This window comes from Ammospiza caudacuta, chromosome Z (assembly GCF_027887145.1).
Source record: "Ammospiza caudacuta isolate bAmmCau1 chromosome Z, bAmmCau1.pri, whole genome shotgun sequence".
Taxonomy (NCBI): Eukaryota; Metazoa; Chordata; class Aves; order Passeriformes; family Passerellidae; genus Ammospiza; species Ammospiza caudacuta.
In genome coordinates, this window is record NC_080632.1 from 41,893,737 (window position 1) to 42,182,094 (window position 288,358).

The 288,358-nt window shown below is 39.6% G+C and overlaps 1 protein-coding gene and 1 long non-coding RNA gene across 5 annotated transcripts; one reads left to right on the forward strand and one right to left on the reverse strand.

Moving 5' to 3' along the window:
- Window positions 1-9,830: 9,830 nt before the first annotated feature.
- Window positions 9,831-125,444, reverse strand: SMARCA2 (SWI/SNF related, matrix associated, actin dependent regulator of chromatin, subfamily a, member 2). 3 transcript variants are annotated; one of them, XM_058824535.1, is made up of 34 exons: window positions 125,299-125,444; window positions 112,393-112,653; window positions 106,168-106,291; window positions 96,346-96,675; window positions 95,402-95,503; window positions 93,702-93,951; window positions 88,654-88,780; window positions 87,217-87,390; window positions 86,825-86,998; window positions 81,890-82,060; window positions 78,272-78,325; window positions 76,670-76,800; window positions 76,419-76,479; window positions 74,944-75,044; window positions 74,509-74,656; window positions 72,744-72,907; window positions 71,047-71,113; window positions 70,366-70,476; window positions 68,638-68,880; window positions 68,228-68,341; window positions 66,521-66,628; window positions 64,348-64,434; window positions 63,364-63,410; window positions 61,815-61,981; window positions 58,163-58,326; window positions 57,172-57,399; window positions 54,497-54,574; window positions 48,758-48,976; window positions 28,980-29,197; window positions 17,850-17,955; window positions 16,523-16,624; window positions 12,613-12,745; window positions 11,367-11,509; window positions 9,831-10,728 (listed from the first exon to the last, which is right to left on the reverse strand). In XM_058824535.1, exons 2-34 carry the CDS (start codon window positions 112,615-112,617, stop codon window positions 10,693-10,695), a joined length of 4,707 nt encoding a protein of 1,568 aa, XP_058680518.1. In that variant the 5' UTR covers window positions 112,618-112,653; window positions 125,299-125,444; the 3' UTR covers window positions 9,831-10,692. The 3 variants fall into 3 exon arrangements, with proteins under 3 accessions (XP_058680518.1, XP_058680520.1, XP_058680519.1); XM_058824537.1 differs by lacking the exon at window positions 125,299-125,444 and adding an exon at window positions 124,974-125,118; XM_058824536.1 differs by lacking the exon at window positions 125,299-125,444 and adding an exon at window positions 123,817-123,980.
- A 320-nt stretch (window positions 125,445-125,764) lies between these two features.
- Window positions 125,765-193,064, forward strand: LOC131571527 (uncharacterized). Of its 2 annotated transcripts, XR_009275950.1 has the most exons (7): window positions 125,765-125,939; window positions 136,935-137,121; window positions 137,534-137,816; window positions 138,705-138,781; window positions 140,243-140,334; window positions 173,167-173,304; window positions 192,791-193,064. It is a non-coding gene; the product is annotated as an uncharacterized LOC131571527 (long non-coding RNA). The 2 variants fall into 2 exon arrangements; XR_009275951.1 differs by lacking the exon at window positions 137,534-137,816.
- Window positions 193,065-288,358: the final 95,294 nt, after the last annotated feature.

Here is a 288,358-nt window from a genome sequence, read left to right on the forward strand (position 1 = left end):
TAGAGATGAGAGACACCATTACCACCAGTGCAGATGGTGCCTCTGTTATTTTGTAGGATAGTGTCCGTGATTTCACCTGATGTAACTCTGATTGATCACATAGTTACATTAAAGGATCTACAACAGCAAGCGATAGAAAGGGAAAGCATGACATGGGCTTCTCCTGAAACTATTGGAAAGCACTGAGGAAGCCAGTTGTGACTGTCTGTTACTCACTGAGGTTATGACTGCTTCCAAGGGCCAGGAATCTTTTTTATACAGACATTAGCTATTAAAAAACTAGTCTGGAAGAAAGAGGCAGCACTCTCATCTGAGGAATATTGACACAGGCAGAACAGCCAGTGAGGCTAATGCTGAATTCAGCAGGGATGTGATAGGTGGGCATGAGATGGCACTCACCGGAGCTCTGACAGGGGATGAGCTGCCCACTCACACAGCTGGGCTTACCCAAAGGTAAGTTTACCCTTTATTAATCTTCATGTCTCAGACAGGGAAGCATGTTCACCTAGAGGAGCTGCTTTGAATTAGTTCTCACTCCAAAGATTATATCCCAGAATACACTGGGTTGGAAGAGACCCACAAAGATCATCAAGTCCAGTTCAACCCAAGAATCACATCATGTGCCTGACAGCATTGTGCAATTGCTGCTTGAATTTTGTCAGGCTTCGTGACCCTTTCTCGAGGAGCCTGTTCCTCCCTTGACACAGCTTCAGGCCATTCCCTCAGGTCCTGCCACTGGTCACCACAGAGAAGAGATCAGTGCCTGCCTGTCCTCCTCACAAAAATGTTTTAAGCGCAGTAAGGTCTCACCTCAGTCTCCTCCAGGCTGAACAAGCCAAATTACCTCAGCTGCTCCATAGGGCTTCCCCTCAAGGCCCTTCACCATCTTTGTGGCCCTCCTTTGGACACTCCCCAATAGTTCTGTATCTCTCTTACACTGTGGCACCCAGATCTGCCCCCAGCACTCAAGGTGAGGCTGCCCCAGCTCAGAGCACAGCAGGACAATCCCCTCCCTTGCCTGGCTGGCCATGCTGTCCCTGATGCCCCAAGGACACGGGTGGCCCTCCTGGCTGCCAGGGCACTGCTGACCATGGTCAACTTGCCATCAACCAGGACCCACTGGTCCCTCTCTGTGTTGCTGCTTTCCAGCATCTCATTCCCCAGTCTGTCTGCACATCTAGGCTGTCCCAGATGCAGAATCCAGCAGTTTCCCTTGCTGAACTTTGTATGGTTGGTAATCTCTCAGCCCTCTAATTCATTGAGGTCTACCTGCAGGGCCACCCTGCCTTCAAGGGATTCAACAGCTCCTCCCAATTTTGTATCATTTGGAAACTTAGATAATGTCCCTTCGAGTCCTGCATTCAAGTAATTATGAACTTGTTGAAGAGTGTAGAGCCTAAGAAAGAGCCCTGTGGAAGCCACTTGTGACAGGTCACCAGCCTGATGCCACCCCATTCACTGTAACCCTTTGTGCCTGACCCATCAGCCACTTGCTCACCCAGTACTTGATGTGTTTATCCATCTGTGTGCTGGACATTTTGTCCAGAAGGATCCTGTGAGAGGCAGTATTGAAGCGTTCACTGAAATCCAAAAGGATTGCATCAACTGGCTTCCCTTGATCAAGTAAGTGGGTTACTCTGTCATAAAGTTAGGTTAATTCTGACAAGCAGGACTTTCCCATCATGAACCTGTGTTGGCTGTGACCGATGGCTGCATTGTCCTTCAGGTGCTTTTCAATACCTCCCAGAATAGTATTCTCCATAATTTTGCCAGTCACTGAAGTGAGACTGCCAGGCCTGGAGTTTCCAGGCTCATCCTTGCTCTTCTGGAAAACTGGGACATCAGCCAGCTTCCAGTCAACTGGGACCTATCTGGATTCCCAAGTCCATCAGAAAATCATAGAGAGAGGTCTCGTGATGACATCAGCCAGCTCTTTTGAGTCTTCTCAGATGAATTCCATTGGGCCCTATAGATTTACAGGGAATTGGGAGTTGATCATTCTCACAGCCACTGTCCTCCAGCTCAGGGCCCTGGGGCCCATTAATCCATCATTGGCATTGAGGACAGAGGCAAAGGAAGCATTAAACATCTCTGCCATGTCCATGTCCTTGTTTGTGAGGTGGCTGTTCTCATCCTCTAAGAGGACAATGTTATTTCTCCACTGTCTTGTGCTATTAATGCGTTTAAAACCCCTCTTTTTATTGTTCCTCTCAGTTGTGGCCAGCTTCATCCTCAATTGAGCTTCAGCATGACAAATTTCCTCCCTGCAGTGGTGAGCAGCATCTCTGTGATTCTCCCACATCACCCGACATTACTTCTGCTGAGCCTACACCTTCTTTTTTTGCCCCTACCTCCCAAAGAAGATTCCTGTTCAGCCAAGCCATCTTCTGCCTCCCCTGCTTGACTTCTGGCATTTGGGAATTGCCTCTTCCTATGCCCTTAGAAGATGGTGCTTAAAATGTGACCAGCACTGACAGACCCCAGCAGCTGCAGAGCATTTTCCCAGGGTACCCTACTGACTGATTCCCTGAGCAGCCTGAAGTCTGCTCTCCTCATGTCCAGAGTGGAGGTTTTGCTCGCACTTTTCCTTCTGTCAACAGATTCTGAGCCAGATTGCTTCATGGTTGCTGTGATAAGGACAGCCACCAATCTCAACTAACACAACCCCCTCTGTTTGGCAAACAACTAATCAAGGAGAGCACCTTTCCTAGCTCTTTCCTCTTAGTACTTGTATAATGAAGTGGTCATCCAGGAGTTCTACCCATCTTCTGGACCTGTTTGTGCCCACTATGTGGTATTCCCAGCTAATGTCTGCCAAGTTGAAATCCCCCAAAGAACAAAGACAATTGATTAAGAGGTGTCTCTTAGCTCTTCAAAGAGTAATTCATCAGCATCATCATCCTGGCTGGATGGTCTATAGCAGCCTCCCATAATGACATCTGCATTGTTTGCAGATCCTTACCCAGAAGCCCACAATTGTGGCATTGACAAATGTGAGCTCCATACACTCCAGCCCTTCTGTGAGCAGAAAGCTAATACATGTGTGACCTTCCTGAAAATGTTTATTTCTGTGGTGGATGCAGCCTTTGCAGAAGGGTTACAGAGTTTCTGTAGCTCTTCATATTACTAAGGTTAAAAAAAGTGCACTGAAGGTTCATGTTCATCATTCCAGCAATGTGTCTCAGGTGAGAACTTTCAAGATGGCACAGTTGGAAAAGGCAAGGGTATGAGCCCCAGAAGTAGTCAGAATGACAGAATCACTGCATGGCAGAGAAAAAAAATCCATCACTTGAATGGTTGTGAGTAATATATTCACACTTCTCCCCTACAGCTTGGTGTCTGAGTCTCAAGTCAGCTGAACTAGGCATTTATGTTCTGGAAACAGGGAGGATGCTTTGAATTGAGTCTGGACAAAGGGACAGTAATAGCCTTTTTTTTTTTTTCCCATAAGTAGAAATAATCAGCTCACCAGATTTAGGACAAGCTGCCTCTTAATTTTTCTTTCTCTGTTTTTGTTTTGTTTTGTTTTTGTTTGGGTTTTTGTTGTTGTTTTGTATTGCTTTGTTTTGTTTAACCTATGCATCTCAGAGAAATCACTAGTGCAAAGTACTTTGATTCTGTCATGGAGGTATGGACCCTGCTAACAGCATCCATGCATCCTCCAGATTCTCTAGAAATAGTGAAAAAATTAACAGAATCTTTAAGGTTGGAAAAGAGACTTCTAAAATCACAGAGTACAATCTTGACCAAACACCTCCTTATCAACCAGACCATGGCACCAAGTGCCACATCCAGTTCCTTCTTGGCCACCTGGGCACTGCTGGCTCACGCTCAGCTGCTGTCACCAGCACCCCCAGGGCCTTTTCCTGTGGCAGCTTTGCAGCCACTCTGCCCCAGCCTGTGGCACTGCCTGGGGTTGCTGTGACCCAAGGGCAGGGCCCAGCACTGGGCCTTGTTGAGCCTCACACCACTGGGCTCGGCCCATGCTCCAGCCTGCCCAGATCCCTCTGCAGAGCCTTCCTGCCCTCCAGCAGGTCAGCACTCCCACCCAGCTTGGTGTCATCTGCAAACTGACTGAGGGTGCACTCAATCCCCTCATCCAGATCATCCATAAAGAACATGAAACAGAACTGGCCCCAGTACAGAGCCCTGGGGAACGCCACTAGTCACTGGCCACCAGCTGGTTGTATCTCCACCAGCAATCTCTGGTCCCATACAGCCAGGTTTTTACCCAGAACAGAATACACCTGTCCAAGCCATGGCCTGACAGCTTCTCCCAGAGAATGTTGTGGGAGTCACTGTCAAAGTCTTTGAAGTCCAGGCAGATGATGCCCCCAGCCTTTCCCTTATCCACTCCCTGGGTAACCCTGTCAAAGGAGGAGATCAAGTTGTACAGCCGGACATGCCTATCACAAACCTCTGTTGATGGAGCACGATCCCCTGGTTGTCCTGTACATGCTGTGTGATGGCACTCAAAACAATCTGCTCCATAACCCTCCACAGCACTGAGGTCAGGCTGGAAGGCCTGTAGCTCCCCCAAACTTTCTTTGACCCTTCTTGAAGATGGGCATCACATTGGCCACCCTCCAGGATGAATAATTTTCCTGTAATTACTCAAAATATCTATGATTTAAATCTTTACTATTAAACAGAAACAGTAGAAGATGGCATGAAGACACCGAACAAAAAGTTACATTCAGTGAAGTGATACAGTGGAAATTGGTCTAGTAAGGTTTTCTACAGCAGAAGTAAAATGTTGTTTTGGTTAGACTGCCCCTTATGTAGTTGAAATTAACTGCACAGTTTTAAGTACCTATTTACTACTTCTGAGTGCTTAAGTGCACTGACATGGAACCCTTACTGTCTTTTGTGCATCTGCAGAATGTCTGATATGCTCAGCTTCACTGCTTTCTTCTTTGACCATATGAATAACTCAAAGAAACTTCTAAAAGTGCAGGAGCACTGACATGTCCCTAGGGTTACGTCACCAGACAACTGCATTAATAGAAACAAGGCGTTCTGGTCACAGAAAAAGCAAAATTCTAAGTGAATCGTCAGGCAATGCCTTTTTCCTCCTTCTTCTCAAGTTAAAATGACAAAGGAGATGGGAAGTAATGCTGCACAATTAAGCACTGACTTCTTTAAGTCTGTAAGGCACTCAAGTTCATACAAAATTTATCCCAATGGAATGTGGAGAGAAGAGAAGCTATGCTGGAAGCCCAAGGGGAGAATGCATATAACAGATACTAGTACTGCAAAATGGAGTATAAACCATAATACAAATAATACAAATGGACACTAATTCACCTTTACCAGAAGCCATGTCTGTTTCAGAGAAGAAAAAAAGAATTACATCTGGCATATAAGTAGTTATCTTTCACTTGCAATGAATTAATGTCTTAGTATTAGGGTCCTCTCTTGATTTTATCTCCATCTCCTGGCATGAGAATAGCTGATGTAAAGTTTGTATTTGCAGGTGGCAGATAATGCAATACGTAACTTAAACCCTTTATGTCAACAAAAGCAACAAATGCAATGAAACACCAGTATATGTCACTGCAACAATGGATTGTGCATGAAAACATGACACTGAATACCAAGAACAAACCCAGCAAAACAGCTACCTAAATTGGAAGTTATAAAAATGGTCCTTGTTGTGTGTATGAATCTACAAGTTTTCTTGTCCCTCTGAAAATATAGTAACTTCATGTTGCAGCAATTTGTTGTGATTCAGCTTTTTTGACAGCAACTTGGCATACAGGGGAAGAAAACAGAAGCTGTCATCATCTAATTGGATAAAATTTTTGTTCTTAGTGTGTCTGCTCTGGTCACAAATATAACAAGGAAGGAAAAACACCACACAGATTGAAATAAAAGCTCTTTAGAATAGACAGGAGAATACATAACAGCATCCAATCAAGGCACAAACCTCAGTATGTTCTTCAACATACCCATCTCTGTGTGAACATAAAGTAAAAAATATGGTAAGCATTGCCAGACTGTAGCTTTCTCTTCAAGCTAATGGAGAGACAAGGAGTAGCATCTGGAGAGCAGATATGACTTCTACATAAGAAAGTACTGTTGTGTCTGCACCAACCTACTCTCACTTGAGCTTTTGGTTGTTAAGGGGAAATAAGAGAGAATGAGGCACCAACTTCCAGTGAACTTTTGTTTTGTATCATGTTTAAATAACTGTTGAATAAAATATACTTTCTGACTTTCCTCACAGAGAATAGGGAGGCTACCTCTGGATAATCCTTCCTGGCATTTTCATTTCAACGTAATTAACAAAATTACCCCCTGTGCAAACATGGTCCTTGCTGTTTAAACACTCATATGGCTGCACAGTCCTAAAGTTCTGTCCCTGCTGAATGAAATGTCCAGTTCCATCAAAACCGAATTAAGTAAATGCTAATTGTTTCACACTTTTTGCTTATTGCTTTTGTCTCACCTACCTCTACACCTTTTTTCAGCACAGAAAGATTAGGAATGAGTGACTCCTCAAATAATATACAAGCCAAATGCAAAGGAGTCAAAATTATATCACTCGCCTCTTTGCCTACCCTGAACCTGCTTCCTCTTCCTCTTTAGATCAAAACAACCACATAAAATACTTTTGCTAGCTCCTTTTCTGAACCTATGGTTCAGCATACAGTTGAAGTCCCTACTCAAAATCTGCAGGAACTTTAAAATATTTCAGAGGTTTTTCCAGGAAATGAACAGAGGGGAAAGCAAGACACCCGCCTAAAAATCCCTTTATAAAAGATTAATTTTTTTTTTTTTAATATTCCGTGTCCTGTTTTTAGTATTCTGTTTTTCAGGCTAGACTATGTTTCGTAAACCTGATCATCCAAGCACTCATGAAGAAGTGACATTAGCTTGGGCATTATTAACAGAGCTATTAATGCTCAGATAGTTGGCAGGACTGAGCATGTATCAACAGCTCAGTAACTGCACACAACTCTGAGACTTACCACTGCATCAGCTCTGCCTTTGTCTCAGTGTGCACAGAGGCTGTGGCAGCATTTGCTGTGTCTTCATGCCTTCACAATCATTGAGTCCAGTCGTCAGCTTCATTCATGAGCTGAGGGAGTGAGAAATACTTTGCACTGAGGACCAGACATATTTAAGGAGGAAGTAATTTATATCAATGATGAGAAGAATCTGTATTTTCTTTGTTTCTTTCAGAAGATGTGAGGGGAAAATAAATTTTATTAAAAGCATCTGAAATGTATAAAAGATGTTAAATTTCTTTCATCTGGCCCACTTAAACTGCTGCCTATTTCCCAGGAGAAACCGATGTGTCAAGAAAACATCTTTTATTTACTTCACTTTTCTTGTCTTCATCAGAGCCCAAGCTACACCATTTCCAATTTTATTACACTATTTTTGAAACTGCAGCAGGAAATGAGCTAGATTTCCTCAGTATGGACTGTAGCACTGCACTTTAATGGGTACAGTCCAAAAGGCATTTCAAGTGTTTTACCTGTCACTTTGTACTAGAGAGGGAATTCTGTAAAGGAGAAAATATTTCCACCTTAAACACAGATTTGTAATTTAAGTAAAGATTTTCTCCTTTTTTTGGTAAACAATTAGGAAAGTTACACATGACAACAATTTTCCCAGTACCTTTTTTTTCTTTTTTTTTGTAAATAATGTACTAAGATTGCCAGGAAAACAATTCAACTTGAAAAATACAATAAATTCATACAGAGAAACAGCCAGATAGCAATTAAAATTCTACTCTGGTAGAATGAATTAAAATCCTAAGCAAAATAACAGGACCAACAGCAGTGGAGGCATAAGCATGTGTTACATCCTAAATCTACTTTATTTTAATGTCAAAAAATATTTGCAGGTCTTCTGAGGGTTTTCTGAAACTAAGAGAGGAAATTAAAAATATTTTGAAATTACTTAAAGCTGGTAAAAGAAGCTGCAGTAAGAATTCAACTGTATTTCTTCATGCAAACTGGTATCATAATATGATTTACAGTTATTGACCAAACCCAAAGCTACTTTCAATTTCAACAGAAGTGTTGCATCTTAGTTAATTTTCTTTATCCAGCTAAACACTCATCTGCAAATAATGAGTTCTTGAAAAATAAATGAAACTGGGTCACTGCAAAGTCATCAGTGACTCTGGGGATGGGTAATGTGATACTGTGCCTTTTATATCCAAGCTGTCAGTTTTAAAATCCAGTCTAGGCCAGCAGTGACTGCCACTATATGATTTTTGTCATGCGTAACAGGTTACTAGATTTGGTTCATTTTGCAGGGAAAAAATAACATCTCTCTATGGAATGTATGATCTTATGAAACTGTCACTGAAAACTAAATTATCCTGCATCACAGAATCACAGGACTATAGGCAGGCACCTCTGGAAGTCATCTGGTCCAATCCCTCTGCTCAAGTAGGGCCACTTAGAGGTGGCTTTTAACTATCTCCAAGGAAGACTAAAGCTCTATGGGGAATTTGTTCCAGGGCTCAGTCACCTTCAAAGTAGAAGTTTCACAATATTCATAGGCACTGCCCGTGATTTCAGTGTGTGCCCACTGCCTCTTGGTCCTGCCCTGAAAAGATCCTGGTTTTGCCTTCCATGCACCTTCCCTTTCCCAAAACTAATTCACATCAACAAGATGCCTTTGAGCCCACTCTTCATGCTGAATAGTGCCAGCTTTCTCAGACTCCCTGTGTATGTCATGTGCTCCAGTCCTTGAACTATGTCAGTACCCCTTTCCTGGACTTGAGTCTCCAGTATGTCCATGTCTTCTCTTCAGATGCAGTCCACTACTGGACAAAGCACTCCAGATACATCTCAACAGTGCTGAGGTGAAGTTAAGGATCTCCTCTCGGGACCTGCTGGCAACACTCCCCCTAATACAGTCCAGGATACCTTTTTCGCAAAAATAATGCACTCGTGTTCATTGTTGGCTCACACACTGTTGGCTCACTTGGTGTCCACCAGGACTTGGTTCTTTGTAATGCTGTCTTCAGACACTTGGTAGCATCAATGTGAGCCTCTGTGATCAATGAAACCTCTCTGTGAAATACTGGGTCTTCAATTCGCGCTAGGAATAAAATGTTTGAAATTGTTGAAGCTAAGCAAAGCTGACTTCTCTCAGTGCAGGGCTAATATAATCAAATGGGCACCAGTCCAACTTACTGATCACTCTTCAAGTGAGCTACAGAAATCTGAAACAGTTAACATACTGCAAGGCAGCATGAAGAGCTTTATTGGAGACACACTCTCAGAAGTTCATATAACAAAGAAATCTTCTGCTTACAAAGAGGCTTCTATGCTTGTACATTTTTTACACAAGATATGCTCAAATCTAAGTTTTGATTTTGCAGAGTAGCAATGTTAACTGCAAATATATAGTTCAAACGTTTAGATTACTGCATCATGTTGCATCACCACTGTGATACCTCAAGTTAAGACTTTAAATAAACTGACTTCTGGGTGGTCTGACTGCCTGCATAAATAATTGTATTCATGCCCACTAAGGCATATGGATATATATTTCCAGAAAGAAAAATAAAAAAATATTTTATTGCTTTATCACTTTAATTGTAAATAAATAATGAATTATGCTTTTATATCAAGGTACCAGTCTTCTACTTCAATTTTATTATTCTTTAACATGTATCGCATATCTTCCCTCCATCTCAGAAGACACTTTTATGATATTTGAATTTTACACTGAAGAAGGACCAAAGTGGACTTCTCTGCAGGAGATACTCCTGCTCTCTCATTGCTATTACAAAAATATTTTTGTGGAACTTGTAACACAAGGCTGCATCTCTTTATTAGGAAAACACCAACACCACATTCTTCAAAATTACTGGAATTTTATTTGCCTCAGGCTTATGACTTGCAACCAAAGACATTGTGCAAAGAAAGCAAAGATTAAGTACACTTTAGGGAAAAGGTGATAATCCACATTGGTAACATAGAAGATCAGTCTGATGAAAGAAGCCATACGTTACACTATATAGATTGCAATATTCAATAGCATTTTTAAACCAACTTCTTTAATAGAGAAAAAAAAGTTAAGCAAAGTTTACAGTAGACATAAATTCGATACAATTCAAAAAGGCTTTTTCTGAAGATCATCAAGCATAAAGTGGAAAAATGTATATGGGGTAAGGTGTATGAAAGCTAACTACTGAACATTTATAAGCTATTAAACAAAGTCGCATATATGTACCACAGTGTAAAAAACCAATACAGGACAAATAAAAAATTTGAAAACGGCCTGATGAAAAATAAAATAACCAGTGGTTTTGAATGACTTCTCCTGGTTATCAATGCTACAAAAGACTTTTTTTTTGTTGTCTTTCTGATGCCACTGAAAAAAACCTTATCAAATGATAAAACCAGGCACAATCAAACCATTACCAAGTCAAAACCAGCCCATAGAAATATACTATCAACCCACATTTTCCCTCAAAAGGTTTCTTTGTTGTTGTTTTGAGGCCCATTTGGTCACAATATGTTACATTTTTTTGCCTTTTTTACACCATGATATCATACGTTTGTCTGGCACTATCCTAAAGCTAATTTATAGAGAATGAGAATACAGAAACAACCCGATGTCTATTTGACAAAAAGAATTCACTGGGTGTAAAATAGGAGAAAAGAGAAGAGAAGGGGAAGGGGTCAGTTCTGCCAAGAAAATAAACCCTATGGATCACTCATCATCACTTCCGCTTGCTTCCGACTGGTCCTAGAGGTAAGAGACACAAGACAAGTCAGAAATTCTTTCCAGCTATTCTGTGGAATTTGTTAAAGAAGGAAAAATAAAAGGAAGTATGAGGAAGAAATATGACAATTAAAGTGACAAATCAAGATAGCCTGAAGAAAGGTACTGTGTTATCTAGTATTTCTCTTTCATGAAATTTCATCTAATTGCTGTAGACTTCTTTAGAGAGGAAAGACAGAGAGTCAAGAAACACCAGCTCTTTCTTTCTATCCAGACATTTAAAAACAATTGGCAAGACATCTATTTTCATTTGTTGCAATAATAGAAGCACCCACTAAAACAAAGTAAAAAGTAATCAAGCTGTAAGTTTTTCATCTGTGGACAAAAGCAAACAGACCATGAGACTTAAAGGTTCAATGAATGTAGGAACAGCTCGAAGAAATAAGATCCAAACTTCTTAGACTTCTTTTCTTCCAGCACTGGGATCAGATCTCATAAACACCTCAGGTACAGTTAACACCCCCACCCAATTTTCTCAGGATGATCACTACAAGTTAAATACGTGCTTAAGCATGAATAGTTGAGAATTCTGACAGCAAGCAGGACAGGGCAGAGACGCAATCACTGTAACCACTTCCACAGTCTCACTGAACAAAACTTACATTTTCATCTTGATCCTCATCACTATCATCATCACTCACGACAGGCTTGGCTTTTGCTCTGCTTTGCCTCTTCTTGCCTTTTCCTTTCTCCCGACTTTTTTCATCCTTCTTATTCAACTTGATTTTGACTTTCACTGATTTTGCTGCAAAAAGTTCAACAGCGTACATTATTGTAACATTCACATATCAACTTTAAATGCTGTCTCTTGTTACAGAAATTCACCTCTAGTAGCAGCCTGAAAAGGCATTCCCCTCTGACTTTACACGGACTGTGGAACAAAAAGCAAGAGGTATTTGCTTTTATTTCTCTTGTTTTTAATAGTTATAACACTAATATATTAAACTATAAAGACTAACTTTTAGATGACCATATCCATTTTCGTTTGATTCTCAGAATGTATGGTATACATAGGTAGTATACGGTCCTTTGAAAAGATATACATTTAAAAGTATTTTCTTCCTTACCACAGAAGTATTTAGCCTTTGTATAAACAGACTTTTTTTTTTGTATTTTAAAGTACAGAAATTCTGTGTGGAGGTTACTGGTGAATTTTGAGTTAACATGTTTCTAAAGCACATGTTATTCTGATTCCAGAATATCCACTCACTTCCAAATGATCTACTGAAGCTGCATGCTTGCACCACACACTTGTAAGGGTAACTCAGGGCCAAGCAATACAGCTTCTGTAACCAGAAAAATGGGGTAGTTGGAATTTGGATAGATGTACTGGATGGCACAAAGTGCAATGAAGGAATCATCCTTCTCCACTTCATCATGTTTCCAAACCTACAGTGACTTAATGAGTGTTCTGAAACAATCAGAGTTTCACTTAGTCCTTGTCACACTGAAGAGTGTTTTCAACATCATGTGGTTCTTAACCATATGATGAACTTTGTATGTCACATCGTGCCTGAAGGTTGACCGCTTGCCGATAAAGATCGTCTCCAGCCTTTCCAGGCACTTCCATTTACAAACAGCATGAACAGGCCCTGAAGGGCTTATAAGCAATTATGGTTGCCCACAAAGCACCTCTACAAATTGTTTCTTGCTTAGGAGTAATTTAAATAGAAGTAAGCCAGAACACCAAGTTGAGAGACCAAAACAATGTTACACCTAAGCAACCTTAGTAAGAAACTTCTACCAATAGAAAATAGAACCTTATAATCAGTCTCCATGCAAAAGCAGCAAAACCTGCTCTTCCATCCCCTGAGATATTTCCTTGTCAGTATCTAGCTGGGGACTCACATTCTGATTCTGATTCTTCTTCCTCATCTTCTTCTTCATCATCATTGCTTTCATCCTCACTTTCTTCTTCTTTGGCTATCTTCTGTCTTGCGCTTTTGAACACAGACTGAAGAACAATGGAATCCTCATAGATCTACAGTACAGGTACAAACCTCTGTCAGAACTATGAAGTCAAGCAGAATCAGAAATTCACAGCATAGACCTAAATTTCCAGTGCAAGTCTACAGAGTACATGGCCTTTTCAAATACCAAGCAATAATGTCTGTTGCATGAATTGTATAAGAAATGCCAGCATTTACTCCTCATGCTCTAAATTAAGAATTTTGTCAGTAGTGAGCTGCAAAGAAACAACTCTTACAAGGTATTACATCTAAAACGTCTAGTTAATGTTTTTCTTATTATTTCTACTACCATAGGAACTATGGTGCATTTTCATCAGATCATAACACCCTTGAAAACCTGCCAAAGGAACAGACTTCAGTAGTAAGCAGCATAATTAAAACACGAGTTATCATCTGACAATATAGTTAATAATGACAAATGGCTAACCCTCATTTAATTATCTTTAGTTTTTTTCTGAAATTCAAAGAGGCTACAAGGAAAATAATTTATCCCAAGCAGCTCATCCCTTCCTTCCTCTCAGATTTAAAAAGACTGAAAAAAAAAAAAATGAGGCTTCCTCTGAACTGAACATGTGCTCTCAAACATTCTCTAGTATCCAGAGTATCTTGGGTACATTAGATTTTCTCTTTAACCTCCAGCAGGAGGGGATTCTCAAGAGTGACTACTTTTGGCTTGTAACATATTTCTTAGATTTAACAAAGTAAAAATATTGCTGTGTTGCTGAGTATCAGATTCTTTGTCATCTCCTGAACAAATGACCTTGTGTGGTTTTTTTGGTAAAATGTCAGAAGACAAGCGCTGCACAATTCAGCTTAAAAAAATTAAGAATCATTCCTAGAAGAGTACAGAGTCACAAACTGTATTTGATTTTATCATCATCATCATCTACCTCGGCTGTCTGTCATTCTACTCCTATGGCTCAATGACACACTTCCTTGTATAAAGCAACACAAGGTATTTGTGACAAAAATAATGGAAGGATTTTGGCTGCCATTATGCAGTCTGTATCCTAAATGTGATACAAGTGCTCTAATACTTTGTGGGTTCAACAGGCTGAATTAGAAAAAAGTTTGTTCAGAATACTTAACATGAAATATCCAATTCCTACTTTTCTCACTTGACCACTAAGTGTTTTTTTTGAAAAACTGCCTTTCATCGTGGATTGCTCCCCATTCTCTGGGTTCCTCTGTGCTTTTTGTTTTGATATGTTTGACTGCTGTTAATCATGGTAAAATTTTTATGTATCTATTATCAATAAAAAATAATGCTCTCCTACCTTACAACATTAGTGAGCTATGAGACTCCAGAACTTCCTTCCTTAAAGTCAAATAATAATTGACTTTTTCTTATACCTACTTCTTTTCAAATGAGCTATTGATAGAACCTACCAAGTTCCTCTTGAGAACTATTTACTTTTCATATACATAAACCTAGCATATTAATTGTTCTCAGGAATGGCTCTTTCAACTAACCTTCTCTTTCTCACAAAAACACTTTTCTAAGAGGAAAAGAATTAAAGACCTGTACAACATTCTATTTTTTAATGTTGGCCACTACATATTTAGGGCATCAATGTGACCTAGACTTTCAAACAGTTTTCTAATGAAATACAGAGGTTTCAAAAATTATTTTAACCTTCTTTATCTGGAATTACTTGCAATATTCCTATATATTTTGATACACAAAAATCCCACTGTGGCTGCTTCACGAATAGCTGTGCAAATAGAAATTTTATTATTTTGACAGAAACCCAATTCCAACAGGTTTCAAAAAATCAAGCAACCATGACAGTAGTTCCTTCACAAAGGGAGAAGCAACAACAAAAGAACTTCACAACAAATTACAACATTCATGAGAAATCTTTTGTTTGAAGAGACATACAAACATCTTTAACCCTGTATGCATCTGTGTGTGATTTGACTACTATAACTTGAAAAGCTTTTTAAAACACTGAAGTTTTATTGAGGACAAAAGCCTAAACACATAAAGTCATTCTATCCATGAAAACCCTGAATATGGTTCCATCTCAGATGAAACTGCTTTACGCCAAGGAAAAGCAGCAGGCACCACAATAAGAGAACACTTGAAGTTCACTGAGTGCTTAAACAACTACCTGAATTAGCTCTTTTGTTTTGAGTGCACACGCAAATAATCTAATTTACTGAAGTGAATTGTAATGTCAGGGCAAATGTAGACCAGGATTATTACAAAGAACACAAGGCATCATGGAAGCCTGGAAAACTGGAGGACTACTGCAGAAGTGTCCTGTAACTCAGGATAAATAAAAATGAATGCTCTGAGAACTTTACATAAAAAAAAAAAAAGAAAAAAACCCCAACAGAGTAGCAATATCTACTAACACTTCTATCCACTCAGTATTATTCCTCTCAATTCTACCATTTCTGCCTAACAAGACACCAGTCTTCTGTAAGCAGGTTGAGTCATTCTGATGTGAATAATTTCATTATTTTCCCCATTTCACTACTGTGGTTTTTTTACCTCTTTTTATCTCCTCTACCGAACTTTACCATTTTTTGAAATCTCATTTATACTTTTTGTTAATAACTTTCCTTCACTTTTTTCCCCTCTCTTGTTATAATTAGATACTTAGAGCCATTTTACTGCTATATGAGTAAGCAGTAAACTGAAAAACTACATCTGAATATGTAGCAAAATTTTGTCCTAAGAATTCTACCACAATTAATTTACTTTAAAAAATATTTTCAGCTGATTTGTAGTTGCTTCCATGTAACTGAAGACAGTAAAAAATCCCATGTACATATTAGAGAAATAATTTTTTCTGTCTCTTGATATCAAAATAAATCACTAAATGATGAACTGACTCCAACAATTCTTCATAATAAATTCCATACTAATTTTTAATTCTCAAAATCTAATGTAAACTCCCCAATTTAGCTAAATGCTATCATTAATGTTTAGAAATTTTAAGAAAACATTCATTATTGGCAGCATCATCATTCAGCTTACTTTTATTTAGCCTTCAAATAAGATCTTTTTTATCTCTTTCATGTTAGGGAAGCTGTCTTCAGGGTCTCTGGTCAATTGAATATTGTGTTTGCATCACACATTTGTATCTCATGTTTAAAAAAAATCATCCAAGACTGTGTTTCACTGTATTGTGAGACAACTTTCTTATCTATCTTATATTTCATATCTGCCATCCAAATTTCATAGTCCTTCCTTTTGCATCAGCACACTGCTCCAAATTTTGAGCCCATTCGTCTGTGCTAAACATCTGTTAGAGAAGAGTTTGCCTTCTAAACCCGAGACTCATCTTTCAATAATAAAAGAAATTTAAAAAAAACAGATGCTTCAGAGGCTACATAGATCTTTACTGATGGAAATTCCTGAATTTTTATCTTCCATTAGCAGGACTGAAAAGCCTTCTATGATGGATTTCCTCAACATCGTGTCCTAGAGCTGTACTGTTAAATCTGCTATTTCTGTGATCCACTGTGGAAAACCTAAACAGATGTATCACTCCCCACACTGCTTTCACCACAGATTCAAAGAGTCTTACTGCAGCTTTAAATTACACACAGATCAGAAAAAACTGATCTCAGAATTAACGCTAAAACCAAATTTTCTGAAAATACACACTGCAGCAGTGTCCAGTGAATTCTGGATTCTAAAAATGTGGACATTTTTCTCTACTCAAAGTAAGAACTGAAACAGAGAGTTTATATACAAAAATAGTAATCAACAAGCACTAAAAATGTTAGATAGGGAAAACCCGTATGTTTAACAGAAATTAACTTATTCAGACCTGAGATCCCTCCAAGTTGAATGTCTGTGCATTGTGACACAGCAACATGACATCTTTTTCCAAATCCCCAAGACTCCGATATTTATGGTTGCGAATTCTTTCCTGTTGCATTTGTTGAGGAAATGAAGACAAGTATTTATAGGCAGTGAGGAAAGAAGAACAGCAGAGAGGAAAATGAATTAATATTTGATTCAACACACTAAAAGCTTTCTCTTAAAAAATTTTACCTAAGCATCAAGATAAGTATCTGCTTAAAACATAGAATGTCTTCAATATGTTGTTAGCATATTATTCAAGAAATGCATCAACGTAAAAGAGCAAAAAATGAGCAATTTCTTTGTGAACTGTAAGGGTTAAAAGCAAGAGAAATTGAGCTCTTTCGGTAAAAGAATTCCAGTTTTGTCTTTCTAGGAAAGAAACCCAGTAACTGTAGCACAAGTGAAAGATATAGAATTATGACATCACCTAAGCTGTAACATGCCGCCTAGACCCCATCTACCAAACTCTGTTTGGATCTGACCTGGCTCTTCCAAGGTAAGAGGTTAGGGTCTAGAAGGGAAGCCCTGTGAGATGCCAGCTGAGATCACTTGGTCTGTTCGGCCTGGAGAGGAGGACACTTATGGGAGACCTGATTGTGGTCTACAACTTCCTTATGAGGGGAAGCGCAGGGGCAGGCACTGAACTCTTTTCTGTGTTGACCAATGTTAAGACCTGAGGAAATGGCCTGAAGTTGTGTCAGGGGAGGTTTAGGCTGGATATCAGGAAAAAGTTCTTCACCCAGAGGGTGGCTGGGCCCTGTAACAGCTTCCCAGGGAAGCGGCCACAGCACCAAGCCTGATAGAGTTCAAGAACTGTTTGGACAATGGTCTCAGGCACATGGTGTGATTCCTGGGGTGTCCTGTGCAGGGCCATGAGTTGGACGTGATGATATGTGTCCACCACTTCTAATTCAGGATTTTTATGGTTCTATGATTTTAAACGTAAGTAGAGGTATATTCCCGTAGAACTATGAAATCTTTGTCAACAGCGTGTTTTTTACCAAATCTGTTGACAGATTCACAATTAGGTCTTTGCAAAAAAGGCACTGAGATACCATCCCTGTCACATTACTATAGTTTGATTAGGCCTTGAAATTACAGTGATACACTGCAATATACACCAAACAAAATTACTAACAAATTGTGTGACAATGTTTAAAGTCTAACCCACCAACACAGGTGGCATGAAATATTAATACTGTTATTTTAAAAACAATGTTATAGTCACACTTCTGTAAAACAAAAAGAAATGGAGGAACCTGCACTTCCAAAATTCCACCATTTCTTACCTTTATCTTTTTGAAGTCCACTGGTTTCCTAATCAATTCATAATACTCTGGTAGCTCTTTCCTAGACGGGAGCTGAATGAAGACTTCACTTAGCTGCCGTCCTGAACTGTTGAGAAAAATAAAGCCATACAGAAAGAAATTATTATTAAAACACACACATACTATCTGATAGTGAGAAAAAAAATTAAAATAATGGAATAAAATGATGGTTTTTCTTTCAAAGAATTAGAAACTGAACCCTGATTTTTAAATTTGGTACAGATCATTAACTTACAATTTGGAATTTGAAACTGTTGTCCTAACATACCATTAATATGTCATTGACATCTATCATCACTAGAGATGAATATGTAGAAGAAGCTTTATGAAAGAAGAATTAGGATTTGCATCTAAATTCCACAGTCTTTTGCTGAGTACACTCTTATTGTTTCCTTGTTCAGTAATTTTTAGAAATTCTCTCATCTATCACTCTTTAAGTTTGTCTTCTTCTTTATCACTATATAGTTAATCTTGTAATGCTTCATTATAGCAAACCATACTGATTTCCATTATACTAAATGCTGATTGCTATTACACTAACTCGATGTTACAACCAAAAAAACTAGTAACTTCTATTAATGACTGTTGGGTTTCTGGGAAGATCACTCCAAGTATATTGAAAATCGCTACTGCCATTTGTACTTCTTCATTCATTTGAAATAAAGCAACAGATTTTCTACAAAACTTTTATACTATGGGAACATTGCCTATAACTCAGATGTGTCTGTTCATCCTCTTTTAATAGCTATTATAACAATTTTGTATTGAGGATCTTTTTTTTTTTAAATTTTCTTATTTGTCATTTTCCAAATAATACATGGCTACAAGTCACCCTGAAAGAAAATGTGCTGATGACACTTATGGGTTTAGTTTGTTTTGTGTTGTTTTTTGTTGGGTTTTTTCCCCCATGTGCATATAACTTTCACAGAGCAGCAGAAAAAAGCAGTCCTGTGAAGAGCTACACACAGCATTCACAAGCATTTCCCAGTTCACATTCACATGCCTCCTTCTCTCCCAGCTACTCCAGAAAGGCCCTGTTTTCTCAGCTGAATTTTCAGACAGTATCTCAGGAACATCAAACTCCACAGGAGTTGGGCAAGAAGGCTACCAATTACTGGTTTTCCCCTGGGCTTTCTCTTGCAACACCCTTCAGAGTGGTGTAGGATCTTACCAGACATTAAACTAAAAAACTGAACTGAATGTTAACTGAAGCAATTCTGCAATGGAAAATAAAGGTGATAAAAAGTATAAAGCAGGCAACAGCTCTCCCCTTTATGGAAGTAATGAATGCTTACTATACAGACCGCATTTCTTAATGCCTGAGGTAACATCAGAATTTGAGAAGGTACTATTTTTCTTATAGACCTGATAGATTAATTAATAAGAAGGAATAAACAGATTTTCCTCATTTCTTTTCTGGTGCTCACCTAATCCACTATTCTTTATTCTTCTCAGTTTGGTCCTGAGACAATGCTGCTCCTTCCATCACAGAGGACAGTAATGTAAATACTCTAATTGCAGACTGCTAATCAGCACTATTCTACAGAAATTTTGACACCAACAGGCAGCTAGACTATTTTTTTGTTCAACAGAGACCTAGAAACCAAAAGCCTCTGTCTCATCGTGTACAGCTGTGTCAGACTCCCAGCAGCAGCGGCGGCAGCAGCAGCCCTTGCCTGCTCAGCAGTAGCTGCTAAGCTGCCTCCTGGGTCTCAGCAAGGTTCTGGCACACACCTCAGCAAGGTTCTGGCACACACCTGGCTGCTGCAGGTGAGACAAGGCAGTGGGCATATGGTGCATCCATGTTCCAGGAGAGGACAGTGAAGTCTAGGTATTCCTCCTACAACTTACAGCCATTGGGACAGATACCCACAGAGAGCACTGGTACTCAGCAGCAGCTACTAGCAACTTCACCCAACAGATCTAATTTATTTGGGAAAAACCCTGTTAATGAAATAGACAAAAGCATACAATGGCCAGGTAACTGTCACAGCCGAGTCTTAATTATTTTTCTCCTGCCAGCAAATAACTGTGAAATTTTGGCCACTGCACCTGCCATCTCCTTTGGTATGGACTCACACATTCATTACTTTTTACTTCCCCTGTCCAAATGTTTATACAATGGATTTAAAGGCACCAGCCTTTTCTTCACCTGTGTCTGTGTCATGCTACATGACAGAACTTGTCTTCATCACAGACTGCCTTCACAGTGAAACTGGAAGCAATACAAGGAAAAGCAATGCATTACATATACATTCTACACAACTGACTGAATTAATGTGTGTTTCTATTCATTTGAAATTTGAGGACTGCATTTTTATTTGGTTTTGGGTTTTTTTTTGGTTCACAGAGGGAAGTGTTGAGCAGTAACAGCTGCAAGTGAGATCAGTGGAATTTCTTCTGAACATACACAACACTATGAAAACCAGCAACTGGATCTCAGGTGCCCAAACAGTATCTTAAAATTTAAGTTTCTATTCCCTGTTTATAAAATGAACATAAAGTACTCTAAAAGAAGTACTATATCTGCAAAACATTCAGATTCCTTAGGAGCATTATACAGAAGCCTAGGGAGAATTCAGCTCTTCCTAAGTGATCAGTGCCCACCTTATACATGCAAGGCACTGATTGTGAGGAAAGCAAAACAAAACAAAGCACTATCCTCTTGCACCATTACACAGCACACTGTAATTTACCTGTCTGCACTCGGGTGCACTATGAGTGTGGATTAACTATATAGAAGGACTATCACTGCTGTGTTTTATTTCAGCAGCCTTAACAGAAATTCCAATTTGAGTAAAATTACTGAACCACTGATGCTGGGTTTCTTCAATTGTGCTTCAGAGTCTAATACTGAACAGAATTACTTCAGTAAAAATGAAACAGCCACTAATAAACGAATTCTGATCAAATTTTGAAACATGTTTAGCCTATTAGTCCTACTGATGTAGTTTCTGGTAATTATAGCTTTTAATCTCATGGCTGTATTCTTTTCTCTTTTTACATCCACATTCTCTTACACACCCACCCTCATATGGTATTTTATATTAAAAATACAACTCATAAATTATTAAACAGCAATATTCCATTTTCCAAGTGCAAACCCAGCCAACTATGATTTGTTCACACATTCTATTAAACTAAGAATGCCATAGGAAACTCTCAAGATTTTTCTTGATATAATTAATTACTGAAAATCACTTATGGTCATGAAAGAAAAAGCATTAAGGGCATGACAGAAGACTACTGCCTGATTTTTGTCTACTCAGATCAATAACAGCTTATTTTGTTCTATCATTTTTATAGAACCTACTCTCACAAAGAAGTATTTTTGTGCACTCCCATTGTATACGTGCATCCATACTATAAACTAATGGGATCTTTTCTAACAATCTCAAATTGCTGTGTTGTGGATACAGTAGGTGAAAATCAGTAATTATTAATGCAACTCTGACTTTAATCCTTTTGCTCACTTATGTAATTAGAAAATAATAACCACAACAACTACCACATAAAAATCATGTGCAGTAAAAAAAAAATCACTTATGGTTGCCTAGCAACTAGCAGGCTACGTGCAGAAAAGAAGGACCAGAATAAATTAAAAGATCTGACTGTGAAAGAACTGTGACAGTTCATTGCTACTGCATCAGCTCAACATGCTAGTCCCATGTGTGCTCACATTAAAAACACCTGCATACTGCACAAGTTAAAACAGCATAAAGAAATACTGCTTATTTAGGAAATGTTTTTTGCCTAGAAAAATATTTGTGTGCAATGTTTTTAATTTTCTCTCATTTCTGTCAAATGGCTTACAAGATGCATACAAGCATATAATTCCACCCTTTTAGTCAGTATCGTCTTTGGTGAAATGAAATGCAGGAACCCATTTGTATGAGGCTCTTTTTTATATTTGTTTTCCCTGGCAGTATTTGGCCAGAAACAAGCTGCCACAGGCCTGTTAGAAGTGTACTACTACCAATACTCTTTCTCCTTTGGCATTAAAAGGAGAGATAACTATAAAGCTGAAACTGCAATATGTTCTCGTATTTCTGGTAAATTTCAAACTTTTAACAGATAATGAAATTCAATTTCAATTCAATTTCTTCAGTTTCAAGAATGAAAAGTCTTGCACGCTTGCCCAAGTCAGAGCACTCACAAACAGAACCAAAAACTCCACCCTTCAATTTTTTTCTATCCTTATTTGAATGTGGTCAACAGCTATGTGATAGCAGGAGAAGATTTTGTGAAGTTAATTGCTACACCACACAAGTCCTTACTTTTAATCTATGAATAGATCAGATGGCAGGTAGGGGACAAATGAAATCACTGTAAGGAACAGAGCAATCAGCATCCTGGGACCCTTGAATTCAGCCATTGATATTTATGCAAAGTTAATGCAAAGTAGTGGTAGTATCAAACTGGTAGCCAGGAAACATTAAATTCCGATGCAAGGCAGAAGAAAACAGTGAGTTTGTAAGGAAGTTGAAAGACTGCAAGATATTAATGACAGAATCATAGAATTACTTCTGTTGGAGAAGACGTGGAATATCATCCCGTCCAACCATTAAGGCCAGCACCCAGTCTACCACTAAGTGCCACATCCTCACACCTTCTCAACACCTTGAGGATAGTGATTCTACCACTTCCCTGGGCAGCTGGGTAAAATGACTGAGCACTGTTTCAATGAAGTTTCTCCCAATATCCAGTTGAAATCTCCCCTAGGGCAATTTGAGGCCATTTCCTCTTGTTCTGTTACTTGCCACCATGTAGAAGAGGCTGAACCTCTCTCAGGCAGCAGCCATAGAAAGAAAGCAGTGACATGTTCCCTAGGCCTCCTTTTCTCCAGGCTAAAACTTCCTCAGCTGCTCCTCACACGACTTGTGCTCCAGACTCTTCACCAGCTTTGTTGCCCTTCTCTGGACACACTCCGTCACTTCAGTCTTCTTCTAAAAGTGAGGGGCCCAAAACACAGGATTTTAGGAGTGGCCTCACTAGCGCCAATTACAGAGGGACAAGCGTTTCCCTAAAACCTGCCAGGATGAAGTGTAATTTATTTTCTCTACTTTACTTTTATTTATTTAACCACGAAAAGAAAGCTACACTTACAGCTTGTCTTCCTCTGAAATAAACCATAAAGAGGAAAACTACCACAAGAGAAAAAATATAGTTTAGGAGACTAAGTCTGCATGTTATGATGCAGATCAGCAGCTGGGGCTCAAATGAAGCATAAAATTTCCTTATTATGAAAGAAAAACTATCAGCAGTAAAACCCTCCCTTCTTTAAAAAGGTTACAGCATTTTAAGTAGACATACAAACTATTTTTTGTATGCCAAACTGATTTGGTGGTGCCAGGCAATAGGATGAGAGGGAACATGTAGATAACAATGCACAGAAAAGTTTCACCTTAATATGAGGAAGAACTGCTTTACTGTGTGGGTGACCATGCACTGAAACAGATGGCCCAGAAACTGTGGAGTTTCTCTCAGTGGAGACATTCAAGAAATGTCTGGAGCAACCCTGTGTCATGTGCCTTGGGATGACCCTGTCTGAGCAGGGAGGCTAGACCAGATGACCTGCTGTAGTCCCACCCAAACTGATCCATTTTGTGTTTCTATGATTTTGTGGTGTGAAAACATAACATACATAACATATGATTCCATTATATTAATTTCTATGGACATTCCCAATTTTGGAGGGTAAGAAAGACAAATTAAAAGCATGGGAACTGTAAAAACATGTGACAATAATGTTGGACTGATGCAGTGCAACTTGCTCTCTTCTAAACAGATGTTTTACACTGCAAGGCTAGAATAAGGTACAAGGGTGTAACGGCACTTAAATCTTAGTTTAAGAAGTAATTGGAACAAAATCTCAGATTAATATGTTTTGCAAATGGAGTCTGCAAGGTGAAGCTTTACTTGGGAAAATCAGGAACAATGTGTAACTGGAAACATGTTTCCAAGTCCCTGAATCTAGGGTCCTGTTACTGTACATAATCATATAGAACTTTTTTAAATCAAGGAACAAAGGCTAATGTAGTAGACAGGGTTAGGCGCTCGGAAAATCTCGCGATGTCACGGAAAGCAGTAGAATTCCTCTCCCCCTAACGCCTAGTGATAAAAGATCACCCAAGAATGTAGTCCCCCCTAACATTAGAAACTTTCGACTCCTTACTAACCAATTACAGTAAAGTAAGACCCCCTGACGTAAAGAAAAAACTTTCCCAGTATAAAACCCGACGAGACGAAACAATAAAAATCTTGAACCATTGTCCACCATACTAGTGTCTGCGTGTGTTCTTAGCCCGAGTGACCCTGAGCAGTAAGTCGCCGTGCCGTTTCCTCAGAACCAAGTCGCCTCGCCTTGCATCAGAAAGCAACAGGCCAAATCTATCTAATTATTTCTATCCCACCATTCCATATGGAAAGATTACAGAACTCTTAATTAACAACTTGTATGAACTAATAAATGCTTCCAGTCATATAACCTTGTGACCGCCATCTTGTACTTTTACATATTTCTATACTTTCTATATTTATGCTTTCCTTCTTTCCCAAGTGTGGGAAAGTGAGAGCAACCATCTTCCCCTCTCAAGACTGGATAAACAAACCAAGCTGCATCCCCTTTTTAAGTTCTCCCATGCTACTTATCACTGAAGTAATTAACTTTTCTTGGTGTAAACGAATCTTTCTTGAATGGAAAAGCATGCACGTACCATATACAAGCTTTAACAGTATCACATATAATGACATAAACCCATAATGAGTATTTCCATGTCCACATATGCAATAGTGCCACAAAAAGGCTCCTGTTTTCTTACGTCTGGATAATATTGATGGATCATAGTTGGCTTTGACCAATAATTTCTCAGGTAATTCTTCTCCTGTCAGTTCCACCTGAACTGGTGCTTGAATCAGAAGAAATGTTTCTGAATTTCTTATTTTTTGGTACTTATTTGAGTACCATATAATGCACTCTGAGATAGTCTACTTCATGCCATTTCTTTTACTCCAGACATAACTGTGTCCAGTCTGCTGTGATTAACACACCGCTATGATGTTTTACTTCTGGCCAGGACACTCCTCATTTTTAATACATATCATAAATATATTGTGATCTAGGCCAACACCAATTCTCCAAGACCTCCTTTTCAGTTTATCAGTGCCTTTTTAACAGTGCCTTCAGCTAGGTATTTTTACTTATTTTCACTCAGATTAATGAGCTTACTCATGTATCTTTCTTTCATACCAGCTTGTAATGTTCCTATGGTACCCTAAAAATGCTTTAGCAAAATTGTAGAATCATAATCTGGGTCAGAAAAGACCTTTGAAGATAAACTAGTTGAACTTCTCTGCTGTGGGTGAGCAGAGACATCTTTCACTAGATCAGATAACTAGAAGTCAGAGGATTCTGACCATCTTTTCTTTCCTACTTTTGCTTCATTACAGATCTATTCTCTATTTTAAATGAGTATAGATGAAACCTACATTAATTCAGCTTTGACTATTATGGCAAAGCAGTGTAGAAGAATAAAAAAGGATCTGAATCTGCAGTACCACTACATGCTTTATGGTTTGATACCAAAAGCTGAGTAATGAGATCACAGGTGCAGTTTAAAAAGGTGGCAGTGACTTCAATAGTAATTTCTATTTAATGATTTGGAGCATGTACCCCACAGTTCTTCAGACTGAGGTATTAGCTATCTGTTTCCAGTTTAACAAAGATAAATATGAAGATAAAATAAAGAAAAGCCTGTCAACATGAAGAAAATCTTGAAGCACATCACTCCATATTGAAATCCAATGCAAAAGAGACTGCATAAATCAAGTACTGCCAACTTGTCAAAGACTTCAACAACTCTCACACCAAAGGCACTGAAGCAGTGCAAGCTCAACATTCTCAGTGTCCTCCATCTTTGTCCTTTTTCTCCTTTTTAAACTATTTTCCTTATTATATGGGACACATCCTAGACACCATAATTTCAGGAAATGAATGCTGGCCGTCAGTCAAATCAAATCTCACCACAGTTTTTTCTCCTTCAGTGTGTATCTAGCTCTCTAGAAATACCCAAAAGAAAACCAGCTTTTACTTGTAAATTGCTCTCAAAGAACTATTAAACTTATTGCCAGTGGAATGTTTCATTAAAATCAACATCACATTATGATTCACAATGGGATATTGGAAGATTGCTAAACTGTACTGCATGAAAGAGAAAAATAGAAATTAAATGGTCAAAATTGTATTGAGGACATGGAGGAAGAGGAAATTGACCTCAATACTTACTTCCACTTTCTTGCATCGAGTTCTTTATCCGAGGTTTACAGGTTCTGGGATAATGACCTCTGCATTCCTTTTTTTGAGAATCATATGCTGCATTTATTCACACTAAAAATTTACCTAAAATAGTTTTGATCTTCATATTTAAGTTTGGCTGTGCATTTACTATTTACTAAAGCTCATTGTTTGTATTACTGAAATCTTTAGCTTTCCTTCACAGAGACAATTTTTTTGGATGCTTTTTAAGTAAGGGAGGAAGGGTGGTACTTTTCCCCAGTCATTTACGACTAAAGTCAAGTTCTAGACAGTTATGAAAGCACTTGAAGAATCCTCCCCCTGCATCAACATTAGACAGTGTCACCACAGAAAAGCAGCCAACTAGTATTTCAGATTTTTGTTAGCACCACGGATTTTACCTTTTTTTTTTTTTTTAAGGCTTTAATAAGAACAGAAATATGGTTCTGTATTTAAAAGCAACTCTTCTCAAAAGCAAGGGAAAACATGAGATAAAGCATGGAGAGACTTAATAGCTTAGTAATTTTTTTTTTGTGCTGGACTTTATTCTGCACAAATTTACTAAAGATTGTAGAATTGGCTTTTACAAAGTAACTCAGCCCTAAGTCAGTAAGATTTTGAATGTGTATCAGCTGATCACCTTTTGGCACACAATCAGTTCTCCATAGCTCAGATGAGCCCTCTGGACTTATCGTAAAGAAAAGATGAACATCTTTTAGCACTGATTTAAGCTAAAGACAACGATAATTTCAAACATTCAAATACTAAATACATGAAACCCACTTTTTTTCCCCAGATGAAACTCATGGCCTACTTTTCTTCCAATTAACCTGTCCCTCTATACTTGCCCCAATTGCCTTCACACTCACAAAAGCCCAGAGCTGAACAAACACTGAACCCCCAACAAAATTGAAGGGTTCCAATGCCTAAAACACACTTAATTCTACAGCTGCAAATCCTGAAAATATTAATTGAACTCTAGAGCAAGTTAACGCCAAATATTTTAAGATATTTAAAGTTCCCTGATGTCTAAATTTGTAATACTATTTTTTCATAGTATTAGGTGGTTTGATGTTCTCTCACAAGAAAATTAGAATGCAGAAACTTGGAACTCCTCCTTATAACTTACAGCACTGAAGAGCTCAGTTTAAGATGTATTTTTAATTCCTAACAGAATAGAGGTCCATACACTTTTTCAATTGGAAGTAATTTTGTCTTGGATAAATGTGGGCTCCAGGGAGACGAAACAGTATGCCTTGTCACTATACAATAGCTCAGCTGTTAACTTTTTTTGACTTAAATCAGATAGGAACTTCCTGGGGGCACAAACATCAGGTAAAAATCTTTAACCTCCCCAGAAGCCATCAGTTACTATCAGTAGCTATTCCCTACTGAAGGCTAGTGGAAGCAACTTTACTTGCTCTTTCAAAAGTGAGAAGTAGATATCCTGATCAGAAGTGCTTGGTGCTTCAAAAGAAGGTTCAAGGCCAAGGGTCCAAAGTTCAGAGATGCCTCCTTCCAGTCCTAACTGAAATACCTAAACTTAAACACTTCTCCCTTCTCAGCTATTCTGTTAACTGAGAGTCACAGCAAACCAAATACATTGAGGTTGTAGTCAGCTTCTTGCTCATCATGTTTGTTGATATGAACGCTGTTGCAATACAATAAGATACTTTTTGATGTACTCTCTAAAGAGCCCACAGATCACAGAATGGTTCATTTTTAACAGTTATGTCCAAAAAACCTCAGAGATCACAGCAGTGTGTGCTTCACCAAGTACCACCCAAACTACCCTTGAGCTAGAACAGATGCAAACCTTGAACAGTAGCTGCAAAAAAGGGCAGAGTGAAGTTGCCATTTGAAGTAAGCAACTGAAAGTTGTTTACAGGCAAAAATTACATTGCTACATCTAGATGCAGGTCACCTAATGCAAATACTTCTTGATTTTCTCTCAATGCATTTAGTACTAACTTAGTTTATAAGAGGTGCTATATGATCTACGTAATTCAATGCACAGCAAAGAAGGCATAAGCACACAAGAAGGCTTTACTGATTTTTGGCAGACACAAACAGTTTAAATACAAGTTTTGCAATCAAGTCTGATTCAAAGACATTATGAAATAATTCTTAATTTCTTGCTCATGAAGCACAGGTGATTTGCAGTTTGAAAATCTGCAAAAGAGAAGTCTTCAAATGACATTTCAGTTTAGAAAGAGTGTTGTTCCCTGAAGTGCAACTATTTTGCATATTTTTATGTTGAAAATGGGGATTTCCTGACAAAGAGGCTCCCATCTCTGATGTTTCAGTATTTCTGTATTTTTTCTTTTGGCAGCTCTAATGCTTGTGATATGAGCCCTACACATTTTGGGCAGTCTTTCAGTCTTTCATTGTAAGATCCATGTAAACTTGAATTAATAAATCTGTAGCCATGTCTTTGAAAAGATTTATTTCAACACATGCTCACTAAATTGAAGGAAAACCCTGCTCAAGCTGAATGTTCTTAAGTACACACCTTGAGCAGAATTATTTCATTCCTAAGCAGAAGCTCTACACTTACTTTTTTCTTACTTTTTAAAATTGTGTTTCGACAACCTTCTATCAGATGGGTCTTAAAAAAAAAACTCTACAAAGCTTGAGACTTTCAGGATCAGGCCCTAAGAGGAATTACTCGTCAGAAAACAGTGTCAACATATCTCTCTAAAGACTGAAAAATACGAAGTTGCTATAAAAGGCAGAGAATGGTGTCAGCAGGGAGGGAGAGAGCACATGTAATAGAGATAGACTATCTCCAAGCTCACCTGTCCTTGTAGTTTATCACAGTATCAATAATGGCATTCATTTGTTTTGTCAGTTTGGGCGGGTTGGGCGACAACTTCTCTGCAGGAGGTCTGCCTCTTCTTTTCTTTGCTTTCTCTCCATCCTCCTTCCCAGAGTCCTTATCCACGTTTCTTCGTCTCTTTCGCTTCTTAAGCCGGACTTCCTCTTCCATTTCCTCCAAATTGCCGTCTTCAATTGCCTGACAACCATGGATTCAAAAAGTATGATTTTTAAACAAAAGAGATATTGCAAAGGGAAATAACAAACTATATTTAAAAACAACAATAAAAACCCTCTGCAATTCCACAGAATGCAGATAATTTGACTCTAAATGTTCTGTTTATTTACAAACAAGAATACAAGAAACTGACCTATTAGCAATCAAAGAGACACCAAACATTAACTTTTCCTAAGGATCCCACTATAATCTAAACATGTTCTTTTATCTGAACCTTGAATTCTGCACCAAATCACATTTCACACATACTGACCGGGGGTACTGTCTCAGTAAATGTACAGAAAGCATTTTCTCACACCAGTGTCACTTCTGGGTTACACAGTTCCATGCAAAACAGACTTTGATACCACTTGTTTTCAAATAGGACAATCTAAATTGTGCTCAGCTCCCAAAGCCAGTTTACATGCAGTTCTTTGCGCATATGCACAAAAGAGAGATACTTTATGTAGTAACAACTCCTAAGCCTTCAAAGCAACTTTTAAATCACCTAAGTGTTAAAATCATCTCAAAATGTATCATTTTCTTCAGGAATAGGAACCATGAGGTAGGAAGAAGCACTGCCAGTATAGTGGTTTGCTGTAAACAGGACTCATAACATGGGATACATAAAACCCATCCCACAAACTAAACCATACACACAGTCACAGGCAATTAACACTAATTTCAACTGTTTCAATTACCTGGATGTATGCTTTTAACCAGACCCAGCAGCTCTACACAGAGGGAAAAAAACTGCTACAAAAAACCAAACTAGGAATAGAGGGAACCTGTTCACACACGTTATCAGATCCACGTCATAAAGCAAGAAGCTGAACTTTTTGTGATTTGAGAATGCAAACAAAAGAAATAAAAATACCAGGTCATAAGACAACTGAAATTAAAAATAACAAGTAAAATAAAAGAAAAAAATCTTAAAACTACAGCTCTCTAATTAAAGCTTTCTCAGAACATAACTAATGTTGATATTTGTCGCTTTTGCTTCTCAATATTGCCTTGAGTAGATGCAAATGCTAATCAATCCTTTCTCGTAGCTGAAAGAGCTCTAATCCTAAGGCAATTACCTTCATTTCTCCACAGCACCAAACATGGCTAATATTTATGATCATGTGAGCATAACAATCAATATAAAAAAGTGATTACAGCCTAGACATAATTTTTCTCAATTGTGCACAATGTCTCTTCAAAAACGTTTTGTGAACAAAACCTGATGCACAACACAAAATAACCTGGCATGTTTAAAAAAACAGTGGGATTTTGAAATCTGTTTCCTATGCATCCTCCGATGTGCAAATCCACAGGCAAACACAAAAGCAGAATCCTGTGAGACAGCCGGAAACTAGGCCTTAATAATCAAAAGACAATTTACATCATGCTTCTAGCATTCAGATATTCACTATGAAGGAGGCTCGAGATCTGATGAGTTAGGAAGAAAGAAGAAGGGGAAAAAAAAATCTGCACACAAATTCATTAATATTCATCTGGCTAAAGCAGGACACGCGCTATAAACCACTGAGGCTAATGAAGATTAAGAAAAGAAAATTTCTCTGCATATCTTGGAAGCTAGAAAAGCTAACAATAAATACAGCATGCAAGGCTGTCAACAGTTAATGTCATTGCTCTCCTCAAGCACTCAGTTGTACACTGAAATACGGAGAATACCGACTTTTGATGTGTTACACACCTACACATGCCTGTGATGTAGTTCTACTGAATCTTCAAGACAGCAATGAAAAAGGATATTTACCTTACCACTATCAGCAGGCCGGCTATCGGAAATCACAGTTAGTGGGGATAAAATTAACAAGCCAGCAAAGCAGCGAGCTGCTAGTCTCTTCATCAGCTGATCAGGAAAAAAAAGAGAGCTGGGGAAAGGCTATGTTTTCATATACAAGTAATTTTATTTTACTGAAAATTTAATACTGAAAGGATTGTGGATACTGAAATCTGCTGTTTCATTCTACCTACTACAAGGCCTGAAGCCTTCCTCCTTCAGCTGGTTTTAATATTGACAACTGCTTATCATATTTCTCCCCTTATTACTCTAAGCATTCAAATTAGATTTTTAGCTGATTCTTGTTATTACTTTAATAATAATAGAGCAATTAGACAATTTCATGTATGATTTTAAAACTGAAATTGCTTGCATACATTTTAAAGATTCTTCATTACAGAAAATGTATTCCTACTGCCCTACAGAGAACAGATCAAGTTTTGGTTACTGAAACTGATACAATAACTTATTCTGATTTAAAATAAATAAATAAAAAATAAAACCAACCAAGTAATCATTCTGTTAACTTTGTTAACTTTTTCTGTTAACATTTTTCTGTCCTTCAGAAAACTTCACTTAACTACAACATATTTATATTTTTGCTTGCTAAACAGATTTTCTACCACCAAAAAGACAATCACAGTATTTTGTCATCACAGAATTAATAACATCTCACTTAGAATTCTGCATAAAATTTTTGGTTAGAGTAGGCAGTATTTTGGGAAATAAATATTAGCAAAAAGAAAATATAAAAGCTGGGATTTTTAAAAATATCACATATAGCAATTTAGTAAAGACAAATGATAAAAATAAAACCCAAGTAAACTAACATATACTCTTGCACTCTTAAAATCAGTAGCTAGCAGGTAGCAAAGGAAGTCTTAGCAAATTACAAAGCTATCATCAAACATTAAACTTTCTATTTAGCCAGTAATAAATCAATCAATTACTATATTAAATTTTCAAAACTTCCATGTATCAATGTAAACTCAGACAGCTTTAAGGTCTTAGTGACCCCACTAGAAAATCATTTTGACAATACAAGCAGTACAGAAATGTTGCTATTACAACTCTTAACATTTGTTCTCAAGAGACAAATTTGTATTTTGTACATAAACAATGACATTTAAAACTAAACCTACATGCTTTATTTCGTCTTAAAACTGTATCATATGAATCAATTATCAGCAGATCGGTTAATGCTCTGTGCATATATCTACACATATGATCCAAGCATGTGAGTATCAGCAGCAACATATTTATTAAGCAAATTCATCTGACTGAGCTCTTTGTTAAAAAAGCTTACTATTCCAGGCCCTAAGTGCCACACTGAAGAGAATGCCCTTCCAAACCTTTACCAGTACGATTATGATACAAATCTCAGGCAGAAATCTCCAGTTTGTGACAGATGATGGGCTGTGTGAGAGTGCAAAATAAGACAGACATCTCCCATGTTCAAATGCCTCTGGATTAGTGAGGCATTGAACAGCAAGGAAGTCAAGGAAAATAGTACACAAATAAAAATTTAACACTTTCCTTCCATTAAGGAAACTGGACAGAACAGTACCAAAAGAAGTCTGTGCACCTCATTTTTTTCACAGACAGCTGTAAAAATTTAATGTCAAATTTTGTAAGTTGTCAGGCATCTCATGAAAGGCAAATACACCAGTGAAATATGAGGACCCTGCGTTAAGTTCTGTACTGACAAAATGTTCCTGCCTTTCTGACGCATATTGCTGTAACTTAGTCCATGTACACAAACCAATTTCATTTCTAAAGAGGCAAGAGCACACTTATGGATTAAAGAAATCAAACTGTCTTCTTCCAAAAAGAAGCTTCCACCTCCCAAGAGCAAATATATATTTTTCAGGAGGCAAGCAGAAGTTACTTCTGAGACACTGTGACTCCCTATTGCTGCTTGCAATTAGATTTTCATCTTTCCTAAAGAAGAGCTGTTTTGAGGTAGAAGCATTGTTAGGGAACATCGTTACAACATTGATACCTGAGCTCCAAACATAAAAAAGTAAGGATAAAATGCAAACTGTTTATTTTCTCCATTTGAAAGACAGGATACTACATATGTATTCTTCTGTTGGTGATAATACAGCACTGTGTCTCAACACCTTTTCAAATCAGAATTACAGATGCAAATAAGGATTTAGTACTAACAGCTCAGTTTTGTTTCACGACTGTTCTGCAAGTCAATAACTGCGTAGGCCTTATACAACTAATATGTTTTAAAATAATTTTACAGGAATCAGGTAACTCAAGTGTGGTCGCAGAGTGAATTAATGGAGGTGCTCACATAAAATCAGCTTTGGTGTCTAAGGCCTGTCTCATTTAGATGGTGAAATACTGCAGCACATAATTACTTTTCCTTTGACTGGAGATAACTAGGTAACTAGAAAATTGAGACATAGTGAAAGCTATCAGTACTACAGTCTAAAAACTGGACACAGAGCAGAAGTGGCACAGAGCTATATATTAAGTCTGCTTGAAGCTGTTCAGATGAAACAGAACATGAGTACAGGACATGCAAACTCTTTCTGTGTCCCTCTCCAATTTTACCTTAATGAGATGAACATTCAGAAAACTTGCTGCATCCCTCAACATCAATGCCCTGTGCCTCTCCAACTTGCAAAGTTGAAAGATAGTTATTCTAACTAACATGTAAAGAAATACCCTAGCATTGTAATTAAACTCAGTATTTCAAGAGAAAGCACTTAAACATAGGTGAACAGAAAAAGCCCACACCATCTTACCAAATCCCTGAACATAAATACTAACCCCATCACACAAAATCTCCAAAAGAATGAGCTTTTTTGGGAACAACAAGTAACTTAACAGGGCATTTTAGTGACTATTGGCCAAAAGGCACTAAGGTTTAGTGCTTTAGGGCTGTTAAGCACTTAAAACCAAAAAACATGTCACCAGTGCAGTAATGAACAGCAGATGATGCTTTGCAAAATGAAGTTCACATTTATGACATTAGAAGACAAGAAAGGAAGAAAAGAAACCTAGGGACAGCTGACAATAAACACCAAAAACTCTAAAATGACATCTACCTAGCCTTACCAATTTCTCTCTTCAACATGATCCTTCTTGGAATATTGTATTGGTGTTCCAAAAAAAGTTTTCCTCTTTTGCCTTTTTTTTTGTTGGTGGTGGTTTTTTTTTTTTTTGTTTTTTTGTTTTTTTCTGTCTTGCTCTGTCTGAAATACTTCCATTCTTTATTTTACATTTGTCCTCAGATTAAATCTGGCAACCAATGAAGATTTCAACTTTTCACTCTGCAGTTCACATTCTTAAATAGATCTCTTCAAAATCCAGTTCTCTTGCTTGTTTTTTTACAAATAACATTCCTGACATCTGGGACTGCTTCTAATTTTCACATCAGAATTGTTTCTAAGCTCTGTACATCAAGTTTCCTTACATCGTAATTGTATCTTGCTATGCAACAACATAGAGGTCGGTATACTAGATAAAGACTGCGAGGAAAAATGATTTTAACACTTGGCAATTAGATTAAAGGGCTTAAGATATTCTATCAACAGTGCAATCAATACACACATGAAAATAATTTTAAAGGTTGGTGAAGAGTTATTTTAATTCAATTTCACCTCCTTGTTGACTATTACTGCACAACAGACTCACCAGTCTAGTTTTTCTGAGACTAAACTAAAACAGAATACAGACCACAATCTGTCAAAGGCAAAGAATTTGTGATTACATCCAGTTTCAACTTGCTTTCATCAAAGTATTGTTTTTTCTAAAAGCTCAAAATGCAGTTATTGAAAAAACATATCAACTTGTAATACACAGTCTTCTCAGAGAGGCTGAAATTCCATCAAATACGGTAAATGAGTTCTTCAGCCATATGTTCACCAAGCAAGAGTCTGTGTCGTCACATCACTGAAACTAGCATCTTTTTAAGAAGTGTGAGAAAATAGACTGTTTTCTGTTTTGGATTTGAAAATTATTAAAAGTTGCCCAATTATTTCCACTGAAACTCCAGCTGCCTATATTTAATTAGACATTAAGGAGAACAATAATGTAAATTATAGGTTTTTCCTAAATTCTGATTCAAAGACTGATGACAAAATGCTCTGACACAACCATGCAAAAATATGAGTTATCTTTAAAGAGAAATGGCCTCAACCAAAGCAATAAAGCATAATATTAAAAAAAAAAGGTAATGACTTAAAATATTAATAGGATCAAATCTTTTATCATCAGTGTTTTCTTTTGGGTGTGAGAATATTTTTTCAGGTCAAATATCCTAGTATTTCATCTTGATATAAGATACCTTAGTGCAGAAGCTCCACCTTTACTATGATAATTATGAAGTAAAGCATCATGCAGAGCCAGCACTGATAAACTCTCAGTTATGACAAAACCCACTGACAAGTATGTAAAATTTTCTTCTGTTCAAAAGTGAAATCTTGTTAAAAAGAAATTTTAAGAAATCTGTAATTAGTCTCATTTGTCCCTCTCCCAAAAGGCAAACAGGGATGTTAAACGGAACTTCTCAAGCTGATTTTGCACCAATGAGATTTTCAAAAACTTTGGGGACAGAGAAATTGAAGAGCACAATTAACTACTCATGATACCAGGACCCCACTGCTTGTCTACTCAGTGAGCAATGGAAGTGCTCCGTTAGAGGGAAGGAATTGGGTTATAGAAAGAAACAACTGTTTCATGCTGACTATAAAGATACTTTATTCAAAAAATCAGAGCACTGAGAAAATACATACTCAATGTGTCAAGACCCTGAATGTGAAACTACTCAAAAATCATCACTATTCTGTGGTCTATATTTACTTAGCCATACTCTGAGAAGATCTAAAGGTCTGCCAATTGTCTTCCACAATGGTCTTCTTTTCAAAATGTCTTGCTAAAAAGACTTAAATTCAAAAACCTCTTGACCAAGCCAACCTCATCTAGGAGCAACAGAAAGATGAGAGAAGAATCTAAAATAACTCTATGCCAGAAATATTGATATCATCCTCTTACTCTTTATCACTGAACTGTTTTGTTGTGGTGGGGTTTTTTGTTCATGTTTCCCAAACCTTCTTCCTGTCATTTTAGAAAGCTAGATAACCTGCTGAAGAATTCTTGTCACTTACAGTAATAGTAATAAATACACTTATGAACACAGGGGTAAAAACTCTCTCCTTCATGACTGGAGGACAATTAATAATGGAGTTGTGAAATATTCGGCAGGAAAATTTCCAGACGATAAACAAACATATTCCAAAAGGGATCTTACAATCTCTCAAATACAAGGTATCCCGAGTATTTCAGATTGCCTTCATATAGTACAGAACTTTAGAGCAAATTGATAACTCAAAGACTAAATACTGTTAGCAGACTGGTTCTGGAAATACTTGCAGGTATCTTTGGAAGTATGATTGGAAGTAAAATTGAGAGACTGAGTGAGATATAACTAACTTAAAAAGACACTGGAAGACTGTAAAGAAAATACTGCAGGCATGTTTCCCAGCTTTGGATTTACAAGCAATCCATCTTGAAGTAAAATCTAAGCCATGACAGAGATGTCTCATTTTATCCCCCTTTATTTTGCTCACTATGTCAGAGATACAGGTGCTTGTTGCATAGAAAAGATTCTGGAGCATTTAGTGACTGGTGCTACTCAGTGAGAAAGTGTAAATAGGGAAGGTTTCCCCCTTTTTTAATTTTATCAGTCTTATTAAGAATTCTGATTCAGGAAAGCCTACTACAGGAATGTAGTGAACTCTATACTGACAAAGGCATTGTGAGATAACTGGTACTAGAGTTATGCTTTTTCTTAACCAAGTACATTATCTTCCCAACACAAGGGGCAAGGAAAGTTAATTGCATGAGAAAATCACCTTTTCTGATGGGCATCAGGAGAAGGTGGGTGGCAGGGGGTGGTGGTGGTGGTATCTTTTCTCATTTTTTCCTAAATTCTTTTAAAATAATAAGCTTGGAATTTAGTCAGCATTAAACACGTTTCTGTCTGAGAACAGATGTTATTTCCCTGGCCTCTCAAAAGTTTAGAAAGAAAATAGTAATAGCTTGTAATAGCTTAGTTTTTACTGAGGGTTTTGCTTCAAGAACTTACTTCCTTCTTTGGTCTAAAATAAATCTTTTACTGGAGGGATTTATTGCCCTGTTGTTCTTCTGAGGTAATTTTTAAATTTAATTTTTAACGATTTGCTAAAATAGTTTATGAATTAGTTCAGAACTCATGAACAAAGCTTAATTTAGTAGTATTGCTTTTAGCACCTACACTCCATTCAGGCTCACAGACAAATGTCATAGAAGAGGAGGAAATATGCTGCAATGAAGTTATGGAAATACTCATCAATAATAACCACATTCAAGAACAAAGAGGAATTCAGCATTCCAAGGATTTATCATCTCCTACTAAGGTTAAGACGTCGTTTGCTTTACAAGGGAGATCATGCATACAAAACCTATCAGAAACACACTTATATCTGACTACTTAGAAATAAATAGTTATTCAGGATGGCTTCTTTTCCAAGTTCTGAGGCAAGTATTTACACCTGTGTTGTATCCCACATTTCGCAAAATACTGTTAGTGTTGCAGGTTTTTGAGTAATTTTAAGCAATGTTAATTTGTCTTTTTCCCTTGACATTTACCTTTTTATAAACATGACATCCTTTTGTTGTGGAAAAAGAAGGAAATCTTTACTTCACAATGTCTACTGGCAGACTAGCAGTGTGGATGAGGTTTGCAGCTCATAATGCTAACAACTAAAGATTTCTTCTGTTTGATTTTACTCCTAATGAAAAAGATTTTTAAAATTCAATTTGAGAATGGGAATTAATGGATTTTTAAAAATTATTTTTGAAAAAATGTCCAGGTGTTTAGCCCTTCTTCATTCAAAAAAAATTGTCTCCTTTATCTTCTAAGACCCTACTAATTAATCAGAAAAATACCTGGTATAAAGACAGGGTTTATACCCTCATCAGACCAGCTCTTTGCAAAGAAACTGCAGTCTTGGCACTTTCCAGGACATTTGCTTCCACTGATCATTGCAAATATTTGCGGCAACAGGCATCTGCTCTATGGTAAAGATAAAACCGACAATTCTAAGCACTGGAAAAAGTAAGAAGCCATTACAAACTCTCTTGTTCTGTGACATACTCAACAGCAGGACACCGTATGTTAGAGTGTTTCCTATGAAGAACAGGATGCCTTTTCTTCCATTATGGAAACAACAGGTGAGGACTAAAACAAAAAGGGATACTGAGCAGATTTCCAGCATGAAATCACTAATTTTGAGATAAATCAGTAGTGTTACAATAAGTGAACTATTTACCTCTCACATAAACAGATATTCAGGGGTGCCTTCTAAACTGCTCAGAAAAACAGTAGAAGTTTTCTCTCTTTTTGATTAACAGAATAATAGACTAACACAAGGCTTCTAATTTAAAGATGAGCATAAATTTTCTCTGCCCTGAAACCCATGGCTCTTAATGATATAACAAGAGAAGTCTATGGTACAAAGCTTAAACTGGCATTTTTACATATGTCGAAATAAACTCAGCTACTGCCAACAGTCAAACAATCAAATATTTTCATTCACATGTTCTTCTTTCTTATATTTAAGTATATTCACATATTCTTAAACATAATCTTTTATTCCAAGTTTAAAATGTGAAACAGTAAATGGGAGCAAGTAAATGTAAGCAAATGGGAGCAAAATTGAGAAAATAAACTCAAAACAAAACAGATAAAGTATCTTGCACAAAATAAATACATGAGGAAAAAAAAGTAACACCTTTCAGAAACCATTATAGATTAATTATTTTTCAATGGATGTTCACAGATCTCTTGTATCTACTTATTCGCAGAAAACAGCTTAAGAATTTTTGCAATAACACGGGAAATTTGGTTTAAACATCTATCATTATTAATATAAGTACTGCAAGGCAATTAAGAATGGGAAGCACACAGTGTTAAAATAGCATGACATGACATAAACATACTTTAAGAGATTAGAATACTCACTTCCTGTGCCAAAAGAGGAAAATATTTATAGAAATAGATTGTAGTTAAATAATAAATACTATGAGGTGTCCCTTTATGACAATTCCAGTATCGTTTTTTAATAATTGAGAAGAATTTGGAGGAAGACTGCATGGAATGAAACTAAGTAAAACTTTGGAAAAGTTGCTGAAAAAAAGCTAAAATCTTTTATGTATTTTATATCAAAACAGTATGTTGTGATGCTACCTTTGAGCACTGATGCAGTGAGTTCCATGTCCTCAGGATGCTTCTGAAGGTGCAGTTATATGACCATGCCAGGACTCACAGTAGATCCTGACCCTTTAATATGCATATTACAACCTAGAAGTAAAAATCTAGCATGACCAGTATCTGTCTAGAAGGCTTTTTTGTTCTTTTGGGGTAAGTTGCATTGCAAATCACAGTCTGATGAGCATGAACTATTACCTACAAGCAATACAAAAAATTCTTGAAAAGCCAATGACTTAAGAGTACATGAAGTTTCTCAACAAAATGACGTATAGTATAGTATAGTATAGTGCATATACAAAAAACTAAAGAAAGGCTGTAAGCAACAACAAAGTCCTTGGTTCTGCATTTGAAACCCAGCTAAAAATGTCAGATGCCTCTGAAAAGAACACATGATGAATAGCCATGGAGCTATGATCTGTAACTTGCTAAACATGCAAATTTCAGAGTATGGGACAAAATTACATGGTTGTGGTTACTCACAAGTTTTTGTAGGATTTTTTTTAAGGTTAAAGTTTTACCACTAAAATAAGTAAGTACTGTACTCATCAAGCAGGGTGCTTCACGATGACTCAGGAAGCTGACAGTCACGACATGCTTAAGCATTGGCTGAATAGTTTTTGAGAAATTCAGACTGAAACCTCTGTGTTCTTCCGTATCTGTTAAGTTAGTACTTCCATACTTGTTTACTTACAAGAGAAGACAAATTGCTATCATTTAAGTTGCTACAGAAGTAGTTTCTATAGAAGAAGCAGAGCTCTGCATACATACACCAATCTATCAGAAGAATTATTTTGCCTATATGCATACTGCATAAAAAACATCAGCATACAGCCTTCCATCACCTGCTCAGGTCTACCTTCAGAAGACAGTCTTTTACAATAACGGTCTTACAATTTTCCTCTGATGACAAGACAAAATATTAAATGGCTCCCTTTTCACAGAGTGAATAAATACTTCGGCCAAAATATACACTTTGAAGGTATGGGTAATTACCTGTGTCACAAATGCAAATCAACATACGAAAATGTAATGTGTTTTTAAAAATTAAAATTAAAAACCTGATATGTGACAGAAGGTTAGCTACCATACCACCCCCACCATTGTTACTTTCAAGTCATGTCAGAGAACATAACAATACAGTGGACCCAAATATTAAAATGTTTGCCGCTTCTTGTTCCATTGTCATATATGCCCCCAGCAACAACAATCCTTTAGACTTCAAATGCAGACTTTGGTTCACGTGGGTTTTGTGAATTACTTAATAGCTGGTTTTATTTCAGTTTTAGAGTCATAGAATATCCTGAGTTGGAAGAGTTCAACTCCTGGCCCTGCACAGGAGAACCAGAAGAATCACACCACATGCCTGAGAGCGTGCAAATGCTGCTTGAGCTCTATCAGGCTTGGTAACCACTTCCCTGGGGAGTCTCTTCTAGTATGTAAACACCTTCTGCATGAAGAACCTTTTCATAATACATCTAAACCTCCCCTGACACAACTTCAGGTCATTCCCTCAGGTCTTGCCACTGGTCACCACAGAGAAGAGACCAGTGTCTCTCCTTCCTCTTCCCTTTACAACTAAGTTATAACTGCAATGAGGTCTCACCTCAATCTCCTTCAGGCAGTTGATCAGAATTTTGAACTTCCATGTAAGGAGTATTTCTGGCATCTTAACCACAGGGACTAATTCTTCTTCTGAAAAATTTTGCACTTGAAACAGTAATAATTTAACAAAACATGAAACCCAGATTTTTAACTCGCAACTTCCAGGCTATATCAACTTGGTATGTCAGAGGATACAGCTATTTCAAAGAAAATTAAGTTTATTTTATTCTAATGCCAAGAGTACTCCCCACATTTTTTTAAAGTAAGTATGTATTTGGCATTACTATTTAAGGTTATCTAGAGGAGAACACATGTACAGTTACACTTCAAGGCATGTTAATATGTGTTATGGTACTTTACATGTAACATTATATAGTCAAAATCAGACTGAAATAAAAAGAATCCTATGAAAATATGACACTGTTTTACTGGTAGGTACTCCTCATAAACAGCTGTTCAGATTTCCTGACTTGAAAGACTTTATCAAAAAACAAAATCAAACAATAAAATTTCTTTATGGAGAATATCTCTGAAGAAGAAGCATTTAAGAAGCATGTCAAAGTACTTTTTTAGTTTCCAAAATTAATACTCTTGACCCTGATTCCACATTCTGAGAAAAGACAAGAGAATTTCTGATAAAGTCACACAGCGTGATCAGGCTCTTTCCCTTAGAAACTAACAAAGCTATCCTGCCAAAATAGTGAACCAAAGCTATCAGGTAGATGCATTTAATTCCCTCTCATCCATAAAAAAACCAAGAAAATACCCTTTCTGCTTCACTAGTTTTAAATTCACTACAATGTGAAAGTACCCTTTTTTCCTTTTCTTAAATAGATTCTGAATTGAATTTAATGGAAAGGACATGAAAGATAGATAGTAAGTATACCAAATACAAAAATGTTTCAATGAGGCCTTGAAGTCATATGCAATTTTATAACCTTTCAAAAAGCAGCTTCCACATGCATAAAACTTATCTAATATTCACAGTGAATATTAGAAAACAGTACCTGGAGCATTCTGATGATCACTGGTCATAAAATAGACAACACCCTAGGATGATGAACTTTTTCATCTTCCAGTAACAGTCGTTTACATGTGACTTTTTTTTCTCGTACAGCTTAACAAATTCAATTGCATCTGCAATTCAATACTACAGAGCACGGTTTAGATTAAAATGCAATTTTCTTCAAATGTCCTGTGCAAATACTCACTTGATTGTGAAACAGGTTTAGCAGCAACTCAGGAAACTGCAACTGCAACCAGTAATATTACAGAGTAGAAACAAAGAGAGAAAATCAGGGGTGCAGGGGTATTATGCACATAAACTACTCAGATAAAATATCCACTGGGTAAAAACTTTTTTTTCCCTCTGTCTATGAATTTCAGCCTCCAATACTGACTAAAATCACTACAGACTGCAATACTAATTCTACACACAGGTATTTCAGTACTTAATGTAGGAAGGCCTAAACAACAGGCCCTGTGCCAAAGCTGACCTCTAGACAAACTCTTCAACCAAAAGTCATGTGTATCATTAATCGGTGAAGCATTATTAGCAATATCATATATGTACCTGCTCGCTGGTGAAACACATATTTACCTTTCTGTATTTAGAAACAGGACAAGACCACATCTGGCCTTGTTTGTGGGCGAAGGATCAAAGACAACTCCCCTGGCTCCTCCTTGAGCCTTGGCCAGGCTTTGGGAGAAACCCAACAGGAGGATAAAACCTGATGTGTCTGTATTAGAAGTAATGGTAGCTTGCTTATTATAAAAGCTGGGGAACTCTCACAGCAAAGTCAGAAGCCTCATTGCCTGCAAGGTGGATGCACCACAGGATTTCCCAGCTGCTGGACATGGTTTTCCAGTCCTTCACTCTGACACCTTCCCTGGGCTGATATGTAGATCTGGATGAAGGATAAAGCAGGGTAACTGTAACCTTTTTTAATCACTATAAGCAATTTTTGTAGTTATGATTAGATGCATTGCTTAGCTTATCCTTTTGTGATTCTTTGCAGTTTTGCATTATAGAACACTACACTATCCCTTAAGTTCGTATCTGTCTCTGACCCTAACCATCAGCACAACACTACTGTAAAATCAAATTCCACTACCCCAGTTTACAAAAATATGTCTTAAAATACCTTCCTAGTATTGATTCTGAAGTTATATATATAGAACTGAAGCTGTCTAAGAAAACACAAACCTACTTGAAAAGTTCTAGTAATTTATACCAAGTTATACCAACAAATCAACCCAAATTTACTATCTCTGCTATCAAACCTGTTAATGGACTATTATAAAGTGTGTAAAATCAAAAATGTAAAGTTCCAGTTGGTAAGGAAACAGTTAAAAACACACCAAAAATTTTTCCTGCTAGGCAGTTTATTATACCATGTAACTTTAGTAAACATAAACAAAATTTATGTCTATGTTAAACAGTATCATTAGATATTCCGTATGAGTGAAAGCCAGCACTGTTTTTCTTTAAGTAAGACTGACTAATTACAAACCAAATGCATGAATTTCACTTACAATTTTTAAATTAGCAAAACAAGCATAACTTTTACATGTCTGCCTGACATAAATGAGATGCTGTTAATTTTGTAATCAGGTATGCTTCCCTGATCAGCATATAAAGCTATTTCAAATTAACAAGGACAACTAGAGACTACAACTTTATTTATGTCACCTAGCCAGCAATTAAACTGCATGAGAAGCTGAAACCAGATGCAAGAGTCTTGAGGGTCTTTTACCGACTCAAATAAATCCTGTGTTTCTTGAAGCCTGTCTCAGGCAATCAAATTCTTAGTAGATGACCCCTCTCAAAAATAGTATGCCATGGGAACCAGCAAAGTATTTTGCAGTTCTGTAGAAGTGGTGCAGGGACAGAATCTGCTAAAGCATGAAATACGTCCAGAATATAAATGCTTTGTAGATCAGGAAGCAAACTCCTCCTTCCAGATTTTTTTTTTAAGGAAATATGGTTGTCATGCCAACAGTTATAGAACAGTGAGCTGCAGCGACAGCTAGTGATGAAGCCTGTTACTGTCTTAAGAGTTTTCCTGGGAGACTGTCAACAAATGACAGGCTGCTCTGGGCAGCATCACAATCTCACTAAATACTGCCTATGATCACAGGTTTCGCTTCTGTTATTATTTTGTCTCTTGCTTCTACAGTCTTGATCTCCTAGCAAGAAGGGAGCTTGGCACACTTGGTCAGTGTACAGACATGCATACAGACCTCATGGTACACTGTCCTTGAGGTCCTGTTGGGATGTGCCAGAACTACACTGTCCAGTGTTGGCATGTATCAGCAGAGAGTTCGGGATCTAACTTAAAAAGAGCCAGCACCTATTCCAAAATCAAGAGCTGTGGCTGCTGAATTAGGTAAAACACCTTGAAAAAGATCTAGTCAGCTCCCCAAGACATAAAAGAGACAGCTCAGGACTACACACCAATATTATGAAATCAACGTACTGATCTGAAACAGAAGGTTTTGCTCAGAAAACTCTATAGGAAGCTAGCTATAAAGCTATAAAGCAGCTACAGCAAGAGAAGAAAAGTGAGGGGCATCCCTCACTGATGGTAAATAAATCTTATTTTGTAATACCGCAATAAAAATAGGCCCATGGTTACCTTTGGAAAATGGCATCTACCACCCTTTTTTTTGTTGACATAGTTCAGCATTCCCTTGAATATGCTAGTAGTGCAACACTATTATTATGACATCTTCTTGAGATGGCATTACAGAAAAATCAAACATATTCTCAAAGACATGAAAGTGACTTCTGCTGAGAGCGCAATGGGTGCGACAAAGAACTCTGTTTCACACACATGAAAAATAAGATAATTTAAAAAAATCCAGAAAACTTACATTTCATTTCATTGTCTATCCAATGAGGTAGTTTTATTCTGAATGTGCACAAGCAATGATACATTATAAATGTAATGCCACTGAAGAGACCAAAAAGTATTATAGAATCACAAAATCATGAGGTTGGAAGAGACCTTCAAGATCATCAAGTCCAACCCATGTCCTAACACCTCAACTAAACCATGGCATCAAGTGACATATCCAGTTTTTTTTTGAACACATCCAGGAGTGGTGACTCCACCACCTCCCCAGGCAGGCCAATCCAATATTTTGTCACCCTCTCTGTGAAAAACTATTCCCTAATATCCAACCTGTATTTCCCTTGGTGCAGCTTGAGACTGTGTCCTCTGTTCTGTCAGCTGCTGCATGGAGAGAGACCAACCCCCCCTGACTGCAGCTACCTTTCAGGGAGTTGTAGAGAGTGATAAGGGCACCCCTGAGTCTCCTTTTCTCCAGAATAAACACCCCCAGCTCCCTCAGCCGTTCCTCACAGGGTTTGTGTTCCCAGCCCCTCTCCAGCCTCGTTGCCTCCTCTGGATGCGCTCAAGCGTCTCAAGGTCCTTCCCAAACTGAGGGCCCAGAGCTGGACACAGCACTCGAGGTGTGGCCTCACCAGTGCTGAGTACAGGGGAGAATGACCTCCCTGCTCCTGCTGGCCACACTGTTCCTGACACAGGCCAGGATGCCTTTGGCCTTCTTGGCCCCCAGGGCACACTGCTGGCTCATGTCCAGTCGGCTGTCACCAGTGCCCCCAGGTCCCTTTCCAGCCACACCGTCCCCAGCCTGTAACACTGCAGGGGGTTATTGTGGCCAAAATGCAGGACTCAGCACTTGGATTTATTAAACTGGATTTATTAAACTCCATCCCACTGCACTCTGCCCATCCATCCAATCATTGCACGTCTTTCTGCAGAGCCCTTCTACCCTTCAACAGATCAACACATGTCCCCAACTAGGTGTCATCTGCAAACTTATTAATCAAGGACTCAATCCCCTCACCCATGTCAATAAAGATACTGAACAGAACTGGCCCAGCACAGACCCCTGAGGACACCACTGCTGACTGGCCCCAGCTGGATGTGGCACCGTTCACCTCCACCCTCTGGGCCCGGCCACCCAACCAGTTCTGAACCCAGCACAGAGTGCTCCTGTCCAAGCCAGGGGCTGCCAGCTTTTCCAGGAGTGTGCTGTGGGAGACAGTGCCAAAGGCCCTGCTGAAGTCCAAACAGAGAACATCCACAGCCTGTCCTGCATCCACCAGGTGGGTCACTTGGTCACAAAAAGAGACCACATTGGTCAAACACGACCTTCCCCTCCTAAACCCATGCTGGCTGGGTCTGATACCCTGGCCACCCTGTAAGTGCTGCTTAATGGCACTTAATATAAATTGCTCCATTATCTTACCTGGTACTGAGGTCAGCCTGACTGGTCTGTAATTACTAGGATCCCCCTTTCTACCCTTTTTGTGAATGGGTGTCACATTGGCATCTGGAGCCTCACCAGTGAGCCAGGAGTTCTTATTAGTAGTTCTTATACTTCCATTTGCTTCATCACACCCTCAAATGCACCTGAAAGCATGTTAAACTAGGTATACAGTAGAATTATAGTAGTAATTACAATGCACTATGAAGTACCTTGTCCTAAAAGGCAATTCAGTGAATTTGAAAACTTGCTTAATTACTCAACAGAGAGAAGCGAGAATAATTTCTCTCAACAGAAGAACAAGCCATGGCGAAAAAAGGGTAGTATATGTAGTATATGCACCATCTTGCCTGGCAAGATTTTTAACTTGGCTTCACAATACAGTCTCACAAGCAAATATAAGAAACAATTACTACCAAGCGTATGGAGACCTGCTAAGAAATTATTTTCAGAGTAGTGCTTTATAGCTTTTTATCAAATGGTCCATCACTTCAGTGTTCTTACTGTCTTTAGAAAGACAGAATAGAAGGTATGCCTACTAAATCTCAAGAGAACACCAAGTTGACCAGAAATTCACCCAAGGACAGGCTTAAAATTAGGAGTAATTTTGCTGAAGAAAACTTGAGAATTATTCAACAGGGGCATATGCTAAATCCTCTTAGGAAGGAAAGACTGACTGTATGAAACATGGTTTTGAAAAGCTGGCAAGGAAGTAGAGCCACCGAAAAGGATTAAGGTCTTACACTGGATCAAAAATTTAACATGAGACAATACCTTCCATGTTAGGAAATGAACTACTGAACTATGAGGTTGTACCACAGAAGTTATGGAAAGAACTCCTCCTTACTCAAATGACGATGCAGCTGGAATTCTGATGTCTAGCTTTTGATCAAACTTGTAGAATGATGTCAGTCACATGGACAACAACTATGGGAAGTCACTGAAAACGATCAGGAGACTCAGAAAACAGGAACTATGGGAAAAGACTGCATAATCATGGTAAACTTTTTGAACTTACTCAACTGGGAGACAACTCTCCTATGACACAAAGAAATAAAAAAAAAAGTGCTATCAGGCTACTCTGCATGAGCAGAGTTACTAGGACCATGTAATTAGATGAAAATTCAACAGGAAAATAAAATAAAATATAAAAGCCAAACAGTCAGAAACAATCCACTGCAGACTTCTAAATTCACTGCTCAGAAATGCCTAGAAGAGGTAAGATCCTGAACTTCTATTATAAATGACATAGGACTGTATGATTCTGCCTGCAGTATGACAGGGATCACAGGATTTCTTTTAGGCCTGCTATTTTTGACAATAAAGCCCTCAAAACAAATATTACAGCCAACTGAAGCCACAAAACACAAAAGCCAAAGCTAACTTCTATGCTGCCATAGCCAGAGTGTTCCATCATTAAAAGAAGTAGTTTAAAATGACCCTGAGTAGATGTACACTATACTGCATGCACTTCCACTGCAGGATAAGGTAAATCTTCAAGAATTCAAACAGGAATTAAATTTTTTAGATCTTTCTTCCCCACTTGAAAATGTCAGGTATCAAACCTCTGCAGTTTCACAGACTTGCTTAAACTTACAGCTGGTGAATAATTCAGGCCTTTTCTCCCCTAAGCAACAGGTCTGGATTAGCTCTTAGTACAGTACTGCACCATGCAGTCTCCCAAACATCCCATATTAAACTAAGTAGGTAAGATTTTTATCTATCTGTAGGGAATTACACAAAACCTACACTGTATATTCTTGTTGCTATTGTCTGTAATCAAACAGACAAGTTTTTAAAACAAAACTTACTCTGTCAAACCATTTAAATTAGTTTTGCACTTATAATATTTCATTTATAAATTTTGGAAATCATACTATAACAAATTTTTTGAAAAGCCTTGCCAACAATCACCTTTTTACCATGCTCTCACTACCACACTGAAAAGACACATGCATTATTATCCATGTGTATGGAATGTAGATTTCAAAGAACAGCAAGAGACAAAATCCCAGATTTGGTGTTAGTTTAGTGTAGAACCTTTGCTTTCAGGTCTTAAAATTCTTAAATCATTTACCAAATGTTTTGATCTCAGTGGAGTTAACAAATGCTCAATACTTGGAAATTAAATAGCCTGAGAGAAAGAAAATTTAAGTGAAAATTTCTGGATTCTTAAAAGGATTAAATATAGGCATTAAAAAATATAATAAGCTTGTGTGGCACAGAAAGTTTAAATATATACTGACTAATGGTTTTCATGAATATTGAACAATTCTTCATGCATCTGAAAGACGACACACGCAAAAGTACCTGAAGATGTAAGATCCATGCAAATAAGAACACTTGCAATAGAATGCTATCATAGTCCTGACCCAGCACTTAGTAACACTCATTTAAGTTTGTGGAGAGCAGTTCAAAACTTACTTATATCTTCAACATAGCAGTAAAAGCTGGATAATGAGGATATTTTAGGCCTAAAATTGTGCTCTCCCAGTGCAGTCTCCAAAATGAGAAGAAAAACCTACCACAAATGTGTAAATTTCAAGTGTACAAAACTACCAACCAACCAACAACCTACCCGCAGCCACTGTTTCTCTGTGAGAGCATCACTGTAGTCCACATCCCTGCGCTGACGGGATCCTCTTCCAAATATTTTCTCTTCTTCTTCTTCACATGTGAGCCTTTCAACTTCAGCATCATCCTTAATAATCCAGGATGGTAATTCATCCTCCTCCATCAAGCGAGGTTTACGTTTAGGGTTTCTGGCATCTTCCCTGCGACGATCCATGTCCATGCGCTGCAATGACAATTGGCAAAGGATAAAAAAGTTTTAAAGGCAATTATTAAGTGAAATACGTCAATGCCCACCTCTCTAATAACTCTTGAAACTTTAAACAAAGTCCTTCCCAGACATCTCCCTTTCATAATATTCCTAAATACTTCTAAAATGCATCTGTAAAAAGAAGCTACACTCAATTGTTAATTTCCAGTCATATGCACTATTTCACAACTAGCTTTCACTGAAGGAACTAAGACAACACACTGCCAGGTGACACAAAACAGATCACAATAACACTGCTGTCCCCATAAGGTTTTACTACTATGTAACTAAAAAGAGTAACTAAAAATACACTAGTTTTGTTGCCCTGAATATTAGAAGAAAATTTAAAAGTTGGTACAAGCAACAAAGACTCAAAGGAGAACTAATAAATTCAGAGAAAGGCTTGTTTACACAGAGCCAGAAAGCCAACACGCTTGAACCCCTGAATTTTTTTCTGATTTTATTGTTGTATCAGACAAAAATCAAAATGCAAAAATATCAGATAAGCTTAGGTGAAGTGCTACAAATAAAAGAAGGTGATGTTAAGACTTTCAGCTGAAATTTAAATAATCATTCATTTCACATGTGGTAAACAATAGCTCAGACACGGAGACAGACGATACATTCCTACAATCTACTGTTGACTTATCAGTGAGGTGTTTTATAATCCTCCTGGGGAAGCATCCACCTCTGTCGACTACATACTGACCTGGCCCTCATGGTCCCATGAATTGCACCTGCATTGCCTTAAGTGCTCAAATCAGATAATATGAATAGGCATTTCAAATTGGCCTTTTGAAGACTCATACTGTACTTAACACTCAGTAATCAGCTGCTAAGCAGAGAAAACAACCAGATGGCCACCAACATTTCACTTTTCTATTTGAAACAAAATATGTAAATAGACTGGCATCAGAATTGGCTGTAGCATCATACAAGGTTACTGCTTTGGCCACTAAAACTTCATAAAGAAACCATTCTCAATTATGTACAAATGTCTCCCTTGTTAGCCAAAACAAACGTGCATTAATTCAGAGGTATTATCTCTCCAGAGGGACAGCTCAAACCCAGCCAAATTTAAAACCTGAGGCTTGGTAATGGCACCATTGAACATGCTGAATCTTCTCTCATCTTGGGACTTCTCAAACACAAGCATTTCTAAAACACGACCTCAGGAAGTTCATCTTACAACTTGTTTTCATCACCTTCCCTTGTGCACTATCCAATTTCTAAACTCAGTGAAAAGCAGAAAGCAAGAAGTAGTCTTCAGTCTGCAGGTCCAACTATGTTAAAGAAGCAACTATAAATACATGGGCGTTTTCCCTGCTCCCTATTACTTCAGACAACAGTGAATGGGATATGCAGCCTGTAGTTTTTTACAGCAGACTTCCATATTTCACCTATTAAAGAACATTCCATTCAATTTGAATTAATTTCAAGAAGTCTCATTCAAGCAAACATGTGGCTTGGATTATTCTAACCAGACAACCAGACAGCTGCACCAAGAGACAGCTCAAATGGGATAAATTAAATAGACTGCTCTATTTCTATTATTTAGCTGAGAACCTGAACGGAGTCAAAAGACATCATATTTTTATGCCATTAAAAACATGAACTCAATGCTGAAACTTTGTATTTTTTCCCCAATGACTATGTTTCTCTGTCTAACACAAAAACTGAACACTAAGATAGTGTATTATTGTAGCTGTTTTCTGATATAACAGTGCTTGGGAAGGAAAATTGAAGATAATCTCAGTTAATCTCAGTTAATCTGAGATATCAGAGATTTTTTTTTTCCTGAGGATACTACTCAAACCATATTTACACCTGGGAAACCTCCAGTTCTATCTTCCCATCTCTTTCCAAAACCTGTGCTTCCAAGAGACATCTAAATTATTTTTATATAACTAATAATGATATGTTTTCTGTCATCAATAAGGCCTAAATGCTAAAAATAATATGCTACCACTACTTAAACCTAAGCATAGAACTTGAACGTTGGCACACTCAAGCCCTAAAATTTCCAGTTTAGAAAAACCACAGAACACTATTGTCCTAACGGTGGATGGTTATCTTAAACTTTCCAAATTACAACTAGAAGAGTCCTTGGAAGAAACATCAAAACCATTCCATGTAAAAGTTTTGAAATTATAACTAAGATAGCCCTTGAAAAAAAAACATTCAAATCACTCTGTGTAAAATCTGTAATTTATACACCCAGTTCTAGTAGATTGCCATTTTCACTTCAAGGACATTAACTGTAATAGCACAACTGGAGTTTTGGTACCCATTTGGCCTTCCACTTGAAAGGCATTTTTACATATAAAATCATGTTCTTTTAATGTTTTCTTTACTTTATTTAAGCAGTTTTAACAGTAAAGGGAACTATTTCTTTTCCAGAGAAGTAGCTTATTGAAGCATTCTTAAAAAATGACCAGAGTTGTACAGGTCACATAAACCACCTGATTTTTCTCTGAGTATTTTCCAATTTTTTTTTATGATGTGAAGCCTCTAAAAGCCACAGGAACAAAGTCCACTTGTACACATCTTCTCCCTGAACAGTGTATTTAGCTCCACAGCCACATTTCAGGTCCTGCAACACTTCTAACCTGCAAAGTGACTATAGAAAAGATGCCCATGGAACTGATCTTTCTTGTTGCTCACTTCAAATAAGTAAAATACATGCTTTTACACACCTAAGACACTAAGACACCCAAACACATTTTTGTTGGGTATTGCAGACTCCTGAATTCTGATTACATATGCACAACTTTTAAAGGGAATGAAGTGGCACAGGTATAACTACAGCAAGGAAAATAAAGACTACCTTTTGTTTTTTATCTGACTATGTAAGACTTGAAATATTGATAAAAAGACAAATAGCTCTAACTGCCAAACTTGCTTTTCACATTTTTCTTTTATAGACAAACAGTTTACAAAAAATTAAAACCATTTTTTTTATTAACAATTTAAATTATTTCTTAGCCATTAATATTTAACTACAAGCTTACTATCTTACTATTTTCAAACCCTGGCTTTCAAAGCGTGTAGTTTTGCCTCTTAAAATTTTTACTACCAACTCCTTACTTTCCCTTAAAAACTTCCATGTAAATTAATACGAAAAACATACATTCAGCTCACATAGCTTCACAAATGACTTGGATGCAAGACTTGAAGGGATACTACGCAAGTTCACAGACAATAAAAAAACTGGGAGGATCTAGTCACTACCTCAAAAGCAGGGAGGGACTGCAAAGAGACCTTGATAAATGAGAGGACTGGGAAATTACCAACCATATGACATTCAAAAAGGCTGAGAGCTAGATTCTGCTTCTGGGATGGGGCAGCCCTGGGATGTACTGACAGACTGGGGAATGAGATGCTGGGAAGCAGCAACACAGAGAGGGACCAGTGGGTCCTGGTTGATGGCAAGTTGACCATGGTCAGCAGTGCCCTGGCAGCCAGGAGGGCCACCCGTCTCCTTGGGGCATCAGGGACAGCATGGCCAGCCAGGCAAGGGAGGGGATTGCCCTGCTGTGCTCTGCACTGGGGCAGCCTCACCTCAAGTGCTGAGGGCAGCTCTGGGTGTCACAGCATAAGAGAGATACAAAACTATTGGGGAGTGTCCAAAGGAGGGCCACAAACATGGTGAAGAGCCTTGAGAGGAACCCTTATGAAGAGCAGCTGAGGTCTCCTGTTTTCTTCAGTCTGGAGAAGAGTGGGGGGACACCTCATTGCAGTCAAGCTCCTTGTGAGGAAAAGACGAGGGGCAGGCACTGATCTCTTCTGTGGTGACCAGTGACAGGACTGAAGGGAATGGCCTAAAGTTGTGTCAGAGATGGTTTAGGCTGTATATCAGGATAAGGTTCTTTACCCAGAGAGTCGTGGAGCACTGGAACAGGCTCCCCAGAGAAGCTGTAACAGCACGAAGCCAGACAGAATTCAGTAAATGTTTGGACAATGCCCTCAGACACATGGTGTGATTCTTGGCTTGTCCTGTGCAGGCCCAAAAGCTGGAATCGACCTTTGTGGGTCCCTACCAGCTCAGTATGTTCTGTGATTCTGTCAAAACTGTCTTTACTCTTGACTCCTCAACTTTTTTTATATTAAATATCCTTCAAATTTAATACTACAAGTTGAAGAAAACAGATACAAATTCATCAGCTACTTTCAACCATGGATTCGTTCTTTTCTTCTGGGTCTGAAGGAGAAATCAGAAGCTCTTTTCTAGCTGCAAATCCACATTCACAAAAATCAGGGTATGTTCAGTCAATAATTCAGATGAAATTTATTTCTTTTGAGTTGTAGATCAAATAGCCATCTTTTGATTTGTGTCATGTAAATCTCCTTACACTCAAATCACTGATCGAAAAGTTTAAAAAGACAGCTGTCTGTAAGCACTCCTTTTCTCTGCAACCTGGCTTTACTGATTTCAGTTCTGAGTAACTCTTAATGAAGCCCAGCACAAAAACACGAAATTGGCAAATCAGCAAGAGAAAAAGAAGAGCCATACGGGGGAATATGGCCTTTTCCAACAGTGTACATGAACAATTGTAACTTACAGAAAAAGGGCCCCTGCATGCTTGTGTAACAGCAAATTTTTACAGACGAATTCGTAAGCAGAAGACAATGAGGGAATAAAACCTGTACTGGGCACACAGGTTTTTGCATTGGTCCTATCAGCAGTTGTTTCTGCAGATACCACCAGATACACATCCATTTATGCACAGGAGTGTCTTGTTTCACCTTGCAGAAGAAAGCTGCCTCTGTAGAATTAGAGGGCCTGGTGCTTTACCTTCGGTATTTTAAGTATTGCCCTGTACTGGTGTCAGTGGAGCCCAGAGGTCCTCTAGCAATCCTCAGACTGTACAAACACTAAAAGGCAAGAGCTATGCCTACAAAGGCGTTTCAGTAATTATTCCATCAGTGCTGAAGTATCATAAACAAAAAGGGAAGTAGTAATAAAAAGAAGTGGCTCACATTTGAACCACTAGCTCTATTTTGATAGCTGTTGCAACAGTTGTAGCAGCAGAGATGCAGCTGATTCCTGATAAAACCATCAACAATACCTCAGTTAACTCACCAAGAAAACAGCACTGTTAGTCTACTAATTTATGACACTGTTAAGTTCCTGTAGCTGTCCTTGCCAATATCAAAGTCCATAAGTAAGACAAAATGTTGAATAGTAATAGTATGCTGTAGAATTAGCAAGACAAACTGTGACTGACACTTTTGAACTATAAATTTCTCAGGTTGTGTCAAACTCTTCCTCTAGACTGTCACTATTTCACTGACAGCAAGCAATCTCTGAAGACTCTGTGTCACTTGAGGAACTCTGTATTTAAGCAGACTAGACTTTTTTCCTCAGATGAACAACACAAGTAAATAAAACCTACTTCTCTAGTAAAGTTTTGACAAACCTGAGTGATAAAAAGGTTAAGGCTTTTATTAAAAACACTAGAAGAAGAAGATTTTTCTATGATTACACATCCTCACCATAAAGAGATCAAATTCCTCCTCACGTCGAGCAATCATCTGATTCAGCGTCTCATCATCAGGAACTTCATCTTCTTCCTGGTTAGAAAGATGGATAAAATTATTACGAAGTACTCACATGCACCTTGAACTAACAGTCTCCCTCAGTTCAGAGCTCCACTGGCCCTCTTTCTCTGACAACATGTGGGAGCACTTAAACTGAAATGAAACCTTTTAAAGTGTTCAGCTATTCAGAAGTAACAAAATAAGATGGTAAGAATGACAAATGACAATTATTACTCCCTTCAAAATTTGAGAATGAGGAAATGACCAAATACAAAACCAGGAAATTTTGGCTTGTGGTTTTCTTGGCTCAGAAGCACAGTTAGTGCTTTGGTTAAAACAGATGTATTTCTGTGCTGCTATTCTACAATATTCCTTCAGAAATACCATTCTAGATTTTGAGGGTTTTTTCCCATCAAAGCAAGATGACTGAAAAATTCCTGATTAAATGAAAAGAACAAGACATGTTTTTATGCTGGAAAATAACCCTGCCTGAATCACTTTCTCTTGACCATTTTCTGCTTACAAATTGAGATGTGAAAATTTTATTGCAAAATGGATTATTTAATAAAAACAGAAAGAGTCACTAGAAAAACAATTTAGAACTGTAGTGTTCAACTGAAAATATTAAAGCTGAAACCATTATGATACCCACTTTAAAACAAAGCCTAAAATATTCAGACTTCCTCCCTGAATTATTCTGAAACCACAGACAACAGGTCACTCTACGCAGGGCTTTCTGAACAAATATTACACTATGCTACAGACCTAAGTTCTTCCTACGCTCAAATGTGAAAAGTTTAAAGCTTGCTTAGCATGGGAATATTTAACTAGATTATCAGTAAACAATATCTTTGTTAGATGTGCCAGTTGGCATCTGTAAGTCAAAGCTGTGTCAATATTGTTGATAATTTAAGTAAGAGGTTTACTTTTTTCCCATCAATCTCCCACTTGACACTCAGTGCTGCTGAAATGAAGGAGCAATGGCTGACCATTGCAGGATGGTGCACATTCAATTCCTCCTAGTCCTCAAGAGGCTGAGTGTTTGGGCAGAGTTTTGAATAGTCTCTGTTCATAAAGAAGTATTAATCGAAAGCTTCAGCTAGGAGTCAGACTACAACATCAATGCTTTAAAGACTGATGGTGGGCTATGGCAAATAAACAGTTTTTAAATCTGCTTGCTTCAGGATGGCAGATTAAGTATATAACACGCAAGAAACAAATTGTTCTGAAGTCATCTACAAAATAAGGCATGTCATGCAGGCCTAGCAGCAGCCCTGACTTCTGAAACACTGTCAGATAAATGCTTCAGAAACAAATGTACTCCAATTTTTAAAAAAATTCAGAGGATTACTGAAAATGTCTGCTGGTTTCCTACTCATATAGGGAGTGTGGTCTGCTTTAGAACTACAGGTTTACTTAATCAAAAATGGTACATACGAATATCACCAAATTTCTGCATTAACACCACAAATAAGACAATTACTGATAAAAAAGTTTTGTCACTCTTCTTTAATTTCTATGAAAAATGCTAAAACAACACAAAATTTCATCTTAATCATGCTTTTCTAAATGCTCAATGCAGAGTTTACACAAGAGGATTAATGACTAAAGAAGTAAACTCCTTGATCTTTGAAACTTTACTCCATATAACGAAGATGCTAGTGAAACACAGGCTGTAGAATCTCCTATGAGTGTACCCCTATTCACACACACAGGCTCCACTCAGAGGCAAGATTGGTCTCAAAAGCTCTGTCTTTAACCAGTTCAGGGTATTTTCAAGTTGGGAAAAAGTCAGTGCTGATCAAAAATTTCTCTTTGTGCGTCATCAGTATAACTGACACATTTATTTAATTTCTCCCAAATACAGCTTTTGTCCAAATATTGAATTTTGTTCAAATTAAGGGAAGAATCTGCAATGACAGGTGAAAGAATAGACTTATCATTCCATACTCAGAGTTCCATAAAAGAACACAATGAAAAGAGGACACTCAGTGTCCTTCACTTCCCACTATTAAAAGAACCTCACTTCCCACTTTTAAAAGCAAAGACTTGACAGCTCTTTTAAAACCGCTAATTATTTCTGAAAGAGAAAGTGGTGATGAGAAGTCTGGGCTGGACATGGCATCAGAAAGAAACAGTTACTTTTGGGCTTGTCCTAAGCCCAAGGCATATCAAAGCAGATCTTAACTCTTAAATAGATTCCAAATGAAGTACAATAAGCGGGGTCCTTCAAAACTGAACCTAGGTAGTACTAGCTGCTCAGCATGTCTGGAAATCAAAGTGCCTAGCAGAACACATATATTGGACTTAGGAAATGGTTTATAATGTGTTCTGGAAAAAAAAATCTCTGTTTGAATGCAATTATTTGCCAAAATTATAAAGGCTAGATTGGGTTTTAAGTTGGAAAGCATACTTCTACACTAAGATTTAACCATAACCATTACATCACAACCAGTAGTTTTCAATCTATTACTGTGACCATAAAAAAAGATAAAAATTAAGTTATTTCTCTAAATGGATGGTAAGAAATGATAATGAAATTTTTAATTTCAAGAGTTATGACAATCTTTGTAAATGATGAATAAAAGAAGAGTCAGTACTTCTTGAGTAGTTATTTCTAACCACCTTACCTCATTTTCTTCTTCATGCTCCAATATAGCTTGGAGGAAAGCTCTCCTTTCATGGCTTGAAGATTTCTGATCAAACATTCCTGCCTGAATAACTTTTTGATCTACATTCAGCTTATACTTTGCCGCAGCAAGTATCTTCTCTTCCACACTGTTCACAGTGCACAGTCGCAGGACTCTAACTTCATTCTGCTGACCAATTCGGTGAGCTCTATCCTGGGCTTGCAAGTCCTATTAGGCAAAGAACACAGAGAATAATTTAACAGAGAGAGTGAACACAGATAGTAAAACTCTTTTTAGTCTCGCCTCCCGTACATTTTACATGTGGTCATTGAGTATTATGTGAATTGAATACATTTGCACAATAACTGAAAACACACACACAACTATGCACTTCCAGGGATATTGAATTTACTTTCTTACAAATAGGGGAAAAAAAAGGTGGCAAAGGCATAATTCAATCTACCCCTTCTGGCTTTTTAAAACAAGCCAAAGTGGGTGTGATATCATCTTCTTCTGGTATCTAGTTACTACTAACCACCACAGAGTAAGTTGTCCTCAGACCAAGACTCACATGATCACTCACATGGTCACCTTATTTCATGAGACAGGCAGCATTCAGCATGGTGTGTAATACTTTACTGAAGCATTACAAACTACCTACCAAAGGCCAGTGACTTGGTTACTATATCCTAAGGGTTAAAGAATGAGTACAGTTATACTAATGAAGCAAGTTTATAACACTCCTAGCACTGAGGATACTCCAAGACTCAGATAAAATATATATATAGGCACAGAATTAGTTCACCTATTCAAATGAAAACATTTCCTGATTGTGGCAGTTTGCCTCACTAATTCCTCTCAAAGCAGCATTTTATGTCTTCCTTGGATTTTTTCCTTTCATCCCAGGCTACATCATCTATTTAAAGAAGCAGTTCAAAAAATCATCATGGATTCTTTGCACATTTTATGAAGATAAGAAAATAAATACAACCTGATGAGGATTCCAGTCACTGTCAAAGATTATAACAGTGTCAGCAGCCTGGAGATTTAAGCCTAGCCCTCCAGCCCTTGTACTCAGCAAAAAGATAAAGTATTGTGATCCAGGTTCATTGAACTTCTTCAACAGAGCAGCTCGATCCTCTGATTTTGTTGTTCCTGAAAAAAAAAATTAAAAATATCATATACTAAAGTTGTGAACGGAAATAGTATAAATGTAACATCTGTTGCTAAAACTACATGTGAAAGGGTATTTTAGTGCACTGCTTTTTGACATCTCTGCCACATTTTCCATAACACTGGCCATGAATGTTTAGGTCAACTGTCTATCACACCTATGAGATGGACTTCTAAAGGTCTCTTTAAATGCATTTGTTTTGACATTTTTAAAGTAGATGTTAAAATGTTGGCTAACATTGTTATACCTTTTTGTAACTCATATAAATTTCAATTGAAACTACTATATACAAACAGAAAAGAGCTCTAGTTTTGATTAATGCCTTCTGGCTAGAGCAGCATTAAATATTCTTAAAAGCTACTTATATAGAGATTTATCAAAATGTCACTGTTTGCCTTGGGAGTCATAGTTAATGCCAAAAGACTGCAAATTCTTAAACTTCAGGGTGATATAATCATAGAAGATGACACGACAATTTTTTTTTTATTACTATGGTGGGTTGTTCCCCAACTGGCTTCCACATATAGACCCCTGCCTCCCCACACTCAGCAGTACATGGGGAGGAAATAAAACAGAAAAGCTCCTGTACTGAGAAAAAGGCAGCTTAATAGAAGTGAAAGGTGTGTGTGCAAGGACAAGAAGAGGAATTTATTTACGTTTCTCAGCAGCAAACAGATGTCCAGCTGCTTCCTGGGAAGCAGGGTCTCAGCACCTGTAATGACTAATTGGAAAGACAAATGCCATGGCAAGCAATGTCCCTGCATCCTCCACTTTTCCCTCAGGTTTTGGTTCAGGTTTATAGCTGTTCGTAACCCTTTGGTCAGCCTGGGTCAGCTGTCTTACCTGGGTGCCAGTTCAATGCAGCCTTACAGGCCTTGGGGGAAAGGTGTGTTTGGAGAGAAAGCCTTGACACTGCAAGTGCTGCTCAGCAATAGCCTAACAATAGCCTAACTGGGGTGATGTCACTGGTGGTGTAACAAGTGCAAAGCACAGCATTACACTGGCTGCTAGGAGGAAAATTAACTCCACCCGTCTGTAGCCACCACAATCATACAGCCAAACTGCGAGCCCACTGCTGACACAGTGAACCCAATAAGCTTGTGAACTGGGTAGGAAACACTCCATGTAAGAAGTCATCTGGGCAGAACCTGGATAGATTATATCCCAGTATGAAAGTATCTGTCATTATGAAACTGGAAAGGAAGAAGAATGGTTTATGCAATTTAATAAACTACCTGAAAAAGCCAATGAGGTGTATTTACCATATTGCGTCTTGCCATAAATATTCTAGCATGAAAAGGAATCCATTTAAAAATATATGATGTAAAGTTATCTAAAACATTTAAAATGTAATGTAATTTATTTGTCTTGAATAGAAGTATTAAAGCACATGCAGGCCAGAGGTATGAAGAGGGCTTTGTTAGCATGCCCTCTGCTCTTCAGACAGTTTTGGCATTCTATGGCACAGTGAGATAGCTCATTTGTGTGTCCATTTCATAATCCCAATTTACATTCAAGGATAATACTGGTTCAACTTCATGTTCATTAATATTAATAAAAGATGAGAATATTTCTTGGTACTACTTTTTCTTCTGATTAAAGCATGAAGTTAAGAGTCAATTTAAAACACTGTTAAAAATGTTCAGAAGAAGCTTTAAGTCTCACTCACACTCTTCTCTGTATTTACCTGAAATCATTGCTTCTCTACCAAAAAGCATTCTGCTAAATGCTGCTGGTCCTATGTAATACTACTATGTATGAGATAAAACATTAAGCAAAAATGATCACTATTTAAGAAGCTCAGTATGAGGTAGAGATCATCATCATGGAAGAAGACCAAAATGGAAACTTCTTTCGCACTGGTTTAAAACTTACATGGGATTATTTTTAATTTTTCTTTCATAGAATTGCAGGACTCAATTAGCAAATCAAATAGATTTGCTCTGAGATCATCGAGTCCAACCTTTGATCAAACACTACCTTGTGTACTCAATTACAGCACTGCGTGCTACAGCCAATCTTTCCTCAAACACTTTAATGGATGGTGACGTTCCCATGTTCCTGGGCAGGCCATTCCAATGCCCAATCTCTTTCTGTGAAGAAATTCCTCCTAGTGCCCAACCTGAACTTCCCCTGGTGCAGCATCAGACAGTGTCCTCTCGTCCTGTCACTGGCCGCCTGTGAGCAGAGACTGACCTCCACCAGACTACAGCCTCCTTTCAGGGTGTTGTAGAGTGTGATGAGGTCTCCCCTGACCCTCCTCTTCTCCAGGCTAAACAGCCCCAGCTCCCTCAGCTGCCTCAGCTGCCTCTTCCAGGACGTATTCCCAGACCCCTGCCCAGAACCGCTGCCCTTTTCTGGACATGCTCCAGCAACCTCAATGTCCTTCTTGGAGCGAGGGACCCAGAACTGAACACAGAACTGAGAGTATGGCCTCTCCAGTGGGTACTCACTGAGTACAGGGGGTCAATCCCTGCCCTGCTCCTGCTGGCCACACCATTGCTGGCACAGGCCAGGATGCCATTGGCCTTCTTGGCCACCTGGGCACTGCTGGCTCACGCTCAGCTGCTGTCACCAGCACCCCCAGGGCCTTTTCCTGTGGCAGCTTTGCAGCCACTCTGCCCCAGCCTGTGGCACTGCCTGGGGTTGCTGTGACCCAAGGGCGGTCTGTGAATCTACTGGGGATACATTCAATCCCCTCATCCAGACCATCCACAAAGATATTGAACACTCAACAGAGACACTGAACAGAACAAAGATATTAGTATCTAAAATGTTTCTAAACCATCTTTTTGTTTGAAGTAATAAAACATATCTACACATGAAATAATTGAGGCTTTTGATCAACCTGTGAAATTCAGGCATCACACTGAAATTCAGCTACCTTGTGAATGATAGCAGCTGAATTTTAAACAGACAAAAATCAATTTATTCCACTGGAATACAGGCCTAACACTGGCATTATCATCTCTTATCATGAGAAGATTTTCAGGTAACTTAGATAGTGATGACTGATTGGGAACCTTGGATTTTAAACCGTATGTGAAAAAGAGATGAGCCTCGAAGCAGCAAATCTATACATAAGCTGCATTCCTGGTATAGATCTGAATGTTTATCAGAAGAATCCATTGACCAAATGGTCCGCAGATTAAACAGAAAAAATAAAACACTGAAAGAGACAGAGAGAAATACTACCAACAGAAGCAAAAGTACGTCTTTCTCAGTACCTTCTTTGTGTAGAAGAATATGAGAAATTCTACTAAACTGCCACTGAAGGGTCTACTGGCATAACTTCATGGTAAATACACTTGCAAGATTATAAACAGTATTTTGAACCTGTTTTCACTCTTGTATAGTCACAACACACTGTTATGAAAATATTGGCAGGAGAATCCAGGGCTCCCATGCCCAAACTAATGAAGGATACTACCTTTTATCTTAGTATTTATCCTTTTTTCATTTAGCTTACCATCGAGGCGCAAGTAAAGGAAATTTCGAAATGCAAAGTAATCTTCCATAATGGTCATGAGTGATGTCATTTGACAGAAAAGAAGCACACGATGGTTAGTAGCTCGTAACTTTGGTAGAATACGATCGAGTAGCTCAAACTTCCCTGAGGCCCGATAAAGTTCAGCTCTGTTGGAGAGAAGCAGCAAAGTAAATACCAGAATAAGCCCACATTTAAAAGTCTGTAGTCATTATCATGTCAGAGTATAACAAAAAGACTAATTTACTTAATCTAAACAAGACTAATAGCACTTTTCTTTCTTTAAAATTGCACATGTTGATGAAAATAAACACATGCAAAGTCCCATTTTCCTGAATTTTTTTCAATTACAGAAATTGTGCTGACTTTCAATCACTCAATTCTTTTTCATTATTTATTAAAACAAACGCTATTTCTTAGCTAAATAAGCATTCTATAAGCTAAGACATTCACCTCTTGCTTTGTTTTCAACTGGCATTAAAAACAACTTTCAGTTGCAACTGCAGTTTTAAATTGTATTCATCAAGCATTTGTTGGAAATTACCCCGTTTTCCACTCAACTACCACACATGTAGAAGTGAAGTATTGCAAATGGAACTAATATATGGAGATAGTGGCAGGAGTCTGACATACACTCTTTAGCCATACAACTTGGTCATCCCGAACAGTATTTAGCTGTTTTGATTAGCTACTCTTTTGTCTTCTATGCAAGAATTGCAAAACCAACTCCTAGCACAGAAATGCAACCCACAACCCAGAATATGAATATAAGTAAACAGAACATCTAAATCAACACCACAGTGATACACTTTACAGGAATAAACTTCATGCAATGTTTCTCTAACCTTGAGTCTGCACTCTCAAAATACAATTTATCATTAGCAATGGCACAAAATCCAGATGATACATAGCCTTCTGACATGCACTCATCTGTAATCAGCCTAAACTGTTTGGGAGACAAGTATTTTGGTATACTAGCTAAGGCCACAAAGAGTCTGGTATACTAGATAAGGAAAAAAATATATCATTAGTACCTAAACAGGAAGAAAGTCAGGTGGATCATACACACTTTTTGTTTAGAAAGCATCCATTAACTTGACAGCTGCACAGAGTGTCAAGAAAAATAAAACAAATCTTTTTCATTTCAGAAAATGGAAGAAATGCAACTTTAATTTGGAAAAGAGATAGTAAAAAAGGAAAAGTAGAAGGCAAAAGTAACAATAAAGAGAAGAAAATCCTAACAGATATCTCTGAAGAGTCATCCCAATGAATTTCAGATGGTATATTATTTCAAAATAAGGGAAAAGGAAGACAAGAGTCTTTTCTGTCTACCATCCTGAAGGAGACGGACAGTCATGAAAAGATCCTGTAACACTTCTATTACTACTAAGTTTTGCTTTACATATGTGCCCTGTACTTCCTCTGCCTGTGTATGAAATGCTTGAGTTCCCTAGCATGTGGCTTCCAGAAAAATAAAGTTATCATTAATTCCAATACAACACTATGGACAGCAGGAAAAACAGAGAGTTACCCGTTAATGACCCCATTTGAGTAGCCCAGATGTTCAGCGAAGGACTCCTGCAGAGTTATAAGCAATAAACTTATTACAAAATACACAGCAGTCAAAAACTACAAGTTCTTATAGAAATCAAATTAAATATATGAGTATTGTGGGTTGCATTCAATTATGTTCATACTCTTGGAAACCACCTTGTGGTAACAGTGCTCTGCTTAATGTTTTCCTGTACAATTATTTGAAATTCATGATTTGTAGAACTGACTTCTGCAGCACACGTTTTACCAGATTACAAACACGGTAGAATACTGATTATTAATTTATACTGATCAGTAGATGATCCACCTGCAAATTACTCAATTTAATTACTCAGCATACAAGATCACAAAGAGAGAAAACTACTACAACAAGAATAATAATAATAATAATAAAAAAATACTATATCACAGTAGGCGTTTAATTATATTTTCATAAATTTGGCTATATACCAGATATCTATGAGCCTTTCTATCTTTTGAGATATATTACATTGCTATACTTAGGTCCTATTGAGAGATGGTATATAGAGTACATTTTTGCTGAAAAACAACATGGATAGAATAGAACAATTGCAGTCGACACTGCAGAAGATTAGCAGTCTGCTAACTACAGAGATTCTACACATGATATTTTGAGCCAGTGTCTATACGTAATGAATTTGGAGTACACAAATGCAAAAAATAGCTCTGGGTTGTCTTAAATTAATAAAAAACTCTTCACTTTTTAATGACACTGCTCCATAAAATTAACTATTTTAAAAACAGACTTTGGATTATCAATAAAAAGATGGCACTTGTTGACTATAATACATATTTTTTTCTGAATCTGTCCCTTCCAGTATAAATTATGTGGACAGAGATGTCTCCTCCCACACACATAAGCTTTAGCAGCAGTTTTCTACTATCCTATCCTATTTTACTGAATAAAAATAACTCTCAAAATCAGACCTATCAGTCTTACCTCAATGTGTTGAAACATGTATGGGTGATTGCATATCTTTCTCAATTGCATGATAGTGTTCATAAGAGTTTTTGCTCCACCTTTTCCCTATGGGTACAAACAATTCAAACCAAATAATTAATTCCTCAGCTTAAGAATATATTCTTTCAACATACTTTTATCCCAAATCCAAACATTACATCACTAATTAAAAAAAAAAAACAAAAGGAAATCAAAACACAACAAAGCTCTACAATAAGAAAAAAACAAACCAGGACGAATCAAAACAACAAAAATCAAAAAACTATTGTCTTGCTCTATAAATTCATCTGTCATAAGGATGCTCTGTAATGAAAAAGCAAGAGCTGGAAGGAATTGATAAAGTTCACTAGATTTCTACCTGCAGTATTCTTGATACTGTCCTGCTTATTTATTCTGTTTAATATGAAACCATACAAACTTCATAGTGTCTGAACCATCTAACAGAAGTAATTCTAGCTGGACTATTTTCAATTCCATAGTAGCTTCTCCAATCCATTAACTCAATATATGGATTTCTTACTCCAAGCAAACATCAGGCCAAGCAAAACATCAGGCCAGAGATACTAAAATGCAAAAGCTCAACAACTTTGTGAGTAATATTATTTAAGGAAGCATATTCTCAAAACATACACTACAGGTAATAAAACATACACTATGGTAATCTTGTAGAACCAGGACACTCATCAGACACTTTCATCTAGAGATAGTCCATTTGAAGGGGGCACTCCATATATTTAAAACTTGGTTTTGTTCTAAGATCATGTCTAATTTGCTCCAAAAATGCAGTTCATATTTGTTATAAAAATAATTTCCTAGAGCTTTCCATCTGAGTGAATTGTCTCTAATCTCAGCTGGGTCCAGGCCAGAGCTGCAGAAGGACATGATTTTTTTCATAACACAATGGTTGCTTGATCATTGAAGCTAAGCAATCTTAACAACCACCTCCCTTTACTGACAACATGTAGCAGTGATAACAGTTTGATTTAACATTTTTTAAAAAAGTCATTTAGGAGAGAGTTGCAAGAAAGGAAAAATTTTAGCCCCCTGGGGAGAGTGGATGGCAAGGGAAGTGTTCAGATGACAGCAAAGGCAATTTTAACCGGTTAATCACACAGGTCGAGAAACAGGTAGGGAAAAATGCATGGAAATGTCTGAGCAGATGAAAAAAAGACCAGAAAAAGAAGTGGAAGACTGTGATACAAAATGAACTTTTTTAGGACAAACACAGACACCAAACTGAAAAAAATGCATTAAAAATACAACTGAGGAATATGAATTAATGTCTAAAAGGTGTTCAAACTATGAAGATGCGTTTCAATATCCAGTCAAAAAGAGCCCTTTTGCTAGAGTTTAATTAAGCACCAGTAAAGAAAACAATTTGACTGCAAAGAACTAGGAAGGTAAAATAAGATACTGAAGAGAAAAATCACCAAAGTATTTCTTCGTACCAATGCAACATGAAAACGGATAATGGAAAGACTACATGTGCACTATATATAAACACTAGAGGGTGCAAACTGAAACTCTTATATTCTAGATATTCTGTAGTGTCTGTTCAAAGTATTTCGCATTTACTATATTTCAAATTTGTTATCACATGAAAAGTTGAAGAATGGCAATTTCTTTACTCAGTAGTGACTGGATCAAACCCCATGACAGCATAACCAACATTTACAACTACAAAGTCTAAATCTGACTATATGACATTTAATCTTCCTGATCTCAAATAATTTTGTCACCAACAGATCTTGTAAGGATGAATGCAAGCATACAGTCCTAGCTAACTGAAACAAGACTTAACTAATCGCTCTGAAAAACAAGATAAATGATCATCTCTAGCCATCACTCCCACAAACACAATTATTCAGATATATTACTGAATTAAGCTCAGCCAAGGAAAATGCAGTTTTTTCTCAAACATTGTCTGTTTGCAGGAAGGCAGTGCAACTACACTGAATACAACTGAGTGCAACTACAAATCCTTGTGAATAGCTGCTGTCTTGTAACTAAAAGGCATGCCTGAAATTTCTCTTCCCCTGGGAGATACCCGCAGTAAGGATCTATACATTAATTTTATAAAACAGAAGTCATGTTATTAACATGTTCACTCATAATACATTATTTCCTTCATATTTTAGTCTTTCTTTTGTACCTTCTTGTCTTTTTCAGAACCATCTGTGAGAAGGATCCCCTTGGCTTGCATGTGACGGTACAGGATCTTTTGAAGAGCTGACATATCACATTTGATCACATATTCCACCTGGTATTTAAAAAAAAAAACCCAAACCATGAACATGCTGGCATAATAATGTTAGTCAGAACTAACTGCAAGTTCTTGTCATTCTACAACAAAACAAAAAAACCTTACTAATCTTCTATCTACCAGATCGCCACATAAAGTTTCAATGACCAGCAATGCAACTGCAAGCACAGAAACGAGTATTTATGAGTCACAGCTGCAGTGAGACAGCTGGATCCTAAAGATGCAACTGCAAGATTACCAAACATACTTTATTTCTCACTCTCTAATTTTTAAAATCTAAAAAAATAACTTTAAACTAATTTTGAAATTAACATGCAACTAAAAAACTATTTTATGTTTAATAACCAATTGAATTTATTTTGTGTGTTAAGTATTATAAAAGTATCAAGCAAAGCATCATAAAAGTATCATCACTATGTATCTAGTGATTATAGAGTCTAACTGGCATAATGTTTATCTAGACTGCCACCATTTTCTCAACATCCACTAAAACACTAGGAATTAATACAGTATTGATTGTATGATTGCTACATTCAGGCTGACTTCAGCTTTGCAAAACTATATTTAGTTCTTAACTGCATACTAGATTTAAAAACAGTAACAGAAAGACTTCACACACCAATTTTATGCGATTTTTTCTATTGCCCAATGTCCAGATTATAATCACTACAGTTTTATTAAGTTATGTCAAACAAAAACTGTAACATAACAAAACCACACTAGAGGCTAGAAATCTTTCAAGCTATGAAGGAAAGACAATGCATAAGATTCCTCATGTTTAATAAGTAAACAGGAAGAAAACTATCAGGTTATTTTCTTCTCAAAAAGACAAGAGTATAAACTCCTTAAAGAGAAGTTACTTTCTTTAATGTTTACCAACATTTGCAAGAGCAAATGAACTTGATTCGGCTTCTGCCCCCATGTTCAATCCTCATGGCTGGATAAACTTCTTTTCTCAGATAATAGCAACAAAAATAAACATGGTCTTCCGAGTATGAGTGTGTGTGTAACTTGAAAATTTTGCCTCTCCAATGCCTATTACTGGATTTGTCAGTGGTTTGATTTAAGTATTATTTTCAAATGCAAACATCTTTTATTCTCAAATAAATTCTTCTGAGGATATTGAGAATTTGACTTTTGAAGGAACAGAAATTTGCAACATAAGTAGTATTTACATGATTACAAAGATGAAAAATAATTTAAAATGCCTTTCTTTGTATTGTCTCTAAGCATCTGTACACAGTTCTCCATCCATTTAGCCAGTCAGCTCATAACACACCTTATAAGTATTTCAGTTTGGTTTGGTTTTAATCCAGTTTACCTTAAAACCAACTTTTCCTTATCACACCTTCAAATTTACTTTTTTTTTAAATTTTAGTTGCTGTTATTCTGTGAAAAGGGATGCAGAATTGCAGAGGAGGACACAATGGGACAAAATAATTATCCAGAAATAAAAATAATTTCCTTTGAAATCAGAAAATAATTTTATGTATAAATAAACACACACTATAGAAGTCCTGTTCTGCAAAATAAATCTCAAAAGTTAATGCTTAGAAAGATTATTAAACCCCTTCCAAAACTCCTCTCATTGCAAACCTTTTCTGGGAGTTGAGACTCAACCTCCTTCTTCAGTCTTCTCAGCAAGAAGGGCCGAAGCACTTTATGCAGACGACGGATGATCAGAATAGTTTCTTCCTCATTTAAGTCCACCTAGAAAAGTTTATAAAAGTCACTACAAGGCAACTCAAATATATTAGTTAACGTCTTCTCTCACATGGAATGCTAAGAATGTGCAATGATTATTTGCATCTTACAACCAAAGTGACACCGAGTCAAAAAATGCAGTTTAAACCTTAAAATTTTGGTATTATAAAAAAGGGGTCTTTTAGTTATGCTAAATTCTTAACATAACTAAAGTTCAAACACTAATCCTTCTGAGTAAGCTCTTTTCTGTTTTCATCAAAGTGGTTTATTTCTGATCTTTTAAAAAAACACTGCCACAGTACCCTTTCTCCAGTCATGGCAAATGGAGCGTTGAACCACTGCTCAAAGGTGCTGCAGCTCTTGAAAATGGTTGGAAGAAGGAAATTGAGGAGAGCCCAAAGTTCAGGCAACTTGTTCTGCAAAGGAGTCCCAGTCAGCAGGATTCGCCGAGGGGCCACATAGTGAGTATTCAAGACCTGAGTCAGCTTGCAGTGATGGTTCTTCATTCGATGGCCCTCATCTACTATCATGTACTTCCACCGAATCTGAAAGAAAAAGAAGAAAAGTTGGCAAAGTTAGAACAGGGCAGACTTTGTCAAGGTGCTCGCAATAAGTATAAAGCAAAAATACTTAAAGCCTGAGACATCAATCAGTCTCAACCTTGATGAAAGCCAAATCAAGCATTATGCAACTATCAGTGTCCTTGCTAGCAACACACAGAGAGACAAACACTAGGTACACTCAATCTGATGATGAATTCTGACTGGAACTGAAACAGTTAACAGCAAGCAGACTCCTTCCATTTCTGGGAAAGAGATTAGAATGACTGGCTCTTCAAGGCCAGATTATGGTTCACAGTGGAAAAAAGAAACCATATAAACTGCAAACAATCTGTCTGTACCAAGAACCTTGACAGGAGACAAAAGCCTTTTCAGATAAAGATGAGTATGCTCACAAACACCAGCAACCCTGAACTTTATTTTGTTTCAGCTAATACTATGTTTTTACTTGAAAAGAAAGCAGCATAATTAAAAACATCTCAGTTACTGCATTTTCAACTAAAGTATCTATTTATTAATATGAAATCTTAAATGCAATCACAGCAGATGTTGAAAGCTGTTGTTCAAGTGCTCTGGTATCACACGTACTACAACATACTGACTATGTGACCAGTTTGTACTTTTACACGTGCTACCTAATTCCATTTCCCAGGACAGGATATGTGGCATAGTGCTGTCCTTCTATCTTTCAGAAAGAGTCGGGGTAAAAAAAGGAAAAAGAACATTATGTAGTCTCAAGCTGTCCTCAAGCATTCAGAATGATACTAAGAAAATGCACTGCCTTTGTATTAGAAAGGACAAACAAGTGATAGGCAGTAAATATGCAGAATGTAATAGATGAAAATGAAGTGAAACTGAACAATAAAACTACAGGAAAACCAATATGGTTTTTTTGTATAGCAAAATACCTCTGCTTTGTGCACACATGAAATAGTCTTACAGTGTAGTAGGCTTTTTAAATTAATTATTTTTGATACCTACCTGTAGAGAGACAGTGAGCCCCTAAGAAGTGCAAGGTGTAGACTCTTTAGGCTGGATACCAAATTCATGATATAGGTAACTAGTCATGTGGGGGAAAGTGACCACAGAGCTGGAAGGGCCCTAACAGGAGTCAGTTTCAGGACAGAAGTAACCGAAAAAGTGAAAAGTCACTGATGCAGATTAGGCTGAATATTATGCAGAGGTGAGAAAAGTCATGTTCTTCCAAGGACAGCCAGGTATACAGTACTGACAGAATTGCACAAAGGAATTAGTCCCCTGGACACATTTGGGAAAATCCTAGTGTTTACAGAAGGGACAGCTGTGACTGAGAAGTTCAATTATAAACTGAGAAACAGTTAATGAAAGACATAACTTTTATTGAAGGACAGAACAACCAGGAACTTTCCCATAAAATAAAAATGTGTTTTGTGGTATGTACCACTTGAAGGTGTCTGGGTCTTGCTGTAGAGACATAATGGTCAAAATTACCTTAGCAAGGATATGTTTGTCCTTTATGATGTACTCATAAGTAGTTAAAAGAACATTAAATTTTCCACTTCGAAGCTGAGGAACAAGTGAGCGGCGCATTGCAGGTGTACCCTAAAAGAGAGAGACACGTGAGTTGTGATTCTTTACTTTGATGAAGAAAAAACATTGTTTTTATGAATTAGCAGATAATAAGCAATCAGATGAACCTGCAATCCTACCATTCTGTGAATAATACATTGATAAAATTCCAGACCTTGTCAGAGCGCCTTTCCTAAACCTCTGCTGGACTGTAAAGCTGCTGATGGGGCTCACGGAAATATAAAGCCAGTGGTCTGGTCTCCATATAAATTGTTTGGCTATATCACTACTACAGGAGCCAAACAAAAAAGCATTTAGCTAGGAATAAAATGTTAGGTAGTTACCATACTTAACTCTCAGCAGAAGCCTTGCAAATGTGATAATTAAATATTTGGTTCTGCATTTTGTACAATGATTTACAGCTGTTTTACTTCTACAGTCTTTTACAGTTTATGATAGTCCTCTTAGTATGGCTAACTCACACTGCTTAGTACATGACAAAACCTGATGAGCAGATAGTTTAAGAGCTTGCAGAGACAGAGGAAAAACTGTCTCTAGTTCTCATTCCTTCAATTCTACAGTCATATAAAAAGCAAATCAAACCTTGTAAGATATCTTCACCACTGAAGGAGCCCATTTGTCAAATTCATATGTCCAATTGGATAAAGTCCTATAGAGATTATAGAGAAAAAGTAACATGTTTCATCATCTGCAGATCAAACTTTTTAAGTGTTCCCAAGTGGTTGCCAGCTTTTTAACACATTTTATGTAATCAACCCACATAAATAACAACTTCTTTTAAAAATGCACTTTATATACAGTGCAATAAAATACAAGCATCTCAGAGGGAAACAACCAGAAAAAAAATGTGTGAAACACTCATTCAGCTTGTATTCAGGGCCTTTTCTGAAACCAGTAAAAGTAGTGTTTTACATGCACGTTTATATTTTGGAACATAGTAACAATAAGAACAGTGTCTCTGGACAAAAAATAGATTTTCAAGTTCCTCTATACTAGATATATCATACAAAACTGGACACTACAGCGTTTCAATTACAGCCCAATGAAACTGACAACAGACTTTATCTCTGCTCTACTCCAGCAGAACTACTCATAGTGCCACCAACCACTACTTTGAGGATCCATTCTTACACTGTTTCTGCTGTTTTATCCCAACAAAAAAGTTGCTATATAGTGAAGCTAATTGCTATTATGAGACAACAGCAAAAAAACCCCTTGAGGTTTTTCAGCTGGTTGCTATTTTTATGCTCTTCGTAGTGGACCAATGATGGCAGCAATACTAGCAAGGTAGAAAAGGCAGAGAAAGGCAGCTTTTAAAATGTATAAAAGAAAGAACTTTCAGCTCTTCTGACTTTTAAAAAAAACACTGGAGTACATAAAAGAAATCATATTTTTTACTGTGCTGACATGAAAATTGACATTAATAACACTCCCACTATTTTTGTTTTATAGATCTTCTCCCAGGTGTTTCTTCTCAAACTAAGCTTATCATTTGTGTTCATACAATTAAGCACACCTGTGGCATTTATCTTAGTTAATCATTTACTACTACAGCAAAGCCAGAAGAGAGGACACCTCAAAATAAGTCAAGAGATGACTACAAATCAAATTTATCCTAATTCTAGAACAAATTTGCATGCTCAGCATAACTGGTGGACAAATTAGCTAATGAAATTACCAGGGAACCTCTCAACATCAATCAAGTCAATTACACATAAAAATAAGATAACAAATCCTCAACACAAGATTTCCACAATGACTGACATTTTTTATTCAAATCCCTAAAACCCACACGTGACCTTTGGAGAAAATAAAATGCGCTGAAAGAAATTTATATAACAAGCAGCATTTTGAAAAGCTAAGGAAAAGCAAAAGGGGGGGCAGCACAATAAACAATCATAATCTGCACACCTGATGAAAGTGTGTATATCAATCAAGGCTACATATATCCAGGGATACCTATACAGTACTTGAAAGATCAACCTCATTAAAGCATGCTTGCATGGTATCAGATGAGGCACCAGCTGCTTAAAGAATTAAGCAAGAGATTTTTATTATCAGTTAAAAGCTGAAAGGTGAAGTGCTTGCATGCAATAGGAAAGAAAAAACATCCCCCTCACTTGGCTTAAGAGTGAATTACAGTAAATTCAATACAGTTTGCCAAAATTAATAGAATCAAGTGTTTTACCAGCTTTCTGGTTTTGCCAGTGTGTTGTGCTCCAAATAAACCAATCTACAATGGTTAGGACAATAATGCCAGAATGAGACACATTACTTACGACAAGGGAACAATGATGAGATAGGGGCCATTGAGTCTTTTGTGCTCCATCAGGTAAGTGATCAGAGCAATAGTTTGTATTGTCTTTCCTAGTCCCATTTCATCTGCTAAAATTCCATTCAGATTGTTATTATAGAGAGAAACCATCCACTCCAGTCCCTGGAGCTGAAATTAAGAGTAAGTTTCAGTTATTTAAAACCCACAAAAATAATTAACAATAAATCAGCAGCATGGAACTAATGTTCTGATGTCCCTGTCTACTTACAAGTTGGATTTCCTTTAGTAATACTTTATGCATGGAGACCCCTGCCTATCCTTACATGGAAAACATGTTCTGTTTAAAACACTCGGTAAGATGAAGTCAGATTTCATGTATAAAGGTTTTACTACTGCACACAAAGCAACAGAGGCACTTATAGTAAGGCTGATAAACACCACAGCAGGTATTTGTTCCTCAGTTTCAACACTCTCAAATGCTGAAGCTTTCTGTGTGTATTTCATGACATTTGTGTGTGTCAATTAAAATCTTTCAAAACCAAACTCATCATAACCGCTCAAAACACAAAGTCTCACACTTGCCAGCTGTATCACTGGTATGCTAAAGCTCTTGTAGCACATGTCCACTTAGTATTTGCCATTCAAAACTCCATGTCAGAATAGGCCACCTTTGTCCAAATATGCCTTGTGTATAAAATTCCAGAGATGGAAGGAAGGCAGAGTTCTGTAGCTTAGCAGTATCAACATCATAGAATTTCACACTCCAAGGAATACTGCTAGAAAGCACTTTTCCCTTCTCAGACAGATTTTCACATGTGTTTATCACATTACTGACCGATGTGTGAAGTTTCTGCTCCTCATATCCAGAGTTTTGGTGTGTCCCATGCATGGAGAGAACAGGAAATTAGGTGGCCTGAGAAAGTTCAGAGGGAAAATTCTACAATACACTCTTGAAGTAATTGTTCTTCCTGCACGACAGTATCCAAAATAACATTGCCAATTTACTGGCCTTACATACATGTGGACTGATTAATATTTACTATTAAGTCATCAAGAGCTGACTGGAATCTGTAGTGTCACTCTATGTCCCACCTACAAAGTCACTTCAGAATTGAGGAAAGCTCTTTTGTCTACATAATTATTCTTTTATATATACAAGCAATGTTCTCAATAGAGATAAGATGCAGGTTGTTGGAGTTCACTAGAAAGTTGTGTGATAGCAGAAGTGCAGAAAATATGCATCAAGGACATTTTCAATCACATGTGAATCTAGCTTATATCAAAATAGTAAAGGTCTTGGTTACTAAATGCAGCGAAAGTCTGTGAAGAACACGTGACACCAACCTCCATAGCAAAATATTTATCTTATTTTCAAGTTGCACCTATCACTGCCCCAAAATATTAGGACCTTAATTAAAAATAAAATTCTAAACTTGTAAATATTGGAAGGAGGAAAATACTGTTAATCCACCACAAATTAAAAGAGTAAGAAATTAAAGTACAAGTCAGAAGGATACCAAAATCAAAATATTGTTCACGTGTAATGAAGAAAAAGTAGAGATAGCTGTAAAAAGTTTGTATTATTCAAGGAGTATGTATGTAACATTATCTGTGACACGTATCATTGCTTTGTCCATACTTCCAAATTCTAACCTACTACAGCCTTTGTATTTCTTAACAAATTTTCAGTTTGCCATTTGAAAGGTCACACTGAAATGTTTAGCATAATCCCAAGTTTTAGGTATTTTATTGTTTTAATGATTTCTCACCTGATAATGTTTTAATGTGCCATTAATAAGAAGGGAAGACTGCTTTTCCACCCTTTCAGTGATAGCATGAGCAACAGTGTAGTAGGATTGAGACCCTCTAGCACTATATTGCATGCTATATTCATCATCCACATCTTGTTTCGCTGTCCTGGAAAGCAGAAAAAGAACTCAAGTGAATTCCTAAAAACAAGTATTTTTTGACCGTGGCTTACATGTCTAAAGAAACAGTTCAAGTCCACAGCTGTGAGTGAGGTGAGTACACCAAAGGGTGCAAGATTATAAAGAGTATACAATTAAATTACCATGTTCCTTCTCCGGCAGGTATTTATACCAGAGAAGTAAAGCAATTCACCGTAATCTAAGGAAAGCTACTCTTGTGAAACACCACTGTTAGATATCACAGTTCCTAATAAACAGTACTTAAGGAAAACTCACTCAATGATTTGCTTTGCATCTTTCTCAGAAACTTCCTCACTGTTAGGATCCAGGAGTATTTTCTCATCTGTTTCTAATTTGCTTGATTCTTCTTCCTCATCCTACAGAAATACAGAAAAAGAACAGAAGTGCTGGGAAGTATAATGTGTTCCTCAGTCATACTTTCAAATGGCATTCTCATACTGGTAGCTTTCATTGGTCAAGTGTTTTATGACAGACATCTGAATCATAAGGTTCAATTTACACCTATTCTGCAATAAAATTGCACTGCTGCATAACAAAATGATTAATTTTTGACATACACTAACAAACAGGAAGTCAATAATACTTTGAAATACAAATTATTTTCCCCTGTCAAAGGCTTTCTCTGACTACCGTATTCATGGAGAGTATTCCAACACCATGTGGATTTTTTTATGTTGTATTCTAGATGTCTGATCAACTAATAAGGCTTAAAATACTGTCCCGTACTACTGATTTAGGCCTCTAGTTTCTTAATTTTTTAAAACCAGTTATTTTTACTCTTTTTGAAATAACTCATCTTTTCACTAGTATTGCAGCAGATAGCATTAACTTGAAATCTCACTAAGTGAGATTCCAAAATCTGACAGATATCAGGCCCTTCTCTCCTACCTTAAAACTAACAGACATGTAGAATTACATAACCAGAAATTACTCCTACAAACACACACCGTAACATCATACAGTCCAGTCACTTTCAGTGGCTGTTTGGTCTAGTAGTGTAAAGACTGTTAAACATAGGAGATCTGAGTACTATACCTAGTTCTGCTACCAGACTGTTGATTGAACATGGTCCTTCTCTATTCCTCATTTCTATTCTCCTTTAGAAAGTACTGATCTGAAAATGCTATGCAATTATCACTATTCATTATCCATAGTATGTGATAACTCTGCAAGGCTGGCATCTTTGTAGGGGTTAATGGTATGATTATTTTCAAAATTTTTATAACAACAGTATTTAAATCACCATCCAAATACTGAATCAAATAAGCCTACCCTGAAAAGCCTGAATATAAATCCCTGTCATAATACCTAACATTTTAGTACACATAAGTAGTAACCATGATTTTTATTGCCTATAAAGCCTTCAATGCATAAACTTTGAAGATGTTAATTTCACTCAGCACACAGCCACAATGCAGCATTTTCTGAGATGTATTTTAAAACAGGAACCTGCTAAATCATCTGGTTTATTACCATTTATAATCAGAGTAAACTATTTACTCTTCCTAACAACAATTACCAGTTAGGCCTTTACAGAGTATATAAAGAACAAATGCTAAAAATCAAGAACTACAGAATCAATTCATTTTCCTGTTCATAACAGTCTTAAAGCACCTGCACATCTGCTATCACCTCCCATCTCTTCATTATGAAGAAGGGGAAAATGAAATATTAAATAAGTACTTGTTTTTTACTGTATTGTCACAGTATTTCTTTTTGAAGATACATACCTCCTCCTCATATTCAGAGCCACTTTCATCTTCACTGTCTGATCTGGGAGCAACTTCATAGCTGTACAAAAATGACAGAAAGATCATTAATTACAGTTAAAAGGGGGAAGCTAATAGGTGCAATATATCTCCCACTCAGCTTACATACAATAAACTGAAACAAGAATAGAATTGGTAAACAAGAAAGTATAACATGAAAAACATCAATGCAAACAGAAAAAAACAGTCTACTTTGTATACTAACTACTTACCCAGGGTTCATTTCCAGCCAAGCATCCAGCTGACTTGCTTTGGGTGCTTCTGGTCCCAGAAGAACTTTGCCTGTTTCAGTGTGAGTCACTTTGACTGGAAGGTCACTCATCTGACTGCTCTCATCTATGGGCTAAAAATTCAAGTGACAATTTACACTATAAGGCAACTGAACTTCATACTTTTCTTACATAATAAAAAGAACTAATAGCACTATCAAAATTCCAGTTCTGTACAACCAGTGAAGTTCTGTTACTAGATGCCACACTTTCCCACTAAGCAAACACCAAGTCACAGTATTTCTGTGTGTAACATACTCTATGTGACATCCACAAATGTACCCCAGTATCTCAAGTAAATTAACAAGAACAACATGGAAAAGAACATGCTATTGGTTTTCATGGACCAAGACACAAGTTAGGTATTTTATAGCCCTTTAATCCTGTTGTTTATACCAATAGACATCTGTAATGAAGAACATACAGGGACCTTATGGCTTTTTTTTTTTGAGAAATAAGAATCAAACAATTCAGTTAACTTTCTAAGTAAAGGCCTGTTTTAAAGATTCACTGTCCTAACTTCTTCAACTAAGCTGATGAAGCAGCTGTAAAAACAAAATCTCTTATCTGTGTTGTAAAAGATCTAGAATAGTATAATCACTCTTTATGTTATTTTTTTGCCCTGTTTAATCACAGATTTTTTTACTTCAAAAACTTTTTGCCTTCTAATACTTTTTTACCCAAGAATATTTTCCAAATAAATACATATGAGCAAGAAAAACTAATTCTGAACAGTTCTAAGTAGTGACTCACAGAGTGCAAAACACAGCCAGTTTCCATTAAACTGAAGTTACAGAAATATTATGTGCATTTTCCTTGTGCAAATACAAATATACTGAAGTATTTTTGCTATAACTCTAACTATACTAGCAGAACTATCACTTCCAAGTATAAAAAGAGAGCACAAGTAAAACAAATACAATTCTGAAGTCTTTATATAAAAATGAAGTGGAAGAGAAAAATTGTATTAACAGAAGAGCTCTGAATGAGGCAGCATATGCTGTGCTACTGAATGGACAATATTATCTGAAGAATGACAGAAAAATTACTAATTTCCATTTGCTTCTGAGGAGGAAAGAATTTTCAGATGTCTTAATCCATCACAACACTGTACTCAGTCCTGTGACTGCAAGATAATTACATGCAATGTCAACAATGTATTTTTTATGAAGATGAGAAGATTGACTATATCGTGTTCATGCACTCAAACTAGAAAATAAGTTGTCTATATTTAGACTGCAAGAAAAATATTTCTTGTAAGCACATAACAAAACTGAGAGGCAGACTTCATCACACTCAGTGATAGATTCAATATAGTTTTCATTTTAGTCTTTGATTTTAGGAATAGCAAAAGGCTAGCATACATGTTAACCTACATAATTATTATTTCTGTTTATAAAAAACAGCTCCTAGAACAGTTGTCATCATAACTCTTTTTGAAGTTATAGCCATGACACAAAATCCAGAATAATCACTGGAAAGTTGTTTTTTTTTAAAAACCAAAAAGTAACAAGAAGCAAAAAAACACCTTGTAAAAATTCATACCTCTCCATCAGGACCAAGACCAGATGCCACTCCTTCTGCATTTTCCTCAGCTTTCTACAACAAATAAAGAAGTCATAAATACTACGGTCAGATTAAAAGTACAGAAAGTATACTTTATATGATGTAAATATTTTGGATCATGAATATGTTTCACTTATTTCTGAACAGCCTGGGATTCATGTTTTTGAAGGTGTGGATGGATATAGGCAGAGATAAGCCCAGAGCAATAAACACACAAAAATAATTTACTAACATAAGGAGGGTACCTACTCACTTCAGTCAATGATATAAATCTGCATGTAAGAAGTGGTTGGCCCACTCAATTTCCAGCTCAGACCTAAAGCTCAGTTGCTTATAGGCTATTCTAATGCAAGTAAAATAATAAATTATTTTCATATTATTTACTATTAATTTCCTCTAAACTGCTTTAATCTCCTAAATGTGTCAGCAGGCATCACAGATTGTACATTCATGCAAGGCAGTTTAGTCTTGCATATGTATTTCCGGTTTTTTGGTCTGACAACTAACTAGAAGGAGTATTTTTGGAGCTTTTTGTACTACATTCCAATCATGTGTAGACCCTACTCAAATTAGAAACAAAAGGAACCCATGAATCCTTCACTGGAGAAAGCTATATTTTCTTCTCTCAAACCTGAGAAATGTGCAGTATCTTCTTAAAGGCTTATTCGTATTTACCTCACTTAAAATGTCAGCACAGTATGAGGAAAACAAAAAGACATATAGTTTGCTTCTGTATTCAAACTTTCCTACACAATTCTAAGCAAGAAAGGACATTTTACATCTTCTCCTTATATCACACTGCTGACTTTGTAGTACTATAGCAAAATATTCCGGATACTAAAGTTAAGAGAACAGACTAACAACAAAAAGCGATCTCTTAAATTGTGTTTAGAGATAAAAAACTTCCAAGTATTATTAAAGCAAGTGATCAATACAGACCATCAAGTTATTCCTTTTTTTTTGTTTAAGAAGTATACTTGAGGAATAGCTGCACTTCTCAACATTGATATAATCCTTAATATCTGCTTCAGCCCTTTTCTTTGCCACTAAATTCCATTATCTAAAGTATGTACTTGAAATGAATAAGCAGCAGCTGATGCTCAGTAGGAACAACAATACAAGCTTCAAAGCTGCCTGCGTCAGCACTTCGGTGCAGCAGGTGTGACTGCTGACAAAGAAAGGAACTGTTCCAGAAGTGAAGATTTTAAATAAACACAAGGGCAGGATAAGTTACGAAAACACTTATCTATTCTTGGCTGAACACACTACATTGACTGAGAATACTTTTTCCCCAGATGAACCAGGGCTGGGATCCATTCTTTTACACTAGAGAATGCTGCCTAATACATAAAGATTGTTATAGCTCGACTACAGGCAATGGAAAAGAACCTTAAAACTCAAATCACAGACAAGTAGCAAGCATCAGCACTGTTCACTGTGCAGAAGACATAACCTGCTGTGAGAACACTAATAACCTACAGTTAAAAATTTTGGAAATCAGAACATATTACAAAGAAAATAAATGTAAATAATGACAGACATTTTGCACTTTTATTTTGGACCATGCAAACTGATCTTTAATGTTGACAACTTAACCCCTGAATTGGGGAAATTTCAGTATTAAAAATCAGGAAGGCACGTTTTGTTAATTTTCTGCATAATGACAGGAATAACTACTAACACTAAAGAGAAAAGCTGCACTGCAAGTGGAACTAGCCTGGAAGATGAAAATCTCATATGGAATATTTTTTCTTTTGCATGACTACAGTAAGAAGCTATAGACAGAAAACACAAATAGAGGAATATGAAAGAATCAAACAAGGAAAATCTATAATGAAAATTACAGAAACTGTATCCCAGAGAAAGAATGGACTAATCTCAAATTTTATTCTACTAAGAATATAAGGTTCACTCGGATATCTATAATGAGCTGGCAAAGATTATTTCTTCATCATCTTCCTCACTGCCATTTCTAGGAGAAAATCCTAAGAACTCTCTTTTTTGTTTTTCTGTAGGTACAAAACATTAACTACAGTACTACGAAATTAAACTTTATTACAGATTACAAAACATAAAAGTTTAGGAATTGAAAGTGTATGACTTGCAAAAAAGACACAGTGCCCACTAAATGCAATGTGTTCCACAGTCATGGAATGACAAATTCATAGAATACTAGATTAAAATAAAGGGTAATATTTGTGTGAACTCCTACTTCCTTCAGATGAGCAAAAGATTGCTGGAAAGAAGTTAATTACAAACAAAAAGATGCAAATGACCAAGACAGAGCAAACATATTTTTCTTTTTTTTTGCTAATCTTCCCTTAGGTTTTAGGGCAGGATATATATAAACACTGAATATTATTTACAGGACATATTTCCTTTCAACTTCAGGAACAAAAAATTACGTCTTTACTGACATGGCCAGAAAATAATACTGTTTCTAATACATACTTAGACTAAACTGACATAGAAAGAAACATATCACCTATGTGGACATACTTATTTACATTATTACAGTGATGCAGTTCCTCCACTTGCTGTCTCAATAATGATTATCTCTACTGTGCATTTTGTACATTAATCAGGCATGTTCTCTCTGGTAATACAGGCCAAGAACCCCATCCACATTACATCTTTATTCTGTAGACAGGTTATTGTTCCTATGTTAAGAACATAACTCTGAGGAACAGACTTTTTTTTTGAGAGCAGGAAAAAACATGTACTGTTTTTTAGGTCATTAATGTCCAAGATCATATTTTTTTGTATGCTGTTTTTTTTTTAGCATATTTCCAGTACTGTTAGCAAACCCTGTAAACATGGTGCTAGAATTTGTCGCAATAATTAGTAGCAAATCATGCATGGAATTAGATTATAAAAATTCTCTTACATATTCTGCAAGAGACAAAAGGTACTCTGAGGTCATAAAAAATAAAAAATAACTTCTTAATCACTATTTCACATATAGAATTATTTTTTGGAAATTGCCCTGTTCAATTTCAACAACTTTCTCTTGCATTTCATATGAAGAAAAGTAAAGAAAAGTGGAAAGTTTTAATTAAAGGTTGAAAATGTACAATGAATAATATTACTGCAAAATATCCATTTACTATAATAAACCTAGCCAAGTTTATTAGCCATTTTCAATGGTCCTAACAAAATGGACTTCACCAAGTATATAATATGGAGGTCTAAAATATGTGTCCTGGATGAGACAGCTACACAACTAAGACTCTTGCCATCTTCTTCCCAGAATGTATTTTTGATACATTGTTTTCCTTTTGGGTACAATAATCCTAACTTATGCATCTGTCCCAATTTTTACATGTACAAAGTTCATGAGCAAATTAGTGCCATCAGGAGATCAGCAGCTAAGAATTTTATAATTCTGCCTCTTATCACCTTCTTTTCAGTTAATAAAACATAGATATATATTTCAATGGAGAGATAGATGAGTTCCCTCAGTATTAAGAATTTGGTGGTGTAGATTATTTTAGACACCCTGATACATGTATGACAATCGGGCATCACCACATTTATCAACACTTAAATTGGATTTGAAGAAGAAATGGCTTAAAAATATCAGCTGTAACTACTTGCCTTCTTTCTTCTCCTTCGCTTCTTCTTCTCTTTGGCTGCTTGTGCCTGTTTATGCTCCCATACCAGGTTAGTCAAGTTAGCCACATACTCATCTGTCTGCTGCAACAAGTAGGCCAGGCGTCTGTCTTTCTTTTGATCAATCAGCTTACGGTACCCTTCTTCATCTTCGGCCTAGTGACACAGAAGAGATGTCAGTCATGACAGAAATGATGGTGAATGCACACCGTCCAGCTCCCATGTCAATAATAAAGTGTTATCTTAGGTCATTATGATCTGTACTGAGGGGCAGCTACATGGGTAAAGAGCTCGCTGGATGATCAGGCCCAGAGAGTCATATATTTGTATCAATGTCACAGCATCATAGGGGTTGGCAGGGACCTTAAAGATCATCTAGTTCAAATTCCCCTGCCATGGGCAGGGATACCCTCCACTAGACTGCACTGTTCAAAACCACATCCAGCCTGGCCTTTAACACTTCTAGGCATGGGGCATCCACAACTTTTCAGAGCAATCTGTTCTTGTTCCTCACCACTCTCAGACTAAAGTATTTCTTCATAATACTTACTCTAACCATACTTTAATAGAACCATAGAATTGTTATTAACACTGGAAGACCCCGAAGATATCAAGTCCAACCATCAACTTGACACTGCCAGGTCCCCCGGTAAACCATGTCACCAAGCACCACATCCACATGCTTTCTGAACTTCCCTAGGGAACTGTTTCAACGCTTGACAATCCCTTCAGTGAAGTACTTTCTTCTATGTAAAATTCAGTCTAAACCTTCCCTGGCACAACTTGCAACTTGAGACTGTTTCTGCTTGTTACCTGGGAATATGAATCAATCCCCACTTTGCTACAATCCTCTTTCAGATGGCTGTACAGAGCAACGAGGGCCCCCTGAGCCTCCTTTTCTCCCGGATAAACTCCAGGTCCCCCAGCTGCTCCTCATAGGACTTGTGCTCTAGACCCTTCCTCAGCCCCACTGCCCTTCTCCAGACATGCTGCAGCACCTCAATATCCTTCTCCGAGTGGGATCGCAAAACTCAGTAGAGGATTTGAGGGGTGGCCTCGCCAGTGCTGAGTACAGGGGGTCAATCCCTGCCCTGGCCCTGCTGGCACAGGCCGGGATGCCAATGGCCTTCTTGGCCACCTGGGCACTGCTGGCTCATGTTCAGCTGCTGTCAACCAACACTCAACCAACACTCCCACACCCTTTTCTGCTCTGTAGCTTTCCAGACACTGCCCCAGTCTGGGGCTGTCGTGACTCAACAGGGCAGGGCACTTTGCCATATCACTGGCCTCGGCTTTTGATATAGTCCATGATACGACTGGCTTTCTGGTCTGCAAGTGCAAATGTCTGGGTCCTGCTCAACTTGTCATCCCCCAATAAAACCAAAATGCCTCACTGGAAGGTGTCGGAGGTCATACTTTATCTGAAGACACTATGAAGAGCCATACTACAGGAGTCCCTGCATCATGTTGTGTTTAACACAACTATCAGTGACACAGAGGAAGGGATGGAGGGCACTTCAGTCAACTTCGCAGAGGACATGAAATCACAGGGTATCTGTCAATGTGCTCAAGGGTTGGGCTGCGCTTCAGAAGGACCTGAATAGGCAAGGAAACTGTGCCATTTCTGATGTTATAGGTTTCCAAGACAGGACTGAAAAAAGCCTTGAGCAATCTGTTTTGAACTCAATGTTAACGCTTCTGGAAGGTGGTTCAACTGGAGAGGTCTGTGAGACTCTGAGACAGAGATTCCACAATTCTACACATTTCTTACTCTCATGGACTAAGGACTAGAAAAATCTGCAGTAGTTATGACTGGCAATGGAGGGGAAAAAAAAATCAATGCTACATTAGGCAGACTGAATGTCCTGAAACAGAGATGGTAAATCTCCTACAGAGATGACTGTGGAGAGTCTGGTTCAAGCATGGCTTAAAGAAAGAGGCCATGAAGGCATGCAGTTGAGAGAAAAGTAAAAGGTAGTTATAAAGCAGTTCCCAGGCTTGATTCTATAAACAATTAGGCTCTCTCAAGCACCACTTTATAACCAATAAGATTCTCAGACAGTCTTCCTATAACAGGCAAAACACTCTGTCCTTGGGCTCTCTGGGAAAAGATAGCTCCCTGGGAACAGATATGGAAGTTTTGGGAACTCTTCATATCACAGTGGGAACGCTGGTCCTGTTTTCAATAAACAATCACAGGTATGGTAAAACAAAAGGAGTGGTTAGAGTTTTCTCTGTTAACCTATCGTAAGCTTGGATTTTGCAATATGCATGAAGTTAATTAACACTGTTATATAAAATGGCTGATTGATCAATAAATTGGAGTTCGGTGATCATCCATCGGATGGCCGTCTCCCTTCACTTCAATAGATGACTTTTTGAAGACATGAAGTACAGGCAGTTCACCAAGGGGAGGAACACAGGAGCTGGACATAAAAGTGCATTTAGTCCTTTTTCCAGTATGAATACAGACCCTTTTCTTCCAGATGTCACGTGAACCCTTCTATTTTTGTTTATGTACTCCTGTTCTACTCTCGTTTTATTTAATCTCTGAGATAGAACTCACTATGAGAAACAGGATTCACCAGATAAACCCTATCTGAGTCATCCTGGCAACTTCTGCATCCTTGTCGTACTGTGTGTGGTGGACATACAACAAATATGATTTTCATGTGCTGTGACAATATAATGCAGAATGTCAGAAAAATACAAAAAAGCAGCAGAGGTGCCAGAGGTGCCTGTCTCAATTTTGGCTGAAACAACAAATTAAGGAAGTACACAGTGCTGTATAAAAATCAAACACAAGCAATAAATACTTTAAAGATGATTACTTTAAAATACAGCACTTTGGGAGATCTCCTGCTTTTCTAGAGACACCAGAATGGCATACAGTGAGTAAGAATAGCTATAATGTTCAAACTGAGCTTGCAAAACTGCTTGCAAAATTCCATTGCTACGTTCAAGCCATCAAAATTACAATATTCAAACCCCAAGTTTTCAGGAAAAATAAATTATCATTACTACTGTTGTTGTTTTTATTGTTTCTAATGTTGCTGAATACACAGTCTGTGTAATCTAGCCAAGGTACTTCTATATATTTAAGCTTGTCTTGACAACATCTTTTAAAATTACACCAACACCCATTTTTGCATGACACATATATAGTACTGCTAATGAGCTGTGACACAATCACAATTTCTAATCATTGTAAATGAAGAGAAATTTGTAGAATGAATTCAGCATTCCTGAAAAGATATGCAAAAGGTTTTAGACACAGCATATTTTCATAGACCATGGCAAGCATCTGAGAGGAGATGATGTTTTAAAAAAACCCACTAGTACACATCTGTGAATTCCAAATTCACTACAACTGGACTAGAACTAAATAGGCAAAGTAACCCTATTTACAAAACATACAGATTGGTTTTGAAGAAGGATTTAATTGAGCAGTGGGTGGAAAACCCTAAACTGAGAATGCCTATGAAATTTTGTACATATGGTAAGAGCTTAACCAGTCTTGGTGAGGTTTTAGGAGAAAGCACTGCCCATCTGGAAGCACTGGTATCCTGTTCCATTTCTGGACATTCAAATCTACTTTTTTCTTTTCAGCAGTGTACATCTTCATTACTTATCACACTGCATGTTCAATTTTACATAAGCTGAACCTCACAATACACAGAAGTATTTCCCAAATGTCAATATTGCTTTTATTTAAAAATCAGCTCCTTCTTTGCTAATAATTAACATTTTTACATACTAGGTTAGACAAACTGATGATGATGACCTCCAATTATAAAAAAAGCACTATAATACTGATTACCATGTAATTTTAAGAAATGCTCTAGGGCCTACACATCTGTTATTCTCTTACACAACTTCTTAATTTACAAAGCTTTCTTTTCCAAGTTTCTATCATTGTTATAATATTTAATTTTTTCTGCATTTCATTTTGTGATTTTTAAAATGAAACTGTTCAGCCCATTTTCATGGTGGGAATAGATTCTGGACAGGAACTAGCATTTATATCTGCACCTGTATTAGATACTTACTGGTTTTTGCCAGCAAGTTACAAAGTAAGCTTGTCATTTTCCTTTCATTCTGTGTTGGTGAAACATTAATAAAATGTTAAGACAGAGCTAACCAATGTCTCGAAGAATTTTTTTTACCCCAAGTCACTGACATACTTGTACATATGCACTTATCTTTCTACAGTTTGAATTCCAGAATTATTTTAACTCCTAAAATCTAGGCAGCCCTCCGACTGGTTCCACAGCATTCTGAAGAGACATGGTTATACATAAACCCATTTTACTCTGTTCTTAGAATAATACAGCTGGTACTGTGAGGGTAAAGGGAAGGATAAACCATGAAATGGTGAGGAGTATGATTTAAAGCATTAAATGAGTAGAACTGACTGGTATTCATTCTCAAAATACAGGTGTTACTACTATTGGTTATATGTGGAATCAACGGTATGTAAAAATTGTGGCGTAATGCATGAACAAGTTAATCATCTGGAATCTTCCAAACTATAAACCTATAAATAAACCGAAGCCCATTATTTGTAAAATGGACCAATAGCCCTGCAATCATACAGAAGGGTTAATATGTGAACTTAATAAGATTAAGTTGCTGTTATTCAGAAGTGGCAGTGATAAGTTTTCATGCTAGTAAAAAACACCAAGATATTTCTATACAAAAACCTTAAAAAAGAAGGCCCCTTAACTTAAATTAAATATATCACACTACTGGTAATAGAAACATATGTAACAAAATGTAGTTTGGATTTATACTTTTTTCATTACTGAGTACTTCAAAAAGAAAATGCACGGGAGTGGCTGAGAAAATATATAAGCATTTTAAAGGGATACAGTACATAACTTTAAATAAAATAACCATCTTCCTTCCTCTACTTCTTACCATTAGTCTCCTCATTCTTTCTTTCTCAATTCTCTCCGTTTCTTTTTTCTGCTCACGTTCAGTATTGGCATGCCAAGTTGCCACAGCTTTAGAAAGCTTCTGAATTTTCCCAGCAACTGACCGGTGGTACTCTTTAAAATCTTTAGCATGCTGCAATATGCTATTCAGGTATTCCTAGAAAGAGAATCAAGTTAGTGCAGGCAGTCTGACCTAGCAAGGATTTGAAATCAGGAATGTAGGAGTTATGATCTCACAGTCTTCCAATTACTTATCACAGCACTTGGAGTTTTTTAAAAAACTCCAAAGGTAAATAAAATATGTAAAAGAGAACATCTGCACAGCAAAGCAAAATGCATTTCTGTCATGGGGCAAACCCAAATAAGTTAAAATACCTGGTGCTTCTGCCTACGCTTCCTTTCCTGCTCTATCTTCTGCTGCTTTTCAAGCTTTTCTGTCATACGAGCCTCTCTTAAAGTCTGCCGCTTGCTTCGTTTGTAGGCTTTGGAGTTCAGCGCTGTCTCCAGTGTTGTGTCACGACGCATACAGGCTACTACCTCTTGTCTTAACTACCAGTGGAGGGAGGGGAGAAAAGACAAACACGCAAAAAAATATAATAGCTCTTAATAAAACAACTTTAAACACTGCTCTGGCAGAGTAAAAAAGTAAACAATTCAAAATATATCGCAGTCTCCTCTTCCGTTTTCATTATAGTTCTGAAAAGATACAGCATTGATACAGTTGCAACAGATACATCTGTTACCCTAAACAAAAAACTTTAACCTTCAGAACGGTCAAAAGCATTAATTACTTTTAATTATCATTTCTTCCCTCCTTATAAGATGCTGGTAAGAACTGTCCTGCCACAGTGAAAGGGGCCAGCCTAGATGTTACACCATCAAAATAAAATGCAAATGAACCACATACATAACACATTTTCTAGTGCTGGACCTGAACATAACTGACAATTTGTTTCACTGCCAGCTGTACAGAAGACAGGTGGGAGAGGTAAAGGTTAGGAGCTTGGAACAGTATTGCCATAGTCCCAGCAGCAGAACAGGGAGAGCCTGCTGCTTTTCATCTGACCTCTGACAAAACTTCATTATAAATGAATGCCAAGGGTAGAAAGGAAGGAAGACTTGGACACCATGGCATAACTCCTGCCAAGGCTTTTGTCAGGAAGTATTTTGGCTGACCTGCCAAATCACATCTTTGTTCTTCCAAACTAGCTGTAAAAGCCAATGGCAAGAGGCCTGTAGAAGTCTGGCAGTTTGATTCCTTTCCTGAAACTAATTTGCAGATACAGGCACTCAACATTCAACTTATTCAACTTATATTTTATGTATGATCCTGTTATGTTTCATTTTCAAAGTCTGTAGCATAGTGGAAATACGAAAAACAAATCACAGAGAAATACCACACAAAACACCAACACACAACTTTATTAAAACAAAGGGACTTGTGGAAATACTAAGTATGTCCAGAAAGAGTTATTTGTTGAGAAGGTCTGTGATGAAAATCAGCTTGCAGTCTATCCAGAACTTATTCTGTCTTTGTACCAATGTCATGTTCATTTTGAAAAACACAGTTCTATAGTCACATTCTACACTGGAAGATAAAGCAAGGAACAAAAGTAGCCCCTGCACATTTTTATTACCAAGACAAAATAAAATCTAACCTTTCCGTGACTTGCTTGTTGGTTACGTCAGCTCTCATGCACGATCTGCTTACACTTTGCAATAACCCAAAATCTCTTTCCAGTTTACTCTTCACTGCAATAACAGGTTTGCCTGTGACTGCTATGAAAATTTTCCTCAAGTAAATGGCATTACCTGGCGTTGGAAATTCAGTAACCGAAGTGCCTTCAACTCCACTGTAGCTTTGGTCCGCAGATCAGGGGGCAGAGAGCCAGGCAAGTTCTCCAGTTCCTGAATTCTGTGAGCAATTCGAGCCTGAAGTCTACAAAACCAGAAAACTGGGTAAGACATCACAAGAAATCTGTAAGGCATTACTAAAATTTGATAGTAAAAATAGTCAGTACAACTCAGGCATTCACTTGTATTTTTCTGGGGTTTTTTCTGAGCTAACAGGCTTTTGCAGAGATGACACTAGGTGTCTTTTTCCACTTTGAAAATAAATTGTCAAGTGATCAAAATGTCCCTTGGCTTTTCTTCTCAACTAGAACTAGATATGTGAAAATAAACTTGGGAATTCTATTTTACACATACTATTCAGGATTCTGCTTTCAAGCTTCTTTGATGGGTATTATTTTTATGCAGTGTAGTCAGTGATGACATAGACCATACTTGCCTTATTAACTGGAATTATATTTCATTATTTTATTGACAAAGTAAGTTTGTTTATAAAGTATTCACAGCTATATAGCTGCTACTGCAAATCGAATTCTACTTCACTCTTCCTTTAGAAGAATGTATTTTGTATTCATTTGCAAATTCAAGAGAGAGAGAGAGGGACTAATAGACAGAACTTGATTTTTTTCTGCCTTTAATATTACCAGAAGAATTCTGAACTTCCTGGAACAACAAACAGGATGTGATGCTTCATTACTGCAGAAGGTTATATTGGTATCTTTAAGAGAGTAAAAACTGAAGCAGAATTAGGTAAGTAATGTTTGTCGTACAGGCTGAAAAGCAAATCAAGAAGAGTTATTTCTAACCTAGAAAAACTTTCATTCCAGTTTATATACCACACTATAAAAAGCTCACATTTTGCACAACTGGGCACTCCAGTTAGTAAGAATATATTTTAGTTCACCTAAGGATGTAAAATTTTCAGAATTAAGTGGTTTCTTGGAGAGATGTACTAGGCAGTGTACATTCCTACAAAAAAGCAGCTAAGCTGTTCCAAATCATATGCTCTACCTGTCGCTTACCCACACATGGATGCAATCCTGCATCACAACAATTATTTTTAATTCTTTTTCCCTTCCCAAATAGCTGCAGTGTGTCCCCTGAAACTCCACCTAGAAAACAGTTATAGCCAAACCCCAGTTTCTCTGACTTTAATGAAACCTTAAGGGAGCAGTCACAACCTTTCCAAACCTTTCTTTTGAGCTGTGAACTTATTAAAGCAGCTGAATATTGAACATATTTTCAATTTCTTTTTACATTCTTGCTAGCAATGAATGTTCCTTCTTTACTATACACGCAGATGAGTTAATCTAGGTTCTCCCTGGCATGCCTTATGGTTTCAGATAACTAAGAGTCACTTCCAAAAAAACATGAAGTGAAACGCTGACCTCTTAGTTCTGTCAGAATTGGTTTTTTCCTTTCAATTCAGGTATAAAACATACAAAAATGCCTGCTGTTGTAAAAGTTTACACAATAGAAGTCCAAGCAATTGCCAAAGGGGGGTTGGCCTCTGAATTCCTATCATCAAAATTTGTAACTAAAATCCAAATATACATTTTATTGAGATATGTCTAAACATAATCAAAGCTCACAGAGTGTGCTTATTATGTACCAACATCATATTATGCAGTCCCCTCCCATATAATATCCATTTCACTGCTAACAATTTTTTTTTCAACTTGAGCTGATAAAAAAAGCAGATCAGAAATGAATGCACAGGAAATTTTATCCTTAAATTATACAGCAGATTAGTATATCCAGGATAACTTTTCCTTCAACTATTTTCCTTCGTATGTTGAAATGCACTGGGCTACAAACAATGACAGTTCAAGGCTTTGGTGGGTGATTGCCCTTCCTTTAACAACCCTGTCAAAGGTAAGGAATACAAACAAAAGCATCAATATTTCTAAGTCAGTAGAGATATTACCTCAGAAAACTCTTATTGTAACTCAGATCAGTTCTCTATTTTAAAAAAAGTCCAGAAAAATAGAAGTTGAAATAGTAAAAGAAAATCCATAGTACCTGTATGGAAGAATAAAGAAAATGACAACCAGATGGGTTATGTATGAACCAAAAAAAAAAACCAAAAAACACTTTGAAGTTTAATTTCACACTTTCCCAGAAGTACTATTTATACGTATTGTCTATAGTACTAACAGAGTAATTATAATAATGCTTTCGTCAGTAGTAAGCAGGAGTTTTTAAAGAAAACTCCAAGTCAAGTTAATAGAAGAACTATCGCTCATCACTGCTGCCTTTAAGTCTTTAAATGATGTGACCACAGTTTGTTGTACTGCTGTTATTTTCATGGAATAATGCTAACAGCTGTCAGGTAAAGAGAATCCAAAGAAAAAAGTTTCCTACATCTTTTTACAATCACTTGAAGTATCTAATCTCACTGTTTAAAGGAGATGTAATAAATTAATCTTTGCAGTTCAGCAATCTACCTCCATGCAGAAAGTGGCCACTGAATGTATGCAGAGATTTCTTAGCAAAGTAAGTGATGCACACCCATTCCTCATTAACTCAGGTTAGCAGCAGAGATTATGGTTGTACAGTCAAACCTATCTGGCATGGATGCCAGGCAGTAAAGAAGATGCCTAAGAAAATACTTTGCAGATAACAGAAAGAAACCGTGTACAATCTGCAGGACATTTCCAAGTGTCCAAGTGTATTATTTTTTTAATGTGCAATGAGAATGAGTGTGGAAAGAGCCTTTCAACATAATAAACCAACTTTAAATTACAGGCATTATTACCTTTCAGACAGCTATTCAGTGAGAATAAAAAGCAGCACTTTATTTTGAAGAAAGCATTAAGGAGAGTTTTATAAAAACGTATATTGGATTTGCATGGCTAGGTACTGCTAGCAGGAGGGCTACAGCACTGGCTTCTGTGAGAAGCTGTCAGAAGTTTTCCTATGTCCAGTAGAGCCAACACCAGCCAGATCCAGGACAGACCCCTCCACTGGTCAAGGCTGAGCCAATCAAAATGGTGGCAATGCTTCTGCCATAGCAGACTTAAAACGGGGGCGGGGCGGGGGAAGTTACTAGGCAGATTAATTGTGGCTAAAGAAGAGCTGTATGAGAACCTGTGAGAGGAACAGCTCTGCAGACACAAAGATCAGTGGAGAAGGAGGGGCCACAGGCAGCAGAGCTGAGATTCCCCCACAGCTCATGGTGCAGGTAATGGTGAGGCAGCTGTGCCCCTGCAGCCCATGGGCAACCACAGGGATGCAGAGATTCACCTGGAATTCAAATGATTTTCAAGATATAATGCTCCTTTATTAAAAGAGTTTAGTGTGAGATCTCAAGAGCCAACTGTTTCATAAAGCTTGCACTAACCTCAGTGTTTTCAGGATAAGGATGTTTATTTTGGCTTTTTTCTGCTCCCTTTTTATTAAGAAATTGTGACGACACATTTCTGCCTATATTAAAGTTAAATCCAGCACCATTCAAACCACAGAAGCTGTGAAACTGTCTTTTTCAAAACTTTTGCCTGATGTTACTTACACAGTTTTAAGTAATGAAAAGATTTCCACGAGGTCTACATATTCTGGAACTTGAAGCAAAATTAAACACCAGTAATGTTCAATATTAAAAAGGTTGGGATCTTATTTCTCTGTTCTAGGATAAAAATCCCATAAAATATAAAATCCTTCTGCTGGAGAATCCCTGTCAAACTTTCATCTCACTACGCCAAGAACACCAGTGTATTTAGAACCTAACATGCTGGATCTGTAACTGGTTCTTTACAACTAAAAGTATCAGCTTTATTTTTTGTTACTCATTACTTTCCTCTGTTTATGAACACTAAGATATAACAGCTTGGCACAAACAGTGAAGTAGAGCAAGGCTGAAAACAGGAAGAGCAACAATTTGAGGTTAATTTATGCAGAAAACATTGCATCATGCATCATACTGGCCGTATGATTCTTGGTTGAAGTTAGTGCTACAATTCTTCTGACAGAGTAACTGAAACCATAAAATGGTGTGTTCTACAAGCTTCTGAAAAAGATGCTGGAAAATACTAATTGCTCATGCTGAAAGAGATACAGCCATTCAGTCCCAGGGTGTATACATAAGACTGGCAGTATCACGACAAGAATGCACTGGCAGAATTAGTTAAGCAATACCTGACACAAAAAGTAACAGCTTTTCTGTAATCAAGGCCTGAATTCTGGGCATGGCATCACACCCAAAATCACTTCATGGTGCTTTACCTTTATAAAGCAAAAGTTGTTAAACCAGTCTTCTGTGAGATCACCATCCCTTTTGGCTACCTTCCTCTACAAACTCAAAGTAACAATGCAAATGCATCATGAAACTAAAACAGGTAATACTCTGAGTGCAATTATTTTCCTCTGACAGATAATCATCAGGAACATATTTTAGGTGCAAGTCAAAACCCTTCTGCCTGGCAGACTCTCAAGGTCAGTTATTAAATAGCCTTGATGTTGTGAAGAGGGAAGAAGTGTCTTTCTAACTGCAAAAGAGATGTCCTACCCTATACTTTTTAACAAATATAATTCATCATCTAAACAGAACACTCGGGAGGCAATTTTTGAAACAGGTATACATTTTCCTAATTGGCATACTTTTTTCCTAATCTTGCCTGTGACTTTCTTATTCTCTTCACTCTTTGGCTGTCCAGACAAATCCATCATATTCATAAAATGTGCTTTTGCTGTGGTTACTAACTCTTCAGCCTTTTGGCTGTCTCTGTTCTCTTCTAACTTTCCTTTTTTTATAATAATGAAAACCTTGAACACAAAATTGGTTTCACTTTAAACTTAAATGGTTTCCTGTGATACTGCCACTATGCTTCACTAGTTCATCATTGGGGTAGAATTAAGTAATTCTTGGGTTTGATATTTGTGTACTTCTTGGTAATACAGCCTTTCCCTGGAAACTTTGTTTACACTATTACCACTACAGTAGCTAATTGCAAGGAGTTCCAGTTAAGGATGTGAAAAACAAGAATAATTTTCATCTTGTTATTCACTCTTACCTATATTCACGTTCTTGGAGTATTTCAACAGGATCCAGTCCTTGTGGCTTCTGGATAGGGCTGATGCGGTTCTGCTTCTGCTGCAGCTGGACAATGGGTGAAGATTGTCCCGGCGGGGGCTGTGGTACAGAGGGCCCAGGCATGGTGGCAGCAGGCTGGGCGGCAGCAGGAGCAGGAGAAGGCCTCCCACTAGGGGCTGGTGCTGGAAGCTTTTGTTGTGCATTGGAGACGCTCATATCTGGGGCTTGGCCTGAAACATGAACAGTACTGATTCATAACATGAAATATGGAAAGCAGGAAGAAAATCAAGATGGCTTTCTGAATACAAGATATGAAGGTAAGGTAAACATTCAAAATCACCAGAAAAAGCACACTGAGATTACATTCTGTTTTTGAAACAGGCATACTAAAATGCAAGTATACCATACATTGCAAGAAATGGCCAAAAGAAAAACAAAACACATGAAATTTTATAATGAATGCCATTTCTTTTGCTATTTCTGTGGACTTTTAATTCTAGTGTCATCAGAAATGAAACAGCTGTAGAACTGACTTCCTCCAAATGTAAGACCTCATTCTGCCTCTTGTTCACTATCCTTACTGTTAAAAGAAAGCATCTAACCACAACCTAGCAACAAGCAGAACTAGGTCTGATTTCAGACCTCTACCAGAACTTGATAACCATGTGAAAATTTTTCAACTGTATTCAGAAATACCTGCCAGATATAAATAGCTTTTGTTTCACTATGATCTCCTATAAATTTTATTCATTTAAAATATCAGAAACTCAATTATTCTAATCACTTTGAAAAGCAACACCTCCGTTAACATGAAAATGGTACCTGTCATTTACAGTCCCTAAAGGTCATGGATTTTAGAATTTCATTATGACAAGTTACCCATGCCTTCAGATGTTCATGAATTCACTGTTAACAGACATTGCTAAAATAAATATTCTGCTTTAATTATCTCAAGAGTTATAGTCACTTAAGCTAGGGAAAACAACTGTAAAGTACACCTGCAATCTTGCAATCAACCTTGATTCAAACCAAACCTGAAATATAGAGAGATCACCATTTGTCATTCACACATCTGCATCAAACTCCAGAAAAGGAACTTGAGCACAAGCTGTAGATTCTTTATGCAGCTACACTGCATTTCAGCTTATAAGAAGGAAGAAAAAGCAAGCCCATCAAAAGCCTCTGGGCAACCTCAGTTCTCAGGGAATCGGGGAAGCTGAATGACTGCAATGAATGACAAATATATTTGAAGACATGGGGGAAAAAGTTGCAGCGTTCATTTGATCTCAAAGATTGCACTGATCCTTCAAAGCAATTTGATTCCAAAAGAACAAAATATACAGAAGGCAACAGCATAATTCTACCATGATTTAAGAACTTCTTTTACAGTAGCAAAGGTGAAAGACAAGCTTGCTACAATTAAGTATACTCAGAACATAAGTTATTAAGTTTTATGCATGTTCCTCAGAAAACATACAGATTTCATTCTGATTGTAAAAAGGTGCTTCATGTTCAGTCTGTCTAAAAATTGCAGTAATTTCATGTGGGTCTCTTCCATATGAATAAAAGGTTAGACTCTCCTTGATTAAAATCTTAGACACAGTAGAAGTTACAATATTTTTCTTGCACAACTTTTTACCTTTCCTTTTTACTTTTCCCCACATCCTTTTCCCACTATACCTTCAGTCCACGTTTTAGGGGTAATGGCAGTTGTATGTCCAGGCATCCCTGGTGCAGCCCCTGGTCCAGCAGCAGCGCCACTCATTGCATGTAATCCAATACCTGCAATTTGACAGAGGAATAAAATTTGCTGAAACACAAACTATTTCCAAGATTCAAAAATCATTGTTTTCTAGCATGCTAGTCTATTCAGGCAAGTAGTGCTTTTCTTCTTTAAGTAAGGATTTAAGTAGTTTTTATCGTTAATACATATGAAAGTAAAACACATACCTAAAATCATGTTTCATGAAAAAACCCAACTTAATTGGTAGCAAAGCCACATCTACCAAAATGAAGTGAACAGTGACATTATTAAAACTTAAGAAACAATATCATCTTAACCCTTGATTCTAACACAAACTCAGTAATGGAAGTGTTCAGAAACTAACAGGTTCAGGGTGTTTAATGTAAGAGTTTTCTTAGGACCAAAATGTGCTTGCTTACCTTACTGCAACATCTATCACCATTGTGAGAAAAAAGTAAGCACACTTCCTTTTTCTTATGTTTTGCACTTAACAGCACACTGTATGTGGTTTATTTTCAACAACCTAAATAATCAGTCAACTTGATCCAGATTATTTATCTACTTTCCTGCATAGCAACAGGAGACTGAAAATTCACCGTAAGAAAAACAAGGGGAATTGCTATCAGTAAAGTACAATTAACATTCAAAAACTGTCAAGCATACCAGGACAGACACAGTACAGCACAGTGAAATAACTTCTATTTCAGTTATTAGTATTCTATTTTGACAATATCCTATTAATAACAGATGTGTTTCATGCACTTGCTAAGGCTTAACACAGGTCCAAATTACAGCCCTGCACAGCACCCATTTCTTAATCTATCACAGGCAGAACTTCAAGAACTACCTGAGCAATGACTTTTACCAAAGACTCACTTACCAGCCTGCCTGTTGAAGGCACTGGGAGGCTGCTGCTGCTGAATGCCAGGCAGGGTTCTCTTGCCCTGGACAGCAAGCTGGAGGTTTTCTGGCAAGGGCTGACCCCTAGCCAGCATTTTGTATGCTAGAATCTGAGCCCGCAGCTGATGCAGCTGTGCAGGGCTGAAAGGGGAAGGCCCTCTGTTAGGCTGATTCATAACTTGTGGGTCTCCTGCTATAATGGGTCCTGGCTGACTGGGAGTCATCTGAGGTGGTGTTGGACCTCCTCCAGACATTGGACTGGACACATGTTCTGGTGCTCCGAGTGGAGATGGATGTGGAGACATATAACCTAGAACAGGTAGAAGAATCATAAAGTTACCACTCTGCTAGTTAAACCTGAATTTCATCCAGTATTTTAACAGTACATAAAGTATAAAAGTATCTCTCTCAGGTCTGGATAGCTGTAGCATTTTCTGTGAAGACAAAAATGCAATCCAAAGTTCCCTGCGATATCAAGACAGACTCAGGAGCTCTTCTTTAAGAAGAACTACAGTTATTTAGTCCAATAATTCCTAAATATAACAATTACCTGTATATTTGGAGTAAGACAAACTAAAACATGAAATATACAGAAGCCTGGGGTTATAGTGTTATTTACTAGAACTATGGAAAAATGTTGCTTTGTAGAACACATGGAGTGAAGTCTGCCTAGTTTATAGCTTAATAGCCTAAGTTTATTTTGAGGCACATACATCAAGGAATATCTATTCACTTCCACAGGCCCTCTTTGCCAACACTCAGCAACATGTAAAAGTAGAAATAATTGGTATTCACTTTCCGCACATCTACTCTTTAGTTTATACAGATTAAAGGTTTGAGCCAGACAAGGCACATTGAATACCTTTTGCCGTCTGGATACTCAACAACTTGGAACATCAACTGCAAGCACAAAAATCACTGTCTGAAGAAGCTGCTGAAGACTATGTCAAGAGCAATCACAGTTCTGAAATGAACAACACTTATATCTTACTATACCGCTTGAAAAGTGGTTTTAATTCTGAACATTAATTACACCTACTACATATTTTCTTGCGCTCCAAAAAGCACAACAGACACCTAATTTTTGGGGATTTCATCCACCAAGAGTGAAAAAGAGGTAACAATATTTACTCACTTCACTCTGGTATTGTGGAACACAAATAATCTTCTCACAAATTGGAAAAGTCTAAAAAAATTTCATAAAAATCTAAAACTCTTCTGGCTCATTTTCATATTCCATGTTTACAGCCAAAGATCATAACTCCAAAGAACATGATACAGTTCATGATTCTGTGACACCCAAACTACTCTTTTCCCAATTTTACTGACACATTAAAGTGAAACAACTTCTATTTCATCTATATGTAGTACAGACCACAAAAGAAATTTTGCTCGCTCTTTAGCTTCACTTTTCTTACTGACCCTTCAGTAAAGGCAACATAGGCAAAACCGCAAAGTAATCTCCACTGTTCATTCTCAACTCTGGGATGACAGGAGCTGTAAGTCACTAGAACTTTAACCAGCGAAGAGATCAGAGTGCCAAAGAACTGAAACTTGTGCTCAACTTAAATAAAGGTTGTAAATGTATGAGACAGAAGAAAAAGAAGAAAGGATTTCAGTTTTCCTAAAAAAACCCCAAACAAAATGAGATAGAAGAACAGTGGGGAAAAGGGGATTTGTGATAGGAAAAGATCAGATAAGATAGAAACATTCAAACTAAGGATGATGACCATGGGAAAAGATGATGATTTTGGAAAGAATAAGAGAAGTTATATAGTTCAAGAGAAAAATGAGGGCAGAAGTTCAAAGAAAAGGAAGAGACATTAAAAAGTTAGAACTACTGGAGCTATATACTAGTTCAATATAAAAATTGTCTATACATCCCTTGTTGGTGATAAAAAGCATGATAAATAACTCAAGTTTATTCCACTTATCCATAACTTACTTTTATCTCGTTATTATTTTAAGAGAAGAGGGTAAGCTACAAATCCCTCTTGCTGAGCACACTGCTTAAAAAAAAACAGCCATCACACCACAACAAAACAAAAAACTATGCAACTGCATTACTGGTTTATACTACAAAGTGAGGTTTATTGCAATGTTTATCCATTATTACATTTCTAAATCTCAGGTTTTACTTTAAATGGCACCTAACTGGAATGACATTGTTTTCAGAACTGCTTTTGAAAAAACAGTTTCTGTCCCTCCTCAAGTTATACTGCCCAAGTTTTAAATTCCTTAATGACTGATATGTTTCAGACTCAAAACCTTGAAATGCATCTGGACTACAAAGTTTAAAACAGTGGTTTAAGATGTTGAATATTTGTTTTCAGTCCTGACAGTTCAACCTGCAAAGTCTGTGACTAAGTTTTGCAAAGAGGAGTTTTCAAAAGCAGACATTTTTTGATCTTTCCAATTATGAATTTATTACTTGTACCTTCTCTCTTACTCCAAGTTCTCTGCATTAGCATTTTTAATAATGGAAAACTGTGCTTGGCAAGAAGAAGAATAAAAACATTCCATGAAGTCAGGAAAGAACAAAATCCTTCTAAACTTCTTGTAAAGATGCTAAAATGTGGCATTTACACAATGTAAATTTTGTGATGCTATATGAAAATTTTTCTTTAATGTCTGAAAATTTTCATATTATGATAGTGAAAAAAGATACAGTCACAAGCCTGTCCCAATAAAGTGTTTATACTACTTGCTTTTTTCCTATCCTATTACACATAGACTCTAACACAGATAAAGCATGCACATGAGAACATCCCCTAAAACTGTCCCACCATAAAAGGACAACAGTAACCTACACTTCTGAACAACACAGAGAATACCAGGAAAGGGAGGCCAAACAACCCTGTCTGTAATTTTAAACTGCGGTAATTTCTAAGCTTTATCAGGTTTCCCCAGATTTTGTCTAACTGAGCTCTGAAAACCTCAAATGACGGTAACTCCTATTAACTGTAATGCTGGATTTCCTTTTGCTTAAGTCCCATCAGAATTTCACTTACACAATTTGTAAACATTACTTCTCTGCTTTTACTGTGCATCTTTGAGGAGAGTCCTGTCTTTCCCATAACCCTTCAATGGGTTATAGAAGAGGCTTCATTAGAAGCCCTTCTCAAGTTTTCCTAACTGAACGCATAATCAGAAACATATTTAATCGCACTTTGGCATCAACTTGTTCAGCAAAAATACAACACAGCACATCATAAACAATGTATATTATTTACAGTATGAACATTGGAAGAAATCCTAGTTCTAATGCTTCTCCAAGTACTGTTGGAGGGCAGTGTGTACACAATGTTTCTGCTTTAATTGTTTTTTGTTTCACTTCAGATAACAGAAACAATAACATCTTTCTTTTCTGTTTTAAAGCTGAAAAATCAGAGTGCTAAAAATTTAGACCCTTTTTTCAACACTTTTAATGCTATAATGAAATGGAAAGAACACCTACAAATTAATTCAAAAACCTAGTAAAGATACAGAAAAAACTCAAAGTTTTAGCAGTCCAAACACTGGAATGTTCAACAGAGGTTTTGAACTGCCGCTACAATTTACTAAGTCTTAAACAATGAAAGTGTCTGAGGAACATATAGGTCACATCTTCATACTAAAACCAACAGAAAAGGTATATTTGTACTCAAGAATATGACTGTAAGAAGATTTTTGGATTTGGAAGGTATAGACAGGATTGAAGAAATATAGCTGTGTAACTCACTGAACTATCACTTCAATCATCAATTGAAGTTAGCTTAAAAAACAAAGAAAAAGAATCAAATACACACACACAGGACAAAAGCACAGTGTTTTGAAACACAGTGAAAAGTATGCCCATGTCAGATTGAGGCTACAAACTTTCCTAAGGCAAGCAAACATAAAATTTCCCTCTCAGTAGTGTGGCCAGGGTTAACACCAGTTACTGTGAAATTGAACAAAGAAGAAAGAGAGGTCATGTGTGCAAGTAATTTACAACTAGGACTGCAGAAATAAAACTGTTGAAAGGTCTTACACTGGCAGGCAGAAGAATAAGGTGGCAGGTCTTTCCTCATCTTTAAAATTCTGAATGAATTCAGAAAAGGAAATGCAACTAGTTTAAGAACAGTAGGGACAATGAACATTACCTCTGAAGCAGCAGTATATTTGTGAATTCTAGAAGTTAGAAAATGGCATGTCTTTTTAACTCCAACAAATACTGCATGACTAATAAAAAGTAATATAGATCAAGTCCCAGAATGCTAAATTCCTTCAGCCCTTATGTTTCCACTTACAAACAGCAAGAAAAGACAGCAGAACAATTCAAATTTGCCTGTATTTCACTGCTGTATCACAGTAACTTCATTTAATTTTTACAAATCACAGAAAACCACAGAAATTGTTTATTCCAGTTCATTTACATATTTTCATGAAGTTTTTATAATAGAAGTATTTTATTTTATATAAATAATTGGCTTGTCTTTCAAATTTCTATCCAATCCCCTTCAAAAGTCAATTCTAACCATGATTTTAATCTGCTGGATAATATTTTTTTACAGTAAATGTCATACTCCTCATATAAATACTGCAGAATTCACCACAGTTCACTCACAGTGCCGGAAGACAGTTTCTAACCAAATTCAAAATCGGAAACATGTAGTAAGCTTACTATTTAAACAGCTAAATATGAAATTGGAGCAATGCATTTTCCACTCATTTAACCTGTTAGCATCAAAACAAAGGCATTAGCACTAAACAGGAGCATCACTGTACATAAGTTCAAGAAAAGAGAATCTGTCACCAAAACTAGCCAGGAATGTTACCCTTTCTCCAATTTGGTAGTAAGACTGGAAAGAGCAATTGCTGAGGAGAAATATACCAACTCATAGTATTTTCTCCCATATATTCAGACTTCTGAAAATCATCCTATTGCAGTACACAATAAAAATGTGATGATCTGTCTGAGCTAGTAAAACATTCTTTCTGCATGACTCGCATCTCACTGAGCACCAATAAAAAAATAAACAGAGAAACTAAATAATAAAGTTGCATACCTTAACTTAGTAACTACTGTTGGTTAAAAAAAATGCAAAAATCTCAGAACAGTAATTACCATACAACCAGTGAACAGGCACTTAGGTAAAATGACACAGTTCTTGCAGATTTAGCTTTCAAATGTTTCTGATTTGCTCATAATTCATTTCCCCTCAGAAAAGGATAGTTAATTATTTCCTAACATAAGAATCATTACTTCCAAAATTCTGTATCAACTTTCTCTTCTTCATTCACAAATGTATGCTTGATTTACATAACCATATCTACAACTGCATGTGCAGTTGTCAATTTACTTCTAATTTATCACGCACTTTTGTAAGCATATATTTTATTAAAAAATCTTGCTTTTGCACTTATATACAAGTATTTTTCCCTCTTTTACGAAATTACTAAAAAGACTAAAAAGACTGCTATTGGAACATCTGGCATTTAAATGAAAACTCATTTTGTGACCACTTCCCATTGTAAACTGCATACAGAAGGACAACAGCCTATGGATTCATCACAAGTACTCCACCCAGATTTCTAAGTACTGAAGCATTTTATGAAGACTATCCATCTTGTCATTGTCAAAAAATTTAAGGACATTGTTTCCCAGTCTAGCTTACCAGTCCTTCTCAGAATCTTGGAGCCCATGAACAGGCAGCTTTCTGTCAATGAGGGACCACTACAGCTACAATAGCCTACCTAGCTTTTCCAAAACAGACCAGCGCTCTTGACCTCTAAACAAACTTCTCCCTTTGGTCTATGGGACAAAGATGACAAAGACATCCAGTGCTGATTTAGCTTTTGTATGATACAAAACCTTCCACAAATACTTGGGCAATCCTTGTTCCAAAGGTTAAATATCTTCATTAAGTAAAATACAGCTATTTGAACACATTTTGAATTCAAACAGTTTGTAGGCAATTTTGCAGATAGCAAAATACACTGGTTTTTCTTTTTTTTTTCCTTTAATGGCTTCATCACTTACAAACCCTTTTACTGTCTGGGAATGTGCAGACTGATCAAGTATTCTTTTAACTCTCTCATCAGACAAATTAAAAAATGGAGCTTAACATTCTCTAGGATAAAACAAACACACTCCTCTCAGCAGTATAGACTGCTTTTTATAACACAGTTTATACTACTACACAGCAAACTACTTCGCTCCTCGACATGCATGGCTCTTGGCTGTACTAAAACCTGTGCTAGAAAAATAAGTACATTCTTCTCAGATTCCGATCAGCCTTTGTAACCAACTTGTTTATTATTCACTGCTAAACCTCTGTGTTATATAAAATTTTTATTTGTACTGACTTCAAACTTTTTTCCAGATCATTAATACCTTGAACAGCACTCAACCAAAACAGACTTCCAAAAGACTAGAAAAATCTACAATTGGATGATCATCTTCTAGTTACAGTTAAGTTTATAATCTGTCATTTAATTATCATAATGTATTTAATGCAGATTATATTGATTTTACTTAGTGATATCTTTGTCTTAAATCACAGTATCATACAGTAACAAGCCAAGGAATTTTTACGACTCTACCAGGCAGACAAGGTTGTGTCAATCATCACGCTACTGGCTTTAACAATGCACAGAGAAGCCCCATACGTGGGCTAAGATCATTTTTCCTGACAACTGTACAAATACTGTATCAGACCAGTTGACATTTTAATGAAGGAATTTAGCTTATGGCTTCCAGAAAAATGACAGGCTAGTTTGACTAGTATATAAAAATAATACAGTAGTATCATATTTACGTAATATATAATAGTAAATTTGTCGGGCTAAAGGCTGACTTTATGCAATTCAGATGGACTTGGACAAGCTCAAGAAGTGTGACAACCTGAACTTCATGAGGTTTAACAAGTCCAAGTGCAAGGTTCTGCACAAAGGTCAAGACAAACCCTAGTATCAATACATACTGGGGAATGAAGGGGTTGAGAGCAGCCCTGCTGAGTAGGCTTAGGGATACAGGAGGACAAGTAGCTTGACATGAGCTGTCGTTGTGTGGTCACAGCCCAGAAAGCCAATGGCGTTCTGGGCTGCATCCAGAGCAGGGTGGGCAGCAGGGCAGGGAGGGGATTCTGCCCCTCTGCTCTGCTCTGCTGAGACCCCACCTGCAGGGCTGCATCAGCTCTGGAGTCCCCAGCATGGGAAGCACATGGAATTGTTGGACAGGATTCAGAGGAAGCCACAATGATCAGAGAGATGGACCAGCTCTCCTGTGAGGACAGGCAGAGAGAACAGAGGTTGTTCCTCATGAGAAAGGCAGGTTCCAGGGAGACATTGTTGTGGCCTTTCAATACTTGAATGAGGCTTAAAAGAAAGCTGCAAAGAGACTTTTTACAAGGACAGTACCACAGGACAAGACGGAATCATTTTAGTCAATAAATTCAGACTTAGATGTAAGGAAGACTTTTTTTTTTTAATGAGGGTAGTGAAACTCTGGCCAGATTGCTCAGAACATTTGGTAGATGCCCTACCCCATCCCTGGAAACATTCATAGTGACTTTCAATGGGGCACTGAACAACTCTGAACAATGGGGCTCTGATCTTGTTCAACATGACCCTGTTCACTGCAAAAGGGAACAGAGACAGAATGACTTTTAAAAGTCCTCATCCAACCCAAACCATACTATGTTTCTATGATTCTGTGATTTTTCCAGAAAACTGTTCTTGATGGTCTGAATTACAGCCAACATCCCAAAGCCATAAAGAGGGACAATATTTATTTTACCTACAACAATATTTAATGACACACGGCCATTCTTCCTAAGCTCTCAAATTAATGGGGAAATTTAAAGCAATCCCTGTCCTGGGGTTTTGGACTTATTCAGCTACTTTCTCTCAAATGTCCCCCAAAACCATCAATTAGTGCATATTTATCTACTTCAACTTGAGGACTACAAACAATACCCATGAAAAAACCAGACCTAGAACTAATGAGGTATCATTTCTACTTGACACTTACATTGTTAAGAATTGTACACAACCGTGTACTGTAAGCTCAACTATCAGACATCCATGAAGAAGTGAACGTTATAGTAAGCCTTGGTTTCTACCACACCCAACCGAAGATTCTGTCAGGACTTCAAGAGTTACCAGGCATCCTCCCATGGATTCTCAGAGAAGTCATTCTGTCCTTTTGCCATGAGTAAACCGTCATTAAACAGTTTACCTCTGGCAGTAAACCCTTTAGCATGGGTAAACTGTCATTAACCATACTGCATATTTCCAGAAAATTTGTAAAAATACAAGTGTGCTACTTTCTCTAATGTTGTGGGAAATCAGATAAAAAAATATCTAATAGGCTGACAGGCTATCAAGGAACCTGGTTTTCTACCCTGGACCTCAACACTAATGGCAAAAACTTACAAGTCTAGTAGATGGGACTTTGCCCAGCAAGTATCAGAACAGCATCAAGTGCCATCACCACTTTTTTGTGGAAAAGACAGTTGTGTAAGAACAAAAAAAATGGAGACACAAAGTCAATGAAAGCTAAAACAGTCCTCTATAATGTCAAAAAAAAGTATCTGGAATATTAGAACATTGGGAGACTTTTTTGACCACTTCTTTTAAAAGCCTGCTCCACATCATAACTCTAGTAATCTCTGTTTACATTGTAACAGTTGCTGGCATACAAAAAAAGAGAGTAGGAATCTGTAGTATCTATCCTGACAAAGTTACCATCAATACAATCAATCATCTTTTTACAGTGCAAAATAACCTGGAAATTTGACCTGAGGCAGCACAGAAAAGGAGAAAACAACTCAGAAGCTACTTGTATTTGAAGCATTTGCAACCTATGCTCCTGCATTTTCAGTACATAATGTATGAACTGTCCCATCTTCATCTTTAGACCAAATGCTCTTTCATTTCATCCTAAGCAGAAGTGTCCTCTAAGTGCAAAGACACGCAAAATTTGTCTCCCAGATGATCACGCTTACATTTTGGTGAAATGAACAAAAGAGGAAGTTTTACCTAATGAAGAACTTGTCTCTGCAAAGTCAGTTCTATTTTACTAAATTGATACTGAAAGGTTTAGTGGAAAAACATTACTTTCTAATTATCTGGGTCCCAGACTGGGATTCAGCTGGCAAGTTACACACTAGAGTTTCAGTCACATACCACTGAAAAGCACAAAGAAGTTCAGGACCACCTCCTAACAGATCTGTACAGAGTGTGTCACACCAAGAGTCTAATATCATCAGGGATTCTTCAAAAGTTGTTGTAAGATAATTAAGCATGCAACACAGAAAGTTTTGTCTGCTGTTGAACTTATTAATACTAGCAGGTGTTTCTAGTTAAATCTCCAGAATACGAAGCTGCTCATAGAATGCATGTCCTTTTATGTTCCAACCTACAGACACAAAGAAGGCACATAGCGATATGTTAAAAAGAGTTTCTATCTTCTGGCATAAAAACCATTGGAAAGTACATTGATCAGCACTTGATGATAGTAAATCATATTAAAATGTACTTACATTCACAGCAGCCACATAAGATAGTAAGTAAGTTGATGGGTTTTTTTCTTTAGAGATGCAAACTGAAATCTGTGATGGACTTGCCCCAGCTACAGACTTGAACCTTAGCTTTTCTCCAATACATGCCTAATGGATACTCCAGCAAGCAAAGCAATTCAGCTATTTGCCTTGCTCTGTTCAGCTTTTCCAAACAAAGCTGAAGGGAAATAACTGGCAATCTGTAATATGGAATGACAGGCTCTTTGTGGAACAAGAGGCACCAAAATCATAGAGCATGCATATTATGGATAAACCTTGGCTATGCTGGTCCATTGGACTCTGAGGTGGACCCATTCCAGGATGAGGAGGTCGCATACTCTTCATGGAGCCACAGTGAACATCTTCAACCATTCCTTTTTCATGCAAGCCATCCATAGACTGTGAAAACAAGATAAGTATTTAGAGAGAGATAGTATATAAATCCACTCTAAAAATATGAATGACTAACTCAAAATCTAAACTAATACATGAAGAGGAAGAACTTCTTTCAGCAGTCATTCAAAACAAATAAAACCCAGGAACCTCTGCCCTGAAATCACATATTTAGGGAACCACAGAACACTATTAGACTGCTTGTCCCTTGTTTCCTTTTTGCCTTTTTTCCCTGTATGAACTTCTTGGCAATGGCAGGGAGGCAAACTGTCCAAATACAAACAGATAACCTGTATTGGCCTCATATTACAAAGCAGTGTAACATACACTAACTTATGAAAGTAGAGCCTGTGGCTTAACTTGAGTTATTTTTAGCCCAAACTTTGCCCTTTCAGTCACTGCTTTACTGGAATGTCTCAACATTGTTTCTCTTCAAAAACAAGGGTGACACTGCAGGAAGTAACAAAAACAAGGATAGGCAGTCAAGGAAGGGAAAACAATACTTGTGCTCCCTACAGCGCCTGTCCCCTCATACACTCCTCTAAAACTAGAGTTCCCATGGTACTTCAGACACAGAACAGTTCCAAGTGTTCTCCTCAGAGAGTGTAGAAAATATAGCCTGGAGTCTGAAAAACATGCTGAAGACATTCTGGGCACTGAAAAAGGCTCCATAATAAAAGCTGAAGAGTTCTGAAAGTGAAAACAAGGGGAAAGTAACATTGGAAGAAAGATGTCCCCAAGAAACAATGAAGTTTTCCATGAAAGCAAAACTTCTATCATATTCCTAACTATGGAAAGGATTAAGCTAATTAACTTCTAACTTAGAGCTCTGTAAGGCTTTGTGTTAGGAAGGAAGGGACTGGAATCACTTAGCTCTTCTCTACAGAAATACACAGCTCTGCCGCACTCTAACACACGCATGCATGCACACTAAATGCTGCTCTTGCAAACACTACTGCGAATGGAGACCTCGTGGTCTGTTTTATCTAAATGTACATCTCTTTATTGAGACTTCTTTTTAAAAAGAGACTAAAGATAACTTATTCCAGTGGAAAATGCAGGAAGCTAATTAAACAAATGTGCAGGAAGCTACATCAGCTCATAGAAAAGAAGTGTCACATTTCTTATTTTTGAGTAATTTGTTGCACATGACTAAATTTCAACAAAACTAAACAAAGGTCACCCTTTCTACAAAAGAAAAAATAATTCTAAATTTCAATTTTCATAAACCCTTCACATAAAATTTTTACTTTCAATTGCAATCATCAGATTTGACTGAAAACACCTTTAAACACACAGAATTTTTTGTTGTTATTCAGCATTTCTTAAGGATTTCACTATCATTTTTTCTTATCAGAAGTTTGAGTTAAAAGGAGGAAAGTTATAGAAAAGGAAAAATAAAATAGATTTTTCATGTTTCACTAAATCATTTAATTATCATGAGAGTGTAAAAATGTTTGTGAAAAGAAACTGTATCAGAAAAATACATACTACTCAATAAGCTATTTTTAAATACAAGAACTTGGGCTATGGTGTAGAAATGTACGCACAGATGACTGACACATTAAAAATAGTTCCACTTTGTGAACCAAGTAAATCCAAGTGCCCTTTTCTGAGGCATGAAGATCCCTCCCTCTCTCTTTATCCCTTCTTACAAAGACAGCCAGTGCAGAAGAAAACTCTTGCTTCACATTCTGTCTGCATGAGATGACTATTACAGAAACCAAAACACCTATAAAGCTGGATGCATTCGTATTTTGTCATGGCATGTGCTGGCTGCCATGGTATCTTTATGGCTACCAAGAGGAGGATACTTGCTGGTAACTTGATCTGATCTCCAGAACAGAAGTCTCTAGCTGTACATTTGTGGCATATGTAACTGCAGGGATGGGTTTCACGGCACTAAAAGGTGGCAACCATGAAACCTCTGGGAACGCAAACAGTTTGGGTGGGAGTAAGAAGGCACAGAGCATGCATTCATCAGAAGTACTAGCATAAAGAGCATGGGGATGGAGTTGCCGGTTAAAAAAGAGCCACAGAGAAAAGCAAGTATGTGGCCTTTGACAGAGGAATTTTTTTTAAAAAAATCAATCAAGAACAGAGAGGTAGTAACATGACTATGGAAGAAAACTTTTATTCAAGGCATGCTTCTTTGGAGATCATTGATCAAAAGAACGGATTTTTGTAAAGAAGGTATTATTAAAAAAACACAGCCACAAAAACAAGTGTAGCAAATTGAAATGCTTCAAGTCTAATGGAGGAGAGACTACACATATAGCAAGAAAGGAGTTTGCATCTGTGTATTTACTTATGTGGTGAAAAAACTGAAAACTAAATTTATTAGAACGCATAAATCAGCTTTTTACTAGCAAAAATACAAAAGATGAAGGTGGCATGAACTTCTGTGAAGTCAAAATTAGTTTTAATGATTGCATAATTGCAAATGTATGCAGAGACTGGCACATACAAGAATGTATTTCATACAGAAGAACCTCTACTGGCTATGAAAAAACCATATACAATAGGGAACACAATTCAGCAGAGGACAGCAGTGGCCTATAAGAACTGAGGAACAGTTATTTTTGGTAACTTTTCTAAATCACTGTATAGTTACAGAGCTAGAGGATAACTCTAAATCTATGCCACAGGTTAAAAATTACAGAAGGTATCTAAACACAATGTCATTTCTGTAAATTCTTCAGTCCTCTCTAAGTTATGGGAGCCCAGAGCTGATGCAGCCCTGCTGCCCACACTGTTCTGGATGCAGCCCAGGACACATGAGGCTTTTTGGGCTGGACATGACCATGGCTTGGTCATGTCCACCCTCTCATCTACCAGCACCTTCAAGCCCTTCTCAGCAGGGCTATTCTCAATCTTTTCATCCTCATCCTGGGCTGGTACAAGGAGCTGCCCCAACCCCAGTGCAGCACCTTGTTAAAACACTTAAGATTCCCATGGACCCACTTCTCAAGCTTTTCCAGATCTCTCTACATGGCATCCCATCCTTCAGACATTGTCTGCACCACTCAGGTTGGTATCATCTGCAAACCTGCTCAGTCCCCTTGCCTATGTCATTAATGAAGACATTAAGTAACACTGGTCCCCATACAGACCCCCGAGGGACACCACTTGGCACTGGTGTCCATCAGGACTCTGAGCCATTGACCACTACCCTCCAGGTGTGACTGTCCAACCACTTTCTTATTCAACAGTCCACTCATCAAAACCATCTCTTTCCAATCTAGAGAGGAATGTTGTGGGGGACTGTGTCAAAAGCTTGATCAATTCAGACTAAAACCAGGTAACCTCACTCTTCCCCAGAGGAGCTTCTATGCGGATGCAGAAGAAAAGTAAGACTAGGGCAAGGAAGGTAGCAATGCTTTCTTTTAACATCCTTCAGCTTCCAAGTATTACTTCCACAGGATTCTCTGAGGCTGTTACAGTTTGTCCATTTAGCAGTATCCCTGAGAGACTTCTTGAGTATTCTTTCTTAAACACAGTTGTGATGCATCCATGATACAATTCAATAAAATCTGGACCTATATTTTGCTGGAAATTTGGTCGACAGTCCTTAAGAAACCAGCAAGAAATGCAGTTAATTTACTGCTTCTGTCAAAACTGCATTATGTAAACTAATAGTAAATTTTCCCGTGGAAAGGTCTTCTGGTTTCCAAGTGAATATACAACCTTTAATTTTCATAACAACTTTTCTTAAGTAAACATGCTTTAGGAATTATGATTTATTAATAAAATTTGTTTCAATCACTTTTAGGTATTGCTTGATCTTTTGGATTTTTTAAAGCTTTTTGCATGATATTATCATTTGTAAGCTAGTCAAACATCTAACACAGTTGTTTCACTTAAGCATGTGAATTTTAAAAGGAAGAGTTAAATGCCAGTGCATACATAAGTATCCCACAGAGCAACTGCAAAACTGGGACACTTCTGGTGCAATCCCCCATTTCTACTGCATTTCACTTAAAAAAAGTGTTATGATATATCATGGCTTGCAAGTCAGCATATTTTATTTAGCAAAAATAAAATGTTTATTTGGTCCAGCTACAGGTGGCTGACCAGTTTTTTAATTTCATGAACAGCACTCCAGAAAGACCTGCAAAATAATTTAAAGGCACCCTTCTACAGCATTTCTTATATCCTTCCAACAGTTATCCCAATACACTATTTCTGGAGTTGCACAGAAAAACAGACCTAAAACCTCATATAGACTGAAAATTAAGTAAGATTTTATTTCACTTTTTATTTTTTTCACCTGTATCAAATCAACAGACCGATTTTCTAGGTTAATCACACACATGTGAAGACATGCTGGAACCTCAGAAGTACAAATGTAAAAGACAACAGTAAGCCTGTTGCTGGTAAAAAATAAAGACTTGTGAAATTACAATCTTTATTCCATTTTCAGAACCAAGGTATAGAAAAGGTAATTTACTGTAACTATACTGAATGATCATCATTGAATAGGCTATCCAGACTCTTTGTGGTACATTTTTCAAAATATTTCAATGCCACCTCAATGGGAGACTTTCTGCTCTGACTCACAGAACCTTGTGAGATGTTCTCTGAAGTCCCTGAAAAAATGTTGTGGGATGACATTTGTTGGTTTGTTTCTAACTATACCATAGGACTGACTGCCTGATATATCAGTATAACAGGATATATCAATTAAAAACAATGTGTGAAGTATTCAGCTGTTCTATGCAAAATTCCTGGGGCCACCTTCGTCTACAGGTACTAGAAAAATTGAAAGGAATGAAGTGAGAACCCTGCCTATGAAGTCTGGTGACAGAGTTCTGAAAAGCTGGGCTGTAACTGACCCCACAAACAAAAAAATGCCAACTACAAATGTCTAATCTGGCTAGCAGCTAAATCAGACACCTCAAGATTCAAATGCAAATGTTATAGCTACTGCACATACTGACCTCTCAGAGATTACAGCAGGTCAGTGCAAATGGAAAGCTGGATCACAGCCTCCTCATGTCATCTAGTCTTTGTGTTATTACAATATTTTTAGTTCTTCATGTAAAATATGGTGATGTCACGTCCCTACTGATTGGATATTCTTTTAATGAATGAAACTGATCCATATGTGAGAGTGTCAAAATGAAGACGTAGTTTCAAGAGGAAGATTAAAACATGCTTCTATCACTTTAAAACAGATTTTATTGGAATTTTTTCTCTATGTGCATATAACAATTCCCAGTGTAATCAACAATAGCTGCCAAAATGTTTTCAATATCTTGGCTCGGTAAGCTATTACTACGTATTTCTGAGTAGAATATCACTGCAATCAAAATTATTCCGGGTTCTAAATCTCTGGTACACAACCAAACAAAAATGACAATACGTAAAGAAACTGTACTCACAAAGGAATTTCCACACAGGCAAGTATTTCCTCAAAGCAAAAAACATTAATGATAGTCTAAGCACACAGTCTAAGCACACACAGTCTAATTTTAAGTATATAACAATAACCACAGAAGTACAATTATTGACATGTTCTACATGATAGGCCATCATGATACGTCGTTTTATATTCCTTTGTAAGATGGAGTCCTCATAAAATAACTTGAAAGCCATGTTTTTTAACCACATTTTCAACATGGAAGAGTAAACAAATTTGTAAAAGAAATCCTTTAAGGTGGATTAAGATTGTTTTGGGGTTTTTGTTTTTGTTTTGTTTTTTTTAAGGAAAAGAACAATAATTTCATTCAAAATTAAACACCACCCCAGAAAAAACCACATGCTACACCCACACAGACAAAAACAAAAAAAAGTGCTTAGAACAGTATGCCCTAAAGTTTTAACACTATCATTCATTTTTTTTTCTCCCTAGTAACATCTGTCTTACTGAAAAGTACAATTCACAAATTAACATTTCCAAACTACTAACTATACCCCAAAGTAGTCTACTAAGAACAAGGAAGCTGTGTTTAATCTGATACAACAATAATCTTTAGTAAGAAAGAAAGAAGTAAGAGCATAGCTGAAGTTCTGCAGGTGATGTATAGAAGCAATTAAGCAGGTCTAAATGTGCAGTTTAAATGGAGGAAGTAGGGAAAAAAGGTTCACTTGTAATAAACTATTACCTTATGCATTTGATGCATGCCTTCCTGTGGATAATCTGTAGGCCCCATTGTTGGCATTGGATGTGGGACACTGGGCGGACCAGGACTTGGCCCCATCATGCTGTGAACGGAGCCAGGAGACGGCCCTGGTCCTGGGCTAGGTCCCAGAATCGGTCCAGGTGAAGGTCCTGGTCCAGGGGAAGGACCAGGATGAGGCATGGCGCCAGGGTCTGTAGGCGTGGACATCTATTTTCTGTCTCCTTTTCAATTAGCAGAATAGCTCTAATAACAAAAACAAAACAAAACAAAAACAAAACCACAATTTCTATGTGACATTAGGGGTAAGGCAAAAAATTTAATAAAATCAGTTGTTACACACACACATACACACACACATAAACATGTACACAAATACACATGCAAGCTGTCACCAGCAGTAAAAGGCTTACACAGTCCTTAATGTTGCTCATTAGCTTGACCATCCTTCTAAAAACCCACTAGAAAGATAAGGATCCTGATAATCTCTTCAGTTTCTGGACATTTGTATGGTACCCAACACAGCAGCTGGTGTGCTATGCGAAACATCTATCAGAAAAACAGCTGAACTGACTTGCTATCACCAGATGTGCCATGTGGGCCAAGCACAGCACAGTAGTTGCTAAAAGCAGGAAAGAGGACAGGACATCTCTGTAACCTATATGTTAAAAAATCTTTCCCTAAACAGCTGTGACTAGCCTGAAATTTGCACTTGTAAAATTCATGGTAGTAGAGTGAAAACATTAAAAGGATTATTAAGACTATTTTCAGAACTTTTTTTTCACTTGCCCAAGAGCGCTGAGACATGGCTCCTGCCTGCCCTGGAGTGGCTGAGCGGGCAGAGCCAGCAGTGACAGCGATGGGTTGGAACATGGCCTCACTGCCCCCAATCACTCCCTGCCAAGGCAAACAGCTCCAGTGTGGAGCCATGGACTGCAGTGAGCAGGGCTGGAGCCAGGGGAATCACAGGGGAGCACTGACACCCACCTGGGACTGGCAGCTTGCCCTAGAGCAGCCGACCGGGCATGACTGCAGCCAGCAAGGATGGCAGCTGCTCCAACTCTCTCAAATGGGGTCCTAGTGAATGTGACCAGAGCACACTGGCTGCGCTCCCATACGACCACTTGGGAGCAGCCAACAGAGGCAATGAACAGACCCAGTGGTTGGAGAAGAAGGGCACTCTCATATTAGTGAATGCTCCCTCAGGTATGGTTTTCTGACATGCCACAGAGTTCATGCCCCCTGAACTCGCTGCACCAGCCACGTCAGAAGCCTTCAGCCAGCTAGACTATCCATTGGTAGATGAAGCTCTTCAGGACTCAGGCTGCCAGGAGTGCCTGATGCCTCTCCGTAAGGCTGCGGCTGACCATCACTCCTGTCACAGAAGATGTGTTATTTTAAGTGAGCTGTTGCCAGGTTAAGGAGCCATGGGTGAAGTGAACAGCCTGTGCAGTACTTGTGAGAATGAGGGAGAGATTGACAGGCCATTCTCAATGTCTCACAAGTCTCAAACCTCTACTGAAGAGAAGATGCAGGCAGACTCAGAACCCTACCAGGCAGGAAGGCAGAGGTCTCTTGAACACAAACACTGGAAGCTGGCCATTGGCCACACTAGCCAGAACACCCTTCCTCCTGAAAACTTGAAGACAACAAATAGGACTGGTACCATTTACAAGAGGTATGATGCCCTGTAATGGGCCGGACAGTCAACTGATGAGGTAGACAAAGGTCTTTCTGGGATGGGGGAACCATCTGGAGTAAGACAGCCTGCCACTCTTACCACGACTGCCCCTGTTAATAAAAAGGAAAGGGTAGTTGATATAGGTGACTGCTTCTTAAGGGAAGTTCGCTGTGCAGAGCAGACCTGCTATGCAGACCAGACCCAAGTCACAGAGAAGTCTGCTGCTCCCCAAAGCACGTGGGTCCAAAATTGGATGTCATCAGCAGAATCTGCTTTTTTTTTTTTTACAATAGCATACTGATACCTGAAGGTATGTACCTTTTGCAGAGTGGAAAAAGAGCTCTACCACAAGAGCTAGCAGGGCTAATTGACAGAGCTTTGAACTAGATTGGGAGGCAGGAAGGGATAAAACCAGGCTTCTCAGTAATAAGCAATGGGATGGCATACCAGAACCTGAGGAAGTGAGATCACTCTATCTGCTCCATGAGGTGTAGGCTACAATGAACTACAAGCATGAGAAAGGAGCAAGGGGAAGCTTTGGCCCAGTGCCAGAAATATGAAATCACTGACAAAAAAACTCAGTGGGATGAGTCCTGTGACTGGCATGTCTTGCTGGATGCTTACAGGCTCTTCAGGAGGACAGGCAGGACAGGTAAAGTAGGGGTATAGCATCGTTTATAACAGAGGGACAAGAATGTATGGAGCTTACAACTGGCAACAGCAAGATTGAGACCCTCTGGGGTAAGATTAAGGTATAAACAAATAATGAAGATATATCATGGGAGGCTGCTATAGATAATACAAGCACAACAATGAGATCAATTCCTCAAGTAACCAAGGGAAACCCTAAAACTTTTCCTTATGGCGTAATTCAGCCTGCCAGATGTTAATTAGGAAGACCACACAGCTGGCACAATCAGGTCCAGGAGATTCTTAAAACATCTGGATGCTACTTCATGGTTCAAGTCCTAAGAGAGCCGGCTATGAAAGATGCTGTCCTTGATTTCATGCTTGTTAACAGGGAGGGTTAACAATCTAGATATGGTGACTGGTGCCCATTCTTGGCCTCAGTGCCCACAAAATAATCAAGCTCAAAATCTGTTGACAGAAGGAAAAGTGCGAGCAAAACCTCCACTCTGGACATGAGGAGAGCAGACTTCAGGCTGCTCAGGGAATCAGTCAGTAGGGTACCCTGGGAAAATGCTCTGCAGCTGCTGGGGTCTGTCAGTGCTGGTCACATTTTAAGCACCATCTTCTAAGGGCATAGGAAGAGGCAATTCCCAAGTGCCAGAAGTCAAGCAGGGGAGGCAGAAGATGGCTTGGCTGAACAGGAATCTTCTTTGGGAGGTAGGGGCAAAAAAAGAAGGTGTAGGCTCAGCAGAAGTAATGTCGGGTGATGTGGGAGAATCACAGAGATGCTGCTCACCACTGCAGGGAGGAAATTTGTCATGCTGAAGCTCAATTGAGGATGAAGCTGGCCACAACTGAGAGGAACAATAAAAAGAGGGGTTTTAAACGCATTAATAGCACAAGACAGTGGAGAAATAACATTGTCCTCTTAGAGGATGAGAACAGCCACCTCACAAACAAGGACATGGACATGGCAGAGATGTTTAATGCTTCCTTTGCCTCTGTCCTCAATGCCAATGATGGATTAATGGGCCCCAGGGCCCTGAGCTGGAGGACAGTGGCTGTGAGAATGATCAACTCCCAATTCCCTGTAAATCTATAGGGCCCAATGGAATTCATCTGAGAAGACTCAAAAGAGCTGGCTGATGTCATCACGAGACCTCTCTCTATGATTTTCTAATGGACTTGGGAATCCAGATAGGTCCCAGTTGACTGGAAGCTGGCTGATGTCCCAGTTTTCCAGAAGAGCAAGGATGAGCCTGGAAACTCCAGGCCTGGCAGTCTCACTTCAGTGACTGGCAAAATTATGGAGAATACTATTCTGGGAGGTATTGAAAAGCACCTGAAGGACAATGCAGCCATCGGTCACAGCCAACACAGGTTCATGATGGGAAAGTCCTGCTTGTCAGAATTAACCTAACTTTATGACAGAGTAACCCACTTACTTGATCAAGGGAAGCCAGTTGATGCAATCCTTTTGGATTTCAGTGAACGCTTCAATACTGCCTCTCACAGGATCCTTCTGGACAAAATGTCCAGCACACAGATGGATAAACACATCAAGTACTGGGTGAGCAAGTGGCTGATGGGTCAGGCACAAGGGGTTACAGTGAATGGGGTGGCATCAGGCTGGTGACCTGTCACTAGTGGCTTCCACAGGGCTCTTTCTTAGACCCCGTGCTCTTAAACACAGTATCACAGAATGGTTTGGGTTGGAAGGAACTTTTAAGATCATCTAGTTCTAACCTCTCTGCCATGTGCAGGTACCCCTTCCACTGGATCAGGTTGTTCAGAGCCCAGTTCAACCTGGCCTTGAACACTTGCAGAGATAGAGATCTTCAACTTCTCTGGTCAACCTGTGCCAGTGCTTCACCACCCCCACTATAAAGAATTTAGTCCTAACAGCTAATCTAAACATATCTTTTTTAAGTTTAAAAACACTGCTTCTTGTCCCACCACTGTGTGCCTATACAAAAAGTCCCTCTCTCTCATTTTTATAAGGCCCTTCAGACAGTCAAAGGCCACAATTTGGTCTCCCTGAAATATCCTCTTAAAACCCCTACTCTCTCTTCCTTCCTTCTCAGGAGAGGTGCTCTGTCTAAACTTCTTCAAGGCCATCTTCTGGACCCACTCCAACAGGTCCATGTCTTTCTTACACTGGGAACCTGACACCTGGACACAGCACTCCAGATAGGGTCCCTGAAGGAAAAGTAGAGAGGTTGAACCACCTCCCTCACTCTGTGAGCCACACGGAATGCAGTTGGCTTTCTGGTCCGGAATTGCACATTGCTGGCTTACATTCGCAAAAGACTGAAGAAGGACTTGAAGGGATACTACTTTTGCAGATGATACAAAAGTGGGAGGAGCTGTTGACTCCTTCAAAGGCAAAGAGACCCTACAGAGAAACTTAGAAAAATAGGAAGTCTTGGCCATCACCAAAGGTATGAAGTTTAACAAAGCCAAATGCCAAATCCCGTGCCTGAGATGCGGCAACCCTTGAAGTACAGACTGGGGAATCAGATGCTGGAAAGCAGTGCCAGGGAAAGGGACTTGGAGCTCCTAGTCAACAGAAGGCTGAATATGAATCAGCAGTGCCCTGGCAGCCATGAGAGCCAAGTGTGGCCTGAGAGCATCAGGGACGGCATGGCCAGCCAGGCAAGGGAGGGGATTGTCCTGCTCTGCTCTGGGGCAGCCTCACCTTGAGTGCTGGGGCAGTTCTGAGTGCCACAATAAGAGAGATATAAAGCTACTGGAGAGTGTCCAAAGGAAGGCCATGAGGATGGTAGAAGACCCAAACCACAAGTACCAAGGAGCAGCTGAGGTAATTTAGCTTGTTCAGCCAGGAGAAGACAAGACTGAGGGAAGACCTCACTGCAGTCTACAACTTCTTGATGAGGTAAGGAGGAGGGACAGACAATGTCACTGTGTCTCTTCTATGTGGTGACCAATGATTGGACCTAAAAGAATGACCTGAAGCTCTGTCACAAGAGTTTTAGGTTGGATATCAGGAAAAGACTCTTCACCCAGAGGTTTTTTGGGCACTGGAATGGGCTCCTCAGGGAAGTGGTCATGCCACCAAGCCTGACAGAGATCTCTGGCATCTGGTGTTGTTCTTGTGGTGTCCTGTGGAGTGGCAGAAGTTGGACTCAATGATCCTTTTGGGTGACTTCCAGCTCAGGATATTCTGTGATTCTATGACCTGATACCTTGGGATCCTGTTTCCTTGCAAGGTAAAACACAGAGATGCCTATGAAGCTTCTCAGTTCAAAACTCTACAGTCACTAATTAGTCCTCTATAACTCCACAACATGACCACAAAAGGAATCAACTTATCAAATGTTCTCAGCCGCAAACACCATACCATCCTCTAAGAGGCCTATGTTTTGTATGAAGGACAACACACATTTCCACACAACAAATAGTTTCTACATGTTTCAATTGTGATATTGCAAAATCTAAGACTGACGCTCTCACAGCTGAGTCATGCACTATGTGCATTATAAACAAAATTCAATCCATTTAACAAAGCAGATAACTAGCACCACCACTACAATCCAGAAGAATGTATACAGAACCATAACACAATCAATAATAAAAGTTCTATCAGTATACAGTATCCCAAAATATCTTATTTCACAAACGACATCTACCTATACCCATGCATTAAAATGGGTATTAAAATCTTTCTCTCTATTCACCTATTCAGCCTATTTCAAATTCAACTCGAAATTCTCATAAAAACTAGCTCCAGTCTCAAGTCCATTAGTTACACTGCCATCGACAAATACATTAAACATATCCTGCATGCAAATTTGAAAAATTCAGAATTCTTTATAATAGGATAGCAAATGTCCAAACTATGAAAAACAGTAACTACCAGAGGTGAATGCGTCACTTGCACCAGACCAAGTCCCCTCATCACCTTTCTCTGAGCGAAGATACATCTCACATAACTGGGAATTTTCTTAAACAGATTTGTATTCAGACATTTTATACATCAGAGAAAAAGAAAAAAAAAAGTAATTTGTAAAACCTATATTGGGGAATATTTAGGCCTTTATGAAAGTCTCATGAAAGTCAAAGCAAAAATCTACAACAAAACAACACATCCAAAAGTCACCGAGTTCCATGCAGACAGTATTGGTATTATTTTGGCTAAATTCTGGTGCCTGCAATGAAAAAAGCAGTATGAAGCCAACTCCCTGCCAAAAGCCAGTGTTGACCTATTTCTTTGGACTGCTTTTTAATGAGTAGTGCCCATTAGAATTAAAAAGCAAGGGGGAAGGAGAGGCAAAAAAAAAAGTAAATGTTTCCAACAAATTACAACACTATAGTGAAATGAAAAGAAAATTAAAAATACCATCTTATCATTCTAAATTATGAGGCTCTTGGCCCTGATTCTTGAACACATTGCATGTTGTTGAATTGTTTTTCAAGTGTCCAATCTTATAGTTTCCTCAAAATGCTCACTGGAGTAGTATTATTTACATGACTTCAAATAGGATGGGGTTTTTTTCCTGAACCGTAATCCTTTACCACCTCTTAGATCTATTTGCATCAACATGACCAATTTTCTTTTGTGAACCGCTCCAGATGAACTACTGGTAAATGAATCAGTTGTGAGGAATCACATGCTTCTTCCTGTCGTCTCAGAGAATTTCTCCACCTTTGCTGGACACAACCAGAGCTAAGACAGGGAAATAAAAAAGGCATCTATCGTATGTCAGAGCCAGATCCAAACACAAACAGCCACAAAACCAAGAGCCCAAGATTAAGGGAGACTTAAGATCTCTGCTCAACTATTTCTAGATCAAACAGTTTAGGACAGTGAATATCTGCACTGTGAACAATTTGAAATAACAGCCTCTAAGCATAAATGCTTCTTCACTGTCATTTTATATACACTTAGAAAGTTTTGTAGATGTAACTAATTCACTGTACAATATAGTCCTCATCAGTTGCTATTTTACACACATTTTGGTATAAACCTGCTAAAAACCCACAGGGTAACAAAGGCAGGGATTTTTTTTCACATGAGGAAGTATTAGCAGATCTCAAACAAAAACACAGCAGGTAAAAAACCATTTGCACTACTTTGGAATTCAAGACCAGCTGTACACCCAAAAAGATCCAGGGATTACAGACTGCTTTGACAGGGCACACACCAAGTCTAAGAACAGATGGAGCAGTAAGTATTTATAACTCTGCTAGCTAGTTCCCTTCACCATCCAATATAACTTCTGCCTTTCCTCTCAACCTAAATTGAACCTCAGCCAGGATGTTTTGGCCACATCTCCTGCCTCAGATATGCAGTGGAAAGCAATGAAACTATACTGCTTAGAGCTTATGAAATATGGACCCACACAACAGCCACACAGACATTGCAAAGTGCAACTTTGTCTTCACAAGGGAAATAGTTACATTTCCAACTGCAGTCACGAATCACAGCTGGTTTTGAAAAGATAAACTGTAAACTTGTGATACATTATAGGCTACAGGAGCTATCTTTATTATACTCTTTATTATACTACCATCGAAAACATGGAATTATACCGTCAGTGATTTGTATTACTTACATAATCTGCTAACTATAATCAAATTAATATGCTCAAAGTAGAAGAGCTGATTAGTAATCATAGCTCATCATCACTAAATAACTTATCACACTTAGAAGCAAATCAGTGTTTTGTATGCAGGACACTGCATTACCTTTTATCATGATTTAATTACTGGCATCTCATTAAATGACAATTCAATCAATAAACAGGTTTACATGAAACAACAAAAATCAGAGAGAAGACTCAAATCCTTCAGCCAGAGTTATTAGTTCACGTAAGAAAAGCCAAACACACTAACATGTGCCTTTGCATGTTCATTTATGTCATGTCAGCGTAACTTGAAAACCTTCTGCAAGGGCATCTGTAGTTTAAAATACTAACCACAGAACCAGAAATGCTGAACCTTAATTACTTATCCAGACACCTAGGCCAGAAGAAAAAAAACCTCTGCAACACTCCTTTAGCTGTGTGTCTAGCTCTCTGCCAGAAACTGCAGAGAGCATCCCCATACAGCTCATTAAACAGGTGGAATGCTTACACCAGAAACTTCATTGTGGAGTCAGGTAGTATGAGACAGTTTACTTTATAGTAAAAGTCAGTACTCCTCACCTTGAAATATTGTAGAAATGCTTACTCCTACTGTATACATATTTCAGCTTTACACAAAGTTCAACTTTTCTCTGTTGCTCTAGCTTATAGCCTACCCTCTCAGGGAAAACTAACATCAGCAGCAAAAAAAGACTTGTTAACAGCTGGGAGCTGAAAGTACTCTAGACTGTCACAAAGCATAATCACAAATCGGAGTGCACACAAGTTAGGCTAACCTACGCTGCCAGACTTTACTGTGAAGACACTACAGCACAGACATATGATCCTTCCTGATAGCTTTGCTGCAGAAGACAGTAGCCTTCAGGAAAAGAAGATAGCAGATAGCTACAGTCAAAAGTTTAATTGCCATCAGGCAATGTCCAAGATCAATCCCACATTTGCCACATATGTAGATTCCACTGTAAATTTAAAGCACAGGAAACTGATACAGGACACTACTGAATGGTCATGGATTAGGTTTTCGCACTTTGAGCTTTACTCAGGTAATAACCACAGTTATTGACCACAGTCTTCTCATTTGTTTCTAAATAAAAAACCATAAGAGATGCAGGCAAAAGGAAAGGAATGCACCACATTACCAACAGGCCTTGGCTTGACTTAAGCAGGGAAGAAGAGGAGGAAAAAGGGAGAAAATTGTTTTAAATACAAGTTACTTGTATTTAAAACATACATTTACTGTAAAAACAAACTTATCATTTTAACATTTTCTCCAATGTCCCACCTCTAAATGATCCACCTAGGTGTTCAAACTCTGAAGTGATAAATAGGAAATATTCTCTGCCAACTGGAGACAAACAGGAAAATGTTAATGCCTAGTAAGTAATAACTTTATACAGGTGTCACAAACAAAGAAAACAATTTTCAGTGTTAGTCTTCTCATTCTACTGTATTTACAAACTATCAAAACTGTGTTTAAGAAAGCTTTACTTCCTTCCCTTATTCATCCTTCTCTTATTTTATCTTGGAAATAAGACATGAGCTTTTCTCTAATGCCAATTTTATGACAAATGATCTTTATGCCATAATGTTGTGTTTACCATTCTAGTAGAGAATCAAAAATCTGATAACATCCAAAAGTGATGGAGGTCCAGGAAACACCTACTACACATAGAGAATTCTGACAGAAGCAGGAAACACACAGAAATGCAATAGACATTTTGAGGACTAATTTGCAAAATTATTCTAAATCACACAAAGAATGAGGAGTTTCCTTCTGAAAGGATCACTTGTAGTTCACAGCAATATTACTCATCAGGACAACAAAAAGACAGAGGTAAAGTGTAGACATTTTTTAAGTTGCTACTGTGCATATTTTGACCTTAACTTCAAAAGTCCAACAAAACCTGAGAAATATATATATATGGAGATAGTAATTTCACACCTTTGTCATGAATATATATAATATAGGTAAGTGAGCTGAAGGAATTTTTCTCCTGCCAATTTTCAAGCCTCAGGTGCTGGTGAAAGCACTTTTCAAACTTGACAAGAAACGTTCATAGACTACTTCAGAAATGAACAAAAGATTTAAGACTGCTTTGAACACAGTCCTTTGGCATATGTTCCATGCACCACAGAAATACCAGTCTTAAAGCTGAGAAATAACTCATGAGAGATATAATGTTTTTAATTAAGATTTACTCTCACCTCTGGTAGGTCCACATATGCTGTATGATCCACTCTAAATTTTAAAAGCTCACTATACAAAAAGTCTTTTTGCTTTCTATAACTGAAATGATATATATGTACACATAATAACCTGCCTTGAGGCAAGCCTATCCTTCTGAAACATTACTTTTTTTCCTTAGAATCACAAAAGGACAAAAGAAACAAAGTCAGAGACAGTAATAGGGCAATTAGGTTCGGAAAGAGAAAGTGTGCCCGTATTTGCACAACAATAGTAAATTGCACAGAGGAGACTGCCCCACCTCGAACAAGTAACTGGTACACTACCAAAGGAATTAAATTCTGGTACAGTGTTTATCGTTTGGGTCTTAGGGTCTGTGGTTAAAACCACTTAACACTTCAGAAAGTTAAAGCAAAGCAAGAATGCAAACGGAACAATGCCGTGTCACAGACCACAGATCAATTCTTCAACGAAAGCATGCTGAACACTTTCAGCGAAAAAAAACCCGACCAAACAAAAAACCGAAAAACCAACAACTTTTTTTCTTCAATTCTTCAGCTAGTTATTTACTTGCATATTCATATTCACATAAATATTCATAATAATACACCCTAAAAAGAACAGCGTTAGCCTAACGTTCGGTAAGTCCGACTATCAAACATATGAAGCAGATATCAAGAAAAACCAAATTCGGTACGATGTACGTAATCTGCAGACACTTTTACACTCCCTTTACTTGACCATAACGCACGCTCAGGGAAAAAAAAAAAAAAAACAAAACAAAAAAAACGACCCAAGTCGCTCGTTAAACTGTAACTTCAGATCGAGTTAGAAGAGCTGTAACTTTTCCAGCCGTGCGCAGTTTGTAGTTCCACCATTATAAATTTAAGAGGGGAGGAGACAACGTAAGAAACTCCATTTCTGCACCGTGAACACAAGGAAGAGCCGCGGCGCAGGACCCGCGACCCGGGAGCTCCGGGGGGCGGCGGGGCAAGGCGGCCGCTCCCTCCCTCCCCGGGCGGCAGCACCGCTGCTCTGCCCTCGGGTGCTCGGGCCCTGCAGGACGGGCGGGCGCAGGCCTCGGCGCCGGGCCGCCCGCCGCCTCCCCCGCCAAGGCGCCGGGGCGGGCACGCACAACCAGCAGGGCCCTGCTTTCCCCCCTCCAGCCTTTCTGGAAAGTTTTCTCCCCGGCCGACAGGCTGTAAAACGTCCCTGCCTGGAAATGCGGCCCCGCTGCTGCCTGCCCCCGCCCCTCCACGAAGCAGCGGGTGCGCTGCTGACGGCGCTGCCCGCGCACGGCCCCGTACCTCGGCCGCAGGCAGGCGGGCGGGCGGCCGGCCGGGCGGGCGACCAGCCGGGTCATGCCTCAGGGCTGGGCTGGGCCCGTCTCCCCGCCTCTCCTTCCCTCCGCCACCATGTCACGCCGACCAAACATGTCTGTGCGCCTGTGTGTGGCGGCGGTGACTTCCTGATCCGCCGCCGCTTGCACAGGCGGAGGGACGAGAAAGGCCACCCACCCTCCTATCCTCCCCCCGCCGCCGCCGCCGCTGCCTCCCGCCTCTACCCCGCAGCGGCCCGGGGACGGGCTCCGCTGCCCTCCGGCCCCGCCCGGCACCTGGCTGCAGCAGCGCTCTGCCGCCCACCCCCGCCTCCGGCTGGGCACAGAACTTTTCCAGGTGCCAAACACCGCCGTCCCCTCTCCCAACATAGGGGCAGGCGAGCTGCAGCTACCTGGGCATCCGCGCGCGTTTGCATCCTCGCTCCCGCCCGGCCGGGTTAAAAAAAAATAAATTTCCGCGCACACCGGAAATAAAACGCTTTTTTGCTTGGCAGGCGATTCCAAAATTGTAAGCGCATGTTTTGTGCTACTCTGCTTGGAGGTGGGGAGGAGGAAGGGGGCGAATTTCTGCAGGGAAAACGGGAGGGGTACGACGACATGCAAGCTATTTTGGGAAGTAAACCGCAACACCTTTACAGTAGGAGTGACTGCACAGTTAAAAACAAGAGACCGAAAAGCAACAGGAGCCGCAGCCCTGTTGGGTTAAAGTCCCAGCCCCCGCTTCTTCCCCCTCCCCAGTGTGTGCAATGTTTGCGACAGGCAGGCAGCGATGATCCGGATCATGGCCTCCCTGGCTCTCCCGGGGAATGCCGCTACTCTCCTCGCAGGCGAGACCGCTCCCCCATGCACCATGTTCCTCCCTCCCCATGCCTCCCCACTTCCCCTCGCTCGGCTGGGTCTGCGCCAGCGTGTGCCACGGCAGAGAAACAGCCGCGCCGCACCGCGCTCTGCTGCCTCCGGACACCCTGAACTTCACCCTGCGACCCCCAGCAGCTGCAGCGGTGCCTCCCCCGGCCCGTCCGTCTGGGCTGTCGCTCCCCAAGGATCTATTTCTCCCGTGGCCGTTTTGCCCGCAGCCCGTGACACGCTCGCAGGGCGGCAAGACCGAGAGTGCCGCTGACTCACGAGTCAGTCACCGGCGACTCCGTGGGGGTTCCGTCGCTCCAACTCCGGCGATCCGCATCGTGATTATTCCAGAATAATACCGGATCAAAACTTTCTTTTCTCCACCCACTAGGGCATATAAATATTCGGGAGGGCCGGGCGCCGGGGAAGGTGGGGAGAGCAAGCAGGTGGCACGGCGGCGGCTGGGACCGGCGGGGCCGTGCCCGGGGAAGGGGAGCGATGGGGAGACGGAAGGTGGGCACAGTGCGAGCCGGCACAGCCGGTGACAATAAAGGACAGTGCCAGGCACGGGGAGCTGACGGACCGAGTTGCAAGTTGTATTTACCTTCCGCCCGGGCGGAGTGCCGTGCTGACTGTCGCTCCTCTCCCCCCTCAGTGAGTCACTCGAGTCCAGAACCGGAGCGAGGGACTAGATTACGAACATGACTTCATTGATGACAGCCATTCCCTCCTCTTCTTCCTAAACTCGTGCCCCTCCTCCGGCCCCCCTTCACGGACGCCACTGCTCAGGCAGCGATGTTGCCATTGGTCCGCCGAGCAGGGAGTGTCCGCCCCCTTGCGTAGAAGAGGCGGTTCTATTGGCTTGAGGAGCTGTCGCTCATCCGGGAGGCCAGAGGGGCGGAGGTGTGCAAGCGCGCGCGGGGCGGGGTGCGCTGCGCTGCGCGGCGCTGTGCGGCGGGCGACCGCTGCGCTCCCGCGCTGGCCGCGCAGCGGTGGCGGCTTGCGCTCCCTTCAGGTGCCGCCGCCGCGCTCCTCCGCCCCTCCCAGTTAGCCTCTGCGGCGCGGAGAGAGGGGCAGGACCGCCTTCCCCACGAAGGCGGCAGCAGGGCGCGGGCGGCACTCGCGGGAGCAGTTTGGGGAAGAGGTGAAGAAGGTGCTGGAAATGCGCTGTGACTCTGCCCCGCTGAAGGGGCGGGGAGGAGCCAGCGTGACGGGCCTGGAATCAGCTGTGTCTGGCTGTTGGGAGTGAGTGTGTGTGTGCGTCTGTATGTGCGTGCCCAGGGCGGGTGTCTTCCCCCCCTTAAAAAAAAAACACGTGGTGGGGAAAACTTACACCCCGTCCCCTGTCTCCGGTAGCAGAGGGCGAGAGCCGGCTGCTGAGAGCATTCCAGCGGAACCGGCCTGTCAGGCCGGCTCTGGCCCCGGCTCCGGCTCCAGCAGCGGCGCCGAGGCTGCCCGCAGCCTCTCGCGCTGCAGGGCCAGGGCGGCTGCTGAGGCATCGGCGCATAGAGCGAGCCCGGGTGAAGAACCGCGGTGGACCTCTTTTTTTCGGAGGGATTGGGGGGGGGAAATAGTGCAGTTGTGTTTGGTCTGTCTTGCTTGCTTCTGTTTGAGTAGGTTTTTTAAAGTTGGTTTGGAAGGACGCTTTCCAGTTCCGTATCCTACTGCCGATTTCTTTGAGATTTTTTGTTTGTTTTGGTTTTAGTCGTTCTTGTTGTTGTTTGAATTTTGGATTGGTTTTTTTTAATGCTTTAGGTGGTTTACAGGGGCTGCAGAGCCCGCATGTTTTTTGTACAAGCTATACTTGCTCATGTAACAGGCGACTAAGTACTTCATTAAAGAAATGGGCCCACGTGTCTGAGGGTTTGTTGTTTTTTCTTGAACGCGGGGTGTAGAGATAAAAAAAATACAGCCAGACTACTGCACTACGTGTTGCAGGTAGTTACATTCTTTAAAGATCGTGTCACACGGGTGGTATTTGCCATTCTGAAAGTAAAATTCCACTTTGTACAGTGGAGTAAGTATGTTCGTAGGAACCTAAGTAAAATTAGTAGCTACTACAGAAGCTCAGGTGTGAGTTTCCTGTGTTGTGGTCTGGTGGAGTAGTTAAAGACCTGAAGCAGTGCAGGAAGCGCCAAATGCACCTTGTGGTCTTAAAGTAACAGGTATTGTTTACACGGTGTTTAGCTTGAAGCTCCTTTTATTGTTCAAATCACCAATTTACAATGCTGGCAATACAGTGTTAATTACTACTGTTTCTGTTGTTTCCAGCTTAATCGGCTTCATCTTGTTTTTTATGTAAATGACCAAAATGCTGAAAGGTAGGTGTGTAAGAATCAGTGCTAACTGGACAGCACAAAGTATCAATAAAGTAAAAAGTTTAAAAGGTTATATTTTCAGTTCACCGTTGTCAGTGAGAAATATTTACTTGGGAACAAAATCAAAGAAATCGAATCATTCAAATCTTAATATACAAAATAACTTAGGTCATTATGTAAATCTTTTGATCCACTTGTAATTTATAGCTCTGGTTTTAGCTTTGTCTTAAGCTGCAAACTGCTGTCTAAGAGATAAAATAATGTAGTTAACATTCTTGGAACATTATGCTAATGGAAATGAAAGGGGTAAAGAGATGCTTTTTCATTATATTTTTTTCTTAATACCCTTTTCTTAATACTGAAACTCTCATTAGGCAGTCATTTGCGTTTGTGGTTTGTTTTTCCTCCTCCATTCCCCAGTGTAAATCTGAGGACTGTTTGGCTTTTCTGTCTGCAGAAGAGAAAACAAACATTAAATAATGGAGGGGAAGCTTTCTTTCAAAACAGCTCAACTGTTTGCTGGATTCAGCAACACTCAAGCCATTCTAAACCAGGTCAACCCATTCTTTTTGTTAGAAAGCATACAGAGAAGAAAAAGAAATAAAAAGTTAATCTTTTAGGCAAAAGAAAAAAGGTTCGCTTGCCTCTGGAATAGATGCAGCTATATTTAGTTAATGATTATTTTGGGAAGGTTGCACAAGCCAATTTTATTTTGTGAGAGCATGAACATGCCTGTTGCTGTGTCAGTCTGAAGGCTTTCTCTTTTTCTCTTTTGATGAAGTACCATTGAATCTCATTGTAATCTATCCAGAGGGCATGGGAAACATGAGTGGTTTTTTGTCAAGGGAGGCATATTCACCTGATGTGAAAATCTTAATTGAGTCAATAAGGCTTCTCTATATGAGACTTAAGTAGCTGAAGCTTTATGCATAATGAATATGTAAACATGATGAATAGTCAGATGCTACAGGATAAATTTGTTTTCCCCCTATTAATTTATCTAACATAACAAAAGGAAGAAAAGATGAGGGTCCTTAAATTAATGGTTTGGGTGTGGCCATTAATGGTAAAATAGCATGTAAAATTTTCAAACTAGATGAGGTACTACTACAAAAAGAGGTATGTCTTTGATTAGCTAGATATGTTGTTGTAGAACTAAAGCTTGTTTATTTGAAGAATGGTACCAACATACTAAGTCTGTTTAGAAACTGATGTATTGGTGGTATTCTTGCAGAGACACTTCTACCAAAAGGAGATCATTGCCGCCAGGGAATTGCAGTTGTTTACAGCAACCTCACCATTACCACCTCGGAACCCCTGCTGTAACAGTTAGGGCTGCTATTTCTGGGTTTGCTACCCATTGTCTGCCAGAGACAATTTCACTCGCTGCAACAGAAATAGCAGAAAAGATTATATTTTAGTATTTCATCTGGTTCTTAGCAGAATCCAGCTGCTTTAGCCTGTGTGGCATGTGAAAAGGGGGTACAGCTAAATCATTCCAAGAAGATGGCTTTATGCTCAGGCTTCTGCATAAAAATGTTCTTTCATGTGTCCAGGTAAATCATGAAGAAGCGAACTTGCCATCTACAAGTCTATGGGCTATGATGGGTTCCTTCACACCTATGAATGCTGAAGGAACTAGTAGATGTGATTGCTCTCAGATCTTTAAAAGGTCTCGGCAATCAGGAGAGGTGCCACAATACTAGAGGAAGGGAAGTACCACCCTGGTCTTCAAAGGGGGCAAGAAGGAGATCCCAGGGAGCTACAGGCCACTTGGTCTCATTTAATCCCTGAAAAAGTAATGAAACATTTCATGCTGGAGGCCACCTCCACAAATGTGGTGGACACAAAGATGATGAAGAGTAGTCAGCATGCTTAACCAACCTGATTCCCCTCTATGCTGAGACAGCTACCTGGGTGGATGAGAGGGAAGAGCAGTGGATCTTTACCTGGACTTTGAGCAAGGATTTTGACATTGTCTCTGGGATTATTCTCATTGGTAAGCTCAGGAAATATGGGCTGGATGAGTGGACAGTGAGATGCAACCTCACTGATCGCTCATCCAGCCCAAATTTCCTGAGCTTGAACAGCAGATCCCCGAGGGTTGTAATCAGTGGCACAGGATCCCATTGGAGGCCTGTCTCTAGTGGTGTTCCCAAGGGGTCAGTACTGGTCCAGTATTGTTTAACTTGTTCATCAGTGACTTGGATCAAGAGGCAGGTGCCTCCTCAGTGAGTTCACTAACAGCACGAAGCTGGAAGGAGTTGAGAGAGAGAGCTCAACTCTTCAGAATGACCTCGACAGCTTGAAGAGGTGGGCATAGAGGAACTGTCTGCAATTCAACATATCCAGTTCTGGGCTCCTCAGGGCAAGAGAGGCATGTAGCTCCTGGAGCTTGTCCATCTGAGGGCAGCATAGATGGGGGTTGGAGCATCCCAGCTGGGACAGGGCCTATTCAGTCTGGAGAAGACTCACAGAAGATCACATCAATATATGTAAGTATCTGATGGATGGAGCCAAGTTCTTAGTAATGCTGCATAATGGGGAGAAACTGGAACATAGAAACATCCACCTGAACATGAGGAAGAAATTAGTGCTGCTAATTGAGCACTGGAGCAGGCTGCCCAGAGCAGTTGTGGAGTTTCCTTCCCTAGAGTACTCAAAAGTAGTCTAGACAAAATTCTGACTGCCATGCTCTAGGGGATGCTGCTTGAGCGAGGAGGCTGTGACCTCCAGTGGTCTTCTCCTGACCCGTCTGTTAAAGGGAAACAGTACTTTCCTTGAAGAAGGTTAATCCTGGAGGGAAGGTTACTCTTTAACCATCTGTTGTTTTGCTGCTTGTAATGATCTGAATATAAAATACTCAGGTGTATGTAGAGTGTATTTCAGCCTGGTATGATTGACAACAAAGTCAATTGGAGCTGGTTCAAGCTTTTCCTTCTCTTGTGGAAAAGTTAATTACTATTTAATTTTAAAGTAAAACTTATGTTCAAATACAACTGTTATGAATGTGCTTGTACTCATGCCCCTTCCCCTTAGTCTTTTTTTTTTTTTCTGGAGACACAGTCATCTATCTGCATTCATAGGTTTAAAAGATAGAGCCTGTTTCAAAGTAGCCTCATTTGCTCTAACCTCTCAAGGTATTTTTGTGAGTGTTATGTTGAAAAGACAATATTCAAGTGAGATCTTTTCAAAGCTTAATAGAGGTTATTATCAATCTTCTTGGTCGAAAGATCCTTTCTGAATACATTCCAGAATAAAGCTGGTGTGTGAGGAAGGTGAGCTGCCTTGCTGAGATAATCCACTACTGTTCCTATTTATTTTGTAGTCTCTAAAGTTCTTGAGTTTGGTTTGATGTCATATGTTACAGGAGAGGAGAAATACTCTGTACAGAAGAGTACAGAAGAGATGACTTTGTACAGAAGAGATAACTGTGTTATCTCTCTCTCCCTTTGTTCTTTTCAGGCTGCCATTGTACTTCCCAAGCAAATAGTCCCAGTTTTGCGTGTATGTTTTTACAAGAATAACACTTGATTTTTTAAAATTTTATCTTAATGGTCTCTGAGCCTCTGCTATTTCTCAACATCCATTTCAGTTCCAATCCTCTCTTCTGCAGTGCTCACCAAATCCCACTAGCTTTGTGTCAGCTGCACATTTTGTAAACATTCTCATTAGTGAAGAAATTTAAAAGACTTTTGAAGATAACCATGCCCAGCCTGGATTTCTCTGGTACTCTGAAGTGTCCTCAGTTGTTAAGCATTCATTCCAGGGTGTTGACCTGTTGCTGTTCTGGCATCCTGTTATCTTCTTGTGTGCCTGTAGTGAGATGATTTGTTTTCTGGTTCTGGCTCTTCCTGGCCTGTTACACAGCCTGCTGGATGTGGTCAGATGTCTTTTGTTCAGTGGAGGAAACCCAGAATTCTGAACTGAAGTCTGATTTCTTAGAGAATCTGTTTTGCTGTTCTTCCCGTGGTTAGTAGTGCTCCTATGGCAATTGTGAATTTACCCATCTTTAAACATTCTGTGAGTTTGCCTCTTAAATACAAGAGGCAGGTAGAATCTATCATTATTAACTTACTCTGGTGTTCCTTTTTACAATCATGCTAATTACATGGCAGTGTCAGAATACATGAAGAAAATTAACACTGTAAAATTTTGAATTTACCAGATTGTGAAAAATAATTTCTTTGCTGTATGATTACAAAGACTATGGTGATTCAGTTTAGTCCAAGTGGAAAACAAGTATGGGGGACAAATGAGGTTTTTCTTCAAATAAGGCTCAAGTCAAGCCACTATTCAAAGAATGGCATATACTACATACATGTAATATGGAATTTGGAATATGCTGTTAGGTTAGAAAGGAAAACTGTCTTGGCAGTGAATATTGTGGGCCTTTGAAAAGCATGACTTGCCCTGAAAATTCTATGTAAACCACATCTACACACCAGGAAAATCTTATGACTGTTCGATTTGTAGAATTTCCCAAAATTTGGGTTTTTCTCTTCCACTTTTCTTTCCTCCAATCAAATTTGTGTTCCTCTCTTTTCTCACAATTGTTTATCCTTTACTCCTTCCTTCTTTACAGTTACCTATTTTTTTTAATTTGCTTTTTCTTCCAGAATTTCTTTTCCTTCATCAGTGCTGTTTATGCCAGTGTTAAAGACAGTGACTACAAGGTGAAATTACACTATATAAAAAAATACTCATTTTTATAAGCTACTGGTCACTGTTTAAACAATGTTTGAGAATCTATTATGAGTACTTTCTCTTCTTGCACTACAGACTTTGGTTTTGCCCAGATGCAAGCATGTTTAAGACAGTGGAATCTAAGTAAAGCTAACAGCTGTTAACAGGACTTTCATCCTCCCTAAAATGTGTTTTTTGTCATACTTAACTTCATCATATGAAAGGGGATATTCTTGTCCTGGCAACTAGGAAAAAAAAATATTAAATGGCACAGACAGAAAAAGAAATTCTAATTCTCATTCTCTGAAGAGAAACTGTAGAGATTTTTTGTTTATTTTCACAGTATTTTTCTAGGTCCTATTTCATGTGTGCTTAGTTTACAGATTACAAGATTGTGAATCCACAAGCAAGTCAAAGGTTGTATCAATACATTTTTTTTCTAATTCTTGAGCAGTAGGATGTTTTTAACTTCTAAGTCATGGTACCCGTTTTCACATAATGCAATAACATCTGAATATAATTAGAACTTACCGGTAAATTTTATAAATCAGTGCATTGTATGAATTAGCTGAATATTGTAAGATTCTCTCCTACCTAAAGGTGTAACATCTGAGACAAGTCCTAGAATGTCTCATTAGCCTTCTTATCTCAGAAATGTATTTTATCAAAAATCAGCCTGGTGAGTATGATGATAAAGGAAAACAACAGTAAAATGGGGAGGAAAATGGTCTACTAAGAGAGAATTGTTTTGGTATTTCGTTAAATGTGTTCTCAGTGTTCAAGGGCAATTTTGTTGTGTACTATAACAGAGTTTTCCCAGATGAATGACTGCTAGCTGCTCAGTTACACAATTTGATCAGAAGTACCAAAGGCATATAGCAGATTTGGGATGAGTAAGTTTTTCTAGAGGCCATCAAACACCTGGATAAATTGGAGCCATCTCTGCTGCTCAGCTTACAGAGTAATGACAAGATAAAGCCTTGAGGGTGTTCTTAAGGGTGTTCTGTCTGTGGTCCCCTATGAGCTCATTGCTAACTGCTATAGGTACGTAGGACTCTAGAGATATTTTTATTTTCTATTTATACTTCTTCCTTACTAAATCATTTGCATGAACATGAAAAACAGCTACTCAAGAGGGAAGATATGCAATTTAAGATGTAGAGTTTTGTTTTCAGCTGGTCTTGTCAATATGCAGACTCTTTCTAAATTAGCGTTCACACTCTGGTTAGGATATAATAATAGTTTGCTTCTGTTTAGCTTTGAACAGCTGATCTTGAAGCCAAAATAAATTGTTCATTGGGAGATGGTATACAGGACAGGCCATTCAGTAATGCTAATGGAAGAAGTAAATGTCAGCTTTCTGCAACTGTTGTTTACATTACTCACTGCTTCTACCAGTCTGCTTACACAACTACTCATATTACCACTTTTAACACAGAAATTCAGATAAATCAGATTAATTTTGACTGGTAAAGTTAATTGGGTGTGCTGGACATGACCTTACATTGCAGAAGACCAACTGTGTACTGACCTGTATGCAAAGTAGTGTGGTCAGCAGGGAGAAGCTCTCCCCTCTGCTGTGCTCTGCTGAGACCCCACCTGCAGGGCTGCGTCAGCTCTGGGCTCCCAGCACAGGAATGATGTGGACCTGTTGGAGCGGGTCCAGAGGAGGCCACTAAGCTGACAGAGGGATTGAGCGCCTCTCCTGTGAGGAAAGGCTGAGAGGATTGAGTTTGTTCAGCCTAGAGAAGAGAAGGCTTTGAAGTGACCTCATTGCAGCCTTCCAGTACCTGAAGGCAGCCTGCAAGAAAGATGTAGAAACACTTTTTACAAGGACAGGTGAAAGGGAGAATGGTTTCCAACTGAAAGACAGAAAGTTTAGATTAGATACTAGTAAGAAATTGTTTCTTGTGAACGTAGTGAGGCATGATAACAGGTTGCCTACAGTAGCTGTTGATGTCCCTTCACTGGAAGTGTTCAAGGTGAGTTTGGATGGGACTCGGAACAACCTGCTCTAGTGAAAGGTGGTGCTGCCCATGGCAGGAGTTGGAATTGAATAATTTTTACGGATCATTTCAATGATTCTATGATATGAACCAACCCATTGCATTTTGGCAAAGTAATGCTGCTTCAGACTGTGTTTTTGACATGTTACAGAGAACTTCATTCTTCACAAGAAATGTGATAGGTGAAGGCAACTTTTAATCTAACAAAAAGGTGATTCCAGAAAAAAAATCATCCAGTCATAACCAGGATATCATACAAGGGATTAATAACTGTGAAGAAATTGTAAGTTCGCATGGTCTAGCTTAGCCAGAAACATCTGTGTTATGAAGATGTGTTCCTTTTAGAAATCCCAATGATTTCTAAATCATTGTTTTTCAGCCTCTTTACATGTTTCCTACTTTATTGCATATAAATTCTGCTACTTAGCTTGCAAGAGTGTTGTGTTCATTGTTGCAGCAGCTTTGCCTGCTGTTGGTCTGAGAGCTAGAGGCTGTTTGGCCTTTGCGATCTTGTTCCGTGACCTGTGCATGTTAAACTTAATGGCAGTTAAAAAGCATTGTTTTAATACATGATGTTTTAATCTAGCTGTGTAATGTACTTGAGTTAATTCACAATCATGTGCTTGACAGCTCTGGATAGGATAGTGATGATGATACTGTCCAGTTTGTCTTGTGCAATAAAATGTAAGTTAGCTGAGACAGCTAGGAGGTAGTTAGCCTCTGGCAAAGAAAGTTCTCAGAACAGCTGTAGCTGTATACTGTTTTCATACCTTGGAAAAATCTTTATACTTTCAGAGACTTATGTATAAATTCAGAAAAAAAAGTCTGTCAGCAGATGAAATTTTGAGGCTTAGCAAAGACTATTCTCACCAGCTTTGCTAGAGATCTATGACAAATTACTGAACTCTTCAAGGTTCTACTAGGCTCACATAGTGCTTCTTTCATTACAGCTCTGACAGAAATTTTAGTAGTTTTAAATAAAATATTTTAATAGGATGCTACCCCTTGGGTAGGCTTCGTCTCCCATAAATCATAAAACATGTTCTTGGAGTTGGTCTATTAGATTCTTAAATGTTTGTGGAGATTATACTACCGGGTCTATGTTTGATTGTGCTGTTCCAGTTTAACCTGTGATAGCTGGAGGTGTGGGTATGGCACTGCTTCTTAAGCCAAAACCATGCAGTGGCTTTTGCTATGGGGCTTTGTCTGGGGATATGGGGACTGTCAGTGCCAACTTCACTAAGTCACCCTGTGCTTTCCATGAAGAGAAAACTTAGCCAGTTGAAGAGACTTTACATCATGGAACACTCCATTCTCCTGGCTGGCAGGAGCAGAATGGTGCGTTAGTAATGTCTAACTGCTGCAACAGTGTGCTGCAATGCTTGAGTCAGAGCCCTATAACCTTTCCCATGCACTCTTTAATACTCAGGTGGAATATAATGTATGTGTGAGACTGTTACCACAATCAAAACATTCTGTTCTTGTCCACCTGATTTTTATTTTTTTTTTAGGATTTTTAAAAGCCTTCATTAGTCTCAAAGCCTTTGTCTCAAATATAGATCTAAGATCATGGTTTTCAATTATTTTCCTAAAATAGAGAATAATCAGAATTCTTTTTAAATGAAAAACTTGAAGTAATGAAAAAAGTTAGGGCTATAAACTTTATTTTTTAATGCTTTTTGTAACTAAAGGAGCAGAATTGGATACTACTTTTAAACAGTGTTAAAATCTGTTTCTGATAAGAAGATACTCAGAGGAGTTAGAAGCTTGTAGCACAGTGTTGTATTCATATTGCTGTTATCCTATTTCTAGAGTCCTGTACCTTCTAGATGGTTTTCTCATGAGCATCTCTTCTCAGCAGTGTTGTTCCTACTGCTTCGTCAGGGCTCCTCCATGGGTCCTCCAGACCGGGAAACCCACCCCCTTTTATCCCAGTTATCCTCATTTGCCACAGCTGCTGCCCAATTAAGGACATTGCAGCTGTAGCTCATTTAGAAGAACTAGGATCAGGGCAAGGCCACTTACACAATACATATATTTTACAAGGACTCCTACTACATTCATACATATGTTTACAATACGTATATTCAGGCCCCTGCAGCACAGAACTTATCAATGGTTTTCAAATATTTCTGTTATCAATTTTCATGAAACAATTTTTTTTTCCAAATTTCACTTCCTCTAGAGTGTGTAAAACGCATGCAGTTAACCAGCCATTCTGAATTTCTGAAAATTTACAACTTACTGAAATTATCTGGGACTTTTCTGCAAAATTAATGAGGACTTTTTCCACTATAAGATTTGTATAGAATGACATGCTCAGAGCAATAACAAAATGGAGCAAAACAACTGTCAGGTTAATCCCTGCAGCAGAGAGTGGGAATCTGGCAAAAAGTTGTCATCTCTTGTTACCTGTCTAGTTATAGAGGTGTTATAAAGTGTCTTAAATGACATAAGAGTTCTTGAAGTACATTAATATTAGACAATAAAGAGTAAGATTCAACTAAATCATAACATACTAGTATCTGGAAGAAAGTAGATAAATTTAATACCTCAGAGTTAATTTTTTCAGGATAAAAGATGAAAATATCAAGGAAAATAAGCCATCATGCAACTGTGGATTTGTACTGGAGAAGTGTTTGCCTAATAGGGGTTTAACTCTCTTGCACTTGCTAATTTCAGTAAATGTAAAGGGGTGCATTTAAATGGGTCATCTCTAATTAGAAGTTTGGAAAGCAGAATGATTCCATTCCAGGGAGGCCAGTAAGCTAAGTAAATATACACACCTTAGTTACAAAGGGCTTGATATTAATATTTTGGGTGATGAAACTAGGTTGATACATTGTTGTTAATATTATATTGTCCATAGTGCTTATAATTTTGTGAATTGTTTCTTGTATTATTTATTGGCCCATTGTATTTACTTCTTATTTAGCAGGGCATATTGATTTTTCTAAGTGTGTCAGAGGTAAAGTCCTCTGCCTCACTATTGCCTTCATGCATGCATTCTTATATGTGCCAACAGTATCACTAAGGACAATGGTTGAACATGTTTTGCCCCTGACTGCCATCTGCCTTTTCACCAGGCCCAGTATTGTGAATAAATTATCAAGCAAAGCAGGCTGTCAGTGTAGTATGCCTGGGTATAAGTGTGTGTTGACATTTAGGTTCAGGAATGTTAGTATGTGTGGTAAGCAGCACAGATTCATAATTGTTTTTAACTTTCTCAGGAGTCTTTCAAAAAACACAGAAAACCTGAATTCTGCTGGTGAACTACTGAACCTCTTCTAAGACTGGATGCATTAAGAATAATTAACAAGGAAGACAACAAATTTGTGAGTGGATAGATGCAAGCAGACTGAGAAGAGTAGTAAGACAGCCATCCCTCCACTGACCAAATAAAGTGACATTTAAAAGGTAACTGGAAACCATTACTGGAGTGCTGTATAAGAAAATCCCAGGGACAAGGAAACAAATATAATAAGTTACAAAAAATAAGCTATTATAGCCCTAGATGTAAGGGATATAATGGTAAAATAATCCCCAAGCCAGCAACAGTTTAGTTGGAGATGCAGTTGTGTAAGGACTGAAACAGGTATGAACCACATGGAAATCTCTTGCAAAGCATTCATTATCCTGCTCCACTGTAAACAAACCAAGCTATTTTTTTATCATCAGAAGATTATTAGGGGCACTATTATTATCATTATTAATTAATTGGGAATTATAATCATAAATAGTCTCTTTTGTGAAAGAGGTGATAATGGTTGTTGAAACAGGAAAATTGTTTTGAAGTAATGATAAGAGTTATGTCTCTTCCCTCTTTTAGCATCTCTTCCCACATCACTCCCACTGCATTCAGCCATTGCCCTGCCTGTTCAGGGGGACTTGCAAGAGACTAAGTTTGCTACTTCTGATTTGTCCTTCCATGGTGTAGGACAAGCAGAAGAAGAAAAAAAATGTGGTGCTTTTGTTAATCCTGTTTGCTTCTGCTGCTGCCTTGCATCCCTCCAACTCTTTCTTCAGAAGCTAAGGTTATGCAAGTAGCAAGTAAAACCAACTCTTCAGGTTGCTGAAACAACTGATTATTTCTCTTATCCCAAATAAAACAGGTAGGTTGCTCATCTGAATTGCTTCCTACTTTGCCCGGGCCAAAAGCTATTTTTTTTCACTTGAGACTCTGAACAGGCTGCATTTTAGAAAGAACTATGTTCAGAGCAATCTAAGTAAAGGTTGCACAGGCATGTCTGTTTCTGAAGCTGCTGCACAGAGGGAGGGCTTTCCAGAAGAACCCCTGAGAGCAAAGGTGTGGCACAAATCCTTGCACAGGGCACATCCAAACTGGAAGGTTAACCCTAAATACACTAGCATCATGCTAAATTCAGAAACCATCCCAAAAGTTAAGTAGAAGTTGTCCACTTAGAAACTGATTGGCTAGATGGGCAGATTTCTAGCTAGTCTTGTTGCCTGGGGAATTGGCCTGCAAAACCTGTGTTTGTCACAGCGTAGAATTTCTAAATAAAGGAGTTGGACCCTTATGCATGAGTAAGGGCAAGAGCAGCAAGTTGTCATTCCAGTCCAGCTGTCAAAAACTTGTGGACTGTTGGAGAATAACTCAAATACACTGTGTTTCACTGCTTTGTAGTCAGCATCCACAGAGAGCATTGACAGGATGTGAAACTGTGTTACTCAGGCAGTGATGAGGCTCCATTATCAGCATCATTGATGTATTCATTGCTATTCCTTTATTCCTATACATCACGCATTAAACATGCAAAATTTTGACTGCTTTGAAGAATGAAGGATCCCCCAAAATATTGGTCCTTCTACATACCCATTCTCTTTCCTATACTTATTTCCTGTGGGTTAGAGTGGATGGGGCTTTTTATTGGTTTTGTGGGGGGCTTGTCCATATTTTTGTTTGTTTGTTTATTTGGTTTTTTTTGTAAGTCTGCCTTTAAATATACCTGAAACTTGATTAATTGCATCTGTATTCCTAGCTGGAGTACACGGTCTGCCTAGAAGAAAAATAGCCTTTTTCTTGCATGAGAGAGGAGCTGAGGAAGCACAAGAGAAGGTAAGAGTAAGAGGAAGGTCATAATGGGAATAAGAAACAAACTGAGTTAAAACTAAATTATGGCAAAATATTCAGGCCAAGGAATGTAAAATGGAGGTTCCTGGCATTTAGTGGGAAGCACATTTGACTGGGCCAGTTCTTTTGCCTCCTCATGGCTGGTGCAGGTTTTTCAGGTAGCTAGCATATAACTTTAAAACTAACTTCTATGCTTTGTTTCATCTGATAGGCGTACTTGGAACACCCTGTATAAGCGACTTCACACAGAAGCAATTATTGATTGTAGTTGGTTAGAGGATGATCTTAGGGATAAAGAAAACTTTGTAGAGATTGTAAACAAGTAACATTTTTATCATGCTACTCTGGCTCACGTATGCTATTGTTTTGTTATGGTTAAAGGAGTGTTATAACAATTTAAGAAACAAGTGCGTTAATGCTGCTGCAATTGTGGAGCGGCTGAATTGAGGGTTAAGGCAATCCACCTTCAGAGATCTCAAATTTCAGTCATTATGAAAGTGCTTTTTACCAGGCATAGCTTATTCATTTCAAGGATTATGTTGTTGTGTAATTTTACTCAAGAAACAGCCTGGCTATTAGCAGACACTGATGAGTAGAAAATATGTTTCAAGGACTGTGATTGCAATAGCTACCACAAGCAATGCAACAGACCATACAACCTGCACATCAGTTTGGGAGTGGAGGTCTGCAGTTATATTGAAGATTTTATTTAATGGCCAGGCTTTGCCACAGGCTTTCTGGAAAATCAAAGCATTGGTTTCAAATTGGCAAGAAAATTGGCAAAGGTGTTACCGTAGATGACTTGAAAGGTCATAGATTGAACCTTTTCTACTTTGTTTCTGAAAGTACATGTGTTAATCTGGGTTTGTCCCTCTTTGGAAATTCTTTTAATTTTAACTCAGATAACAGCAAATTATTTGCTGCCAAAGCATTATGGAATTATGCTGCACACAGCTACCGTATTTTCTTGTCCTGACAAATACTACTTTCACTGGGGTTTTTTGTACCTTGGCTTAAAGAAAGTGGCATTAAATTGCATTGGAAGCTAAACTGAGTAGACTGTATTGATACTCCTGTTCAGATCCCTTGTACTGGCCTTCTTTTTATGTACTCCTGGCATATAGAGCCATGTTAACACGTGATGGTAGAATTTCTAGATAAGCATGCCATGATGATACATTTTCTCCCCTAGTAGTTCCTTAATCTACAATTATACAGTGGAGAATAATATTCTTGTGCTGAAAATGTAATTTGGCCAAACACCTAAGTTCTTGAAAGTTAGATAATCTCCACTTTGAAAGCACAAAGACAGCGTGCGATTTCCCTGAAAGAAAGAATAAATTAGTGGTAGATACAGGGACAGTACACTGAGGTCAACTCTTTTTCCAATGATCTAGGTGGCAGAAATGTTGAATTCATGTTGAAAGAGTGAATTTCCTCTTTCAGCTTGATAATTTGCATTAATTACTCGATGGGAAGAAGAGGGATATTCTGAAGGCATTCCGTAAAATAACCATGGTCAACAAGAATTTTGACGGGTAAGTTTAAATACTTGTAGTTTTAAATTTGGGTTCTCTTTAGTAAAAATTCTTTTGAAAACAAGCTGTCCAAGAAGAGATAGTGAAAATAAATAGCGACTTATCTTACCCTTGTAATGATTTCCTGAGTAACTTCACGAGGTGGAAGTGTTTGTAGGAGGATGTACTTTGATTTCAAATAAAGCAGGGTTTGTAAACATATTCAAATCACTGTGCACATGGCAGCTTTGTTTGCTCCTAGAACCTATGCTAGATTGGTTATATATTAGAAATCTCATGCAACATTTATATTATTGTGCAATTAATATCTTTAAAGGTTTGCTAAAATACTTTGCAGATTTTTTTCTAATACCATAGAAGTTCTGCTATCCTTCCAATCATACATTTTTACATTACAAAGTTATTTTAGTACCCCCTTCAAAAAGCACATTACAAGTGTGCTGCTCTATTGGGCCTTGCTGGCTTGCCTGCTAGCTGGATGCTGGCTGGGTATCTGTGACTGTTCAGTTCCAAAAGAGCCATTTTGTGGTTGTGGGGGTTGGACGTTTTTTTGCAGTATGATTTAAAATCCACTTTCTTCAAGATCCACCACCCACAACTACTTTTTGGCCAAATTTAAGACTGAAAAGAGGGAACCTAGTAGTGACTTAGTCACTTCTGTTGTGTGCCAACAAGTTGCTCGTTTGCTGATTAGCCACCTGCTTTTGATCTGGATTATATCCAGACCTGCTCCAGCTGGCCAGAGAATGGGAATGTCAGCTGTAGTCAAGGATACCTGCAAAGCATTGAGAGCTGCAGTAAAGCATCTTTGAAGAGAAGCACAGGGAAAGGCAAATTAAAGGGAAGGCAAGGGAAAAACAGAGGCAAGGAGCCAATTTCTGATCTCAGCATCACTGATGTCACCAATACAAATTTGGTCCACAGAGTGCTGAGGAAATGAGAATAGAAATAGGTCAGAGGGAAAGGTGACAGACTAGCACAGGTGACAGTAAAGGGAAAATTAATTGTCTCAACTGTAATCTTAATGACTACTCTGCTTTAACACTTGAAATGTCTCTTACTCATCCAAGAGCATAAAATTAATAAAATCTTTCCTACAGTCTGCTTGTATTTCATAGCTGCTCCAGACAGGAATTTTTACTAGTGGTGCACCCATCTGCAGATTCATTTGAAAAGCAACATGCTTTTCAGATCTAATGAAGACGAAAAGGTTTAAATCTCCTCATGTTTCAAGTGAAATCCTATAGTAACAAACATACTTATACTTAAGATCTTCTTTCTTGTAGTGTTCTACACATTTCTAAGGTTGCTTAATTTGCTGGTGAATATCAACAAGTTTCAACTATTCTTTAGAACATGTCTTTGTAGAAAATTGCAGCAAACACACAAAAATTTTCTTCCTGAAATATTTTCTTTTGAAATTGGTCATGAAACTCTATTGGTGAATCAAAAAAGATGAAAATAAATGTTAAGTTTGCTGCAAGGATTTTTTAGTTGTTTCATTAGACTATTCATTCTGAAATTATTTTTTCTTCTTCTAAAGTAAGGAACAGAAAATATGCATGAACAACCCCTCACCTGCTTTCAAGTATTCTTCAATCTTAAAAAGTTGTGCGTAATTATTTGTTTACAGTGAGTCCATTCTTTAAGTTTTTGAACATTTGCCCCTGGAAAGTTGTTGATTTGTTGGGGTTTTTCAATGTTTTGGTTTGGTTTTTGAATTTTTTTTTGGTAGATTGACCAACAATCATAAAAACTAAGGCAAATAGTCAATTTCATGTGTCTAGGTACCACAAGGGTTAATATCATTCAGTCTGATAATATACATTGTAGTTATTGACTTTCACTAAAGAGAAATAAGGCTTTGGAATTCTTTGTCCTCTTGAATAGCACTATGATTTTTGGAAGTGTTTGAGAAGTCCCACTGAACTGAGGGAAAGGCAGCAATGTCTCATATTCCTATTTTCAAATACTAGGAGGCCTGATCTAGCAGTAACGTGTGCTGGGTTCATTTTCTGACTGTTGCCTTAGAAAGAACAGGGGTTTTTTGCAGAAGTTTTTTTTTTGTAAATGTGCATTTATAGGAGATTGTCTTTGACTTGAAGCTGACAGACTTTGTTGTCTGAAAAATCACCTCTCACAAAAAAGAAAAAAAAAAAACAAAGAAAAATTTCCTTCCAGTTAGTTACAGTCTTAGACATAACTACGAGATACTGTATATTAAAATATAGACATACCACTGCCCCTAGATACAAAACTGTCATCTGAGGTCAACAGTTTACATTAATAAGATATTTGAAATTCTCATTTCCATATATTTCTGTTGCAGGTTGATTTCTTTTGTTGTATATTACCCCACCCACAAAACTTTGCAAGTGGAAGCCTCACACAGGACTGTCCTTGTACTTGAGCAGCATTGCTTGCAGAATTTAACACTTGTCATGTTTACAGATTTCCATCTTGAAACCTAAACCGAGCAGGTGTGTGATTAGCTAATTAACACAGCCAGCTGAGCTTTTTAAAATTAATTTAAGTATAAAATATATAGCATACAGATAGCAGTTTTAATACTTCTGGATGAGGTCATTCCTCCTAATTTGGAAGCAGATTCAGTAGGAATAGATATCTATTTAGCATCAACAGGATTGTATGATAGTCTAATGAAAGTCAAATCATGTTATTCAGCAAATATTTAAGATTAGGAAATACCTGTAGGTTTTTGCAACTCAGTTCCAAAGTTGAAGAAATTTCAGAATTTAAGATGTCTTGCTGTAGTAGGTTTATAAAATACCTTAATGCTATTATTTTGGAAAAAAATAAATATCATTGTTCTTTGTTTTCATTCTTGTTATTTCTGCATTTCTTGCAGAAATTTTTTTATTTCTCTTAGCAGCAGCTGGAGCTGAGTTGTGGTCCACATCTTCCTAGTAAAATTTGTACAACCATTCGGGATAGAAATTTGCATTAAGCTTGCTGGTATAAACTTCAGTATGCTATAAATGCAGCCAATGCACTTTTTACCAGGGCAGCTTCTTTATTGGTCCACTGAAAAATGTTCTCTCTACAGTGATCCTACTTGTAAGAGTGATCTGCTCTTTGTTGTATGCTTAGTAGGAAATGTGAGTGAAACCTGGGATGAATTGTAAAAGTTTCTTCCCTTCAAGCTTGTTTGGCTTTTTTTTATCATGCCTTAAGTAAAAAGTCTGCTCCTGCAAAGGTAACCTTCGCCATTTAGCTGGAGAAGGAGTCACAAGGTGATCATGTGCAGCGCACCTCCACGCTTCCCTCTCAGCAGTTCCTCCTTTCCTCTCTGGCAGCTGCTAGATTGGAGGTGAACCCTGTCCTGCACTGGGCTGGTCCAAACCAGATTCCACTTCACCTGTTTCCAAATAAAAATAATCATCTTTCCAGGTTGAGGCTGCAGTCAGTTGCCAACATTTGCTAACACAAAGCATGCCTGTGAAGATGTGTATTGATGACACAGGACCATAATTCTCATAAGGTCTGATTTCAGGCAAGTGCTTTTATTAACATCCCTGTTATATGCCACTCATGGACAATATCCCCCTGATGCATGAATTGCAGCCAGGAATAATGAGGACATATTAGGAGCTCTTAGGAAATGAGATGACACTTCAGCATGACCATGACTACGGTTTATGACTGATATCATAGTGGAGGGGTCGCTCTGATCTCTTGTGGAGTGATTTACCACACATTACAGAATACATGCAGAAAACTTCATTAAACCATATGTAGTAAAAAGATCCTGAACTCCCTAATAAAAATGTTTCTCCAAATTCTGCAGTGTAGAGTATCAGGAATGCATTAAAAATCTGGTTTTGTCTAAGAATAAAAGTGCATTTGACCTCTTAGGAAAAATTGAATTTAGCACAATCTGAACAAATACTTTTCTCTTGGCAATGCCTGCTGTTCCCTAAAAGGATAGTCTAGTTGTTCAGAGGATTTTTCTTTCCTTTGTTGCTTGCACAGTCTCACATATTCTCCAAGAATAAGAGTAAAGAAATTGGTACTTCAGCCTCATCTTTCTAGCTCATAGAAGTGATAGAGAAGACAAGATCCTATTTCTAAGCAAGAACATTCCATTTTCTAGCTTATAGACCACAGATAATGCATGTGAAATTGCTTGGGAAAGTTCTCATGATTTCTTGGGAAAATTACAGAAGAGCTGCTTCATTCTCATTCTTTCTTAAATCGGGTTAATGTAAAAAGCAGCCACTATATATCTTGAATCAAGGCACAGTATTCTTTAAGTTGCCTAGATGCTTTGTAATCTAGGCAACTTGATTTACAAAATTATATTTGTCTTGATATGGTGTCAATAACAATATTTGCACAAAAGAATAAATTTTAAATGTTTTTTATTCTATTCTGCATTTTCAAATTATTTGATTCTTTTATAGTTTTTCAATCTAGTCACTTAGTCATTCCTGTAACTTCCTGTAGTTCAGAGATTCCTAGATAATATGCTGCAAGTACTGAGAATAGTTGGAGGTTAAAAGAAGTGCCAAAATCTATCTGGTTTAATCTTTGCCGTGGTTTGAAGTAAGAAAACCAGCAAGGTATGCTTTAAATGCCAGCTGAAAGTCAAAGAGCCATCTAAAATGTAGGAAGTGCTTTTTGAACTCTCCAGGAACTGGATTTATATAATAAATATGTATAGCTTATCTATAAGTCCTTTTATATTCTGGCTTCTTCACCTTGCGACAGGTCTGGTTGCCGGCAGAAGGCATTCCTTCAGAGTTTTGGTGATCCAGTCTACTCTGAGTGTCATTGAAGTGGTGGAAGGTGGTGTATTGCTGCTTTCCTACAATGACATGCAAGTAGCTCTTTAACATAAATACCCATATTGCTTCAAAGCTGGTGCAGGTAGTTTGCCCATAGCGGGTTCATATTTTGTCCAGAAACTGTAATCCCATTGTTTTTTTCCGAAAGTTGGCATATCACTCCTGTAAGAATGTACCCTGTAAAAGGCTGGCTATGTCTTGTGCTATGTGTTTCTCAAAGCTTTTTAGAAAGCTTTTACAACAAAGATGTTTTTAGAGAAAAATATTTTTCAGCTTTCAGGTATAACTACACCTCCAGATATAATTAGAATGTGATTAGGCTGGTTTCCCCTAATTTCAGTAATTTCTCAGCATTTTTGCTGTAACATTTTCCTAGGCATTGTGACAGAAGGGGAGAACTTAACATTCTTAATATCTTTTGATCATCTATGTCATTTAGCTTGTTCTGATGCATCTGCCATTGCAAAGGAAACTAAGTTTTCATACCTGGGGCATATCTTTTCAATTACTTTTACAAGTAATTGTAAACCTTATATATGTAGTTTTTAGTATAAAGACATAACACCACCCTGGGGGCAGGCACTGTGCCTGGAACTGTCCTGCTGGACAGACCTCGACAGGGCAGGAGAAAATATTTTATAGATAAGGAACAATAAACAACCTTGAGATTGAGAGCTGGAGATTGAGAGCTGGAGATCTCCGACTCATTCTTCAAGTTAAAAGAGACTTTTAACATTCTTGGGGTCACAGTGACACAAAAGGCCCCGAGAGACTTTGATCCTTCAACAGTCACAGGTAGGACGAGGAACTTGAGAGAAGTGGGAAGCCTGACTGCCAGTGCAGACTGAGGCAAAGAACTCGGTGAGTACCTCAGCCTTCCAGTTTTCACAAGTCCACCCTTCTCCCTTACCGGGATTGATACACTCTACTTGCTTTCTTTTCTGACCTATGTTCTTATAAAATCCCTTGTTGTTCTTCACATGTCTTGCCAAGTCCTGTTCCATCTTTGCCTTGACTTTCCTGATGCCATCCCTACACATCCAAATTATATCCCAGTAGTCTCCACAGGTTACCTGTCCCTGCTTTCACAGGCTGTACATTTCTTTCTTACTCCTCAGTTTGATGAGCAGATACTCAGCCTTGCCAGTTTCCAGCCTGCCTTCCATGATTTCCTACACATTGGGATAAAGATCTCTTGTGATCTAAGAGAGTTCCCATCAGCCCCTCTCTTCTTAGGGACCTTATTCACCAATTTTTTTCCAACAGCTGGAAGTCCACTCTTGCAAAGTTCAGGATCTTGATTTTGCTCCTTGCCAGGCCCAAACTCCTTGAGATCATGAACTCAACCAGCGTGGTTGTTACAGCCAAAGCTGCCTCTGATCTTAACTCCTTTGATATGCTTATCCATCACATTGGTGAGTACCGGGTACAGTAATGTCTCACCTCTGGTTGGTTTGTCTAACACCTGTGCTGGAAGTTGTCCCCCACACTTTCCAGGAGTCTCCTGGATTGCTTGCTGTATTGATTTCCTGTCGCAGACATCTTTTCATGAAAATCCTTTCCTTAGGATTTTTTCCTCCTGAGAAGCTGAGAGGCCTCAGGAACAAATTGTAAACAATGATTATCTGCTGCTGTGGAATGCAACAGGTGCATCTTTGATTGGCCCATCTTGGATGTTTATAATTAATGGCCAATCACAGCCAAGCTGGCTCAGACTCTCAGCCCAAGCCACAGACCTTTGTTATTCATTCCATTCTATTCTTAACTTACCTAGCCTTCTGAGATGAGATCCTTTTCTTCTATTCTTTTAGTGTAGTTTTAATGTAATATATATCATAAAATAATAAAGCAAGCCTTCTGAACATGGAGTCAGATCTCCGTCTCTTCCCTCAATGTAAGATTCCTGTGAAGACCGTCACAATTTCCCAGTTGGAGTCCTCATCAGGATGAGAGCTTGTGAGCATGATGCTTCCTGTATCTGAAGCAAAATGCCTTGTTGAAAGGCTCCCTCTAATCAGGCAGCCTATAGCAGACTCCTGTCACCAGGTGTCCTTTGTTAATTCTGTCCTTGGTTTTCACCTACAGGGTCTCAGTCTGTTTATGGCTGTTTATCAGGGACACCTCTTCACAATCTAGCCCTGCCTTAACATTGAGCACAACACCTCCCACCCCTCCTTCCCAGCTTTTGTGTTCTGAAAAGCTTGTGGCCCTCAACTGCAGTGCTCCAGTCATGTAACTCATGTTCCATGTTTCTGTGATAGCAATTAGGTCATAGTTTTCTAACTGCACTGTGGTTTCCAACTCCTCTGGCTTGTTACCTGTGCTGCATGAATTGCTGTAGAGGCACTTTAGCTGGGCTATCCACCTCTTCATCTCCTGGGAAGAGCCCTCTCTAATTCTTTTGGGATGATTTACAGGTATTTCCCTGCTGTTCCCTAAGTGCTGTTGTTCCTGGTTCATTTCAGATAAGCCTATAGACCATCCTGTTTCTCTGCTAAAAGTAGTTTAAAGCTCTTCTAGTATGTCTTGCCAGATTGTTCCCCAGAATAAGTGTCTGAGTGCTTCAGTACTGAGGCTTGCTTAAGCACAGCACAGAGATGTAGCAGTGTTTGTAAAAGGTATTCCTAATTCTGCAGAACCCTGAAGGCCAGAGCATGAAAAACCATATGGAAATAAGAGAAAGGAAGGAATATTGTGCAGAGTCTAATAAAGTCTATTCTTTTTTTTGTGAGAAAGCTGTTGAATGTGTGACTATGCGCTCAACAACAAACAATGCCTAAATAAGCAAGTAAGGTCAACTTCTTAATAATGATAATCAAGGTCAACATTTTTAAAAGTGCAGACTACTAATTACAGAAATATAGGGCCTAATCTTACAGTCTTTCCCACAGAGAGAATTTTCTTGGCTACACTAACAGTGCTCACCAGAGTAGATATTGGAATCATAGAATGGTTTGTGTTAGATCTTTGTGTACCGGACTCATTGCCATGGGTGGAGACGCCTTCTGCTAGACTAGGTTGCTTGGAGCTCCGTCCAACCTGGCCTTGAATGCTTCCAGGGACAGGACAGCTACAGCTTCTCTGGGGGACCTGTTTCTGTGCCTCACGACCCTCCTAGGAAAGAATTTCTTTTTAATATCTTACCTAAATCTACTCTTTCAGTTTGAAGCCATTCCCTCTTGTCCTGCCACTAGAAGCCCTTGTAAGAGGTCTAGCTTTCTTCTAGACCTCCCTAACATACTGGAAGACTGCTTTAAAGTCTCCCTAGAGTCGAGTCTTCTCCAGGCTGAATAAGTCCAGCTCTCTTAGCATATCCATTATAGGAGTGGTGTTCCATCTCTCTGATCATATTTGTGGCCTTCCTCTGGACCTGCTTCAACAGGTCCTTGTCCTTCTTATGTTGGAGCTCCAGCTACATTACATATAATGTTTCCATAAGTGATCCATTCATAGATGCAGACAAAAATTATCTCATTTACCTTTTTCAGTCATGAAGGATATACTTGGGCTTAAAAGCATCATTTCTTTAGAAGCTCTTTGAGCAGATTCAAAGGTGACCAAAACTCAAGTGTTCCCAATTTTGTTGATCGTTTAAGGTTTCCCTTCTGCAGAGTGATTTAAATTGAGCTGGCAAACGGAGTAGATGAAAACAGGCAGACTTTCATCTTATTTCATTGTTTATGACAGATTGGGTGGTGCCTGGAGGAAGGTGCATGTATAAACAAGTTCTAAGGTAAAATATTGGCAAGTCTGCAAATGCTGAAAATTGAGCATGCATCATGCTGAAATGATGCTTTCTCAACAGAGAAAAACAATCTTTGTAGGTGTTTGTCTCAGAGATGTTTCGCAAGATGTCTAAGGTTTTTGGAAGAAGTAATACAGATGCCAGACTTGTTAAACTTTCTCTAAAGATTAACCTGTACCCACTGAAAATGAAATTAAATGTAGTAACTAGTAATTCCCTTCTCTCAGTAGGGAAAATAAATTCATTAGTTTTGCTAATTGAAATGTGTTAGGTAAATTTAGATGAAACTGAGCCACTTTTCCTTCCCTACAAGTTCTTCACTGCTGTAACAACGTTTTCCACAGTAGTCAGATTTGCAAGAGGTTCTTTTTCATTTGATGCTGAAAAGCAAGAATTTGCTGCAGCTAGTGCTCAACTTTTTCTGTTGCAAACCTTCCTTTCAGAAAATATATCAAACTTCCCACATCTCTCTGGCCATGGGACAAAGTAAAACTCTGTTCGACACTTAGTTTTGTCTGCTGAATGGGTGTTTTCTTAACTTTTGTAAATACTTAAATAATTTTAATTTTATTCCATTTTAAATTTTCACTCACAGATTTGGGTAAATATGATATTAACTAACATTTTCCCTTTCTCTATAATTTTTGGAAATGAGCAAATATTGCCCTTGTTTTGCAGGCTGGCACTCAGGACAGAATTGTTAAGTCATTTAAGTAAATTGTTAAGTCATGGAAGAGTTTAGGCACCTAGAAACTAAGTGGAAGCATGGAATCCATGAGGGCAACGGAACCTTAGCCACTGAGGTGGGTGGGTGTTTATAGCAGAGTCAAGTACAGCAGGTTGCTCAGTGCTGTGTCTCTTTGGTTTGAATATCTCTAGGGAAAGAGACTACCATCCTCTCTGGAAAACCTGTTCTTGTGTTTGGTCACCGTCACAGTATTTTTTTTCCTCATGGTTAAATGGAGCGTCTTACTTTGATTTGTGCTTACTGACTCCTCTTCATTCACTGGGTATTACTGGGAAGAGTCTCACTCCATTTTCTTTATTCTCTTCTGTTGGTTGTTTATATGCATTTATAAGACCCTCCTGAGACTTCTCTTCTTCAGGTGGAACAGTTCCAACTCTCTTAGCCTCACTTTCTGTGAAAGGTGCTCTGATCTACTGTGTTTGTGGTCTGTCATCAGACTCACTCCAGGAGGTTCAATGTGGCTCAGACCTGGATCCAGCATCTGTGTGTGCATCACCAGTGCAGAGTAGGGAAAGAGGATCTCATTGTTTGGCTTACTGGCAGTGCTCTTCCTAAAGCAACCCAGGATACCACTGGCCTTTTTTTCCTCAGGGGCACACATCTGGTGCATGGTCAGCTTGTTGTTGATTCAGACCTCCAGCACATTTTCTGACAAGCTGCTCTTCAGCTGTTCAGCCCCTGCGTGTAGCCCCACTGTGTGGCAGATTTGTGTATATACATTTTGTACATTGACCTATTCAAGTGCGTAGGAACCTGAGCTTTCATCATAAGGTACTCTAGGTATGTACCCATGCCTAGGCTGCAGCTGGCTTGACAGGTCTGAGGGCTGCATTTCAGGTCATGCCTGAGCCTGCTCAGAGGTTGTTGATAAGTTATCCTGTGCCTACAGCTCCAAAGGGTTCCAGTGCTGTGACTGTGTTTTTAGCATGCACCTGAATATGTACTGCTGAATCATCCCAAAAGAGAGCAGCTGTGATCATTTTCCTCCTTAAATACAGCTGGCAGTCAGCTAACTTTTTTTTTTTTCCTTTAATGCAACAGGATTTGCTCAGCAAACAAGGAACCAGGTTTCTTGATCTTCTGCAATTTCAGAAAGTTCAAAATCAGCTTGCAGAGAACCCAAGTTCAAATTAACTCATTTTCTTTCTGAGCCAATGTATACATGCTGTTTTTCAGCCCTGGCATGATAGTACTTCTCAGTTAGGTTGGATGCTTGTTTGTAGGCCTGCAGGAACAAGCTGTCTTTCCAGAGGTGCTCTGATACCATGGCAACTGTCACTTGACAAGCAGACAGATAGCAACCCCAGCCCCTGAGCCATCCCATTGCCCAGAGCTACTGAGGCTTCATAGTTCCAGTAAACGTTAGAGGTTGCACTAAGCCTGATGTGATCAACTGCAACTCCAGTGACTTCAAAGACGTTTGTCCCACTGTAACTCTCACTGGAATTACTATTTCAGTGACAGTGAAATAATTCCTATCAAGTACAAATTACTTAGAAGCTTTTGGATAGAACTTAACCATACAAGTATTTGCCATAGCTATGATCAGTAAACTGAAGACAGGAAGGCAATCTACTTTTACTGTTTATTCAGATGTAAAAGTTCAACATGGCTACACTACAGGTAAATTCCTAGAGAGAGTTTCCATTACAAACACAAAATACTGTCCAGGGAAGCAGGACCAGGGTGTATTAGAAAAATTAATTTCAAGCAATTTACATCTGTTCATTGCAAAAGAAATTTTTCTTGCAACTACTACATCAAGAGAAATAGAGAGGCATTTGTTTTTGTTCTGAAAATGTAGCATAACAGTGAAAAGCAAGGGGGATGCCAAAGGCCAGACTGAAAGGACTCATGGGTTTGCCAAATAGGTCAGAGTTAGGATTGTCTGCCAGTTACTGATCTGAAGCCTTTGTATGAGGTCTGACTGGGATGAAGGGTTTTTTCACCATAACAATTCCTGTGGTGCTGATAACAGACCAACATTTCAGATGCTGCTGAACAGCATTTGTGCAGCATGAAAGCATTCACTGCTCACTCTCACCCCAGTGAATGGATTGGAGTGTGTGAGAGGCAGGGAGAGGACACAACTAGGCATATAGCCCAAACTGACCAAAGAGATTTTCCATGCCCTGCAGTGTCATGTTCAGCAATAAAAGAGCGGGAAGAGTGGTGTTAGGTAGGTTAGCTGTCTATTGCTTGGTAACTGATGAGGCATCAGTCTAGCATGGGAGGTGATTAGTGATAGGCCTTGTATCATGAGCTCTGTTTTTTTTTCTCTCTATCTTCTTTCAATTTTCCATTGCCTGTTAAACCATTCTTACCTTGACCATGAATTTTCTGGGGTTTGCTCCTCCCTTTTATCTTTCCCCATGAAACTTTCTTTGGGGGTGGGGAAGGGAGCAAGTGTCTGTGCCCACAATAGTCTAGCGTAATTCATATAAATATCAGTTTTCAGGACAGCTCTTTAGGTGTGTGTTTAAAACCCATGAATTAATGAGATTGAAGTTTTTTATAGAACAGTTTTGTGCTCTGAAGTCCATGGAAGCAAGAAGCATTGAACAGGCAGAGAAATTCCTCGCAATTTCTGGAGAGCACCATGTGGAGAGAAGCAGGGCCTCTCAATCACTCCAGTCCTTGCCTTGTCTTTGTTTTTCATAGTCAGTGTTGGTGTCTGATGAGACAGCCTTTAAACAGTAGCCACCATGAGAAGGCTTCTATCAAGAAAGATGAAGACTGCTAATAGCACTTTGCTTGCTTGTTTCAAACAATTGTGTTCTTTCCAGCCTGAAAGATTTACTGCCCATTTGTGGATTTCATGTTTCATGTAAGGCTGGCATCCCTTTGTCCCAAGAGAAATCTAGAAATGTGAGGAAAGCTGCAAAACCATGATTTTGAATATCAAATAGTCAAAATATTTGCCTGTTTTAGCTGAGGAAGAAGTAATTCTCAGAGGGAGATTCCATGCCCATAAAAAGCTGGTCAAGGAAGTAGAAAATGAAATTATATGTTTACTTCCCTTTGACCCTCCAAAAAGAAGCTGCTCTAATGTGTTATCCTTGCAGCCAGTGCATCTCTGCTCTGCATTATCTGAATGCAGGGTGAAGTCCTTTACTTGCTAAGGATTGAATAGGGAGCACAGACACAAAGATAAATATCATACAGGGCCTGACTGGGATGGAGTTAATTTTCTTTCAGATGCTGCTCTGTTTTGGATTTGTGACTAAAGCAGTGGTGATGGCTCGGTGTTGTGGCACGGCTTGTGTGGCATTAGGGCTTTCTGTTTCCCCACTGTGGCTCAGTAACAAGAGGGAGCATGAGATATTGGGAGAGGATGTAACCAGGACAGTTGACCCGAAGTGACCAAAGGGCTATCCCATACCATAGAATGTCAGGGGTGGGAGAGGGTTTGGAGTATTTTGAATGTAAACATTGCTTGGAGACTAACCAGATGTCAGTATCAGTGTGCTTGTGGGAGGTCAATGGTTTCTTTGCATCCCTTGCTTTTGTTTTATTCTTGCTTATTGTTGTTTTCTTTCTTCTTCCTTGTTCTTTCCCATTTTAAACTGTTTTTATCTCAACCCCAGAATTTTCTTGCTTTTATTCTTCCTAATTTCTCCTCGTCTAACAGTGGGAGAGTGATAAAGTGTCTGTGTAGGCTTGACATGCTGACCAGCATTAACCGACAACATACCCTAAAATAATAGTCATCTGTGGCACCTGCCAGGCAGAAATCACAGAGGACCTGATTTTCACTCTTATGCATGAAGTTGCTTAAATATTTGTTGTATAAGGCCCCAAAATAGAAAAGAGACATTGAGACTTCTGAGAGGGAGAATGTCACAGATGAGTCCTATAATATTAAGATAAAAAAATTTTTCTGAACTGGAAAAATCTTACATTGTGTATCTATAGAACTGCTTTTATATAGGTGCTTCCTGATCCAGTTTGCATGTAGCCATCATTCTATTCACCCCAGAAAAGAGTCTCATTTGAAAGCTTGTCTTTTGAATTGTGCCTCCATAATATCTCCATAATGACAAAATTTTTTAACAAGTTGTGGCAGGATGCCCTGACCTATAAGGACCTATCTGTTACCCATCAGCTGATGCAGTAGCTCAGGGCATCTTCCCCTCACATGTATTTACTAATTGCTAAAATAACTCAGTCAAGGCAGCTTGTCTTGTAGCAATTTATTTTGGCACCATGGCGGTGACATTCCCAACTGACAATAAACATCTTGCCTTAAAAGCAAGATTGTAGGAAGATAAGCTTGAATTTCTGACTGACAGACACTTCACTTGACAAACTATGGAAGCTACACCATACTTTCATTTGCATATTCCCTGGAAATGTGTGGGGAGCCCTCCTCAAGGTTTGGGACGCCTGTCTTGAGTTACTCTCCCAAGGGTTGAGTGAAAGGTCTCTGTGTACCCCCTGATCAATTTGGTGGTAAGTTACATTCACTCCTATTCTATTTCTTTGCTAGCTTTTACATAGGTACCTTTATGTCAAGCACTGTTTTATGTAATCTGTTAGTAGTTCTTTTGTTTTATCCTGTGTAGTAAGTAACTCTCTTTAAGGCCTTTTGTCTGTCAATCTCCTGTCTATTTAATAAATAACCCATTTTATAAGAGACCTGATCTGCCATTCTTGAGAACTTGTGAGCCAGAATGATTTAGGTGCAGGACACCTAAGCAGAGCTGCTGTGAAAAATCTGAGGCTAAGGCAGCACTTGTTCAAAGCTCTCACTCAATCCATTGCACAAGTGTATGAAAAAAGACATCTGAAAGGACACTAAGACATTTAAATTGTTAAAAGCTTTCAATATTTTTTACCTCCTGGACAGAAGAATCATGTATCAACAACAATGGAAAAAACTAGCTTGGCTTTAAAGAAAAGATTTTCTTTCTAACTTAACAGAAAACTTGAATGCTGAACTTGAACAAATGCTGTAATTTATCTGTTTATTGCAATACTGCCTTAGTATAGCACTGTATAATAAGCATTTCTCATTAATTGCTAGCATTAGTGTCACACAGCCACTAATACATTACCTTGGGTGCACTATCCCAGAAAATATTAAAATGTGAATACTTCCCACTTGGGAAAGCTGAGACACCACCTTAGTCTTTTTCTACTTGATGTAAAGTGCTCTAGCCAACATTTTGTCAAGCTGACATTTGAATGCAGATAACACTGGCGCATATATATATATATATATATATATATATATATATATATATATGTATATGTATATATCTATGTAAAATAAACATTTTGATGCTATTGAGAAGAGATTATACAATATGAGTAGTTTACCAAAGACTACAGACAGTGAGCATGGAAATATCTTTGTGGACCAACAAACACAAATCTATTAATATGAGTGATTACCTTTGTATGGTGAATTAGGGTTACTTGGACACTAATCAGACACTGTTAAACATAATCTTGGGATAGTTACATGATATGTAAATGAATTATGGCATAAACAAGTGATGCTGCATGGGTTTTGATTGGATTCAAGATGAAAATATGCAAAACCAATCAGAAGCAAGCTAGATGTTGTTCAGCAGATCCTGTTCTGGTTTTTAATCACAGGTTCAGATTGAACATCATTCCAAACTTGTGTTAAAGTTAGAATTTTCTGTCTTGATTATGAAAATAGTATGATGAAAATAAAAATTGGTCCATGTCCTCTAGCCTGAAGGATGCATCTCCTTCTATCCCTTCCTGTATCAGCTCAATGGAAAAACTTAGGTTCAATCTACTCCAGTATCTACTAGATATGGAGATGTTAGCAAGGTCTTTTCAGCTTTTCAGCATTTCCCTATCACAGTGGCATGTGCATCTATAAAATCACATCTTTCTATTTACTTGCTTACACTTTTTGTCCACACCCACTCAGCTTTTACTAGTCAATCTTGATAAATCAGCTTGAGCTAGAAATCAATGCTGATATGACAACTCATAAGAGCAGCTTCAAATCCACTCTGTTGAGAGCAAATCCATTTTCTTTTAATGAAGGCATACCTGCTTACAGAAGTGATCAATGTGGCAAGACATAAGCATGTATTTGACTGCAAGTATGTGCTTAAATTTCCAAGCACTCTCAGGCTAAAAGCTTGTGTTCGTTTGAGCTAAAGATTATATTGCTGATTCTAATAAATGTGAAGAAAGCTGCTAAACTAATGATGCAATAGGAGCTGAGATGGCAGTAATTGTGTGTGTCATCTTTAAAAATAGATACTTTCCCTCTTGCCATGCTTGTAAATATCATGACAGAAGAGAACAGAAGAGACAGAAGAAAAGGCTTTCCAGGCGTGTTTGTTTATTGTTAGGATTCATGAAACAGACGTTGACAATCAGAATATTTTCCATTGTGTTTTGCATATTTCAGTAGGTGTTTATGGACCAGGTTTAGACACATGACTGATTTTGTAAGAGTGTGAGGGAGTCTAGTAAAGGAATTGGAATCACTAGGAAAGGGGATCAATGCCCTGTCAGATTTCTTCAGGGCTTCTAAGCAATGTTGTATACTTTTGACTGTAGCATCAGTATGAAGAAGATGCTTCCTTTTCTCTGCAGAGGTAGCAACACTGAAAGAACAAGATGAAATGCACTTGTCATCATTGCTTCAGGTGTAATTGCAGAATAACTGGTTTCAGGCAGTGAAGGCTGTGACTGAAAAGCATGTAGCATCATGCAGTTTGAGCTAAATTACATCCATGCTGTGAACTAGACTTCGTTGTGCTTTGTGCATGGACTTCATTGTGCTTTTTGCCCAGGCATCTTCAGCAAATACACTTCTTTAGTAAGGCAGTACAAAGATACTGTATTAGACTGACCTCTGCAATGCTGGAAGGAAAAAATGTGGGCCTGCATGATGAATTAACTTAGGTGAAGTTTCCTTTACATGTTCAGGAAGGGCTGGACATGTTTATACCAAGGAGAAGTCCCACAGAGCTGTACAAAGCTTTAGTCTTTCAGAAAATGGTGTGAGTGTTTTGCCTTCTTGAGGTTTTTTCAGTTTGCCCAACAGTTTTTTCCTGGAAAGAGAATGTTTGCAGTGAGCCAGCCCTGCTAATGTCTGCTGTCCATCTCCTTCCAGGGTCAGTGAAGCCTGTCTGATCATTCCTCTCCCCATCTTTTGCATTAGAATGTTGCCTGGCTGCTGTCTCGTGATTTTTTGTTTCAATCACTGCTTTTTTGTCTTTAGTCATTATTGCATTGTGAAATGTTGATTGGATTGGAAGTCACTGTATGCACAATAATATAAATATTTTCTTGTAATATCTTTTCTATTACATATTATACATTCTATCTATTACACATTACACATTCATTGTTACAGTGTACTCCTTGCATTTCAGAATGTCGTGTGTTGGATCAAACATTACTCTGATGATGTGACAAATGCCTTTGTCATGGTTTCTTATGCATTTATACCCCTCATCAGGTGATATATTCTGTTGAGCTAACTCTGAAACGGTACATTTTCTATCAGCACACTTACGCTTGAGAATGTGTTGTACTTCTGCTTTGAGTATTATAGCAGTTCATGAAGAAAGGACTGAATTAACTTTATCATATTCACAGTGAGGAAAGAAAATGCATGCTGAATACTTTAGTTATAGTGGTGAATAATAAATTGTTTGTGATTTCATGAGTTATCCCAAAGTACGAGTTACAGTACAGATAATAAATGAAAGCTTATATTGTCTGAAGATAATAGCTTAGGTAGCACTGCATCCATAAACAAAGAACACTTACACTAAAAATCAGGATGAATATTTTTTTTCCCATTTGGGGAATCTATTAATAGATTTTTTATTTCCATTCTGGCTTAATTCTCTGCAACCTGTATTGGCTCTGGTGTCATTATATTTCAGTTTTCTCCTACTATTGTGTCCATGGCCTTACTTATCCATCATTTTATCTGGCCCTCCATTTCAGATGTTAGGTGTAAGCTGGGATATTTATCTTGGCTAGAGGTAGACAGAGACCTTCAGTCTGATTCAACTGTTCCCTTCATTCTCCCCTCCACCAACAGTTGTTACAGAAATTTAGAAAAATATATGTATTACACACACACAGACACGCACTCTCCTCAACTGCTGGACAAAGAACACTTTACCACTTTGTACCCTTCAGATAAATTTTTATAAACCCATGGCAACTCCTGTTAGAGTTACTAGACTGAACTACACAATAGCATATATCCAAAAAGATTTTCTTAGTAACGGGGAGGTATCACAGAATGTTGAAATTTAACTGGATTCAGCCTATAAAGGACATGTAGATGGCAACTTTAAGTCTTTTAAGCGATCATTGAACTGAGTACTATAAAACAAGAGAAAAAGAAATTAGTGCTGAAATGCATAGTTATAAATGTCATTATTTTTTGCAGGCTGAAGCAAGCATTCAGACTGGTTTATGGGTTATAAACATGTTATATCAATACAGATTATATCAATACAACTTATGCTTCTATGGATTACAGACTAATTCAAAAGGAGAGTGCCTATATAGGACTGGCCTAACTTGCCTTTAAGGAGAGACTAAAATTCACTGGCTTTTAACTAAATGATACAAGTTTTATTATAAAAGAAAATAAAGACCCAGGTGATAACTGCTCCAATTTTTTGCAGGGCAAGCTGATCCATGCAATCTAGTCCCATTCACACATTACTAGATTGATATCAATTGTACAATGTGATCTTTGTTGCCAAAATCTTATATGAAGCCTATTGATGCTTACTCTGATCAGAGAAAAAGTGGCATAGGTCATTGAGGAAAATAAAGTCACACATCAAAATAGTGTGACTAATGTATAATAGCCAGACATTGGGAAAACGGGATTAACAGTACTCAATGCATGCTTTAAGATTACAACAGGCACTAAGGATTGGGCATAAGCTTGCCCTGTGAGGAGGGAAGCTGAAATAACCATTACAAACACAACCTAAGCCATGGAAGTAGAGCTGGACGTCCTGGCCCGAATACCTCTGAAGAATAAGGTATCACAAATGAGCAATGCAGCACTAAATCAGCTAACAACACTTGGAAGATTCAGGAAGAGTAGACAGGAAAATAAAATGTATAGTGATGACATTTTCATGGTCTTACATTTTATGGACCTCCAACATTACTTCCTTGATTTATAAGCTGGGTTTTTTTAATCCAAAAATATGGGATCTGGTAGAAAAAAATAAAGATGGTATTAGAATGCAGCTCCTTCTATGTCACAGAGAAGGAAGTATTAATCAGAACTACATAATAACTGCAAACAACTGAGAATATCCATAAATATGGTTGAGACATAGAGCTTTCTGTGCAACCTCAGAGACATATTGAAATGACAAAATGGAGAAATAATTGCCAAACTGGTGGTGACCATCACTGTTCATCATGCTTTGCATAGCAATGAACAGGCTGAGTGCCCTTCCCTTCAGTTGTAGGCTGAATCCAGTTAAGCTACCTGGGCAAGCTATTGAAATTTTGTTAATGTTGCAGGTAAATGAGAGTCAGATGGCAAAAATATTTGGGGTAAATGCTTCTTTATCTTCCATCGCTGTAAAAAGTATCGTTCACACTCATAATAATAGACAAGGGCTTAATAATGAACATTTTATCAATGAACACCTTGGTGATTATTTACTTATTGCAGTAATCACGTGTAGATGTAAGCCACCTTGCCTTGGTGTTAATCAGAGAATTGTAGGATATGGTGAGTTGGAAGGGACCCACTATGGTGGAAGTGTTTTGAAAACTTCTACAAAGTATTTTGGTGTAGTGTGTCCCTCAGAGTCCATCACATTTTGGGAGGAGTGTGGCAGAGGGAATAAATAACCTGTAGCCCAAGGTATGATTATTTCTGAATTTGAAATAAAAAGGCATGGAAGTTCCTATCACGAAAGGAACAAGAAAATTACATCTCTGGCTTTCTAAAACAAAAATGCTGTCACTTTTTCTTCAGGACCAATTTTAACATGGCTTCAATCAGACATTTTGAGATGCTGATACTAAATATCTCTGCACCGACAGAAGTCTGAAGTGAACTGTTAGTCTTTTGGTTTTCCAGAGTACAGCTCACTTTCAAATGAAGAAGCTGAGAGCATTCTCTCTTTTCCCATGGTGCACGTTGATAACTGTGGGCAGCTGCACAGTCCAAAGAGAGTTCCTGAAAGGACCATGCTTCAGGGCTGTTAATTTGTTGGCACGGATTCTTGGGTATAGAAGGTGTATTTTAAGAGATTTGTTAGTAGTGATTTCACCAAGAAGAGCTTGTGACAAGATAGAAAGTGACACTGCAAAATATCCTTAATGATCAATTCCCCCTCTTTTTTAAAATTAACTTCAATTTCTATATAAATAGATCAGGGCTCTGCTGTTGGTCTGCATTTACATAATTTCCATCCAGTATGTTTTTTAATGTATGTTTTTTAAATTTTGGCTTTGTGGGGCTCAGAATGACAGAACACAAAAATCACATAACTGTATGCAGAATATGTTAATATACTCATTTTATCAACCCGTTTTTTTCAGAATATACTTGTGCCATTCAAGTGATTTAGTTCAAAGCTAAGGCCTGGTCTGTCTAGAAACTTGCTAAAATGGGTGAGCTTGACTCTACTCAGCTTAGACCAGATCTTTGTGGTTTTCTTATCTTGATGTAAATCCTTGTGATTAAATTCTGAGTGTTAAACACAGGAGCACTACATGGGAAGGGGCAGCTAAAAACTTCACAATTGCATTACTATGTGTAAGATCTCCTTCCAGCATAAAATTAAATGATACATGGTGCCACTAGTACACATGGTAAATTAGTGTCAGTTTGCATTCTGTTAAGAATTGGAAAATTAAGAAATTTACCTAAATCAAGCAGTCCAAAGCACACAGGGGTGTGTGCTCATATGCATATGGGAGCATATAATGTGTTTGAGAGTAGGAGGGACACATTGTATGATTCATCTTGCTGACAAGCAGAAACATTATTTGATATCTTAGATGGAGCCCTAATACTTCATAACTTCGTGTAAAGACTCTGGATACAGTTTTGATAGACAGCAAAATATGTGTATGGTGAACCACCTGCCATCTTCTTCTCATTAAAAAGTTGCCTTGTTTATTCATTTATTCCTGACAAAGATAAAACTTCAAATAAGAGTTTCCATTCTACTTTCTATGCAGTACTCTTCTGATGAATGAAACACAAAATTATTAGTCATTCTTTCCTTTTTCTTAGTCTACCATTGACTTATATAATGAAAAAAAAAAAAAAAAAGATGGTGGTACTGTTCCGCTGTGGCAAAGAGAGAAAATGGAGAGGAAGAAGCTTTTTAGACAATTCCCATCATAACTCTAATAGTATGTCATAGTTAAGGGGATGCATCTGTTATTAGTGGACAATTAGACTAACTAGCATGAGATTTTTGCCTGCTAGGCAGGGTACTGTGGGATTTTAATATTGAAGTTTTTAGAACTAAGCTTTCCTAATAGACCAGATATGTAAGTCCTAACGCTACATCAATGAAGTTGATTTACATATGAGTAGAAGGTCAGGATACATATCTGAAATAAACTGAAAAATCCAGGCTACTGCACGAAGGTAGAGGAGACACACATTGACACAGTATGAAAAAGTCAGAGGGTTAACTTACACAGTTTCTCTTCTTCTGTCCATGTTTACTCATAAAAAGCTGCAAATAAAGTCTTTGGGAAAGAGCACAAATGCAATTCTAATAAGCAAAGAAAGGGCTTTAGAGATCACAGATGAAGTTGTTATTGAAAGCAAAGAAATAGGCAGCTGAGGACATTACAATATTCATGTTGACTGAATTATAAACTCTTGAAAGTCTTTCCACATCTTTAAAAAGATGCAGAAGTCAGTGTAATAGGAAATAGAGATACGTGTTCCTAAAACAACAACTAGACTGAGGTCTAGGTTCCCTTAAGTGTTAGGCTGACACCACTCCTCAGGACTGCCTGGTCCATGGCCATGTTTGTGCTTGGAGAGTTCTTCTATTCACAAGGCTTTGTTAGGCCACAAAAAGGTAGCACTTATACTTAAAACTTTATTAAGCTGCCTCAGCCCAATTGCTATCAGGCTATATGCTATGAAAAAGACATTTATATAGTATTTGTACTGTAGGAAAGTAATACTCCTGACTGGAAGGATGAAAAGGATGTGTAAAATCTAAATGTACATAGGCTAAGGATCACTTGTGTCATCATCAGAATTTATTGATGGGAGGGCTAATAAGATGACCTTCTGTAACAATATAGGCCATCCCATTCTTTACCCATGGACAGCTCAGTTGTGTTAAAGACCAAGGAGCTGTGTGTAAAACAGCTCCTGAATCACTAGCAGTTGCAGTCCAATTATTTTGAAGTAAAATGATAACCTTTTATTTCAAGACAAATTGAACTGAACTATGGTGTTTCAGAAGCAACCTAAGCCTCTGTGTGCAAAGGTCCAGTACACTCAATGCTTTCTCTAAAATACATTGAACAGCTCTTGGGTCACCCAGAAACAATCTCTTTTTCTCTGTGTTTCAGTTTCTCTGTGTTTCTACTGTCCAAGTAGAAACCCCAGTGCCAGTACTCTGGAATAATCAGCATAGGTGACATTGCCAGTTTTGCAAGGTGATACTGCAGTCCTCAGGGGGGTTGATAAAGGGCATGATTCAAATTCAAATAAACCCTTGGCTCTGACAGTCTGGACAGTGTTTTACCAACATTTCAGCAGGGCCACATGTGACTGTTAAATTTTCTTGCTCTGTGGCTACTAAAATAATACAAATACACCCATTTTGAAATGGGCTTATCTCTTCCTTCCCACCACTGTCAAGATGTGACTGAGTATGCTAGAGAAGCTGGTGAAGGTCAAAGACCTTTTTACCAGGTAGGGTTGTTGTCATCTCTGATGGAAGTAGGTTTTGCTGTGCGAAAGACTTGGCTGCATTTGGGGTTGATTCAAGATTTTTAGTGTGCCCTTGCCTTCTTACAATATTGCTATTTATTTGTAGGCATATCTGTAAGAAAGGTCCTTCAGCCTTTACTGTCATGATGTAAGTCTAAATTCTGGATGAACAAAGCTGTTGGGAAGGGATCAATCTGCCAACAGCCAAAGGTCAATGCCTGAGTATAAAGCAAAGAAATAAAATCAAGCCACCATAACCTAAATCCTTCAAAGATACAGGCAAAATGCCAAGATAGGTCACCCACACTGCCAAAGCAGGTTGCAGTGGCTGTCAGCCAAGCTAAACAGCACATTGAGGAGATCCAGTCTTGCAGACCAACAAGCCTATATCATGCAAGTGCCGCATATCTCCTACAAACATGCCCAGGTAGTGTCACTAAACTCCCAAAATATCATGAGTCACGTGAAATAGACAAGCTAATCGATAATTGTCCCCATGTTACCTAGATAATGCATACCCAGATGCCCATCAGACCTAGCTGAGTGCACACTTCAGAGCTCAGCATCAATGCCAGCTTCTGGTTCTAAGAATGAGCGTGTCATGAATCCTAGTGCATATGGCCTTGAAAGAGAATCTTACCAAGCTTACTTTTCCATGATACCTCCCTTCCTAGCCTTGCTCTACCCTGTCCTTAAGTCTGCCCTCTGTTCTCACGGGTTAATCTGCTCTGATCTTATGCACATTTGGAATATGGAGGAACTGTGCCCCACATGTCTGGTGCCTGCACTGTCAGTGGCCCAGTGAGGTTTTTGTTATCTTACTGGGCAAACCAGAGCAAGCAAAGAGTATGATGGAGGATGATGAGTGGCTCTGCGCAGGAAAGGAGTGTCCTGGTCCCAGCCACAGCCCACACCAGGAGAGTAATGTCCTGGACAGAGGCACTTCCCAGACACCACTGTGCTCTCCATCAGGCTCTGCCACAGCATCTCTGGGCTTAATTTCTCCCCACTCTGATGAGGCAGAGGAAGGCCATTCATACACTGAGGACAGACCTGCATGTCAAGACACCAAAGTAATTGAAAAGATGTTTTTAAAAGACAGACAAAGTTCTGGATGTTGTTGATAGATAAAGTTGAGCGGGATGTTTCACGGATTCGTGTGCAAACCTAGTGTGCAATCCTGGTGTGAAAGATTAATGTCTAAGAGAGAGGTGTTGAGCAGATGGCCTTCACCTTTTTAGGTGTAGATGCACTTTGGTATTTTTTTTATGTACAATACAAAGCTGGTTTTTTCCTACTTAGCAGCTGGAAGTAAGGTGAATTTATCAGCCTCAGTGGTGTCCCTTCTGAACAACAGCATCCCACGAAGAGAAAAGGCAAACAAGTAATCTAGCACAGCATGGCATGGTTGAAATTATCTCTGCCTTGTTTTGTGCACCTGGTAGAACAAGCTTTTTGGTACAAGGCAGATGTAATTCAGTCTTTGTGCTGACTCATACTTGGCAATTATCTGAGAAAAAACTGCAAAATATGATGAATTATTTGTTAATAATTGGGATTTTTTTGTGTGTGTATGTGTGTGTGTGCACATGTGTGCGTATGAACAGCTGCAGCTCAGTGGGACTGAGAAACTAGGGTGGACTGCATTTAGAGCAAAAGGGAGGACTTCACTGGTTGCCTCCAGTTTCATCTTCAAAACCACCATTGCCTCTTTTCTTATCTTTCTCCCCCTTTCCACTCTTCAAATATATCCACCATATAGCATCTTTATTCATATTCAAGTGCTCAGATATAATGTAATACACACAGTCCCTTCCTGCTGTTCTACAAAAGAATTTCTTCCATTGCAGTGGAAAGTTGCAATGTTTATTACATCTCTGTCTAAGATGAACCCCAAAGCATGCATTTTATCCCCACTCATATAATTGTCATGAGGTAGAAAATGAAATTCCCAAGATCAAAAAACTGTAGAAGAACTTCAGAGAACCGCATGCCAGTTTTTACTTTGCTGTACACTATGTTTAAAAAAAATCTGGAAAAGGGAGGTGGTGAGCAGAGGAAAAAGATTCACTGAGTATTTTCCAGAGGATTTCCTCTCTATTGCTTAATTCTTTAGATTGTTGAAGGAAGAAAATAATCTCTCCTTGCTGCCTGGAGTGAGAGTAAAAGTATTCTGAAGAGACATTGTGAGAACTCCATTTAGTACCATGGATGGTTTCTCATTCCCACTTGCATCTTAATAAAATTAAACATCACCTCAAGGTTTGCAATGAGGCTATAATGTTTTTTAAAACTTTGGTGGGATTGGGATAAATACTTTTTTTCCTTAGATGATTTAGAAAAGAGCTTTATCTCAGACTAGTGAACTTCATCACCTGGTTCAGAAGTAAGGGAGGAGCTTGGGTTAATGGTGTGTGTTTATCCAGGTGATGAGTGCTAGTTTCTGAACTGTATACTGCTGTTTATTTCCTGAGAGAGCAGAGTTTTTCATCCTAATTGTCAAGGGAAGTTGAGTATATTGTCTTTCTCTCTCTTCCCTCTATTCTCTGTTTAGTGAGACATTTAAGGCCACACTACTAGTTCAAGAAGCATGGCTCTGTATTCCTCTCCTAGTGGCAATTGAATAGTCTCTACCTGCTTTCATTATTTGGTGTCATCTTCAAAGTAATAGCCCTTTTTCTTTCATAGATTTTCTAAACTAACTCTGTCTTTCCTCACTCCTCTCTGCCACTGCCTATTTGCACTTAGAGCTACTGTTAGTGTCATCTGTGCCTGCCATCTGCTTCTGGAATATTATGAAGCTGTAATCACAGGACATTTTGAAATTTATTCATACAAATCAAAGACATTCAGTTGCTGTCAGGGGTGGATTTAGAGCTAGAAAAGGCATAGGTCTCCTGGCAGAGGCTTTCAGAAACAGGAGCTGGCAGAGGGAGGCTGGAGGAGGTTTCCTTGCCCAGTTTTCCATCCCACTTGGCTCCTGACCTCTAGCATTTTTTGCATTCTCAGGGCTGGCTTAAGCTGACATCAGCTAACTCTGCCAGATTTGCAGTTTAGTGGTAAACATGAATCTGGGTGAGAATGAGACTAAAGGAATTTTTCACTTGTGATCCCATTTATGCTTAGCCTGTAAAAGTGTATAACCACAGTGGTAACCTCTGTCTTGCTCCTTTACAAAGAGGCTGTACCTCAGCATACACTTTTTCTTTGTTATTTGAGGTAGAGGCTACTTTATTAAGTCCAAGCTGTACCTGTAATTGTGGCTTAATCGCAATCAAAGGCCTCTAGATGCTACTGTAGTAAATGGTAGTTGTAATATCAGATGGGGAGCTTATCTGTATCTTCCCACATGGAAAGCAGAAGCTAAGGGTTGCTCCTGCACTGCTCAGTTTATACTCTCAACTTCCAGAATAATGGGATAGGTTACAATAAACTATGTTTTCATTGTAAGATGCTGTAGACTGCTTCTACTGCTCCAACACAAGTTCTACAAAATGAAACAACTGGTGCCAAGGACTCACATGGACAGTATGTACATTTCAGGGTGGTGGAGATTTTGCTTTGGACTTTCTCTACTCTGATCTCCCGGACTGGTTTGGGGTAGAAGTGCCTTAGTTGCAGTCTTGGTGTGCAAGTTCTAATTTGGCTTCATTCAAGGAAAGACTGGTGCATGCTCTATGCAAGCCAAGGTGGAGGTGATGGAGAGCTGCACACTTCTCATAAAACTAAAGGGCTGGTTTATGCGGTATATTCCACTGACTTTGAAACTATTTAAAATCAGTTTAAAAATGTTTTCTCTTTCACAGTTCATTTTCATACATTTGGCAGATTGGTGTGCCTTTCAAAATGTCTCTTCTAGGTCTCCTGCTTTCCAGAAGCACCTTCAAAATGTCAGTGTTTCTATAGATGTGTCTAAATGGAAACATTATGTAGGAAAAGCAACAAAAATGAAAAAAGAACTGTTACATATTTCTGCAAAAACGAACCAGTTGTTCAGTGGATTCCCTTTTCCTCCAAGACCTGTAAAGAGCTGGAGATCCAACATGAATTGAATGTGTCAATGGCCTCAGTGTGCACTGCCTGTGCTGCTGTAGTCCCAGCTAAGTAGCATTAGTCTCAGCTACTAGCTGGAGACAAGCCAGCTCAGGGTCCTGGAGGCTGTGGACACAAGCTAATGTTCTGTGGTCAAGAACTTGGCAGGTATTAGACCACAGACATCAAATGAGTAGAAAAGCTTCATTTGGCTCTGTTGTGGCTGGTGAGTTGCTGTGTGGGAATAAAAAAGTGTTACCTACTGATTTGCAGTGGCAGGACAGCAGCTGAAAGATTGCAAAAGCAGGATAGTTTAATTCCAGGGGTTTTGTTTTTTGTTGTGTTTTTTTGGTGGTTTTTTGGTTTGGTTTGGCTTTGTTTGTTTTTTTTGTTTGTTTTTGGTTTTGTTTTTTATTATTTAGGGGGACATCTTCAAACCACACCCAAAGGAGCTAAAAGTGACACACAGTGAAAACAGGAGCAATGTTTTCAAGGGATCAGAATTAAGATAAGTTTCTTCCCTATAATTGTCTACCTACCTCCTGGTGCTACGGCACTTGATAGCATTCCTTCACAGGTGGAAAACCAGTGAAGCTATACTTAATTAGAATTTAAAATCCCTGACAAGGACATCTTGGGTGGAAAGGTTAGTCACCTGGTGCACAGGCTTCATGAGGGATGTGGCTGGCACCATGTCATCAAAGGCTAACAATAGTGCAGATGAAAGAGTAGACGTGGAAAGGATCAATGAAGGCAACGGTAATGTGAGGGAAATATAAAAGATAGGGGAGAGGCCATAGGCTATTACCACCCTTGATGAAATGCCTGATCCCCTCATCCCATTGTCGCAATTTTTCATGTTTGCTGTCGGGTAATGTGGATTGGCAGCAGAGCTCTAGAAATGGAGGAGGAGATGGTGGTTGTGCACAAGCAAGTGGGAGGGCACTGAGGCCTTGAGTCATGCTGCTGTGGGGAGGCTGTTGTGGGGACACAGTGGTGAAGCACGCAGTGGTACCTACCAAACCCCCTTCTCAGTGCTAGTGGGTGATTTCATCTCCAGGCAAGCACAGATTTCTTTGTAATTGTTCAGCTAATCTCACAAAAGGACTGTACAAGTGAAGTGAACAGCAGATTATTTTAGATGCAGATGACAGACTTACAAGTGGTTTTGCTACATTCAAAATGCACCAGAACAACTGAAACTCACTGGGACAAGTTGAAGCAACCTTGTCCCTGCTCCTTCACACAGATCCTGTATGAACATGCTGATGTGCATGTTTTGGGATGGGATGACAAGCCCATTTACCTATTAAGCTGTTAAGCACAAAAATCTTAACAATTCAGACAAGAAGTCTAATCATGTTCATCATGGAGTTTGCAAGTCATTTTTCTGGGCCACAACCAGCGCGTGTGACAACAGAGGTTGTAGCTAAGGCCCTCCATCTGCATCCCTGTGCCTGCATTACCACTGCTTGGATGGGGAAGGGGCACCCCTACCTGTTAGTGCATTGTGGTGGTCAGCAAGGGTAGGGGCCACAACCTAGGGATGGGAAAGGGTAGGTTTGATTATGGACACTGGAAAGGACCTGGGGTTCCTGGAAGCAGAAATTCAAGGTGGGATAAAACCATTTTCTTCTTGCCCGGTTTAGCCCTACATGGACTTGTCTAGATTTGAAATAGGTGGGGTATTTTTTAGAAAATATTTAGCAAGACAATTGTAAAACAGCTTGACTCTTGGCTAGTTAGAACTTCACAGCTATAAATTGGGCTTATTTTATCTGCACAACTACAAAGTCTGTCAGGTATAAACCAACAGGATATTAGTATATTAGTATGTTAGGCCACTATACTGCAAACTCTCAATCTCAGCCTGTTTCACACAGTTTTGTACCTCACTAATCTTTTACCTGTCTTTGAAATTAAAAAGTTTGCTGAAGTAATTACTGATTTGTAATAGGAAATACTGTAGAATTTTTTTAATGTATGGCCTACAGTGAAACAGGTACAAATCCATGGATCATGCATACTTTAAAAAAAATCTGGCTTTGGTAGTAAACCAAATCTGCAGATTTCAAAAATGTTATTTCTTCAAATCCAGCCCAGGATTACTAGTGGAACTGAAAGCAGGATTGATTTCTGACTGTTCAGGTTCAGAGCTCCCAGGACTGTCCTTAAGAAGCACATTTTTGCGGGAAATCAGCGCCTAGTTTCCCAAGTTCCTGGATCTGATCTTAAGTATGCGTAAACAAAATTAAGATACCACAGTCTCATGAGTGCTGGTGTGAAGGATGAGATTGTGAAGTCATAAAATACCAACTGGCAAAAATAATTTGGAAGCAAATAAAGCAGAGACATTTTTATTTTAATTTTGTTTGTTTTAAAGTCACAGCATGGCAAATAACATGATTATACAAATAATGTGATTGTTCAAGGTGCTTCTCACTGGAAGATTCCAATCAAGGCTTACTCTTTGTTTTCTATATCCAAACGATAAATATTTTGCCTTTTACCAAATAATTATTTATAACCCAAGGTCTGGTACCTGCAGATAAACTTGTGCTTCAGCACACTCTTCTGACATGAAAAGCATACATAAATCCCAATCTGAACTGCAATTTCACATCCTCTTTGAAACCACTCTAACAGAGGCATGGCAAGTCATTAAAGTAGTTGGCAGAGCAAAGCTTGTCAGTACACTTACACTGCAGGCATGTAACCTGTTTTCCTTTCCTCCATCTGCTGTATCACTTTGGGGTTGAGTAGGCATTGTGCAAAACAATAGCTTCTACGATGTCAGAAATATGTAGAATTCCCCTCTAGCCTGCAGCCTTTTCTATCCCTTTATATTGTGTCAAGATTTTGACATCACACCTGTGAGTGCTTTACTGAGTCTGAGGGAAGAGGAGCTGAAATATAATGGGAGGTATGGTATTGCCAGGAGCATGGCAGACCATGAGAAGACCATAGGCAGATGGTCTGTTAAGTGCTTGTCCTTTGCAAATGTGGGGATACCACTCACAGAACAAAAACCATGGCCTCGGGCCACCCCCACAGCTGGGAAATCTGCATCGGAGAAGAGTGCTGCACTTTCCAAGGCCAGTCATGGACCATTTCCCAGACAGAGGCTGGGAGCACTGATCCTGGAGGAACCTGCCGGACTGAACTAACCTTCCCCTCTGTAAGTAGAGCCAAACAGTGGAGCAGGGTGTAGAAGCATCACAAGAGCCAGTCTTGGTTCAGTGGTGGCTGCAGAGAACAGCAGAGTCTCAGGTTAGAAAAGCATTCCTGATGGTTACTGCCAAGGTAAAGCATTCCAAGGTTACTGTCTCCGTGCTCTGGGCATAAGACGTAAACAAAATGTTTCAGTGCAAAAGGTGCGTGATGCCTATGTGCCTTTATTATGGGAAATATTCTTCTGAGAGCCCTGTGGATTTTGGGTGTCACTACCATCCTTTTCTCCTCAGTGCCAGGTCCCAAATTCCACTGAACTCAGTTTGATGCACTCAATGCAGCTGCTTGATGATAGAGAAAATGTCTATGGTCAAAGTGAAAACACTCCAATAATGTGAATGTGAGATGAGAAAGTAATGGTAACATAAAGGAATGTTTAAGGCTTTTTCTCAGCCAGAGAGTTTCCCCTTTCAGAAGCAAAATCAGGACATGTAACAAACAAGCATGAATTGAAAGAGAAAGTAATCTCGTGTGTCTTGTTTTTGTTTTCTCTTAGGCTCAGATTTGTACTGCATTGTAGCCCAAATTAGAGACATCTGGTTTAAGTCTGTAGGGTTATTTGTTTATGGGTTTGGCTTTTTAAATTTTCATTTTCTTCCCTTTTACTTTTGATTCTTTCTCCTCTCTAGCTTTACTCGAGTAATATTTTCTGAGCTTTTGTCTTCTTTGTTTCTCTTTTAACTTCTCTCCTGTCTCTCCAGTCATCCTTAGCTGCACTTGTCTGCTCAATGCACTGTCTTGCATAGTTAGTAGATCCAGCAGATGACCAGGGCTCAAGCTTTAGAAAGACATCTTCTTTCCTTTACTCTTTCCTTTTTTCCCCCCCCTCAACCTTTTACTGTCTGCAAAACCAGCTGCAGAAAGGGAGAGAGGCTCTCCTTCCTTAGAAGTAAAGAGTGCCACCTTTCTTGGACGTGTTTTTCCTGATTTCTGCAGCTAATGGAATAATTTCCCTTCCTAGTTACTTTGATGAGTCTCTTTCTGTCTCCCAGTGAGTGGGGCACCTGTAAGGGTTATTGGCATCCAGACACTTTATTATAGCCTCTCTCAAGTAATGGGTTTGATTTTCATGTTCATTAAGGTCGCTCAACACATGGTGAAGTGCTGCTTTTAGGACTCTCTAGTCTCCCAGGTTGGTGTGAAAGAGGTTTTGGCACAAGTGAGAATAAAGGCCAGTACTGTCATTACCTCCTGTTCAAAATGACTCATTACTTACTTTTCTTTGTGAAATTGATGCTGTCAGTGATGTGAGAGACAAAGGATGTTCTTTCTACTAGAAACACTGCACAGAGACTTGAAGGATTTTCAGATTTTCATTCACATTTCTGCTCATTAGGTAATGCATGATGCTCACTAGGTAATACAGCTTGAGGCCAGTTTTGCTCTCCGAAGAATAAAAAAACCTTTCTTTCTTAAAGGTGCTGTAGAATTCATGCACTTTAGGATTGATTTTTATTTGTACAGCACAGATGGCCCAATCACCTCTGTCTTCACATAGAATAAACACAAATGAATCAAGTGCAAAAATTACTTTTTTGCAGGTGCTCTCCTTTTCTTCTCCTTGGATAAATCCATTTGTAGGGTGTACATGGGAAGAACTTTTGCATGGCCTGAGTTTTTTTTAGTTCAGAGATACATAAAGTGCAGTTGCCAATAAGCACTTCAGAAAATTTATGTTCCGTCCATAGTTCCTTTTTCAAATTTTCCCCTTTAAATAACTTGCACATAAGTCTTTTACACACCATTGGCACTTCTTCATCACATACTTTCATAAGAACTGTTATATTGCTTCAGTCATTTTCTTTGTCAGTGGGATGACATATACCTCCATTAGATGAACTTTTAAATCCCTTATTTGTGAAGGAAACAAAACCAGATGTCATGTCTGAGTAGGTTTTCTCTGTATTTTAAAGTCTCCCTGCAAAAGCATCTGGTTCATCACCCTAAAGGACACAAGGAGTGTGAGTTTGCAGAAATGTGTGGCCCTGTCTTCTCATAATCACAGTTCTCAGTGGGTGTATCTACACTAAGGCACTGCATTGCAAAATGACAAAGATTGCCAGCCTTTGTCTGGTAAGCAGCCAGGTATCAAATCCATTCCACTTGCAGCCTGTTCTGTCTTCATAAAGACTCTTCGGGAGTTTGCAAAGGACTGTGGCAGATAGAGAAATTCTTTAGTAGTTTAATTATGCATTCAGTAAATCTCATAATAATAGAGTATTATATTTAATTTCATATTTTACTTATTTCTAATAAGATGCAGACTGCTAACTTCAGATGTCAGAATTCAGCTAGTTTGTACCTTACTAGTGTTTCTTGAGACCATCAGCACACTTTAAAAGACATTATGAATCATAGGCTGTTCACCTTTCCATTTCCACCTCAGAAACAGAGCTGTTAGTAAGGACTAGACAGACAATTCTGTGGGAGGGGGCAAATCTGATAGGAATTTCTGCAGTGGGAGTAAATTTCCACATATTTGCTACATACACAGACATTTTATATATATATATATATATATATATATATATATATATGGGAGTTTGCTGCAAGATTCATTTAAAATTGTGGTACGATGTAGTTTTCTCACCCTTTGCCCTGTTATTGAAACATTAATACACATTTTGCACTAGGTGATGAAAGCTGTTTTACTTCACTCTACCTCTGCCTTTTAATTTATTTATTTCCTAGTTCTTTCATCACTGTCATTTTATTGGCTATTTGCAAGTTCAATCTTATAATTTGCCCTGTGTAATGAAATTCTTCTCAAATTACCTGCTGTTTTCCATCAGCCAGTGTAGCTACCTTGTTATTCTGCTCCCTTTTTTCTCCCATGACCATCCGTCCCTTTTTTGAACCTGTCATTCTGTATAGAAAAGCAAAGACCCCTCCTGTGCTGCTCCAAAACTCTCAGGGAGGCAGGGTTTTGCCTGCTGTTTCACCTTTGGCTAAAATGCAAGTAAAAGCTCATGAATTTATTCAAATAATAAAAAAGTTTTATCAGAACTAGAGAAGAGGCCTGAGGTCAAGTAGTAGTGGTGATACAATTGTCCTCTCCATCCTTCATGACTCATGTTCATCCTCCTTCCTTTCACAGGTGCATGTAAATGATGACTGTTGTGCTATGCAGGTAGTGCCAGTGGTAGCATCCTAGGCTGATGGTGCTAGGGATAAAATTCTGTGCACTTCAATGGTTGACTGAGGACACTACCTACTTATTGACGTAAATAATCTGCATTATCTCTATTGTGGAAAAGAATCTCTGTGGACTTTTTTTAAGGACAAGCAGAACCAGACAAATGAGAAATAAGTGAATTGCCTTTCTATTTCCTTTGTACAGCACATCTGCCCAGCCGTGCCCTACTTTGCTGCTGCTCCTCCTCCTGCTCACATGTAAGCCTGGATGTCTCTTTGGAAGATGCAGCTGAAAGTGGTTGGCTGTCCTAACTGATGTGTTCTCCTCCAGCACTGACCTCAGGTACCACAGACACATGCCAGACCCAGTGGCTGCTCCTGGCTTTTCTGCCACTGCGCAAGTGCTAATTGTCAAACAGCTACTGAGGTCGCTGGAAGTACTTTCCTTCCAGTATCTGGTCCACATTGTGTGGGTTTTCAGGCATAAGCAGTTTCTGAATTCAATAGCAACAGTCAACACACAGATTTAAAAATTGCTGGAGAGGTGGTTATGATCCTCTTTTCTAGCCTTCTGGTTAGTCAGAGCTGTATACACTGTGTAGTACACAGCTCAATTTAAGCACAATATTTTCCTCACCAAGGCAGAAGAAAGGTATTTGAAGAAGAAAGAAGAAGATGTCTGCCTGCATTTCTTTATTACAAATTTTCATCCATGTACAAATCAATTGCCATTTTTAGATTGCATGGGAGAGATTGCAAAGATTAGGCACAAAGTAAAACTTGAAAATAGATTCCTTTTGGTGTGTACCAAGCTTGGGGCCCTTATGAGATTGTATCACTACAAATGGTACGCCCAGAAATATATGGTTCTGGCAACTGTGAATACTTACATGACCCTTGTCATTTTAATGTCTTCTGAGTAGAAATTCATACATGTGCTCTTGCCAACATTATATACTACCTGTAGGGAAAGCTTTTGATTTTTTTGGTTTCTCACATCCTGGTAGGAAACATACTTTATCCATAATTTTGTACAAGTGGAATCAATGTGTAAAGTGTTGAAGTGGGGTCCTGTACATCCCTCTTCCCCTAACTCTTCAGAAAAAGTCTAAGTGGTAAAGGATGTAGTGCTTTCTGTCAAGAAAGACAATGCTATTTCTTTTTCTCACTGGCATTTGGCAGTTCACACAAGCTGGATCTTTTCTCTGCAAGTACCAGTCTGGTTGTGTACACTGCACTTCTCTACTTACCAGGTAACTTCCTTTTTCACTAAGAAGTGACAGTGTCGTAAAGCTGATTACACTTGAAACAAAACTTTTGCATTGATGCCATAATGACTGACATAAGGACCATTTTCTATCCTTTAATGAATTATTGCAGCAACTGACAACTTTTAGCACAGGTGGCCATTAGCTGCCAGGAAACACCTGACCTAAAGCTGAGTGTTTATTAGCTATGAATGTCCAACCAGACAGCCATTACATCAAGTATGAAATAATTTTCTGCATGTCTAAAAGTTAGAAGCTGAGCTGGCCATTGCCACGGCAGGCAGCCCACAGATGGCATGTTGAGGCACTGGCCACAAGACGAATGGTCCCATCATAATCTGCCAGCTCCGTCTCACTTGTTTGGGAGGCAGTGAACACTGGTAATATGCTTTTCCCTCCTGCTTTCAATGGTTTTGCTCCTTCAGATGTGAACGGTCCTTTTCAGGGAGCAGAAGGAAAGTCATCACACATTGCCTGACCCTGGGTAAAATGGTCCTGATTTGAACCTCACGTGGGGTTAAGTTTACATGAAGTCTGAAACACTGTCTACAACAAGAAAAGTCCCTGTTGAATTCAGTAGAATTTAGATCTCATGGAGAGCAATAAGGAATCCTTTAAATCAGCTGCTGTTATGCCAGTTTTGGTTGTTTATATTTCTAGCTTTTGAAGCTTTGCTAAGGTAACTTGCAAGGCTTCAGGGTGCCTTCCCCTTGAAACCGTACAGTTAAGATGCTCTTCGTCCTGATTCAGCATGATTCTTGGATAGAACACACTGTTTCAATACTTTTGCCTAGACAAGAGCGCTCTTCAAACTAGAGGCTAAAGAAAAGAGTGTGTTATAAAGCTGGAAAGGAACTTTTTACAAAACCATGTATTGGTAGGAAAAAGGCTTTAAGCTGAAAGAGAATAGATGTAGATTAGATAATTAGGAAAAAAAAATCTTACTTTAAGGCTGGTGAGGTACTGGAAGAAGTTGCCTAGAGAGGTTACAGGTGCCCCATCCCTGGAAATATTCAAGGCAGAGTTGGATAGGGCCCTGCCAAAGCTTACTTGGTAGAAGATGTCCCTGCCCATGGTAGAGGGGTTGGAACTAGATGATCTTTAATCTTTCTTTGGATCTGCTACCCCAAATCATTCCTTGATTTTATGAAATCAGGCTGCCAGCACTGGAACATGCATAGAACTTGCCTGGTACACATTGCCAATGGCTGAGATGTACATAGAGGCCCAGCATTCCACACAGGGAAAAGTGAAATGTTTCATACATTTTCTGTACATATAAAAGCTAAGCAGTTCAAGCAGCCTACATCTGAAGCTTGCTGTATAATTAAACACTACTGCATCATCTAAATGTGTGCCCATTACACAGAGTTGGGGTTTTCATTAACAGCCCTGTCAACAAAGCCTCAGTGATACACATTCAAAAAAAAAGCCTCAGTGATACACATTCAAAAAATAGATCATGTTCAAGTGTAGAGAAATTTATGTTTTTACAGACTTTTATTCAATAAATTATATTTAATTTTTCTGAGATTCTTCTTTTTCTAAGGAATAACACAGACAATAGAGTTTTACTTAATAGTTAAAGCAAAAAAACCAAAGAACCTTTTATTTCTCCTTATAAAACTTATGAAGTTTCTGACATTTTCTCTCAGGTCAGAGACATTGCATACAAATACCTGTTCTGCCATTCAGTCAGTGAGGCAAAATCTGAAACCAGTCTCATCCCTGGAATAGCTCAGCAAACAAGCTGCATGTAATCCATTTTTATTATTAATACTTCAGTTAAGATTCAGGTACCATATTTTACTCCTTATAATGAGCATGGTTTTACAATGGATGTTTGGAGTTTATGGTACATAACATCACTGACATCTGCAGACTGCCTGTCATGTGCACCAGAGCTGGATTAAATATAAGTACATTTCTTTGGGCAGTAACAGTGTAGAGAGATAAATTGAAATGTATGTCTACTTTGCTCTACATGCACAAACATGATTTTCCCTGTTATTTCACCACATGGATATATTTGTTATAATTTTGTTTATCAACAAAATATATTATTAGTGTTATATTGCATGTCATGTAAAAAAAGATTAGTTGGTGATGTCTACTGCAGAAAATGCTCATGTGTTTCCAGTCCCAATGATTTTACAGTATAATTCCTAATATCCCCATATGATTTGGGATGAAGACCCAATATTATGCATTTCCTCCTCTCATGTCTTTTACACTATGGGGACAGACATTATATTTCTGTAAGAGGCATGACTTGGCTGATTCCTGGATCCATGATTTTCTTCTGTGCTAGCCATATCTTGAGAAGGCCGAACTGGAACAGAAGGGTCATCAAAATAAATCTCTCCACCTACTGAGTAGTTTATGTTCAGAATTTGATGCGTTGGTGGGAAATATTTTTTCTGTTTCAAACAAAGATCAATTCCTAATTGCCACAGTCCTCATGAGGACGTTCTAGTAGCTAGTTAAGCACCATCTTGCTATTTTTAAAATGAAGCTGTTAAGTTGCAAACCTGCCATCACACATGCACAATCCATCTCACTGTCTGTGGGATACTGCTGGGTCCAGTTTGAGCCCAGTTGTGTAACAGTGGAGCCTGTTATCTTGAATGAAACAGCAGCAGTGTGTTTGTGCTGAGGACAACCCAGGGAGGAAAGCACACAGATAGCTTCTGGGACTTTTGGGGGACAGGCCTTCTCCTCACACTGTCAGTTGCAGCTCATGTGGTGATCAACAGCATCCTCCAGCAACAGCTTGCAGGCTGAAGAGGTATGCTGGCTCTGCTACCTCTCTTGTCCCATGCTCATCCCTCTGAGAGCAGAGGGCACCATATGTAATCCACTGCTGGATGTGTGCAGTGCAGGTGCCATGCTGGACATGGATCAGTGGAAAAAGCTGTGCTTCTGAGGGTTTTCAGGTGGCCATTTTTTCCCACAAGCACAAAACTGTAGGTGCAAAAGCAACATGAGGAGGACAAGCAAAATTTCACAGTCAGCCACCTCAAGGGTAGGAGTGGTGAATCTTTTCAATATGAAGGAATTAATTTTTACATCTTCTGTTCCATGGCTTCCTATCATTGGAGTAGGTTTGCTCCCTCTTAGTTCCTAAGGCTCATCCTTGCATCTACCCCAACAAAATCAGTAGAGTTGGCTCTCTGATCCCATGTATGCATATCTAATGGCTACTACCGAAGGAAGGCATGAAGATGAAGCATGAGGCTGATGTTTGTGCTTGAAATTTCCTCCCCTAATTTGATGCTGGGTTTCATGTTGCACTGCCGTATTTCTCCACAATATATGCAGTAAGTCTCTCTGTATTTTCTTCTGTGGACCTCCTTCTGTATCAGTAAGTTGCACAAAGCCAGATTCTTGTTTTGAACTTTATGGATCTATGTTTAAGATACATGAAACTCCAGTATCATGAAACTATTTAGGACAAAAAAGAACAAAAACCTAACAGCCACTGAATCATAATAATCATAATCAATAATCATAAGATTATTGTTCTTTCACAGTAGGGAAATCTGTTTAATCTCCCATAACTAAACACCCTGGCCTGGGCACTGTGGAGAAGCAGACTATGCACAGTCAGAAATAGCAGCAGGAAAGAATGCACATCAGGGAGCACATTCTTCACCTTACCCTAGAGATACTGAAGAAACAGAAGGGGGAATCTCCTTCAAATAGGAACCAAACCACCCACAGCAAAATTTTCATCAGAAAATGCCCCGTATTAGACCCCAGCTAATCTAATCTGTGTCAGGCTTTTGTTAGGATTCACTCAGAAGTAAGACAGTTGGTAGGACTATCTCAAAGATTTATCAAAGAGGTAGTTAATTTAGTGTCTCATACAGAAAGATCTCAATTTTTATACTATAAAGCTTGACTCCTGACAGTGGGCGTAGTGCAGACCCCAGACACCATCTGGACCTGTGGAGGGTGCAGCCTGTCCTTGCTATCACTCAGAGGGAAGAGAAGGAGAGACATCTGCACTCAGCTTTGCGGTCACAGGCATAACATCAAAAGACAGTTAGTATGGTCTTTAATGTGGGAAGAAGAGTGCAGATTCATTATGAAGTTAAGCCAACAAAAGGCTCTTTTCCCTATCAGCAGTCAATGCTGGTCGTCCCTCTCCTGCTCTCCTGTTTCTGTCACAAACTTTATTTTTTTTTTTTTCTTTTTTAAAGAAACCCAAATAGTACTCAGACTGCAGAAGCAAAATCAACTACGTAGGATTTTCCTCCCTTACTCCCCCCACCCTGACAGAATGATTTTATCACATAATAACCAATCTAAACAGTGCGGTGAAAATCCTACTTTGCATGCAAATGTGCAGACAGTGTTACCACAGGAATGGAGTCTGTTTGGGCATGGGGTGAGCAGAAGCTCTTTGCTCTCTTCTGAACAGACCCAAGTAGTGCAGCAAGACATTTTCAGGGAAAGCAGGAGGAGTATCTCTCTATTACAGCGACTTGATGAGGGTCTCGGGGTGAGAGAAGTGGACGAGAATGTTAGTTCATGATCAGAAGGCTGGATTTATTGATATATGATATATAATACATTATAACTATACTAAAAAGAATAAGGAGAGAAGTTGCAGAGGCTGCTAAGCTAAGAATAGAATAGAAAAGAATGAATAACAAAGTTCTGTGTCTAGCAGAAAGCAAGGACAAACTCTCCTGTGAGTGGTCAGCAAATCTAAACACTCACAGAAGACTAATCACTGCTGCACTTGTTGCATTCTACACTAGCTGATAACAATTGTTTACATTCTTCTTCTGGGGCCTCAGCTTCCCAGAAGATGAACAGATCTCAAAGAAAAGATTTCTATGAAAAAATGTCTGCGACATCTCTCCTGGTTTTTGCCACTTTGCTTTGACTTTACTGCCCAGAAGGAGACATTTTCAGATGCAGGAACCCTACAGCCAACAGGAGGTTAGCAGCAGGAAGATTTGTCCTCTACCCAGAGAGTCAAGTGGTTCAGACCAGCCTCATACCTTTCATAGGAAAGCAGAATTATCTGCATACACTCCAGCTGGGATTGAGGCTCTGTTTACCATCACTCTTCAGTTTCGGAGAAATTGTAAATGACTCCTTGCCTGTACAAAAACCAGGGTTTCATGGCAAGACAGATTTGGCCTTCTGCCTGCTGCATTGCCTTGGCCCTTTGGAACGAGACTGCTAAAAACACTTGACAGCTTGTTTCCACAGATTTTATACTATGCCCTGAAGTCATGCCATAATCATGTAGCTAGCACTGCTGGTGCCTACATGTCCCCATGCTACAGGGGGACACTAATGTAATGGCATAGATAACCACTTCCCAACAGTGTGTAGCTGACATGAGTGTTGGAGATATGCTGTCCAGACACCTCTCACATTCCTGTGAGAGCATCACTGCAAGCTATGAAAACAGCTCACTTGTCAACTGGCAGCCACCCATGCTAAATAACTGGGTGCAGCCCTATAAGAGACTTTTAACATCTGGTTCTCTGCCTATATTTGAAATCACCCATCTCATTGTTATCAGGAATTACTAATAACCCTTCACTGGTTCCTCACAGTTGGTGGTATGTACTAAGCACTTGTCCAGCTGTGTTTTTGAAACACAGTGATAGAAATTTGATCTAATATTCTTGCCACCTTACTTATGCATGCTTTGTCTTATCTAAGTGGTTTCAACACTTCATACCTTCCGTTTCTCTCGCTGCTGCATGTCAATATTCTCTGTTTATTCTGCAGGGAACATACAAGCTTTATTTGCACAATTGTGAGTACAACAGGGCCCCAAGATTACTGTTCCTCCCATAGATGAGGCTTGAATTTTAGCATTACTCTGGATTCAGGCTGAAGGATTCACACACTCATTCAGGCTGGGATTCAAAAGTAGCAAATAGCAAGGTGACGGATAGCTACTTCTGGCTTTTGGCATGTAAGCAAAGGATTTAGCAGGCTGTAACTGCACAAGCTTACAAAGCCTGGAACAGACTGGCAGGCACTGACGTTTGTGTCAGCTGAAAAAGAAAGGAACAACAAAAAACATGGAACACAGAACAGTAGTACTTCAGAAAGGAAATCTCAGCTATTTGCAGGATGCCATCAGCTGAAATTTCTAAAGACCAGAAGGGCCCATTTTAAAGTGCTCAGCATGCCCAGTCAGGGCCAGGTTTTCAGTCAAGCTCAGTTCCCATGGAGGCAGCTAAACAAGAGCCAGATTTTTAAAAGCACTCAGTATCCAGCTGTTTCCATTGCAAAAATTCTGTCCCAGTTTTTAAACAGACCTTAGCACCACCCAACAGGCTGTGTTATTTCAAAAGCTCGCTCTAAGTGACTTCACACCTGGTGTCATTGTTTCATTGGCTACCTGTAGAAGATCAGGCCACCTCCATTTCTGCCTTCTTCCACCTCTCCTGAGCCCTGATGTGATCTGAATAATCAGAACTATCCAATATCTGTTCTGGGTACTGTACAAAGGGGGAATATCAAGAAATGCACCTCACAGACTACAGCATGGTGAGCTTCACAGTTCCGCCAATTTACCAGGCACTTTTGAGCTGCAAGAGCCAGCATTGTGTGTTGACTGCCAATCATGCTGACTCACGTCAAATTATGTCATCTTCCAAATGTCTGAGTTTGGAGGTCTCAACCTTTTTCATATGCAGATGAAGTTGAGAGTTTCTTTCTCCTGAAGTCTGCAGAAAAACAGAAAAGACAGCAGACTCCATGATTCAGGGAAGACTGTGTGGCAGGTGATATAAAACATTATCTGATTATCAACACTTGTAGAAATTGCAGTCTTCCTTCCATCAGCATGTCAGTGTGAAGGTTTCTAAGGGCAGGAGTAACCCTCTGCTAGGAGAAGCCAGCCTCAGAGGTCCTAAACCACACACAGCTCTTACACTTTCTCTCAAAAATTCTGAGAGCATGTAGGAAGTGCTCAAAATACAGACAGCGTGGGAAAGGGTAACATCTTCTGCCCTAGTGCCTAATTCAGACCATGGAATGAATCACAGAAATTCTCAGAAGGTGATCTATGAGAAGAACCAATTTTCTTTTATTTCAGTTGTTTGTGTTGGGACTTTTCTGTTTGTTTGTTTGTTTGTTTGCGTTGAGTTTGGAGGTTTTTTGTTTGGTTATTTGGTTTGGGCAGGGTTTTAGGGTTTTTTTGGGGGGGGCTGGTTGGGAATGGGGAGAGGTTGTTCTTTTATGTGAAGATCAAGGTGACAGAGGGGAAGGGCAAAAACTTGATTCAAGGAGCCCACCACACAGACAGGCTCAGGCTGTGCACTCTAAGGCATGGGTAGCTGAAGACACTTTTATCCTTTCAGAGAGAGCTTAAAATGTTCAAAACAAGCTACTTCAAAGAAGAAAAGACCTGAAGAGCAGGTGAATTTCAGTCATTTTTTAAAAAGATGCAGTTAATTTGAGAGGCATGTATCTACTCATTCAAAGCGTCATTCTCTCCTCTCATTTCCTCAATCCCCCTTGCTGTGTGACCATGTGACACGCAGCCGTTTGGTGAGAATCGAGAGAGATATTGGCAGTTTGGGAGCTGTTGTTCCTGCTTATGTATGCAAAGAACATAATTGCTAAGTGCATCATCTGTTGTAATTTGCACATCCACACACAGAATAGATCAGGGCATTCTTCCCACAAGGATGCAGTGCCTTTTTTCCCTCTCTGCTTTTCTGGGCAGTAAAATATTAGGTCTTCTGGATGTCACTGCAGCACAGGCTGAACCAATGCCCTAGGAGGTGATCCCTGCCCCAAATATCTTACACTCTTAATATAGCTGCAGACAACCAGAATGTGAAGCAGTTTTTCTGTAACTCTCTTGTTTCACACACAAGTTTGAAACTACTTGAGAAATAATTTAGGTAGGTCTGCAGCAGGTGTGAGATGCTAGCAATGCCAAACCCAGCACTACAAAAACACTCTGCAGTCACAGACACACCAAGCAGGAGCTGTGTGGATCCCAAAGGTTTTCTAAGCAAGGGCAAACCATGGAGCAGTCAGTGAATACTGGTTTGGAAAGCAAAAATAGCAGCTGAAAAGAAAAAGTAGCATCTCTGTAATGATAAGAAGACAAAATACTGGAAAAATGGTTAGAAATCTAGAGAGAATATCAGGGTGATTTTCAGGCTCCCCATCAGTTGTGTTGATTCTTACTGTCAGCCATTTGACTTATCATGATCTTCTGCAGCAGAAGCCAAGCCAGTATGCTCCTCAAAACCTTAAGATGCAGGTCAGACAAAGCCCTCACCTGAAAGTGCAAACTTCACAGGCATATTAGACACCTCAGAAACCAGCCTTATGCTTCCTCATGGCAGGGACAGGGTCTTGTTGTTGTTCCATCTGACTCCCCTAAGTCTTTTCTCCCCTAAGTTCTTGTTCCATCTGACTCCCCTAAGTAAACATGCAGCTCATAATGTGTCTTGAATTCCTTTAATTTCTTCACCAAGCTGTACTTCTTGCAGAAGATTCCTCAATTACTGTTTAGGACCTTCAGCAATAGAATCTCATTGTCCAAAGACTTTTTTCAGTCTGTGACAGACCCCACTGATGTTTATATTAAGATCCTTTACTCAGTGGATCCTGATCATGTTGTCTCAGGGAGCCTAATCTCTTTCCCTGATGCCTGGAGTGCTATGTCTCTTTTTAAGCAGAGATTCAAAAGAGAAAATTTCCCTTCAGACAGTGGTCTTTAAAACAGCAATGCACCTTGTGTGAACACATGGAGAGCCCGCTGAGCCTCCATCAGTGTTGGAATGTCAGTTCCTTCCCAGCCTAGCTCTTCAGGTTAGTGGAGCAGAGAGCTGCACAATTGGATGCTACTTTTGTGTAGCAGCACCAGAAATGGGGGAGCTGGGGACTGCCAGTGAGCACCAGGCATTTTCCACACATGTGCTTTCAGGTTATGCTTTATGTGTGCATGCAAAGCGCTCTCCTCCAGCTGCACCACGGGGACGTGGCCCCCAGGCAGAGCCAGAGCCACTAGAGGGCATTTGAAGGACATCACATGAGTGGGTGGCAGGTGTCTGGGCTGGGGGATGAGCCAGCCCTGCCAGTGTGTCCCACTGTTCCAGGCTGAGGCATGCAGCAAGACGTCTGATCTCAGTGCCCTTCTCATTCTATCTTTCTGCAGTTGCCCCTGGGTACTTTGAGTTAGTGGCTTGCAGGAAGCATGGCATAAGTTCTTTCCATGGGTGAACTGCTGCAAATGGGCAGCAGCTGAGGTGGAGCAATACTGCTAAATGGACTACTGAATTACTATACCTCCCTTGATCGCATCCTTGAAAATAGCTATGCATGTAGATATCAAACAAAGCTTTTTTCATCAGTTTTAATCAGCTGCCTGCAACCTCCTCATTTAGTGTTTCTTGGCATTAAGTCAGAAGTCCATGATTTTCCTATATTTTGCCCATCTACTCTCTCTTAATAGAGAGAGCTATTCTCAAAGACCAAACTTTAACAAAAGCCTACACCTACATTTCATACTAACCTCTTTCAAGTCCATTTCCCTAGACTGAGGAGTTGAATGTGGCCTTCTGTATTCCAGATGAAGGACAGGGCCTTCAAAACAAAATATCTGCAGTGACTTCATCACCACATCTGCCATCCAAAGGGAATGCCTGACACAGACTATATAAATCCTTTCAGTCAAGCTTAAACAGCTCCCCCAGTGTTCCTCTTTACTTCCTCGTTATAATTTTTTTTCAAGAGACCAACAGTACAGAAACAGCATGCTCTTTCAGCAGGCACTTGCTTGGTGATATTCTGCACAGAAAATCAGATGAATTCCCATGAGTAAAGTTTGCATTGCAGAGTTTCAGGTTGGTATTTCTACCAACTGCTCCGATTGTGTTAGAGGAAAGGGATAGGGAGGACAAGGGTGAGCTTCCACTTGCAGTGGGACAAGAAATACTAGAATGAGTTTGCCTTTTTCTTGTCTATTGTCAGGGTTTTTTGTAGTCCAAGAATGACCAAATTCTGCCTTAGTTATCTCCCCATCAAATTGCTTGGCAAAACTTCAGATGTGCAGGAGTGGCCTTCTAAAAATAAGCAGGAGTCTTGCAGAGTTGAGAAGGAAATCCTAATGCTTTCCACAGACTTGAGAGAAAGGACGCCAAGCCAGCATTGAGTCAGACAGGTCAAACTCTACAAAAGTAGAAAGGGAAACAGTCTGTCTATCCCTCAGACATTCTTAGTTTGAGTCAGGGGATTGGGAGCCCTTTGGGTACGGGTCCAGAGTCTCAAGCCCTATAAGTGGCAGAGAAGCACAACACCATGACTCATCCATATGTGCTAGAATGCAGCTGTTGTGGGGTGGCACTGGGAGTGATAGGCTGGATTTAGCTCAGGACACAACTGCTCAGGTGCAGTAGTATGAGCACCTGTCTGCTCTTGGAAGCAATCCTGATGGACATGTGAGATAGCATTGGGGCTTTTGTGTTTCTCACTGGGGTTGCTACACCACCCTTCTGCTTCCAGGAGCTTGGATTGAGCACATCAAGCTTTATAGTCAAGAGAGGCACTTTTATACAAAGTCATGCCTTAAATCTCAGCAATAACTCAGAAGGCAGTGCAGGGATTATTTTTATGCCAGTGGTAGGGACAAGAGATGTTTCTTGGGGCACAGTAGCAGACCTGTGGGTAGAGCTCAAGAACGTTGATAACGTTATTCTGAGTCCAGCATCCAGCTTTTTTACATAGCAAGTCAGGTTTTACAGGCATTGAGCTACCTGTCTCCATTAATGAATTAAGACCCAGCAAAACACAAACTGAGCTAATTGGTATATTTTTCCCTTAAGAAGAGAATTAGAAAACACACTTGTACTGGGAATTGCGAATGATACATTCTGCCTGGAGGAAAACAAATTATCACTCCAGCAGGGAAACTCACATCCCCAGGGTTCTGAAAGCAGCTCATGTTGACTCTCTTGTTTTAGTCTGTGGGGGATTTGAGAGGAATGATTTGAGACAGGAGCAATGGGGAAAATTCTCTCCTTGTGTTCTCTTTCTCTTTTACATGACTGTCACACAACAGGTGATGAACACGCTTCCTCAAAATCGTTGTGGTAAATGCAGATTACATTTCATACACAACAGACAGTTGCTGCAAATCTTGACTTTTTTACATTCTTTACATTCTGTACATTACAGTGTACATTCTTTAATGATATACTGTTTTCAGGGAGGCCATAGATGCCATTCTGTTCAATAAGTAATAGATTATATATTTTTCCTCCCACAGCATGAGGTGCTGTTTGAAAGGAGAACTGAACTAAATAAAGTAAATAAATAAACTAAATAAAGTTCCCACAGTGAACAGAAGGCACTACAGTTACATAGTTAAAACTGCTGCTGGTTTCAGGATGGCTTTGTCATCTTAGGTTACCTTGGTGACACACAGGTGGGAGAAGACTAGTGTGATACCATAATCCTGACTTCCACAAGAATGTAGTATTTTCCTTGGGCTGCTATGCAAATTCTTGAAACCTCCTATGAAAGCCATCTGATCAGATCTTGTATGAATTTGGGCTATTGCAAGGATACTCCAGAGGTTGTCTGAGGAGACAGTTCACATATGTCCAGTGTTAGACACCAAGAGAGGACATGAGCTTCGCAGATCGCATTTCAACAGTGACTTTATCAGTTGTCAAGGCTGCACAAGCACTGGATTTTAAAGTTGAAATTAGGTGTGGAACCTTAAAATACCACTTTTGTGGAATCTTGGCTTCTGGCATGGTAATCTTACCCTGGTGATGTCATGTGGACAACATTGCCATGTCCTGGTGAAGTCACTGCAAACAGGTTATGTTTGCAACATCAAAGAGGAAAGGAACAAAGTAGAAACATACTTTTAGTATTAGGTTTAAAAAAATCCTGTATTTAAAAGGTGTATTTCTTCTATGATTACAAGTGTGGGAAAATCTGGGATACAGAACTTCTGCATAAATTGAATAAGTTATCATTATTGGACAGGAGTTATGGCAAAGTAAATCTACTGGATGCATAGAAATTATAATTCTTAGGAATACATCAGGATTACATCAGGACAAATAAAGGCTGAAGGTAAACTTCGGTCAGACAGTAAATACAAAATAAAAATACTGTACACAGACTTCTGAATAAGCACATGGAAGCTTGAGCAATTTCTTAAGAGAGCCAAAACATCTTGCTGACCTCTGTTTGTAGGGAGTGCTATTCTCCTTATGGTATAAGACAAGATTCAGTTATGCGCATTTATCAAAGTATTTGTCAGTATTTGTGTGTTTGTACTAACACGAGTCTAGATGGCTGTATATGGGTACAGCACAATGAAAAAAACTTAAGCAAAAATTAACATTTCTTAATTTTGTTTTTTTCTTTTCATGGTAATATCTGCTGTCATAAGATAATAATGTGTTCTACTATATAGGCTTTGAGAATCAAAATGTAACATGTAGCCCTGAACATTGTCATCTTCCTGGCAGAAACACAGGGTAGTATTTGGAGGAATTTATGTTTGCTGACAAAATATCTAGTTTCCTACGTGCAGACCTATTAGCTACTTGTAGATTTTAAAACATGCGCTAAGCAGCTGTGACTGTGTGGGCTAATGCCGCATCCAAACCCGTAGCCTTCTCCTCTCTCCTCATTCAGACTGCTGGGAGAAAGGGCTGTGCTCTATTTTCTGTGCAGCCGAGGGTCTCTCAGGAGACACCTCTTGTTGAGTGAAGAGTGTGCCTCAAGAAGGCACACAAGCAAGAAGTGTAGAGCTGCTACTGACTTTGACAGGCTTCCTCTTGTTACTTCCTCATAATCCCATCTTTCAAGCTAGTATTTGGAGTGGGCAAGCGACTTTATGTGGAGATTTTTGTGCTTCTCAAAAAGAGACAATTATACACAGTGATGTTTTTGACTAAGCAATGCGACACAATCTCAATTACACTTCAGCCACCACATATTTTCAGTATTGCAATCACAAGAATCTTTCTGTGAAGAATAAATTGTAGACAAAGTAACTTACTGAGAAGAGCACTGTTTTTTGATATCTCCCTCATACAAACAAATAATAGTTAATAACATTAATTGAGCAGATTCTAGGGCAGCTGGCCAAGGAAAGTATTTGTCTTGTGCTGAACACCTTCTGTTGCACTCTGCAAACACAAGCTGCTAGAATGACCTCAGCACTTCTTTTGCTTTTGTTCAAAGTCACCGAGATGTTTATGATTCAGTTTCCTCCCTATCTCAGCAGTAAATACCTACGCAGCAAAGGCCTGTAAATCTGCCATTCAAGCAGCAAAAAACAACAACATGCCAATCCAATAAATGACTCCCTCACAGTGTTTTCATTATACAAAGAATACTTTTTCTGTGTTCTGTCCAAGAACACCATCCTGCAAAGTTTGCTTTATAGTAAACAAGGGAGGTCCAGCAGAGATGGGCAGCAGATCAGAGGAGAATGTCATGTTGACTAAAGCAGGGTGAAAAAGAAAAGAAGGCGTAGTTATTGTTGAGCATGTTCTTAAATTATCCAGTGATTCTGTTAAATTAACTTTCCTACACAGATTGCATTTTTTTTGGAAGTGGCCTTTTGTGGCGGTATTCATTAATACCTGGATATTTAGCAGTTCTGTGAATGGTTTGATATTCTTTTCTGCTTTCTGAGTAATAAAATGAATTATTTTCCTGTATATTTTGCTGCTAATCCACTAGAAAGGGATAATCAACCAACAAGCAGTTGAAGCAACTTTTTTGTGGGTAAATAATAATTTATATTTGGCTACAAAGTGTATTTCAAAACCTTGCGAACAAAAAAATCTGTCAGAATGTAAACTAGTGCATTCATCATTTACAAACTGAAGAAAAGACTGTTTCAAACTTACTGAGTAGTTTGCTCATTATAATTTGTTCAACTTCAAAGTATGTGATAAAGCAGTGAGGAAAACAATTTTGAAATGCCTCTTTCAGTGCCCAATGCCCCATTTATACATCTGCTGATAAATAAATGCAGAGCAAAGATGGTGTTAAAAAATAATTTTGTTTCACTATTGCTACTTTTCTTTTGAGAGCTAGTAGAGATCAGCATTTTTCTTTCCCTATAAAGGTATATTTTCAACATTTCTTTATTACTTAGGAATAAAAATAAAACACCTGCAAATAAAAAAAAACTCTAAGAAAACTAAACCAACCAACCTGAACAACAAAAAAAAAACCAAAACCCACAACAGCCCCACAAAAACACAACAAAAACCTCCACAACACCAAAATCAAACAGGCCCCCTTGCAAAAAAACAACACACACACATGAAAAACCCTAAATAAAAGAACAAAGAAAGGCAAAGAAAAGGACCAGAAATCAAGAGCTACAATCAGATTGGCTCAAACATTTTATATCTTGAAGGACTTGGTTGTCTTCCATATCTCTGGGCTCAGCCTGTTGCACAGGCATCCATGCATTTTTCTCCTTCAGAATAAAAGCCATTTTGCCATTTTCAGTTGTGGCAGGATGTTATATAAACAGCTTTTTACCTAACTCAGGAAAAATAAGAGGAAGAAGAGGAGAAAACCCAGATGATTTCATCTGTTTGTTGCATTTCTCTGTAGTGGCTTGATTTTAAAAAACTGAGACACTTGCTTCAGTAGGTATGTTTTAGAGCTGATGCCAGGAAGGGAATAAAAGTGGTGAGACAAAGAAATAGAGAGAAGGTCAGAGCCACTCCTCTTCAGTGTAAGAATGTGGAAAGAGAACAAAGGGGGAGGATGAGCAGACAAGAGCTATGTGAGCCTTGGAACAAGAGGAAATGGCAAATTGTTTTCTTGAAAACAAGAAAAACAGAATTCAACACTTTCTGCACATAGAAAATAATGTTAAAATGTTAATTTCAACATGTAGAAAATAATGTTAAAAGCAACAATCAGCTGAGGAAGCTGAAACCTAGGGATCTTGAAAGAAGGTTCAGCTTTGGCAGTATAATAAGACAGGGAAGAAAAGAGGGGAAAAGTCTCAGACCCAAGGAAAGTCAAAGCACTGCAGGAAGACAGAATGAGGAGGTCAGCTCTGTCTGTGTTCATCTGCACACCAAGGGCTTGGCGCACATGTGTGTCTGCACGAGGAGGAGGGCAGAGCAGTGCACAGTGTGACTGCACTGTGGCACACTAGAAAGAGTGCTTACCACAAGAAAAAGACACACCAGAGTGATTTAGCACCAGCTGTGCTTACTATGTTTTAAATGGTTTTTTTTTCCCTTGTTTTGTACAAACAAGCCTAATTTTGAGCAGGATATTGTCCTTTCATTGCCTTCCCTGTAGCTGATGTTCTTGTCAGCATCTCCTGCCCTAAAATACAAACCGCATTGTAATGATGCTGCAGTGCACTAACTTTCAGGGACAGTGGGAAGATCAACCCTTTGATAGCTGTGAGGCCTCTGCTGCCAGAGTAGGAATAAAAGCCTTCAGAAAGGGATGGCCTGGCTGCTCCTTATTAAGGTATTTAGTATATTTTGTCATGAAACACTGGAGAATCACAAAGTAACACACGGGCAAAGCACAAGGCCCAAGGAACAATAGGAAGCCAGTGGTGACTGCTTTTTTCTAGCTCAAACTACCTTGTTGATTACAGCGTGGTAATAGCAGTGTTTCGCAGGCAGATGTGCTCCTTTGTAATGCACTGTGTAGGAACAAGGGAAAATTAAGGAACACAGGGCTGGTCCCCACCTTCCTCTCCAGTAGTACAAGGCTCCAGAGAAAGGCAATGCTGCCCAGGGCAGGAATAAGCACCATCTCATTTTTTTTATTGCCTGAAAGATCAATTATAGAAAAAACAAAAAATGGCAGATTTTAAAAAGTGTGCATCGCAACTGTAGGAAAATATCCTAGCAAGGTCATGGTAACAGTTTGCTCCTGTCTATTTTATCTCTACCTATTGTAAATTCCACTACCCTGCTATGTCACAGAACTTAGAAAACTCTTTCTACAGACCTGAATTAAGAGCTGTCTCTGGAAAGATTATCTAAGATGTCTATCTCAGATACCTGGAAAACCTTAAGACATCTTTATTGCAGAGAGCTGTAATTATCTAATACACCGGGAATATGATTCAATTACACATCTATTGCAGAAGCAGAGCCAAAAAACCCCACAACAAACTGTGCAAGTTTGCATTTCTATAACTGCAGAAAATTGGGTGGTCCAGTAACCTTGCCAAGGTGTTAGCCATCAGGAACTTTATTCGGTATGCTATGTGTCTGTTCCCCACAGCCTTGCACTACAAAGGAGGTTAGGACAGGGGTTCCTTCAGGCATGTGGTGGAGCTGTGTGCATCAAAAGCAATACTGAAAGTGTAGCTTGAAGCAAGAGTAAAATGTGGTATCTTTACAGCAGTGTTATTTCACAGAAATACTGCCTTGTCTAAGTACTCTGGATAGCCAGCCAACTCACCACAAAATAGGAGAAGAGGGGTTGGGCTAACACAAAACAGGCATGGATTTGCCCTCTGAGGCAAGCCAGACCGTAGGAGCATAGTACTGGAGGCAGAGGGGGCAACACCAACCTCCCTGAAGTGGGCAGCCTGAGTCATGCCAGGTGAGTTCTGTGGAGAGCCTGGTGCTCTTTATGGATGGAACCTTAAGTCAGCAGCCCAGGAATGCACTTTCTCACAAAATGTGTAAGCCTGTGTGTATGCATTCCCTGAGGACCTTGGAAAGAGGACATGACTTCTGGTGCCAGTGCCATTCATTTGGCTGTCTGTCCCAGGCTGAGGTAGGCAAGAATTTTTTTAGAGAGTTATGATGATCCTCAACATCACCATATGTAAACTTGATTAAAATCGTGCTGTCCTATTAGCCCATTTTTACTTAGCCTTTCCTCAGGCAGGTTCCCAAACACTAAGCAAAATGGACTTCAGGATCTAACTCAGGGAATTTATTTTCTTCCATCACAACAGGAGAGAATGTTCTGCTCTAAGAATCTGAAAAAGATTTTTAAAGTATATCCACAAAAGAAGTTTCCTCTGGAACCCTTATTTCCTGGCTGCAGTATGCCTGTCACATTTCCACTGATTCATTGTTCAGCTTCAGGAAAGAAAACGGCTCTCAGTCCCTTTGCTGAAGTTTGCTTCATTTGTAGCATAGCCTGTGATAAAATCCTCACTGCACTGTCTTGGATATTCACTGCATCCTTGTTAAACAAGGGGGAATGCTTGATGCATAAATTATCCTGCGCTTAATTTTGCATGTCATATAATTTTAGAGCATTTAGAAATGCTGGTCTTAGCCAGCATTTATCCTCACAGCTGTGGCAATTTCAGTCTCAGTGACTTGCTTGCTAAGGATACAACACGGAGTTTCCACTGTAAGCAATGCCCACAGTGTCTGAGGGACAACAGAAAACTTTAAGGCATAAACTCTCTTACCAAGCAGCATTCACCTTTCTGCAAAGAACAGGCATGTAGATCAAGTTCTGCTCAAATGCCTGCACTGACCATGACCACTATGAACAGACTCCAGCCCTCCAGTCCATAAGCAGAGCCAAGGAGCATGACATCACCCAATCACTTAGCAGTCACACAGCTTGCTCTTTCCAAGTGTGTCTTTCCCTCTACCTGGTTTTGCAGGCTCCCAAAACAGTGCAGCAGGAGAGAGAATGTTTTTCAAACCTGCTTGCTACAGTGGGCTGTGCCTCCAACGCACTTCAGTATATTTAACTGGAGACAGCTGCAGCAGGCATAAACAGTATCAAACCCTGGTGAGTTTTAGGTCAGCCGCAAGACTGCAGGCAGTCCTGCCCGCTGCAAAAGTACAACCCTTCCCACAGGCCGGGATAGGAAGCCTTCACCTTACCTTACCTAACCTTGACAAATCAAAGTATCATGTATTCTTATATAAATTCCTGATGGAGACAGGCAGCTGACTTCATTTTCTGAAACAAAATTATCCAGAGAGACTCATACTTTAAAGGAAGTTTAAAAAAAATACTATTAAAAAAATCTTGTTCTGTTTTTCACAAACAGCAGAAACTCCCTCATTAGCTAAAGGACATCACATTAAATAGAGAACAGATGTTGTAAATAATGAAACTTTTTCTTGAGAATACTAACAAAAGGCCTCATGGTTCCCCTAGCATCTGTGTTACATGTTGTACTCTGAAACAATCCACTTATATTTTACTCTTCATCTGTCAGTTGTGAAAGTGTTTTTAAGAAGGTAGTGAACCACTCATTCAAGATTGGATGACTGAAGATACCCCTGGACATGCTCAAGCAAAACAGAACCAATCTCTTTAGGAAAGAGAACCAGCAAGCAGGCTCTGTGTGTAAACAAAATTCTCCTCACAAGAAAACACGATGACCATCATGACAGATTTGTTATCTTAAATGGACAATGAGATGTGGTCAGGGCATGTGAGCTTAAAGGAAATGGAGTGAGGCACCTGCTTCGGACCTCTGCAGTTTGTTTCAAGTCATGGAACAATTCCCCTCTTCTCCTCATTTTCATCCTCTTTCCAGATAAAGGCCACAACTCCAGCTTTAGTAGCAACTGAATTTTTTTTCTGTTGTAGAATTCCAGGAAAAGGATCATGCCTGAAAACGACCATTTCATTATTTGTGAACTGAAGCAGCTGAGAAATGCTTTGAGAAAGGACATCCCAAGGTTAAAAAGAAGGAAATGTTTCTTCACCTGTTCTTGTGCCTTACATCTATCTCATGATTAAACTTGCAATATCTGCTCTCTGCCTCTCTGTGGCTGCTTCCATCTGTGCAATTGTGTTGGGGTCACTACTCTAAAATCTGCAGCTGTCCTCAGCCTTTCCTTTGCATAGTCATTTGTCACACCAACAGGTTTCCACCTGAAGGGTTTGTTGGCAGCAGGAGAGTCTCTGTGAGAGTATTTGAACACCTGCCCTAAAACAGCCATTTCTGAATTTAGCCAGGGAAAATCAACTAACTGGTAATTCTCCCCTCTATTAATCAGTGATGGAGGCTTGCAATGCCCCAGCACATTTCCCAAAACACTGTTTTTCATCTAACATGGTAAGCATCTAAATTTAGCTCCTGGTCTGAGCAGTACTTGAGAAAAAAGCTCAGTCACAGAAGCCTACTCTGAAGTGCCCAAGTTCCCACAGCGCAGATATCCCCATGCCTATTAACCTCTGCTTCAGCCTGCTCTTGGAGAGGCAGTCCAGGGCCATACCAGTTGCAGAAATGCCAGACAACAGTGAATGTGGAGAGTCTGGTTCAAGCATGGCTTAAAGAAAGAGGCCATGAAGGCATACAGTTGAAGGAAAAGTAAAAGGTAGTTGTAAAGCAATTCCCAGGCTTGATTCTATAAATAATTAGGCTCTCTCAATTGCCACTTTATAAACAATAAGATTCTCACACAGTCTTCCCATAACAGCAAAACACTCTGTCCTTGGGCTCTCTAGGAAAAGATAGCTACTCTGGGAACAGATATGGAGGTTTTGGGAACTTTTCATATCACAGTGGGAACGCTGGTCCTGTTTTCAATAAACAATCACAGGTATGGTAAAACAAAAGGAGTGGTTAGAGTTTTCTCTGTTAACCTATCGTGAGCTTGGATTTTGCAATATGCATGAAGTTAATTAGCACTGTTATATAAAGTGGCTGATTGATCAATAAATTGGAGTTCGATGCTCATCAATCAGATGGTCGTCTCCCTTCACTTCAATAAGTGAAGATGCCCCTGAAGTCTGGATCCTAGCAGTGATACTGCTCAGCTTCCTTTGAAGTGGAGTCCTATTAAAAGCACTGAGAAATTTTATCAACAACAGGAGTCACTGAAAAGCCATGCTTCTGCAACCACAAAGAGAATATAGTTACAAAACGTGGGGCAAGAAAACAGATAAATCTGTTGGTTTTGCTGACAGGCATAGCCCATCTCCTGGATAGGTCACCTGGGCAGTGGACTGGTACATTATGTCTGCAGAACTGTTGAAAGACCTTGTGCTTATATAGAATCAGAGAATTCTAGGTCGAGAAAAAAACCCTACTCTGGGACAGGAGATTCATCTAATCCAGCCAGTAATATTGTCTTCTTCAGTTTAATGAGAGCTAATTTCATTGTAAATCCCATCACAAATTCCTTATATACCTTATTGCTAGCAGATTTTTATATTTTCTCTGCTATCAGTTATTATGTGATGTGTTAGTCTTCAGCAGAGTGCCCTCATATCAGATCCCTTGAATCCAAAGATGGTACCTCAGAGAAATAAAGTCACAGCACAAAGCCCACATGCCAGCTGGGTTGGTCACTGCACAGCATGTGGTTGAGAGCAGGGAGACAGAGCAGGGTTGTGCCTGGGAGCTGGCTCTGCCGTGCCTGCCTCGTGCCTCTCTGCAGCCACAGCCTCTTGAGCCTGTTCTGGGGCTTTCCCACCTGCAGAGGTTACAGCACGGAACTCCAGCATTTTATTTACAAGCTTCCCATGAAATGTGACTGTGGAAAGTTGACCTGGGCTGGATGCCAGGTGCCCACCAAACTGCTCTAACACTGCCTTCGTCAGCAGGGCATGGGAGGGGAAAAAATAAAATGGAAAGCAATTCATAGGCCAAAGTAAGACAGTTTACTAAGGGAAAAGTAAACTGGTGCTTACTCCAACAAAGGAAAAACACAATGATTTTATTCTGCACTTCCCATGGACTACTGCCCATGAAGCAGGGCTGCAGCACATGTCACAGCTGCTCTGGAAGGCAAACACTGTAAACAACCAGTGCTCTCCCTTCCTCCTCCTTTACGTAGCTTTTCCGTCTGAGCTGACATCGTATGGTAAGGAATGTCCCTTTGGTCAGTTTGGGTCAGCTGTCCCGGTTATGCCCTCTGCCAAGATTTTGCCCAGCCCCAGGCTGCTGGTGGGAGGGTGGAACGGTGGAGAGACAGCGCTGGTGCTGCGAGAGCCGCTCAGCAGCAGCCAGAACTCTGGTGTGTCACCAACACATCTGTAGGGGCCAATGCAAAGCACCGCAGTGTGAGGGCACCTGTGGGAAATTGAACTCCATCTCTATAAAATGACGACAAACAAAACTGCTTGCATTAAAGCCCTGCTGCGCCCTTGTCCATATTGTGTGTACTTTCCCAGATGAGGAAGTGTTCATGAGGAAACATCCCCCTGTCTTCCCCGTGTGGGGATAAAGTTAGTGGCTAATGTGTACAGCAGGGTCTCAAAGGTTTCTGGAACTCATAAAATAACAAAGAACAGGAAATATTTACAAAGCAAACTCAAGTGAAAATAAATGAATTTTCTTTCATCCTTCAGAAGCTGTTGGGTTTTAAAGTCTGCTACACTTACAGCCACTTTAGAACTATGAGGTGAAAATTCAGGTAGGTTCAACTAAGAGAGTATTAACTATTTTATGTGTCACATTTGAATTAATGGCTCAGATGTTGTCATTCTCAGAGAAGTGCTCAATATGGAAGTGTGGTTTCTGGGAATGCAAATAGCTCACACGGGTTTTTGGCAATGATAAACAAATGGATGTTTGCACAGGTGTAATTAAGCACAGAAGAGGCAAACCTCTGCACAGAACTGATTTACAGTCAAATTTATGAGCCTTGAAAATCCAGATTACATTGCATGTTGCTGTGTTATCAAACTGCTGTTTCAGTTTCTTGAATTACCATATCTTCCGAATAATGTAAATTAGGTGATAACTTTGGAAATAAGGTGAAATTGGTTTAAACTCTGACAACGTCAGTGGAGGGGGCAGGGGGTAGGCAGGACAGTGTATGAGTAGTGCCTTATTGCAAGAACAGGAAGTCCATCTTCCGAAACAGAAACATAAAGCACTGCAAGTCATGGAAATAATTTAATAGAAGGTAGTATCTACCTTCATGGCAGTATGTCTTTTCCAAATAGTGCACCAATAGATAAAGAATATTCTTTACTTTGAAGAATTTGCCCTTGCAATAGAGAAGTAAAACCAAAACTATTTTGTACATAGGTAAGATATTTGGGGATGTCATGAAGAATGTTGGACTCATCATAAAAGTTTAAACAAACCTAACTCTGATATTGCTAATGCAAAACTTCAATCCCTTCAAAATCAGAGCCATCATTCAAACAAGATTTCCTGCAACTCTAAAGGCTTACTAAATCTCATAACAGAAACAGATTATTCCAGTTCTTTATTCCTCCCTTACATCAATCAGCCCAATCTGAATTCAACAAATTTCAGGAAATTGAGAAAGTTATGAAAGAATTTTAATGTTATTTAAGAAATTTTCTGTCTTCCTTATGATTACTACATACTCAAAATTGTAACAACCAGCAGATGTCTCTGCAACCACTGATCAGTGCTGCACACAAGAGGAAAAGAGGAAGAATTTAATGAGTGAGCCTTCACTTTTAGGTTGACTTCCAGAAATGTCAAACCTACACAGCAAATTTCCGAAGAGCAGAGACTGACAGCATTATAGCAGCACTCCCTAGGAAGGAATCAGCATCTTACTTGGTTTTAAAAATAGCAAAATGAGCACTTTAGAACTGTCTGTTTACAGAGTGGTTTATAAAGAATAAAAAGTCTCTAAATTTGGTATCTTTGCCTGAAAAAGGCCTTGTTCTCAAAAAGGGCAAGCTTGCCATCCCTAGAGCTAACCTGTGCCTGTACTCCTTGTCCTTCCACAGTAGAAAATGACTGCCACAAAAAATCCCGTGCTCTGCTCCAACTCAGGGCATGCAGCTTCAGGCTTTCCTTCGTTAATGTATAAACAGAAACATGTGAAAAAAATAGTATTTACCCTAACAAAACAAGACACCCTGCTGTACATCAAATTCCCTCTGTGGGGGGGAGGATAAGCTGGAAAATGAGGCAGATGATAGTTATGAGTCACAGTATTTAATGTGCTATGGTAAGGCACTTGAATGTTATGACTGTGAGAGCAATAGAAGAAGCTATTTGATAACAAAGCCCATATTTTCTACCACTGTGAATGATTTGTAAGCCCACTGAGTTGCTGACTTGCAGCCTGATGTCTCCTGGTAGAGTCATCTTTATTGAACCCGGCTGGTGCTAAAGATTTCCCGGCAGGTAGATTTGTGTAACATTTCTGTCTTGTACAGAGGCAGTCCCTCTTGGCACAAAGTTACAGTTGGCTTTTGGATTGAGACAACTGAGGAAACCCTCAGGGAAAACAGCAGAAATATGGAAGTTCTTTTAAGCCGTTTTTTTCTCTTCCTGAACTCTGAGTGGCCCAAAACCAAGTGTAACTTGCCACTGACTTCAATAACCCTGCTTGCAGACCACTGCAAAAATGAGCATCTCTTACTTCCTCACAGGTGGCATGAAAAGGATGCTGAGGATGTAGAGAGGCTCTTTGGTGTGAGTGCAATTGCATGTCTGTCAGGCTGCATCCACGCTGTGGGTGGGAGGGAGCACAGGCTGGGGCTGCATGCTGAGAATGGAGCCCTTGCTCTGGCTGCTGTGTCCCCTGACCTGCCACACCGTGGGCAAGGCACAGCCCTTGCTGCAGCAGCACTCTCTGGCAGTAACATCTAACACACACACATGCCACTTTATGGAGGATACTAACGTGTAAGGCACTTCTCTGGGTTCAGTTCTCAGACTACAATATATGTGTAGGGCCACAGTTTATCTTCCCCAGATCTTCTAATTATTGAAATTCAAGAAACTCCATTTCTTTCTGGTAGTGAAATAGGAAAATCCTACTGGCATTTTGGTTCTTGGCTGAAGACCTGTAACAAGTGTGATCCTTCTCCTTTCCCTTCCAAGTAAGATGGTGGGTCATTCAGTTTACAGGGGAAAAAAGACCAGATGGTGGTAAATGTCTTAATAGATGACATACGTTTGTATGAAAGGTTTTTATTTTTCTTATTCTTTAATTTCTGTGAATTACATTTTATTCCCCTCTGTTTTAAATAAATTAAGTAGCAAGATTTGTATATACATTTAACCACTATTTATGAAAAGCCTGAAGTTCATACCTGTGATCCATGGTGTATGATGCTGCCACAGGAAAAGTAGCTAGCGTTGTTACAGACCTTCATCTTAATTATGAAAATTTTTTATTTAAATATAGAGCTGAGCATACAAAATACAGCACTAGGCCATCTGTTAGTTTTCCATCTGGACTCATTTGCAAAATACTCTCTGTTTCCCTCCTAAGCACTATTTATAATCTTCCTTGGAAAAAAGTATGACTAATCTATGGCACACAGGAGATTGCTATTTGAATTCCACTTTTAATAGAAGTGGCTATATAGTTCAGAGTAGTAGCAAAATATATTTATTTTGTTTTGCATGCAGGTGTAAAAGCTCCCATGATTTCTAGACACACATACAAAAATTTTTCCTATCACACTGTTTTTAACTAGCAAAAAGTGAAAACCTTCAAGATTTTTGTTTTAATGGAAAAGTTACAGATGAGAATGAGCAAGTACCATTTTGAAGTGCCTGACCAGGACTTTTGCAGTGATTCTGAAGTGGCTTGTATTTCTTTCTTGCTCAGTCTGAAACATCCCCAGAGGCCTGATTTCTGAAGATGAGCACTCAGATTATACTTACCATAAGGTATCATCTGAGCTGAATATTGCAATATTAGTGTAATTGCTAGTTGTTTGGTCCAAACCCATGTTCCCCAGACCAGTAAAATTGTGGGCAATGGGTCTGGCCATACCTCAAAGCAGCAGTTGCAGGGAGCCCACTGGAAGCCCCCTGGAAGACACGTGCATGGGGCTGATTTGATGGTACCCTCCAAGGCCATCTCTGGGTCCTCCAGAGCCACCGACAATGAGCTGCTGGGAGTTGTGTCCTATTTTCTCTTTCCACTTAGTATCATAGAACAGGGAAAACCTCATTCCCTGGAGGCTATTCCCTAGTCATTCTTTTACCCCTCAGAGTCAGGTATCCTGAAGCACCTTCTCAGGTCCTCCTCCCTCCCCTAACATGTCATCTTTGGCCAAACTCTACTTCACAGTTGCCAGAGTGGACAGCAAAAAGGGGCTTATTTCAAGGGTTTATGATTTGATGGGCAATAATTCAGTAGTATCTTACTCTCCTCTTCCCCTTCTCTTTATTTTTCAGAGAACAGAAAAATGTTTTGAGTCACCCCTGCTTGTTTTAATTCTTCATAAAAAGGCAAAGGCTGATTTCTCCTGACTAACTTGCGTGCAAAGTTCTGAAGAAGTTCTTTGCAGGGTGCAGATGACTTAACATCTTTGGGGGTTTTTTGGTAAGCAAACAAGTTATGCTCAAGAAAACACATGAAAATAAAGAACTGGAATAAATTACCAGTCTCCCTGGCATTGCTTCTTCAGGCTGTCTGGTATCTAATTGCTCTTGCCTGTCTGTCTTTCTGCCATCACCATGACACATGGTTTTAAGTTCTCTGCTACAAAGACTGTCATTTTTTTCTTTCTCAGTTTTCAGTACTATGCATAAATGCATTGTTGCCTTCCCCTACAACTCAAGCCTGAAAAAATGTGGTCCCTGACCACATTGCGAAATGGAAGATACTTGAAAAGTTGGAGCAGTCCATTTGCAGAATCCTTACTTTAATACTGTCAAGACCTGAAAACTCCATGTTGCAAACCAGTTTTTATTTTATGTTAGTAAGAACAAAATGACACTCTAAAATACCAACTATCTTTTTAATGTCTTCCTGTCAAAGAGGAAAAACTTGCCTTATCTCAGTGTTGTGTACATTTACAATGAAATAGAGAAAATCAGAACAGATGCAGGAGGTACAAAAGACTCATAAGTACTAAGTTTAAATGACTATAATGCAAATATTAGTAGCTATTTACTAACGATTTAATTAACTTCCCCCCACCCATGCCACCTCAGTTTTAATTCTTTCAATAACAAATGGCAACTGTAGGGTGCATTTTGCAAACATTCCCCCCTCACAAATATTTGCATACTTATGGCTAGATGTGGCTCAGGAACTGAAGAACATTCTGTGGCATGCAGTAGGCACATGTGGCTCCACAGGTGGAGCCACTGTTACCAGATTTGGGCTGTGTAGTGTCCCCATTCAAAGTGCTTCAGAGCCCTTTATGTACTGTCAGGCTTTGGTCCCTGCTGGCTCCTGTGTGCTGGTGACGCCCTGCCCTTTGCTCAGTCACCCATTTTTGCCAGTGTGACAGCCAGAATCAGACCCACTAATTGGTACCAGGCACTGCTGTGCCTTGTCAGAACCAGCTTCCTGGAGACACCTGTGCTGCTCTGTAGCCACCACTGGGAGTTGCAGACATAGTTAATACTTCTCCTGAAGTTTCCCCTCTGAGTTTCCATGTAGAAAGTAGAAAAACATTAAATAAGACTCTTTAGTAACTCACTGGTAGGGAAACTTATTCTTGAATTTTTCAAGGTCCCTCTTACTGAGCCAGCATCAGCAGTTACCCTTCCCTGCTAAGTCAATGGAGCTACCAGAAGACCAGTCACTATTTTCTGCTGCATCTGAGATGTAGACAGAAGAAAGCTACCTATCCACCCTAACAGTAACCTCAGGGGTGTTATGTATAATGTTTGCAGAAGAAAACCAAAATGCAGTGGAGCAAGGCAAGGCGAAGTCAAGACAAGGTGAGGCAAGGCAAGGCAAGGCAAGGCAAGGCAAATAAAAGATCCTAGCACTGGCAGAAACCTCTGCTTTCTATCTGTTGCCCAGGAGGAAAATGTTCCACACGAGGAAGTGTTGTGTCTAATTTAACACTCTAGATTTGCACAGTCTCAGCCTCTGGGTTAGAATGAGGTAAAAGGAAGAAATAGCACAACTTACATTTCTCAGTAGACCAGGACTGGTCCAAGAAGTTACTCTGTCTGTATGAGTTCAAAGGAAGTGATTTTGAGCTCTAAGCTAAGGTTTAAGATGAAACTCTGTTTCACAGATACGTAATAAAATTTATGTGCAATGAATGTGCAGATCAGTCTCTATTAGGCACAAGTTCCAGGGTTCAATGTGTTCTGTAGTAAGTTAGAGTACACCTTCCACAGTTATGGTTAAGTAGAAATGACCCAGTTTTCAGAAATGCTAGACACCCACTTTTTTTATCAGCTCCCATGAGATTTGCAGATACTCCATACTTTTTAAAATCCCCTCACTCTCACTGATACAACTAGGGCATCACATACCTACAAGTGAATTCTTTGGCAAACAATCTGCTCTGGGGTTTGTCTTCTAGTTTGTTGTTACTTTAGCCTCAGGGCTGTTTACTTGCATAGAAATGGCTACTCCTTCTAACAGGATTTTTTTGGAATCTACCCTGTAAATCTCTTTGCATTTAGAGTCAGACTCTTAAATGTATTTAAAATGCTTTAGAAAGCTGCACTTAAGAAAAGTCAGATGGCAGATTCATGGAACGATTTTTTTCCATTTATCTTGCCAGGTTAAAGGAAAATCTTCCATGGCAACATAGCAGCAATCACCCATCCATTAACAAAAAACCTTTATTTTTTTTTTTTTCATTGTAGGAAGTGTAATTTCATTTCTCTTATCATTATGCCTATTTCACATACTTTCCTACTCAACATTCTTATTTTCAGTCATTTGAGTTGCTTATAAATATACATTTTTCAATGCCAAGAGAATTATAAGCCCATTATTAACTTTACACAGCTTGAATTGGCAGTCTCTTTCTGGGATGTGTGCATATTCTCACTTTCTGGGATGTGTGCATGTTCTCACTTTCTGGGATGTGTGTAATCCCTACCTAGAGAATTAGAAACTAGGATGCTTATTTTTTTGGTTTCTTTTTTTTAAAAAAAAGAAATTTTGCTAAATAGAAGTGTTTTGTAAATGGGAAGAGGCATTTCTGGAAGAACATTGTGCATGTGGGGGTCTTGTATTGTAATACTGCTCCATTTGAAATTTAATCTTGAATTTGTTTGAATAGCAGTTAAAACAATGACTCTCTGAAATTGCTACAGGTGATTTAGTGGCATTCATTCTTAGTGGTAAAGATCTCATAGACTTCATGCAGTATTCCTTTGAAATTAAAGAGAGCAGAGACTTATTTTTTAAAAACAGTGTATGTGTATTATGTGTGTCTGAAATTTTTCACAGATATCGTGACCAAAAATGTTCATTCCTGTTCCTAGAGGTAAGAACCTGCAGGCTTTTATATGTAGCTTTTAAGTCTTCATGGCAAAATCAAGATGCAGTAAGAGGCTTTCTTGCATTCTAGTCCTTTCTACACTCATCTTAGCCATTACATTGTATTTCAATATACAAAACCTGGTTTGGGCCCACATGTAAACCTTGCAGATGTTTCAGTTGCAGATCCAGCATTTAGGGGGATGTGTTGATGCGGGATGAAGTAGAACAATTTTTGTCCTTCAGAGTACCAGGAAGAATTGTGAGGATTGCCTAAATCCATTGTTCATATTGTTATTATTTAAAAGGTATCACATGACTGTCATTACTACTGAACAGTGTTACTTCATCATCATGAGGTATATCAAAGAAAACACCACAGAGCACAAACTAGGCACAATCTAGATTGCTGTGTGGGTTTTTTCCTTAGGAATCAGACATGCTGTCAACAACTACTGGATTTGCCTTGGAGAAAGGCAGAGTAAAATTGTGTGGCAGCATTCTCTTCAGTACCTTTAGGCATGATCCCTGACATTTGGATCAGTAGCATGTTTGTAACAGGATGTGGGACCAAGTGAGTTATTTCATCTCTGGGTCAAAGAGCCTCATCAAGGATAACTAATTTTTTGTATTGTGCCTGCATAGATGTATCACAGAGCTGCATGGCCTTGGGTGTGAGTCTAAGACCTTGGTTAGCATTTTCTTTCACTCCTTCTTTAGCAAGATTTTTTTTCCTCTTTAATCTCTCAGTTTCTTCTTCTCCCAATCAGAATCTGAGCCTGTATTTAAGAGCTTCTTTACATTATGAGTCTTGTCTTATATTATTCTCTGTTGCAGCATTCTGATTTATCTATAGAACTGTAGGTTTTGAAACCACTGTTTTTTACAGCAATGGTTTGACTTTCAAAATATTTTTAGTTTTAATTACTGTGTATTGAGTTTCTAGGTATAAAACTGTCAGATAAACCTGAGTATCTGCATAAATGTGGGGGGCTGCATGTGTTATCACTCAACAATTGCTAGTGGGCAGTTAGCAAACTCTTGTCTAGGATGTCTGCTCAGCTGCTGCAGAACAGCAGTGATAGGATGAACCACAGATTAGTTGTCAAACTATGTGCAGTCATGACCTTGATTCTGATTAACACAGCAGATTATTCAGATTGCCCAATCTGAAGGTAGCAAGGTAGTCTGCACAGCCAATTTTACTTCAGTCAGTAATATACAAAGTGCTCATTTCACAGGGCATCTCAGACCATATATTTCTTCTGGCTTCATTTACTGTCTTGGGTGGCCAGCAGACAGGTGACTCCTTGTTAGTCCGTAGGGGCTGGTTTGTGTTTGGCCTTTTCAACAAGGATAAGCCTATTTTGAGTACAGGGACTGGAATCTCTCTTCTCCTGCCTGGGATGGAGGAAGACTGCGGTGCCTGTGACTCTGTGCTGCTGACTGCGCACTGGAACTGACCGCACTGTGAGTGGTCAGTTGTGCTTTTCTTCCTGGCAGAGGGTGTGCACCAAGGCAGGCAGAGGGCCCACAGCAGGGAGGCATAGCCTAGCCCAGGCTCTGAGCTCTGGGCTCTGGGAGGCTCCCCAAGCTGGCAGCGGCACTGCTGGCAGATGGGCTGGAGCTGCAGGGTGCCTGTGAGTGAGGTTGTGGTGGTTCATTGACACACAGCACCAGACAGCAGCCCTCTAGTGCTCCTGGAGCCCAGCTCAACACTGGTTCCTCTAAGGATGTCAGGATGTCAGTCCCTACCTGGGACTGATGTGCTTATTCAGCTGTATTGTGCAGATGTGTGAAGTTGCATCCACACTGGGCCCAGAAGAATAATTATGTTTTCCCTTGCTGTTTTCTGTTTGCGAAGCTGCCCCCCTACCAACTTGTCAAGCAGAATTGGGTAATGGAACTCCACTACAAGAGAAAGGTCTTTCCAGAGCTCCCTGGACCTATGGCCCTAGGGTTGATTATCTATAAAATGTTTTCTCATTCTCTTTTTTCAGTACCACACAATAATTTTCTGTTCACATCAGTTACCAGTACTTGGTACTTCCAGAAGCAGTTCAGTGCTTCAATCCTTGAATATTTCACACACTTTCTACTGACTTTGTCTGTATTTGCTGTCCCTGTTTCTATTGTGTCCTCTGGTGTTTGTATTTGAAGGTCTGTAGAGGTGGGACTGCATGTGTCTGTGTACACAGCACCTGGCACAGTGGAGAAAGCCAACTTTGTGCTCCTGCATTACAGATAAAACATGTTTTCAATCTACCAGGCATAGATAGGTAAAAATGTAAGGAGCAAAATGACTAGAATTTGGTGGCTGCTGTCACTCAGCACAGCCAAAAACTTGCTACAATTCTACTGTGAGTGTTCTTCCAATAATCTTTCTGAAAATTAGACACAAAGTAGATCTTTTGGCATAATTCTCTTGCATTTTTTCCTTACTTGGCTCATGTTTGTCATACTTAGGACTATTTTGTTATTTCTGCTCTTAATGAGGTGCTGTTTCACTTTTTAATGAATAGCCTTTCTGAGGTAAAGAGAGAATTGCAGTTAATTTTTGGATATATCTTTTGATATATCCATCTTTGCTTTTTCATTTTGTGCCTAAGGTCCTCAAATTGAATGAACTTTACTGCCATCTGGAGATGTAGTATTTTCATTTCTGTTTGTCATTTTACCTTTGAATTTCATTACAGAGCCTTATTCTTAGGGTTTAAAGAATAAAAGCATTTTGGTGTTTTACTTGTTGTAGGGCTGTACTTCTCTTTATAGTAATTAGGTGCTGAAATAAAATTCACCTCTGGCCCGTGACGAGAGTGTTTAATATTGAACCTAGTGAGTTAATCTGCCTAAGGGCAGACCCCTACTTGCTGGATGTGTGCAGGTTTTTGGTGTCAGGGGAGGATGATGCCAGTGCCCTGCAGTCCTGCTTGGGGTGAGTCTGGAACCTAGGGGCATAAACAGACAAACGCCCTCTCTCTGAAACCTGTCAGTATCTGGAACTGTTGGAATTCTAGCAGGTGTCAAAGGTAGAGTTTTTGGGTTGGTATTACCTTCTGCTGCCCTGGTGTTAGTTTTAGTTCAGGCATAGCAATGCCATCCTCGTGTAAGAAGGCACCAGCTGGAACATTCACTAGTGGTGTGAAAGTCTTTATAAAAGGGGTACAAGATCTGGTACGAGAATCGGGAAAGGCTGTGTCAGACCCTTAGAAGACATGTTATTAGACTGTGGTGGGTTGGCTTTGGCTGAATGCCAGGTGCCCAACAAGCTGCTCTATCACTCCCCCTTCTCAGCTGGACAGGAGAGAGAAAATAAGATGGAAAACAACTTGTCAGTTGAGACAAGACAATTTACTAAAACATACAAGCAAAGAGAAAAAAAAAACATTACTTCCCATCAGCATGAGAACCTATGTCTGACCACTGTCTTGGAAGCAGGGCTTCAACAAGCTGTAGAAGGCAAACCTCCTCGCCTCCCTCTTCCTCCTCCTTTACTTAGCTTTTCTATGTGAACTGATGTCATAAGGTATGGAATATCCCTTTGGTACGTTTGGGTCAGCTGTCCTGGTTTTGGGCCCTCCCAAGATCCTGCCCACTCCCAGCCTGCAGCAAACAGAATTTTGGAGAGACAGCATTGATGCTGTGCCAGTCCTGCTCAGCAGAGGCCAAAACACTGGTGTGTTATCAACATGCTTGTAGCTGCAAGTGCAAAGCAGAGCATTATGAGGGCTCTTCTTTGAAAAATCTCAAATAGACCCATTGTATAGACTCCTTCGGAAATAAGAACAAAATTATTTCAGTACAAAAACCACAGACTATCAAAGAATCACATTTCAAACAAATGAAAGTAGATATTTTTGATCAGTAGGCATTTAGTGTGTAAAGCTGCTTCCCAAAGGTAACTGTGAATAAAAACCCCTTTGTGTTCCATCAGAGGAAGATGGTATTAATGTTGAGAAGACAGAAAGTTACTCAGCAAATCACATCTGAAAATAAGTGAAGGATGGGAGAGTCTTGGAGTCATGGTGGCAGGATATGCTTGTATTGTTCTTATTCTTTCCTGGACAACTGCTACTAGTGGAGATGGGCTGCTGGATGCTGCACCTCCTTTTGAGACACCACAGCCCTTCTTATGTTGTCCTTTTATTGTGACAAACATAACAGTGGGAGGTAAAGGGATTGATGCAAAATAAGTGAACTAATGAAGTTGTGGGTTGTTTATAATTTGTATTGTTTTACCTTGACACTTAAATGTTAATTAATTTTTGAAAGCTTCTGCTCAAAGAAGTAGGATAGCAGTTCTGATATAGTTGCGCATAAACTTTTTTCCTACTTGACATAGGGAAGAACACATTTCATCGAAGAACAATAACCTTAAATGAAACTCTTGCTCAACACTGCTTTTCAACTGCAGCCATTCTTACTATCACTCTTACAGTGTTTGTGTCATCAGCGGGAACATCTGTGAAATTCTATGTTGTTTTTTCACATATCCACAGTTCGATAAGAGAATGACGTAAATACAGGGCAGAATGAGCATTGTTATAAATGTTTTGCTTTGCTGTTATAAAAGAAATTATAAACCTGGTTATGCTCCTTTTGCTTTTAAGAGCTTGAATCTGCAGGGAAAAAGAAAACCAACAGGAAACAAATTTCTGTTCTTGGAATACAGTCATGGCCAGGACTTTGATTAAAATGAAAAGAACTGTTTTGTGGCTAAGTTGCATTTGCAGAGAGAAGAGAAGTACAGGGAGAAAGATTCCCTAGGAACAGGAATGACAAGTTTCTTGAAACCCATCTCTCCTTCTCCCACCAATCTCACCTGATATTTTATGTCCCAGCTGGTAGCTGGAATTGCCACACCTGTAGTTTCAGATGTTGTGCACTGAGTCGCAACAAATTGTGTTTGTCAAGGCACTGTCTACACAAGGGTGTTTTTCAGTCAGTTCTTACTAGTTCATCCTTACTAGCATGTGACCTCAATACTCATTCTGCACACCTCACATGACCCACTTGTGGTCAGTTATCAGGCAACAAAACCCATGTCAACAGGGATTTGGTGAGACTAACTTAGCTTCCAGTTGCTAGTTGTTCAAGGTTTATTGAGTGTTGTGTCTTTAATTAGGGAACTAAGGTGTAAACTGCAGTGTCCTTTGCAAAGTCAGACCGGTGGGAATAATTTCAGAAGTCAATTGCCACACGCTGGATAGTAATTGGGAACCCAAAGGGATTCACATATGAATAGTAAATTAAGGTGCACAGTAGTAACCAGAATTTATACCTGGAACATCAGAGTTCCTAATGACCCTATTAAAAGGAATTAGGTAATTTTCTACTTAAAGGATCAGAGATACTGCATTTTCTAAGGATACAAAAAATGCCTATGAGCAAGACATGAGGGCTTTTCTGTTGACAATTGGTAAGTGCTGCTATTCAGAATTAGTGTCATGGTTTGATATTGGCCAAACACTAGACAGCCACAAAATTCATTCACTCACCTTCTTCTGTTATAGTTGGGCAGAGGAGAGGGAAAAATATTAACGGAAGGCTCGTGAGTTGAGATAACGACTGGGAGAAAAATACTCTAAGGGCAAACCAGGTTCAAATTTGAAGGTGTAAGATAAATTTATTATTAATAGAGTCAGAGGAGGATAAGGAAAAGTAAAATAAACCTTTAAAACACCTTTTCCCCTGCCAGCCCCTCCCTCCTTCCCACTGACAGTGGAGGAAGACAGGGTGTGGAGGTTCTGGTCAGTTCATCACCTGAGATTTTCTGTTCACTCAGGAAGAGGAATCTTTTCTCTGCCTTGGCCATGGGGTCCTTCCCACGGGCAAAGAGTCTTCCCAAAACTGCTGTGGCGTGGGTCACACATCCACAGGCTGCAGCCTCTAAGGACAGGCTGCTCTGGTTTGGAAGCAAGGGCCCTCTCTATCTCTGGGAGCAGAAGCCCTCCCTCTCTATTTGGTTCTCCCATGGATCCCAGCATCCACCCACTCCAGCGTGAGCACTTTTTCCATGGGCTGCGAGTGGATCTCTGCAGCCTCATGGACTTCATGCATTACAGGGGGACAATTTGCTTCACCACAGTGCTCATCTTGCATCTGACACTTGGAGCACCTCCTTCCCCTCAAGGCATCACTGACCTTGATGCCACCATGTTGTTTTCTCTCACATGTCCTCATTTCCTCCTCTTCTCTGACTAGAAGAAAAACTGCTCCCTGTAGGTACCATTGTCAACAAGTTCTACCAATTCTGAGATTCCTGCAGGATCCCACAGTGCCGAGAGGTTCCACGTTGGGGAGTCACTCGTTGTGTTTCTGCTGCTGGCCAGGTGACCCTCCTGCCGTGGCACAGGCAGTGATGGATGCCGTGGCCCTGGCACCATTTAACATCTCCCTTCATGTGGGGTCTGGGAAGGAAAGGCCACCACCACCTCTGCCCTTCTGCCCACGGCGTGGCTGCCTAGGGGCGGCCAGGCAGGCAAGGCCCGCCGTAGGCCGCGTCGAGATGGCGGCAGCTACGGCTCGTTGCCACCACTGGAAAAAACTGCACATGCTGTTTGGCTTTTCTTCTTAAATACGTCATCACAGAGGTGTTGCCAACCTCTCTAATTGTCCCAGCAGCATGTCCATCTTCAGAGCCATCAGACATTGCCTCTGTCGGGCATGGTGGAAGCTTCCAGCAGGTGCTGACTGCCTATACAGAGTGAAGTTAGGCAAGATTATTTGCTATGTCTTATTTTGTAACTGGTATGTGTGCCTGAGTTTTGCAGAGCAGAGCTGGTAAGTAAGAGGGCAGGATTTACAGCAAAGAGACTAAGGGAATTTTAATTTTCAGATGTTCTGGCTGAAGAGCCAGATGGGACAGCACTTTCTAAAATTGTTAGGACAGTCTCAGTTTTCTCTTGCAGAAATACTGAAGACTGAGAGCTCTTTTGTGGCTCATGCTATGAAAGTGAATGTAAAAGGTGGAATAATGAATGAAGATAGGTGAATATACTGCATGGACACACTGCCAAATTAAAACATTTTCAAAGGCCAGATTTGAGCACAAGATGTAGTGCTGAGTTTCCTCACATCTCAACAGAGCACTGACATCACCATTTCTGTTCTGAAAGCCATCTCCTTAAAAATTATGAAAACCATTGGTATTTAATCCTGACATAAAGAAGAACATATATTTGTCTAGCTTTGGTAAATATCACTGAATCTGAATGCCAGTTCCCTCTTGTCACTCTTAAGACACAGTTTGGGGTTAGTTTCAAAACTCTTATCCAAGCCTCCTTCAAATCCAAATCCATGTGCTGGACCACCTAACCCAACCCAGGCAAGATGTATCTGAAAAGTAAATCTTACAAGCATGAGTAAAAGCAATTGGATATTTCATGACAAGAACAGCATAAAACTGGCAAAAATAAAGACCATCTAGATCTGGGCAGCTCTTTGCTGCCAGGTTCTCCAGCCAGGGGTATTAAGTGTTAGCCACAGGTCTGGTGCCTCAGCAAAGTAGCCCACTTACTCATACAGAAGCTTGTCTGTGTGTTGGAAATGGTCAAACCATATTAAAGCTCTGGAAAATTAACAGAAAAGAATGTCAGAATGTTAAAATCTTACACAGAATTCTTGACAATTAAAGTTATTCACTTCACAAGAAAGAGGTGGAGCATGTGATATTTTTGTAGAGACAGTAGCTTAAGTCTCTAACCTTCCCTTATCAATTATAAACCTAACAGTCTGTTCAGATTTTTTTTTTTCAGAATCAGTTTAGGCTGCCAGGCTCCCTTCAGAGCAAGGGCAGACAGCAGTGACTAGAGGTTGTATCTGGGTCCTTTCTCTAAAGACCTGGGAGATGGGATCTGTAGCACTCAGTCCTCTGAAGAAAGGGAACACCATTGCCATAAGAGGTATCTTGCATTTGATCACCTATATTCAAAATTAACTGTGCCCCTCAGCTGGGTAAGTGTAACAAAACTTGTAGTTGCTTTTTTTTTTTTTTTGCTCAAAGACACATGACGAGCTTTCAGTAGAATTTTTTCTTCCCTAAAACTGCTTTTTCTACTCCAAGAAAGGTTAGCACTTGGCAGTATATTGTGAAATAGTAACTTCTGCTCACACATAACAATGTGAGAAAAACCTGTGCTAGTAAAGTCTAAAAGCTACAGACATTCCACATTATATATAGTGCCTTACAACTGGAGCACCATCTGATGAACTGTTATTTTGCTTCTGCTACCTATTATTTTCCACTTAAAAGACATTCAATATAACAAGAAAATAAGCCTGATTTTGTATGGACTTGTGGCCTATACTTCTGCAATGTATTAACAATATTAACTTTCTTTCCCTCTACTCTTTACCTAGCATGTCTTTCAGCTTCTCTCTGCATTCCTGAAAAACCTACTTCACTCCTACTATTAAAATGGCTCTATGTGGTTTGAGGTTACCTAGATGATGACTCCTCATGGCCAGACAGCCAAAAAGGTAGTGGTTGAAGTTCACTTTTTCTCTGCTGTTAGTGGAGAAACCAGTTACAGATTTTCCTATAGCCAACTTTCAATTTCCCACAAGGCTTCTATGCACTTAATTATTTTTGAGAAATCTGTCTATATCAAATTTTTTTGGAGTCCATTCTCAAACTATCAGAGAGAAGGTGATTGAAAAATTGTTCATTTAGGCTTTTCCCTCAGAAGCTAGGGCTAATAATTTTTGTTCACCTGTTTTTTGTTGAGTAAGGTGTGCCATTAATGATTCTGCAACTGCAGTGAAATGGTCCTGGTAATTTAAGGTATTTTGGTAAGTCCTGACATCATGGTGTTACCATTTAAGTTATTAATTTCCAGCCTTTTAAACAGATAATCTGCTGAGGCTGGTTCTTTATTCTATAAGCTTGTTAACTTTCATGGCAGAGGAGAGGCAACCCAAATGTTTGAGCCTGGTTATGAGTGCAAGTTTTGTATTTGGGTGCCTGCACCCAAGAGTTCATAGTTTCTTCTTTCTGACAAGAGTCTCTCCTGTTCCACTTCTTTCTAAGAAGGAATGTTTCTAACTTGTTTTAATTATCATCCTAGAAACAAAATACAACTAAGCTGAACATGCCTTCCAGTATTGGTCTCACCTACTACTGATTTTTCCATTTGCATTTCATCTGAGCGGGGCAGAAAACAATCAGATGAGGTACTGGCTTTGTTCCCATTGTCCTCAGCATGTTTTTCTCTCACCTTTATCTCAAGAATCATATACTTGATCTTAATTCTTAATATATTTCTAAAGACTACATTGGCTTCTCTGACTGTGACAGAGCTCTGTGTGTGTATACAGGTGACAACCCAGCAAACTGTCATTACAGTGAGTACTGCTCTACCTAATAATAATGCATCGACCTACATGGAAGGGTCCAAGAAAATATAACTTAAAGGTCTTATACAAGATTCCAATAATGAAATTCTGTTCAGTCTAATATCCCTACGGTGCTTTGACTGCAATTTTCCCTCCAAGCTCATCTGTTTAATAATCATGGAAACCTGGAATCATAGTATGGTTTGCATAGGAAAAGACTTTACAACCAGAGCAAAACCCTCTGCCACAGGCAGGGACACATTTACTAGACCTGGTTGCTCAAAGTTTCATCCAGCCTAGCCTCAAACACTTCCAGGAATGGGGCAGCAACTTGTCTGGGCAACCTGTTCCAGTTCCTAACCATCCTCTTAGTAAAGAATTTCTTCCTAATACACAATCTGAACCTACTCTCATTTTAAAGCCATTTCCCCTTGTCATGTCACCACATGTCCTTGTAAAAAGTCCCTCTTCAACTCCCTTGTAGCTTGCTTTAGGTACTGGAAAATGCTATAAGGTCTTCCTACAACCTTCTCCTCTTCAGGCTGAAAAAGCCCAACACTAGTAGCCTTTCTCCATGGGGGAGATGCTCCAGCCCTCTGATCATCTTTGTGACGTTTCTCTAGACCAAATCAAGCTGGTCCATATCCTTCTTATTTTGGTGACCCCAGAGCTGATGCAGCCCTCCAGGTGGGGTCTCAGCAGAGCAGAGCAGAGGGGCAGAATCCCCTCCCTGCCCTGCTGCCCACCCTGCTCTGGATGCAGCCCAGGACATGTGTGGCTCTCTGGGCTGGCAGTGCCCATGGCTGGGGTATGGTGAACTTGTGCAGCAATATCCCCAAGTCCTCCTCACCTGGATGGCTCTCAATGCATTTTTTGACCAGCCTGTATCCATGTCTGAGATTTCCCTGACCCAGGTGCAGGACCTTCCATTTGACTTTGTTGAGCTTCCAGAAGTTTGCACAGGCTGTCCATGCCCCTCGGAGTGGCATCCCTGCCCTCCAGTGCATCGGCCACACTGAACAGGCCTGTGTGGTCAGCCGGCTTGTGTGGTCAGCCGGCTTGTGTGACAAATTTTGATCCAAATAGACTGTTCTTCCAGACTTAACTACATGTAAACATTCATTAACAGCACATTTCTCCTGCATTCATCCAAACAAATTAAAACATGTGTTACATTATACATCTGTGTAAACCACCGGGGATGGCACTGCCAGAAGTGAAGAAGAACAAGCCCACTGAGAGTGAGGAAAGCTGGTGGTGGTTGAGGAGGTCAGCTGCAGAGAGATTGCAGACACAAGCTGCTTGCTGTGGGCTGTGGACGGGGACACTCTGGTTTGTAATAGACAAGAAAGGGAAGTTGCAGAAACTTCACATTTGTAATTCAGCCACATGGCTTTCTTTTCTCTCCTCCATTCTTAGGAGGCAGCAATAGAAGGTAGTTTTTCTGTGTCCATTCCATGTCCTTTAGGCAGGTTTCAAAGGGATTTTCTCATCCCTAACAGCTGCAACAGACCTAGGAGTGACAACATTCACTATGAGGATAACTGCAGCTTGTCCTAGAAGGGGGGAATTATAAGTGCAAATCCAGTCACACCTGCAAGAGAAATGAGGGACCACCCTCACTGTTCTCAGGAGACCATGCAACTTTAATTTACATTGCACAGAGAAATCGAGTCACAGGTTGGAGCAGGACCCCAGCTTCTCTGGACTTTTGCTCATGGAGCCTTATCACATTTTCTATCCATGTCTAATATTATAAAACCCATGAATCTGAAAAATCTTTACTAAGATAAAGATAGGTGGTATAAGGAACAAAAACTTTTAGTCTTACCATTTACTCCCAAATTCTCCTTAATTTCGAACAGTTAATTCTCAAAACTTTAACTTTGTAAATAAACAGAAAGAAATGCACCATGTTGACCAGGATGCATGCCTACTTCTACCTTAGGGCTACAGCTGAAATGCTTTACCTAAGTCTTTACATTGGTTTCATTTCTTAGATTTCCCCTCAAGATGAGCACATTTTCATTATGATCTAACAAGCAATGGTAGAAAAAAAAAAGAGTAAACAAATTACTTCCTTGCCCAAAACACATAAACACTTTATTTGAGGACTAGAATGCTTACAGAGGACTCATAAGAAAAAAGCACAGCTTACTTCTGTCTGTCCATTCTTTGGAAGCCCAGCTGAACTAACAGGGTAACTGGCTTAGCACAAAGGCAGCAAGCAACTTTTCATATCCTTATCGATGTGGATTGAACTGGGTTTGCAGTGCTGGGAATCCAGCAGTGTTTCCACTGCTTCTTATCCAGCTTGGCAAAAACCAACCAACCAACCAGCCAACCAACCGACCAACCAACCAACCCAACAACCCAATAATATTAGAGCAGATTGTTCCAGAGTCTCTAGCCTGGCTGAGAAGGAATAATCCGTGCTAAGGACTACCTAACAGCAGACATGACCTACACAATAATTGGTTCACATTGGCTTCCCCACATGTTCCTTCCCAGACAAATAATTACTAGCAGCAATAATGGAAAAAAATATTTTTATTTTTTTTTTAATGCAAAGCACAAAGAAGGGATCAAATGCAGGAACTAATTTTTTTTCTGTGCTAGCAATGCAAGTCAGTTCTTCAAGTAGTCATGAGACACTTATAGTCACAGACAAAAGCTAGTATTACACAGTCTCTGTCTACAGCTGTCTTAATGTTCTAATGAGACTTGATCATTCTCATTATGCATGTATTTTCTGTTTGCTGTGATCTACAAGCAAACATCAAGAGGGCCAGTAGCATACTGCTTAAGAATTTCAATGAAGCATTAAAAAGCAGAGCAGCAGAATATATCTTTCATTTGTCTTGAAGTGTAGACTATCAGAATCCTTTCTTTTTTTTCCCCCCAGTTCCTTTCTTTTAATGTTACTTAATCTGCTTAATAATTACCTTCTGTGTGAAGTTTCTACAACTTTAATTTGAGCAACAAAGCATCATTAAATGGCTTGGTTGGAAGGGACTCTTTGCCAGTTGATAACTAATAGTAAGCAAGAAGATACAGACAGCAGTTAATAAGGATTACTTGATGAGACATTTAAGAATGTTCAGTATACCAGGACTATATGCAGGGCAAATCTTATTTATAGTGTAAAGTAATTTCAGTAATAATATAATTTTGGATCTGATTTACACGATTATGATTTTTTTTTAAGTAATGAAATAGTAACTTTTTAGCTCAGAAGATCTGCTTCCACTTATGTGGTTTTCTTTTCAGAGAAGAAAAGATTTTAACAAACGGTACCATAAAACACCAGCTGGGATTTGACTTTACGACTTTTCAAATTTTAAGAAAATTAGGAATTTTCAATGCCCAGTCATCATGGTGTTTTATTAGAGGTCATTAAGCAGGAAGAACACATTTGCCATGAGTAGAGAATTTGATTGCACTTCTCCACGATTTTCACTAGAACTCAGCCTTTGCTACCTGGAACATTATGGTAAAGTGCATTTTCAGACCCTATAATGCCATTACAGAAATACTGCAGCCCTTTCCAAAGAAGATACTTTCACAAGATATATTAGGAATGGAGGGACTTGCCAGATGGTGAACTGTGTGTTTATGCTTATGTCATCCAAGACACACTGTAGTAGGTAGAGCACCAAAACTGGCTGTGAAAACAAGTGCCTTTACCTCTGAGATCATCATGGCCCAATGAAAAGTTAGTCTTTATTTTATTTTTAATCAAATATTTCCTTTCATTAAACTTGCTTTTTCTATGTTTTCTTCTCCTTAAAACACTGTCTGAGGGTTCAGAAATGAAGGATCCATGCTGAGGACACTAAAAAGAAAGGATACATAATAGCCATGCTCATTTGAGAGATTATCTGTGCTATTTTTCATGTTAGCTGTGCCCTCCAGACGAGGTATCCACCACAGTAAATGACTATGCAATTGGCTCTTCTTTTTTTATTGAGTCCTTTACTGAAGGACATCAAAACAATTCTTCGATTCTGTGATAATCATAGAATATCCTGAATAAGAAGGAACCCACAAGAATCAGTAAGTCCAGCCCCTGGCTCTGAACAGGATGCCCCAGGAATCACACCATGTGCCTGAGACCATTGTCCAAACGCTTCTTGAACTCTGTCAGGCTTGGTGCTGTGGCTGCTTCCCTGGGGAGCTGTTACAGGGCCCAGACACCCTCTGGGCCCACCCAGCCACCTTTTCCTGATATCCAGCCTAAACCTCCCCTGACACAACTTCAGGCCATTCCTGTGGGTCCTGTCACTGGTCACCACAGAGAAGAGATCAGTGCCTGTCCATCCTCTTCCTCTCACCAGAAGAAGATGTAGGCTGCAATGAGGTCTCCCCTCAGTGTCCTCCAGGCTGAGCAGACCAGGTGATCTCAGCTGCTCCTCACAGGGCTTCCCCTCAAGGCCCTTCAGCATCGTCATGGCGCTCCTTTGGACACTCTCTAGCCTTGCATGAGGCTGTTGTGGCACCCAGAGCTGCCCCCAGCACTCGAGGTGAGGCTGCCCCAGTGCAGAGCACAGCAGGGCAATCCCCTCCCTTGCCTGGCTGGCCATGCTGTGCCTGATGTCCCCAGGACACGGGTGGCCCTCCTGGCTGCCAGGGCACTGCTGACCATGGTCAACTTGCCATCAACCAGGACCCAGTGGTCCCTCTCTGTGGCACTGCTTTCCAGAATCTGATTCCCCAGACTGCATATTTAGGACTGTCCCATCCCCTATGCAGAGTTGGGCACTTGTCCCTGTTACACTTCCTTCAGCTGGTGATTGCCCAGCCCTTTAGTTTGTCAAGATCTCTCTGAAGGGCTTCTCTGCCTTCAAGGGAGTCCACAGGTCCTCCAAATTCTGATAATCTCTGTACCTCTCATTGCACTAGCTGTGCACATCAAAAACAGCCAAATTCACATGGGAGCCAGCATCTGCTCACGACAGGACCAAACAGTCTGACCCATTTAAGGTATTTCTAGTTGTTCCATAAATATATTAAAAATGAAACTTCTTTAACGTGCTTCATAAAAAGTTCCAGAAGATCTTGGAAAACTAACAATTTCCTGCAGAATTTACTTTTAAATAAAACTTTCTGTATACACTCATACAATCTTTCAGTAACAGCAAAACTCTTTCCTAACAAGCTGGACCATACTCTTCATGAGTACCATGGCCACTAGAAAGATAAATAAGTAGAATATTTTTCCCAAAGAGTGCTCTCATCTGTTCCCCAGGGAAAGGATTTATTTTTGCACACTTAAACATCTATCTCCAAAGTGGCAAGTGTTTAGCAAGAAGAGATTTTTATTGATCTTCCTGCTTAATTATATCTGTGTGAGAGTTATTGTGGGCTCTAATTAGGCACCTGTTCTCTCTCCACTCACAAGGAAAAAAGTTTCAATTAGAGTAAAACTAATCAAATTATTGAAGCACTATCCTTTTCACTTTTTATTTTGCTATAGATAATGGGAAGAAAATTGCCTTGAGTGTTCAGAGATTCCTACCAGACTCCAGTCAATTTTATGTAATAAAATAACAAGGCTAAATACTGTTCTCAGCTGAATTATGTACATGAAGACCTGTATTAAGTCCATTAGCAGATCTGATGTTCACCACTTTCAGTACTGTGGGCCTCTTTTTGGCTTTTTTACACTCATAGGTCTGGGATTGTAGTGCTATTTCTTCCTTTCCCAAACCACCTCAATTAGAATTTTCAAGTGGAAATATTTTTTCAGAAGCAGGTGTCTTTGAGCCCCCCTGAGTGTTGCAAGTGGTCTAGGTGTACAGTAATTGGGGCATCAGCTGCCACTCTTGTGCACAAGGCAACATGTTTTCCACCCTTTATCTACATTTTATCCTCACCACCTGAATTTATAGATGCAGGTTGTTACTGAGTTGAATAATTCCACCATGTGATGCATAAAAAGGTTTGTGGGGCTGTGTCCACACAGACTTTGTGTGGATGAAGACCAGACAGAAGCCTGCAGGCAGAATTCTCCTTGCTGTAGCTGAGGGTCATCTAATTTGCAAGCAAAGGCAAAAAACCTTAAAAACTAGATGTACAGGTTAAATTTTGGGCATTTGTCACACATTTGTGGCTGTGTATTGTTGTTCTACCTAAATAAGACTTAGGAAAGCAGGCAGGTGGGTTATACTCTACTTTTGACAGCATGTACTCCTTACAAATACATACACCTGAGGAATCTGGAGCCACACATGCCACATGGAGCCACACATGGAGCACAGAGGTGCCACCCTGATGCAAGGCAAGACCAGCCTGACAAGCCAAACATCTGCTGGGCTACTGCCTCTCCTCCTTGGCTCTTCCCTTGCCAGTGCACAGCTGGACAAGTCCAAAGAGCCTCGCCACCCCACTCCTCTCCACCCCACTCCTCTCCTTTCCTTCAAGTGAGTGATGCAAGGGCATTACAAAAGGCAGTCCCCAACTCTCCTACTTCAGGACAGCCGAGGTTCGGCCCTGGGGGAGGTAAATGAGCCTGAGGGAAAAGTCCCTGGCATCTTTTCTTGGCAGCAGGGTCTGCCTGTTGCCTCTGCTTCATCAGCATACATACTTCCAGCTCGTGGCACAGCCCAAGTCTCGTTCCATTGCTTGTGATCAGATGCTGCTGACATGTAGTATTACCCAAGGGATGGAGCAGAGAGGAGCAAAGCAAGGGAGGAAGATTCCTAAAACCTGGGTGAGCTGCACTGCACCTCTAAGAGGAGCTTACTTATTATTTTCCATCTCTCCTGGCTCCTGCCCCTGAGCTGGTGCAAGCCCAGGCCTGTTGTTGAAAGGATTTTGTCAGAACGTAACACTAGCTTACTAACACCTGTTTGCATTTTCATAGAGACTAACATAGGAAGGAAATGTTATTCTAAATCAGCACACACATGTTCCTATCTCAGGTTGCATCCTTCCTGGGGGTAGGGAAGCACTCAGATGTTTTTCATCTGAATTATTTTGCACAATGTGGGCTACCCTACCTTTCCCATCCATTACTGCCATCATTCCTTTTGGGACAATAATGAAAAGGCTGTCCTCAGGATCCCATAACTAATATTACCATGTCTTAAGATGGAAGATATTATTGGAAGTATTAAAGCTTACACAGCAAGGGATAGTAGCACCCAGCCAGCAGGTAAAGGGGCTGTTTGGTTTCCCTTACTGTAAGAGAACACTCAATACTTCTGTATAACAGAATCCTGCTACTCATGCACAAAGCAAGCAGTGACATCACTTAAAACAAGCCATAAGTATCATCAGTCACATGTTCTGCCCTAGCACACATTGTCAGTGAGAGGGGCAATAATCTTTCTTCAAAGCAAAACCACTCCTATTTGTGCTCAGGCCAGAAGTGAAGTACTTTGGGTGGAACGGGCTCTGACCTGAATCTCCACCCCAAAGTGAAATAGTCTTGCTCTTTGAATGTTCTTTTTTCCAGCACTGTGCATCTGTGAACCTTCTGAATTATGTCTCAAAAAATTAACCAAAGACCTCACTTATATCAGATCTTGGAGCTTTTTTCTAGATTTAAGGAGGATGGAATATGTTTGCATAAGCAAGCTAAGCTGGCTTGTTTCTGAGAGGTGATTTGGCATTTAACTGAGAGGATAACAAAATCATTAACTGGTGGCGCAAAAGGAAATAAAGAGAATTGACCTGTGACACTAAGTATGGATCCAATTCAAAATTTCTGAATTGTTTTATCCACTAATAATGTACTAAAGACCTTTCATAAAACACATACATGGAGAGATAGCAGAGGATTCATCTGAATTATATCTCAGACCATGTAGTCATTTGGAAAATCACTTAAAGTACAGCATTGTCCCACATTATCTACATTATATTTTGAATCAGTAAAGGCTGCACAAAATCAGTGTAGATGCAGAGATCCACCCTGCTTCATCAATTAAACCAGTACAGCAAATTAAAAAATTGTAGAGAATATTTCTTCTTTCATTATACTGCACCATTTTGTTTAGAGCACTAGAAAAAGTCAGGGACGTCATCTGATTATCCATACAGAGTTGAAAATACTTCTCGAAAAGTAAACAAGAGCTTTCTCTTGCCTCAGAGAGCAGATGGTACAATGCAGTGTCAGATAATGTATTAAGATGAAAACAGGAGAGCCCCATGAAAATTCCAACATCAACAAAAAGTAGTTGGTGGTCCAAAGTACAAAAGGTCAGCACAAAACCAGAATTCGTTTGAAGTAACAATAGTTTGATATCAGCTCAGAGGAAGTTGAACAGACATGAGTTAAAAGCATTTTTATTTGATTTAAAAATTAAACAAATTCAAAATTAGGGCTGTGTTTTCTAGTAAATAAAAGATGAACCATGCATTTTACTCAGTTATATTGATAACAATACATAGTGGTCGGATTTTTTGACTCTTATGCCAAAGTATCCAGACAGATACTGAAAAAGACCAAGAATTGAAGTCCAGGTAAAGTAAATTGCCTTTCCCAGTGAACCTGTAGGGTAGTATATGATCTCATGAAAACATCAGCAATATAATTCTGATTCTTTCTGGCATTTAGGTTTCCTAATTATAAATACAGAATTAGAATTTTTTTACAGCCAAATTTAAAATTTTCAGGTGGCAGATTCTAGCTTAGACAGTTTCACTCAGCCCCACATTTAAAGATTATGGTCCACTTCTCCACTCATCATTTTACTTGCATTAACCATGGAGAAAAGGAGACTCAGGGGTGACCTCATCACTCTCTACAACTTCCTGAAGGGTGGCTGTGGTGAGCTGGGGGTCGGTCTCTTTCTCTGGGCGACAACAGACAGAACAAGAGGACACAGTCTCAAGCTGCGTCAAGAGAGATGCAAGTTAGAATTAAGAAGGAAGTATTTTACAGAAAGAGTGGTCAGATACTGGAATCATCTACCCAGTGAGGTGGTAGAGTCACCATCCCTCGAAGAGTTCAAAAAAAGACTGGATGTGGCACTTGCTGCCATGATCTAGTTGAATTGTTAGAACATGGGTTGGACTTGATGATCTTATAGGTCTCTTCCAGCCTTGAATTTCTGTGATTCTGTGATTCTGTGAGTTCTTAGTTGCAGTTTTATCCAAACTCACTGATGGTCTATATCAAATCTTAGGAAATGCCTTCCACACATATTTTCTACTGAAGAGAGCACTGCAGCACCACATCTTGATTTGCTGTGAATGACCTGCTTCTAGAACAAGGTTTTCCATAAAAAAATACATCACTTTGGTGATTTTAGAGTCAAACCATGGACTATACAGCTCTGTAAAGCCATTCTCAATCAACACAGCCCCTTTCATAGAGGTGCTATGGCCTGTTATTTCATGCAATGCTTTCCTTTCTCAGAGAACTGAAAGGCCTTAATGCACAGAGGTGTGGGCCAGGGAGACCTGAAGAAGAGAATCATCTCAGGGAAGAAAGCAAGAAAACAAAAAGAAGATACCTCATCATAGTCTACTGCTTCCTCAAGAGGGGAAGCAAAGAGGCAGAACTGATCTCTGTGGTGACCAGTGACAGGAGCCAAAGAAATGGCCTGAACTTGTTTCAGGGAAGGTTTAGGTTCGATATTAGGAAAAGGTTCTTCACACAGAGGGTGGTTGGGCCCTGGAAGAGGCTCCCAAGGGAAGTGGTCACAGCACCAGCCTGACTGAGTTCAAGAACTGTTTGGACAACGCTCTCCGGCACTTGGTGTGATTCTTGTGCAAAGTCAGGAGTTGAGCCCAGTGATCCTTGTGTATCTCTTCCAACTCAGAATGTCCTGTGATACAATGAACTTATGAATTTTCATGCTGTTGTAGTCATTGGCAGAGACAGAGAAAACAGAAGGACATGTGTTACATGCTTACCTTGGCTACCCATCTAGTACCTACTGTAATCACTTCAGAAATGCACTACTGGACTGGGACATGAAGGAGAAGCACCCTCCTCTGCAGACCTTTCGGGTCAGAGAGAGCAGAGTGGGAGACAGAGGCACAACTGGCTGAATAAGACAAGTAAACTCCTCCACAGCCAAGTAGCTGAGCTGAGACCTTGATACCCTCCACTGGAATGCTGAAACTTCAGTCCCAGTGGCTGGATGGAGCAAAGGGGAGGATGGTGAATGTCTGGGCAAAGCCACATACTACTGGGGACTCTGCAGGCAGGAGGCACAAGATACCTGACAGCAAATGGGATATTCTTTCTATAGAAAACATAAGGACCTTAAGAGTAGGACCACCAAAAAGCAGAGGATAAAAGGGAATACATTTATAGCATTGCTTTCAGCAGCATACAAAGTGTAGGACACCTAGAACAGGCTGTGACTGTTCTGTAACCTGGTGAGCCTGAGGATATGGAAGCAGGGGAACGCATTCCAAGTTCTTGGAAACCTTTTTGATGTGCGCCCAAGGGAATTCTCTTGGCAGCACCATTTTTGGATATGCAAGGAGCTATGCCTGTCACATCAGCTCCTGGTGAGCCACAGGCTCCTTCAGAGATATAGGATTCATCTTTTTGCAAGGAGTGGATAGCCCATCCCCTGCAGAAGCACAGTCTCAAGGGACATGACACACTGCTTTTATCTCCAGCTACCCAGTCTCTGGACCTTGCAAGATTTCACTGCAGTGATTCCAGTGAAGGAAGCCTTAGGTGAGATTATCCACATTACAGGTGGTCTGCACCCACAAAATGCAGAACAATCCTCTCCAAAACATCCAGGGCCTGAGACTTGAGGGTGAGAAATTTGCTTCATGTGGAAATATTATAAAACACAGGAAAAAGAAATAATTACTATAATAAGCTACCAGAAATGGGTGTAAGGTCTCCTATGTAGCTGAAGATGTTTATCACTGTCTTTATCACTGCCAGGGGATGACACAGAATCACTGCTGGAATTTGCTCAGTACGCATTCATGATTTCTTGTCCTTTCACGGTCCTTGCTCAGATGGGCCAAACAGTGCTGTCAGTGACTTGTGCAAACATGTGTCTTTCAGGAATTCACGTTCATAATGTATACCTCTGAGTGGCTTTAAAAATAACATTCTGATATTTGAGTTGAAGAAAAATGGGGACAAATCCATAGAAATTAGCAGCAAATTGGTAATACTGACCAATGTTGTTAATATACTAATACATAACAGTGTATTCCCAGGTAAAGCACAAAGAATTGTGAGCAGCTCAGGGCACACAGCAAACACTGTCTGGCTGTGCTTACAGAGACTGTTAAATAGTAGCTCCTTAATTTTTAAGATACAGCTCTCAGTTTCACTCCAAAGATCTGGCTAAGCTCAAATGCAAAACATAGTTTGTTGCTCCTTTGGAAGACTGAATAGCAATAATCCACTCTGGCATTTACACAGTGCTTCTCTCTTTGCTGTTTTACAGACATTATTCAATCATTTCTTGTGTCTCACCAGGGAATAAAAATACACCTTTCAGGAATGAGGAAACCGAGGAAGAGGAGCGAAACACCTTTGCATGGCTCACAGAGATTTGGTCACAGCAGAAGTTGTTGGATTCAGGAGGCTACTCCACCCCCATCTGCCACCCCCATCACAAGTCCACACCTTCCCCTTTTGGTGTTAGTGCAATACAAATGCTTCCTTCTCTTATGTGCTTGCCAAGACCTGGGGCAGAAGCCCATTATATTCTCAGGTATGCCAGTGGATGTGGTCATTCCACAAAGTAATTTATAATATGTACAAAAGCTTCTTCTAAGAGTGTTTGTAAGATATATGGGGTTAGTAAAGGCCTAATAAAGACTAAGCCACACTAATAAAATGCAAAGGTTGTCATTTAGAATGGAAAATCCTATGATTTAAAGGCAGTGGCCAAATATTGGATCATTTTATATATTGTTAATAAATCAGAACAAGCAAGGCACAGAACATCTGGTATAAAAGTTAAAGCTCTTATCAAAGTCCACCAGACAGGGACTCCAGGATTTCTGTGTTGGGTAAACCCCAACACCTGTGTGAGAATCTCCTCCACTGTACTGGTGGCATCACATACATTTTGCCTGTACTGATTTGGCACAGGGGTGACTTTTGTGGAAAAGGTCCTGTCACCTGTTGCTGTCACCCTACTTTCAGATCCATTTGATCAGGTGTCTATAGTCTAGTGAGGTGCAAGAGGCTCTGCAAAGAGGATATGTAAAACTTCACAAGCACATCACAAGTGTTTCCTGCCTGGCACATACAAAACATGGCTATGACTTGGTGAGCTACACACCACCTCTTGTGAGGAATCCAAGGAGCCTTTGTCACCCTTGGGTAACATGTAGGGGAGCATACCACTTCTAGAGTGAGCCCTTGATGTTAAAACCCAATGTCTTTTCCACCAGCTCCATCAATACCAAGGACACCCAAAAACCTGGCAACCAGTTCCCACTTTCTTTCCAATAGGATCTTATTCACAGAATCACAGAATCACTAGTTTGGAAGAGAAATTCAAGATCATCGAGTCCAACCCGTCCCCAAACACTACAACTAAACCATGGCATCAAGTGCCATATCCAATCTTTTTTTAAATACATCCAGGGATGGTGACTCCACCACCTCCCCAGGCAGGCCATTCCAGTACTTTATCACTCTTTCTATAAAGGACATTTTCCTAATATCCAACCTGTATTTCCCTTGGTGCAGCTTGAGACTGTGACCTCTGCTTCTGTCAGTTGTTCCCTGGAGAAAGAGACCAACCCCCCCTGACTGCAGCCACCTTTCAGGGAGTTATAGAGAGTGATAAGGGCACCCCTGAGTCTCCTTTTCTCCAGAATAAACACCCCCAGCTCCCTCAGCCGTTCCTCACAGGGTTTGTGTTCCCAGCCCCTCTCCAGCCTCGTTGCCTCCTCTGGATGCGCTCAAGCGTCTCAAGGTCCTTCCCAAACTGAGGGCCCAGAGCTGGACACAGCACTCGAGGTGTGGCCTCACCAGTGCTGAGTACAGGGGAGAATGACCTCCCTGCTCCTGCTGGCCACACTGTTCCTGACACAGGCCAGGATGCCTTTGGCCTTCTTGGCCCCCAGGGCACACTGCTGGCTCATGTCTAGTCGGCTGTCACCAGTGCCCCCAGGTCCCTTTCCAGCCACACCGTCCCCAGCCTGGAACGCTGCAGGGGGTTATTGTGGCCAAAATGCAGGACTCAGCACTTGGATTTATTAATCTCCATCCCACTGGACTCTGCCCATGCATCCAACCATTCCAGGTCTCTGTGCAGAGCCCTTCTACCTTCCAACAGATGGACACACGCTCCCAGCTGAGGGTCACCTGCAAATTTACTAATGGAAGACTCAATCCCCTCATCCATGTCAATGAAGATATTGACCAGAGCTGGCCCAGCACAGACCCCTGAGGACACCACTGCTGACTGGCCCCAGCTGGATGTGGCACCGTTCACCTCCACCCTCTGGGCCCGGCCACCCAGCCAGTTCTGAACCCAGCACAGAGTGCTCCTGTCCAAGCCAGGGGCTGCCAGCTTTTCCAGGAGTGTGCTGTGGGAGACAGTGCCAAAGGCCCCGCTGAAGTCCAGGTACACAACATCCACAGCCTGTCCTGCATCCACCAGGCAGGTCACCTGGTCAGAAAAAGAGACCAGGTTGGTCAAACACAACCTGCCCCTCCTAAACCCGTGGTGGCTGGGTCTGACACCCTGGCCATCCTGTAAGTGCTGTGTGATGAGATCCAGTATAAACTGTCCTATAAGGTAAGGACCTGGTACAGAGGTCAGGTTAACTGGCCTGTAACTACCAGGATCCTCCTTCCTCATTCACCCTTTTTTGTGAATGGGTGTCACACTGGCCAGCTTCCAGTCCTCTGGAACCTCACCAGTGAGCCAGGACTGTTGGCAAACGATGGACAGGGTCTTCGCAAGCTCACCTGCCAGCTCTCTCATCACTCTGGGATGGATTCCATCTGGTCCCAAGGATTTATGAACATACAAGTGGCTCAGCAGTTCTCTGACTGCCTCCTCCTGGATAATAGGGGGACCATTCTGCTCCCTGACACCATCTGCCAACCCAGGGGGAGAGTTGTCCTGAGGACAAGCCATCTTCCCACTAAAGACTGGGGCAAAGAAGGCATTAAGCACTTCTGCCTTCTCCTCATCTGCAATTACTAAGTCCTCATGTCAGTAGCTTTCCTCTTATGTACTTGGGATTCCTTGATCCCCTGCCTGTAATTTTACCCTTGTTAACCTTATTGCTTATTTTCTATGGACATTTACACAGCTTTTTGTCAGTCCAGCAGCTTCACCAGCACTTTTAGCTGAGGTTATGCAGCCAGTGGGAAACAAAGTTGAGCCTTGAGTCCCTTGAGCATCAGCAGCCAAGCCCTGCAGGTGGGGGAGAGTAACACAGAGGAAGGTGCAGTGCCCTCTGCAGTACTATCACACTTACCCATCTATTTTATGCCTTGCTGGAAGATGTTTAGTCTCACACTTTGGACACTCTTAAACACTTTCGTTTAGACCATACACGTATTGACTCCACAGAATCACAAATGAGATCTGAGATTATTAGAAGGGTAATAAGGATAAAGACCAGAAAACTTAATAGAAACTTAAAGCACCTGAGAAAATGAGCAACGTATTCCTTTACAGGCCATAGTCATTTGCACACTCAGTGGAAGAAGGAATAAAAAGGGGATTTGTGTCTTTGGAACACAGGGCATTCCTCAGCACATGTATCCATGCTTACCAATGTCTTCCCTGTGCAGTAGTGCTGAATAAAATGTGACTGTTCATGTGAGCAGTTCATGTGGCTTATGTGACACGACCTTTGGTGTTTCACTTATCACAGTCTGTTTCCTGAGGCATTGATATTTAATCCATGATCTTGAATCATAACATCTTCTGATCAGCATGAAAAGCTCTTTATGCAGAAACATTGCCATTTCCATTTCCATCTAGGTGCTTCCTCTAGCCTTTGGAGAGCTGGGATATGCTGGTGACTATGGGGTTTGTAAGGTATCCATACCCCAGGGAATGGAGTGCCTTATGTCTGATCTTTCAGCCCTATAACTGTTTAAGCTTTGCAAATAAGGGAACACTTAAAAACCACAGTTTGACAATAACAGGAGAAATTTACCAGATCAAATAGCAAACACATTGTTAAGATGATATTTAATGAAGAAAATTTTCCTTGGGTTCTGCAGTGCTGCCACTTGCCTGTGATTCCGACTAATCAGTATCTGTAAGCCTTTTAAGGCTGTCATGTCCTGGAGAGTTTTAGATCTGTGTCTTTTCTGCTTTTATAGCTAATGATGACTACACGAGCCACCTCTGAAAATTATTTTAGGCAGTCTTTTTTCTCCCAGTGTATACAGAAACACCTTCTTCTCATCCCTCCCTATCATCTGGCTTAACAAACCCTTACCTCTAATGACCAGCTCTAGGGGTGCTATATGCTAAGCAGGAGCTTGGGTTATATTTTATCTTCTATCCAATGAGGTCTTTTAATTAATGTTTCCATTGAATATCCAAACTAGAGCACTGATAGCTCCAAGCTTAAACAGCATTTTCAATTTACCAAGTCTTTTAAGGCATGATGTTAAAGCTTTACAAGTCATAGATTCAACAAGTTATTTACCAGATAATAAACATAGCCTGAAAATCAGTTCACTAACAGCACCACAGAAATAGTAATCACAATCTCTCAGCATCATAGAAAGTGTTACCATGGTCTCTTGATCTAATATATGATAGAACTGGAAAATATATTAGCTTGTTTGGTTAGTGCTTCTTTACCCCCACTGCAGCTTCATACACTCAGAGGAGCTTAGTCACACTAATACTGCCCCAATATTAAATAATGGAAATGCTGTACTATTAGTTTTCATCATTTTCAACTAAAATGCAGCTGCCTGCAATGACTGGACATGTTTTCCCAAAGCAGAATTTCAACAACCATTACAGAAGCTGGTGCATCCCCTGGAGTTCCAATGTAATGCCTTCAAACCACAGGCTTAGCTGTTCAAGTTTTATGGTTTAAAATTTATGCTAAAATTTATTTTATACTTGAAAATTTATTTTATTTTAAACTCTCCAGAATGCCCTCCAGCCAGTTAATAAATGGCAGGATAGGCTTGTTGTCTTCCAGCCAAATTGAACCAGAGAGGTTATAGAGCAGCACAACCACACCACAACAGAATGAGCAACCAAAAAACTCTAAGAGACACAGTACAAGAATTCTTAGTCATTTTACATCCATAAGAAATTCTCACTGGGCTCATTAATAATTTTTGCCTGCATTATGTTGGTTGTGTACAAAGTTTATGTGTTTGTGTGAGAGGGATAGCAAACCACACTGAGCTAAACAGTCAGGAAGGGGTTTAACTATTGCAGCATGGCAAGCAACGACAGCCCTTCAACAGATGGAATAGAGCTGGTGAGTGCTGAGTATTAATACTCATTCCAACTCTCGTGTGACACTCCTTTGTCTCCCAGAATCATAAAGTTCACCAAAGTAAGCATAATTGTTTCCACTCCTAGCAGAGTACCTGCAGAGAAAGATAACACTTTGCCTTTGGCAAAGGGGGGTAACACCCTGGCACATATGCCCACTCTCTCAACAAGCTGTTGTGCCATCAACCTGGAAGTGTCAAAACAAAAGTTTTTTGTTTTCCTGCCTAACCTGCTTTCTTCCCAAAGAACAAGCCTCATTTCACAAATAGGCATTTCACAAAACCTCTTCTGAGGTCTTTCACGCCAATGTAAGGCTCTGTCCCCTATAGTGGGTGGACCCTGTATCAAAATGCATACATGGGTATGAGCTTGAGGAGCTGTTCAAGCAAAAATGCTTGCAGGTCTGCAGGTAAAACATCTAGATCCAGCTAGGAAAAGATTGCAGGGCAGCAGCAAAATGAAGGACGTAGCATATTTTTGCATCCTCTGGAAGATGAAGATGAAATCTGAATGCTGGATTCAAAGACTGAAAAGTGAATGAGAAAATAAGGCAGGGAAGTACTATGGTAAGGAGATGGCTTTCATGGAGCTGCTTTAAGCAAACTGTGGGGACTAAACATTTATAATATGTCCATTTATATGCCTTTAGAAGTGCAACTTAGACAATTTATGAGAGAGACAATGCATAAGTGCTTCAGTGTATGTGTCTCTTCTGCTAAGCTTTTTGACTTTAAAATAGCTAAGCCTGCATGTCTGAAAAACTTCAAGTTACAGTACAATAGAATTTCATTTTTACTAAAAATGAGGACTTTGTCACCTCCTGCCACTTCATCTCTCTGTTCTCTGTTATGACAGCCCAGCTCTTCCATAGGTCCTTAACTCATATGGAGAGCTGCCTCTGACAGATGATCAGGCTGAAGATCTGGCAGACATCCAGAAGCACAGGAGCTCATAACAGTTGCGGATGACACAAACTGACAGGGTGGCAAATAACCATGGGGACTCTTTGGTATAGTGGCACACACATATAAAATATATAAATTCATAATACATACACTTAATATAAATGACGTTTGTGTATACACACACAAATATATATGCATATTTGCTTAAGCAACCTGGATTGTTTGGAGAACTTGAACTATTTAAGCAAAATAGGCTTCCATGTGACTATTTAGTACATGGCCATGGTCATAAAAGGAAGACCTAAAGTTATATCTACAAATGCATGGGCTGCAGTGTGAGTGGCAGTGTGATGAGTCTCAGCTCAACAGGAATTAATCTTTTGATGTAGAGACAAATCAGATTATTATAGTTCTTGAACAGATAAAAAAGAAGAATGGGAAACAGCTGAAAGTATGAATTTCCCTCTGACCACAATGTCAGTGAGCTGGACACTGGGCATCTGGACAGTTTTGAAGATCACACACTCAACACTTAGGCATGCATACACACAAACTACAGACATGGAAAGGGTACAGAAAAGAGCCATACAATGATCTGATGGGGTGAAAGAAGTACCTTACAGCAAGGATTTAGAGATGTCCTCTGAAATCTTTAATGATTTTAAGTTACAGAGAAACAGAAAATTTGAGAAAAAACTTCATTGTAGTCTATTAACACCTCCATGGAAAGAAAACACTAGGTTTTCAAAAGCCTTTTAGTTCAGCAGAGAAAGACACAGAAGGAACCAGTGTCTAGTTAAAAGATAAAGCCAGAAATGTTAGAATTATAACGATGACTCACTTTTTGCTGGTTTTTAGCTGCTGGAGAAAACTATCAAAGCAATCAAAGCCCTTTGCATTTGTTAAAATTATTTCAGGTTTTTCAATCCATCAAGGGCTTTTCCTCCTTTTGTCCTTCCAGTTCTCTTCCTTCATGCCCTGGAGAGAACTGAGCAAGCAACTGGGTGAGTGCTTGGCTGGTGAGATCAACCCACCTGACTCTGCCACAGAAGCTGGTAGAGTATAATTGTAGGGGACTGTTTTGGCACAACTATGTTGGCCATCTGAGTCCTTGGAAAGACACTCACAGAATCATTTGGATTGGAAGAAACTTCTAAGACCAAGTTCAACTGTTAACTTAGCACGGCCAAGTCCACCTCTCAGCCATGTCCCTAAGTGCCATGTCTCCACATCTTTTAAATACCTCCATGGATGGTGACTTAAGTCTGGGCAGCCTGTTCCAATGCTTGACAAAAATCATGTCATAAGGAGGCACTAAAACCATCACTGCAACTTGACCCAAGTCTGGACTTCTGCTCCAGGTCAGAGCCACCTTGTAGCAGATAAGCAGAATGGGAAATTTCTGTCATCTTCTAAACAAAGTATCCATTTCCTTTAAAGGTAAAAACACAGACCTTGCAAACACCAACTGTATTCTTACAGCCCACTTGGAAAAACCAATTAATTGAGGTGGCTAATCCTGATTCTGTTAGAAATGTGCATAGAACTGTCAGGAAGTTTGGACAAATTTTCTTCAACTATGTAGTGAATAGGTGCACTTTAAAAAAAAAAAATAATCTGTTAATAAAGCCTAAGCAAGCCAAGTTCCTGAAGGACAGTTCTCACCCACCTGGGGGCTGATGGGATCACGCTCATTTCTCTCCAGCTGAGTCCAACCTTGGGCACTCACTGGTAGCAAACAAGAGGAGAGCATACTCCTTCCATTGGTGCCCAGTGACAAGAGAAGGGACAATGAGTACCAACTGGAGGTTCCCTCTGAACATCAGGAAACATATTTTTAATATGAGGTTCACCCAGCACTGGCACAGAGCTGTCCAGGCATCTTGTAGAGTCATCCTCCTTGGAGATGTTCGAAAGCCACATGTACAGGGTGTTGGGCAATTGTTTGCAGATGGCTGTGCTTGAGCAGAGGGTTTGAGCAGCAGAGGTTCACCAGCAGCAGCTACACTGTTACTCTAATTTTCAAGAGCAACCCGTGCCTAGAGGGGCTTATGAATGCCACAGTTAGGTCTACAGCTGCTAATTCTCCACCTCCTATCTGGAATGCCCTTGGTGATGGAAGCCAAAACTATGGCCTGGGAATGTAGTGAAACTATGCGTGGTCAATTTTCCTGGGCTTGGCTTCATTGGCAATTAAACAGCCAAAACAGGATTGATCATACCCTGCTTTTTCTTATATTCAGGGGACTTCACTTCCATTTAACCCTACGTCAGGTCTCCCATGTGCAGGACAAACTCCATGAAAGCTGCAGAGTGACAGCCTACCAGTGCTTCTAGCAATTCCACTTGGCAGCGTGTAAGCACAAGATGTTGAAAACCAAGTAACACTAGGGAGTAATGCTGCATCTCAGCATGGGCTCCCAGGCACTGTCCTCCCAAAAAGGCAGATGTGAAAACTGAGAGGTTTCAGGATGAACTCCTTAGAGATGCTTATTAAACAGAATAGATTAAAGCAGGTATTGTTCTTAGGCCAACTTTTATTATGTTTACATAATGCTAAGTCAGATGTGCTTGCTAATCACTTTCAATAGCATTAACTTTTTAAAGATAGTACTTGTGTTGATATACAAAATAAAACAATTTATTGAAATAAAAGGTCAGCTGAAAAATCATTGTCTCTTCCAAGCCTTCCCTGTTTGAGTTACAGGATTATTCTCTTTACTGTAGGGATAATAGGGATTATATTTCACAAAAGGCTCCAGAATATTATCCATCTCATTCTTTTGTACCCCGGGAGAGGTTATTTCAGGTTTTGTGGATCCCTAAGGAAGAAGAAGGGAATCATATTTTCAAGCCCACATTCTGTGCATGTGCAAGCATGTTCTAAAGGAGACAGAGCAAAGGCAGGCCAGACTGATACTACCTCACATGTCGTTGGGTGCCGTACTGCTGCTTTTCTCCTGAAGCAAATCCCCAAACCCAAGTAAGTACAGAAGTACAGAAAAACTCAGACCTGCACATTTGTGATTTCCTTTGAAGCTTTCATTTTTGAGGTATGTGCTGCCTTACAGGGTCACTTCTGATCTGTCTCAGATCTCCATGAGCTTTCTGCTCCTGAAATGGGGCTAAATCACTCCAGAAATCATATGTAGGTTGAATATTTGGTGAATGCTGGCATGTCCAAATCTTCAGGAGCACCTGATTCTTACCTGATTCGGATCCCTCATACATAGGGTGGTGTTGAGGGTGCAGAGACAAAGAAAACATGCCAGCACTGTGTGTGCCACAGGACAAAGAGGTCATTGGAGCAGTGCCATGGCAATTTTGTGTCTTCAAATTTTGTGTGTTACATCTTGCATTCCCCAGAAGTTTTGTCCAGTATTTTACAGTAAATGTAAAAGACATACAATGTAATTTTGTCATTGTCTCATGCATAGATCCATATTGCACAGGCTGAGAATCCAGGTGTTTTCCAAATTGACCTTGGCTTCTTGCACCAGATGAAGCCAAAGCCTGTCATCACCAAAACTTAGAAGTGACAGGGTAATTCAGGCTCTAGGGAAGGGACTCTAGGAGGTCCACAGGTGCAACCTCCGGCTCAAAGCAGGGCTACATTTCTTGAAAGCATAATGGACACCAAAGCCAGTTTTTAAATGACATTCTTCACAGAAAACGGAGGCAGTGGTTAAGCCTATCAGCCCTGCATTAGAAACAGATTAAGATGACAGAGCTTGCCACCTCACAGGCGGGAGCAGCCCACAGATTCCCTTGGCATCAGCTGCAGCTGCCAAAAACCAACCATTGTTGCAGTGTATTTGTTAAGTTTATTGTATTGCTCCCCCATGTTCTGTATTGCTCCCCCCATTTTATGCAAATGGTTCTGCCCTCCCCAGTTTTCCCACCACAGCCCTGCCACTCATTTTGTTGCTATAGTTTCTCCCACCATTGGTTCTATCAATCCTTATATTATGTAATTCCTCCTCCCCTTTATTCCCATATATGTAGGCTTGTTCTCCTCCCTGGGCCCAGTCAATCACCCCCACTCCTCCCTACTTGCCAGAAGCTTCTACTCACCCGGGGTGATGATTGGCTGTGGTCCCCGGGGCCCCTCCCTTACTTTGTATCTATTGGGTTCTCCCTTATGTTTGTAATGTTAAGTTCACTCTCTCGTTCTCTCTTATTGGTTCATTGTAAACCCCTCCCTTATACACCTCCTCCCTTTAAAACCTTGCTTCTCCCTCCTCTCTTGGTCACTCCCTGGTTGGCTGCTTGGGATCTGCAATAAACCTGAGTTTGCCCCCAGGGAGTGTCCAGCTCCTTTTTACTTGTCTTGGCAGCAGCGAGCCCGTCTGCAGCCAGCACAGCCTGAGGCCAATAGACGCCGAGGGGTGCTGGCAGGATTGCAGCTGGGTGTCGGCCACCCTCAGCCGGACGACTGACCATCAGGCCAGACACCTCGCCGCAAACCATGAAGTAGTAGAGATGTAGGCTTGGCCCAGATCACCATGCACTGCAGTGGGTGAAGTCATTTGTGACCCCACTGTCCTCCCCTTTTTCCCTTGGTCTGAAGAATGGTGACACATGATATGCTCCTTCACAGGGTAGTTTCAGATCCAAAGCTGATGTAAATGATTTTAAAGCTTAATATAAATCTGGTTTCGGGATTACTCAGAAAAACAGCATGGGTGGGGCTTCATTTGGAAGCAGCTCCTTTCTCCAATAAACGTTAAATGGCTTTTAGTTTAGAAACCTTGCACATCTTATGTGATTCTTGGGCACCCAGTAAGGATACAGTAAATAGGGAGAGCAGTCAGATCTGGAATAATATAATACGTGACTTTCGAAGTATTTCTGTGATACAGTAATTTCTATTTCTATCATCAGGGGCTTGAATTATTATTACTGAATTCCTTCTTAGATAGCTGAAAAGTTCTTTGCTATTGATGGAGAGACGATATCTCCATATAAAAATATACATATCAGTATTTAATTCAAGGTAGTTATTCAGAATTTTTGGGCCTGTTTCTTTTTCTTATTTACAAGTACAAATCTATTTACCTATGAACAAATCCATCAACAAACCTATGAACCTCTGGTTCACTCAAAAGAGGTATGCAACACATTTCAGTGTTGCATCTCTACATTTCAGTGACCAATCCCACAAAAAAAAACGTTTTCCAAGAAATGCCTAGACCATCCTGCTTTCCAGTAGCCTGGTAACAAGAATTACAGAAGGATGTGGAAAACTGAAAAGAATGGAAGTAAAAAGCTGCAGTAGATGTAAAAGCTCATATCACACTTCAAAAGGATCACATTCAAATTAATGTGTTTGGGATGAATAACAGTAATCATTGTTTCTGTATGCAGTTTCTAAATATAATGATAAAAGATACTGGAAGAACAATCTGCTCAGAGGAAAATGGGGTGTTTGTCTTCTTCCTTACTCCCCACTTTTTTCTTTATTTTAAACTTCTGTTTTCTTGCTGTTATCTGTAAAAACAACACTTCGGTGTTGTTTCTGACCTCCTACTCTAAGTTTTTATTTTACATCGTTCTTGGTGACTCTTGTAGCATGCTTTGGTGGTAATCAGTGCATATATGGGAGTCCATAAATGTTGAAGAGTGAAAATCTAGCTGTCCAGTCCTTGGCAGGACATGGCAAGGATGTCCAGTCTATTTTAAATAGTCAGGAAGAGGCACTACAGTTGTTTTCCTTCCTTCCCCAAAATCCCAGTGTTTTCCCACCCTAACCTGGACAGGAGAAAGTCCAGGAAAATTTCTAAAGGCAAGTCTCCAGCATGATAAGGCAAGTTTGGTTTCCTTGTAAAAAGTGGGTGGAGACAAGGGAAAGAGAGCTGAAACTGTTTTGAAGTAATGGCAACCTCAGCTGCTGCAGTGGGGTGCAGAGATATGTGATATACTGTGATTATTGGAGTTTAGAGCCTTCCTTTTCAGACTAAAACATTTTTCACTCCTTTTGGAAACAGTATTACATTACAGGTGTTATAACTTTTCTTCAGAATCAGACTGGCCAGGGAACTGTAAATCTAAATCATGGCTGCCCTCAGGAAACCTGCCAGCCTGTAAACACAGTGAAATGAGTGAGATGAAAGTATCTGAGTGAGAAAATTAATTTTAGGCATTCCACTCAAGTCTATTTAGTTTTTACAGTCTGGCCTGGCATCTACAAGTAACAGCTGGGGAGGACATATTAATTTCCAGTGACTAATGCTGGGAAGATTACCTTAAGCTTGAAATCTTTACATAGGGGTCCAAGGGGGAAGAGAAAACTTATTCCCTTGAATTTCTCTTGTTTTTTTCCACACTGGAAAGTCATGGTATTCTACCGTAAGTATCAAGCTTTCCTACTTCTGACGCGTAATTGCTCAAACTGATGAAGTTTCTGATTAGGAATTTATGGAGAAAAGTATTTCAAGGTGCAGGCTGACCACAAGAATAACTTGTCAGGACATTGCATGTTTTCCAGCATATTTCGGGTTTTTTGGCACATTTGTGTGCTTTCAGAGAGTTTCCCCGTTCTTGAAGAGGTCTCTCTTCTCAGAGGATTTTGCTCACAGCTCCAGCCTAGCAGGGGCAGGATCCAAATGTGGCACAATCCAAAAATGTGGGAACAATTCAAAAGGATTTTTTTTCATGTTTCTTCCTCTGAATTTGAGCAAAGATTCCATTTAAGATACAAAACTCTCTCAAGACACAAAATGCTGTCATTCATCAACCTATTTATACCCATGTCTACTCCATCATTTTTCATTGCACACGCTGTTGATTGTCGTCCGGGCAAAGTATGAAGCCAAAACACTGCAAGAACATTTCCTGTGCAGACTGTAAGAGAGTATGAGTCTCTTGTTAGCTCATTCTCATAATTTCCAGAGCACTTGATTTTGTGCCCAGATTTTGGAGAGTAGAAGAGCATCCAAGGAACACCCATTGCTAGCTATGCCATTTGTCACCTGGATTCTTCTAACATCTTTCAGACCATATTTATATCTCTGCTATTAACTTTTTTTCTTCCTACTTCTTATTCTTTATAAGACCTTCCTGGATACTTTCCAGGGACTATTTGTTTTCAGCTCCCTTATAAAGCTCCCAGTGAAGAAGCCCGTGGGGTTTAGCAAATACAGAGATACTAGGCAACTGCAAAAGCAGAAGACAGCACTGTGATTCCTTATCCCCATCTACCAGAACCAGCCATTCATTGCTGCCATTAACATTCCCAATGTTATTTTTATACATCTGCCATCAGTTAAAAGGGACTTTCACTGTCCACCAGAAAGGAGACCAGCAACTTGTCCATCAGTTCATTCTCTCTTGCACAATTGGAAGGAGCAAGCTGCTTCTTCATTTAGCTCCATCAGTCTCATTTAGCCACAAGGGTGCTCAAGCAGCATTAAGATCTGCTCTAGGCATGAATGTGATGAAGAAACTCAGAACGGTCATTACTTGCCCTAGAAAACAGACTTGCCAAACAGAAGTTCTGGGGACAGATCTTGATTTCTGGTTGGGTGTTGTTTTGTGCTGGTAAACTCCATAGATGAGACAGCAGATTTCTAGGCATACTACTGGATGGAATACTGTGTTTGGGCTAGGTGTAGAGATGAGTTGGTCCTGTATCTATGGTTCAGGACGATCACACATACTCGAAGGCAGAGCTGTGTCTGCGCTGTTTATCCGTGCCCAACTTCAGGCAGCAGCTCACCTGCTCTTCAGTTCAGTCATGGAAACAGAAAGGCTGCAGTCACATCATTGCTTCTCACCTAAAATGGCAGTCAGTGGAGCTGTGGTGTAGAAGGTCTTCCAGAACCATCGCCTTAATTACTGCAATTCAGCAGGCCAGTCCTGAGCATCCTGGGGAGGATCCTGTGTAGAACTCTTATGACAAGGAAAAGGAAGGTATTTTCTATGGGAAAGAGAGTGCGAAACATATTCACATTGGCACTGTCTGCTTGGCACTGTCTACTATGGTGACTGGGAATGGTGGGAAGGGGAGGAACATACATAAGAAGGAAATAGAAGGAACTAGGAGGTGTCAGAACTTGCATACATGATTTGGGCTGTACCAGCTGCTTTGGCAGGTTGAGCAAAAGGATGTAGATCCTAAAATCCTAGGCCTATGATGGGCAACATCCAAGCCTTCCCACTTTGGAGTTGTTCTGGTCCTGACACTGGTGCAGAAATTAATTTCTTTTCTGAACACCTGGGAATTTACTGAGTTTATATACCCAGCTGCCTCTTCTGCCTCTTGAATAATGAACAGCAGGAATAAAAAAGGCAAATGTCCATAGGGTCTTTCAGCATCCATTTCCTTCGGATTATAGTTTCAGTTTTTCTGAAGAGAGATGGTGGGACTTGGACACCATTTTCCCCTTCTTTCCTGTAAAAAAATCTACTTCCCACTCTCTTTCTTACTATCCATGTTCTTAGGTGTGGAAATATGTTTGCTGTGCAGGAAAACTGACTCGGGGTGTCCAATATTCATTGATGTTTTGACCTTGGAGCAACAAATAATTTCAACTAAAGAATCCAAACTACATAAATAATTATGCATTCCACTAAAAGTCATAAGTCTCCAAAGTTTGTGAGACAATTACATTAAAAAAATTAAAATTTTAGGTGTATGCATACAGGCTTTCAAGCGTATGATAATGAAATATTTAATGTATTCAAAAATTGATGATGTTTTAAGTGTATATATAAAAACATGCATAGGTACATTACATGCAGTAATAATAATGTTTTATATATATAACATGCTACAGAAATAAAGGAGCAGCAAAGTGTTCTACTTAGAGGTTACAGAGCAACAAGAGCAACTCTCTCCAGCCATCCTGTATGTGACTTTGTGAGAGAAGTGAATCTGATTACTTTAAAAAAACAAGGGTTATCATATTATAAATGGTTATGAGAAAACAATTAAAACATTCTGGAAAATGTATTTCAACAAATTACTGCCTGGAATTTGACATGTACTTTCATGAAAGTGTCTCTACTTCAAGAATATTTCTGTTGATAATGGGTCTAAAATAGCTTTTTAACACTGTAAGTTTTTTAAACATTTCTACATCTACATATTACAGGTGAAAACTTTGGAAGTCTGAATTACAGTTTGCAAGTTTCTAACCATTTTTTGTCACCCGAAATACACTGAAAATCACATGACCAAGTCACTCCTGTGACTGGATCCAGGTCTCATTATGCAACCCTGCAGTGGTAACTAAAGGAGCAGCTTTTGTGGTTTAGACCCAAATCCTCAGCTTTATTTCAGCACATACCCCCTGCATGGCACCAAGAGGAATTGTGTGAATGATTTCACAGGCTGAGCTTGTTTCCATCCCAGCAGTACAGTTCAGACATCATACACTGTATTTTCCACATCAAGTAGTCTCCTGGATATAGTAATGGACACCAAGCACTGAGATTATACAGAGGCAGGGACAAGCCAACTCAATCTCCCATTTGTTTTGAAATATCTTTGCTTCATATATTTTTTTGTCTTCATAACAGCCTATAAGGCAAGTTTGCTAAATTATTCTGCAGAAAAAACTAATAAAAGAAAAGTAATAACATGTTCAGTTGGTATCTATAGTAAATGTCAACTTTTGTAGACAAAGAAGAGGGAGAAGTTATCCACAGTTTAACTTAAACACTCACTTTGTAGCACAAGGATTCTTAAACTCTTTGAAGAATTAAGCCAGAATGATGAAGTCGCTCCTGCAAAGCCCAAGCTCAACATTTATGTCTGTTCCCTAGGACAAATACCTCTCTGGTAAAAGAATGTTTCAAATCAGCTCACTGCACTGCTCTAGCAAATATTCTGTACAATTCTGTCCTTTATATAATTTGGACTTTTGTATCACTTGTGGCTCCCTCACAGATAAAAAAGTTCCTCTTGCTGTTCTTTGTTGCATGTCTCTGATTTCTAGATAATTGAAACAGAAGAAGAGGAGTGTACTTAGGAGTGATACTTTCTAAGATGTTCTTGGCTTGCATCCCTAAAGCAAGGCTTGCCATTCTGATTTTTTTTACAAAACATGTGACAAGCTGTTGGAGTGACAGAAAAAAAGCTGGGAAGGGAAGGGAAGGGAAGGGAAGGGAAGGGAAGGGAAGGGAAGGGAAGGGAAGGGAAGGGAAGGGAAGGGAAGGGAAGGGAAGGGAAGGGAAGGGAAGGGAAGGGAAGGGAAGGGAAGGGAAGGGAAGGGAAGGGAAGGGAAGGGAAGGGAAGGGAAGGGAAGGGAAGGGAAGGGAAGGGAAGGGAAGGGAAGGGGAAAAATAAAGAAGTCTACACCAAACGCTTTACTGGTACTGAAGGAATAATGTTCTTGTTTTATTCAGAAGTACTTCACTACTTCTGTGTTCTGAGAATATAGACAGAAAGTGTAAGGGTGCAGGTAAGCTCCAGGGTGAAGAAGCTTGCTGCCCTCTCCAGTACTTTGAAGAAAATATGTCCTTGAAAACTGCAATCACATTTAATTATCTGCCAAGGGCATTCTGATGGAACTGATTTCAGGAGAATAAGGTTAACTTCTGAGCTCCATCAGGGTTCCACTCTGTGTCCTTGGCCAACTACCTACAAGTCTTGAAGATTTCTTTCCCAGTCTATTTAGAAGGAAAAAAGAGAAAATCATAAACCTGACTTCCAGTATTTTCTAAAAATTGACTCATTGCTTTTAGTTGCTTTGTAACCATGCCAAAGGTATCAGTTAGGCTTGGACTCAGGTTCAAAAGTTGATGTGAGCTCTGTTTCTGCAGATGGTAGTTCATTTTTATACAACAAACTGCAAAGTAAAACACTAAGCAAAACTAATAAGCTTGCCACTGTTTGAAATTGCAAATCAAAAGCATTAAATCACAGAGTTTTGACGGGGCATTCTAGCCTACTTCATGTGAACTTGTGGAAGTATTGAAGAAAATTTTTTAGCCCTGTCAATTCTTCCAGTTTGCATGATACTGAAGGAAAGTGAACATAAAACTTGTGGAGCTCCAGAAAATGCCAAATTCACATATGGGATGCATGTTTGGGCCTATTATTTTTCTCTTGAAATGAATATCTTCTTTTCTGGCTGAGATGTCATAAATGGGTCTGCTTCATATGAACAAGGGGAAAATGGGGATTCAGAAAGGAGGGTGTTTGTGAACGTGAAAGCATGTATTTTCTCATGCAACTTTTCCTTAATACACAAATCATCTTCCAATTAACAGAACCGATTGCACCCAGAAGATTGTTCGAAAAACTTTCTGCTCAACACCTGGTATTCTGGTCCTGGCTTTTGTAGTCACTGCAAATACGGAACACTCGAACACCGAGATCCTCCCAGGTACAACAGCGGGCTTTTCCAGAAACACCTTAACTTGCAAGTTTAGCTGCAGGATGTGTCTGCAGCACAGCCCCGCGCCGCCCGGTGATGCGGGATGCTGAGCCGTCCCTCGGGAGCCGCGGCTGCCGGCGGGGGGACGCGGGCCGAGGGCGGGACGCGCGCTCCCCGGCGCGCTCCCCAGCGCGCTCCCCGGCGCGCTCCCCCGCGCGGCCACAGGATGTCGCTGCGGCCCGCGGGCGGGCGGAGCGGGGCCGCGCCGCTCGCCCCCGTGCCTGCGGGCAGAGCCGCGCCGGAGCCGCGCCTCGGCTGCTCCCGTCCGTGCGGGCTGCTCCCATCCATCAGTGTGCTCTGCTCGCCGGGCCCGCCAAGCTGCAGGGCAGCGGCAAGCGCTGCGTGGAGAACGCCTCTTTGTGAACCTGTCAACGTTTGCCGATTAACTTGTGTCAGCAATGGATATAGGCTTGCTTTTTCTACTCCTGCAATCTCTGAGAAAAAGCCTGTGGATTCCCTCCAAAGCTTGCAGATCATAAGTTTAAATTCGCCGAGACAGAAAGAGGCAAAGGGAGCAAGTATCGTCTGTGAGCAAGTATCGTCTTCTACACAGGAATTATCCTGTCACCCTCCCATTAATTTAGCAAAGGAGACTGAGGCGCTAATTCTCGTTTCATCTCTGTAGGTGTAAAGCAGGCTTAATTTTGAAAATTAATCGCTGTGATTGCATGAGTACAAGCTTGGTGTTAGATCAAAACTGAACTTCACACAGTCTGTCTTGCGAGACAATTGTGAAAGGATTTTTAAAATCTTGGTGAACTCAGGTAAAAAATAGGTGGCCTCACTTTGGGAGAGCAATCCCGCCTTAATGCCAAGAATAACAAAAAGGGTCTGAGTCTGCTGCATTTGCAAGGGGTTTGTGTAAGCTGTTGTGTAAAGCCATTAGTTTAACTCTGGCAGCGTGGCATAAAGAAAAATGCTTGAAAGACCACACCTTTTAGTGGGACACTTTTGTTATCCTCTCTGTCAGAGTTAGATGGATCTCAATTCCCACTTCCAGTTGCAAAAATACAGCTGCAGTCAATGTAAATTAATTTAATCTCACAACTGGAAAACAAAGCTCCCAAACATTACATGCATGCACTATTTTCTACCAGGATTTGAAGGTTTTCTCTACATTAAGTGTCCATCAAAGCTTTTTATCTTGCTAGTGACCAATAGTCTTCTTAACGCAACAGGCCTGATTTTGGAAGACAGCATTATTCATTACACAGATCCTATTGCACATTATAATGATTTCTGTCCATCTTTGCTGTGAAACAAAGTACTCTTAAACTCCTTCTCTACTGAAATAACCCCTTTATGCTCACCGAGACTTCAGATTAGGCTTGCTTCTTCAAAGCCAAATGGAGGATTTTTAACAGAAAGATCAAAGCCCAAACCTACTGCTATAAGAGGTGGCAGGAGCACTGCACTGTAGTGGTGCCACAAGCTGCTTGGCTCAGGGCTTCCAGCTTCTACACATGGCCTGTATTTCATTGCTGCTGCTGGCAGCATGCTCAAATGTGCAATGGACATGTGCCCTCAGTTACCTGAGGTTTTGGTTACCTTGTTTTCCAAGTGTCTCAAAAGCTTTCACACCTTTTTCTCAGAGGGTACCTTGTTCCAGCTTGTGCATTGGTTGCTTTCTCTCCATTTTGTGGAGATGAAGAAGAGGAGATACATGTGAAAATTCACACATAGCCTGGCACACTGCCTTGGGCAGATCCAGCTAGATCCTGCCCTGTACTCAGAAACCAGCAGATGTTCACAGATCCTGCACAAGGGTTCTCTGTATGACACATTTCCCAGCTGAGATAAAATGTCTCAGCTGTGCCCAGACTTTCTGCATGAGTAAGGACTAGGCTTGTCTTTGACGGAGTTTTATATACTGTACATTCTGTACATTTTTTGTGAGAAGAAATATATTTCAGGGTTTTGCTTTAATGGCAGATTGTGGGTATTTGTGCATATTGTAGAGTGTGTTTTCAAGGCATTTCTGTCTTAAATAATTCTCTGTGCCATTGAGCCCAAAAGCATGAAATAGAATTAACACCAATATTAACTGCAGAATTTATTTTATTAGGGCTGGCTTTTGAATGATAATGTTACCTGACCTGTAAGCAGCTGTTACAAGTAAATGTAAATCAAAACCAGGAAACTAAATTATTTTATAAAATAACCCCAAACTTTTTCTTCTTTCAGTATATAAAACTTTCCCCCCTTCCTTTGAATAATTCAGCTGTATCACTATTACACAGTTATGGCTACACTTCTCCTTTCATTGTTTTGTTTTCCTCTCGATGCTTCAGTTCTGCTTTATTAGTGAGACGGTCTTATTCCTGCAACTAAGTATATTTTGTGTGTTGATGACAATGACATAGTAGAGTCTAAGCTGTGCTGAAATAGATGAGGCCTGTTACACCCATTCTGATTTATCTGGCTCCTTTGCTAATTTGCCAGCCTGAAATCTTTGGCACAATTTCAGACCATGTGTCTGGCAGCGCTGGGCCCTTTTCTCTTTTTTTGGTGTCTGTCTCTGTCACTGCAGTTGAAGGCTTTTGGTCTGTTTTCATTACAGATGATGTGGCTCAAACTTGAAGTGCCATAACATACATTCTATATCTTAAATCCCACATTTTTTTCCTTTTTCCCCCTCCAGCTATAAAAAAAGGAGGCAAAGCAACCTGAGAGAAGGTGTTTTGTACCAGTTTCTTGAGCTGGGCACACGCTATCACACATTCCCACAGAGCTTGGAGGTACTTTGGAACACCAGCATCTTGTGTGATTGCAGTCACTCATAGTTGTCTGTCCAGTGTGGGAGCTCAGAGATGTCTGTCCCCTTTTCTCAGCTTGGTAGCAATTGCTGTATGTAAAACTAATAGAAAAGGATTTACTTTTTCTGCCTTCATAAACCAGAAGAAAGAAAATCTGCATAGATTGTGATGAACTTGTATTTTTCGTACAAATCTATAATTGTATTATCCTGAGAAATGCATTTTGACATAATATGCTAAAAAATTACTCACATGGTTTCTGTTCCCAATCAGGAGAAATATACTTTAAACGAATGTATTGTACCTGATAAAATTATTTCTAGATTTGTCTTAGAAAATCTTTAATGGATGAAAAAGTTTCACAATACAGTTGCTTTAACTTACTAAAGGAACTAAATTAATAAGACTGCACATAGACCCCATGGAGAAAGATCAGAGAGATCTCAGACTCCATCAAGGAAGCTCATCAGTCCAATACTGTTTTCAGGAAGGAATTTGGAGTGTCTTGGAAACAGAGGAACTCAAAGGACACTCATAGCTGGCCTGAGAAGTTCACATTCATTCTTGCTGGTCTTTGTGTGGAAAAAACACCAGTATCATTTGTCAGTGCTCATTTACATCTTTAGGGTTATGTTTGACCAGGAAAGGATGAGAACTTTCCTTTCTCAAAAACCAAAACTAAGTAGTTCTTCTCACTGAATTGTTCTTGGCCTTTGGCAAGCGCTTGATATATTATACAAAAGCTACACAACAGAATGTCATTAATTTTATCACAAAACTCAATTGAAATTGCTTTTGAAAATTACTGTGCATAGACTACAGGTAATGAAGAGCCAAGGTATCACATCAAATTCAGATTCATTTATTTTGGTCCTAGAAATATTTTAAGCAACACTGTACCTATTCCTGTGAGTGGATAATGTATCCTTCAGCTGATTCTGGCCAAAAAAAAAAACAAACCACATTATTTACCGGGATTAGATTTTTAGTGCTTTCTTTTAGTGCTGTTTTCTCCTCCCTTTTTTTTACCTTTATTGATTATTGAAACCTGAGGGTTGAACATTATTATATGTCTTGTTTCTTTTTTATATTCACACGGGTAAGCACAAGCAGCCATTACCATGGTATGTTGTACTGTCATAATGTAGGTACTACCATGAAACTTTCAACGCAAATTAATTAACATAACTGATCTGGTAACAGAATGATTCATTTTTGAGAGATTACTGACAGCAGCTATCAATTATTTGGCTCCAACTCAAACAAGTACTTAAGAACATGCTTTGTCAGGGTCACTTTCACTCTTGCAATTAATTGGGATTACAATTTATCTTTCATTTAAGCAAAGCGCTTAAGAAAAGAAATCTCCTTAAAGCATTTGAGAAGAGAAACAGTTTAAATCTCTTTTGACATAAATACTTCCTCAGGAAATGCGTCAGACAGGTTTATAAAAAGATCAAGATGAAAAACTAAGTCTTCAGTACAATCACCATGTGTGCTTTATGGGAAAAAGGAGCCCAAATAAAATTGCCAGATGCATCAGCTCACTCAATTTCTAATTTAGAAGGGTATTGCTTCTAATTTAGAGGGTTGTTGTAGATCTAGGAAAATAGTCATGGAAAATTAAAAGTAAAGTAAAATTTGTTTCATGATATGAGAATGAGAAGGGAAGGCAGAGTCATTTGGTTTTTAGTTTGCTGTGGCCTAAAGGTGGTATTTTCCCTAAATAAGTCCCCTTCACCACAGGGAGAATATAATCTTCCAAAACTGGAGAAACAATATTAGACAACATTATTGCTCTAGACATGCCAAACCCTTCACACAAGTTTTCACCCTCCAGAAGTCAGAGGTGGCAGATCCAGAGGCCAAAGCCAAGGGCATGTCATCTCTGGTGGGTGAAGCCATGGCCACCTGAGCACACTTTTTGTTCCAGAGGTGATGGTGGAACTTGACAGCACCCATTTCTTGCACTGGCTAGTGCAAGCCTTGCTGGCTACAAGAAGCTTCACTTCAAGGCTTCCTTTGTGACAGTTTTGGGGTGGAGCAGGTTTCAAAAGAGCTCCTTAGGTGGTTGACACTGTTGAAGGCACTGCTTAAAACAGGTCCATAATATATATATGTTACAAGTACATTGGCTTGTCTGAGTTTTGGGAGGGAGGAAGTATTGGTTATAGGTGCCTGGGTGGCAGTGCACTTTCTGTTTTGTAGTACTAACTCCTGTTGTAATTCCAGACTTCATTCTCAACACTGACTCAAGTAGTCTAAAGGAAGTCCTTCTGTACTTCATTTCTTTATGGCATTTTTCTTCTTTATCTCTGTAAGACCACTGTCTGTGTGCCTTCTTCCCAACAATAGCAGTCATTTGTTCAGTAGACTTACTGCCATCAATATCTCAACTGAGACTTATTCTGTATATTTTACCTTTGAAGTTTTGTGGCTGAAGATAATTTAATACATGTCCTTAGATGGGAAGAGAACAGTAGAAGAGTCTTCATTTCAAAGAAGTGTGTCTACTGAGTGGAAATGAGCAGTAGGAGAGCCTGCAGAATAGGTGACTCATTGAAATTGTATAATTTTCCCTCCTGTCTTCTCATCATTTAAACTAAGTGTTAAAGTTTTCATTCACTTTAAGTTCTCATTCACTTTAACTAACCCTTTATATAATATAAGCTCTGCTATATATTTTTTTTTGTTATTTTTATTTTTATATATACACATATATATACAAAAATTATAAACATTACAGTTTTACAGTTTTAAAAACGTGTGTACATAAAAACAAGCCCTGTTTGGCAGCAGGAACAAAAGAGATGTACATTAACCCTCTGGATCCAAAGGACTTTGGGAAATGGGCTGCCTGCCTGTGAAGGACAGGTGAGAGTAGCAGGGATTCAAAAGAATGTGAGGGAGAAAAGACAGGGACGCAAGGGAGAGGAAACAGGAGACCAGAAAGAGGGGACTCCAGGCTGAAAGCAGCCTTCACACCTAATTAACAGGATCTGCTTTAGAGCGAACAGAAAGACATACTCCCCCTCCCCCAGCCCTTTGCAACTGCAACATCAGAAACTCCAGTACACAGAAAGGACATAAACCAGCAAAATCTGATGTTTTAAACATTTGCCATTAGAAAAACAGGTTAAAAGGCTTTCTGAAAATGACACCGTATGCAAGGCAATAGGGAGATCAGACAATGTCTGTCCAGAGCACAGATCTTTGTCTGGCATTTCTCTGTGGTACCATCGTGCAGAGAGGAATTACCTGTAATAACAGGCTGTGAAGCAATAGGTATTTCATTCCTAGGGGGAAGCAGCTCTGAATCTCTGAGTCTAGCACAGCAAACAGATCTTTCTCCATGACTCCCAGCTACAGTCAGAACACAGTGTATCCATCCCAAACTGAGACTTTGGGGTTTTTTTGGATGGTGTCTCAGAATCTACTTGGAATACAGCTTTTCTACATTTTTTTGCCTCTTTTTTGGTAATAACATCTAATCAGCACATGAAGAAGGCAAGTAAAACTGTCTGTTGCATACCTATCAATCACTTCTAAAGATTTGAGGACTGCAAGGTATTTTTTAATTTGGGGTACTGCCTTAGTAAACAAATCCCAAAATGCCAATGCGTCGGACATTGTGTCAGACACATCACATCATTATTGTGGGAGCCATTGTCAGAAAGCTGAAATCATATATCACTTTTCAGTTTAAAAGAGGGGAGTATCAAATGAACAGCCAGAAACAAAACTTGTCAGTTTTGCCCAGAAAACCATTCTTCTTTGCCCACTAAATAAAACTGGGTGATTAGCTTTCAAAGGGATGGGCTCCCTTTGTATTTAAAAATTGAATACTATCTAGTTCTTTCAATGCTGTAAAATCACTCTACAGACTGAAAAGAGGAGTCTGCTGTAACTTCTTTCTGTCACAAGATAATAATATGGTTTCTTACTTCAAGGAATGTGCAGGAACTTCAGCTGTTTCTTTCTCAGATGTACACTCACTGCGGGTGCTTTTGTAGAATATCAGTTTTAGTGCTCCTGTGCCGTCTTGTTGCTTTTACCAGCCAGGATGTTCATGGTTCTGTTGACCACTTGTTTTGAACAACAGCTACTGCAGTCAGACAGTGAAAAGGTGGTCAGGAGTGACATGGCTGTTCTTCAGGACAGAACCTTAACTGATGGTACCTCTTACATTGTTTCATATATCTCCTCTTTCAAAAAGGTATTTTTCAACGTTGCTTAGAAGTAAAATTTCTAAATAACTGTGTGTAAATTTATGTACTCTGAAAAGGCATGTATATATATTACATAATGGCATGTTAGTAGACACCAACCGTGGCAAGGATCCTATAAAAAGCAACATTTTCTCCAGTACTTAAAACTAGCTTAAGTAGTTAAAACTAAACTTAAAACTAAAACTAGCACAGATTCTGTTGCCTAATAAAAATACATCAGGAAAACTTTTTATCAGCTCCACCATATCGCTTATTTCAGACTTGTGAAAGTCCAAATCTCCATCATTTAGCAGTGATGCAGTACAGCTTTTGTGTATAGGAAAGAAGGCTTAGAGTGAATTGGTACCTAGGAGGGACCTAATGTGGAGGTGCAGGAACCTGCATCACCTCAGGCTGTTGGAAGTCCTTTGCTTTTGTTAGCAAGTTTACACTTGTGAGTTACTGTGACAGATGAGTCAGCTGTCTTTTACATTTAATCACACTCAGGAACAGTGACATATCCAGCACCCATGACCTAACTGCAGCCGCTGATTTATCTGTGTCATACGGAGTTCCACAGTCTCAGAATCAATCAGCTTGGAGGAGACCTCTGAGATCATCCAGCCCAGTCTTTGAGCACTGCCATGTCAATTAGACCAAGCCACTGAGTGCTACATCCTGTCTTTTGTAAAACACCTCAGGCACCTCAGGGACAGCGACTCCACCACCACTTTGGGCAGCCCTTCCAATGTTTAATCAACCCTTCTGTGAAGAAATTCCTCCCTACATTCAGCCTGAACCCCCCTGGCACAGGTCCTCTCATCCTGTATCTTGCTGCCGGGAGAAGAGCTTGATCCCCACCTGGCTACAAACTCTTTCAGGCAGTCGTAGAGAGTCATAAAGTCACCCTTGAGCCTCTTTTTCTCCAGGTCAAACTGCTTGCTCCCTCAGTCATTCCTCAGAGGACTCACCTGTAGACTTATATCTCTTTTTACCTTCAGCAAAGAGATGTATCTTTTGGCTCAAAAGCAAAGATACAAAACCAGAAATAAGTAATTTTTAGAATAAACAGAGATTGATTGATACAGCAGTGGCAAAATTTATTATAGTTCGGCACCAGCAGAAGAAAAAAAAATTGTTATCTGATAACCTGCATATTCTATCTGTTTGCAGAGCTGAGGGTGAGAAAGAAGCTGCTGCTTTTATCTCTGGTTAATAGATTTACAAGTGCCACAGGTATATCCATGTTTACATCATACTGTCAAATCTCTAGATCTCTGTGATTAAAAGGTCACACAGTCCAAAAATATTACTTCTAAATTGAGATTATGCAAGTGGCACAGGAAAATGTTCTGTGGCTCTTTATATTCCTGATATCAAGCTAAATGGTCTGTTGGTGCCTTCCTAGTAAAAAAATACTCCATGGAGTTTTGCTATGATAATTTTAAGAACAAGAAGAGAGGACACAAACCCAAAACAACCTTCGCAAGTTCTCCCAGAAAGACTAAAATGTAGTAAGAATCTAAACATAACAGGTTCAGAGCTAAGAGATTAACAGGTTAACCACCTTCTTAATAGCTGTGATGGGTAACTCTAGTCATTTACTTTTGTGAAAACTACATCCCAAAGGCTCCTGTGAAGCAAGTTAATTCAGGTACAGTTGTGCAGGGGAATGCAGCTTATACTCTCATAACAGCCTTGGAAATTCCATTATGTTTATAGTCACTGGAATGGTTTCCTAAATTCACTTCTGAACTATACTTCAATCTGTTTGTTTATTTGATGTCTGGACAAGGGCTTTGATACAAGTATTTGTTTTATTTAGCACCTGCACTGAAACATTAGTTATGTTGCACTGAAGTGTTCCACATGTTTCTCTTATCTCAGACTAGTTAAGCAAGAGCATTCACACATTTCCTTAATCCCAGGCATCATAAATCCTTTACAAGATTTCTGTTTCATTGTTCTTCTCTCAGGGGCTTAGCAAAAACAGTCAACATGCACAATCATTCTTTCCCAAGAGTCCACATGGCTTACAATAAACCTCATTTTTGTCTTGTTCTGGAGGGTTTAGTAGTGTTGCAGATTATAAAGTCAGGGAGATGTGTTAGAGAAAAGTTGAAGTATTCTCCCAAATGGCATCAAGGATTTATACCAGTGTCTTGCCCAAGAGCCCCTACTGCAGTGTTATTACATACAGAAGTAGCTTTCTACATTCCTGAAGACTGGTAATCCACTGCATCACTTGAAACTCTTGTCACAGCAAAAAAATTAATTGCTTTCGTACCAACAGCTAACATTAATAAAACAGTGTTTCTTTAATAAAATAAAAACTCTGGCCAAAATCCCATATTTCTTAACTGCATTAGAGAGTTCTTAACTGTGCATTTAGAGAGTTCCACCCGCTTACAATGTCTACAAATTCCTTTAACTGCATTTTAAGAATGAAAATACGACAATAGAAAAATGCAAGAGTAAAAGTGACTAGTCAGCAAGACTTTTATTCAGTAGCTTACTTCTGTGTGTAAGTAGGTATATTTAGAAGGAACTCCACCAGTGAGAGGATTGTCCTGGTGTCCTCTCATTTACTGACTGAAAAAGCAGCTTTTCAATGTTCCACTTTGCCATAAATTTCTGCAATAGTTTTCAAGTATTTTTGTTCAATGATATTCTTGTAAATTTTTAAGGTTGAGACACATAAGCATGTCCAGTAAAAAAAGTAACCTAGATTTTTATCACAAAGGTTTGCCTGTTGGGGGCACTCATACATGACTAGAAGGCATGGGCTGTTCTTCACGGTTTCCCAAAAGTTGTTGTCACTTCTTCCCTTGTGATCTGGCGAAATCTTAAACCCAAAAATCTGCTGATAAAGTGTGAGCTTCTATGAAGTCAATGAGACTTTACATAGTAATTTCATTATAGTCAAACACTTGATTTACTGGTCTAGGCAGCCACTCTCAGGCTCATATGTGCTAGTCCATATTAATAATTTTATGGATCAAATAGTTTTACCTTTGTAAACTACATTAGTACAAGAACTCCTACCACTTAAAGACACTCCACTTTCAGAAAATGCTTTTGTGAAGGTGTTAAAAAAAAGGCAAAAACTCAGCTTCCTTCAAGAATTGCGACATCTTCCTGCTACACTGCACTTGCTGGTTGTGCCTTGCTCTATGCCTATGTCTGTCTGAGCATTTAGAAATTCAGCTTACTTCACATTCAAAGTTTTGATGAAGTATCTCCTGTGGGTCATCTTGTAACAGCCTTTTCTTTTGGCCTAATGCAGCAAATAACCTAGCTCCAAACCATACCTGCTTCCAAAGCACTGATGCCAATCCTTAGCAGTAAAATAAGGCAGCTTTTCAATTTCTAAAGCACACCCTGATGCTGTCTTTAGCTAAGTAGAAAGAAAAAATTCTTAATTCCTTGAATATTTTACTAAATACAGACACCTTAGTTAAAACCAACAGTTTTGCAAGTCTTCTGTGGCAGTGACCAGTATAATCATCTCCAGCACAAGTATCAGGAAGTGCAGGTGTGTCCTGTTGGTCTCCTTGTCTTATGAGTTGCCTTAAAGGGAACCTTTTGAAGTTAACTAGAGCAATCAATAGTTTAGCATCACTGCAGACCTGTAGTGATATTCAAGCACCAGTTATTCTGGTATTTTACAGTGGGATGGGGAAAAGTACCTGATCCATGCACACATATTCTATAGGAATGATATAGCACAACATACAATGTAAAGCAAATAACGTTACACAGTAATTATTTTGGGCCATTTCCACCTAAACCATCCCAGTATATAACCTTCTCTGCTATGCAAAGATTTACAGAGTGCCCATTTAGGCCACCTGATTCTTTCGACTATGGCTTGTTGTACCCAAGGCTGATGCAAGGTGGCTCTGAGTTGACAAAGAGAGAAGTGGAGAATTTTTGAGTCTTCCTTGAAAGTCTTGAGTTTCCTCTCCTGTTCTATACTTTTGAGGCAAGGAAATTCAACAGATAGGATCACCTAATTAAGGCTTAGGTAAACCTGCTGGTTATTCTTTCTCTATGAATGGATCGGTCTATTGAGAGTTGACTTCTCTCATCCATGTGCTGACATTGCTGGGAATGCATTTACAGATGCAAAGAACACAGGGTTAGTCTCCTGCCCTGTCTTTCTTTTTAGTTTTCTAGTTTGACGTTGACAGTGGGGAGCTAACAGAACTGTAATTCTCTCAAAGCAGATCTTCACATAACAGCAGAAGGGTAGAGGCTAGGACACACCCTTCATTTTTCCCTCTTTGTTGTGTACTGTTAAAAATAACCAACATTTGCAATGCAGACTGGGAGCTTAAAAGGCATTTGTCATAATAAACACAGACATGGCAGGGCTTTTTCCCTCTTATGCTCTGCTTGCAGAAACTTGCATGGGATTTGCAAGTGATGGAGCTTTTTTTCTTCCTTCAAACTTCAAAACAGAGGCAAATACCCATGTGCCACTTGGCCTATTTAACTGTTTCAGAGCTTCACTGCATGTTGAGGCTGTGGAAGAGAGATTTCTGCTGTAGGGAGTCTTAGGCAAAACATGAGTTTAGGAAGTCTGGAGAGTATGTTTGCCAGTGAATCACAGGCAACAAGAAAGGAAGAAAATTTTTGGTCCATGAGCTTGCTTTTCAAGTTTCAGCACTTTTAAAATCATAATCTTGGTATTCATTCTGTGACAGAAATGCTGAAATTTAATGAAATTTAATTTAATTTAATTTAATTTAATTTAATTTAATTTAATTTAATTTAATTTAATGCTGCAATCTGTCCTGGCTGATCAGTGTAGCACGTATGTACTTGCTAATTAGCACTATCTTCCAAAGGGTCTTCCTCTAGTAGCTGTCACACTGGGGGAATCCTTTTGCCTCACTGATGCTTACAAAGTATGGGGAATATCTAAGTGTTTAAGAATAATTTGTGTTCTTTTTTAACTACCACCTTCTTCTTCTCCCTCTGGCATATTTCCAGTGGTTTCTACAAGAATCTTGCTTTCCTGAGCTGCATGTGTTTTCATGATTTCATCACAGATGTTCTGACCTGCAAAACAACTTCACAGAAGTAGCTATTTTCTGATGATGATAGACATACAGGGAAAAGGAGAATGAGAGAATGGTAACTGTCATGTCCCAGAGAGATTTCCCTTCTATTCCTTGTGAGCAGTCTCATCTTTTCCTCTCATGGTTACTAGTGCACTCGGTGTTATTTTGTTCATAAAGTTACCCTCCCCATAAAACCAAGATACCTTATTTTAATGGAATGGTGGACTTCACAGAATGGTGGTCTGTTATATACAGTAATGTTACTATCTTCTATGTGTCTTTATCTTGCTCTCCATTAATTTCACAGGATACCACCCTCTGGCATAGGGCAAAAAGAAAGTAATAGCATTGTTTCTGCAGAACTGAGGTTCAGATGATGCATTATTTTTCAAGGCTTGGCCTCCTTCAGCTTCAGTATTTGAGACATGGCACATGCTCCTTTTGTTACCCTTTCTTCTTTGTTGCTGTTATGTGGACAGTTATTCAGTTATAACAGCTCAGAAAACTATTAATTTAATACCTTTAAAAAAATCTATACATATCCTCAAGTCAGCTTCACATAGTTAGAGATGATGGTTCTTAAGTGTAAAGCACTTTTAATTTGAAACTTCCTAACTTATGAAATAATATTGTCTGCATATAAGAGATTTGGTAACAGATTAAACTAACATGGGACATTTCATACCAAAAAAAAGGAAAAGTTTATTTCAGTGCAGACTGGGAATGGAATATTCTGTGAAACAGGTCGCTACAGCACAATATGGCTACTAAAAATTTAAACACATTTGAGAAACAGGTGGACAAATGTGCATGAGAAATCCACCAAAGTATGTAAAATGCAAAGGTATTACCTTTGACTCAGAAATTACCTTAACAATTCATGGGAGATTGAATCATTTTTAGGGGATGTATGGGATGTATCACAATATGTTTGTTCTGATAATTCATTCCTTTCCCAGAATCTGTTTTTGGCCATTATCAGATGTTATAATAGGTGGATATTTTTATTTGATCCAGGATTGCTGCTCCCATGTGCCTGTTCAGCTGCAAATGCACAGGAGTTGGGACAGCTGTGAGTCTTCATGAGTCTCAACAGTATCAGTCTTCATTAGTACATGAGTATCTGTCTTCAGATCTTCAGTATCAACAGAATGCTTTTGATAGCCAGCAGTGTGCTTCTAAGGTAAGAATCAAATATATTTCATCTTTGTGGACTTGAAGATCTCTGTGAAGTGTCTCCTGATGAACTGATGTTGTAAGTCTGTACATCACCAAATTTCAAGCTTTCTCCCCCAAAAGAACTGCTGCAGTCCTGCGTGATAATCCATAGGATGATAACCTTTCCCCTCTAAAATGAGGCTGTCACTATAGAGCCTCTGCTCTATGGTCATTAGCAATTCCAAGTCTGAGTGCAGCTGGCATGGGTGGACATTTCTGACCACTAATGGCAATCAGGCTGGTCTACTTCCCTTTCACAAAATTTCAGTCATTTCCAGGAAGCCACACAGCAACATCCCAGCTTCAGTTGCAAGAGAAAGGGCATAGATACAGAAATCAGATCCTACGTTTCATTTTCACTGTTAGTCTGACAGAAATCTATCTTTCAGAGCAGAACATCATTGCTGCTGCAGAAGAATTACAAAGTTCTTGCCATATTTGACAAGAATTGTGTTTCAGTTTATTCTTTGAATATGAAAGATCATAACTCCTACACTAACCGTGTGGCTTTGATTTTTTTTACTTAGACATCTAAAGTACAGTAGACATCTAAAGTACCTTTATTAAAAGAAAATATATAGAAGAAACCAAAATGTTTCCTGTAGTCTGAGAATGCAGAAAGTCTTTGCAGTCTTAGCAAAATAGACCTTTGACACTGTTCTGATCTCTTTGTAATCTTCTCAATTTTTTTGATGTTTATCAGTACACCAGAGAGTGCTGTGCTAAGGAAAACTGTGTTGGGATCTCCTTCATAGGCACTCAGGATGGGGTCAGAGAACACGAGGATGATCAAGTTAAAAGCATGGCTTGTTCTTTTGCTCTTGCTGGTGTACTCTGCTAAAGCCGGTGCTGGCATGCCCCTTATGAGCAATTAAAGCACTGACTGTAACCCAGGTAAGAAATCCACTGACATCAATCAGCCTGCCTGTAAAATTCTTCCCAGGTGACCCACACTCAGCTAAGCAGTCCCTGCCATGGGCTGAGTCAGAGAGAGCCCACGCAGCAGACGTGGGGTCAGAACCCTACATCCTTGTGCACCCAGGGCTTCTCAGCATTTAGGACGGGGCTCCTGCATGGCTGACTCTAAAATTGTCTGCTTGGCTGGTTTCATTTTTCTGCTTTACTCTTCCATGTCTTGAATGCAGGTGCATGGTTTTTAAGCTCACAATTGCCTTTGCAGAAAAGACCTTTTGCCTGCAGCATTTGCGCTTTTCAAGAGAACTACTGCTTTATGATATGCAGCCCTTACAATGAAATGGATTTGGAAACATGTTAACATTTCATCAAAGAGGTCTAAAATGAAAAATTACTTTCATTAATAGAATCCTAATATTACATGCTAGGCACAAGAACATGAGGAATCACTCTACATTAATGTAGTTAGCACTTCTCTGTTGACAAATGGTTTTGAATGAGCATAGGAATGTGCTTTCTTCAAGTCATTTTGTTCTAAGTTAGGGTCCTAATGTTTGTTAGAAAGGGGTTTATTAGACTCTTTTTTAAACCTGAATATTTTACTATCTTGCTATAGCTTTTATTTGTATTGGCATTCAAGTGTTTTGTATAAGTTACTTGGCATACAAAGGAAATATTGTAGGGGGTTTTATTATGTGTATTGTTTACTTGGGAAGAAAGTGTCTTTTTTCTTGCCTGGATTGGCTTTGGAAGCTCTAAATTGTCTAGAACCAGAAGTTAGAGAGTGGTAAGGAGAAGGTATTGCATTTTATGAATGTCTTCGCCCTGCAGGCTGTCTTGGTAGGTGGCAGAAATTAACATGAGGAGGCACAGAGGACTCATAGGGCTGTTTTACCTCAATTTTATGCCAGAAAAATTGTAAAAACATCACATGCAACAATTATTTAGTTTCTCTTTCGAACAGCTGTTTGCTCTGCTGTTTCCCTGATCTTCGCACTTTATCATTGAAACCATGCCACAGGTTATGCATTAACAACATACGAAGCATAATGTGCAAACCTCACTCTCATCTAGGAGAAATGACTGTTATCAGATGTTGACAGCTTGCAGAACTTTATATCATAAGTAAATTTCAACAATAATTGGGGTAAAGTTAATCTGCTTAACTTCTAAAGAACTCTTTGGGGGAGACATTTTTTGCCCAGAGTTTTAATCACGTGTTTGCATTACTACACATGATTAAAATGAATGTTGCGGTACTCAAATTGGGACACCAGGATTAATGAACACATTCTGTGTCTGGAGATTATTCTTTCTAACTTTCCATTGTCATCAATGGCTGTGTGTTAAGCCTTATCCATTACTTAATTCATTTTTTGGAAAAGCCTTTCCAGTGAAGTGGTTGAGTCACCCTCCCTGGAGGTAGGAGTCGACTGATGGATCAGTTTGATCTCCAGCCCCGAGGAGTCAGCAGTCTTGCTCCTGTGGTCAGGAGAGGTGAGTAGGTGTGAGTGCAAACAACCGGGAGCAGGGCTGAGGTTGGACATTTCACATGAGCTTTCTTATGATACTCCATGTGGCCACAGGGGCCAGGGTGCATGTCTGATGCGACTTTTGCTCTAAGCCCTGGCACCCCCAATTTTTTCTGCTGGCATTGCAGACTGTAATGCAGCCTTGTGCCTGATGCAGGAGCCCTTTAAGCCCTGCTGACGCAGATGGCCAGCTCCAGTGACAGGTCTCCAGATAGCACGTCGCTGCAAGTGAGCAGGTGCTGCCTGAAGCCAAGGACACATAAAAGGAAAGAAAGTTTATCCTGTCAGAAGCCCTCTCATTAATCATCTTCAAATGCCATACAGATCAGATGTATTTCTCCCCATTAACAAGCTTATGCAAGCAGGCTTCTTTGGCTGTAGCTAGCACTGAGTGTAAGCCACTAGGAACCCACTGTAGAATGTTTAATTTTTTAAGTTTTCTTCTTTCCAAGGGTGTTGAAAGGTCCCATTTGCGGGTAACACTGCCTGCATTGTTCACCCTCCAGAAAGCCCTGTGTCTGTCAGCCTCTGGAGAACTTGTTTTGTTCCTCCTCCATCCATCCTGCCCTCTGTGGTCACCTGCAACAGAGGACAGCAAACAGCAGCCTAAGCTCTCCTACCTTCCTTTCTTGCCTCCACAAAGTAACGTGTCACAGCCGTGAGAAAGGTTTCTATTTAAAAACAAAGAGCTGTGACCGCAGAACTGTGACTAATATTGGAATTTAGCAAGAAGTCAGCTCTTGTTTCAAGAGGTTGTGTTGCAAGTTTGGGAACATTTGCTACTAAAGCTCTTGATGAATGACTCCAGGAAGAGGCGTTAGTTTTTCTGATTTCTACTTCTCTTTCAGTGCCTGTTTTGCACAGATGATAATGAGGAGTGTCAGGAAAGCATGTAACAAATTGTTTTCTCTCTCTTGACAGAGAAAAGCTATCATTGTGTCACTCTGACGCTGAGAACCTCCTGGACTTGGACAATAAATAGGTTTAGGGAGAAAAACATTAAAAAAAAAAAAGACCAAGCATTATAAATCACTTTGCTTTCTCAAGTATCAGTTGTTCAGGATAACTCATAGATATCTGTCTTTCATTCTACTACATTCACTTTTTCTGCCTTCACCATTTACAGTTTAATTCACATTAAAATACATTTTTTAATTAAAAGTTTTAAAAGAGTCTCTGGGATGAATTTTTTGGCTTTGAATTCTTATTTTTAACAAAACATTGGCAGTATAAAAACAACTTACAGACTCTGAATTCAGGTAGAAGTGTCTGCCCAGATGCAAATCAGGTATAGCCAAAGCAGTCTCCTCAGGTCCTCAGTACCAGGACATCTCCTTTGTTGTCTCTGCTGCTGCCTCTGAGTTTGACAAGCTGCATAGCAGTGTCCCCCATAGAAGCTGAAATGCAAACATATTTCCTTCAGTTTTTCTGGGAAATAACTTCCTTTCTTTTATTTTGGAGCTCAATTTTTTGCTAGTTTCTGTTACAAGGAGGAGTGATTTTTAATTTTATTTTTTTTTCCTTGCATCTTGCAATTTCCTTTTCTATCCCTTCCCTGCAAACACTGAGTACTGCACTTTACACTGAGCTGTGTAGTTTTGTCCAACAGATTGTGCAATGGCCATCTACTGAAGAAAAAAATATAACACACTCCTTCTTCTCTTTTTCAAGCTCTGGGGTGCTTGCATTCCAGGAGGGCATAAAGATTATTTTTCCTCAGGGAAACTCTCATGTGCCTATTCCCCCCTCTGCTCTGTTCCTCCCAGTGGATTCTGTTAGCCAAGGGACAATTGCTGCAGGGTGGAAAGACAATTTCAGCCTTTCCTGTTCTCTTCTGCACCCTGTGCTAGCTGTCACGTCCTTGCTTTGTTTTGCTTACAGATGTGCTGATTCCCTGGAAATTGTGTTGAAGGCATCAAGCTACTCTAGGAGATCAGCTTTCCTCTGTTTCAAAGCCTTGTGTACTCTCATCTTGTTAATGATGACAGACGCACCCTTTCAAGCAGGCCTAGTGTCCACAGTTCAGTTACTAATCATGAAAGAGGATCTTGTACAAGAATTTACCAAATTAACACTTATTTCATCTGGTTAACAGTTCAGGTTGACCTTGTCGGAGTTCTGGTTTCAGCATTAAGACAAAATCTAAAATACTCAGTCTGCAGTGCATCTCGAAATGTACTTAGCAGAAAGTGCAGATGATTGCTTCCCCACTCCCACCACTCACCTCAGTGTTTATTGTTGCAGCAGGCTGCTCAAAGACACAGCCCCTGCTGTGCTGAGATGGCCAGTGTCCTGCTGCCCTCAGATCAAGGATGGCCAGCTCTGGGACATAGTTCAGTGATGGAGAGAGTTTGGCATCACAAACCTAGCCCCAGTGAATACAGGGCATACATGTTGACTTCACTGGCAAACTCACTTCTCACTGTTAGCTTTTATACATGATAAATTTTAAGCCACAGCTCAGCTGAACTAACAACATTCCACTTATTTTCCCTTTGAAGAGAGGTAATTCCTTTAGATGGAGGGCTATCAACTCATGCTCTGATCTGACTTTCCCTTACCTTTTCTTTTTAGCTGTGGTAGAATGACTGCTGACCATCCTCTGTCTTATTTACAGACATTAAGATTTCATTTTCAAAGCATTCATTTAATAATTTTTAAAGTCCTGAAAAAGCATCATTACATCTGAGTTGCTGTATACCTTGGATATTTAAATCTGCCCAGTAAGCATGACACAATAAAGATCCAAAGGCACAGACACCAGATCTGTTGTGATAATCTCTTTTTCATTCACCTGTTTGTTCTCACTAATCATGACAGAAGACACCACCCAGTACTGCCCAGGTCAAGAAGTGATTATGCAAGATTTTAAAGTGCTGAAGCTGACTGTTTCTGATACATAAACACACACATATCACATCAAATAAAGACCTGTTTTCACAGAAGCCAAATGTTCTAAGTTTGAAGACGCAGTAGAGAAGAATATACATACAGACCATATATATGGCTTCCTCAGAAACCATGTTGAAGTGGAATCAACACTAATGTTAGGCATATGGAAAGACCGAGGCTTGTATTTGTGATCTTAAGAGATATTTAAGTTGTTGGCTCAGCACCATCATCCTTTGTCCTGGAAAACCTACAAATCAAAGGAAATTTAAATATGTTAGCACAAATTAAATGATCAATGATTTCCTAAGTGAGACTGCAGGTTCTTGTTACTGTGCTCATCTTCTACTCATTTGGCATATCTGCACTACTGTGGATTTCAGTGGTCTGAAGTCATACTGCCACTGGTATGTACTGATGCACTTGACTAATGGTTTTAGAAAGAAGATTGTCAGCATGCACAGAAAGTTGCACTCTGTACATTCAATCTAGGGCAATGCAGACAGTGAAGGAATTCTACTGCCTTCAAGGGTTTTAAACAAAGGCCTATGTGACAAAAAAAACCAAACCAAAACAAAACAAAAAAACAACAAAACAGGGCTAACTGAGCTAAAGGTTGTGTCTAAAAAAATAATTTCGTATTTTTTGTTGTAACAGAATTCTTGTTGCTGATTCTGGTCACCATTTCAGGACATCCATCAATGTTGATGTAGTTGTTGATGCAGGCAGTTACTTCAGGACACATAGTAATACCAAAGGAGCTTTTCACATACTGTCTATGTATTCACACATATAGACTTTTCATGGCTCCCTAGGAAATCTCTGTTAGAGTTTTAAAAGTACATGGGCAAAATGTGGTAATTAATTTTTTTTCAGTGCTGCAGAAACATGCAAAACCACTTAGTTTTGTTTTATGCAATTCCATCCTATTTGTATTCTCATTTGAGAAAAAATGCCAGGTTAGACAACTTCTTGTAGAAATACTGTATTTTTTGGAAGCAGGTGTGTGCAGATGCCATGCCCTGATGCATGACCTGTCAAACAATGTCATACCAGTGAATTCTGTGAGACAGCAACTACTCAGAAAGGAAATGGCACCATGTCAAGTTGCCAGCATCCAAACAGTACCAGGCCACTGGTGTTAAGGTTAGCGGTATTGAATGGTCAAGTTTTAAATTCCATGGCAGTATTTAAAGCTTGCACATTTCTCTGTCACACCAAAACAGTGCAGTTGAGACTCCTTCTGTGTGGCTGACACGGTGCTGAAGCCTGCTGCTACAGCCTTGGTTTACATTTATCTTCAAAGCACAAGATTGCTGATGTGATCCCAGCAAATCCTCTTCTGACACTGCAAATAGAAGTTTTGTGGCCTTATGTCTGGAAAATCTACTAGATCTGGTACCATTCGCATCAAGAAAATTTCTCGTTGAACTCCCCACTAGAAGCGCTCTCAGCGCATACCCTAGCTAAACCTTTGTATCTTTCACTGCAGTGATTTACACACACCTTCCCCTAGAGTATATAATTCTCTCTCTCCAAAATGTTCATCTTGTTAATATCAATGTAAGTCTGGATGATAATTTATTTGAGTCACAGAAATAATTCATTGGGACCTTAATGTGATTTTTCTATCAAGCCATGAAATCTGATTTTTTTCCCGTCACCATGTCCAACTGATTGAATGTGTTTTCTGTCTTTGTGATTTACACTGTACCTAATTGTAGCATGAACAGGTTTGTTTCTCAGAAATAACTAACAGGTGTACAATTATGTGCACTCACATTACTCCCATCCGGGTGATTTCACACTCCATATCCAAATGCAGCAGCTTATTATTCTTTTTTTGGCAAGTGGTTGAAAACTTACTCAAGGTGGAATGTTCCCTGCTGGAAATCAAACTGCAAGCATGATACCTCACTGTGGTCTTAAAACAATGTTTGCTTCATGTTGTAAAGCGCCATAAAAAGTTGTCAGTTGGGTGACATCATTATTTGTGTATCCCACAAAGTGTTATAAAGACAAATCACTGCCTATGCAATTATATGGAGTCATACCAGTGATGATGCACCAGGCAATTTTCTATATTCTTTAGCAGAACATAGAGTGCACAAGATGCTAATTATGTGACATTTAGAGAATCATGATTAAGAGTCAATTATTTCTGTAATAGATTTCATAGAACATCTTCTTTTTGTAGCTGGTTTTCAATTGCTGTTGCTATCATACAAATTGTATTGCATATGTTAGATATGAAGATGGAGAATTCTGTTTACTTATGCTTTTAGCAAAATCAGCTCTCTAAATTGAAGCTGTTTTTCCAAGTGCTTTGTTTCTGAAGTCCTTTTTCTGGCTGCTTGTCTTTGCAGAGCTGTGGGATAGGCCACTGTGTGCTTGAGTACCAAGTAACAGAGACAGTTTGACCTCTGAAGTGGATAAAGTTGTGATGATGAGGCCTGCGGGGACTGGAAAACTCATCATTTTAGGCAAAGGATTTGCTTATGTTCTTAGTGTTTGTGACATATATTTGGTCATCTGTTTTCTTTAAAACTAGTTGACTCATCTGTATTTCTTGATGCTGAACACTACCTGGAACAGCAACTAGAAGCCTTCTTGCCATCTTTCCTTTTCCTTAATCATGTTAATGTCATAATCTTCTGCAATGCCTTTAAGATAAACGCATTTACATCTATGTACATTTGCCTAGCATCAAAGACAATTTGTAATGTGGAAAATCTCTTTATTCTGTTGTCCTAATCAGAAGTGTACACCATGGGTTCTGAGCATTAAACTTTCCCTTTCTTCAGTTGTGTCCCTGATTTCTCTTCTGCTGGAAAGCTAGCTTCAAAAATTCCAGACTCTACTACCACTGGTATGTACTAATATGAGAAACACAAAATTAGTGTAAGTTAAAACTGTTCCTGAAACATATTACAAAAAGATACCTGGTGGCCAGTATAATTTCAAAAGCTGTTAGGACTTATATAATTTATATTTTCTATTAAACAGGTTTCCAAGTAACTCTAACTGAGAAAAAGAAATTATCAGAGGTACATGAAGTGAATTGAGGGAGGTTAAGAATGTACAGGAGATACATGCAACTGTCTCCAGTTTGTCCACTGTGGGATCAGTCAGCATTTATAACACACTGGCTGCATGTGAGACAGGCAAGAAGGCCAAAACAGAACAAAATGCACAAATGAGCTGATTTTAAGAAGTCAGAGAAACTGAGACCAAAGACCTCTTTCCAAAATCAAGAATTTGTAGCATTCTTTATAAAGCCTACAACTCCTGTATGTAATTAATAATTCTGGACACTTCACTCTTCCAGGCTTTATAAAAAACAAAGAGGAGCCAAAATACTATCAGACCTTCAAGAAAAAGCTGACTTTGTGTGGCTGCCCTCCAGAGGATGGTTCTTCCCCGGTTTTGTTCTACAATAATAGGTAATAATAGGCCTTGCAAAAAGGCTAAGTGCATGAGGCATTTGTTCGGTATTTTGCACATCATTCAGGAAGGGTTTTCTAAACAAGTTGCTCTAGTATGTTCCCTGGATGGGTTTCCTCCTTTGAGTGCTGCAGGTCTCCTTTAGAGGATAAATTCCTCCAAACTGCAGATCTGCTTTAGACATTCCCAGAGGGAGTGCAGGCTGGGTAGTGCTCCATCCAGGGCTGGTTTAGCCCAGCTGGCCAGGTGGGCTGCACTGGGGCAGCCATACCTGAAAGGAGGCATTACAAGGCAGCTGGCTAGTTACCACAAAGAAATAAAAACAACTAATGTTTCTTTCAGGTGAGGAATCTGGTAACCTACTCTCTCCATGGAACTCCTTATTTTCTTCAAGACAGTCAGAGACCTTTCAGTGCACTGGCAAGTACAGAATTCCTTTCCCCTTTCTGCCCTCAGATCTTCACTCAGCATTAATGCAAAGCTGAATTTTCAGTCTGTGACAGACTGGATATCAAAGCATGGAAAGGGTTGTTTTTCCTGTTGTTATTCTGGTATTTTCTAGCATCTGGTCAGATTTCAGGCCGGGCCATGTATCTGCAGCATGGAGATTTAAATGATTTTCAGCCAGTCACAAAGAGACACACAATTTTCATCTCTCAAAAAGGATAATGGGGAGAACTGTAACTTTTTTATGTACCTTGTGAGACGCATTTGGAACAGTTTATGTTATCTTAGCTCCCATGTCATATGCTGCTTGCTAACAAAACCTCCAGTACAATGGTAAGGGCATGGCTGCCAGCATCTCTTGTGAGCTGCTGTACCAAGAGTTGAAGAGACTGAAAAATATCCACTGTAGGACTATGCAACAATAATAAATGTCATGAACAGTCCTGAGTGTAGACAGAAATCTTCAAGGAAAATGGAATAGGTTAGTGTAGCTGGTTGTTCTGTGTGTATCTACAATTCAGGGCTTGAAAGAGAGTCATGTCATTTTGGAGAGCTATTGGCATGAGAACCAGAGGGTTACGTGGGCATAGGGTAAAATACACATAAACAAATTCATGTAAGGCCCAGAATTTGGCCATTGAAAAAGGAAAAGCATGGGGAATGCTGCTCAGGTAGGAATGCTGCTCAGGTAGGAATGCTGCTCAGATTAGGATGCTGATCAGGTTAGAATGCAAGTTTATTAAGATGATCAGTGCAAAAAGTCCTCAGAAAGCATCCCTAGGGCCACTTTCACTCTCTCAATCTCCAACAACAGCCAGTGTCAGGAGAAAGGTGTACAAATATAAACTGAGAGTAGGTTTAGATTAGATATTAGGAAGAAATCCTTTACTGTGATAGTGATTGGTTGCCCAGAGAAGTTGTGGATGTGTTGGATTCAGGGCCAGGTTGTTCTGACCAGCCTGATATAGTAGGAGGTGTCCCTGCCCATGGCAGGGCTGAAGCTCTATGGTCTTGAGGTCCCTTTCAACCCAAGCCATTCTATGATGCTGGAATTCTATGAAACCATAGTTCTTTGCAAGAAGTGGACAATGCCAGAGATCAATGAAGAGAATTCAGAAATTGCATAATGCAGTTAAGTCTGCCTGAGGAGAAGGAGGAAGCAGAAGGCTTTTATACCTTGCACACCTGTCTTCTCTGATGGAACAAGAGTACCATTCTCCCAGCAGAACTTCTCCCTAGAGAAACGCTGTAGAGAACAGACTGTCACCCTGAAATAGGATGAGCCATATATTAAGTTATACTTGGGGGCTGATAGGCAAGCCTAAAAGCATCAGAAACATTGATATTGCTCTGAAACAAGTTACAGACTCTGTAAGGTAAGCAGGCTGTTCCAATGATGTGTTTTTCAGTCATGGACTGTCTGAACTGGACGTGGCTGTTAACAGCAAGAGACTGTGACATTTGTCATAGTACAGGAGCAAAGTACCCGCAGTAGTTCTTACAAGCTGTGAATTTGTGGAGTCTCTGTGGTGGAGAAGTGGACTCTAATAATTGGGCAGAACACCACACAGCTCTCAATGGGTGCAGACTTGTGCTGAGATGGTCCAACTGTCACACTGTTTACTGCCCCAGGAGATTTCAGACTTTCATGCACAGAAACAGCAGAAAAGAGAGAGGTGTGCATTATCCTACTGTTGCCCTCATAGCTACATTAGAAGGACTAGAAACAGAGGAGATGAACAAATACATTTCCCATTAAAAGACAAATGCTAAGGGAGAAGGCAAACACCAAATACTTTTAAATTTTTTTGATCAGTCAGGCATACATCCATCAGCACTTGTTCAGTCACTTACTTGGGAAATGATATTTACCCATGCCACTGTTTGAGTAACCCTTGGTATCCAGAGGATTTTGATTTAATGTGGGTAGTCTTTGTGTTGGTATGAAAGGTTTGCAGAAGTGATACTTTGGTCTGATAGGAAAAAAGTGGTAAATAATGACAAGTGGAGGCCTCAACCTCCTTTTTAGAAATATATTGTGCTGTTGAACTAAGGTGGATACTGGGCATCACAGAACCAAACAGCTGGGAGAGTGGTGAGGGGTAAGGTGCATCACAGTCTGAGGGGCTGTCAGTCTATGAGGGAAGGGCAGTGTAATGTTATCAGGTACCAGAGGATTAGGGAAGCCATTCATACAAATGCTTGCTTTAACCTATAGGAAAAAATGGTGAAAAGGCTTAAAGCTGAGAAAACACAACGAGTTAGCTTTTTATTCAGAGTGTTGCTAAGTTTTGTGTTGTCCCAGCCAGATTGTTTTCAGAACCCCAGCTATATCTGGTTGCAGCTTACACAGATTTGCTTGCAACACGCAGCAGTTTGCAAGGCAAATACATCAAAAGCTTGTTTCAGTGAGCCAAATTTGTGCTACTGGTGACAGTCCCACTGGAGACTTGGGTCAGGGAGTGATACGGGGCTGCTGCTGAGTGCCCAGGGCTGTGATGTATGAGTTCAGTACTTTTTCACTCTGGAGCTGAGCCTTCCCAAGCAGCAGCCACCGCAGTCTGGGAGCAGAGAGCAGGGCTCTGCAGGAGTGTCCAAACACTAGTAGGTACCTACAGGGCTGTTTCCCTTGAGGCTGTGGTGAAGGATCTCACAGAGAGAGACTGTTTTCCCCAAAAGCTCTCACTTGAACAGCTTTTCCTTCAAACTCCACAAAATGCAAATCCTGCCTCATTAAGGGGTCACCAAGGTGAAGTAACCACCACAAGGTGCTCGTGATACTTTGGAATAGGCCTCATGTTGCTGTGACTGATTCCATGGCTGGGGGAGACTTTCAGACCAGGTGTATTTATCAAATTCACTCTCTTTAAATTTATTCTGGTATAGCCTTTCAACTCTTTCTACATATTAAAAAGACATCCAAAAAAAGCATTGGTTATTATTTTTTTAGGCAGAAAATGGTAAGAAAAAATGTCCCGGTTTCAGAAAAATAGGAGGCTTATGTAAAAGACAGTCTGTAAAATATCCTGTCACAAGTGAGGAAGCAGACATATTAATACATTCAAGGAACTGAAATTTAATTGAGCAGAGCTTGGAAGTAAGCATAATCACTCATCTTTTAATTCCTTGACTCCCAAACAGCTACGTTTTTGTGCTTTATTTTGAACTTCAACATGTCTTCAACCATGATCTTGCTGACCATCTTTCCTGAGGAGCTAACTGAAAATGTCTGTATGTGAAGGTTTTTCATGGGTGTCAAAGACTGTAGAGTGAATTAGTAGCATAGAAAGGCATGGTGTCCAGCAGGAGGAAGATAAAAGGTGATGGATGGAACATATTCAAAGACAGCACTGCTCTACTCAGCCCAGAAAGAGGCTTTGGCTCTAAAGAGAAAGCAGTCTAGAACTTGGGGTATAACCCAGTTTGTATGACCCAGTGTCTGCTCAGGGAGAGAGGACTTGCTTGTGATTGAAATGGAACAAGAAAGCAGATGTCTCTTTTTGGTCATACCCCACCTTCCTTCACTATGTCATGAGAGCTGCAGGACTTGGGGTATCACCAAAACAAACAAACAAACCTGTGTCTAAGCCTGCTCCAAGGCCCAAGGACACCCACCATCCACCACATGGGCAAACATCCATGCTTGGACGTACAAGTCCCTGCTGAGATAAGGCTCTAACCCAAACTTCAGAGCTTGCTCGTACTTCAAAGGGTCTTCATGGGCAAAACCAGTTTCCTCTCTGCCTGCAAACTTCTAGCCCTGCAAACAGGAGACAGGAGTCTCCACAGACCTGGGTTTCAAGAAAGTCTTTCTGAGATATTGCTGACCAATCCTTGGAAGACCTTAACCTATTCATATTCACTTCAGGAAGGAATTGCAATAGCCTGTGTCTCATGAATAGGCATGAGGCTTTAGAAGCATAACATGGACACTCTGTGGCAGTAGTCATGGGCAGGAATTCACACAGGAAGTCTGTGGGATACAAAAGTCTGTTGACTTGATGTAGCTTATAAGTGCCACTTCTTCTAGTATGGAGGTAACCCTATTTCTTAGCCTGGCTGTTGGAAAAGTGAGGATACAACTTACCTATGACATGTGGCAGTAATAAGCCTCAAATAAATGATGCTTTCAAAGTGCTTTGCATTCCTTGAAAGGAATGTGTTGTACAAACACAAAATAATTCATTCAAAATTTATGTAAAGGTTGCATTTATAAATGCTGTACAAGTGGGTAACAAATGATTAACAGATGTTGTAGCCATATTACAGAGATTAATGTATTTTAGATGGTTATAAACTATCTATGGAGTTGTTGGACTCTTTAAGGATTGGAGAAGTAGATTAACCATGGATTAAAATATCAGTCATGTGTTAAACTCATTTATAACATTGCCCTTAGTAAAAAAAAAAGGTGAATTTACTTTCCAAGAGGCTTCATTCATGGGAAAAAAGCAATGGTGAGTCAAGCCTGTCATTTCACTGTTACATGTAAGACAAGGGGAAGCATTACTCTTTGCTTTTAAAAGCTTCATTTTGTTGATACAAAAGAATTCATGTAATGGGAATTACACATTTTTAAGCCCCTCTTCTCTTACTCTAAGAAAGACTAACTTCCCCTATGGCTGTGGATGAGGCTCTTTTCAGTCTTTTCCCTCATAACTATGAAAGTGAGTTTGTTGTATCATTCTCCTTAAAAATTGATACAGAGGAAAAATAATGTAGGTATAAAAATACAAAACCTAAACCTCAAATTATTCAATGCACCCAAGGGTCTAACACTAATGAAACTAGTAAATAAAGTGGTAGCAAAGATGCTTTTGTACCAAAGCTACCTTTATTCCATTTAATCTTTTTCAGAAGCGCTGCTCCAATCCAACAATTCTTATTTAAATGCTGGAACTTTTCACAGCTTCTAAGTACTCCTCATAGAATAATTACTCCAACTTTTTAAGTTTTTCAGCATTCAGCCTGATCTTCATGTCATCTGTTATTCTACCATTTTAAAATTTCTGTTTTGTAGAAGCATTGCTGAGTGCTTAATATTATTTACTAGCCATTGCATTAGCCCTGCATGTAAGGGTCTGCTGCATACAAGTTGCCTACTCTGGTGCATATCCAGAGTAAGTCACTAAAGTTACAGGTGACTTGACACAACAGCATAGAAAATATCTATAGCATCTGACTTCTAAATAACATTTTTTGCCCCTATTCTACCTGGTCATGTTCATGGGGGTGTGAGTTGTTTCATCATTAATCGTTATCACCGTAATCAACCTATGGGGATATGCTCACTCTGTAGTTTAAATCAATTTATCTGCTGTCTTGCCTGGTCTTAAAGGTTGTGAAAGGTGCATCCTGGTACCCCTTCCAGCATGCCAACAAGCACATCATCTCTGGGCTCCTATGTTCACTAGCCACTGACTCTCTAAGCGCAGAAAGAAATTGGTTCCTGCTGTGTATGTTTTGTGAGTAAAGCCATGGATCTTTGAGAAAGAAATGAAAGATTGTCGTGAGCACAGGCAGTGTAAAAGGGCCTGCACGAGCCAACAGCTATCCACACAGTTTTATTGAAAACACCTCCCCCCTCCTATGTATGGTGTGTCAGACACCACTCAATGACAGCAGCTGATAAATAAGGACTTGTCTATAGTCTGTGGTAAACCAGATTAACTATCTGTATTGATCTTCTCTGCAATTTAAATTTGTAAACTGCTCATCCTCCTTATGTAGTAAACTCCAGTGCAGGTAGTAAAGCTCAACAGGGAGACCTGCAGACAATCCTGACTGACACACAGCTGTAGCATGTGACCTTCTGAGAGAGATTGGTGCACACAGTCCTGCTTGGGACTATAACAATTATGGAATTAAAAGCTTGAGTCTCTAAATGTGTTTGAATGTTTCTTTTCCAACAAAATGTGGCTGCTTTTTTCTTTTTCTTTTCTTTTTTTTTTTTTTTTGCAAACTTGATTCCTTCATGTTTTCTGCTCCTGGCCTATTGTTTACCTCCCTTTACATGTGTGTTTTATTTCATGCTTCTATTAATTGAGGTCTTCCCCCCTTCACCATTGCATGCCTTGTGCTTCAGAAGTAAGAAAAGAAACTGTGTCAAATCAATAAATTCCAAGCTGAGAGGCCAGCTCCATCTAAGCCCTTAGACCCACTGGGCATTGGCTTGCTGAGTGTAACCTGAAATCTTAAAACACTTTCTAGACGAACATTAAGGTACAAATGAGGGCTGGTTTGTCTCTCAAGTCAACACTTAAAATGAAAAAGCTGATGATATTTTCATTGAGGTGGAAAGAGTGACAGACAGCCTCTTGACAGTGGATTACCAGGAGAGAGAAAACAGAGCTAAAGTTCTGTTTTCACTTTCCACTGCAGAGTGAAGGAGGGAGGTTGGGGCGCTGGGGAGGAGATTGGAAGTGGCTAACTGCATTTTTCCTTGTGTTTTTTTGTTAGGCTCAGTTACACATATATCACCATGGCTAAATTAAAAGGCCTGTATTCTGCTGATGGATGGGCAGTAGGTTTTGCTTGGAACCACAGGAACTCTCAGGATAACATTGGCAATACCCAGGCCAAAGGGAAATTGACAGCGTAAACTGAATGTTAAGCTTCCCTTCCAGTAACAGACTGTGGTCCAATCCCTGCAAACTCTTTCTGTAGTCATCTTTCTACAGCAAAATATTTTAGACATCTTTTAGGGTCCAGCTCTCAACAAAGTACTTAAAGACAGAGGAGTGGAAATTCATCCGGAACTCCTCTGCAAAAGCTAGAAATGGGAAAAAGCGAGCTCATGTATCACAAGAAGAAAAGCAGAGCTAATTATGGGAATGAGTGGTCTGAGCTGTACTTCACTTGCCAGTAGGAGTAATTCCAACAAGGAATTGGTCTTCCCCAGGCAAAGGCAGCAAACACAAGCCATGACAGAAAACATCCACAACTACAATATGCTTAAATAAAAGCAAGAGGAAGTTTTCTAGAAACTCACATCCTTGGCAATATGGGGGCCTGCTCCCCATCCCATTAAGTCCAGTCTGTCGTCTTTAACTAGAAATTGCAATATCTTGTCATCTCAGTGCTGCAGCCCATGTCTCAGGATCAAGTTATCTGTCTGTCCTTCCAGATGTCTGTATTTCCCTTGCTCTGAGGTAGTAGGCTATTCCCATAAGTGGAGGCCTGTGACCTTAGCACTTCCAGGAGGAACAACATTATTGTCTCTGATGATACAGTTATTTCTGGATGCTGGGCCAGTCTGTGTGGGCACAGGGGACCTGGAGAACAAGAAAAAGCAGGTACACCTTCTTGCTGCTTGCCTATCTTAACTCATATACCTACAGCAGTAGGACAGCAGTAGCAGGAGTGAGAAATCGGGATGTCTGCCCAGTAAACACATCTGTTTCCAAAGGGAAAATTTCTTGTTATTTTCTGAAAATCAAATTCCTCCTTAGGGTCCTTCAGATTAGGCTTTTCCACAATTTGCTACATTTGAAAAAATATCAACGAACCATCAGTACAAAATCACCCCTCATGTCTGACAAATCTTGGCCAGGTTCATCTCTGCATTCTCATGGCAGAATAAGCACTGCAAAAATCCACCATGCATGTGTTCAGCAATGTCTTTCCTTCACCACACACACACTCATGCATAAGTTTTTAAAACATACAATTGGAAATAAACAAAGTAAAAGATGATTAAAAAATCACACATGCTGTGAATATGAACCTGAATGCTAATGCTTGACATGTTATAAAATAAATTTTATTTTTAAGGAAAAAAAAAAAAAAAAAGTAGAGATGCTTCTACAGTAAGTCAGACCCAAGACTGGAACAGTCAAAATGTGATAGAACTGAATCACATCCCTGCACTGCTTGGCACCAGAGTGCCTAGCACATGTTGTTGTTCTTATTGAAATGCAGGCAAGAATTAGACCCTGAGGCAAGGAGGTAGCAAAAATGAGTTCCAGAAAATGCTTCTACCTACAGCAAAGCAGCAATACAGAGGAGACATGGCTAGGGGATTTGAAGAGATGAGATCCATGGTGCAATGTGACCAGCTGGACAGCAGGGAGTGATCACGAGGATGGGACAGCACTGCTGAGCAACTGAAACTGGACTTTGAAAGGAAGCTACTAGTACAAGTCAGAGGTGCAGTAGGTTCCAAATTCAAGTTAGTGAAGGAGATCTTTTTTCCATTGGTAAGTTGGGGTTTTTTCACTTGTTTTGTGGCTAATGTGGCAATCTGATAATTTGATTTTCATTACTGCTAGAGTTAACTGATTTGTCAGTTAATCTAAAATGCTGCTATGCGATCACTTGAACATAAACTACTGCCAGGACATCCAAAATTTTATTAATTTTTGTATGCAAAACTGCAACTAGCTGTTGACAAAGAAGGAGGCAGATAGAAAGCAAAGGTGTAAGTCCAGTAAAAGAAAGAGTAAGAACAATAAAAAATTAAGAAGTCATGTTGAATGTCAAGTGTAAGGGCCTTTTTTCTGATGCTATTTCTTTTACATTACATTTTCCTGGTGGAAAAGTTAGAAACCTAAGGAACAAAGGAGTCTGTCTTAGGCTGGTGACTGGAAGGCTGACTAAGAGCAAAAGATGGTTGGACTTACAAGTAACTCAGGGACAGCATTTTTCTAGTTAGTATTTGTATCACCTGAAACTGTTTAATATCTGCAAGGTAGGTAATTGCCATGGACAGAGTATTTTCCTGAGGCAATTTGGTAGTAGTCAGCAGCAGTACAGTAGAGGTGTTTCTGGTCACGAGAATTTTGAGATCTCTTTCCTTCCTTTGAGGAGCAACAGGAGTAGAAAAATTATATGCAATTTCACCAAGTCAAACCAAGGCCAGGAACCTGTGACTGACAACATCTGGGAGAAAAAATTAACTCATTTTGAAATGTATTATATGCTGACTGCGTTAACCTCTTAAAGGAAGCATGTCCACACACCCATGAAAGATGATTTTGCCTATGCAAACTACTTGTAGTGAGATGTTTTCCCCATGGCCTGTGCTATCAACCCTCACCCTCAACATGTGATGCCATGTTACCCTATCCACTATGAAGGGAAGCGAAGCAAAGGAGCTCCTCATCAGGTGTCTTAGCATCAGGGCCACTCTTCCTTTGTACCTGCCATTCCCATCACAGGCTCTAGATAAGGCAGCCCTTTTGATGGCTTTAATCATAAAAGCTAACATTCAAGGAAGAAAGAACCCTTCTTCTAGCTCTCTTCTTTATATCTTTCATTATCTGCTTTATACCTTCGTAGCGGGAGAAAACATACACCGGTGTCCAGGATCTTTGGTATGCACCTTTGGTTTAAGACCTCCTGTATCCAGTGGTTATTAAACTTTGACCCCAGGTTTTGAATGTATTTTCTACATTACTTTTCAGGAGAGCAAAGAGGTAGTCTGGCCATTTCAGAGTACAGTTTATAAAAAATGAAGAAAGTGAAGGAGTAACATCACTCAGTAACTTCAGATAGTAACAAAACTATCAAGTATATTTATTCCATACTTACACAGTGGTGTCTTTCTGAAAGCCCTGAAGTCTAAAGTTAAATGAAGTTATGGTGACATAACTTCAGCTTCCAGCAGAAGTGGTGTAAGGACCTTACATCCTCCAAAAGGAGTAGTGTTGTCCCTGTTTACAGGTGCATGAGGAGAAAGCAGCTGTTAGGAACCATGTCACCATCATATTTTCTGAAAAATCCCCTTGCCCAGGATTTTTGTCTTGGGAAGCTGAGAACCCTCAGAGAAAAAGGAAAACAGTATTATCTTATTTGCTTCTCCTGTGTTTTGCTGCTTTGGAATGTGGTTTGGAGACGGTTTATCCAACAGGTGGTTGCTTGATTGGTTTCATGTGAATTGTTTTGACTTAATGACCAGTCACAGTCAGGCTGTGCTGGACTCTGAGGAGAGAGTCATGAGTTTTCATTAGTATTGTCCAGCTTTCTGTCTGCATCCTTTCTCTATTCTTTAATATAGTTTTGGTATGGCATTCTTTAATAGAATATAAATTTATATTAATATAATATAAATTATTATTTTATTGTATTATATTATATTAATAAATTAGCCTTCTAAGAACATGGAGTCAGATTCATCATTTTCTTCCTGCCACGGGGGGACCCCAAAAATACCACAGAACCATACATTTGTGGTTGTTGTTCTTCTCAGGCCCTGTAGCAGAAGATGCACATCTGTAGCAGAGGAAAAGCAAATACTAACATGTTTGCAAAATATTCAAGGAGATGGGCAAATGGAAATCGATATATGGTGGAATTGACATGAAATGCAACTGTAAAGCTTCTGTATTTTTTTGGGTACTGACAACAGGAGAGAGGAAATTAATCTTCACAAGTCCATTGTAGGACCCCTCTTCCTTCCTTTGCTTCTCTCACTGTGATCTTTCTTTATCCTAAGTGGGTGGCACACCTTTCCTTCACATACTTCAATATTTAGAAGTGTGCCAGAGGCCAAGAAGGCAGAACAGAAATAGTTACCCATGTACTGGGGAGGACTATGCAGCAAGCCTCAAATGCAGAACCAAGTACTTTACATGTCTTATTAATTAGCATTTTATAATAAGAAAAAAGGCTTTCCAGCTGCAGGGAAAAGCTGTGTCTCTAGGCAGCAGACAACAAATGCAGACTGCATTGGGAACAGAAAAAGGGATTCAGTTTTCTTTCCTACTGGTGGTTCTCCCCACTGCTTGCTGAAAGATGTATATAACAATTACACCAACAAAGAAACAGCTGTAAGATTAGGGAGGCTCAGTCCATGACTGCACAAGCAGAACAGTACAATACTGTGGTCCATCTGCTCCACTTATAAGGATTCACTCTTTTTTCCACGTCCTAACTGTGTGCCTGACCTCAGTGCACCTTCTGCCCAGGCCATTTCCCAGACTAGAAAGTGGCAGAGATACAAAGCCAGAAGAAACTGTTGTCCCTTAAAAAGAATAAACTTCTCTCAGCTCACATCACATTCTATCCTACAAGCTTAAGATAAGAATATCTGTAGTATGGTAGGAAAGAGTCAACTTAGCCATGTTTCCTGTGTTATGGAGATCAGTGTTGGAGGCCTAGGAAAGACCAAAAGGAAGGAACATGAACACCAGCATGATCTTCCAACTTTCAGGTATTAGCAATTCACAGGCTTCAGAGCCAGCATTTTCATGTCAGACAATCCTTGATAAATCTTATTTCATGAACTTATCTAATTTTGTTTAAGCAATCATGCATATAGCACACAAGCATGTACTTCTACTTTCCTCTAGATTAGAAGAATCTGCTATTTTTATGGCTTGTCCTGTATTTGCTCTTGGAAAAGCTGAAATGTGTTTTCTCTCTGGCTCAGTTTCATGAACACTGATGAAAATATTAGTATTCACAAGAATACTTATAAAAGGAAGCTTCATATTGACGTATAACTCAACATGTAATTAATTGGTAAATTGTTATGTTTATATGGTAATACTCAATCAAATATTCTAGAATTAACAGATGTCCTGAATTCCTTTATGTACAGCTATCTCAGGTTTTGCCCAAACCATAATAAACTATAATAAGTTTGGAAACACCGGAAAAATGCTGACTTTTTGAAAGAATTCCTAAACAAATCTTTGTACCTTTTGGGAAAACAGGTACTGTATTGTAAATATTTATTATAGAGGTATTATTAAAGAAGAGGCACAGCAGGAGTTTTACAGCTGGAACTAAGTTGCTATGAATAATTTTGTTAAAGAACACTGTCAACAATATTTACGCTGTGTCCAAATTGTGCTAAGTTTTTACACACTATTAGGAAGATAAGATCACATGCCTATTGCAGTGTTTGGAACTCGCTCAGAGCCAAGCAGTCTGGCAGGACTCCACTGCAGCCAGTGCCTCAGCTCCTAGCAGATGAGTGTTACACAACGTGCCTCTCCGCACAGCACAGCTCACCCGGGGCTCCCAGGGACGCCTTCCCAGCCCCGGTGCCCCAGCACGGGATGGGGTGCTGGGAAGGGAAAGTCACTGAACCCCAAATGCAGTGAGCTACTAATGAGTATTTTGAGGGCAAATTGTCTCGCTCTAGGCAAATTCTCATTAGGTGGAGGCACAGGGGAGAGAATTTCACTGTTTTGTACATACAGACTTTGGTGTGTCTGTTTGTGTATGGCTGGATTCTGCTTAGGTGCTCTGCTCTGTCTTCACTTGCTCGGGGACAGAGAATTTTACAGGTGAGTTCATGAATGCAAATGAATGCATGAAGTATGATGCTAGCCCTCTCAAAGACAACTGTATGCAAATGTGCATGCACAGATGTTTAAATTCTCACAGGATATAATTATAAAATAATACACACAGAACCAGTCTAAACTCAGGTATGTATGCTTGCTGTTGTTTACATAGTTCTTAGGCTGTAAAAATGTATTATTTTTTTAAATGTAGGCCATCCCTTAATTTAATGCCTTCCTTTTAATTTTGTTTGGATTTTCCTGATGGCACTCTATGTTAAAAAATTAGTTAGGGTCAAGACAATTGTTTTTAATTCAAGAGAATTGCTTCCCTAGAGCATTCAGTCTTGTAATTTAGTTTTAAGTAGCAAGGAGCTGCAAGGAGCATGAAGTTGAACTTAATGACCCTTATGGATGAGTCCCTTCTAATTTAAGATGCTCAGCAATTCAATGAAAATTTTGTAAAATTATTTTTCCCCTACAACACATCAATTGAAACTAGATCATCAGAGTTGCCATTCCAAAAAGATATAATTTGAAAAAACATTTGTTGTCTATCAATCATATCCTGGATGGATTCCAGATAACTGATTTTAAGGATATCTTAAAACTGTAAACACCAAGTTTTAGTCGCCATTTCTTTAGAAGACCAGGTTTTTGAGACTAGAACTAGTCTGTTTGTATTTGTTTGTCCTGTTCACCACTAATAATGTTTCAAACATCAGCAATTTCACTCTAACAGAGAATATGAAGTCGCCCATACCACCAAGTTTTTCTAGATCTGGAGACAGCAGCATCCAGGCTGTGAGAAGGACACCTGTGGCGATCCTTTATGGGGTGCTAGAGGACTGGAAATGGGCAGAGCCATCACAGAGCCATCACAGAGACCGTGGTGTGGCTCAGCACTGGCGCAGCCAGCAGGCAGGAGAACGCCCGCGGGAGGCAGAGAGCGGCGGCTCGGTCCGAAGGAGATGAGCTGAAGGCAGGCAGGCTGATCGCTGGCACTGGCAGACGGGTGCAGCCCTGCAGCAGCCCTGCAGAGCGTGGCTCCAGCCCGCAGAGCTGTCCCACTCAGGGTCCCTGCCCTGCCGCGGCCCGGCTCCCGCAGGAGCGCAGCGCTGCGGATGCTGCTCGCTGCCCACAGGTGGCAGTGAGCCTGCACCGCTCGCCAGGGAGAAACCAAATCTGCCTCTGAGCCTTCGGGAGTTTGTTTGTTTGTTTGTTTGTTTGTTTGTTTGTTTGTTTGTTTGTTTGTTTGTTTGTTTGATGGTGGGCATCGGCCTGACGGCCCCTGCTTGCGGTGCCTGGGCCCGGCTTTCGGGGAGCCCCGCAGCAGAGAGCCCTGCTTTTCCTCTCTCCGAGTGCTGGAACATTACCTGTGCGGCTGGGAAGCGTCTGTAGGTCCGTCACAATGAGCAAGATCTGCTGAAAAACTCACGCAAATCTGAGATGTCAAATGGTGTCAATATAGTTGGGAAAGCAACACTTCAAAGCAGAGTATGTTTCAGAGCTGGTGATAATTTTGTGATCTGTACCTGCCTGAACACCGGCCTGGTGTGAAATGACAGAGAAAGGGAGAGATAAAGAAAAGGAGCTGAGTAGATCGGAGGAGATCAGAAAATTGCTCATTCAGGGTAATAAATTACTCATTCAGAATAATGAATTTTGCTGTCAAAAAACACAGCTTCCCTTGGATTTTTCAAAGGATAAAACCACCATTGTTTACATTTAAGCTACCCTCTCTCCCATGTCCTTTATCATAACAAAGTTATTTAAGTTACCTATGAAACAACAGTATATATTTTTGATGTTCCAAATTACATGCTGAGTACAAATTTTCAAACCTTCACAGATAAATAGATTAGATTAAAGAACAGAAACAATGGTGTTGAGTGGAAAAATAGACGTTAAGTAACATTCGGCCAACCCATAAGCTGAAGATGTTTGCATATACTATATAAAATCTGGGTATCTGTCCCTTCATTTTTGTCCTGGCATCAATAACAACATGCATCATGTAGGTTTGCGGTTTTTGGGGGCTTCTCCATTTTTCTTTCCAAAAATAACAGCGAACTTCAAAGTGACAAATAGCATCAGCAAACTGAAAAAACTAAACAAATGTAATTTTGTCTCAAACTGCTGCCCAAATGTGACTTAACTATGTGAGTTTTTCTCTGCTCTCAAACAGCTGTGAACATCTGCCAAGAGACTGGAAACCCATTGCATCTGGTGCCACCTGCATCTTAATACACACAGCAGCAAGCCAAGTTTTGCCATCATGTATGTTTTTGCATCTTCACTTGAATCCACTGGGGCTGCATGCATGTAACTGAGAGTTTAATCCCAGTGGAGCTCTGTTGTGTTTCCCCGTGACTAAGTTCAGTGGACTTCAGTGGAGTCACAGGGTGTAACTGAGACCAGACACCCTCTATTGATAAATACTTTTACTAGTAAATCCTTTTACCAGCCTGGTGCCCTGCTGCAAAGTTTCCCCTAAAAAAATGGATATTCTGACAAATAGAGAGCTTGCTACTAGACATCTACAGCTTGGTGGACTGATCTTAGGACAAAATTTTTAACACAACGGTGTCTTCTACTGTTTTCACGTGAAAAAGCAATTCTGTGACAATTCTGTGAATGCTCTATTCCCTGCCCCTGAGCCAATGTGGAGGCACGGGTCCCATGGGAAAGACCAGCTCAGGATCTACATCTAGTGGGAAAGAGATCTGGAGACAGGGCCTCAGAAGCCAGCCCTCAGGGTCTTGCCTCTCCAAGCCTGGGGCCAGACTGGCTTTGTGAACAGCAGTAGGTTCATCATGTTCAGCACCCAAACGAAGCTGATTTATTTTTGGAGACTCCTGGTCTGGAATGGCCCTAATCTGAATGTCTGGAGCAATAGGAGGCCCATACCAGAGAGCTGGCAGTGCAGGTGCAGAAGGTGAATTCTGTGTTGTTTTGTCTCATCAGTCCCTGCCACAGAAGAGAAGATTTGTTCTCAGGCTACCTAGAAAGAGATACTAGGTAGACAATGTTTGTACTTTACAGGGAAACAAAACCCCACTTAGAGAGTCCTCATATCACCTTGGGACATGTTTTTTAAATTCTGAATAAGGTGCTGCAAGGAAAAACATCAAAAAGAAATTTGCATTTTTTAATTTAATAAAATTAATCCTTGCATCTTTGTTATTTTGTATACTATGTGCATTTGTGACTCTTTTGGGCAGAGTAATTTTCACAGGAACTGCATATTGCAATTTTATGCAGGAATAGAGTTCACATACAAAGTGAAGCCAGAACTGTCTGGCACAGAGCTCCTAAGGACAGATGGTGCCACCTGCATCCTCGAGTAAGAATAGTCCTAGCCAGGTTTGTAAACAATGACTTATTTAAGTGAAAGAAGGGAAAAAGTCTGTGAGCTCTTTTTCTATCTAAGTACAGAACATTTACAGCAATAGAAAAGTATTAGAATGAAGCATTATTGAGAGACGTATTTTCACTTACTTATAGCTCTCATGATACATGGAAGTTCTCACTGCTATTCAAATCTGTTGTTTCTTTCTTGCCACCCAGTTTCTTTTCCAAAATATATTTGAGCCACAGATCGTGGAGTTTTGTGTAGAGGCCTCCCCTATGTTCTCCTTCTTCCTCTGAACAAGGTTATTCAGCCTTGCAGTTTAGTTTCAGCTGAGATTTTTGACAGGCTCATTGTTGCAATGAATTTGCAGTTGGGTCGTGATACCTTATTATCTTGCCACTGAAATAAAAGATGTCACAAATTCAGCTCTGAAGGGAGCACTGGGGATTTAAATGTCATTTGAACATACATTTCTTTAAGAAGTAGTAAGAATAACCAGCATAAAGATAAATAAGGGAAGGTGAAAAAAGGGTGAGCATGTGAGTTTTTCTTAACACGAAAAATATTCTATTTACAGGAAAATACATTTCTTTCATTGATTATTATTGCACTCCATTTCTTGGTAAGAAAATATTTGTGCTGTGTCTGTTTAAAATTTCATCTGTTTTTTGTGGAAGGACATTTGAAAAGGGATAGTTTTTCACTTATTTAGTAATTGATTATTCCCAAAAGTTTGTGTGTTTTTGTGAGTATAGAGACACATGTCTATACACCACATTTTATGCCTAGTGAAGAATGTAAACAGTAATACAGGCACTAGCTGACATTGGGTTTACTTCTTTGCAAACACTGATGACTGACAAGCAGATGAAATCTAATTTGTTTATAGAGAAGTGAAAATATCAACAAACTTACTAGAGGTCTTTCCTTGTTAGATTTCTTCTAAGACATGAAAGAAGAGCCTATTCAGACCGGCTATCTGCTTGGTGTTCTTGAAACCAGCAGAGGCTACAAGGTCTGTTGACAGTTTAGTGTATTGAATATTCCCTGGTTCTGGCACCTCACATTTTGGAAATGGACTTTATTGGTAGCCTTTTACAAGAGATAACAGTAAAAGTTTAATCAGTAACATTATTTCATATCAGGCTGAGCAGAAATGAACCAGAACGCTTTTTGTGGTCTCGCCATTCAGTGTAAAATAAAAAAATGCTCAAAACAATCAGGTTATAAAAAAGGCTATTAAAAAACATGTCACCAAATTTTACAAGTTTTAATGAAAGTTTTTTTCCATTTGAATTTCAGGATGAAGTCTGGCTCTCCTTTAGACTTACATTTCCGGTTTTCTCCATTACTAATTAGAATTCCTTGTGATGGAGAATGTTCAGGTGTAAAAATGAAAACTGCCCCCTCTCAGTGCAGTCAGAAGCCACGGGAATGAATGTTCATGGAAATGTTTGTGTATACCTTACAGTGCCACAAAACAACACCCGGTTTTGATTTGTTTAAGCTACATTTTTATTAATAAAATTATATGTACAGTGTTTGAAGACTGACTAAAGCCAGAATGGTGGTTTTGTATGACAGCTATGCAATTTAGATAGAATTCATATGAGGTAAAGTAATATGGATATTTATAGTCACTTTTATTTTCTGTTGTGCTTGAGGTTGTTAAACTTTTTTATGCTCTTTTCTTTTTAGACGAGGGACCCTGAAATAAATATTTGAAACATATCTATAGCATATGTGTTTTCATAAACTATATTTTTATTTTACTATGCAAGTACTATATGAAGAATATCCCTTTTTGCCAGGAAAGTAAGGTTTGATAAACTCAGCTGAAATGGAATTTAATGAAAAGAAATGAATGAGGCCTTTACAGATTAGTTCACTGAATGGTTTCAAAAGTTTCAAATTAAATGACACATTAAAATGCCTGCTTTGCCAGCTTTTCTGGCACAAAAGAGCTACAACAAAATGTAACTAAATCTCTTTTAACATTTGAGTTATAACAAAACCACAAGACAGATTTTTTAACAAAGACCAGGCTACAGACAGGACTGAACAATCTGAACACTGACTTCTACACTTATAAGCCCCAATGAAGTGTTAGTCTCCCATGCATAAGTAAACAATAAGCCTGTAGAAGGAAATAGAGGCTTTAAAACTGTTTCTTTTACCTTAAATCTGGTTTCTCAGACCTCTCCAGGTAGGGTTTCAGGCAACAAAGTCACCAGACTACTATCTTCCTTCAAGTGCCTTGACAAGTTATTTTCCAGCCTAGTATTACTGAAAGCTTGATTTCTCCTGATGACTTGATATACAAACTCCTCCTTTCGGAGGAGGTTGTTTCTCAGGTGGAAAAAATATATATAACCTTGTTCATTTCTGCATTGACATTTTTTTTCAGATCCTGTGGTGTGATATTGAACCTGTCTCGAAGCTAATATGTCAGAAAACTGTAGGCAAAACCAAACAAACAAACAAACAAACAAGCAAATAAATAAATAAATAAATAAATAAATAAAATATTTTCTAAACCGTTTCTGAAACTCCATTAAGATAATGCTTTCTTCATAAATTTTACATTCTCTGCCTGTAATTTTTCTTGAATTTAGTGAGCACTGAAATTTTTGTGCTGTATATTACTATTCACTCCTGAAAAAAAGGTTGAGTTTCTTCTGGATTTATAAGCAAAGAGCCCAGACACACAGACAAGCCTGTGTGATCCACAGAGCATTTGAACACTGAAGGAGCAATCAAACTCTTGGCATGGGAGAGCAATACAGCTGAAGTCAGAGTTCAGGGATAGGTGGGGCGGCTGGTAGTCCTTCCCTGGAAACAGTCATGAGGGGCTCTCTACAAGGGAACGAGAGAGCCTGGCTATCAAGTGTTTGCTGCACATGCAGAGCACTTCTGCTTACACCTCTTGATAAGGTTCTTTCTTATTTCATCCAGCCTCAGGAGATCAATTCATGTGTTTGTGAACACTTCCCTACCAGCAAAGAACACACAGTAAAATGTGAAGACCACCCTCTGTGGGAAGGCAAACTGAGAAAGCTGTGACAGACAATGGAGGAGTAAGGAGAATATTACCATAAGACAGAATCAGAAAATTGGAATGTTTAACCCATCAGGAAGGCTGCTAAATCCCCCTGTGTCGTGAGGACGCTGTGGGAGCAGAAAATCTGGACCACTGACAAAATTAATACAGTCTCCTGAAGCTTCTGATGCTTGATGTAACTGAATAACCTCAGATCCTTGTCTATGGTGTAACAAAATATTTACTTGTTGCTGTCTTTGCTTCCTTTGAGCTAAACAGGAGTTTTCATACTGGCTACTGTGAGAACTGGGGTGTTCAGGAGGAGGAAGAAGCTTGAAATGTCCCTCAAAAAAAGGAAATCGGGTGGAAGAGTAGTTGATAGATCTTGGCCAAAAGCTTAAAAAATGCTTTAAAAACTTAAAAAATGCTTTAAAAGGTGCTAAAAAAACGATCATCAAAAGCTGCCAGCGTAACTGGAAGGAAAGGTCTATCACTTCTAAATAGATGTCTAGAGCCTTTTGTCATTTGACAGTTTTGAAGGTTATTTGAAGGTTAAGAGATCAGTTTATAAGCTTACAAAAACTAGCTTCTTTCTGTAGTCATCACCAAGTTTGAAGAAGTCCTCCAAGATCACTGAATGTGACCCTTAACCCAGCACCACCATGTTCACCACTAAACCATGCCCCAAGCCACATCCACAAGCCTTTTGAACACTTTCATCACTTCCCTAGGCAGCCTATTCCAATGCCTGACCACTCTTTCAATGAAGACATTTCTCTCAGTATCTAATCTAGACCTCCTTTGGTGCAACTTGAGGCCATCTCTTCTCATCCTGTCATAGATGTTAGTTATGTGGGAGAAGAGGCTGACCCCCACCTCGCTACTCCCTCCTTTCAGGCACTTGTAGAAAGTGATAAGGTCCCCCTGAGCCTCCTTCTCTCCAGCCCCCACAGCTACTCCATGAAGGACTTATGCTTCAGACCCTTCATCAGTTCTGTTGCTGTTCTCTGTACACACTCCAGCATCTCAGTATCATTCTTGTCATAAGAGCCCCAGAACTGAGCACAGTACCCAAGGTGTGGCCTCACCAGCACTGAGTACAGGGGGTCAATCCCTGCCCTGCTCCTGCTGGCCACACCATTGGTGGCACAGGCCAGGATGCCTTCTTGGCCACCTGGGCACTGCTGGCTCACGCTCAGCTGCTGTCACCAGCACCCCCAGGGCCTTTTCCTGTGGCAGCTTTGCAGCCACTCTGCCCCAGCCTGTGGCACTGCCTGGGGTTGCTGTGACCCAAGGGCAGGGCCCAGCACTGGGCCTTGTTGAGCCTCACACCACTGGGCTCGGCCCATGCTCCAGCCTGTCCAGATCCCTCTGCAGAGCCTTCCTGTCCTCCAGCAGATCAGCACTCCCACCCAGATTGGTGTCACCTTCAAATTGATGGAGGGGGGGCCCTTGATTCATTCATCCAGACCATTGATAAAGACATCAAACAGAACCTAGCCCCAGCACTGAGACCTAGGGAACACTGCTGGTGACAGCTTTTCCACAAGAATGCTGTGGGAAAGTGTGTCAAAGATTTTAGTGAAGTCCAGGTAGAAACATCCACAGCGTTTCCCTCAACCACTGTGTAGGTCACCCTGTTAGAGAAGGGATCAGGTTGGTCAAGCTGAATGTGCCTTTCACAAATCCCTGCTGGCTGGGCCTGATCCCTAGGTTACCTGTCCATGCTGTGTGATGGCACTCAGGATGCTTTGCTCCATGATCATCCCTAGCACCAAGGTAAGATTTACAGGCCTGTAGTCCCCTGTATCCATCTTCAGCCCTTCTTATAGATGGAGGCTACATTTGCCAACCTCCAACCAGCAAGGACCTCCCCATTTTAGCCAGGACTGCTGGTAAACAATGGAAAGTGGCTCAGAGAGCACTCCCACCATCTTCCTCAGTCAGTATCTGCTAGTTACGTTTGTATTTCTATGATGAATATCAGTACTCATCGAAATATCACTGAGTCCTGAGGCCCAGGATACCACTCTGCCTGGTTGTAGATAGGAAGAGTCTATTGCTGAGCATGAAGAAAACTATGGCAAATGGGTAACTACTGGACAGCAGTGATAAGTATGTATACTGCCTCTGAATGGGATTGAATTAATTTTTTTTCATAGAAGTTTTTGTGAGAGTTGTGACCAAAAGGATGTTGATGGCAGAGTGGTTTAGCTGTACTGAAGAGCATTTGCACAGCATCAAAGCCTTCTTTGGATCTCACTCCGAGCCTCTATAATAGATTGGGAGATGTTCTGAACAAGCTGAAAGCACGCACCATGTCATACAACATCATGCTCAGCAATACAGAGGGAAAAGACAAGGTGTTAGGAGAGTTAGCCATCTTTTACTCAGAAGATCCCAGGATATCTCTCTGCCTATGGGAGGTGCATCCCTTGTTTTGCCTTATTTACTTTTTCTCTTCTTTCACTTCTCCTTCATAAGTGCCTTTTCATGCCTTTTGATGATGGAGTTTCTGTATCACCCTTGTCTGTCCCTGATACCCCTTTAGTGATGGGGGAAAGTGACCAGGAGTCTGTGGAGTCCTTAACTGTCTCCTTTGGTTAGCCCCAACAGTACAAAAAGTCAGGCACAGTCTTGTAAATAAAACTGATTTTTAAGGGTTTGATTTTGAAAGAGTAAGACTTGTTCTTGATTTCTTAATATTGACAAGATGCAACTCATTTGTGAGAATTGTTATGAGAAAGAGCACAGAGATTTTTGAAATCTAACAAGTGGGTTATAGATGTGGAAGGGGGAGCAGATATGGTTTCTCATCTCCCAAAAGAATGGGAGATGAGAAACTATTCTGAAGAGGCTGTGAAGGGCTCTGAAAATAAAATATTTTTTGTTAGACATCCTATAGAAACAGGAGAGAGTAGAGAGAGATAAAAGAGGGGTGATTTAGTGAAATCTGTTGGCTGATAAGAGGAACTTTGCAGGAGGATTCAAAGTGGATACAAGCTGATTCTTCTGTTTCAGTTTCTTCTATTACTATATTCAAAACCTTGTCCAGCTACTAAGAAGGAAATTTCATACTGTTACTGATCAGATGTAACAATAGAAATACCTTGTGTATATGGGGCTTATTTCATTTATCAGGTGTTGGGAGCTGGTATATTCTTTTATTTAAGAAAGCACAGGGTGAGCTGTGCTCATTATTCACCTTTCATAACTATTTCTGCAGATGTCTCTAAGCTCACCCACTGCCTGACTTGGATGTACAGCATCTTCACACTCAGGTGTACAAACAGAGAAACCACATGCAAACAGACAGCAACATCTGGGGAAAAGAACAACAATAAATTTTCATAGCCACTAGAGCATTGCTTGTTCCATTTAGCCACATAGATCGATCTCACTACCATTTTGCATGACCAGCACACTTGAATGCAAAATTCCAAGGATGGCACAGTCCCAACCAATAAAAAAGTGGTTTTCCTCAGCCAAACATGCACTTGTAGAAGACTCAAACTGATTGCCCTTGTTGGTTTTGCTTGCAAAAACCAACAAAAAAGTGTGTCATGCAAGCTCACAGGAAAAGTCTGCTGCTGACACTGGAGAGGGGCAGTTTGCAGACTGACTGGCTGGAGACACTGTGCACATTGAGTTCTTTCCATACATGGATGGCATTGTGCTGAAAGCTCTCCAGTACCTGCCAAAAAGAAATAGAGGTACTAGGGCTCCAAGTGGCAGATTGTACGATTTATATTTTTTATTCACAGTTTATGTCCTAAGCACCCCATATTTGGCTTGTGAGGCAGACTGGTCATGGTTGCCTTCTGAAGTGTGCACTCTGAGTGACAGGGAATGGGGCAGAGGAGAAGAAATTGGGCAGATGGCTTTTGCCTGGAGTACAAATGCAACATTATAGCCACCAGAAACCTGGTTGTCCAGCATGGTACAAGACAAAGTGGGACAAACACTCTCCATGGGGCAAGTAGATGCTAGCAGACTCCCAAGGGCAGACCTAGAGATGAACTTTAGAGTCAGTGGGAAGAGAGAACTCTTTCTGATGGACCTGGAGCACACAGTGCAGAGAATGTTAAATTGTCAGAAGTCATTAAAACATGGCCTGAAGGAAAATCTCTTGAAAAGGACCTGTCTCTGTAAGCAGATAGCAGGGGGAAAATAAAATTACTCATGAAAACTTATGTCCTGTCTAGGAGATATGAGCTGATGAATTTTAAAAGGAAGACTTTTGTACTTTGGGTTTTAAAATGTTAGTTCCTCTACTTTGGGTTCTGGGAATAATTAATGCTAAAAACAAGAGGTTTTTCGAGATTTTTCACATGTTGACTCCCAAGGCAAGGTACAGGTCTGGGTCTGGGCAGGTCAAGATCTGCAGTGCATCCACCCTCTATGCTCCACTATCCAAAAAAAGATTGTAAAAAAGCCAGTTCTGGTAGGATCATAATGGGTATATGAGGTGAGGAAAATCAACAGGCCATGCAGGAAGGCATCCAATTCCAGATCCCCATGGCATTGGGTATGTGTTTGATTGGTTGCTGAGGAGTTTTCAAAATATACTACCGTGTTGGCCATGGTTGAAGTTGGACAGTGACAGGTAGGAGCAGGTCTGCCCAAGAAAACTTGTACCAAGTTGGTGTTGCTATTGTAATTCTGTCTTATCTCCCTGACTAAACACACTTCCCAGTGCTAAGTACTTGCAATTTCAAAGAGAGGAAAAGAGTACTGGTAAGATTGAAGTACCTAGATATCTAGTTTCATGGAACATATAAATATCTTTTGTACATATTTTTCAACATGTATTTATAGAGACACAGGTCCTAGCAGGAAAGTTGGGACAGGATAGCTCCTCTAGTTTGCAGGAGATAGCTAGAGAAATTAATCAATGTGCCAGTTATTTGCATAATTGTTTCAGAGTGGTTCTAGTACCAACTAGTGCCAATGTTTCAGAAATTTTTCTGTTCTTCAATTGGAATTGCTCACATGCAAAACATATCACTTGCCAAAAAGTAGTTGTTCTGTTTACAGTGATTTTACAAACAGTAATGAGCCACTGAAAAGCATCCTCTTTAACTATGGCAGAAGAACAACACTCCTCTAGCAGAAGGGATGGGTATGGCATTCTCTGCAAAAGCAACCTTTCCTGATACTGGAGGCTGTTTTATTCCACTACATCAGATATCAGCCTGTACAGAAGATATGAACAGTTTACTGTACACTATTATTACTAAATTATAACAGGACAGAACCAGAAAGTGCTCATCTTAAACTGATTTTGAATTTCTTCTTACAGTCTGACTACTCAAATTCCTCTAAATACTGACTCACTCTTGTACCACACCTGAAATGCACAAGTTCAGTTGCCTCTTGTAACTCTTGCATAAGTATTAAAGTCTGTTCTAAAAATGGTGAACACAGCTAAGATTAGTTAAAGATCTTGACAGCAGTTTACTAGGATAGAAATCTTACACTTCCCACATGTCTGATCCTCAACTTACATTTCAGTGACCTTCAGAAATTATGTTTTTATAAAATTGGCAGACAACTTTCAAAATGGTGGATGTACTGTACATATCTCCTTCCTCTTACCTGTGCATTTGCATAAAAAAGCTCCACCGTGAGGGAACATGAGAGGTGTGTCTGCAGCAGCAGCAGGAAATCTGCAACATTCATTCTTTTTCAAAAAGCCTCCAAGAAAAATGAATAGGTTCATACTGTGCTTTTGCAAGAAAAGTTAACAATGTTCCCTGGGTCACCATTTTGGAAGAAAGTGAAAGGACTTGGGACCCCTTTTGTCAACATGACTGCACTCATGTCGGGGAATAGATGTTATGCCATCAAGGAAGGGGGGGAAAACTTCAGTAAGAAACTTTTCAGAGGTTTTTTCAGATTACAACTGATTAAGGAGCATCAGCAAGGTAGAATTTGGACATAGCCTCACATAGGGAGTGCTGATGAAAATACTTCCTTGCTAACATCCTAGCTTACACTCAGCTGTGGGTTTATGACAAAATGTCACCCAAAAATCCTGTACAGGATAGAAATTCTATGCTTGTGTCAAAAATGTTTTAAACATTTCTGAAGGGCTAGCATTGCATAGTTGGGGTTTTTTTCCTGTAAAATTATCTAAGGAGAGACAATGACTGAAAGCCTTTCTTAAGACTCCTTATGCCACTAACCTGTCAGTGAACAGCTAAGAAGAAATCTGGGTCAAGAATCAATGCATAAATGAAATCTTGGCAAAGGAAATACAGTTACTTTAAACAATAGTGGATTTTTCCTCTTCCTTTCTGATGTTCTTCAGTTGCAATAAGGAACACATATTACAGAGCTGTTCTGAAGTAAAATCAGTGGCTGTTCCCAAACCTACTTTGACAAGTGTCAAAAGAGATGACAAAACAACAAATGCATTGCAATGGCTCAATATATTAGAAAGGGAAGAAAATGTATGTTGCGTATCATTTGTGGGACAGCGTCCCTTAACATCACAAATCTTGTGTTAGGATAGTCTGGGGGACACTGTCCGCAAAGGTGGTTAAATTCTAGAGTCGTGAAAGCATGGGATTAGGGACAATCTCCAGAAGAAACTCATCACGCAGGGAAAAGACTCCTCTCTTTAGGGAGTGACTGTCTCACAGCCGAGACACGGGCCCCCAGATCTATAACCATTATGACACACTTGCTTATTCTGCACTGTTTGTTCCCCACTCCTGGAACAGATTTACCACAGGGGTTTAAACGGGCTGCAGCTCTCCCTCCAGCGTGTTGGTGCCTCTGTCCCAGCCTTCCCTGCAGCCGGCAGCATGCCTGCAGTCCAGACCTCCCCTCTGTGTGGGAGAGCTCTGCCTGCTCACAGGGACTGGCTGAAGGCAAGGGGAAGTCTTGCATTTTTCCATGCCAAATGCCTAATACTACATGCTAAATG

Coding starts and splice junctions, on each gene's coding strand:
- SMARCA2 (XM_058824535.1), bottom strand. CDS start 112,617: ATGTCCACGCCTACAGACCCTGGCGCCATGCCTCATCCTGGTCCTTCC. Junction 93,952..95,401: donor CCCTAAAACGTGGACTGAAG/GTATAGTGGGAA, acceptor TTCATGTTTCAG/GCCAAGCCCCAGATATGAGC. Junction 74,657..74,943: donor GATGCAAAGCAAATCATTGA/GTGAGTTTTCCT, acceptor TCTGCTTTCCAG/GACAGCGAAACAAGATGTGG.